At 55.8% G+C, this 263,580-nt stretch overlaps 5 protein-coding genes across 5 annotated transcripts; 2 read left to right on the top strand and 3 right to left on the bottom strand.

Moving 5' to 3' along the window:
* Nucleotides 1-10,414: 10,414 nt before the first annotated feature.
* On the top strand, nucleotides 10,415-38,945 carry PASK (PAS domain containing serine/threonine kinase). The gene is made up of 20 exons (XM_065880201.1): nucleotides 10,415-10,610; nucleotides 12,350-12,582; nucleotides 13,249-13,419; nucleotides 14,137-14,277; nucleotides 14,780-14,914; nucleotides 16,710-16,970; nucleotides 18,194-18,344; nucleotides 20,417-20,540; nucleotides 22,097-22,148; nucleotides 22,220-22,515; nucleotides 22,895-23,007; nucleotides 23,122-24,270; nucleotides 25,282-25,454; nucleotides 25,911-26,078; nucleotides 29,953-30,078; nucleotides 30,164-30,298; nucleotides 33,525-33,724; nucleotides 36,374-36,507; nucleotides 38,096-38,242; nucleotides 38,836-38,945. The coding sequence occupies exons 1-20, from the start codon at nucleotides 10,415-10,417 to the stop codon at nucleotides 38,943-38,945; spliced, it is 4,215 nt and encodes a 1,404-aa protein (XP_065736273.1).
* Nucleotides 38,946-41,943: 2,998 nt separating this feature from the next.
* Nucleotides 41,944-46,675, top strand: MTERF4 (mitochondrial transcription termination factor 4). The gene is made up of 4 exons (XM_065880200.1): nucleotides 41,944-41,973; nucleotides 43,128-43,611; nucleotides 45,500-45,684; nucleotides 46,352-46,675. Exons 1-4 carry the CDS (start codon nucleotides 41,953-41,955, stop codon nucleotides 46,673-46,675), a joined length of 1,014 nt encoding a protein of 337 aa, XP_065736272.1. The 5' UTR covers nucleotides 41,944-41,952.
* Nucleotides 46,676-52,822: 6,147 nt separating this feature from the next.
* SNED1 (sushi, nidogen and EGF like domains 1) lies at nucleotides 52,823-139,581 on the bottom strand. The gene is made up of 31 exons (XM_065880501.1): nucleotides 139,369-139,581; nucleotides 105,918-106,205; nucleotides 102,513-102,653; nucleotides 101,739-101,901; nucleotides 99,562-99,687; nucleotides 99,200-99,313; nucleotides 97,177-97,290; nucleotides 96,972-97,085; nucleotides 89,592-89,717; nucleotides 89,321-89,425; nucleotides 88,964-89,077; nucleotides 88,352-88,468; nucleotides 86,950-87,066; nucleotides 86,624-86,740; nucleotides 86,258-86,371; nucleotides 85,830-86,003; nucleotides 79,446-79,559; nucleotides 78,801-78,914; nucleotides 78,307-78,420; nucleotides 77,192-77,305; nucleotides 76,526-76,822; nucleotides 74,865-75,048; nucleotides 72,952-73,064; nucleotides 71,801-72,082; nucleotides 70,489-70,633; nucleotides 70,331-70,413; nucleotides 70,005-70,106; nucleotides 61,642-61,758; nucleotides 60,868-60,955; nucleotides 53,732-53,812; nucleotides 52,823-52,859 (listed from the first exon to the last, which is right to left on the bottom strand). Exons 1-31 carry the CDS (start codon nucleotides 139,579-139,581, stop codon nucleotides 52,823-52,825), a joined length of 4,242 nt encoding a protein of 1,413 aa, XP_065736573.1.
* A 128-nt stretch (nucleotides 139,582-139,709) lies between these two features.
* Nucleotides 139,710-220,653, bottom strand: CROCC2 (ciliary rootlet coiled-coil, rootletin family member 2). Its single transcript, XM_065880199.1, is given in 47 exon segments — nucleotides 139,710-139,897; nucleotides 140,504-140,571; nucleotides 143,852-143,931; nucleotides 143,933-144,005; nucleotides 144,413-144,495; nucleotides 145,414-145,536; nucleotides 146,215-146,382; nucleotides 147,048-147,255; nucleotides 150,639-150,696; nucleotides 150,699-150,864; nucleotides 151,167-151,669; nucleotides 155,537-155,646; nucleotides 157,122-157,300; nucleotides 159,759-159,853; nucleotides 160,617-160,637; nucleotides 160,640-160,718; nucleotides 161,465-161,664; nucleotides 161,953-162,310; nucleotides 162,789-162,938; nucleotides 163,818-163,977; nucleotides 164,588-164,805; nucleotides 167,810-167,953; nucleotides 170,849-170,962; nucleotides 173,597-173,773; nucleotides 174,379-174,548; nucleotides 175,045-175,172; nucleotides 178,490-178,683; nucleotides 186,432-186,557; nucleotides 186,763-186,909; nucleotides 187,317-187,465; nucleotides 187,915-188,057; nucleotides 188,059-188,122; nucleotides 188,410-188,558; nucleotides 189,792-189,988; nucleotides 190,199-190,384; nucleotides 190,539-190,628; nucleotides 190,705-190,801; nucleotides 191,956-192,135; nucleotides 192,697-192,800; nucleotides 196,688-196,853; nucleotides 198,315-198,421; nucleotides 200,400-200,527; nucleotides 201,453-201,603; nucleotides 213,308-213,618; nucleotides 214,569-214,629; nucleotides 219,081-219,142; nucleotides 220,269-220,653. Coding segments are annotated over 47 exon segments (7,218 nt in total).
* A 7,030-nt stretch (nucleotides 220,654-227,683) lies between these two features.
* AGXT (alanine--glyoxylate aminotransferase) lies at nucleotides 227,684-237,790 on the bottom strand. The gene is made up of 11 exons (XM_065880975.1): nucleotides 237,560-237,790; nucleotides 237,272-237,464; nucleotides 235,892-235,956; nucleotides 235,619-235,719; nucleotides 234,137-234,207; nucleotides 232,595-232,679; nucleotides 230,891-230,986; nucleotides 230,148-230,217; nucleotides 228,739-228,834; nucleotides 228,057-228,185; nucleotides 227,684-227,791 (listed from the first exon to the last, which is right to left on the bottom strand). The coding sequence occupies exons 1-11, from the start codon at nucleotides 237,788-237,790 to the stop codon at nucleotides 227,684-227,686; spliced, it is 1,245 nt and encodes a 414-aa protein (XP_065737047.1).
* Nucleotides 237,791-263,580: the final 25,790 nt, after the last annotated feature.

Raw genomic sequence — 263,580 nt, 5'->3', positions numbered from 1 at the left:
GCTGGTAGCCAGACACGGCGGGGCGGGTCCCTGCGTGGGGCTGCAAAGTGCGGGCCAATCGAGCGCATCCCCGGCCCCTCCGGGCCTCAGCGTCTGCGTCTGCACAATGTGCCGACATTGTTCCGGCGTCGCCGCGCGGACTGAGCCCGTGTGAAGGGGCCACTTCCAGTCAACGCTTAGCGCAGGGCGCCCGCGCTCGTTTCGGGCCCGGGGCCTGTCCGCTACCGGGTCCGCCCGAAGTGCCGGGAGAGCCGTTCGGGGCCCGGGACGCCGACCCGGCCACTGAGGGCGCCGCAGCCCCCGTTGGCCCCCGGCTCCGCGGGCATCGTGGGCCGTGAGGGAGCAGCCCTGCGCTCCCTGCCTTCAGGTCGAGGTCTCCGAGGGGCGAGCTCCGCGCTGCTCACCCTTCCTGAGACCAGAGGAAACGGCGTCCGCGGACCGTGCTGGTGGAGGCCCTGTCTCTTTTGGCTCCTCCGAGGCGCCTTAGACAGACTCCGGTGCGTCCCTAGCAACCGTTAGCGCGGGCGTCTCCTCCCGGGCTCGCTGCGTCCCCGCCCACAGGCGCTAGCGGTTGGCCCGTGAGTACTGTCAGTCGGCATCGGTCGCTCTGCCATTGGTCGGTGGGACTAGAGGCGCGGATGGGCTCCCTCCCGGCGGGTGTTGGGAGGTCGGCGCGCGACTCTCTGCGGCCTCAGGTGAGCTACCCGCACGGAGAGAGCCGGACCGCGACCCCGCGCCGCCCGCGTGCCCTCCGTGCGGCGCGGCCGGGTGGTAGTCCGCTTGCCGCCCTGCGGCCGTTTGCCCCCGGCCGCGGCCGCGCCCGTCTCTCTGCGCGCTTCGGGGTCTTGGCCTCGGCCTGGCCCCCCCTGGCGCTCCGTCCTCGACCCTAGAGCGACTGTGTGTGCCTTGTCCCCCTACTGGAAGGGGGCCAGGAGGAGGCAGACCGCGTCTCGCTCTCGGCTCACGGTGCCCGGCACGTAGGAGCTTCTCAGTAGACGTTTGTGGGGCGAGCCATGGGCTGTAGCGCCATGTCCATGCTTCCTGACGTCCCCACTGCACACCTGGGCTTTATCGTTAACCTCCTCACCAGTGTTTCTTTTCCTAGACAAGGGCCGTGGCCTTGGGATGCGGTCTTGATGACTTTTATCCCCTTACCTTCCACATCTCGCCCAGTAATCCTATATCAATTCTATGTCTAATTTCTCTTGTGGCTTCCCCTCTCCGTCTTTCTGGTGTTGCTTTAAGTTAAGACCTCATAATTTTTTGCCTGGATGACTGTAACTCCCCCCTCCTCCCCCACTGGTCAGGTTACTTACAAGCATAGACCTCTAAATAAGATCCATACTGCTTGGGCCGGCATAGGAGGCCCTGGGAATCCCAACCAGCTTCTCCAGGCCCATCTCCACCGACTCTCCTGTGTGCTGAACTCCTCCCCAAGGGCTCTGTGGGAATCGTTCACTTACTGTGGTTCTGCCTGGGAGGCTTCTTTACTCTACCTTGCTGGGCTCAGCCCTGCTGGTGCCTCCTCCAGGATGCCTTTGAGGACCTTTCAGGTCTGAGAGGTGCCCTTTGCTTATACCCTCTCTCACAGCAGCCATCATCCTGGATACTCTGTAGGATTCCTTGATGCAAGAAACAGAGAGACAGTCTCAAAATGGGTCTGACAGTGAGTGAAGTTATTGGCCCCCAAGCCTAAAGTCCAGAGAAAGGCATGTTTTATGGTAGGTTCATCCAGTGGTTCGAAATGACATCTTGCCATTTTCAGCTCTGCTTGCCACCGTGTTAACTTCATCCTGAGGCTGGTTCTGCTCTCGGTTGTATAGCAGTGGTGGGAGCATTTGGAGCTATTTGCTTCCTAGCGTTTGTTCTAGTGGGAGAAAGTCGGTGGCCTCCAGAAGTTCACCCATAAGAGCAAGGAGTACTATTCCAGAAGCTCCCTGCAAACCTCTCCTGTTTGGTGGGGGGTGGGGAGTGTCACTTACACCTTCTGGAATCAAAACTAGCAACGGGAGTAGGATTGCTCTGAAGCACCATCAGGTGCTCTCTGGGTCCAGCTTCCCACATCTTCTGCTCAGAGTGGCTACAAAACAAAACAAAATAATACCCTCCCCCACCCCCCAAAAAAGAAAACACACACACACAGCAAAAAAACAACACCTATTCTAAAAACCTAGTCCTGGATTAGGCCTGAGTCAAAACTGAACTTGTAAAAAAGGAAGAGATCTAAGGCTGTGTGAAGCTAGGGTCTGTGCTCTCAGGGGCCAGCCTGGGGCTGTGGCCTGAATGTGCTGTGCAATGCTGAACTAGCTCGGCAGACTGCGAACAGCACAGGAGGCACCAAGGGAAAACGGATTGTCTTTTCTGTGTCCACTTCTTAATTTATCAACTTTAGACACTATTTACTTCCCCCCAGGAAGGACAAAACATTTTGTTCCCTCCTCCTCTCTCCACATTTCCTTCCTTCCTCTCCCTGTTTCTTGTCAGTTTTATTATACAAAGTAAACTTTTGTAATATTTACAATGTATTCTGAAGAGTTTTATTACTTTCTTTTACAAAGTAAAGTTTTATAGCACTTACTGTGTAGTCTGAAGTCGTAATCAAGTCTTCTGGGCTTTGTCTATAGGCTGGTTATAGAAGTGGAAAACTGAAATATGATCATGTTGTTGTTAGTTATCGCAGAATAATTAGTGCATTGAGATGCTTAAAGAAGGGAATATCAACCTGTGACATTTAAATGTTGCTACTTGAAGGAGAGCAACACATTCTAATAAGTTTATTATTTCGCTTCTTTCTTGCTTCCTACTCACCATTTGGTTCATAGCCAGCTATTGCTTTTTAGGGTCCTGTGCGGGATATAAACATGTACATGTAAAACATCTCAATTTTCCAGTATATACTAGTTGATTCATTTGCAATATTAGTCACAAATCAAAACAGTAAAATGAACGTGTTTGAACTCACCACCCAAATTAGGAGCTGGGAGACCCTGTGCCATTGTGCCCTCCCTCATTGCAGCTTGCTGCTGGACCCTCATAGGACATCTCCTGCCTGAAGTTTGGGTTTGTCACGTAACTGTGTACCCCTAAACAATATATTTAGATGAGGGGGGTATGATAGAAAGGGAATCCTATTGCCGATAGTCTTTAATAACTTGGTTTTTTTCACTTATATTGCTAACATTTATCCTTGTGTGTATAGAATTTGTTTTCACTGCTATAATTCATAGCACGAATATACCAGAATTTTAAATCTATTTTCTAATTGTTAAATGTTTAGGTTTTTTTCTTTTCTTTTTTCTTTTGCCGTTATGAACCATATAGCCCTGAACGTTCTTGAGTGTGGCTTGCTACCTATGTGTAAGAATATCTATAGAATATAAATCTAAGAGTGGAAAGTACTGTCAGAGGAGAATGTTTGACTTAAATTGTTTTCTAAAGAGATTATATTAATTTGTTAGCCTTCCCATTGATCCACATCTTTATCAACATTTGGTATTAGAATTTTTAGGTTCTTAGTTTTTGCTGATTTAGTAGGTGTAAAATTGACATGATTATGCTAGTAAAGTTAAGCTTCTTATCATAGGTTTATAGGATTTTCTCTTGTGAAATTCTTGTTTCTATCTATTGCCCATTTTTCTTTTTCTTTTCCTTTTTTAAAATTGAAATATAGTTGGCATACAGTATTGGTTTCAGGTGTACAACATAGTGGTTTGACATTTATATACTTTAGGAAATGATCTCCACAATAAGTTTAGTAACCATCTGTCATCATACAAAATTATTACAATACTGTTGACTATATTCCCTACATTACATCCCTGTGACTTACTTATTGTATAACTGGGAGTTTGTACCTCTTAATCTCCCTCACCTATTTCACTAATCCCCCCAGCCACCTCCCTTCTGGCCGCCACCAGCTTTTTTCTCTGTACTTATGAGTCTTTCTCTTTTGTTTCTACATTTGTTTTTTGTTTTTTAGAGCCACATATAAGTGAAATCATATGGTATTTGTCTTTCTCTGACTTATTTTGCTTAGCGTAATAACATCTAGATCCTTCCATGTTGTTGCAAATGGCAAGATTTCATTCTTCTTTTGACTGAGTAATAGTCGATCATATGTGTATATATATATATATATGTATGTCTATATAATTTTGTATCCTGTAACCTTACTGAATTCACTTGTTAGTTTTAATAGTTTTTTGGTGGGATCTTTAAGGTTTTTAATATATAGTATCATGTCATCTGCAAATAGTGACAATTTTAATTCTTCCGTTCCAGTTTGAATACCTTTTGTTTCTTTTTCTTGTCTGATTGCTTAGGCTTGGACTTCTAATACTATGTTGAATAAAAGTGGTGAGAGTAGGCATCCTTGTCTTCTTCCCAATCTTAGACGAAAAGCTTTCAACTTTTCACCATTGAGTATGACATTAGGTGTGGTTTTGTCATATATGACCTTTATTATGTTGAGGCATATTCCCAGTATACCCACTTTGTTAAAATATTTTGTCATAAATGGAAATTGGATTTTGTCAAATGTTTTTTCTGCATCTATTAAGATGATTGTAGGATTTTTATCTTTTTTCTTGTTAATGTGGTGTATCATGTTGATTGATCTGCAGATACTGAACCACCCTTGCATCTTTGGGATAAATCTCACCTGCTCATGGTGTATGATCCTTTCAATGTATTGTTGAATTCAGTTTGCTGGTATTTTGTTGAGGATTTTTGCATCTGTGTTTGTCAGGGATATTGGCCTGTGGTTGTTTTTGTAGTGTCTTTGTCTGGATTTGGTATCAGGGTAATGCTGGCCTTGTAGAATGAATTTGGGAGTGATTCTTGCTTTTCAATTTTTTAGAATAGTTTGAAGAAGATAGGTATTGACTCTTCTTGGTAGAATTCACCTGTGAAGCCATCTGGTCCTGGTGTTTTGTTTGTTGGGAGTGTTCTGATTACTGATGCAGTTTCACTACCAGTAATCAGTCTGTACAGATTTCTATTTCTTCCTGATTCAGTCACTTGGAACACTGTATGTTTCTAGGAATTTATTCCTTTCTTCTAGATTGTCCAATTTGTTGGTGTATAATTTTTTATAGTAATCTCTTATGGTCCTTTGTATTTCTGTGGTGTCAGTTGTAACTCCTGTTTCATTTCTGAGTTTTATTTATCTGTACTCTCTCTTTTTTTTTTTTTCCTTGATGAATCTGGCTAAAGGTTTATAAGTTAGAACCAGCTCTTAGTTTCATTGATCTTGTTAATTTTTTATCTCTGTTTCCACTCTGATCTTTATTATTTCTTTCCTTCTACTAACTTTGGGCTTTGTTCTTCTTATTCTGTTTCCTTTAGGTGTAATGTTAGATTGTTTATTTAAGATTTTTCTTGTTTGTTGAGGTAAACGTGAATTACTATAATCTTCCCTCTTGGAACTGCTTTTGCTGTGTCCCATAGATTTTGGCTCATTGTGTTTCTGTTTTCATTTGTCTTGAGGTTTTTTTTTTTTTTCATTTCCTCTTTGATTCCTTTATTGATCCATTGGTGGTTAAGTAGGCTGTTTAGCCTCCACATGTTTGTGTTTTTCCATTTTTTTTCTTGTAATTCATTTTTCATTTCATGATGTTGTGGTCAGAAAAGATGCTTGATATGATTTCAGTCTTCTTAAATTTACTGAGGTTGCTTGTGGCCTTTCACATGATCTATCCTGGAGAATGTTCCATGTGCACTTGAAAAGAATGTGTATTGTGCTGTTTTTGGATGAAGTGTTCTCCATATGTCTATTAAGTCAGTCTGATCTAATGTGTCATTTAAGGCCAGTGTTTCCTTACTGATTTTCTGTCTGGATGATCTGTCCATTGATGTGACTGGGGGTGTTAAAGTCCTCTGATGTTATTATGTTACTGCCTGTTTATCTCCCTTTATGTGTTAATATTTGCTTTATGTATTTAGGTACTCCTAGGTTGGGTATATATATATTTACAAGTGTTATATCTTCCTGTTGGATTGAGTCACTTTATCATTTTGTAATGCCCTTCTTTGCCTCTTGTTACAGTCTTTGTTTTAAAGTTTATCTTATCTGATATAAGTATTTCTACCTTAGCTTTCTTTTATTTCCATTTGCATGAAATACCTTTTTCTTGCTCCTTCACTTCTGTCTGTGAGTGTCTTTAGATCTGGAGTGAGTCTCTTGTAGGCAGCATATATATGGATCTTGCTTTTTCATTCATTCAGCCACTTTATGTTTTTTGATTGGAGCATTTGGTCCATTTACATTTAAAATAATTATTCATAGGTATGTACTTATTGCCATTTTGTTAATTGTTTTCTGATTGTTTTTGTAATGCTTCTCTGTTTCTTTCCTCTTCTCTTGCTCTCTTACCTTGTGATTTTTGTGACTATCTTTAGTGTTACGTTTCAATTTCTTTCTTTTTGTTTATGTATTATAGGGTTTTTTGTTTGTGATTGTCATGAGATTCATATATAACAACCTATATGTATATGTGATTATTTTAAGGTGATAGTTGCTTAAGTTCAAGTGCATTCTAAAAGCCCTACATTTTATTCCCTCCCCATACCACATTTTATGTTACTGATGTCATATTTCACATCTTTTATTTTGTGTATCCCTTAACTACTTATTATAGGTATAGGTGATTTTACTACTTCTGTCTTTCAACCTTTCTACTAGCTTTATAAGTGGTTGATCCACTGCCTTTTCTATGTTTGCCTTTACCACTGGGATCTTTTTTCTTTCACAGTTTAACAATGTCTAGTTGTGACCTTTTCTCTTCTGTTTGGGGAAGTCCCTGTAACATTTCTGTAAGGCTGGTTTAGTGGTGCTGAACTTGCTTAGCTTTTGCTTGTCTGTAAAACTCCTTATCTCTCCTTCAAATCTGAATGTTAGCCTTGCCAAGTAGAGTATTCTCCGTTGTAGGTTTTCTCCTTTCATCACTTTGAATATATGGTGCTGCTCCCTTCTGGCCTGCAGAATTTCTGCTGAAAAGTCACCTGATGGTCTTCTGGGAATTCCTTTGTATGTAACCAATGGTTTTTCTCTTGCTGCTTTTAAGATTTTCTATTTATCTTTAACTTTTGACATTTTAATTACAGTGTGTACCTCTTTGCGTTCATCTTTTTTGGGGCTTTCTATGCTTCCTGGACCTGGATGTCTGTTTCCTTCCCCAGGTTGAAGAATTTTTCTGCTATTATTTTTTCAAATAAGTTCTCTGCCCTTTCTCTCTCCCTTCTCTTTCTGGAACCCCTCTAATTTGAATGTTAGTATGCTTGCAGTTGTTCCAGAGGTCCCTGAAACTATTCTCATTTTTATTAATTCTTTTTTATTTTTTCTGTTCAGCTTGGGTGATTTCTACTACTCTGTCTTCCAGATCGCTGATCTGTTCCTCTGTCATCTAATCTACTGTTGATTCCTTCTAGTGTGTTTTTTCATTTATTGTATTCTCTAGTTCTGATTGGTTCTTCTGTATATTTTCTAGCTCTTTGTTGAACTTCTCACTGCTCATCCGTTCTCCTCCTGAATCCTGTGGGCATCTTTATGATCATTACCTGGGAGTCTTCTATCAGGTGGATTACTCATATCCATTTAGTCCTTTCTCTGAGGTTTTTCATTTGGAATATATTCCTCCGTCTCTTCATTTTGCTAATCTTTATTTCTTTGTTTTAGGTAGGCTGGTTACGTCTCCCAGCCTTGGAGAAGTGGCCTTATGTGAGAGGTGTGCTGTGGGGCTCAGCCGCACACTCCCCTCTGGCCACCAGAGCCAGATGCTTCAGGGATGCTCCCTGTGTGGGCTGCGTGCGCCCTTCTTTTGTGGTGGGGCCCGCTGCTGTGGGTGTGCTGCTGTGTGGAACTGGGCCCCAGCCCAGCTGCTTGTGAGGCCCAGCCATGTGAAGTGGCTGTGGGCACGCTGGTGGGAGGGACGGAGCACCTGGTGCTACTAGGCTAGAGGGAGGATTCCAAAATTGTACCCACCAGCCCTGGTGTCAGCACCGTGGAACACAATCACAGAAATGGCTGCAGCCAGTGTCCCAGTCCCCAGGGTGAGCCGCAGCTGCCCCTGCCTTTCCAGGAGGCTCTCTAAGATCAACAAGTGGGTTGACCCAGGCTCCTTTGAAACCACTGCCTCTGTGCTGGATTTCAGAGTGTGTGAGAGTCTGTGCACAACCTTTAAGAGCAAAATCTCTGTTTCCTACAACCTTCCAGCTCTACTGAACTTAAGCTCTACTGGTTTAAAAAAAAATTAATTCTGGGCTTCCCTGGTGGCGCAGTGGTTGGGAGTCCGCCTGCCGATGCAGGGGACACGGGTTCGTGCCCCAGTCCGGGAGGATCCCACATGCCGTGGAGCGGCTGGGCCCGTGAGCCATGGCTGCTGGGCCTGCACGTCCGGAGCCTGTGCTCCGCAACGGGAGAGGCCGCAACGGTGAGAGGCCCGCGTACCGCAAAAAAAAAAAAAAAAAAAAAAAATTAATTTCTGAAAAGCTGGTTTGATTCTTTCAATATCTTCCTAGTTATTTTGAGAAACTCTTGTTTGCTCACTTTTGTGAGCAAAAGACTCCATCTTTTATATTTTTAAACACATTTGCAGTTATTTCGACCATTTAGTCTTCTTGTGTAAATGACTTTGTTGTTTGATTTTTCTGCAGACTTTCACTCATGGTATTTTGTTTTCTTATCTGTTTAATTGAAAGAGAGCATATTTGGTTAATCTTAATCTTTGGAAAATCTCAGGCCTCTCTTTAGGATGCTTTGTTTCTGAGAGGATTGCTTTTGCCAGGATCTTGGGGGTGCTCCTGAATTAGGGCCACACTGCCCCGCTTCAAGGGTCCCTGGCTTCTTTCAGGAGTCTAAGGGTAACTCTCTTGTCTCTTGAGGTGACTCACTCTCCCAGTTCTGGTTTCATCTCATGTGTATTGTTTTTACCTTTTGGAAGTTTCTCCTACTTTCAGGTGCCATGGCAACCATATTCTTGGTGAGACCTAGTTGTTCTAAAATGCAAGGGCCACAAAGAGTTATCCAGTCCACTATATTCTTAGTCTTATTTTTTTTCTAGAACTTCTGTCTTTTGTTTTTTAATTCATCTGGAACTAATTTTTGCACATGGAAAGTCATAGGGATGCAATTTTGCCCCAAACTAATTATTCTAATTCCATTTAAAACTAGCAGATCACAGTTATTAAGCACTTACAGTATGCCAGCCCCAACTTAGGTCTCTGAATCCTCACAAGAGTATTATGAGGTGTGGATTATCGTTAATCACATTTTACACATGAGGGAACTGGCACTGGAAGGTCAGGTGCCTGTCCAGGGCCTCGCTGAGCTGGGGAACGTGCTGGCGGTGTCCTCCTGCTCTTCACTGTGTGCCAGTGTCCCTTCTGTCTGTTTCTGAAATTGACTATGTTCAATTGGCTATTTTTGTTCCTCTACCTGTAATGACCTTTGTTTATGTAGCTCTGTGGCGTGTTTTGATGTCATGATCCTTCCACACAGGTCTTAGTGGGACCTCCAGTTTTCCCTCTGTCTAGGGGGCCCCCCACACCACCAAGGTCAGCACGCAGCCCAGGTGGGCATTGCCAGGCCCTAATGTTAACATCTGAGGGACCTGGGGCATGAGCGTACCAGAGACCCCACATTGCTGTCAGTGTATGCAAAATGATAGATCAGCCCACAAACTGTTCACTGTGAAAGGCACTGCCCTCCTACCCTGACGAATCTTTATGATGACTTTGAAGCCAGGGTGGGATGCGTGGGTTGGGCTTCCTTAGAGTTCTTTGCTGTAATGTGGTGGCATGGGAAGGGACAGCTGCCAGGTCCATCCTGTGTTGGGAGGCCTGCTGTTGAAGCTTGGTCTCCCTCTGCCTTCTTATCGTTGGAGCAGGGCTGCTCCTTGGCCTGTCCTTGGGTCGGTGGGTGCTGTAATATGGGAGGACTGATGAGGGGAAGAGGCCGGTGCAGGTCTGGAGAGTGGGCTCCTGGCCCTCTGGCCGGGAGCTCTGGGTTCCGCATGCCCAGAAGGTGATCCAGAAGTGGGGTGTAGGCTCTAGGGGCACGTCGCCCTGGCCCTGGCCTCCTCCTTCATCAAGGCCCCTGGCTTGGGCCTCCTGGCGGTGGATCTGTACTGTAGTGCAAAGTGTCCTTCACGGCTCCTTCCCGCTCTGTTCTGGTTTCCCCCCCTTTCCTTCTCTCTTTCTCATCCCTTCCTATGCACTTCTCTCCGTCCGACTATCCTTGCTTCATAGGTTCTGACCCAGGATGGCTCTTGGGCGCCCGTGAGTCTTTTGGGGCTGAGCTGAGCTCAGCCTTGTGAAGAATTAGTTGGCTAAGCTGCCTTTGTTCTTGCCTTGCAGACGCTGATCCGTTCACTTCATTTTCCGGTGGACGATGGTCCCGCTGGCCCACCAGCTCCCGATGGAGGACAGCGGCTCCATGGCCTCAGAAGAGGACCGCCGGGGCCAGGGCGAGAGCCTCTCCCTGGCAGCGCCGCCAGAGAGCCCTGCCGCGCAGACCGCCTCCGAGCCCAGCAAGTCCTGGTCCTTGGCCCACAGACAGCCGAGCAGAAGGAACGGGCTGTCGAAGCTCTGCCAGAGCAGGATGGCGCTGTCCGGTAAGCAGCCCTTCTTATCGCCAGCGGCATCCGCCTTGCGTGTGAAGGTGGGGGCCATGCTTGGCTCCACTCAGGGGCTCTGCTCCTGCAGAGAAAAGGCCTTCGTTTCAGGCGATGCCGGCAGGACCCTCTCCTGCCACGTTTGTTCTGCTGTGATTCTTGTGCAGGAAACTCCTTTTCAGGCGGCGGTTGGAATTGGCCTGTGGTCCAGGGTTGGGGTTTCTCGCTCCGGGGGGTGTGAGACGGCCGGGCTGGGCCGGGTGGGCTGCGCGAGCCAGACTCAGTTTTATTCACTGGGTTTGGCGCATGCTGGCCGACCGCGCCCAGGCTCCTGCTTTCCTCCCGGATGCAGGCAGGTTAGACGGGCTTGCGGGCGGCAGTGCCCGGGGTTGGCCGAGAAGTGGGAGGTGCCACTGCCCCCCCTTCCTTATTTCTCTGCATCAGCTGGTGCCTGCGGGGCCCAGACCCAGCCAGGAGGAAGGCGCTGCTCTGCCTCGGTGGCTTATCGTCGGAGGGCGTACCTGGGCATCGGCAGGTGCTTGTTGGGGGTGGGAGGCCCGGACCGCGGGGAAGCCTGTTAGGACTACGGGGAGGTGGCTGGAGCTGGGGGAGAGGGCTGCAGGGGAAGCGGGGGGGTCTGGTCTCCGGGAGAGGGTAGGAGGATCTGGAGGGGCCAGCTGTGCTCAGGAGGTAGATGCTGTGGCGGTGGCCTCGCTGGTCTGTGAGGCGGGCAGGTGCCCCGGGAGTGAGGGCTCCAGCCAGGGGCGCTGGCGGGGAGGGGTGGGAGGAAGAGGCAGAGCTGGCGCCTCAGTGCTTGTCCTGAGGCCCGAGGGTGGTTGGATTGAGCTTGGCACTGGCTGCCTGGGAAGAGGAGGCCTGGGACAGACGACCCTGTGGTTTCTAGCCTCAAAGGATGGTCAGGGTGGGCCCGCTGACTGGGAGAGCCAGGCGTCCTCTCTGAGGGCCCAGAGCGGAGAGCAGGAAAGAGTCCTGTTCGCTTGTTTGCTTTCTGAGCTGCTGGAAGGATGGAGTTGACATTCACTGAGCTGGGAAAGGGGGGAGCCGGCAGCTGGAGCCCAGGGGCCGTCAGCACACGTCTATGTGAAGTGTATATAAAGCCACTGGGGATGGTTGGAGGTTCTGAGGCTGAGCCTGGGGTCCTGCAGTGTTGAGAGGTGAGAAGGTGGAGGGCAGAGGGTGCCCTGCTGAGGGCAGGCAGTTTGGGAGGAGGGGAGCGGCCCTCCCGGCCCAGCACTGCTGAGGCGTGGGGAGAGGGGGGCGAGGCCTGGGAGTTGACCGCTGGGACTTGGGAGCCGCTGGCGATGTTGCCGAGAAGTGACTTTCTGGAGCTGCGGTGGGGAGTGAGCCTGTGGGTGAAGGAGGAGGGAGACCCAGCGCGGGTGGTGAGACAGCAGGGAGCTCTGGGGTCTGGGAGACTCCACAGGGACGGGTGAGGGGTAGCAGCCGGAGGGACTGTGGGTCTTGGACCGATGGACACGGGAGCATGCCCCTGGGAGGGGCGGGTGGGAAGGGACTTCCGAGGGTTGTTTGCACAGTGTTGAGGTCTTTTGTGCTTCTGGGTGGTGGTTGTCTAGGTGGCCCCTGGGGAACGTTCAGATGCACAGCCCTGCAGGTCAATTTCATCCTTGGACCCTTTTGCAGGAGCTAGAGGTGGGGACTGTGTGTTTTGTGTGTTTCAGCCACGCAAGGTTTAAAGTGTCCCTTCCTTTGCTTTCCAGAAGACAGATGGAGCTCCTACTGTCTGTCGTCATTGGCTGCCCAAAATATTTGCACAAGCAAATCGCACTGCCTGGCTGCGCCTGTGCAGGCGGACCTGGCAGGGTCCCTGGGCAGCACGTCCTGTTGCTCCCTGCTGCGGGGCTTGTCCTCAGGGTGGTCCACACCTCCACTCCCGGCCCCTGTGTGCAACCCCAGCAAGGCCGTGTTCACCGTGGACGCCAAGACCACAGAGGTATGTGCTTCGGTTTGCGACCCAGCCGTGAGCTTGGGGTCTGTGCCTTCAACCTATAACCTCAAACAGAGGCACTTGAGTGTTTCGGGTGCAATGAGAAAAGGGGCTGGTTCTACCTACATAGTAGCAAAAGAGAGAGGACTTTGGAAACCTACCTCCGTGTTAATCAGTCGAAACATTGAATCCTCTCATCAAGGCCGAGATTCAAGGGAAGGGAAGCAGCACGTTACCCATTCATGCTTTTGCGCAAGCACTGGCTCAACTAGAATAGGCCTGGATATTCCGTGTTTGAATTAAATGCATTTGCATCATGCACGTTTGTGTGCAAAGAACTGAGACTGTCAGGCGGCCAGGCCGTGGGGCGTGCATCCCCGTCTCTCCCGCCCGGTCTTCACGACGTGGTGTGTGCATCTCGGCGGGTGAAGGGTGGGTGGTTTCAGTCTCAGTGCCGTTGCTGCACTGGCCGGTGGTCATTCTTGTTTCCATGCGGTTGAGACGCCGGATGACCCGGGGCGGCTCTGCTGGGAGCTCGATGGCCGCGGGACGTGGCGGGAAGGACAGGTCACTGGTCTGTCCCCGCACCACCTCCTCGCTGCCTTCCCCTCGGCTGTCCGGGAGCCAGAGGAGCTGCTGGTGACGCGGGTGCCCTCCTCTCTGCGACCTCAGATCCTGGTGGCCAGCGACAGAGCCTGCCGGCTCCTGGGGTACAGCAGCCACGACCTGATTGGCCAGAAGCTCACACAGTTCTTCCTGAAGCCAGATTCCGACGTGGCGCGGGCCCTCAGTGAGGAGCATGTGGAGGCCGACGGCCACGCTGCTGTCGTGTTCGGCACGGTGGTGAGTGTGGGCCTCTCGACTGCCAGTGGTCACTGCCGGCGCCGTCCTGCCCTCAACCTTGGCATGGGGAGCACCTGGGGCGGCGGGGGGAGGCCGTGTGGGAACAGAGACGGTACTGCTGCTGGCCTGGTGCGTCCCCGGTACTCCTGCGTCGGGAGGAGCCTTGACCGCCTTGCCAGCCTGCAGGGCCCACACCAGGTTCCCGAGGAGTTGCACGGTTCTGTTGTCTCCCATCCACATCTCCACGCCCTGCTTGTTTGGTGGTCTTGGAGGGGCTGGCATGGCTGCAGGGTTTCCCTGGAGCTTTGAGCCTTCCTGTGTGTGTCCAAGCTGGACGTTGATGGGCTGACCTGCATGTTAGATGCTGAGCCCTGAGCCTCAGGCACCAAAACAAGTTAGATAGGACCAACTACATCCAGAAAATTACCCGTCCACGACACGACTACCTAGAAGAAAATTCAGACGTTCAGCATGTATTGGTGTCTGTTCTTTAAGAAATTACAGACACCGCTCTTTCCCCTGCTTTGTTACCATGAGGCTGAGGATGGAAAAAAACCTACTCTTCGATAGATCATTCATTCACTCAGAGACTGTAAGGTTAGGTGTCAGAAGCCTTGTTTGTACTTTAGTTTATTTCCAAAACGCGAGGCAGGTGAGCAGCGGCCAGGAACGCCCACGTGCCAGGTTCTGGCCAGGTCTGAGCCCCTCTGTCCCCAGGTGGACATCGTGAGCCGCAGTGGGGAGCAGGTCCCGGTGTCCGTGTGGATGCAGAGGGTGAAGCAGGAGCACAGCCTCTGCTGCGTGGTCGTGCTGGAGCCCGTGGAGAGGGTCTCGGCCTGGGTGGCTTTCCAGAGCAACGTGAGTCTGTTTCTCAGCTGCGTGTCGCCTCCCCACCGGGGCCTTCGGGCAGAAAGAGGACATGGGGTTCTGGGGGGTTGGCCCCCGGTAGCCCCCTGACAACCTGTGTGCACTTGGGCAGGGAACCCAGTCTCCCTGTGGCCCCGTTCCCTCACCTGTAAAATTGGGATATAATCCTGACACTCACAGGATTGTTTCAACACTTCAATAAAGCGATAACACGTACATCTGTCGAGTGGTGGCTGCGGTGCAGACGGCCCTCGGAGGCGAGCGTGGGTGTGGTTGCGGTATGGGCTTCTGCGGGTGCCTGGAGAGATGCGTGTTTCGGTCCGCCCGGCAGAAGGAGGAAGACGGCGTTCTTTGTGCCGCTGCGCTTTGTGGGGGTCGGGTTGTGGGGGAGAGGTAGCACCGATAGCCTTGCCTTCAGCTTGAAGACACAGAAGTTCGGTGAGGTTGAAAGCACTTTGATTGCAGGGTTTAACATGCTGGCTTTCCCTCCAAGGGAACCGTGGCGTCCTGTGACGGTCTCTTCGCCCACCTGCACGGATTCACGTCTGGGGAGGAGGTGGTCGGGCAGTGCATCACAGACCTCATCCCTTCTCTGCAGCTCCCTCCGCCCGGCGAGCACATCCCCAAGGTAGGACCCCCGCCCACCTGCGCTGCCTGGCCGTGGCTGGGGCCCCGTGGCCGCTGGAGTCTCTGTCTGATGAGCATCAAGTTCTTAGACCCAAACCCCTGGCCTGCAGATGGAGGCCGGGCTTCCCGAGAGTAGGAGTGGCCCGTGCATGGACACGACGGGACGGGTTCCACTTAGAGGTGTCTGGGCTCTGCAGTCTTGACGCAGGCTCAGAGCCTCCGTGGCTCCCTGACTGACTGCTCCTGCCGCTCGGCCCTCTCCCTGGAGCTGCTGCTGGGGTCTCTTTATTGAGAGGTCTGGGGGCTGAGAGGAGCAGGGGGAATCGGCAGGTGGTAGGTCTCCCCCCAAGGCAGGACTGCAGGTCAGACGGCGGCGGGTCAGTCGGCAGCTTTGGGGGCAGTGGAGCTTTGAGGCTGAAGGTTCTCTTTTCGTCTGGGTCCTCCCAGTTGCAGGTGCTCCGTTTACCAACTAGCACGCAGCCCTCACACAAGCAATCACGTTGCTGGGAATTCACCTGATGTCACATCCCAGCGACCGGCAGGGTCAGCCGGATGGTCGATTTGGGGCTGAAGTCGGCTCTGCTGCTGCAAGAAATAGCAGATTCTTTCGGGACACCTGTAGGCACTCCCTGGCTCTCCCACTGGCCTTAGGCTAAGAGCTGAGCCCTCTGAGGTGGTGCTTTGCTATTTTTAGGCTTTCCAGCTCAATTGGAAACCTCTCCCCCGTACCTTATTCTCTTTACGTCCTTTATTCTGTTCTAAAGCAGTGGGACCGCTTGGACCCCAAAGCTCTGGAGCATCAGTTGGTGCGACCACTTTCGGGGACTATTTGGCAGCCTCTTATGCTTAACTGAACGTAAGCAAACGTCTGCCCACCCCAGGCACGTGGCCACAAGAGGTGTGTGCCAGGACGGCAAGCGCCCTCCCAGCAGCCCCACGCTGGAGCCGCCTGACACCCCCAGCAGCAAGTGGAGACAGACACCCTGCCCCCTCTTTCCTCAGGGCTCCCTGGGGCCTGGGGTCTGGCCTGCACCCTTACCACGGGGAGCCTGGGGTCTTGAGTTCTGCCCCTGGTCAGGGCGCTGTGCTGATGCAGTGGGAGCTCCCCGCCGTTCAGGCCTCGGGCCTCTGCAGGTCTTGTGTCTTGCGGGTGGACCCTGAGAAGGGGGCAGGCGGTATGGAGTGAGGGGTAGACATGAGGCCTGGGCCAGCTTGCCGTCTTGGGACCAGGAAGGGAGCTGACTTGGAAAGCCTCTGGTTAGAGGCTGCACCGTCAAGATTGGCTTGGGAGACCGGATACGCCCGAGTATTTGAGCAGAGAAACGTGATGCGAGGACTTGGTTGCGTGGGTGACAGAGGAGCTAAGGAGGCGGAGGGCGGGGGGGTGGGCACGCCGCCCAGAGGTCAGCAACTACGGGAAGCCACTGCCCCCCAGGCTGGAGGACAGAGGGCGGGGCTGAGGGCCTGAGGCCGCCTACAGAGGTGGGCGCTGGGGGGCACCAGTGGTCCAGGGTGGACAGCAGGGAGGAACTTGCTGGTGTTGCTCCCGCAGGGCTGGCGCCTTGCTTGATGGACCCTGCCTGGCCTGGCCGCAGCTCCCGGTCAGGGCTCTGCGTTCCCTGGGGCAGAGAGGGGTGGTGCGGGGAGATAGTGGAAGGAAGAGCAGTGTGGAGAGTTAGGTGTTTGGGGGGCACCCGCCAATGGGCGTGGGTGGACGTACATCTAAAGCAGCAAAGGCTCAAGGCTCGGGCCATAGGAGGTGCTGTGGTCAGCTCGGTGGTGTGTCTTTCTTTCAGAATCTCAGGATTCAGAGGTCTGTTGGAAGAGCCAAGGATGGCACCACCTTCCCTCTGAGCTTAAAGCTGAACTCTGAACCCGGCAGTGAGGAGGCAGCAGACGGCGAGGCGGCGCCTGACTGGGGCTACTCGGCCTCCATCTGGGTGTTTTCCAGCATCAGTGGGCTCATCACCCTCCTGCCGGACGGGACCATCTACGGCATCAACCACAGCTTTGCTCTGATGCTGTTTGGTTATGGAAAAGATGAGCTCCTGGGCAAGGTGTTTCTCCCCCGCCCCGCCTTGGGGAAGCCGGTCTTGGCCTGTTCTAGGCCTGTGCTTCTGCATCCTCGAGCCCAGCTCGCCAGCTCTCCCCGCGGGAACTCGGGCCCAGAGAGGGAGGCCTCTGCTCACGGCCCTGTTCCCCCGCCTGCGCCCATTTATCTGGACCCCACAGGGAATACTTGATGACCCCGCCTGGGCTACCCCCAAAGCCTTTGGGTGCCATGTGCCCCCCCGGGAGAGGGAAGGGGCTCTCTCACCCCAAAGCTTGTCCCAAGCAAGATCGGGTCTGAGTTATTGGATGAGGGTGTGTGTCACAGCTGTGCGGATTCGCTCCACACCCACGGGCCGGGGCTTGTCCACACCTCCTCTGACCATCCTGGGGTCCGTTGTGAGTCAGGGTGGGAGGAAGGTGTTTCTAGAACCTTCTTCCTTGGATTGGGCTGGGCGCAGAGGGCAGGCGAGCATCTCAGGCTTCCTCGGAGTGGCTTTCCTTGGGTGGTCTCAGCAGTCCTCCAGGGCTTCTGAGGAGGGGGCACGGGCCCCCACTCGACTGGGGGTGGTGGTTCATGCAGGCAGGAGAGGCTGCTGCGTGATGTGTCGCTCTTGACACCTGAATGACACCCCCGCCCCTGGCCACAGGCCCTGCACCTGGCTGGACTGGCTCCTAGACGTGGGTGCAGGCCCGGCGTTCCCCACAGCCTTCCACTGAGCACCTTGTTCCCCACAGGCAGCCGTCCCCTCTTGTCATTCTTTCTGGAGCCAACCCTGCACCCCGTCCAGCCAGCCAGAGCTTTAACTTCTTTTGAGGCTCCCAAAACAGGTCCCTTTCTGTTCATTAATAGAAATACTAAGAAGCAAGTAAAATAAATTTTAGTTAAATTAAGTCAAACTTAGTTCAATTGAAGTTAATGAAAACGCAGTTAGAATAACTCTTGGACAAGGGCTCCCCACAGGAACATTGGGGGCTCCAGGTCCTTCCAGGGAGTGTGTGGACGCAGTCTCGTCAGGGTGTGCTAAGAGAAAGGGAAGCAAGTTTTGATTTCCATGTTGAGCGTCCAGGGCTTCGGGTCTGCCAGAAGGAGTTTGACCAGGGTCTTTCCTAACCTTGTCCAGAGACTTGCTGGCGTTGTCTTCATTCTCTGCCCAGACGGGACGGAGGGATGGTTCAGTGGGTCAGTGAGGATTCTCGCCAGGTTCTGAAATGTCCTTTTGTTTTCTAGAACATCACTTTCCTGATTCCTGGTTTCTACCACTACATGGACCTTGCCTGTGACAGTTCCTTTCTGCTGCCAGACGTGGCCAACTGCCTGGACGCTGGCAGCTACAGTGGGCCTGGGGAGACCACTAGGGATGCCCAGCACACAGCCGAGGGTGAGAGCTCGCCGCCTCCTCCCAGGTGCACCTGCGGCCACCCAGTCCCCGCTCCTGGCCTCCATGGGTGATGGGATGGCCGTCATGGGGACCCTGTTTGTGTGGGTTTGATGTTTTTCTCTGTCTCTTGTGGGCCTTCCGTGTTCCCAGGGGATGGGACACTTGTGTGCGGGTCTCACAGATGTGTTAGCGCGAGAGGTCCCCCGGTGAGTCACTGCATGCCTGCGTCCGCGACACCGGCCACTAGTTGGCGGTCTTGTGTGAGTGATGTAGCTTTACGTAAGTGGCTGAAGACCAGCTTGATGCAGCACATCAGGTGAATCCCTGAGTAGACAGTCCTGGCGGGATTTGTTTATTTCTAGTCCTTTCAACATTTAATATGATTCCAACGAGTGGCCCGAGCCCCCCCGCGTGATGTTGCAGGCGCTGTGTGTGAGAGGGCGGTGCGCGGCTCCCGCTCTGGCTTTGGAGCTCCGGGGCGCCCGCCTTCCCCAAGCAGGTTCAAGGAGGAGCTGCCCCGGCCCTGCCTCGGGGGCCGTCCCCGCTCCGCACCCGTGGGGTGTTGTCACGTGCGGGCGCGTCCGTGGGAGGACGTGGTGTTTGAGTAGACGTGTGAGTGGGTTTCATGTGGCCACCGAGGGGGACGTGGCTGCGTGGCATCCAACTGGGACGTGGACCTTTATTGTCAGACAGTGTCCACGTTTTAAAAGATGCTTTGTTAGGCTACTGACTCTCTTCGACCACTTTTCTTTTATCTATTTATTTATTTATTTTTGACTGTGTTGGGTCTTCGTTGCTGCGCGCGGGCTTTCTCTAGTTGCGGCGGGCAGGGGCTACTATTCGTTGTGGTGCGCGGGCTTCTCATTGCGGTGGCTTTTCTTGTTGTGGAGCACGGGCTCTAGGCGTGCGGGCTTCAGTAGTTGTGGCTCACGGGCTCTAGAGTGCAGGCTCAGGAGTTGTGGCACATGGGCTTAGTGGCTTCACGGCATGTGGGATCTTCCCGGGCCAGAGATCGAACCTGCACTGGCAGGCAGATTCTTAACCCCCGTGCCGCCAGGGAAGTCTGTGGCCACTTTTCTTAACATGGGGTTTCCTTCATTGTACCCGGGTTTTTGTGTCTGCAAAGACTCCTTTTTTTCAAGTTTTTTTCTGTATCACTGATGCATTCCCTTTCCTCTTTTTCCAGATTTCCAAATTCTTCCTGTTGTGTGTGTGTGTGTGTGTGTGTGTGTGTGTGTGTGTGTGTGTGTGTAGTTCATCTTCTTTGTAGAAAATGGGGGGTAGGGTCATAGAAACTCTGTCCCCGTCATTGTCTCCAGGATGCACTCGTGGGCGTGTTTCTGGGTGCGTGGGGATGCGTGCTCTTGTTTGTGGTGCCAGCCCGCCTGCGCCGGTCAGCCAGGGGCCGGGAGTAAACTTTCTAAGAGCCTCCCCCATGCAGGCTGCTGTGTGGCAAGGACAGTCTTGCTCCTCTGACCCCAGTAACCTGTGATGTCCCGGGCCCTGGTGTAGGCAGAGGCAGGCGGAGGCAGGTGGCACACGAGCCGTAGGAGGTGACCAGCGCTCAAAGGAAGGGCACAGCAGGGGAGGGTGTGCTGTCTTGGGGTCTGTGAGCCGGAATGAGGCAGGGGCGGCCTTCTGGGAAAGTGAGCAGCGCCGGGCGTGGTGAGGTGGCCAGAGGGCCAGGCCCCAAGGCCCTGGGGAGGGAAGCAGGGCCCGGCTGCCAGGCCTTTGGTTTTTACCTGGCGTCAGAGCGGAGCCCTCGGGGGCTGTCGGCAGATGAGGGGCAGGTTCGACTCCGGGGTCGGTAGGTGCGGGGCCCAGGGCAGAGCAGGGAGAGCCCAGGGAGGCTATGGGCCTGGACCTGGTGCCCGTGGGGCAGTGAGGGGCGGTCAGATCCGAGACCTGCTGTGGACGTGGGGCTGGCGGTGTGTCTGAGGTCAGGTTAGGCCCCCTTGCCCCCTGCTCACGAGTCACACAGGCTGAGGAGGTGGATTTCAGCAGGATGAGCCGGTGAATGGAAAACACTCTTTTTTTTTTTTTTTTTTTTTTTTTTTTGCTGTTGCTGCCAGATCTAAGGGTGAACACCGAGACCCCAAAGCCAGTGGAGAGCCAGGCTGCCTCGCCCAGGGTCCAGGTTCCTGTGGACGCCGGGGGCCACCTCGCCTTCTCCCTCCCGGCGCTGCCCACTCTGGGGTAAGTCCTCTGGGGGAGGGGTGGGTGCGCGAGGGGCAGGGGGGAGGCACCCTGGGGAAGTGTTCAGTCCTTGGGAATGATGGAGGTGACACCTGCTGCTGCCCCTCGCGATGGCAGTGCTTCTGTGTCACCCAGCCAGGTCCCCGCGGGCTCCGTGAGACAGGCCCCAGTTTACGGATAAGAAGGCGTTCAGGGAGGTTCCGGGGAGCTGATTCCAGTGTAATTTTCTCATTCTGAAAATAATTTGAGTCTGTTTGCTATGCATTTTTAAGTAACAAAGTTATTCTATTTAGAGGAGACGAGGTACGCTGTGGAAAATTCAGGAAAGTAGAAATAGAACATCCACTTGCCCAGTTACCAGTCCTGTTGTGCGTAGCATTTTGGTTTGTTTTCAGTAAGTTTCTCTTTTTAAAAAACAGTCTCTTTGAAGCGTAGCATAGTCACGCGCCAGCCTCTCTGGACCTTCTCCCCTCACCCTGGGAAGCCCTGCTCCCACGCCACTTGGCGTCCCTCACTGCCTTGGGGTCAGGACGCAGGTCGGAGATGCCTATTCTTGAACTTCACCGAATGCACTCCCTTATCTCCGGCATCTTTTGTTCACCATTGTGTGAGATTTATTCACTCACACATACACGCTGTTTTCTAGTCTTCTTGAAATTATGTTTTAAATATATACTACGTGAATGTGTATGTTTTTCTAAGTACAGAAGAATAATGGTGAAGAGTAAAAGTCCCCGTGACTCTGTCCCAGGTCCCCCAGAGAGAACCTCTGCCGTCAGTGACCTTGCAGGACCCCTTTCCCCATGTGCTTAGATGGAAGTGTATGTTACACAGGCACAGGCAGGCTGCCATGCACACGTTGTCCTAAATGTGTGCACGTGCCTGGACACGCGGTGTGTGTGTCTCGGAGACCTTTCTCTGCAGCGCTGCCTCAGAACCGCCACCTCACAGGTGGCACCATGGTTTGTGAACACGGCTCCTGTCACCTGCTTCAACTTCCTGGCCTTTTCCTATTTAACTTTTGGTGGCTGGAGCAGCGTGACTGCGGGCTCTCCTTGCTGTGTGTGTACACACACACACACACACACACACACACGCACACACACACGGTGAGGAGGGAGGGTTCTGTGCTGCCTGGGGGCATGTGGTGGGGCCTGGGCCCAGGGGCATCCGCTGGTGTGGGCGCCAGGTGCCCGGCCCGCGTCAGGGCAGGTGTGTCTTAGCGGTGGCTCACGTGCTGAGCGAACCTCAGTGCGGTGCGTGGGCTTGATTTTCTGGGACGCGGGTGGGCAACGAGGAGCTTCAACTAGATGGGCCGTTCCTGCATTTCCTCTTCGCTGGACGTTTCTGGTCTCGCGGTTCTAAGTGTTTGATCTGCGTCCTTCACGGGCCAGTTACCGTCTTCCTCCTTCCTTCAGTCGTCGCCTCACCTGCTGACACCGCAGAGGCCGTGTGGCTCCCCAGAGACGGGCCCAGGGCTAGCCTCTTGGCCCGGGTAGATGTGGTAGATAGAGGTGGCGTAGCAGTGACCGGTCATTCTTGCCTGGTCTCTGCAGGCCCTCGCCCCCTCAGCTGTCCCTGAGAACTCCACTCACAGCGGCCTCCTCTGTGGGGCCCATCCTTAAGTGACGTCTTTCCTCTCCCCGCCTCTTTATGAGCGCCTGGTGTAACATTTACAGATCGCCGCACGCCTCCCCAGCCAGGCCGGGCACTGCCACTTTCTGTTGGCCTTGGTGCCTGCGGCCGACCTTGGGCTGACACGGGGCCGGTGCTCAGCACCGCCGGCCGGGTGGGTGCTGGCGGCGGGGCCGGCAGATGGGAGTCTGGACGCAGATTGCCAGGTGGGCCGTGGCGGCCTCTTCCTCAGTGGTCCGCCCGTGCTGAGTGCGCTGGGGGCTTTGTGCTCCAGCTCACAGGACCCTGGGGGCACGGCTCTTCCAGCCTCCTGCCCCTCGTGCCCTGCCCTCTCTGAGCTGTGAGATCCGATGGTGTTTGTAGCCGTTGTGGTTTACCGCGTGCAGTGTCCAATGCCTCTCCTTTCTTCCCACACCTCCACCTTGCGGGCAGGAAGAGGCTGGCTGCACGGCTGTCGGGGTCCCACTCACTGCAAAGTGAGATTGCTGACCACAGCCTTGAGCAGAGGGTCCTAGGCACTCAGTGGCATTCTTGGATAAATCATTGCTAAGTGTGGATTTATCTGGAGAATATGTGAGTTGGTTCTTCATTTTTAAATTTAGTTATAAAAGTCTTTTTTTTCTGTCATAAGTTTATGGCGTTAAATGCATGGTGCGGGTCTCTAATCAAGGGGGAGCCCCTGTGATCTCTTTTTTATTGACTCTTCTGTGGCTCCTCAGTGACTATGTCATCCGTATAACAATCCACAGGGTGGACAGCATCCCAGAAGGAAGCCCACCAGCCCATGGCCAACAGCCGTCACCCCAGGACCAGCAAAATATCCCAGAGGGAAGCCCGCCAGCCCAGGAACAGTCACTGCCCGAGGGCCAGCGAAACATGCCAGGGGGATGCCCGTCAGCCCCTGGCCGTCGGTCGTCGCCAGAGGACCAGCAGAGCACTGTCTTAGAGAAAGAGCGGCTGGCAACAGCAGAGAGCCTCAGGCAGGACCTTCTGGGAGGAAACAGGTCTGACCCAGTGGACACAAAACCATGTGCTTCCCATGGAGATTCTGAAACACCAGTGCCGAGTACAAATGGGACCAGTGGTGCTGGAAGGGGTGGCCTATATCAGGAGACACAGCTGGGACAGAGGAGCTCGAGTGGTACCAGCGATTCAAACCACGGGGCTGATGCCACCAAGGCCAGGCCGCACACTGCGGGTCAGCTGGCAGGGCAGGGCCTCCCGGTGCGTGGCCCTGGATTCGAGGGAGAGTGGAGCACTCAGCGGGGAAGCCCGGACTCGGCCCCCAGCCCCTTGGGGACGGTGCAGCCCTTGCTCTCAACGCTTTCTTTGGATGAGCCGTGGCTGGGGACGTGCTTGATTAAGGAGCAGCTGTCTGCACCAAGCTTTGCGGGGCCTTGGGGTGTCTCTTGCGCCGAGCTGGTCCCCACAGAGCAGCCCCCGCCCTCCACCCCTGCGTCATTGTGTGACCTGGGAGGCACAGACCCGCACGGCGGCTGCTCAGGCAGCTCCTTGGCCTGCTACACCCTTGCCACTGACCTGCCCGGTACCGTGGAGGCCCGGGAGGCTGGCGAGAATTCGTTTTCCTGGAACCTCAAGGATCTCGTTTTCAGCGAATGGACAGACCGAACTTCTTCGAACTGTTCCTGTGCTACGTCTGAGCTCGGGGGGACCCGCTCCCCTTCGCTGGGGGTCTCTGATGTGGACATGAGTGGTTTACGCAGGCAGAGGTCAGAAGTCCTGGACAGCCGGGAGCTGTTACAGCTGACCGGCGCCTACTTCAATCTGGGTGAAGGCCGGCGGTTCCGTGAGAGCTGTCTGGGGCTGGATGGAGCAGAACCATCGCAGACTGGCTTGGTGTCCTCCGAACACTATGGCCTGGGTGGCCGAGAGAGCCTGGACCGCGTCCCTCCTGTGTCGGGAGCCGGCCCCATGGATGCGTCCCTGTTAGAGGCACCCAGGCTGAGCCTCCAGGTCACCTCCACGCCTGTGAGAGCAGACGGCTCTGCGCCGCTTGGGGCCGCCAACCTGCAGCACGAGATCCAGGAGGGCGCCTATGCGGGGAGCTGTTACCACCGAGACGGCTCACAGCTGAGTACGTGCAGGTGGGGGGCGGGGAGGGCCCGGTCCCCCGTTGCCCTGCTGCCCTGGGAGCACGGTGCAGCGGGGTCAGGGGGGCTTCCTGATCCTGGCCTCTGATGGGGCCTCATCCCCGGAATCGTTTTGGCAGGAATGAGGTGTTATATTAAATAAAGAACCAAGGTTAGAGTTTACCTCTTCAAAGTGAGGATTACAGGTGTGTGTGCCGGGGAGGGGGCAGCCCGGGGGCCCAGGCCCTCTGTGTGGTGCAGCAGGGGCTGGGCTCCCGGGTGCCACACCAGGAGGCAGGTGTGGCTGAGGGGCTGGTGGTGGTTTTCCATGTGCTGTTGGGGTTCAGGCTGCTCTGGTCTCAGAATCTCCATTCTGGGGGTGTGGCCGTCAGACCCCTTCACTTGTCCCTTTTTCTTTTCCTAATTTCCTAACGGTGCCATATTTCAGCCAGTTGTTTCCTCATTGCTGATTTCGTAGTGTTGGTTACCAGGGTTTTTTCCCAAACTTAAAAGAGTTACATAAGTAATATGTGTTATTTGCAGAAATATTAGAAAATATAAACAAAAAGAAGAAAATAAAATCACCTGTAAACCTCCCTGATAGCTACCTTTGATTTGCTGTATTCCCAGGAGGCTGTGCCAACGCACACATGTGCCACGGCAGTGTGCACGGTGATGTGTACAGTTAGGTGGCACGTGTGTGTACGTGTGGCTCCCGAGCCAGACTCCTGTGGAGGGTGTTGGGGGCAGGTTTTCCAGCCTCGTCCGAATCGGTGGCTGGTGGCGGGTCTCTCCTGAGTCCCCTGGCCTCCGGCTGCCCCCGAAGACATGCTGGGCTGCTGACGCCGCGCCGGTGGGAGGTGATGCGGCCGCCAGCCTCAGCTTTGCCTTTCTCCGGGCTCGGTGCCCTCCGTCCCTGCCCCAGGCGCTGTCTGTTGGCTTTATCTTGTTCTGGGGGACTTGACACTGCTGTGGTGACAGCAGCGGGGGTGTTTGGTCTCCCCTTCCGTCCTCAGGTGTGCAGTTTGAAGTGAAGCGGGTGGAGCTCCAGGGCTCATCCACCCTGTTCTGCTGCTGGCTGGTGAAGGACCTCCTGCACGGCCACCTGGACTTGGCCCAGCAGACCCGCCTGCTCCTGCCCGGCTCCACCCACTCCACCTGCGAACTGTCTGGAGCCAGCCTGGGGGAGGTTGGTGATTGAAGTCATCTCCTGCCTTCCGCCCGCCTCTCCCAATCAGCATCTCTCTCTCTCTCTCTCTCTCTCTCCCTCTCTCCCTCTCTCCCTCTCTCCCTCTCTCTCTCTCTCTCTCTCTCTCTCTCTCTCTCTCTGTCCTCTGGGATGGGAAGAGGGTCTGTGTAGGATCTGTCTTCTGACATTCTGTGTATCAAGCCACATGTGGGATTTCAAATCTGTGTGTCTCCGTGTGCACAGTGGGGTCCAGGTGTGTGCCAGTCTGGACAGACATGTCGAGGCCCCTGGCATACCCCGTGGAAAGCGGGTCTCGGGCTGGGGACCCCGTGGGCCTGGGAAGAGCGGGGAGGAGCAGCACAGGGCCTGGGTGCCGCTGTCGCCGCTTGGCCTGCTGCTGCCCGGCTCCTTCAGTGCGTTGCGTGTGGTCCCCCGGACGTGCCTTTGCGTTCGCAGGTGCTCGCAAGCAAACCCTGGATTGAGGAGCCCCCCGAGGCTGTGAAGCTGGAGGGGCTGGCGGCCTGCGAGGGCGCGTACTCCCGCAAGTACAGCACGCTCAGCCCCATCGGCAGCGGGGCCTTCGGCTTCGTGTGGACGGCGGTGGACCAGGAAGCCAATAAGGAGGTACTGGGCTCCTGCAGGGCTGGGGTCTGCGTGCTGAGGGGCCGGCTGCCCGGCCGCACACCTCATCCTGTAACGTGCCTTAGAGCCACCGCCCCTCCCTCCCAAGTCCCGTTGTGATTAGATTTGTAGTTGCCTGGGCGTTTCGTGATTCGGGGGAGCTGGCGTGGTCGCCGTACTGCCTGTCCCGGCGAACCCCGCAGACTGCCCAGGTGTCCCCGGGCCCGGCCTGCCGATTCCTGGGAGGGCCAGTGTGGGACCCCTTCACCATGGCGGCTTCTAGTCACTTCTGGAATGTAGCAAAGCTCCGTGCTTGGGTTGGTACCTCAAGGATCTGTGTCAAAGTCTTGTTGGCTTTTAGTGATCTTTCAGTGGGTCCTTTGGATTTTCTTCCTCTGCCGGCAATGGCAGTCCTGCCTCTTTCTCTATTACTTACATCTCATCGCCGCTTTTCCTTCCTGCTGTCACCTTGGCAAGGAGCCGCAGAGCCATGTGGAGTAACAGGTATGCTTCCTGGCCTCGGGGTGGTCCTCTGTCAATTCCAATGGCTCCTTTTATTTTTTGATGGATACCTTTTGTTTGAGAATACTTCATTTTATTTTCAGTTCACTAAATTTTTTTTTTAAAGAATGAGCGTTGAGTTCTATTAAATGTCTTTTCAGCATCTATTGCGATGATTGTATCTATTTCCTTTATTAATATATAAATAACAACAGTCAACTTCCATTCGTAGACTCACTCCTCAATTGTGTTATAACATTCTTTTAATGTGTTGCTGAATTTGGCTTGCTAATATTTTTATTTGGGATTTTTTCACTTACATTCATACGTAAGTGTTTTTTCTTTTTTCTCTGTCAGTTTTGTGGGGCCTGCAGAGCTGGGGACACCGGTGGTCACCAGCACTTGTGATGTCACGTCTGCAGGGGTTTCTGTGGCGAGTCTCGTCCCCTTGGCTGTCCTTGTCTTCACTCTCTTCTCTTTGCTAGACTTGCAAAGAATTGCCTATTTTCTAATCAAATATTTGCTTTGTTTTCTTTAAATTTCTTTTCTTGTACTTTCTACGAGTTAATTTTGCTATTTTTCTAGCTTATTAGATTGAATGTGTGTTTTTTAAGCTGTTACTTAATAATCAAAGCTTGTGCAGTGTTGAGTTGTCTGAGTGCACCCGGCCACCTTCTAGAGGTTTGAACACGTGCTGCTCTGGGTGTCGTGTGTTTCTAAGCAGTCTCGTTCTTCAGTTTCTGTTGTCATCTTTAATTTATTTGGGGCAGATCTTCTCACTCTCGGTTTGGATCAGGAATCCGAAAGGCTCTGCGGGTTTCTTTAGACCTTTATACCTAAGGAAGAAGAAAGGAGCCCCAGAGTTCTTCTCTTGGTTTAAAACGAAGCCACATGCGTAATTTTGCCTTTCAGAAAACAGGGATGTCAATTTAAATGTTATTAGGCCAACACATTATTAAGTAAAAGTGGCCAATCAGAAGGTATACTTTGAAGGGTTTGGGTCCAGTTCTCAGGACAGAGTGCAGATCGATTTGCAGGGTGTTTCCATCTTAACAATATCAATTCTTCTGATCCACAAACATGGGATGTCTGTCCATTTATTCAGATCTTTAATTTCTTTCAACAATGTTTTTTAAATTTTATTTCATTTACTTTATTTTAAAAAAAGTTTTATTTTGTATTGGAGTATAGTTGATTAACAATGTTGTGTTCACTTCTCAACAATGTCTTATAGTTTTCAGTGTACAAGTCTTGTCCTGCTTTTGTTAAACCTCCAGTGTTTTTATATCCAGTTTCTTCTCTTTCCTGTGTTCATGTTTCATTTGCTGGAATATATTTGTTACTAATTTTTCTAGGAAGGATGTATGGCTGTTCCACTCGGAATCCTTACATGTATTAGGGTGTGTTTTTTTTTTTTTTTTTTTTTTTTTTTTGTTTTTTGTTTTTTTTTTTTTTTGCCGTACGCGGGCCTCTCACTGTTGTGGCCTCTCACGTTGCGGAGCACAGGCTCCGGACGCGCAGGCTCAGCGGCCATGGCTCACGGGCCCAGCCGCTCCGAGGCATGTGGGATCTTCCCGGACCGGGGCACGAACCCGTGTTTCCTGCATTGGCAGGCGGACTCTCAACCACTGCGCCACCAGGGAAGCCCCTAGGGTGTGTTTTTTCCCTCATATTTTAGTGGAGATGTGCCTTTTTCCTCTCAGAACGTTTTAGACACACAATGGTGTCTATTGTCATCTACCATTACTTTGAAGTGAATTTTGCTGCCAGCAACTTGATTTTTATCCTTTCTGTTTTTGTTTTTTTTTTAATCTTCAGAATTCAGAAAGTTCACGAGGACGTATTTCTGTGTGTGTGTGTGTGTGTGTGTGTGTGTATGTGTGTGTGTGTATGTGTGTGTATGTGTATGTGTATTGTGTATGTATTGTGTGTGTGCGTGTGTGTGTGTGTGTGTGTTCTTTATTCTTGCTTGACACTTGGTAAGACTTCAATCTAGATGTTTAGAGCTTTCTTTACCATAAGAGGATTCTCTTCTCTTGTTCCGTTATTCTTCCCCCTGAAGCTCATGTTAGGTGTGTGTGGAGGCCCTGGAGGCCGCCTTCCTTCTTGTCTCCCTGAACCTGCAGCTGGACGGGCAACAGGCAGCTCCCTGCAAACACGCGAACTCGAGCTCTGCCATCTGCACCGCTCCGGCCCCGCCTGACTCCATCATCCTTCCCGTGCCCGGTAACCTGGATCCTCGGGCCATCAGCCTTGCTTCCACCCTCATCTTCTTGCTTTCCCTTGCGTCTCTCATCTGACCTGTTAAATCGTGGTGACCCTCCCCTCGAAGCATCTTCAGAGTTTGTCTACTTGTCACCACGCACATGCTGGCACCCAAGCCACCACCTTTTTTCTCCAGATTATTGTGGGGTGATTGGGTATTGCAGAAGCTCCTAAGTGGTCTCCCTGCTTCTGCCTTGGCCCTGTGTGCCGTCACTGCCCCTCGTGCCGCCTGCTCACCACGCGCAGAACCTTCCCCCATCTTCCCTCTGCCTGCAGTGCCTTCCCCCGGCCCCTCTCAGAAGCCGCTGCCTCAGGAAGCCCTCCCCGGCCCCGCCACCCGGCACTTCCCGGTTCAGCTGCCCTCGCTTTTCCTGACCCGCGGCGCATCTTGTGTATCGTCTGCTTCCCGGCAGACGCTGATATCCGTGAGGGCGGGGCTCTCTGTCGTCTGGTTTGGGGTCTCCTGCTGAAGTGCAGAGCAGGCCTGGCCCGCGGTCACTGCTCACCACATGCCCAGCACCCACCTAGGAGCAGGTGTTTTGTTGAGGGGCAGGGATGTCATTCATTGACCTAGAGTGTTGGTTTTTTTTACTAACGGTGTCTTTTTCTTCTCTTCCACACTCCAATTGACTATCATTAGTTGACTAACACCGTTTTTTCTGTGTTTATCTTGTGTCCATCTGTCTTGCTGAACTCTCTGATTGGTTCTCAGGATCAACATGAATGACAGTTTTTGTTCATTTTTTCTAGTTCTCAGGCCTCTTGTTTCATTTTCTCAGCCAGGACATCCAGTACTCAGTTGAGAAATTGGGGTGGCATGCGGTGCTCTGGGGAGCACCTGTCTTTCCACAGCTCCGCCTGTGGCTCCACCGTCACCCCCGTCCGCCCACTTTCTAGGTCGGGCTGGTCCAGTCAGCACTTCCGGTCGGCTACTGACTTGCTTCTCTGTCAGCTCGCGCCAGAGGGTTGTTGTTCGGTTTCTTCTTTCACGTCCCTGGGGCTCAGTGGGGGTCGGGGTGGGGATAGGGTGAAGGTAGAGCAGCAGGCTCGACGGGCTGCTAGAGGCATGGCGGGGATGGCTGCAGTCACCTCCTCTCTGTTTTCCTCGCAGGTGGTGGTGAAGTTTATTCAGAAGGAGAAGGTTTTGGAGGATTGTTGGATTGAGGATCCCAAACTTGGGAAAGTCACTTTAGAGATTGCCATCCTGTCCAGGGTGGAGCACGCCAACATCGTCAAGGTAGAGAGCTGTTGTCACATCCGTTCTCGAGTTCGTTGTCTTGAAGGTTCCCCGGCAGGGCCACACCCAGCTTGTGTCTCTCCAGGTGCTGGATGTATTTGAAAACCAAGGGTTCTTTCAGCTGGTGATGGAGAAGCACGGCTCTGGCCTGGACCTCTTTGCATTCATCGACCGCCATCCCAGCATCGATGAGCCCCTGGCGAGCTACATCTTCCGACAGGTGAGAGCGGGCCAGAGCCACCCGGGGCGAGTGTGGGCTTGGCTGCCTGGGCCCAGGGCTGCAGGGGTCAGTGATACACACGCCGTTCTCGCTGTGAGCTGGATCTGGCCTTCGGTTTTCGGATTTTATTGAGTAGGATATGTATTTTGAGAATAGAATTCTATGGATGAAGCAGAGAGAGTAAGGTGGGGAAGGAAGAATGAGGCCAGGTACTATCCTGGAATGACAGCAGACGTGGGTTGATGATTCAGGTTTACTTATATCCCTACAATATCCGAAGCAATCTCAAAAATGGACCAGCAAAGCTACCAGACTGGGTTTTGAGATTGTGCATTTGATCTGAATCCTTGTTCACCAATGGGAAATCATTGCTCATTTGTACGTAGAGATCATTCTAGTGCCAGCACCATGAGGCTGTTGGGATTAAATCAGAGAGTGCCTCTAAGGCCCTTGCACAGCACACACACGAGCCCTGCACATAGGAAGTGCTTAATAAACGTAGCTGTCCAGTTAATTAGTCCACAGAGTTTGCGGTTCTGACAGTCTCATTTTACAGTGAGTATTTGTCTTGATCTCCTTTGTGTCTGTCTGTGTCCTGATGTTAGTCCACTCGTTAGTTTTTGGAACAGAAGCGTGACCAGGGAAGTGGAAAGGTGTCCTATGACAGAGAGAAGTTGGGTGGCAGTGCGGGGAGGGGGAGACCGCAATTCTTGTTTTAGTTTTAATATCGTGGTAGTTCCATTCCAGACGATTCCTAGCTCCCTGGAAAAGATGGAGAGATACCTGGGAGGGGGCTGTGACCAATTCACAGATTTGCTCTTTGTTTCCTGGAGCTGACTTGATTTCTAATGACAGCTTCCATGAATTGATATTTCTTCCTCAAAGCTATAAGCTCCCAGAAGTTACTGGATTTGTGAAATTAGATTTCTGAGGCACCTACTTGTAAGTTTCGGTCATCATCGTTCTGCCCGAATGTCACCTCTCCCCCCTTGCTACTTCGGAAGGTTATTTACGCATCTACTTTACTTCATGCCAAAGATTTGTTTCTGAAATCTTCATGGCAAACAGAGCGTCAGTATGACGTAACATGAGGAGTCACTTACCAATGGCTGCTACCTAACCGTTGTTAATTTGGGGCTACTGATACAGGTAATTCTAGCGTTCAATACTTTTTAACTTCTGCAAGAAGTATCTATAGCCCCTTTGTAAGTCTATATACATAAGTGTTGTTATATGTAAACATGGATTCACAACTCTAGAGAATTATATTATTACATATAAACGTATGTATGTACAGTGCCAGGTATTAGTGTATTGCCTCTCGGCTCCGGATCTGTGGGTCTGCTTGGTGAACTGCTCTCCTGTGCAGCCGGGGTGTTGCGGGGGGGCCTGCAGGCAGAGCAACGACTCCCATTCAGGTTCTTTACCGCTTTGTAGTTCATAAACCTTGATGAAGCCTTCCATGTTCAGGTTAACGTGTGCTTTCTGTTTCCCATCTGGAGCCCGATATGTACATGTGCATGTGTGTATGTATATATATGTACATATACATGTAAAAGTGTATGTATATGTGAATGTATAAGTATAGACATGCACGTGTATGTCTGCACACTTGCGTATGTGTGTACGCGTGCGCATGCCTGCTTCTTTATGTAAATGTGCAGGTATGTATGTGTTTGCATGCATGTGTATGTAAATATACATTCATTCATTTAAAGTTAATTAATTCAGCTTCGTTTGTCTGCCATGAACTATTGCTTCTGACTCAAGATATTCATCTGTAAATATAAAGTTGTCTCTAATGATGTAAACGACTGACTACATCCGTGAAATCACTGTGTTTTTTATTTATTTATTTATTTAAAATTTTTGGCTGCGTTGGGTCTTCGTTGCTGAGTGCAGGCTTCCTCTAGTTGCGGCGAGCGGGGGCTGCTCTTTGTTGCAGTGCGTGGACTTCTCATTGCGGTGGCTTCTCATTGCAGAGCCTGGGCTCTAGGCGCGTGGGCTTCAGGAGTTGTGGCACGTGGGCTGAGTAGTTGTGGCGCATGGGCTTAGTTGCTCTTCGGCATGTGGCATCTTCCCGGACCAGGGCTCGAACCCGTGTCCCCTGCGTTGGCAGGCGGATTCTTAACCACTGCGCCACCAGGGAAGTCCCGAAATCACTATGTTGATTGGTATAGTTGGTGTCCAAATTATGAATGGGGTCAGAAATTGTACTGATCTTACTTAAACTTAACTGAGGTGCTACTTTTGTTGATCTCTGTCACCAAATGTGCAGTGCAGGCAGACAGCAGTATATTCTAGTAACTTTACCCTTTCACGGAGGAGACTAATGTACTGGGCTTGTTGGAATGAAGCCCATTTCCTCGGGAGTTACTTTAAATTCACATGGTTGAGACTTCCACACATGTTGGGGAACGTATGGCTGACACTCAGTGCTGCTCTTTGAGGAGCTGCCAGAGCCTTGAAGTAGGAGTTTGGAGACTTGGCTTCTGTCCCCAACTCTGCTCCTGAATTGCCATGTGAACTCTGGGCAGAACACTGTCCCTCACTGTGAACCAAAGGTGGTGGAGTCAGGCCTTATATAGGGCCACCTCCCATGCAACCAGCCCACACTCATTAAGGTGCCCACCACGTGTCTTTGTAGCTTCTGCCGTGGTCTGTCTGTCTTTCCTCCCAAGATGGTCGTTCTATATCTGCTGAGGAGATTTCATTGGTAGCACACAGACAGAGAACTTAAAACTCACATATTTATCTGGGGGAGGGAGGAACGGGGGTGTCAGTGAAAGAATACAAAGTTTCAGGTTTGCAGGATGAGTAAGTCCTAGAGGTCTGCTGTACGGCATGGTCCCTATAGCTAACGATGCTGCATGGTATACTTTAAAATTTGCCAAGGGGGTAGACCGTGTCTTAGGTGTCCTTATCACAAAATAATAATAGTAATAAATAATGAAATGAAAGAAAAGAATCCTAGATCTGCGTTGCTGCCTTGTGGGCATGATGTGTGCCAGCCACACTGAGCATGCTGCCTGGAGCTGCTTTTCCTCCACACGGCTCAGCCGTGTGCGATCTGCAGCCTCCAGAGTCTTTCCTGTCACCAGTTTGTGATGAGTTAGAGAACTCTTTTGTTCTTTTTCTTTTCTTTTTTTCTTCTTAATCCTTAATTTAAATTCATGTTCTACTTGAATTGCCTTTTAAAAAGTCCCCTGTGGCCTCCTGATTTCAGCTGGTGTCAGCAGTGGGATACCTGCACTCCAAGAGCATCATTCATCGGGACATCAAGGACGAGAACATCGTGATCGCTGAGGATTTTACAATCAAGCTCATAGACTTTGGCTCGGCTGCCTACCTGGAGAGGGGCAAGCTGTTCTATACCTTCTGTGGGACAATTGAGTACTGCGCGCCCGAAGTCCTCATGGGAAACCCGTACGTATCATGGGAGCTGCAGCCTGTTGTCACACCTGCCATCAGACCTGCGGTTGGTGGGGTTTTAGGGGGAAAAATGGTTTCAGTTTGTGCCTCTTTGACGAAGGTGTTGAGTGATAAAGTATGTTTGGGAAATAAGTGGGCAGGCAGGCAGGAAAAGTAAGGTGGGTCAGGGAAGCTGGGGGATGGAGACAGAGATTCAGTATATTATTTCCTCAACTTTTATGTTTGGAGTTTCATATAATTAAAAGTTAAGAGAGGGCTTCCCTGGTGGTGCAGTGGTTAGGAATACGCCTGCCAATGCAGGGGACACACGGGTTCAAGCCCTGGTCTGGAAAGATCCCACATGCCACGAAACAACTAAGCATGTGCGCCACAACTACTGAACCTGTGCTCTAGAGCCCACGAGCCACAACTACTGAAGCTCACGTGCCTAGAGCCCATGCTCCGCAAAAGTGAAGCCACCGCAATGAGAAGCCCATGCACCCCAATGAAGAGTAGCCCCAGCTCAACGCAACTAGAGAAAGCCCGCGTGCAGCAATGAAGACCCAACGCAGCCAAAGATAAATAAATAAAAAAAGAAAAGAAAAGAAAAAAAAGTTAAGAGGAAGATAAAAAGAGTCCCAAAACTTGGGACTCTTCAAATTAATGAAGAGGATTTTTTTTTAGTTGGTTTATTTATTTTGATGACAGAACTAGTAATCTAGTCCAATAATATATTGCCGGGCTGGCCATGTAAGAAATCAAGCAACAGAAAAAGTACTAACGCAGAGGGTCCAGGCTGAAGCTGGGTCCACTCCTGGCCAGAGGTGCTGTCGCTGACTGGCCCAGCATGCGTCAGCTCGGGGTGCGCCAAGCCTCCTGTGCTGGCTGAGAGGAGCAGCAGGGGTGCGGGCCGCGTTTACATCTCTGCACCCCAGAAGCCTGTGAGCTGGAGGGGTCCGGCCTGGGCAGGGCCTGGTCTCAGGGAACTCGGGAGAGGAAAGGACACCGATGTAGCTCAGGTGCTCGTGGGCTTGCATGGAAACGGTGCTCAGTGTTTCCCCTGCGTATGCATGGATTTCTGTCTTGTCCACATGTAAACGAAGTGTGTCTGTACACATATGAAATGAAATCCAGTCAGATCCAGACCACATGTATTATCCTGTACCACCTACACGTACTTTGGAGCAGTGTGGTTAGGACGTGTCTCTCCAGGAGGGCTTGTGGTTAGAGGGACAGACGCCAGAGCGTCGTGGGGTCCTTCACTGCCCGGTTCTGCATCCCGTCCTCAGGGACCCCGCTTCCTCGCTCTTGTTTTCATGTCCTTCTACTCCAGGGGCGGCAGATCCGGCCCCCACCTGTTTCCATAACTACAGTCCTGTCGGCTCACGTAGTGTCTGTGGCTGCTTCTGTGCTGCCCTGGTGGACAGAGGCCAAGTGGCCCCAGCCTGAAATACTTACTATTTGGCGCTTTATAGCAAAAGTTTGCTGACCCCTTTTCTAGTCTATTGGATTTTTCTCTTTAGCCTCCAAAATTCTTAAAATCTCTTTTTCCAAAACATAAATGGCACAAAACAAAAACTGCCAAGTCTGATTTTCTGGCTGTAGCATTGTCTCATCCCCTCACTTCCCTGAGGTCTGTCCTTGTGGCCCCTCCCCTCCTGGCCCCTCTTCTCGCCTGGGGCCCAGCCCCCCGCCCCTACTGCCCACTGGTTTCCTGACTCCTGATGTCCCCAGGCTCTCTGTGGCTCCCTGGAAGGCAGAGGGCTCCGTCCTGGGCCCTCTTCTCACCAGTTCCTCTCAGCCACCTTGTCAACATTCCTGTTCTGCTGCAAAGACGCTGCTGCCCAAGTCTCTCGGGGCCAGACTGTCCCCCCGCCCGAGCTCCAGACCCGAGGGACCAACCGCAGTGGGCAGCACGGGGGCTGGTACATGGGGGCCATCAGCCTGGCTCCCGTGCCCGCCCAGCAGCGGCCTCACCTCTTCTACGTGGAACCAAGGTGATATGTATTTTGCTGGTTTGCTGTGAGGATGAGGGTTAGACCATGTACATGCCTTGCAGAGCACCAGCATCTCACAAGTGCCCAGGAAATGGTGGCTGGGATGAGGGTGTTTGTAACCACAGGCAATAACAAAGAGCACCCCAGGGAGCTGCCTCCCTGAAGCCTGGTCCTCCAGCCGGCCGGCTGCCTGCACTCCCTCTGTCCATGCCCTTCTCACTCTCCTCTATCTGTCCTGCGCCGCTGCCTTGCCTCATCCTTAAGGATGCTCACCCGTGCCAGTCTCGCCTCGAGCATCCTTCACATCTTTCTGAAGCTGCCTGTGGCTCCCCAGGGCCCCTAGTGAGCCGAGTTCCTGCGGGCCTGGCACTCTGCCTGCACTCCCGGACCTTCTCTCCACCTCCTCCAGGAAGCCCCCGGGAGGCACTCTGCTCTGCCCCCGTGCCATCTCCTGACTGTCTCTCAGCTGCCGAGTGGGGCTTTGCTTTTCCTCTCCCTCCACAGCATGTGGCCGGCACCCGGCTGGGGGCAGACGTGCTGGCGCTGAGGACGTGGTCGAGGAGTGTGGCGCGTCTCCCTGGAAGCCGCTCTCGGGTGACTTGTGCAGGTGCCAGGCTCACGTGCGGGGCCGGCCCAGCGCCCTGAGTGCTTTCTCTCCTTCCTGCAGTTACAAGGGGCCAGAGCTGGAGATGTGGTCGATGGGCGTCGCACTGTACACGCTGATCTTCGAGGAGAACCCCTTCTGCGAGCTGGAGGAGGCCTTGGAGGCCGCGATAAACCCCCCGTACCTGGTGTCGGAAGGTGAGCTCGCGCGGTGGCGGGCGGACGGGCGCCGGCGTTGCACAGGCTTCCCGCCTGAGACAGCAGTGCACCCGGGTCCGTGCCGATAGCCCAGCTCTCTCTCTAATCTGTTCTTCTCGGACTTTGATCTGAACGTAAGGACGATTTGAATATGACTTTCAAACATCACAACTTTATTTTTAGGAGAGTTTCCCTTTGGACCATAGGGCCCTCTTCTGAAGGATGCACACACACTAGCTGTCTCTGAGCGTGGCCGTGGCAGTGACTGTAAGGTCACCTGTCGGGGAGGGCAGAGGATGGACTTGGCCCCCCGGCCGCTCATGTGGAACCTGGGCGTTTCTGTCCCACCTCGAGCTCCCGTGAGCTGGCTCCCCCAGGGCCATGAGTGGCGGTTTGCGTCTGTAGTGAGGACCTCCGGGCGGTATGCCTGGAGTGGGACCCTCACGGCCCATACCTGGAGGTGCTCCTGGGAGCTGGACCACGGGTTCTGAGGTCTCTCAGACATTAGTGACATAGTGACGTTCTGTGGTGCCAGAGTAATCATTCATCATTACAGGCAGTGAGGAGGTAAGTGTCCTCATGAATCAAGTCTGTGCCTCGGGTTCTTTGCTTAGGTTAGAAGCCTGTGTCTCAGCCCGCTCGGGCTTCCATGACAGGACACCGCAGACTGGGGGCTTAAAGCACAGACATTTATTTCTCAGTCTGGAGGCTGAGAGCCCGAGATGAAGGTGCTGGCAGATGCGGTTCCTGGTGGGAGCCCTGTTCCTGGCTTGCAGACGGCTGCCTTTTCCTGTGTCCCCACGTGGCAGAGAGAGGGAGAGAGCCGGCCCTCTCGTGTCTCTCCTGATAAGAGCACTGATGCTGTGCGGGGGCCCCTCCTCATGACCTCGTCTAGCCCTCGTCACCTCCCAAAGGCCCCACCTCCTAATATCATCACACTGAATCTGGGTAGGGGGGTGCACAGTTCAGTCCAGAGCAGCCTAGAAGAAGATCTGTAGAGCTTTGCTAACACTCTGGATTCCGTGGTACCACGGCTCTTGCAGCTCTGCCTATGGGGGCTGCTCCGCAGGCTCTCTCACTAGGCTCTCAGGATACTCACTTGGGCAGTGTGGCTTGGAGTGGCCCTGGCTGAGGTGACACTAAAAGGAAATGGGACCCAGATCCAGACTCAAGGCTGGGGGCTCTTCTCAGAGCTCGTGCTGCCTTCCTGTGGGGACTGAGCTGGGGCTCTGCTGCCGGCCACCTCCCACCTCCATCCTGTCACGTGATCCCTGTGTCCACAGCTCTGCACCCCCAGAGTCCCTCAGATCAGGCCCAGGTTAGGAGCTGCCACACTTGGTGTGGTGAGCAAGGTGGGATCTCGAGCTCCAAGCTTTCCTTTCACAGGCAACAAACATCTCCCACAGCCCCTCCTGAAGCATAGCTGGGACCCCACATTCCAGAACCCCCGGAGTGTTAGTTAGAAGTGGGGATCCAGAGCCACCTCCTGTCCCATCAGACCCAGGACCTGCAGTTGTGAAATGCGCTCCACCTGCCCCCAGCCTGGGTCCTCCGTCAGTCTTCTGGCCACACGCCTTTCTGTCCCCAGATCTCATGAACCTCATGTCTGGGCTGCTACAGCCTGTCCCCGAGCAGCGCACCACCTTGGAGAAGCTGGTGACAGACCCCTGGGTGACACAGCCTGTGAACCTGGCTGACTACACCTGGGAAGAGGTGTGTCGACTAAACAAGCCAGGTGAGAGGCGAGGCCCGTGCCCCTCGGGGCTGAGGCAGTTCCCAGGCTGCTTCCGGGGTCTTGGGGGAGGGCAAGGTTCCTTCCTCTGTGCTGCCCTGGACATGAACGTCAGGGCCCAGAGCTGGCTTGTCGCCTGTGAAACAGACTCCAGAGGTCCCTGAACACCACCAGGGGCTTTGGAAGGTGGGTGCGTGCCCACGGGAGCCTCTGACAAGGAGGAACCCGCAGACGGGATTGAGGGCTGCGCCAGAGAGTTTGCGAAGTGTAGCTGGCAGTGGTCTGAGCGGGCCAAAAGGGAGGATAAGGCCCAGACGAGGAGCGCGATGGTCTGGGGGACCCCGGGGGCCCACAGCTGGGAGCGGCAGCCCCGTGTGTCTGGTCCCCGCTGCTCAGAGTGGGCAGACATTGTCTGTGGCTCTGGACGTAGAATCCCCGCGGCACCACAGCAGGGTCCAGGGAGTCTAGAACATTGCCAGTTGGGTTCTGAAGGGTTCCCCTGATGTCTTTTGCTCCTAAGAATTTCTCCAAAGAGAAGCAAAGTATTTTAGAATCTTGCTGTTGGCAGTTGACACAGTATCTTTTTCTTTCTTTAGAGAGCAGAGTTCTGTCCACGGGCAGTCTGGAGCTGGAGAGCGGGAGCCCAAGTGCAGTGGCTCGGGCCCCGGAGCTACGCAGGGCTTCATGTGCGCGGGCAGGCCCCTAACCGCCGGGGAACCCAGCTCTCTGCTGCTCTCCTTCACTCAGGAAGTCATGTTATATTCAGGCCCCGTCCATTCAGAGGAAGTAAGTTCTCAAGAATTAGGCCCAGTACACCGTCTAAAACCTCATATGCAAGCTTGATGAATGTTAGAACAAAAGCCAGGGATACTACATTGTTTTAGGGTTATAAAATAGACTTGGAATTCATTTTTTTCATGGCCTTGAAAAAACATTCTAGTGTTCAATTGAGTTTTGTACTATTTTTTACTATTAAAAGGCTTCTAATTTGTGAAATTCCAAAAGGCACACAAAAGGTTTTTAACCCTCTTTCTACTTTTGTATATGTGCCTGTGTTTCTGCTTCCTGACTTGGTATATGCTCCTCTGATATGTGGAATGTGTAGAACCTATTCACCAAATGACCAGACTATTTCATTAATTTATTTCCTTGAACGTTTTCCAAATTAAAGCAACTTTGTTAGTAAGCAATTACCCTGACTTGGACCGTGTGAATTCTTCTACAGTGCTGGTATGGGAAGTATTTCATTTCTTTATTTTTCCATTTATGCATCTCCACTTGCCACAGCTGGAGAGAGGTTCAGCCTTGGTCAGTTTGGGGGTCCCTCCTATGGGTGAGCCCAAGGTTCTGCAGCTTGCTTGGTCTAAGGAGACTAGAGGGTGTGGTGTTTCAGGCATTGCCCTTCTCCTTGTGCACAAGCTCACCAGGGCCGGCCCACCATCTGTCTGTGCTCCGCTGTCCACCCACGACACCCTCCTAGCACTCCCCAGCCAGTCCAGGCGCCCTCCGTGACTATGTGGGGGGGCTTTCAAGCCCCAACTGTCCCTCTCCCAGCCCTGTTCAGGCCCCAGTGCAGCTCTCACACACTCAGAAGGCCCTTCCCCTCTAGGCTCCAGTCCATCCCCCTCTGAAACAGAGTCAGCTAGCTCCGGAACAGGAAATCCAGCCTCTATTTTGCATCTGTATTAGAGGGGAGGGAGTGGTTGGTGTCAGAGAGAAACCTTTCATTTTTCCCCTGCTCAAATAGCAGGAAGAAAACAAAACCGAAACCAAGACACCCCCCACCCCGCCGCCCCCTGCTACCCCAACCCATGCCTTTTCCCCACGTTATCACTTTCCGCAGGTGCCAAGGCTCCTGTCCCGAGCTCTTGGGAAGGTGCTCAGGGGCCAGCCTGCCTCTAGTATGCTAGTGTTCATTTAGGAAGCATGCAACTGTCGTGATATTTTCGGATGCTCCCATGACAGTTAATTTGATTCTCAACTACTGGGATGCAGGATATTGCCTTCCCCTTCCTTTAGGAAGTGCTGCCTGAGTCTCCGTGATGTCTCAAGAGACTGACGAGGGACCTTCCTCCATCCGTCAGGGACAGTAAAGGCAGGGCTTTTAGAAGTGAATTTTTAAAGTGTGTAGTACCTTAATGACATTTACTCCTCAGAATCAAATGAGTCTCGTGATGTTCAAAGAACTCTTCAAGAGTGGGGAAAAAAAAAACACATGTTTTCCTATGTAGTTTTTATGATGCTTATAACACAAAAGAAGTTACAGAATGTTTCTACAGACAGGTGTGCAATGGGCCGGGAATGCAAAGTTCTAGGTCTCCAAGAACTGTTACTTCTCTATAAGAAAAAATAATTAAAACTCATCTGATTTGATGGCAGCAGAAACACTCTGAGAGTGCTCTCTGCAGAGAGAGTCCAGATAGAAAAGTTTACAGCCTCCCTCTTCTTTGGCATAATCCTTCTGTAGAAAGATTTTTAGCATCCAGTCTGGTGCCTGGCCCAGAGCTCTATAAATTGTATCCATGCAAGAATCGAGTCCTTTTTCTCAGTTCGGAAACAAGTAGATAAAACAAGAAGAAATGCTTACACACTAAGGTTTGGGCTTACAATTGGTGGAATTTAGGCAGCTGAGAAAGCACACCTTTTTTTTCTTTTTCACCACTACCCCCTTTTGAAAGATGGTTAGTGTCTACATTTGAACTGTTACAGGCCTATGTCCGAAATTTAAGAATGAATGCAAATTAGGCTGAAACATCACTGGATTTCATCCCAAGAGGAAACCAGACCTCTAAGCTGGGAGGACACCCCCCCTTTTTTTAAACTGTAAAGACTTCTGGAGTTCCATTGGGTACTTTAAACCTCTAGAATATGTGTGTGTGTGTGGGGGGGGGGTGTTTATCAAGAATTGTAATTGGAGATCCCAAGAAGTAAGGGTGCTTGTCAAATAAGGATTGGTTGGGGGTCTGAAATGGTTGCACGGTTATAAAGGGAGACCTTGAGACCAGAAGGTTGCAGCTGGCAGGTGCTGTTCTGAACAGGCTGGGGGTGTCCCTGGGTCCGGAACAGTTCAAAGCTCACGTTCTCAGCGGTGCAGAGAGTGGCTGAGACCAGGTCCTCCATGGCCGCCAGACTCCATTTTGCATGCCTGAACCGATCGCTCCACTACCATTTCAACTTGTCACTAATATTCATATTGAATGCAGATTCCACACCAAATAACTATATCTGGGACCGGCTCCCTTTTACTCAGACCGCCCGGTCTCTACCTCAACGTGAACCTGCCTTGGGAAGGACCCTGCTTTCTCCGGGGAGGTTACTGCTGGACCGCGAGGCGGTGGCCGGTTTGAGCGAGGTTATGGTTTCCTCTCACCTCCACTCTTAAGAGGAATTTTAAGGTAATGAGAAGCGAACGTATGGGGAAGGAGCTGTTCATTTGTTGCGCTAGCCGAGAGCTCTAGAAAGCGGAAACCCGGGCAGCGGAGGCACCAAGCAGAGAAGGCGCGCTCTCCGCGCCCAAAGTGGCGGCGGGCGGCGCCAGGCCCCAGAAACCTGCCCAGCACCGGACACCTGCGGACAAGGGCTGCGCGGAACTGCTTCCCGCGCCTTCGCGCTGCCGAGGGGGAGGGCGGAAGCGGCGGACCCGGAGGGCGGAAGCGGCGGACCCGGGAGACGGCTACTTCCGGCGTCAGCGGCGCTGCCGCTGCCTTCGCGCGATGGCTGCGTTGGGTCGGCAGGTGAGGGGGAACCGCGAGCGGGGGCTCCTGGCGGGTCGTAGAGGCCGGCGCACGCCGACCTGGTGCCGCACCCTGATCTGCGGTGCTCTCCGCTCCGTCAGTGCGGCTTTATCCCACTTTCACCCCGCCGGCGCTGGGCCGACCCCGCGAGTGGACCCCAGACAGGGCGAGAGCGGGAGGCGGGGGCAGCGAGCAGGTGGACTTGACTGGCTGGCGGGGGCGCGGCGGCCGTGGGCGCTGGGGAGGTTTTGGGACGGGCCGTGAAGGGCGGTTGAGTGCCTGGGGATGTGGGCCTCGTTCGTTACGCGCCAACCTGAACCCTGGAGAGTTCTGAAGTCAACGGGAGTAGTTTGCCTGCAGGCTACCAGGATTTCTTTTGTGGAATGAATTTAAGTACGTGAATCTGGAGACTCATGTGAGGTCCAGATTTTTCAGGTGTGGGTACCAACTTGACCCCCAGAGTTGGCACGGAAATTACTTTAAGTTACAGACATTTGAGATTTAGCAGCTACAGAAAGAAGCCTTCTTGGGGCGGCCCTTATCACGCTAAAAGCAGAACTTTCTGGGAGCGAGGGCGCCACAGATCCTTTCTCCTGGGGAGCTTTACGGCCATGAAGGAAAAAAGAGAGGGAAAACGACGTGTATCTACATAAACAAACATTATCACAGACTTCCTGGGCTCCCATTTGCTCGCCTAGGAGCCCACCACCCATTTGCTCAAGTTAGCCCCCAACTCTAGCCATTTAGGGAACCAGCGCTTGTGAGCCACCATATGCATATAAATAAACTGGTTTTTTTCTGCCTGCTAATCTTACAGTTAAATTTGCAGGCCCCCCAGGCACTGAAAAGGTGGAGGAAACCTGCCCCCCCCATACTTTACCTGGTGGCGTTGAAATAGTTCTCCCCTGTCCCCCCCTCGTCTGTGTCTCCTCAGTTATAGCAGCAACAGCTCATCTCTGTGCTTCGGCAGTTCTCTGTACGTGAACGTCTTTCTCTGTAGGCTTTTTAAGTTCAGGTATGACTTTGCGGATTGCTTATAAAAACTTCTGTTTGTGTAGGACCAAGGCACTAAATACCCTGCCTCAGAAATCCCGAGGTGTCCATTATGTGGGAGTGGTGAGGAATTAATTCCCTTTGGGGGCTGTGTCTTACAGGTCTTGGATTGGCACCGCCTGATCCCCCTCACCTGGTCCCTTATTGCGAGGCAGACTACTCGGCCTGGAGAACAGAAGAGGACGACTGCTTTTTTGCTGCGTAAACTGACAATGGTCTCCAGCGGGGGGGGCCTCGGGGAGTCACCCTCTGTTGAACCCCAGAAGTACGCGCAAGAACCAGAGCACAGGACGGGGCTGACTCAGTGCCTCCTCGAGAAGCAGAGGACGGCTGTGGAGCGAGAGAAGGTCGTCAGTTCCCTCCTGGACATGGGTTTCAGTGATGTCCATGTTAACGAACTGCTCAGTATACAGCCAGGCACCCACCCTCAGCAGTTGCTGGATATCATTTCAGAATTAATACTCCTGGGTCTGAATCCAGAGCCTGTGTGTGTGGCCTTAAAGAAAAGTCCTCAGTTACTGAAACTGCCTGTCATGCACATGAAGAAGCGCTCCAGTTACCTGCGAAAGCTGGGGCTTGGAGAAGGTATGAGAAGGTGTAGATTTTATGTAGAGAGCTGAGGAGTCAGAGATGGGGAACGAATAGCCTGGTGAGGTGGATTCGGGGAGGTTTCTGGGGGAAGGGCCTTTGAGAGGAATGTGTGATTTGGCTTGGAGGTGAGGAAGCAGAATGAGCTCCGCAGAGGGCATTGCAGGAGGGAGGGGGGACTGAGTGACCGACCCAGGCTCGTGTCTGGCGTGTTCACTAGGGGCTCTGGCATCTAGAACGGTGCTGGGCATGTGGTGTTGGTTTATGTGCAGGTATGTTGCCCTTTGATGCTCAAGCTGACTTGGGGTGGGCTTAGTGCTTTGTGTCTGTGTGATGGGAAGCCAGAGAGACAAAGTTCCCTGTAGAGGCTTGGATTCCAGTCAGGTGTCTCGATTTACTGTGGAATGTGAAATCTGCCCAGATTCCTGGGACACTGGTGGAGTGAGGGCAGAAAGAGCCACCATCCCCACCCCCACAGGATTCGCACCCCGGGAGCCCTAGAAGTTCACTGGATCTCCTTACGGGCCTTGGGGGGGGGGGGGCATGAGCAACTCCTAGGACCCCTGCCCGCTTTGACCAGAGGAATGCCGCTCTTTTGTTTATTCTTGCCTCTTGCTGGTAAAATATTGTCGGGTGGGGGAGGGGGAGAAAAGGTTTGGGAATTCAGATTTCAGAGGATCTTTACGGTCTCCTTCTCTAGAAAACGAGCAAAAGATAGTGGTGCGGGGCTTCCCTGGTGGCGCAGTGGTTGAGAGTCCGCCTGCCGACGCGGGGGACATGGGTTCGTGCCCCGGTCCGGGAGGATCCCCCATGCCGCGGAGCGGCTGGGCCCGTGAGCCATGGCCGCTGAGCCTGCGCTCCGCAACGGGAGAGGCCACAACAGTGAGAGGCCTTCGTACCGCAAAAAAACAAAACAAACAAACAAACAAAAAGATAGTGGTGTGTGTTTCTCTTACCAGATTACCTATCGCAGTATAACCTAAAAAGCTAAACTTCGCACCTTACACGCAGCGGTCATATCAATAAACAAGCTCAGCGTGGCCTTAAGCTGCAAAGATGAAGACTAAATTCCTGAAACTCATTCCTGACACGTTTTATCAAGACACTGACTGACTCACCTGTTAGGAAGATTTTAATTAACAGTTTAAATAAGTTGTTCCAAGTTTCTAGGTACTAAATTTTACTCAGTTACCTGTAGGAAGACCATATGCCCTAATTTGCCTGGGAGAGTCTCAGTTTATACCAGTTATCCTAACGCAGTTACTAGTAGGGACTCTGTCCCTGAGAAGCACCTTAGTGTGGCTAAAATATATGGTCACCCACTGACCAGGAGATCGCCAGTCTCTGGTTGTGCCTCATGATTCTTGAGGTTGTCACGTTAACTATTATAGCGGAGCGCCCTTTCGTGGAGTTCAGGCTCCTAGGTCTTAAGAAGGTTGGTTGTGAATATTTCAAGGGCTATTTTATCATAGAAGGAAACATGAACCCAAAGCCCCGACATGGGGGAAGCTACTATCCCATCTTACTGTCTGAGCTTTCCAGTAAATCCCTGTGAAAGGCTTTTCTAGGTGAGAAGGGCAAGAGGAGACCTAGAATATGAAGTAGGTGCCTTTCAGCTGTGAGGCCAGAAAGAGGCCTCTTGATACCAGGAGGGAGGGTTGGCGAGTCTGAGAAGTGAGAGGGAGTCAGTGGGGAGATGTCTCATTCTGGCCCATCCCATTTCCACGACGCTTCTGGGAAGACGTCATCTGAAGCTGGCACTCCTTCTGTGGAGGAGAGGATCCTTGTTTGTTTTTTAAATGCTGGCTTGTATTGGGTGTGGTTGGCCACTTGGGCTTCTGGAATATCCTAAAATTATGTACTTGCCCTTTTTTACATTCTTCAGGGAAATTAAAGCGGGTGCTTTACTGTTGCCCTGAAATTTTCACCATGCGTCAGCGGGACATTGAGAGCATCGTCGGGGTTCTCAAGGAGAAGTGCCTTTTCACGGTAAAGCAAGTCACCGAGATTTTGCACAGATGCCCCTGTGTTCTTCGGGAGGACCCTGGTGAACTGGAATACAAATTCCAGGTGAGAATTCCTGGTGGCGTGATTAGTAACAGCAAGTTTTCGAGTGTAGTCAGGGTTAGCTGACTCGCGGGGGCGAGTGGATGAGGTGAAAGGCCTAGACCCTCTTTGCTTGCACCAGCCAAAGAGAGTTCGGTTTTCGTTCTTCACTTCTTTACTACAGGTAAAAAAACCTCTTTTGCAACTTTTCTGCCATTAATAACGGATGACCCAGGCCTATTCTTAGAATCCTAATGAGGCCTCTGCTTAAAATACTTAATTTAAAAATAGCTAGAACCTTCCTATCTTTAGAACCTATTTTGCATGTTGATCTTAGAAACATAATTGTGAAGGGTGTCCTAATTTTTTGGTAACAATTATGATGGCTTAGGTCAAATCCGAGATGTTTTCTGAATTTTTTGCCTATTTTTTCCATACTCATAGTTTTCCTTACCCCATGAAGAAAAATAGAACTTAATTTCTCCCTCCTGCCCTTTATTTTCTGCTGCATTTTTCTCGATATGAATTTGAAAATGCTTTGAAAGCCACACGCAGGTGTCGGGATCGTAGTGTTCTGCCATCGCTAGTGAGGCAGGTCTCTCCCAGTGCTTTTAGACAGTTCAGTTCACTGTGCCTTAGGAGCCTACAAAGCTTTCTGCAGCTGCGCTTCCTAACCGTGCTGTGTCTCCAGTATGCCTATTTCAGGATGGGGATTAAACATGTGGACGTGGTGAAGACCGACTTCCTGCAGTACTCCATGACCAAGACCAAGGAGAGGCACGTGTTCCTGGAGCGCCTGGGCCGGTACCAGACCCCCGACAAGAAGGGGCAGACGCTGGTCCCCAACCCTTTACTCAAGGACATCCTCAGGGTTTCAGAAGCTGAGTTTCTGGCCAAGACAGCCTGTTCTTCTGCTGAGGAGTTTGGGGTTTTTAAGGAACTCTTGGCCCGGGAGGAGGAGGAGTCTGAGGGCCGAATGGCTGATGCCGGAAGCCCGGAGGAGGCGGGGCCGTGACGGACGGACTGGAGTGCAGAGAAGCCCAGACGGATCGGAGGGTACTGTAGTTTCCTCAAGGCTTTTGGGAACTTCACTTGGATCTTCTCAGGTTATTTTTCATTCTCAAACTGGTCTTTTGATAAAAAATTAATTGGAAATCACCTGAGAAGTAGACTAAGAAGCAAATGCATTGGTTTGATCTGCCATCAGGTTCAGGGGGGAGGGTCCTGTTCCATCCTGAGTAAAAGGCTGACTTTGAGCCTCTAAATCGTGGGGGGGGCTCGACACATCGACCTTCGGTCTTACTTTTTCTCTCCCATCTGTGTTGGTGACAGTCCCGTGACAGTGGGGGATGTTTCTTCTGGTTCAGGAGTCATTTTACATCCTCCTCGTGACAAAGACAGAGTTCTGAGAAGACAGCGACCTTTTAGGTTATCACAGCACTTTATTTTATGAAAACAGGGAGCAGCTTTTCCACAAGAATACTCAGGTTTTCAGTTCAAAAATAGCTTATGGTTTCGTAATTGCAGTCACTGTACAGCAGAGTAAAAGGAAGTTGATCGGTGATGTATGGTTTTGTTCTGCACAGCTTCTTAACGCCAGCAACGCGGGGAGGGCGCTTTTTGCATCTTTGTGAAGAGCGGGCCCTGACTCTGACCACCGGCGGAGTTTGCTTTCACGCCAGCTCAGGCCCAGGGGGTTGCGTCCAGGCCTGACGTCTCTGGCGTCCGTGGAGTTCTGACCTGGAGCCAGGGCCACAGGTCTGGGCTTGGTTTTGTTTCAGGGAGCTCTCCGTGACACCAGAGGTGGTGGAAGGCCCCTTGGGGAGGCCGGTGGGTCTGAGGAGTGACTTGAAGAGTTGGGGTTGGGGAATGGGCTTGGATGTAAGCCAGGGGTCATCTCTGAGGTAGAGGTGCAGCCCTGATGGCGTGAGCTCTGCGAGGGGTGGGAAGATGGGATTCCTAGAAGGTTCTGGAGGTTCCTTTCTTGGGGGGAGCTGGCACAGGACTGATGCTGCAGAAGACATTTTTGGTGATGTGCCCAAAACTCAGGTCTTTACAGCGTTTTAACAGCTACACACGAGACTGCTGGTGCTTGGCCTCGCTTTTCTTGCAGAGACCACGTAAGTCCTGTCAGGGGGCGGTTCTCACCTGGGGGTGATCTTGACAACAGGGAACACCTAGCAACATCTGGGGACATTTCCCATCTGGTTGTTAGGACCAGGAGGGTGTGCAGTTGGGGTCTAGTGGGGTCTAGTAGGTCGAGGCCAGGGCTGCTTCTAAACATCCTACAGTCACAGGACAGGCCCACGACAGGGTGAGCCAGCCCAAAGATAGCAGTGCCAAGGCTCAGACACTGCTCTAAGGCCCCATTTAGCAAAACGCGACCGTGTTGATTCGTGAGGACTTAAGATTTTAAATGGGCTTACATTTGTTTCTCTTTTATTTAAAAGTAAAGTAAATAGCTGATTTTAAAGAGAGTTCCTTTCTTCTCTGTACTGGGATTCTCTTGGTAGATTTGAGCTGTGTTTTATTGTGGGTAGGTTTGAGCTGCATTTACTGAGGTGTAGATGCTTTTGCTTTCTCCAGGCTCATATTCGAGCATGACTGCAAAGAGAAAGACATTTTTTTGCAGAACAGTAGCTCAGTGAGTCCCTCCACATGTGAGTCCGACTTCGGTGGCAGTTGTTGGCCAGTGGCAGGAGTTCCAGCCCAGGGAAGGTGCTGGAGGTTGGCTGACACCGGGTGGAGCCCTTGCCTGTTGGTGTGGCTGGTGGGTGAGCAGCAGGGTGCCGCATAGCTTTCCTCATTTGCACCCGCGTCAGTCCTTGTGCAAGGGGAAAAGGGAGGTTTTGTCTTTACTGTCTTTCTTAGCCATGGGCAGAATGATTTGAAAGTAAAGAGATTTCATTTTTCATTTACTCTTGTGTTGTGTGGTCTCCGGGTGGCCGGCACGGTCCCTGGAACCCAGGGTGTTGTTCTTGTGCCCTCCAGTCGGGACTGACAGGATATTAATCTAAGCTCGATTACCTGGTTAGTTGATCCAAGATTTGATTAGCACAAGGCTAACTCGGCAACTCAGGATCGCTCCTTTCTTTTCGACACAGAAATGTGCATGCCCCTGGCAATTTTTTGATTCCATTTTTGCTAATTTTGGGGGGTGGACCTTGAGTATCTCCAAGGAAGACGTTAGAGTTTTAAGAAGGAGCCATGTGGAAAAAAGCAGTGGCTCGCTTGTAATGTTTCAAGGATGAATTGTAATTCCTTTAGCATCAGGAAGTCTTTTACTAGATGTTTAACTTATAAAACATCAAAATGGGTTAATCATAAGAAAACACAGCACCAAGCTCAGGATTCAGTAGACTGTTTCTTGTAGAAACAAGGGCTTCTAAGCTAAAGACTGGAACACGTTACATCTGCCTCGTGGCTGAGGGGCTTGAGGTTATTGACATGGCAGTAGAGGGTTTCGTCTTCTTTCCAGTGATATCACTTGATCTTGCTGTTTGCTCGTGACGCCGTAGCCTACACAGATGCACAGTGACAGGTCCCAGTGCCACAGCACAGGTCAGCAGTACGTGTTTACGTATGTGGTTTTCTCTCGATTGTCCCAGTGTCAGAGCCCCTGGACTGCACTCAGCCGTCTTCTCCAGGTGGGCCTTGGAGACTGGGGACCTTCTGGAGTACAGTAGAGACTTCTCGAAATGACGATTCCTCCTTGCTGAAAATGACAGAATGCATAATACACAGACATATGCACACAAAACTTTAATAAAAATAAAAAGCCTAAAATATAGCTCTGTAAAAAAAATTTTTTTATAAAAGATGAAAGGAAGAGCCCCTTTCTGTGGCCGTGATGCTGACTCAGGGCAGAGTCAGTGGAAGATGCCCGGGGGCTTGAGTTCCAGTTTGGGTCAGCTGCTAAAATGTCCAGCACACTAGAGGCGGGGTTGGCTTGTTTGGTTTTCAGCTCATTTGCAGGGAGAAGCAGGCGCTGCTTAGAAGCGTGCTAGAGAGCAGGGGTGGCAGGATGACGCGGTGATCCGTGTGTGAAGGAGGAGCGTGTGGAACACGGTGCTTACTACCTGAGAGCCCCACACAGTGTTATTTGAGTCCTGGACTAAGAGAAACCCTAACCAGCATCGCATTCAGGCTTGTGGGAGGAGCCCTCGCTGTACTTGGTAGAGGTGCTGCCTTGGCTTTCCAAGTGGGGTCTGAAACCCTTGAGGTTTCCGTGAAACCCTTGAGGTCTTCGGTGCCTTGGTGGGACTCGTCATCCAGGGGAGAGGCCAAAGCCTATGACCTCGAAGACCAGGGGTTAACCCAGTGTGGTGCGTGGGCCAACCCGACCCTGCCTGTTTTTGTAAATAAAGTTTTATTGGAACCCAGCCACGCCTGGTCAGTCACACGTCTGTTGGCTGCATTTGTGCCACCACTGCAGAGCTGAGTCATTGCCACAGAGACCACAGGGTCCTCAAAGCCAGGAATGCCGTCTGACCTTTGCAGAAGAGGCTGTAGGTGAAAAGTGTCTCCACTCCGTCTTAGTGTCATCATTCTCTCAGAGTCAGCCGGTCCATATGATGGAGCGCAGCCTGCGAACATCAGCAGAAACAATCTGCTGGCGGAGGAGAGCCGGGCGAAGCGCTTCCAGCGTGGCCTCATCTCTGCCCCTTCCTCCCAGCCCCACCATCTCTGCTTTGGAAGCTGTTGGGAGCAGCTCCTCAATTTTGTTGCTGGCTCTCAAAGGGAGAACTCTTTCTCTGACTTCGGAATCTGAGAACTGGTTTCTGCAGGTTGCAAAAGCATTCCTGGTGGACAGCCTTGCCATCCAGGGCTAACGTGTGGGCCGTGGGTGCGCATTCACCGTGGCGCAGACCGCGCCCTAGAAGACTGCAGCCTGGGCTATGTCAGATGTGGGTTCTGTCCCGGAGGTCTCCCTGGTCGTGGTGGGCAAGGAGGTGGCTGGTGCTTGCCTGGCCTGGCCGTCTGTCTTCCAGAGGCCAGAGGAGAGAAGCCACGCAGGGCACCGACTCCAGCCAGGACCTTGTTTTCAATCCAATTTTAGACCTCGTCTTCCTGGGCTTTAGAAACTCGTGAGGTTGATGGAGCGTTAACAAGAGCATCCCGATCCTTAGAAGAGAAAACAGACCGGGGCGTGAGGAGGATGGTGGTGGTACCCATTCCTCTTGACAGCGGTGGCTCCCAGGTTGCTGCCCCTGGAGTACCTGAAGAGCTTGCCACGTCAGAACTGTGAAGTGTGTTCCCTGTGACATGGCAGTGGGTGCTGGGGGGCAGGCTCGTGGAGGACTGACTATACCCCCCAGTGGTGGGCACATGTGGGCAGCACTGCAGCTTCAATTGGAAATCTGCAGGCTGCAACCCCCTTCATTTGGTGCCACCTTGGATCTTTTCTCTGAAGGCATGTGGGCTGTCCCTGGTCTCTCTTGACTGAAATGAATTCTTGCACTTTGTTCTTGGGTGTGTGTGTGTGTGTGTGTGTGTGTGTGTGTGAATGTTTCCTGCTTATTTGTGCTTTCTCCATTGTCTGAAGAATGGGTATCCTAAAAGCCAGTATTTGATAATTTAACAGTTGAGGGTTTCTGATGTGTTTTTATAGAAATGGATTCATTGAATGAGTTTAAAAATATATATATTGGGCTTCCCTGGTGGCGCAGTGGTTGAGAGTCCGCCTGCCGATGCAGGGGACACGGGATCGTGCCCCGGTCCGGGAGGATCCCACATGCCGTGGAGCGGCTGGGCCCATGAGCCATGGCCGCTGAGCCTGTGCGTCCAGAGCCTGTGCTCCGCAATGGGAGAGGCCACAGCGGTGAGAGGCCCGCGTACCGCAAAAAAAAAAAAAAAAAAAAAAAGTATATATATATATATATAAAATCTTTCAGATGACTTATTGCAATATAAAAGTTTCACACCCCAGTTATATCTGTGGGTGGTGAATTGCTTGCAAGCCTTGGAGTGCATGTTTTGGGTACGTGGTGGTGGGGGGGGGAGTGATGCCTTTGAGTAGGTGGGACCTGAATGCAGAGACTTTTGATGGGAACTGAACGCCTGAGGTCACACGTTCTCGCTCACATGCCGCTGCCCAGCCTGTGGGTCCCAGCCTCTGCTTTCCCTGCTTGGTTGGTGAACATTCTGCTTTAGTGTCAGCCTATACCTGCGAAGCTCTTTTGCTTCTGGTTGTTTATAAAGGTCTCTGAGTAACATTTCTTCTTCATCTCCGCAGCCATATAAAAAAATGTAGCCTGTTTGTGAAGCTGCTTGGTACCCAGGAGTCTCACTCCTCTCCTACACCACCAGGAAGATGGGCTTCTAGGCTCCTTTATGGAGCTTGAGTGGTGAGCTGTCCTGGGTCAGCCAGAATACGTCTTTCATTCCCAGTGCGTCATGTTGATAAGAAACTGTGTTGGGCTGTGGTTGGGTCTCTGTGGCTTAGCCTAGTATCTTCCAAATTATCGTGAAGGTTTCCACAGAGTGTGCGTGTGAGGGGGTAGGAGTCACATGGGGCTGACTTGCCACAGAGGTTGGGAAATGCTGGATTAAACAAGAACAGCGTTAGAAAGTTTCTTTCATTTCAGGGTTTCTGAATGCTCAGGAGGCCTGTGTTCATTGGCACTCTCCCAGTGAGAGAGTCTCAGGACTTACCCAAAGTTACGTTACCAAGGTCGCACACCCTTTCTCAGTGGACTGCCATTTACAGGGTCTGGAAAGCACTCCTAGAATTCCTCTGCCTTCTGGCATCCCAGGCCCCTCCCACTGTCCCCCCTCGCCTGCCCTCCCAGCAGCCCCTGTCAGTCCCACCTCCCTCTGGGTGCAGGTGGTCTTCGGCCTCTCTAAGAGCTCACCCGCCCCCTCCATTGCCATTGCTGATGACTGGGGAAGGGGTTTCTCTGCCCATTGAGATAGAGTGGGATTCGATGTATCAGAACAAGTTTATGTCTATTGGGAGCCCTTCCTTAAGTATTACTTTTCTCACCCATTTTAACCCCCTTAGGAAGTCTCTGAAACCTTCTGGTCTGAGTTTATGACACAGAGCACACACTGAGCTTTCTTCTCAGGGCTCCACAAGGAGACAGCAGCCCTCCTGAGGGCCGAGTGCTGGGGCGATGTCCCTCAGACTTCCCAGCAGCTCTGCTGGCTGTGGGAACGTACCTTAAGATTTCTTCAGTGTAGGACTGTTACTTTGTTTCCTGAAATAATTAGAGAAATGTGGTTTATTAAAAAGAAACCTGTGTCCCTGTAACTCTGCAGCTTCCTTGGCCCAGGCTGCCTGCTGTGATCCTGTCTTGTCTGTAGGTCACATGTGTTCCAGTTTGGGGAGTGTGGTAGTGAGACACTGACACAGAGATGAACGTTTGAGTCTGTGTGTGCCCACCTGGCTTGGGGTGGGAGTCGTGGAGTGATGAGGAAGGCTACCTGGCTGGGTGTGATTCATGGAGAGTGAGAGGGAGTGTGGAGGATGGGTGATGGGAGACAGGTGATGCGCTTGGGTAAGGCAGTAGGGTGGGTTTTTCCTTGACTCAGAAACGCAAGACCCAGTGCATGTGGTGACTGGTCTATGGAGAATGTGACTGAGGTTTGGACTCTGCTGTCTGTACTCAGGCAGTGCGTTATATAATAATTCTGTGACTACCTTGAACCCTTTGGGGAAAGAACCTGGGTGAGAGTAAATAAAAAGTAAATAGAGATTTACTGTATTTATATAATTGGACCTGTCAGTAACACTTCCCAATACTAGTGCCAGATACTGTGTGAACGTGCGTAACCAGAGTGACCCCCCCCCCGCAGCAGCACCACTCAGCCTCCCTCCAGCACCTGCCCTGTGACCTTCCCAGCACCCACTCTGTGACCCCTACCAGCATCCACCATGCCCAGCTATACCCATCTCACATGTACGCATATGGGCACACAGTTCCTTAGCATAGCCAGGCTGCACATCTTGGCAACCTGGCTCAGCCATGGGCCTGTGGCATCCCACAGCCCCAGTCACCAGGGCCACCCTGGCCCTGTTACCCTGTGGCCACCTGCAGGGCACAGCACGGGCCTCCTCCCTGGGACGCACCTGTCTGGGGTCCTGGCGCGCGTGCTCTCACAGCTCTCTTTGAAACAGGTGTCTGGATGCACTTTGTAGACTCTTTTATACCTGCGTCACAAGAAAGCTCAGTGAAGCCGGAAACTGAGCAGAGTGTTGCCCAGCCCCTTCACCTAGGCTACACAAACCTACAGGTAGCTGTACAGGTGTCTGAGGAAAGGCTGTTATTCTCCTGATAAAACTTTACCTCCTGTGGATGTATTAAAATGTCCAACATAAAAATCATGTAATTGAAAAAAATGACTTTATCAAGGTATGATTTATGTAAAATAAGATACACTCATTTTAAGTGTACATTATGATGAGTGTTGACAAAGTGATATATAGTAAGAGATAAAGTGTGCTGGGACTTCCCTGGTGGTTCAGTGGTTAAGAATCCGTCTTGCAACGCAGGGGACTCCGGTTCGATCCCTGGTCGGGGAGCTAAGATCCCACATGCCGCAGGGCAGCTGAGCCCGCGCTCTGCAACTACAGAACCCACGCGTTCTGGAGCCCACGCGCCACGACTGGCGAGCCCGCGTGCCGCAAGTAATGAATGAGCCCGTGCACCACAACTGGAAAAAAGCCTATGCACTGCAATGAAGAGCCCGCGCGCCACAATGAAAGATCCCGAGTGCCCCAACTAAGACCCAATGCAGCCAAAAAATAAACAAATATTTTTTTTAAAATGTGCTATTTCAAAGACATGTCTTGCTTGAGACAGGCTACTTGGCTCCGAAGCCTTGAGACAATCTGACTGCACTCTTATGGGCAGTTGATGGAGACGTTTGAGAAGCCTTGGAGATGCAGGCATTAGACACGGGCGGTGTGGGACAGGAGACCTGGCTCCTAGCCCTGCCTCCCACTTATTAACTAGTGTACTCTGAGCACGTCTCTGGAACTGAAGCCTCTGTTTCACATGAGATGGGAATTGCTTATACTGCCTCTGTCACATGTTTGTAGCGAATAACGAATGAGAAAATGTTTGACTCTTGGTAAAGCTTTTTAAACATCGGAGCTGTTTGAAAGAGATCCAGGGAGTTCAATGGGTAAAACTCATGAGCTTAGTCTAGGAGAGTCCTTAGCATCTAAAGCCTTAGCTAAGACTTCCATTGCCAGCCATCAGGCAGTAAGAGGATCTGGAATTAACTTCCACATGTGAACAACTGGTCAAGATCCAGGAAGTAAGTCTTTTCAGATGTTAGAAAAAAGACAGTGCAAAACGGTAACCCAGAGAGAAGGGGAGCAAGATGAGCTCTGGGATGGTCCTGGAATTCAGCCTGGAGGCACTTTTCGGACTGTGTTGTGGGTTAGGGAGACTCCAAGCAGTGGTTACACTGAGTGGGCAAAACAGAGATTGGAGTTGGGGAGGCAGAGGAAGCTAAAATTTGTGGGTCAGAGTACGGAGAGGAGGGAGCTATGCAGAGGAAGAGCTCCAGAAATCTGGAGGGGGCGGTCCCCTTGAAAATTAAGCTGTGTGTGCATAGGGTGAATAAAGATGGGCAACAAGGAACTACTGAGGAGCTGGACAGTTCCCAGAGCCAGAGTGGGGAGACCTTGATTAATAGGCTGTTCCAGAGAAATAGAAACCCCAGAAAGGAGAAAGGCCTTGCCTTAAAAGTGGGGCATAATTAACCCCAGAATAAAGCCTATGCTAAAGCCACCCTAAAACAGGCCTCAAAAGGATCCATCTAAACTGCCTTGCAAAAAACCAAAAACCATAAGTAAAACAAAGGAACAGGACAAGGATGCCCACTCTCACCACTTCTATTCAACATAGTACTGGAAATCCTAGGCACAGCAGTCAGATGAGAAGAAGAAGTTAAAGGTATCTAAATTGGAAGGGACGAGGTAGAACTGTCACTATTTGCGGATGGCACGATACTAGAGAACACTGAAGTCGCCACACACAAACTGTTAGAACTAGTAAATACAGCAAGGCAGCAGGATGCAAGATTAATACACAGAAGTCTGTTGCACTTTTTACACTAATAATGAAACATCAGAAAGAAAGTAAAAAAAAAAAAATCCTGCTTAAAATCATGTTTTTAGAAAGCTCTAGGAATAAACTTAACCAAGGAGGTGAAATACCTGTATGCTGAAAACTAAAACATTGATAAAGGGAACTGAAGATGATTCAAAGACATGGAAGGATATCCCGTGCTCTTGGATTGGAAGAATTAATATTATTAAAATGGCTATACTATCCAAAGCAATCTACAGATTTAATGCAATCCTTATCAACACAGCTATGACATTTGTCACAGAACTAGAACAAATAGTCCTGAAGTTTATATGGAAACACAAAAGACCACAGATTGCCAAGCAATCCTGAGAAAAATGAACAAAGCTGGAGGTATAACCCTTCCAGACTTCAAACTGTACTACAAAACTATGGTAATCGAAACAGTGTAGTATTGGCACAAAACCAGACATACAGATCAATGGAACAGAATAGAGAGCCCAGAAATAAACCCACACACCTATGGTCAGTTAGTCTTTGAAAAAGGAGGCAAGAATATACAATGGCGAAAAGACAGTCTCTTTAACAAGTGGTGTTGGGAAAGCTGGACAGTTACATGTAAATCATTGAAATTAGAACATTCCCTCACACCACATACAAAAATAAACTCAGGTCTAAAGACCTAAACTTAAGATGTGACACCATAAAACCCGTAGAAGAGGACATAGGCAAAACGATCTTTCACATAAATTGTAGCAGTATTTTCTTAGATCAGTTTCCCAAGGCAAAAGAAATAAAAGCAAAAATAAACAAATGGGACCTAGTCAAACTTAAAACCTTTTGCACAGCAAAGGAAACTCAACAAAACAAAAAGACAACCTACGGAATGGGAGAAAATATTTGCAAACAATGTGACCAACAAGGGCTTAATTTCCAAAACATACAAACAGCTCATACAACTCAACAACAAAAAGACAAACAACCCAATCTAAAAATGGGCAGAAGACATAAATAAACATTTTCCCAAAGAGGACATACGGATGGCTAACAGGCACATGAAAACATGCTCAACATCACTAATTATTAGAGAAATGCAAATCAGAACCACAATGAGGTATCACCTCACACCAATCAGAATTGCTATCATCAAAACGTCTACAAATAATAAATGCTGGAGAGGGTTTGGAAAAAAGGGAACCTTCATACACTGTTGGTGGGAATGTAAATTGGTGCAGCCACTTTGGAGAACAGTATGGAGGTTCCTTAAAATACTAAAAATAGAGTTACCATGTGATCTAGCTATCCCACTCCTGGGTATATATCCAGAAAAAAGGAAAACATAATTCAAAAAGATACATGCACCCCAATGTTCATAGCAGCACTATTTATAATAGCCAAGTCTTGGAAACAACCCAAGTGCCCATCGACAGACGATTGGCTTAAGGGGTTGTGGTACATATATACAATGGAATATTTCTCAGCCTTAAAAAAGAATGAAATATTCCCATTTGCAGCAACATGGATGGACCTAGGGAATATTATGCTTAGTGAAGTGTGAGAGAAAGACAAATACTATATGATATCATTTATATGTGGAATCTAAAAAATAATACAAATGGATCTATGTACCAAACAGAAACAGACTCACAGACATAGAAAACTTACGGTTACCAAAGGGGAGAGGTGGCAGGGGGAGGGATAAATTAGGAGTATGGGATTAACAGATACAAACTACTATACATAAAATAGTTAAGCAATAGGGATTTACTGTATAGCGCAGGAAATTATACCCAATATCTTGTAATAGCCTGTAGTGGAATATAATCTGCAAACCAAAAAACCCAGAAAACTGAATCACTATGCTGTGCACGTGAAACTAATGCAATATTGTAAATCAACTTTACTTCAATAAAAAAATTAAAAACAAAAACATTCTTGAAAAGAATGCCAAAAAAAAATTCCAACAGTCTGTACCATAAAGTTTATAATGTCTAACATCCCAACAAAAAAATTACAAGAGTATCAGTCATACAAAGAATCAAGAAAATGTGACCCATCAACAGGAAAAAAAATTGAATAGAAAAACACCCAGAAAGGAGAGCAATGACTGAAATAGCAGACATCTGTTATAAATTTGCTGTACACGTTCAGTGATGTAAAGGAAAATATAAACATAATGAGAGAAGTGGAGGCTCAAAGAAAGAACTAGATGGAACTTCTGGAGATGATAAAACACAATATCTGGGACTTCCCTGGTGGCACGTGGTTAAGAATCCGCCTGCCAATGCAGGGGACACAGGTTCAATCCCTGGTCTGGGAAGGTCCCACGTGCTGTGGAGTAGCTAAGCCCATGTGCCACAACTACTGAGCCTGCGCTCTAGAGCCCACGAGACACAACTACTGAAGCCTGCACACCTAGAGCCCGTGCTCCGCGACAAGAGAAGCCACCGCAGTGAGAAGCCCGTGCACCGCAACAAAGAGTAGCCCCGCTCGCCGCAACTAGAGATAGCCTGTGCACAACAACAAAGACCCAACGCAGCCAAAGCAAAACAAAACAAACAAAAAATCACAATATCTGAAGTGAAAATTTTGCTGAATGGGATTAATGGTAGGTTAGACACTGCAGAAGAAAAGATCAGTGAAATTGAAGGCATGGCAGTAGAATCTATCCAAAACAAAGTAAAGAGAAAAAGGAGTGAAAAAAAGGAAAAGAGCCTCAGTGACCTGTGGGACAGTATCAGTCTAATACATGCTTAATTGGAGTCCCAGAAGAAGGAGAGAAATGGATGCATAGAAAAAGTGTTTGAAGAAGTAATGGCTAAAATTTTCCAAAGTTGATGAAAGCTAAAACCACAGAGGTGAAGCTTAACAAACTCCAGAGAGTAAAAACACCTGTACATAACCTACCAAAGCACATCATAATTAAATTTCCAAAAAAAACAGTAATAAAGAGAAAACGTAAAAGCAAGCCACAGGTGATGGGGACCAGGGGACCAAGAATAAGAGTGACTGAAGTTTTCCCATCTGAAACTGCAAGCCAGAAGACAAAGGAATGACCTCTTTGAAGTGCTGAAATTTGAAAACAAAATTATCAACCAAAACTTCTGTGTTCAGCAAATGTGTCTTTTGAAAATGAAGGTGAAATAAAAGCCTTTTCAGACAGACAGAAGCTAAGAGAATTCACCACCAGCAGACCTGCCCTATAGGAAATGTTCCAGTGAGCTCTTTAGGCCAAAGGTAAATGGTACCAGATGGAATCTTAGACCTGCACGAAGGCATGAAGAGCGCTGGAAACGGTAGACGTGTAAGTCACTACAAAAGACTTTATACTCCCAACATTTTTAAAAAAGATGATTGTTGAGAGCAAAAGTAACACACTGTGTGGTTCATGGCATATGTGGAAGTAAAACGTCTGGCAGTGACAGGGGAACTAGAAGCTTGCTGTTGCGTGTCTTCCATGGTACTGAAGTTGTGTTGTAATTCAAGGTATATTGTGATCAGTTGAAGATGCATATTTTAAATCCAGAGCAGCCACTAAAGAAAATAAACCAAAGAAGTGTATCAGTGAGCCAACAGTACAGGTAAAATAGAACCCTAAAAAATAATGCAGAAGTAGGCAGGGAAAGAGAGTAACAAAGATAAGACGGGACAGATGGAAAACAATAGGTTAGATTTAAACCCAGTCACTTCAGTCATCTTGTTAACATGTAAATGGTCTAAACACTCCAGTAAAAACCAGAGATGTCAGACTGGCTGTATGGCAAGACCCTCGCAAATGCTAAGTACAAGGAAGTCCCTTTCAGATACAATAGGTTGAAAGCACTGGGTGGAAAGCTATGGGCAAGTGCAGGGCTCTCCCAGTCAGGTACTTGGTGGTTGCCCCAGGCACTGGTGTAACTAGCTGTCGGAAGACGCAGGGGCAGGGGTCCGGAGTGCCGTTCCACAAAGTCCAAATTCAGGGGCCTGTAAACCTGGGTCCCCAAGTCCCAGTGCAGCTCTGTGCCTCTGGTGTATCCCTGCTGCGTGTCACGCTGGCTTCACGTCCAGGCTCACGTCGAGCCTTCTGTCTTGCCTTCCTACATCCCATCCCAGTGATCTTTAAACACGTCAGGTGTCACTTCAGCTCAGTGTCCTTCAGTAGCTCCCCACTTCACAGAGGACACGTGCAGGTCCTTCCAAGGGTCTCCAAGGCCCACACGCCACGCCCCCTCGCTCACTCGGCTCCAGCCCTGCTGGCCTTGCTGCTCCTTAGACGGGCAGGCAGGCTTCTGATTTCAGGGCCTTGGCAACAGGTACACTCTGACTGCGCCATTCTTCCCTCAGATATCTCCGCCCGCCCATGTCTGGTCGTGTCACCTTCTCCATGAGGCTTCCCCTGACACCCTGCCGAATGCTGCTGCCACCCCCTCCTGCCCCCCGGGCCTGGCTCTCCTGGCCCTGTGTATTCCTTTCTTCCATCCTCCTTTAGCGCTTGCCACCATTTAAAACACTGCAGGACAAACTCGTGCTTCTTGTGTACCGTGTCTCCCTCAGCTAGAACATCAGGACTCCCAGGGCAAGACTTTGGCCCATTTGGCTCGCTGATGTGTGCCGAGTGTTCCGAACCATGCCTGGCACACGGGAGGTGATCGTCCGTATTTGTGGACAAAGCAGGTTGTAAGTATGACCCACGGAGTCAGAGTGTTCGCAAGAAAGGTCCGAAGGGGTGGGCTCGGCAGACTCCCTCCTCAGCCCGTCTTACAGATGGGGAAACTGAGGCATGAGTGCCTTGCCCAGGGCCGTGTCAGGAACTCACGGCAGAACCACGACTTGAGGTCTCCTGTGCTGAGGAGTGGCACTTCCTGGAGTCTCCGCGTGCCCTGCCATCCAGGGAAGGGAGGCTGATGCCACTCCAGGGCGTGGGGAAGCAAGGCCCGAGGGCAGGAGCAGGGGATCCCGCTTCTAGACCTCATGTGGCTCTGCTCCCAGCTGCACAGCCTTAGGCAAGGTTTTCAGCCCTTTTGCTTCAGTTTCCTAATTTGTCGCATGGAGGGGGTGGGTGGTCAAAGCAAGCCCTTTCCGTGCTGTGACTACTAGACCTCAGGGGCCTGTGAGGACAGGGTGGAAGCATTTCAGGGTCGGGAACATGCTACAGACATGGTGAAGGCGGAGGAGAGGGACTTACACGTGGTGACAGACGCCTCCTTCCCAGACCGGAAAGGACTTTGTCTCCGAGAACAGCCGTGTGCAGGGCTGGGGCACCTTTCTACAGGCTGCTGGCACAGAGGAAAAGGGCCGTCGCTTACAAGGAGCTCGAGGCCACGGTTGCCCTCTTCCTGCAGCCGCTGTAGGTCCGGGGTTCTGCCCCTGCCACTTCCTGGCCTGGGGGCCCTGTCCCCGGGGCTGCTCAGCGACTGTGGGTGCTGCTCTGAGTTGGGGTCCTGGGAGCCTGCAGGCTGGTTTCCCTCAGGGCTGGTCCGAGTCTCTGGGTCTGGCAGGCCTCAGGGCTGTGTGGCTGGCGTGGGAACTTCTGTCCATGAGCCTCTCGTCCTCAGCCCAGAAGTCTGAGGCAGGCCCGTGGCCCTTTTCCCTCCCACTGCCTTGTTTGGTCCCCAGGCGAGAAAAGCCCCCTCCTCCCTCCTCTCCCTGTGGAGCGGCTGTCGCTGTGTCCCTGTGACTGTCCCAGACCCCCCAGTTATCTGGGCAGCACCTTTCACCCTGGCGCTTTGGGGCAGTGGGAGGCCTGGCGGCTCACTGCCTGCCAGCCTCCCTACCTGGACGCTTGGAGGTCTGCGGCATCGTAGTCAGGCCCCTGTCCTGGCATCTCATGGCTGGAGGTCCTTGTGGCGAACCCACCCTGGGGCCAGTGGTCCCATCAGAGCCTGCCGTCACAAGCATCTAGAGGCCAGGCCCCAGCCCCAGTGACCCCAGCAGGCAAGGGGAGCGGCCCCAAACTTACCAAGCTCACAGTGTCTGCCTTTGAACCCCGGGGTGCAGTCACAGCTGTGGGCATGCTCACCAGGCACACAGGTGCCTCCGTTCTGACAGGGGTTGTCTGAGCAGTTCCCAGGGGCATCTGTGAACAGCCACGAGTAGTTAGTCTCAGGGCCCCACAGGAAGGCCTGATAGCATTCTCAGGTTGCTGTCCCCAACACCAGTGGGCCCTAGGGGTGGTCGGAGAGCAGAGGTGAGAAGCCTGGCCCCCGTGTGCTCAGCCCTGACCCCATCACCTCGAGGGAGAGAGGGAGGGCTCTCGGTGCTGAGCCGCCGCCTCGGCTCACAGCTTAGATCACGGCTGCGCTCTGGTCGTCTTTGGGAGAGACTCCCCGCTCTGCCCTGGCCTGTGCCCCCTGCCCCACGTTTCTGCTGACTTTGCCCCGCCGCACAGGGTTTCTTCTACTCGGAACACAGAGGCCAACCCTTGAGAGCCCTCCTCACCCTCCAGTGCCTGTCCCCGAGCCACCTGTGTGTCGCCAGGTCCCAGCCCCAGGCAGCCTGTGTGCAGCACCCTGTGCTAGTGTCTGTGCCCCTTGGGCCGCTGTCTGCCGCCCGCACGCTGGAGCTAGAGGCAGGGCGGTCAGTGGCGCTGCCTGGGAGGGGCAGACCTGTCCCTCCCCCCTTAGAGTCCACTGTCCTTTTTTTTTTTTTTTAAAGCTTTGCAAGATAGCTGTTTTCATTTTTAACTCTTAAAAAACTAAGAAACACAAAAGAATAAGAATCGTGCCTACGCCACCACTTCCAATAACCCCTCCACATCTAATCCAGCCCTTCCCCCTTCCCCCCCTTCTCGGCAGCCGCCTCGTGGGGGGAGGTTTATTAACATTTTGCCAATCTTGTTTAATCTATTTCCAGCTTACCATCTGCCTTTCTTTCTCTAGTTGGAGAATTTCAAAGCAGTTCACAGAAACCATTTCACCTGTAAATATGTCAGCAAGTATCTAATACATAAAGACTTAAGAAATTTTCACGTAAGCACATACTATTATTACAGAATCAACAGTAGTTCCTTAGTATCACAAGAAGCCACAGTCTCCGCTCACATCTCCCTGATCATCTTAAAAATGTTACTTGCAGTTGGTCCCATCTAATTCAGATTCATAAAGATTCGCATTGCCTTAGTTTGATGGATCTCGAGTCTCTTTTCATCTATAAATTTAACCTTCTTCCCCTCTGTATTTACTGAAGAAATGAGGTCATTTGTCCCGTGGAATTCCCATCCTCTGGGTCTGACTCACGGCATTAACTTGCCCCCTCCCCATGTTTCCTGTTAACTGGTAGTAAGAGAAAGGGGCTTAATAGGATTCAGGTTCACATGGTCTCTGCTTTGCTTTGGCTTCACAACAGGTGGCTGTGTGCCCTTTGGCTACACCAGGAGACATATGATGTCTCCGCATCTGGCTTTCGTGACGTGAGGATCGATCACTGGTTCAGTGTTGGCAGCCTGATTAATCCAGAGTAAAGTTCTCCTAGGCTCTGCACCTGGTGGCTTGAGAAGTCATATAGATCCCTGATCTCTCACTAGGGTCATGTCTAATGTGATCTGTCACTTCTCTGCCTCCATAGCTGGGGAGTCCCCTCTGAAGACCTGCTTTCCTTCACCCACCCCTTGGTCACCCTAAAATACAGCCCGTACAGGCAAGGCCAGGTAAATGCTCCATTCTTTTCCTTTATTTGTACACTTGCAGAGTGAGTTGGTCCCCCAGCAAGCTCTAAAGTTGACCAATACGTTGTTCTTTCTTTTTTACCATTGTTACGACCTTGTGGACTTGTATATACTTGATGGGTTTCAGTCTGTTGCTGTCATTAGCTTTCTTCATGCTCAGATTATCCCATCTTTGGCCAGTGGGAGCCCCTTCAGGTTGGCTCCTGTGCCCTTTAGACACAATCCTAGTTGTTTTTGAAAGCCTGCTTGCTTTTTTACAAGTATGTCCTAGGATTTTTTTTTTTTTTTTTTTTTTTTTTTAGGCTGTACCATGCAGTTTGTGGAATCTTAGTTCCCCAACCAGGGATTGAACCCGGGCCTTTGGCAGTGAAAGGGCGGAGTTCTAACCACTGGACTCCCAGGGAATTCCCATGTCCTGGGCTTATTTTGTCCATGTTCTGCTTCAGCCTTGGAATCAGCCATTTCTCTGAAGACCCCAGTCTATATATTTATTTATTTAAAAAATATTTATTTATTCATTTGGCTGCTCTGGGTCTTAGTTGCGGCTCGCGGGATCTTCATTGCTGTGTGCAGGATCTTTAGTTGTGGCATGCAGGATCTTTTTTTAGTTGTGGCATGTGGGATCTAGTTCCCTGAACAGAGATCGAACCCGGGCCCCCTGCATTGGGAGCATAGAGCCCTAACCACTGGACCACCAGGGAACTCCCCCCCTGGTTCCTTTTAGTGGAGAATGGTATCTAGAGTCCACAGTCTGGCTGATCAAGGGGCTCACTGTTACTGTGGTGTCAGTGCTCCAGGTCTTTTCAGGAGACAGAACTAGGAAATTAGATTTAAAAAATAAAAATGAACAAATTATGAGTTCATTCCAATATTTCCAGTTCAAATGAACAGAATTAAATAAAATCAGGGGTTTTACTTCTTTGATTTTTATATTGTATCACTTCATGCTGAAAATCTCTGTGGCATTAACATAATTATTTTCTTTATCCCACACTGTACATGTAATAGTTTGGAGATGACATTAAGCTCACTGAGTACAGCTTTAAGCTTCGTGGCAATTCTTTTAATCCTTAGATTATATCCCACTAGATGTTAATAGTCAGAATGCTGTTTTATTTATTTTGGCTGCGCCAGGTCTTAGTTGCGGCACGTGGGATCTTTAGTTGCTGCACGTGGACTTCTTAGCTTCGGCATGCAGACTTCTTAGCTGCGGCGTGCATGTGGGATCTAATTCCCCAACCAGGGATCGAACCTGGGCCCCCTGCATTGGGAGCGTGGAGTCTTACCCACTGGACCACCAGGGAAGTCCCTAGGATGCTGTTTTAAAAATCACTTGAAGTGATGCTTTTTTTTCCTGTGTGGTTATGCCATCAGCGTGGTTAATAAGTTTATTTCAGTTTGTTTTCAAATTTTAGGCATTGCTTTCTTTTTTGGTGTCATTTAAAAAACATTTTCTTATTTCTAAAGTCACATCTATAAAGGTACATTTAGAGATACCTATCCTCCCTCTCCATTCCCTTTACTTCTTCATTCTTGTTCTTTGCTTAATTATAATCATTTTTATTAGTTTTATGTATTTTTAAATATAAGAAAATAGGTATGTACATTCATATTTCCCTTCCCCACTTTCCTACACAAAAGAGATACCAAAACACTGTTCTGCACATTACATTTTGGAAACAGCTTTATTGAGATATACTTTATATACAATTCAGCCATTTGAAGTGTATAGATTTTTAGCATATCCACAGATATGTGCATCCATCCCGTCGGTCAATTTTAGAATGTTCTTATCACCTCAGAAAGAAACCCAGTACCCTTTAGCTCTCACCCCATATACCTCCACCCCCCACCCCCAGTCCGAAGCAACCATTGATCTACTTTCTATCACTATAGGTTTCCCTATTCTGGACTTTCACATGAATGGAATCAGATTATGTGTTCTTTATGACTGGCTTCTCTCACTTAGCATGATGTTTTCAAGGTTAATCTATGTTGTAGCATTTATCAGTACTTTATTCCTTTTTATGGTCCAATAATTTTGAATATAACACATTTGTTCATCCATTCATCAGTTGTTTCCACCTTTCGGCAATTGTGAATAGTGCTGCAGTGGCCATCTGTGTAAGTCCTTGCGTGGACATACGTTGTCGTTTCTCTTGGGTGTGTAGCTAGGAGCGGAATTGCTGGGTCACGTGGTAGCCCCACGTTTAATTCTTTGAGGAACTGAAGCAGCCGCATGACTCTGCATTCCCACCAGCAGTGTTGGAGGGCTCCAGTTTCTCCACCTCCTCATCGGTGCTTGTGGGTATCCTGACTTTTACATTCTAGCCATCCTGGTGTATGTGAAGAGGCATCTCACTGTGGTTTTGATTAGCATTTCCCTGATGACTAGGGATACCAAACATCTTCTCATGGGCTTGTTGCCATTTGTATATCTTCCTTGGAGAAATGTCTATTCAGATCCTTTGCTTCTTTCTTTTTTTTTTTTTTTTCTTTTTTTTTTTTGCGGTACGCGGGCCTCTCACTGCTGTGGCCTCTCCCGTTGCAGAACACAGGCTCCGGACGTGCAGGCTCAGTGGCCATGGCCCACGGGCCCAGCCGCTCCGCGGCATGTGGGATCTTCCCGGACCGGGGCACGAACCCGTGTCCCCTGCATCGGCAGGCAGACTCCCATCCACTGTGCCACCAGGGAAGCCCTGCTTATTTCTTACTTGGGTTATTTGTCTTCCTCTTATTCAGCTTTAAGAGTTCTTTATATATTTTAGATTCAGATTCCTTTTCAAATATATAATTTGCAAATATTTTCTCCCATTTTATGGGTTGTCTTTTCACTTCCTTGATGATGTCTTTTGAAGCACAGAAAGTTTTAAATTTTGATGAAGTCCAACTTTAACCTTTTTTTTTCTTTTGTTGCTCTTGCTTTTGGTGCCATATCTAAAAATCCTTTGGGACTTCCTTGGTGGTCCAGTGGTTAAGAATCTGCCTTCCAGGGGACGTGGTTCGATCCCTGGTTGGGGCACTAAGATCTCACATGCTGTGGGGCAGTTAAGCCCATGCACCACAACTACTGAGCCCATGGTCTCTCGAGCCTGCGTGCCACAACTAGAGAGAAGCCTGTGTGCCACAACGAAAGATCCTGCATGCCACAACTACGACCTGATGCAGCCAAAAATAATAAATAAATATTTTTAAAAAATCCTTTGTCAAATCCAAGGTAATACAGATTTACCCGTGTTTTCTTCTAAGAATTTTATAGTTTTAGCTCTTACATTTAGGTCTTTGATCCATTTTTAATTAATTTTGTGTATGGTGTGAGGTAGGGGGTCCAACTTCATTCTTTTCTATGTGGATATCCAGCTGTGCCAGCACCATTTGCTGAAAAGACTCTTCTTTCCTCCACTGAATGGTCTTGGCACCCCTGTTGAAATCAGTTGACCACAGATGTATAGGTTTATTTCTGGACTCTTAATTCTATTCCACTGATTTATAAGTCTATCCTCGTGCCAGTATCTGGCACTGACTTGATTACCATTGCTTTGTACTAAGTTTTGACAAACGGGTATGTGAGTCTTCCTACTTTTTTAGGATGTTTTTTGCTATTCTGGGTCCCTTCCAATTCCGTATGGATTTTAGACACTGTACATAACAATTGTCCAGAGACATTTTATGGTAACCTTACAGAACATGGAAGTGTGCAGGGGTGTTTAGAACCTGTGAGCCCACGTCAGCGATCCTTACTCTCTGTACTTGGGACACCAGCCTGCAGAGACTGTGACTGACATTTGTGCCATGCTCGGGCAGCTGGGACCCGAAGCCTAGAGTTATATGCAGCAGTGGGGGTTTTACCGGGGCACCACTCTCTGTAGCCTCGTTTTACAAAGTCTCCACTGAATCCTGAGTTTATCGTGACAGACAGACAGACACACACACACACACACAAACACACTCACGAGTAAATAAAAACAAAGAGAAGGCTGTTTTGAACGAAGGTGGGGGACAAGGACGGGGCTGCACCCTGGGGCGGGGGCAATGGGCTCCTCCTATATGAAGGATAAATGACAGAGTAGGGAGGTTTAAGTTCTGCCCCCACTTGTATGGGTGTCAAGGGGATAAAGCCAGCAGAGTCCAAAAGCCCTCCTGGGGTGAGAAATTGGGGGAAACAGGAAGAATTTGACCAGCTTCTGCATTCACTCCAAGTTCCCAGGATGGCAGGAATCTTGGGAATCCTCCAGGAGCATCTCCTGGGTGCTTGAAGGAGCGGCCCTGACCTGGAGAGTTGCTTGGTGAGCAAATGCCAAATCAGGAGCATTAACTGTGTGCTTGGGGGCGCCTGGGGCTTTCTGGGGATCGTCCTTTCCTTAGACTTTTCTTTCCCTAGAAAGAAAAGTCTAAGAACTGCCAGAGAGAAGGAGCAGATTATTCCAGAAGGAAACAAGAACAAGATTGACACCCAGTGACAGCACAGTTGATGGCAGTGGACAAATGTTTGAAGAACTGAATGGGAGAGGAACTTTGAACCTCGAATTTTATACCTAGCTAAATTGTCCTTCAAATGTGAGGGCTAATAAGTGTATTTTCAGGCATATAGGGCCTCAGAAGTTTGGCCATGTAGAGTTCCAACAAGTACTTTGTGGACCTTGGCAAGCTGATTGTAAACGTTTACAGAAATACAAAGTCAAGAACAGCCAAGACACTGACGGGCAGCGAGAGGACTGGCCCTGTGGGACTGCGAGCCTTACCAAAGAGGCAGCCTCTAAAGTGGCCAGGCTCGGCCTGAGGAAGCCAGGCAGCGGCATGGAGGAGGGGGCCACGACGAGGTGCTGACCACGCCAGTTCCCGAGGGACACAGATCAGATCAGCACAGTGCTCTTCACACCCGTCCTGCTGGCAGGATGGCAAAACCTGACAAGATCAGATTCTGGAGAGACCGTGGGGCAACTCACTGCACCTCGTGACTGCTGCTGGAGGAGTCCAGACCGATACCCCACTGAGAAGACAACTCGCAGTCTCTTGGGCATTCACACATCCCGAGCCTGCACACGTGCCGGGAGACGTGTACAGGAGCACAGAGCAGCACTGCCGACAACGGCAGACACGGCCCACGTGCCCTCGGAGCGAGTTCGCCGATGGACTAGATGCCGGACAGTGAAGGTGAACGAGCACAGGATGCTGGGCACAAACGCGGGTCTGGGGGCGGCACACAGCCAGACGCTGCCCGGGGAGGAAAGCCCGTGGCTGTTCGGACACCCACGTGGGCGGTGAACTCACTCCTACCATCCAGCCTCTGATGGAGCAGAGGGATGGCAGCATGAACTCAAGCTCGTGGTTCACTGGGAGGACAACAGCAAGACACGGGTTACTGCTGTGTTCTGGTTCATGGGTGGGTTCCAGGTCAGAAGGCTGTTAGTTTAGCAAAAGCTAACCAGCCAGACTCACTAAGTAAAAGGGGGCCAGCCTGGCCCGATCGTGAGAATGTGACAGGAGCCAAAGACTGCGACTAGTTTTGTGCACCTGGGGGCCATTAGCGATGTTTTGTCCTGTTGTCACCTAAAATCATCTCACGCTCTCTCAAGTCTTCGTCTCTCACGGTGGCAAACACTGCAGATGGCAGTGGCATCCGGGGCCAGCCTGGTGCCACCTCGAACCTCTCCTTAAGAAGGGACCCAGGAGAGGTCACTCACATCCCTCTAATTTCTGAGTTTTGTGAAATGAAACATCTGATATTTAAAAGGGCTGACATAACGCACACCATCAGATAAAATGTTTGTTTTTTCACTTACAAAACACCGGCGACACGAGTGTCTTCACTCTGACCGCACCTTAGCCGGTGGCTTCGTTCTCTGACCGCGTCCGACCCGCAAACTGCCCCCCACCCCGCGCTCACCAAGGCCTCGTACAGTGAGGGGTGCTGGGCTGTGGGGCCGTGGAGCCACCACTGGCAAACACACCCTGTGGTGCAGGTGCCTGGATGTGTCCAGGTGTCCTTGGGTGCGCTGGGGGCCTGCAGGTGAGGCCGCATCCTGGGCGCTTGACTCTCCCTTTACCGAGTACTCTGCCTTCTCTGGGGACTGGCTGATGGGTGAGCCCAGTCTGAGCCTGTGGTGTAGCTCAGGAGAAAGGGCCACTGGCTCCTAGAACTGTCCCCAGAGGGACAGGGCCCCGAGGGTTAGAACGGGAGGAAAGATAGAGCAAGGGTCTGAGTTTGAGGAAGGAAGGTGGCCTCTTGGAGCTGCCCAGCTGTGGCCCTCACCGGCGGACAGTTCAGGCCCTGCTTGCCGAGCCTGGGTAGCGGCAGCCTCCCAGGCGGTCCTCCAGCTGGAGCCGCCCAGCGGCTGCCCCCCAACTCATTGCTGCCATCCTGCTCCCTGTACATCTCTGGGAGAGGCAGGGAGGGCTCTGCCGCTCGCAGAGGGAGAGGAGGGGCTGTCTGCAGGGGGCAGCGGTGGGCCAGTCTCTCCAGGGAGGACCCTGAATGTCTGGGTGGCTGCAGCCCCCAGGCCCGTTCTGGTCTGCCTGTGTGATGTGGTTTGGTCCCCCCTTTCCAGGGCGGGGCGCTCGGCTGCCCCTCCGGCAGGGCCTGTGCCTCAGCTCTCCTCACTGGGGTCCTTCAGGCCCCTGAGGGTGGTCAGCCCTGAAATCCACTCCTGCTGACTTACTTTCCACGCCCTTGTCACCACTGCGTCCGGGGAGCTGGAGGGCCAGGCTGACCTGCTCGGGGACCTCCTCCGCGTTCTCCAGCTGCACCAGAGCCGTGGGTTCTAGGAGAGATCAGGATGCCACAGCGCGCTGACCATGAAGCCTGCTGCCTCGCGCCCAGGACTGTCCCTGGGCCGCCTTCTTGAGCGGCTTTTCTCCCTGGAGCCCAGGGCCTCTGACCCCATCGGGGTCCCCCGCTGGGGACGGTGCGGGGCACTGGAGGTGGTCTTGAAGCCCAGGTTTCAGGGACCTCGACCCTCATCCCACTGGGAGGCCTGGCACTCACGTGATCTCACGGTGACCCGTCTGCCAGGCGAGCTGCGGAAGCTGGCGCTCACTCGTCCTCTGCCGTCCACGAGCTCCGAGAACCTGTGGGAGAGTCAGCGCGGGTCAGCAGGCGGGTTCTGGGCCCGGGCTCTCAGGGGCGGCGGCTGAGGCGGGTACCTGGGGGCCTGGGTCGGCGTTGCGGGGGCGCCGGGGTCGTTGAGCAGACGCAGCTCCGGCAGGCGCGCGGGGGCCGGTCGGGTTCTGAGCGCCCGCGGGGGGAGTCCTTCCCGGTGCCAGCGTCTGTCGGCGCCGTCCCTCGCGGCTGCGGGCGGGGTGGAGGACGGGGTGGCCGCGCGGGCTGGTCTGGGGCTCCCTGTGCCCCCGTCCTGCCCCGCTGCTCTGAGGTGAGAGCCGAAGGGGCGCGTACCCCCATCCCACCCCAAGCCCCGCTCCCCGCCCGATGGGGAGCTGCGGATGCGGCCTGGGAGTGCTCCAGGTGCCGGTCCCCGCCCCCCACCCTGGCCCAGGCTCTCCGCCTGCAGGCGGGGCCGGGCCTCGGACCCCGTCCAGACTCACCTCATCTGAGGCCCACACCCTGCACACCCCGAGAGAGAGGGCATGGCTCCTCCGTGGGTCCTTGTCACCTAACCGTGGCCTTCAGCAGTCTCCACCCCCAGGGCTGGGTACCCGCCTCACCTGCGAGACCCCCCGCCCCCCACCGGCTCACAGAGGGGCCCCGACCTGCCCTGTCTGCCTGGTGGGCGCGCCTGGGGCTGAGCTGGGTCTGAATGTCACAGGGCAAGTGCGCCCCATGCCCTGAGGGCAGGTCGGTGGGTTGGGAGAGGAGGGAGCCCGGGCCGCCGCCCACCTCCCCGCAGCACCATCCAGACCGGCCGTCCTCCTGTGAGCTGTGACGTGTAAGTGGGGTCGGGTAGGACCCCCGCGGGACCCAGCGGGCCTCCTGTGCTCCTGGGAGCAGACCCGTGTCCTCACCGTGGCCTTGAGCCTCCGCGTTCCTCAGCTGCCCCCACCCTCCGTCGCCCACTCTGCCCTTCCTTCAATTGCCTCTCCCAGCCCACCCCTTGCTGAGGCTGTCCTGCCCCTCCTTCCCATGCTGCGGTCCGGCAGCGCCTCACGGCTCAGGCCTGGCTGCCAGGCTGCCACCCAGGGCCGCCTCCACGCTGCCACTGCCCACTCTCGGCGCTTGTTTTCAGGGCGATGCCCTGTGTTTACCGCTCAGCCATCTGGGGTCCACTCGGGCGGACGGCACAAGGTGAGCGGTGAGATGCCTAGTCTTCTGACCTGTCAGCTCACTGACCCAGCAGCAGCCGCCCAGGAACTCCTCCCCCGATTTTCACGCATGCAATTCTGTGTCAACACAGCCCTGTTCTCGGCTGCCTGTCTGTCCCTGGGACGGTGTGGCCTGGGCCGGAGGAAGGTCCTGAGGTACGGCGGGAGAGCTGTCTCCCGGACAAGGTGCCGCACTTACAGGTGATGATGTACAGGTGAGCGGGCTCGCTGTGTAGCTGGTCGCCCCCGGCGCTCTGCACGGCCGTCACTGACAGCTGGTACCGCCGTCCAGGCCGCAGGTCCCGCACTGTGTAGGACACCAGCCTCCCGTTGGGGACGTAGCGGCTCTTGCTGCTCTGGCTGGTGGTCACGTTGATGACGTAGGCCTCCAGTGAGGTGCCCGGAGTGGGGGCATCCCAGACTACGTGGGCGGAGGTGGCCGTGACTCGGGCGGCGGTCAGGTTGGCTGGCGGCAGAGGCCCTAGGCGAGCACGGAGCAGGGGAGGGAAGTGAACGGGGGTTGACGGGGTCTTCTGCCCAGGACACGGTTTAAAGATCTGACACGGATTGCTGAAGCTTCATTTGAAGCCAGCTTGGGTGGTTACAGACCACGTCGTGGTCCTAAAGGGTGGCGTGGAGGGGCGTTTGCAGCTGCTCAGGGCCTGCAGCAGCTCCCCCTCCTGCCCCAAGAGGCACCCCCAGAATGCCACCCGCTGGCCCCCGGTGAGGCCCCCTGCCTGGTCAGTCCATCAGGGTGCCCTCCCAGTGGCACTTTCCATCCCTCGAGCCTGGCCATGCACGCCTTCTCCTGGGATGTAGATAGGGGAGGGGGCTAGACAGGCAGAGGGTGGGCCAGGGCCCCAGCACTGAGGGTCAGAGCAAGGACTTGAGCCTGTGCTGTCCACCTGCACCACCGGGCGAGGCCCTGCTCACCAAGCCCGGCCCTGCTCACCAAGCCCCTGCCCCTTTCCCCACCCCTGTCCACTGTGCCCCCTGTGCCCGGACAGCCCGCGTGTTGGGGAGGGAGGGGCAGTGAGGGCCGGGTGTCCTCCCCGTGACAGCGTGGCGCTCACTCTGGGGCAACTTGCTGCCTGTCCCTCCTGTCCTTGCTTGGTGACCCTGGTCCCGCAGGAGCCCGGCAGCGTGCGAGCAGCCATGCGGAGGGCTGCCTAGGAAGGTCGTCCCCCGCAGGAGGGCCACCCAGCCCCCTGCAGCCGCCATCCCGGGCGCCTCTGGGCACGCCTGGTACACGTGGCCAGGGCCAGGTTTCTGGTGCTGCGGCCACTGTGGAGAGGACTGAGGGCTCGGGGGGAGCCCCCGTGCAAGCCGAGCCCTTGCCATCCTACTTACGGGTCCACACGTGCAGCGGCGCCGAGGCCAGGCTCTCGGTGGGGTGCTCCTGCCCCCCAGGCCCGCTGAGGGCAGTCACCCAGATGGTGTATCTCCTTCCTGGAAGCAGGGCCCTGTGGGGAGGGGAGGCCAGGGAGAGAGGAACGGGACGGCTGTGCCGCCAGACTGAGGCTCGTCCGCGCGGTGTGACGGGGGCCAGGGTCGTCCCAGTGCTGGTGGCCAGGCAGCCTCCATGAAGGCCAGATCTGTGGCCTGAGACCTGAGTGCTCCGGGGGTAGGAAGCTACTCCCTGGTCTGTCTGTCTAGTATTGGAGTGGCTGGGAAGGTCACAGGCCTGCCGGGGTGGCTGGTGTTAAGACAGGAGAGGCCGGAATAGGGCAATTGGAGGAAAAGGGTTAACAGGCCCCCGCCCGCCCGCGAGGCTGGCCCTCGGCTGGGCGCGCAGGGAGGGTCCCCAGCCCCCTCGTGGAGCAGACGGCCTCGCTGCCCCTAGACGTTTGTGCCCAGTGAGGCTCCTGCGGAGTGCCGCTTCCTCCTGGGAGTCTGGAACCTTCACCAGGCACAGGTGCCCGCGACCACTCCCAGGAAAAGCCCCAGGCGCTGCGTCTCCGACGGGCTCCCCGGGGAGACAGCACCTCACAGTCTCGTCACGGCTGGTGGTGCGGAGCTAAGCGTGTCATGTGAGGGGAGGGGGCTCTGGAAGCTCACGCCTGGTCCCCGACTTGTCCCTGCGCCCCTTCCTTTTACTGATATTCTTTGTATCCTTTCTCTGTCCTGAATCCAGCTGTGAGCACGGCCTCTGCTGAGTCCTGGGGGCCCCCTAGTGAACGTGGTCTTGGGGACCCTGACGTAGCCACAAAATGCCCACCTTGGGCTCCATTTGTGTTTCTGTCCTGCCACTCTTGGGAAGTGGGCAGGATGTAAATCAAGGAGAGTCACAGCAATACTTAAAAGACAAAGAAAGTGGAGTGTCGTCTCCAGCACTGACAGCCGTCTGCTTAGACAGAAAGGACAGACATGCACAGAAAAAGTGGTTGTGAGATGTCTGCAAACCAGAAACGTACCAAAATGTGGGTGGTTCAGAGGATGTGGCGGACAGAGCGCCCCGCCTGGCCTGGCCTCACCTTCCAGAGCCCCTCCCCCTGGCCGTGGCCTGTGGCTGCTCTGGGCTGGACGCTGCGGGGCTGTTCCCGCTGAGCCCGCCCAGGCTGCTGCGCAGGAATTTGGTGGCCACGTCCTGGAGTGGAGCCGACTTTACTCCCCAGCCTGGGGACCCCTGCCCGGGAGGCTGCCGGCACTCTTCCTTCCTCACCCTTGCCCTCCAGCACTGCCTGCCCTCCTGGCCAGGGGCTGGAAACCTCTCTGGTTGACGAGCAGCCCCCAGGGGTCCCTGAGCCGGGGCGCCTAGGCCGTGGGGTCTGAGGCTTCCCTGCAGGGTTGCTGAAGGGTTTATTTCAGTCACCGGCCATTCTGAATGACTGATGCTCATCTGAATTTTAGTTTTGTAGTTTTGTTTGTATGTAATTTGTAATAATTAAGCCTAAGAAGTTCATATGCCTAGTTTAAGGTTCGAACATATTACTGAACAAGATAAAAATGTCAGGCGACCCAGGGGTGCCACGGTTTCTCCCTCTCAGAGGCATCTGCGCGACTCAGGCTGGAAGAACTCTGGGCTGGCCTCTGGGTGGCCAGTGTCTCACTGGCCTCCGTGCAGGAGGTCTGTCCTCAGGTTTTTAGAGTGTCTCTGCTTTTGGGGGCACTTTGAAACACCTGTCTGGTGGCCCCATGAGGAGGCGAGGCAGGAGTGAGACCCAGGACCGACCAAGCGCCCCTGCTGCCCCAGGGGCTGGGCAGGTGGGGAGCACAGGGTGGAGGCTGGGAGCCGGGGTGGGGCTAGGCCACGGCGCTCTCACCTGAATGTGAACTTGTCCACACCCTTGTCCACGTCGGTGGACTCGTCCTCCTGGGCCTTGGGGTGGCGGATGGACACGCGGACGCTGCTGACGGTGGCGTGGCGGATCCTGTGCAGAGCCCATCGCACCGAGATGGCGCTGGCAGTCACGTTGGTGACCTCAAGGCCCTCGACGGGGCGGGGTCCTGGGGACAATGGGGGCACAGCCGTGTGGCACCTCCTCACCCCTGGGTAGGGCGGGGCTGGGACAAGAGAGGAGGCTCGGGAAGGGCACTGGGAGGGGGTCACGGAGAGGTGGCCTCACGGTGAGCCATCCAGCCTGGGCTAGCTGAACATGTCCCCCCGCCCAGTGCGGAGTCGGGGTGGGTGGACACGCCCCAGGCCCTTGCCTTGGGGGGGCTTCCAAGGGGCTGCTGTGGACACTGCTCTGGGCGGTCTTGGCCCCTTCAGACTGCCAGGGGCGAGGTGGGCCCTTCCTGACCCTCTGGCTGGCTGTCTTGGTGGCACTGACAGCGACTACCTGCACTGTCTGGGTGGTCCAGGGGCCTGACGGGGGAGAAGCAAGGAAGGGTCCTTCCAGCCAAGGGAGCTGAGAGGGGCGCCCGAAGCTCCCGGGGTGCAGCACCCCATTCCGCGCGCAGCGGTACACCTCCCACGCTGTCTTCCTTCCAGAGGCCCTTCCCCGGCAGACCTCACCTTGAGCAGCGCAAAAGCACTTCTTCCTGAAGCCAGGCTGCGGGTGGCCTACTCCTCCCCCAGGCCCCTGAGGGCTCGCTCCTCTGCCACGTGCCCGGGCCCGCCCTGCTGGCCCAGTGTGTCCTCGGCACCGCTCCCTGGCCTCCCCCAGGACGTGCTGTCCTGAGTCCTCGTCTCGCCCTGCACTGGCCCTCAATGTCCTCGGTGTCAGCGTCTGCTCGGGCCGGCAGCTGATGCCAGGATGCCTGCCTCCCTCCTCCCGGGGCACCTGAGAAGGTGCGCCCCCGCCCGTCCTCCGAGGGTCTGCACCCAGCCGCCTGCCTGTGTCCACCTGCCCCGGGCCTCACTCGGAGCCCGTCAGCCCCCCAACGGGGCTCTCGACACGCCCAGTGGTCCCATCACTTCCCAGTTCTCGCTCCACCCTCCAGCCTCCAACCGCCCCTTCCCCAGTCTCTTGACCCCCTGGGCCAGCGCCCACCATCCCACCATCATGGGTGTGTTCTGGGATTCTCCCCCCTCCCCTGTTGATCCCAGGAGCAGACAAGCCAGCTGGGGACCCAAGCCTCTCCGGACGCCCTTACACACAACTTCCATTCAGGGCAGCTCCCCCAGAGGGCCCTCCCTGCGGTCCCATGCTGCCCCTTCTCTTGACCTGCAGCAAGGAGGCTCCATCCTCACCCCCGGGATACCTGCCCGCCTCCCCTTGGCCCCGCCCCAGTGTGGGCTGGCACATCAGCCCAGGACCTTCTCAGGGGGCCCCCGCTGCACTTCCCCAGTCTCGCTCCCTAACCCCCATCGCCGACTCTGTCCCGCAGCTGTTCCTCTCCTCTGTGAGAAGGTTCCCTCTCTGCCCTGCCTGGCAGCGCTGGTGCCAGTGTCGGGGATCGGCTGGCTGGCCCCCAGCCGGCTCCGGGGCGTGCGGCCCGTGGGGCCCTTGGGGGGGCGGGCAGGTCCGCAGACACTCACGCGTGCGGGTGAGAAGCACCACGGGCCTGCTGATGTCGTTCTTGTTGTTGGCATTGCGCTTGACCGAGAAGACGGAGATGTTGTAAGCCCTGCCGGCCGCCAGGGCCCGGAGCTGGTGCGAGGAGCGGCCCCGGTCCACGAAGTCCGTGCGGCGGTAGGAGCCATCGGAAGAGGCGTAGGTGACCGCGTAGCCATCGAGCATCTGCCGGGCGGCTGGGCCTTCGGGTGGGTGCCAGGAGATGGAGACCCCGCTCTCCTCCACTCGCTCCACCTTGAGGGCCGTTGGTGGGAAGAGCTCTTCAGGGTTTCAGTCAAGAACAAGGGAAGGGGGGTGGTCAGCTGTCAGCCGTGGAAGCCCCGGCCCCCAGGCAGGTGTCTGGCCCATTGGGTCTCGGGCCTGGCTACCCCGGGGCGCAGGTGGGCCACTGCTGGTGGGAGCCCGCCTTGGGCTCCTGGAGGGTCTCCCGTGTGCGCGCATGCGTGACTGCGCTGATGCCGCCCGTTGGCCCGTTTGCTCCTCCCGGCTTCCCGGGCAGAGCCTGGGAGAGCAGCCGCCTGGACACTCGGCCCTGGGGCCGTTTGGCCCTTTGGCCCGTCCCACGGGGTGTCTGCAGCCCTGGGGAGGAGGGGAGCCGGCCCCCGACGTCGGCACCCTGGCCGCCTCACCTTTGGCACAGTCCTTGCCCGTGTAGCCCGCTTTACAGGTGCAGCTGTGGGACCCGTTGCTGGCCAGGCAGTAGCCGCGGCCCCCACAGGGGCTGGAGAAGCAGGGGTCGCTCACTGCGGGGGGGGGGGCAGCCGTGAGTGCGTGCACGTCGCCAGGCCCCCTCCAGCTGGGCCTTGGTCCTGACCCAGGGCCGTTCCCGCACTGATGTAGTTGCGGGGTGGAGGTGGGTGGTGTCACGGCCGCACTTTGGGTAGGTGGATACGGGGGGTGTGGGCACTCTCGTAGGGGGAGGGCAGGGCTTGCCGGGGCCCCGTGGAGAGGCCAGGCAGGGAAGGCCTCTGACTCTGAACCAGGCCATGCTGCCCCGGCCCGAGCCAAGGTGCTCTGGCAGGTGGTGACTTGGCGCGACCACTCCCGGGGGGCAGCAGGCAGCTGAGAGCACTGGCCCCTCCCTGGCCTCCCTCTGCACTGGGGTTGGGGTGCGGGTGTGGCCCCAAGCTCACAGGCCAGAGCCTGCAGTGCCCTCCGCCACCCCAGGCCTGTGCAGTGGGGCTCTCTGGCCACAGGCGGTCGCACTGTGGCGCTGGAGCCCAGAAGCCCATCCACACTATACTAGGTCTGAGTGGTGCCGGCCACGCCCAGCTTAGGGGTTGGGGACACTCGAACAGCCCAGGTCGGGCCACGCCCCCCCCCGGGGATAGGCCTGTTTTGGGAGGGGACACACATCAGCAAGTTGAGAGAAGTACTGCCCAGACAGTCCCAGAGACGGGAAAGTGCTCCAAAGGAGAAAAATGGTGCTGGGGAGACGGGTGATAGGGTGGGGGCCCCTGCAGGTCTGTGGTCAGGGAAGCCCTCGTCCAGGAGGGACATTCCAGCCGGGACCTGGTCCCCAAGGAGCCCCTGCTCAGGCTGATCAGGGAGCGTATCCCGATGTGAGCAACCGTGAGTTCCTGGCCCCCTGGGCGGCCCTGAGCTTGGCCGGTGCAGCGACAGCAGGGCCTGTGGCTGGACGTGGAGCTGCGGGCAACGTGAGATCGCCGGGGAGGGTAAGTACAGGAGGCAGGGGCGGGCAGAGGAAAGGACCCCGGAGGAGGGAAGGGCGGCTGGGCCCCACCTGTCTCGCAGTGGTAGCCGAAGAAGCCCTCTGGGCAGACACACAGGTAGGCCCCGCCACCGTTCTCACACCGGCCTCCGTGCTGGCAGGGCCTGGAGTCGCAGGCGTCCACCTCTGGAGAACACCCAGAGAGTCGGCCAGGGCGGCAGGGGGGTGTCTGGGGGAGGGAGGAGAGGACAGCGGGAAGAAGGGAAGGGGAGGCAGGAGGGAGGCCGGGCGAGGGCGCAGGGTTGCGGGGCAAGCCCGTCGGGCGGAAGGGGCTGGCGACGGGCCCCTCCCCTTGGCGGGCACCCGGCCCTCCCCTCCTCCTCCCCCCTGGGGTCCCTCCCCCAGGGGTCCTGTCCAGCAGGGCCACGGGGACTGCCCCCATCCCCCTGCTCTCTGAGCGGCCCAGGGTCTACGTTTGTTGACAAGAGGTTTTCCCGGGGTGTCAGGGGCCTAGCGAGTGTGGTTGAGGACCTGGCGCATGGGGATCCCCCAAGCGCAGCCCCTACCTGTCTCGCAGTGGACTCCAACGAAGCCTGGGGGGCACTGGCAGACAAAGGCCCCCGGGAGGTCCCTGCAGGAGCCTCCGTTTCTGCAGGGTTGCGTCAGGCACTCGTCTGTCTCTGCAGAGACGGGACATGTGACGGCATGACCCCACGCCCCCGGGGTCTCCTGTGCACCGAGACTTCAGCCTCGCCGCCGCCCTCCACTCTGCCCACAGAGCCTGCCCCCAGCCTGCCGCCATGCCGGGGCGGTGTCTCTGTCTCGGGGCTCAGAGGACCCCATAGGCATGCGGGGAGCAGGGCTTGCTCAGCGGTGCACCCGGCAGGCCTCCCCTCCCTCCTCTGGCGCAGAGCACTGGGGTGTGACCTGCCCCCCTGCCCCCAGGCCAGAGGCTGCGGGAGGCTAGCTTTTCTCAGCTGAGCTCTCAGTCCCCCTGGGGAGGCAGAAGCAGAGATATTTATAAACTGCTGTCCTTCTGGACATCAGAGCTGGCAGGGACCTGAGAGAGCAGGCAGTGCCCAACCAGAGACCAGCCCAGGGAGAGGGGCAGCTGGAGCAAGGTGACCACGGCCAGGGGACGCCAGTGCCCCAGGCCCACGGCCGGGGTTCCGGAGCTGCTGGCCCGCAGCGAGGGCCGGGACCTGTCTTACCCAGCTCGCAGCGGGCTCCTTCATGCCCTGGGCTGCAGACACACAGGTACCCAGCGACGCGGTCCTGGCAGGAGCCCCCATGCAGGCACGGCTGGGATCGGCACTCGTCAATTTCTGGGAGAGGAGAGCCCGGGTGCCAGGTGCCAGGAGAGACCCCAAGAATAAAGCAGTGTTGCTGTTGTTAGAGGGGGTGACTCGAAGCCAGATTAAGATGGCCACAGGTCAGCTCTGGTGTGAGGGTCTGGACAGAGGTCTACGGCCTCCCCCAGGTGCTTGGAGAGGCCAGAATCTGGGCAGGGCTGCCTCGGAGCAAGGGACACTGTGGACCTGGGCACTCGGGCCGGGCCGGCGTCTGGGAAGTGCCTGGGGCTGCCCTCGATGGCCCTCGGGGGACAGGCCCAATCTTGCCAATTCATTAGATAACAATCACGTATGGAACCAACACATTTGGGGGTGAGTCCTTCATTTTAAAATACCGCAGGCTTTTTAAACATCTCGAGTTGTGCTCCTGAATTAAAAGTGTTCAATTTAGAAGAGTTTACTTTTAATGTTTAACGTGTAAATAAGTAAATAAATGGTAAGGACATAATGACACCTGGGGGCCGGCACCCAACCTGGAGCTAGAACGCTGGCCGGCTCATCTGGTCACGTGCAATTCCCAACTCCTTGTGACCCGAATTTCTGTGCTTATCTCTTTGGTGCCTCCTTAAATTAGTTTAAAATTTTTTATGGGGCTTCCCTGGTGGCACAGTGGCTGAGAATCTGCCTGCCAGTGCAGGGGACACGGGTTCGAGCCCTGGTCCGGGAGGATCCCACATGCCGCGGAGCAGCTGAGCCCGTGTGCCACAGCTACTGAGCCTGTGCTCTGGAGCCCGCGAGCCATGACTGCTGAGGCCCGCGCGCCTAGGGCCCATGCTCTGCAACAGGAGAAACCACTGCAATGAAGAGTAGCTCCCGCTCGCTGAAACTGGAGAATGCCCACATGCAGCAGCAAAGACCCAATGCAGCCAAAAATAAATAAATGAAATAAATACATTTAAAAAAAATTTTTTTATGAATACCTTAGACAATATATGGTTTTGATTTTGCTATTTATGAACTTTATTAATAGGACACTGTGGTATATGCACTCTTTTCTCACTCAACATTAATGTCTCCACGTTGTTGCGGGTTGCCATTTTTACTGCTGTATAATATTCCTCAGTGTGGTTATACCATACTTTATCCTTTCTTGTTTAGTAGGAATTTGGGTTGGATTTAGACTTCTTGCTATTGCAAAAAAAAAAAAAAAAAAAAAAAGCTGTGTCTTTCACATCTCCTGGTGTAGATGTGAGTTTTCCCTAGACTTATACCTAGAAGTAGAACCGCTAGGACACAGTTTATATGATGGTCAACTTGACAGGCAAATTACTAAGTTGTCTTCAGAGTGCTTCTACCAATCTGCACTTCCTCCAGCAGTTCATAAGAAGTCCTGTTGCTCTACATCCTCACCAATCTTTGGGCTTTTTAGACTCCTGAGGTTTTGCCAACTGAAAGTATCTCAGTGTACTATTTTTTGCGGTACGCGGGCCTCTCACTGTTGTGGCCTCTCCCGTCGCGGAGCACAGGCTCCGGACGCGCAGGCTCAGCGGCCATGGCTTACGGGCCTAGCCGCTCCGCGGCATGTGGGATCTTCCTGGACCAGGGGCACGAACCCGTGTCCCCTGCATCGGCAGGCGGACTCTCAACCACTGCGCCACCAGGGAAGCGCCTCTCAGTGTACTTTTGATTTGCATTTTGTTGATCACTATTGAAGAGAATGTTTCTTTTCATTGGCTTTATGTACCTCCTCTTCCACGAAATGCCTACTTATGTGTTTTACCTATTTTCCTATTGGGTTGATTTTATATATATATGTTATATATATAATATATAAATATATATATATAATATATATAATCTTCTCCCAGTTTGTAGCTTATATTTGATTTTCTTAAGGCCAATGAATTTAAATTCCTAAATTTTAGCTAGTCTAGTTGTCCACTTTTTCCTTTTATAGTTAGTGCTTTCTGTGGCTTAAGGAATCTTTCCCTACCCCAAGGCCAAAAAGATATTTACCTACATTTTCTATACAAAATCATACACTTAAAAAAAAACCCATTTAAGTCCTTAATCCATCTGGAATTAATTGTTGTGTATGGTGAGAAGTGGGGAAACAGTGTAATATTTTCCCGAGTACATAACCATTTTATTCCAGTTGTCATGAAGATTTTCTCATATGCTTTCTTTCAGAAGTTTATAGTTTTATCTTTTACATTTATGTCTATAATTCATTTCACACATATAAAAATTATCATTTTTGATGCTATTGTACATAATATTGTTTCACTTCATTTTCCAAGTCTTCACAGCTAGAATGTGAAAATATAATTGGTTCTGTGTATTGACCCTGTATCCTGTGATCTAGCTGAATTCACTTATTAGTTCTATAGCTTCTTTTGTAGGATCTCTTAGAATTTTCTATGTGCACGATTGTGTCATCTTTACTCCTTCCTGCCCAATAGACATGCTTTTCCCCCTTTTCTTGTCTATGGCACTGTCTAGGACCTCCAAGACAACGTTGGAGGGACCTGGTGAAAGGGACACCTTTGCCTTATTACTGACTATAGCAGGAAGTCTTTCACCATTAAGTATTTTGTTCGCTGTTGACTTTTTCATGGATGCCCTTTATCAGGTTGAAGAACTTTTTTTCTACTCAGTTTATTTAGAGTTTTTAAAATAATAGTTGAATTTCGTCAAATGATTTTTCTGCATCTATTGAGATGATCATATGGTTTCGTCCTTTATCTCCTAATATGGTGAATTACATTTATTGATTTTCAAATGTTAAGCCAACCTGTGCTCTTGAGATGGATCCCTCTTGGTCAGGTTGTATTATCCTTTGGATGCAGTACTGAGTTTGATTTTAGTAATATTTTATTAGGATTTTTGTGCTTTGCTCATGAGGAATATTAGTCTGTAATTTCATTTGTGTCATGTCTCTGGTTTTGGTATAAAGGCAATACTGGTCTCATAAAATGAGTTGAGAAGTGTTCCTTCCTCCTACATTTTCTGAAAGAGCTCCGTATATAGTATTATTCCTTTCTTAAATGTTTGCTAGAACTCGGTGAGGCAGTCTGGTCTTGCCATTTTCTTTGCAGGAGAGTTTTAAATTACAACTTAAATTTATTTCATAGCTATGGGGCTATTCACATTTTCTATTTATTCTTGTGTCAGTTGTGGTTATTTGTGTCTTTCAAGGTAGTATTCATCATTTTCTCTAAGTTGTGAGATATATTGGCTTAAAGTTGCTCACAATATCTCCCTGTCCTTTAAATGCTGGTACGATCTTTACTGATGTCTCCTCTTTCATTCTGATATTGCTAATTTTTCTTTTCTTTGTTTTCCTTGATGAGTCTAGCTAGAGGTTTAATTATTTTTATTGACCTTTACAAGGAATCAGCTTTTGGTTTCATTGGTTTTCTCTGCACATGTCTTTTTATAATTATATTTTATAATTGTTTGTTATTGATAAATAAAAATGCGATGAATTTTGTTATAATACCTATATCTACTAAACATGTTACCTTTCCTATCACTTTTAGAAGTTTTCCTGTAAAGACAACAATATCAGCTGCAAATACTGACATTTTTACTTCCTCCTTTAGCATTTTCATGACTTTAATTTCTTTTTCTTACTTTATTGCATGGCCTAGTACTCCCAGTGTAATACTGATTAGACTTGGTGATAATGGGCATCCTTGTCTTGTTCTGAATTTTAAGGGGAACGTTTGTCTACTTAGGATACTGTGTATTCTGGGTTTGAGGAGAGGTATAGTAAAACTGCCTCGGAAGCTAACTTCCTTCCTCCTGTTGGCAGCTCAGCACGTCTGCGTCAGTTCAACAGAAGAACATCTTTTGAATTCCAGGTCCTCCCCTGTATAACAAGGGTCAGGAACACACCGTTCCACAGCTCTCTTGATGTAGTCTGTGCCCCTTCTTCTGTAAATATATGGAGTGTTACTGTTGTGCTTCAGGTGGTGTGTCCAGCCTACCTGTGCCTGGCCTAAGCACACCTCTCTGTGGGGTAACGAACACGTGGGGGCTATGGGGGCTCTGCTATTTCTCTCTTCTGAGTTTTCCTTCCAATAAGATTCTGTATTATTTTACACCACATGGTACTAGAAGGGTGTGTGTATCATGTTATTTTTATCTGGATGAGGAAGTACTTTTTTATGCCTTGTTTGGTAAGAATTTGTTTCATGAATAGGTATGAATTCTATCAAATGATTATTATGCATTCTTTGAGATTCTTACATGATTTTTCTCCTTCAGTTGGTTTACTGTAGATTTTTCTAATATCGGACTATTTTCGCAATAACCCAACTTGATAATGGTGTATATAGTCTTTACAGACTGTCGAATTTCTGCATCTGTTTAATGGACCCCTAATTTTACTTTCCCCAGCTGTCCGTATCTAGTGTTGGTTTAAGGTTACCCCGGCTCACAGAGTGGGTTGGCTCATACTCTTTTCTTCTCCCTGGAAGAGCCTGTATCACGCTGCAACAATCTGTTTCTCGGCAGTTTGGTGGAATTTACCCATAGCATTGTTTGGGCCTGGTGTTCCCTTGTGAGAAAACTTCTTCGCATCCTCAGCTCTCCGATAGGTTAAAAGGTATGATCTTATGGGTTCTCCGGTGTTTCCTTGATGTTACGGTGAGACTGATGGTATTTTCTAACTGTCTACATCCTAACTGAATGGATCGCCTCAGTATGTTAAAAATACCGTTTTATCATCTCACTGCTGATGTCCGCTGTTGAGAAGCCCGGTGCCAATCGGATTCTTCTTCCTTTTTTCTCTCTGGATGTTTTAAAGATTCTTTTTTTCTGTTTTTCTCTGATTTTCTTAACTTTTATTATAATGTGTCTAATGTCTCCCTTTTCTCCTGTTTGATGTCCTGCAGGCCCTTTGAGCCTCTGGTCATTCACCAGTAATTCTGGGAATTACTCCACAGCTGCTCCAACGTTTCCTCCTCATTCTTGGATTCCTGTCACCTCAACGTCAGCACTCCTACCCTCCTCAGCGCCTGCGTTTTCTTTTGATTTATGAGTGCTGCCCTGCTTCTCTCTCGTACAGCCCTGCACGCCGATCTGTCCACTCATTAACTTAAGTCTTCGTCTGTATCCATTTGTAAGTTGTGTGTTACTTCAACTATTATAGTTTTTCAATCTTCTTATTTCTGCTTTCTTTTAAAAGATTATATATTGATCCATTTTTTTTATGGCCAGTGCCATGTTTCCTTTTGTATGTTTGTCATGCTTATTTTATATTCTTATTTATCTTCTATACTTCTACCCCCAATAGTATATGTTGTCTGGACTTTACTGTTGTTTCGGAGGTGGCCGTACTTGTTGGGTGTCTTGATATCTTGGCTTATGAGTGCACGTTCCCTGGTGGTACCCACTCCTCATCTGATGGCATGTTGAGGAGAAGTGGCACTGGGCCAGGGGTGGCCTCCTAGACAGTAACCACCAGCCCTGGGGGGCTTGGAAGGATAGGAGTGAAGGAAGATGCTTGAGGCCAGGTGGTCTCCACCTGTTTTCTGGAACTCTTCGCCTGATAGGGCCGCCCAGGTCCGACTGGGCCTTGCAGGGCATTTGGGAGATAGAAATGTGTTATGTGCCCCTCCCATCTCTGGGTGCTGTCACTGTCCCTAAGCTACTTTGTTTAAAAACCTTTCTTTCATGAAAAATGTGTTACCATCGCACAGATTTTCTGATGAACAGAGTCTGGGATGCTTTGAATTAATGCCACATGCCTGCGGTGGTGTCCGCGGCGCCCCTGTCTCCAGGGGCGTGGGTCGGGGGGCCTCTCCTGCAGGCCGTGCACCCTAGCGCACTGTAGGGCCCTGGAGGCAACGCTGTCTAGAGCAACAGCCCTCAAAGCGCTATGGGGGCTCGTGGGCACCTTGTTCAAACGCAGGGTCTGATTCCACAGGTCTGGGTGGGGCTGGGAGCGGGAGATGAGTCCTGAACCCTGATCTGCCTCTTCAGGGCTCTGCCTTTGGGCTACCTCTCGGCCTCGGCGGCTTCCTCTGCAGAGTGGGCGTGTGGGTGCTGGACCCCATGCTCTGGGATGCTCTGAGGACAGGGAAGCCCTTAGACAAGGGTACAGAGTGGAGCTGGCACTGGTCATCACCACCATCACCACAGGGTTTTGGCCTCACTTTGCACAGAGGATACCAAAGGGAGGAGGCGCAGGCCAGGGTCAGAACTGCAGCCCCTGTGCTCTTCCACTCGGCCCGGGGGGGAGGAGGGCTTGGCCCTGTGCACCCACCCACCCACCCCAGAGGGCCCCCAGGTCACCGTGGCACTGGGGAGGCTCACTCCAGACGCCCTGCGGCTGGCAGACGCGGATGTGGTTGGAGGTGCTCGGGCTGTAGCCTCGGTCACACGAGTAGAGGGCCACCGAGCCCAGCCGGGTGCCGTTGAAGCGCAGGGTGGCGTGTGTCACCTCCTCGGGCGGGCCGCAGTCCACCTCTGCAAGGACACAGCAGCCCTGTCCTGCCCCGTGGGGTGCCTGCCGGCCCCTCCTGCTGCTCTGCCCTTGGCTCCGCGGGGCTGCACGGCCCGGGGCCCTCGCTCCCCACACAGCCCATCCCGGGGTGAAAGCGCTGTGCCTTCCAGAATGGGCTTCTCAGAGGTCTCCTTTCCTTCTTTCCCATCCCTCCCCTCGGCCCCCTGCTGGGCCCTGCTCTGCCCTTCAAGGAGCGGAGGACCCCCGGCCCTCTCGCCTGCCTGGCACCGGCGTCCGGTGTAACCTGCTTGACAGCGGCAGGAGAAGTCTGTCCCCAGGGCCTCGCAGGTACCCCCATTCATGCACGGGCTCCGGAAGCAGGGAGAGGGGGCTGCAAGGGTGCACAGAGGATACCAAAGGGAGGAGGCGCAGGCCAGGGTCAGAACTGCAGCCCCTGTGCTCTCCCACTCGGCCCGGGGCGGGGGGCCCACCACCGAGTCCTCCCCAAAAGCCTCGGGGCTGCAGGAGAGCGTCCCGTCTCTCGCCCCAGCTCCGCCTCCCACGCCTCCGTGGTCGGGCCCTCCCTGCCCACCGGACCTGTCTTCTTTCTGCACCCTGGCCCGCTGGCCCCCGCCCCCCTTACCTCTCTCGCAGTGCCGTCCCGAGAAGCCTGGGGGACAGTCACACTTGTATTTGCCGATGTAGTGGAAACAGGTGCCGCCGTTGTGACAGGGGCCAGAGGCGCATGAGTCTGGCTTCCCTGGAAGCAGGAGGCACCCATCGGGCGGGGTCGGGGGTCATGCGCCCACCACCCCTGCCCCTTCCCTGATCCCTCGACATCCCAGAGCTGGGGCCTTGGCGGGGATGCTCCTGACAAGCAGACGCACGGTGGCAGGGTCGGGGGTCCTGGGTCGGGGCCTGGCTCCTCCCCACTCTCTACAGGCTGACCCCCACTGGCTGGGGCCGCACCGATCTCGCAGTGCCTTCCGGTGAAGCGGTAGGGGCAGTCGCAGCGGTACTCGCCGCCCGCTTCCTTGCACGTGCCGCCGTTCCTGCAGGGCCCCGAGCTGCACAGGCGCGGCCGGGCTGGAGGAGGGGCAGACAGAGACAGAGAGGCGGGTAAAGCATGACGCCCCGCGCGAGCCTTCTTCGTCCTCAGGCACCGCCGGGCCCCATGCGCCCAGGCCTGCCTCTGGGCGGAGCCCGAGGCCCAGCTGCAGCCGGGGCCGGGCCAGCCACGTGTAGCCCCTCAGCCTCGGGGGCCCTCTGCCCGCCCGCCTGCCCTCTCTTCCCTGCCTCAGGCTCCGCTGGAGAGCCAGGAGAGCTGGCCCCGCAGCACGGCCAGTGCTGCGTCCGCCTTCCTGCCCGGTGGGGAGCTGGCATCCACGGACCGGGCTGGGAGCCCTGCTGTGTCTCCGTTCTGATTTTCCTGTTTCTGTACCTTTACTGGGGGCACCTCCTTGGACTCGCGGGGCCCCGGCCGCCCGCCCGGGCTGGAGGAGCCGCACCTTCACAGCCCAGCCAGGAGTTTAGGCGCTTGGCCTCCTCGACGCTCGGGGGGGGGGGGGGCAGGGGGGGAACGTGAGGCAGCAGGGGGCCTGCCCCCAGGCTCAGGGGGCCGCTTCTCCCCCCGCACCCTGTGGGGCCTCCCAGGCTGCCAGCCCAAGTTCCGGCCACCCCACCCCGTGTCCCTCCGTGTCCGCTCTCCGGGATGCCTTTGCCGAGGGTGACGGACCTCAGTGGTACTTGCAGAGGACGAGGCCTACTCTCCGGAAAGCCCTCCTCCTGCTACAGGGGTGGGGAGGCTGCAGGGGCTCCGTGGTCAGAGTGCCGGGGAGCTGCCCTCAGGGCCACTGTGGGAGCGGCAGAGGCTTGCAGGGAAAGGTCCAGGCTTCAGCTCTCTGGACGAGTGAGGGCAGTGGGAAGGCTGCAGGACTGGATGTGGGCCGGGTGCCGAGCCCAGGAGAACAGGCCGGGCAACACGGGGTCAGGGGGCCGGCACCCTGGGCTCTGACCAAGGGGACGCCTGGGTCACTGAAAAGAGTTCTGAGCGTTGCTTCAAACGGCGTGGAAGAGACGGCCCTGGGTGGGTGCTGACGAGCACAGTGACGCCTGCTGTGTGTTTACAGAAGGGCACTCACGTTCTTAACTGGCTGAATGTTGTAAAATGTTGACACTCTCCAACTGCACTCAATTTAACAAAGTCCTAATGAATTTTTAAAAATCAGTGATTCTAAAATCCACTTGGACAAACACTGAGCAGGAAGGAAGCCCGCCGTGAGGAAAGCGCTGTGATGAGCGAGAGGTGCAGGGGCAGCCGGGGTGGCGGCCCCGCCAGCCCCCCGCCCCCTCGAGTGCCGCCGCGCCCCACCTTTCTCGCAGTGCCGGCCGTGGAAGCCCCGCGGGCACTCGCACGTGTAGGAGTCATCGTGGGCATCACAGGAGCCTCCGTTGAAGCAGGGGTCTGAGTCGCAGGGGGACGGCAGCGCTGCGGGGACAGAGGGCGATCACCCTGAGGTCCTGGCTGGAACCAAGGCCAAGGTCTTGATTCTTCACGCTGGGCTCTAAGGTCCGCCCTGGAATTCCTTGCATTTCTGACTCTTCCAGAGTTCATCATCACTCTTACGTGAGCTGGGACTGAGCTGTGGTCCACGAGGGTCTTGGTATCGTCACCACCAGCACCACCGTCACGTGGAGTCACTCCCTACCTAAGTCACTGGTCATCCGCGCGCTAACAGACACGCGGGGCGAACCTGTTTCTCCGCAGGTGCTCGTCAGGTGCTCGTTAACGTTCCAGCACCTAAGCCCGGGGCTCAGGCAGGTGCGGCATGGCACGTGCGCACGGCCAGGCCGTCCACCCCCAGGTCCCCTCGAGGGCCCCCTCCTGCTGCGCCCACCGCCCTCTCACCCCCCCCACCCCCGCTTCTGGGCCGGACCCCGGCCTCGCAGGCTGGTGCCCGCACCCCCCCTCCCCCCCACTCACAGTGGCTGACGTTGTGGTCGGTGTGGCAGACGCACAGGTAGCTCCCGCCGTACTCCATGCAGTGGCCGCCATCGGGGCACTGCGTGTTCACGTTGCAGGGCATGGCCGTGACCTCTGCAGGGAAGGGGAGAGCCCGTCTCACGTCCCCGCGTGTCTCCCTGGAGACCGTGTGTCCTTGAGAAGGACCGAGCTGCCCGGGTGACCAGGTTCGGGCACCCTTGTGGCCTCCCCACCCCACCCCCCGGGGCCCGCCATGCGGGTCCGGGCCCAGGCCCAAGCCACCACTTACACGGTGGTTGTGGGGATTCTCAGGGTCCAGGCAGGAAGGGCGCCCGCATCCCAGCCCTGGGCACCTACCAAATTCGCAGAGGAGCCCAAAGAAGGCCGGAGGGCACTGGCAGAGGGTGGTGTTAGCCCCCAGGCACCTGCCACCATTGCGGCACTCACAGTTGTTGGGGGTTCCTGCCACGGAGGGAGGGAGGGAGGAGCCTCCAATGTCGGGGTGCCCTCTCCTGACCGCCGTCCCGTAAACCCCGCCATGTAGCCCGTCTCCCCGCTCCCCACAGCCTCCCTCATGGGGGTTTGCGTGCACACCCCACGGGGCCCCGGCAGCCCGGCCCACACGCACTCTCCCTGCAGTCAAGGCCCATGAAGCCTTCGGGGCATTCACACACGTAGCCCTGCTCCGCATCCACACAGGTGCCCCCGTTCTGGCAGGGGGCCGAGAGGCAGGCGTCGGGCACCGGGTGGCTTCCTGCAAGAAAGACGGAGGTCACCCGAGGCCGCGCAGAGAGCACGGCGAGGATGGGGCCTCGGGCCGGAGAGGAGGTGTCTTAACCCCTGTCCTTAGTGCCGAGCGCCCGGAAACTGACCTCTAGCGGCCCCTCAGTCCCCGAGCCCTTTCTCTGGAGCAGAATGAGAAGCCAGAGTGAGGAGGGAGCCCCACGGTGTGCACCAAAGGGCCCAGCTGAGGCCAGAGCCTCCAAACATTTCCCATCCAGCATCTCTGTTAAAGATTTGGGATTTTTAACTTTAAGTTATCTTTCTGCTGCCGATTTCTAGTTTAATTTTGCCGTGGTCAGCGAACACAGTCCTTTTCAATTTATTGAGCCTTATTTTATGGCCGACAGGATGGTCTGTCATAGTGAAGGCTCCGTGAGCCCTGGAAGGAACGTGCGTGTCCGTGACTGTCAGTCGGGCCGGGTCGGCTGGCAGCGCTGCCCAGTCCCTGCGTCCTTGCTGGTCCCCATGCTTGTATGCTCTGAGCCACCGAGATAGGAGTTCCGCCGAAACCCCCGCCTATGACTGGGGATCTGTCTCCCCTTGTAGCTCTGCCAGCTGTTGCTTTGGGTATTTCGATTTGCGTTACTAGGTGTTGCATATTTAGACTTATTGTGTCTTCCTGATGAACTGGCCCGTGGTCATTATAAAAGGTCCCCATTTCTGGCTGCTCTCCTACTCGAAAGTTTAATCTGAGTGATATGAATACAGCCACTCCAGCTTCTCCTGATTCGTGTTTGCCTTTTTAGTCTTTTTGTTTCTAAATGTTCAATTCCCTCATGTTCTTTCAGAATTTATCTTTGAAATTAATATACAGTAAAATGACTTGTGTTTGAGGGACACGCCTAAGAATTTTATCACATGTATAGCTGTGTGTATATGGATACAGGACAGGATACGGGACATTCCGTCATCCCAAAGACCTCTTTGTTTTCTCTCTGCAGGGTCACAGACCCCCTCCATCCTGAACCCCTAGAGCTACTGATCTGTTCATCACTGCAGTTTTGTCCTTTCAAGGATGCCAGAGAAGTGGAACCAAACAACCTGTACTCTTTTGAGACTGGCTTCTTTCACTCAGCGTCACGCCTCCAGGACTGTCTCAGGTGTTATAAGCATCAGTAATTAGTCCGTTTTATGACCGAGTTGTGTCCCATGTCGACAGGTACCGCAGTTCACGTGTCCGTTCACCCTGGGAAGGATGTCTGGGTTCCCGGTTTCTGGTGGCTATAGACATGCTACAGACATTCCTGTACAGAGTTCTGTGTGACATAAGTTTTCATTTGTTTAGGCTTAATACCTAGGAGTTCGATTGCTGGGTCATATTATAAGTGTATGTTTAACTTTATAAAAAAAGCTATCAAACTATTTCAGAGTGGCCAAACTGTTCGGCATTCCCACCAAAAATAGGTGAGAGTTCCCGTCGTTCTGTACCCTCACCAGGTCAGTGTCTTTTATTTTAGCAATTATCATAGGCTTGCAGTGGCATCTCATTGTGGCTTTAATTTGCGTTTCACCAATAGTTAATGACAACAACAGATTTTGTTCATCTGTTTATTTGCCTTCTGTGTATCCTTTTTGGTTAAGTGTCCGAGTCCGAGTCTTTTTTTTTTTACTTATTTATTTATTTAGGCTGCCCCGGGTCTTAGTTGAGGCATGCAGGATCTTTAGCTGTGGCATGTGGACTTCTTAGCTGCGGCATGCATGTGGGATCTAGTTCCCTGACCAGGGATCGAACCCGGGCCCCCTGCATTGGGAGCGCTGAGTCCTAACCACTGCACCACCTGGGAAGTCCCTCTCCCAGTCTTTAGCTTGTCTTTTCATTCTCTTAACCATGTCTTTCACAGAGGAAAAGTTTTCAGTTTTGATGAAGTCCAATTGATCTATTTTTCTTTTGATAGAGCATGCTTTTGTGGTCTTGTGTTAGCACTCTTCGCTTAACCGTGAGTCACAAAGATTTTTCTATCTAAAAATCTTTAGTTTTCTTCTAAAAACGCTATAGTTTTCTGTTTTCTGTTCAGGTCTATGATTCATTTTGAGTTAATCTTTGTATAAGAGGTGTTTAGGTTGAAGCAGCGCTGCCCAGTCCCTGCGTCCTTGCTGGTCCCCATGCTTGCATGCATCCTTTTTCTGCTGAATCTCTCTTATACCTTTTCAAAAAATAATACCCATATTTGTGTGGGTCTGTTTCTGGATCCTCTTTCCTGTTCTGTTGATTGGTGTGTCAGTCCCTTTGCCAATACCACATAATCTTGATCACTGTAGCTTTATAATAAGTCTTAATACCGGGTAGTGTGATTCCTTAAAATGTATTCTTCTTTTTCGAAATTGTTTTGGCTATCTTAATTCCTTTGCCTTTCCATATAAATTATAGGATCAGCTTGTGTGCAGCTACCAAAAACCCTGCTGAGATTTCTACAGGTCAGTCTGGGGAGAGCCGACATATTTGCTATGTTAAGTCTTCTAATCCATGAACATAGTGTCTCTCTATGTACTGAGAGCTTCTTTGATTTCTTTCATCAGCATTTTGTAGTTTTCAGTATTTAAATCCTGAAAATGCTTTATTACATTTATACCTAAGTCTTTCAATAAATGGTACCATTTTAAAGTTTTTTATCCATCATTTTATGGTTTAAAAATTAACTGTAAATGTAATACATATGCACGATTGCAAAAAAAATTATTAAAAATTTCAAGGAAAATAGAATCAATACTCCCCGGGAAGAATGGGGGCACTCATTCTGCCACAGCCTTTCCAATTCCCGGTTCCATCAACTATCAAAATTCTTACCAATCTAATGGGCAAAACCTGAAATTAGATTTCTATTTAATTTGTAGTTTCTTGATTAGTGAGACTGAGCTTCTTTTCACTTGTTTATGGTGTTTGCTTCTCTCTGTGTGACTTTCCTGCTTACATTCTTTGCCATTGTTTCCGCTGAGTTGTTTGTCTTTCGCTTATCAGATTACAAACGCCCAACTTGAGGGAGCCCAGGAGCTCAGAAAGAACATGATGGGGCTGCCGCCCCAGGCCCCCCCTCCACGCCCTCCGCAGCACATCTCGTCCTCTGGCATGAAATCTGGGCTTAGTGGCCCCACTCTGCTACTTACTTCCTGTGACCGCACGCCTGTGTGGGGTCACGTGGCTGGAGGACAGAGAAAGGGAAAACCAGCAGGAGTTTGCCCACACTTGCGAAGCCCAGAATTCCCCCGGCTGGAGCGGAAGGCTCCGCCCACTGCTGCCTCTGTGGGTCCTGCTTCGCTGTCAGCGCTGATGCCGACTTCTGGTTTCGGGGTTGCTCTGAGACCAGGAGGCGGGGTCGGGGGGACACCAGAGGAAAATGATGAGGACTCGCCCCTGTGCTTCTCCCCACCCCGCCCGCTGCTACGTCAGAGTCCTCAGAGCCGCTCCCGGCACTCAGTCCAGGAGTGGTCGCTGCACTCAGTCTGGTGAGACCCACCCCACTACTTTAAAATGATCTGAGCCTTCCTATTGGCAGCAGGTTTCTTGTAGAAAGTATACGGTTGGGTCTTGCTTTTCAATTCGATTTGACAATCTCTGTCTTTTGTGTTTTTAACCATTTTTACATTTAAAGGTAATTGCCAATATGACTGGATTAAACCCATCACCTTGCTGTTGTTTCTTATTTGTCCCACTTCTTCTTTGTTCCTTTTTCGTCTTTTTTTTTTTTTCCTGGGTGAACAAAACATTTGTTTATGTGAAATCGTAAGGTGAGAAAGCATACGTAAAATTTCATAAATGCCACTAAAAAGTTATTTAAACTTTAACTACTAGGCTTCATTTATTCTTAAAGATATAAAGTTGTGTTTTCATTTTGAGTTAGAAAAATATATTCCTTTTTCTTCTCAATGACTGTAGATTTTTCAAATTTTCCTGCACCCTTTTATTTTTATTTATTAACTAGAGGTAGCTAGTAATATAACTCGTTTGCTCAGTTAACATTACATATTTATTTAAGGATTAAATCCTCTGAATCCTGAATTCCTTTCCACTGCTAAAATCTGGTATTTCGTAATTGTACCTTTGAATATTCAGTGGTAGTTACAGCCAGCTTTCTTTATCTTCATTTTTCTTCTTTTCATACCTTCTGTATTTCATCTCCATGATCGGTTTATTGGCTCTAACTCATTATTATTATTTTTTTACTTGCTGCTCTAGGGTTTACAATGTATACCTTTAACTTATCACAGTCGACCTTCAAACAGTATTATACCACTTCGTATATAATGTCAGGACCTTACGATATTATATTTCCATTTCTCCCTTTCTATCCCTTATGCCAGAAGTTGATAAGCAAAGGCTCAAAGACCAAATCTTGCCTGCCACCCATTTAAAAAAATAAAGTATCATTGGAACATGGCCATCCATGTCCATTCCCTTATGCACAGTCTGTGGCTCACTGCTTTTGCCTTACGTTGGTAGAGCTGAATAGCTGTGACCACATGGCTCACAAAGCCAAAAAAAATATTACTATCTGGCCCTTTAAAAGCTTGCACAGGCTGCTTTAAGCTATTGGTGTCATACATCTTATTTCTATGTATACTGTAAACCCCAAATATGTTGCTATTTCTTTGTTTTAAAAATATCTTTAAAAAGATTAACAAGTAAGAAGAAAAGTCTTTTATTTTTACCCATATATTTACCATTTCTAGAACTCTTCATTCCTTTGTGTAGATCCAGATTTTCATCAGGGACCATTTTTCTTCTGTCGAAAAGACATTTCTTGTAATGCATATATGCTGGTGGTGAATTCTCTGTTTTTGCTGTCTGAAAAATCTTTATTTCACCTGAATTTCTGGAAGAGTTTTGCTGGGTGTATAGCACGAGGTTGACAGCTTATTTCTTCCATGCTTTAGGGGTGTCGTCCCAGTGTCTTCCGACCGGCCTCGTCTCTGATGAGGCTGTTGTCATTCTTGTTTCTCTGTGCAGTCTGTCTTTTCTCTCTGGCTACTTTTAAGATTTTCTCTGTCACTGGTTTTCAGCAATTTGACTATGACGTGGCTTCATGTCTTTCTTGGAGGTTTGGTTTTCATTTTCATCAGACTTAGAAAGAGTTTGGCTGTTGTTTCTTCACATACTTTCTCTGCACCCCTTCAGCCCCCTCCCTCATTTCCGGCCCTCCAAGTACACACCTGCCAGACTGCAAGGTGTCTGTGCACAGGCCCCTGAGGAGGTGCTGTCCTTTCATCTCATTGTCTCTGGGCTGCATGTTGAATTGCTTCCATTTCTCTCTTCAAGGTCATTGATCTTTCCTTCTGTGGTGTCTTAACCTGCTGTTAACACCATCCAGTGTATTTTTAAAATTCAGATATTACAGTTTTCATCTCTAGAAGCTTCTTTTCTTATATCTCCTACTTCTCATTATGTCTTTTTCCCTCAACAGTCTTGAACACATGGTGCGTGTTCATGACGGACAACTGAACATTTGTACTTGCTGGTTCTGTCATCTCTGGCCCCTGTTTCTACTGGTCTGACTCCTGGCTGTGGGTCATGTACTCTCAATCCTTTGTGCGCCTATAGTAACTTCTGGTTGGGTATCTTGGGGTTCTGGACTCTGTTATTATTCCTGTAAAGGTGGAGGATTTTATCCTGCCATAGAGTGAAATTACTTGGGCTCAGTTTGATCCTTTCGAACTTTCTTTTAAGATTTCTTGGGGCAGGTCAGGCTAGCCGTTAGCTTAGCATTTACTTATCCCCACTACTAAGGTGATACCACTGGGGACTCTACTCAGCATTGGCCCTGGCTACGAAGAGCTCACTCCACTCCAGCTGGTGGGGAGGCGGGTCTGAGTTCCAGGAATCGTCTGACTCACCACTCCCAGTGGTTCTTCCCCAGCCCAGTAGATTTCACCCAACCCACACTCAAGGGGTGCCCCTGCAGATCTCCAGAGCCGATCTCGTGCTCTCTCCCCTTCCCCGCTTCCCCTCTCAGTAGCTCTGTCCTTGCTGGTATTATTCCCCCAAATTCCAGCCACTGAATTTGAATCTCTGTCTCCTTGACCCAGAGACTCAGAGGAACTGCTGGAGTCTGGATCCCTCCCCGGCCCCGCCCTGGCGTGGCAGCCTGGAAACGGCTCCGAGGCAGCCTTGGGGCAATTGTAGGGCTCACCCCATTTCATTCCCTTCTCTCAGGGATGACAGCCCTCTACTTTCTGTTGTCCAATGGCTGAAAACAGTTGTTTCATATATTTTGTCTGGTTTTCTCATTGTTGACAGTGAGAGGGAAGTTCCCAGGGCAGTTAATCCTTGTTGGCCACGAGCAGAAGGCTAGCTACTCCTTTTTATAATCTCCAACGTTTGGCCAGCTTCCCGCTGTATGTGCAACGTGGCTAATGAGCTTGTACTGGGGTAGACAAGTCAGCTGTTTCCTATCGTTTGCTTTCGTTTGCATTATTCTTCGTACAAAACATGGTTTCTTTGCAAAGTCTTTGGAAATCACTTCTCTGTTTTCTGACGTGAGTTTAGTTAAATACGCTGATACTTAAATCGCAATCTAGGCAATCCTGTGACACATCACGGTGATTTCAGGCAACAGGTAAGGCTGCCAGCCTCTCGCCCTCTGCACCGTGAAGCCTCACCATCGCCTCAGGACACAGCCCGCCCTGCGTGTGGCCATCCCACCAAAGACCAACGGAGGGCACAGCGTCCATCCGCGTCTTACTCATGGGTAGAACCTAATTTCCTTCTTAGGCTTTGAGACTCGAAGCAAATCCGATGAGTTTGTCTTGAGCGCCCCCCCGCCGGGGAGATGCAAGCACCGCTGTTGTCGGCTCGGGGACCAAAGCCGTGGGAGGTAAGGCGATGTCAGGTGCTAAAGCCCCGAATTTACCGTGTGGGTCTTTTAACTGACCTACCGAGTCCTAACCGGCATTTAAAACAGGAGCTAGCAGCCTCCGCCACTTGTAGGAGAGACCAGCTTTCTTTCCTACGCCCACGGCTTGTTCCCTAGCAAGGCGAGGGGTCTGGGGTAGGAAGGAGGGACATTAGACAGCCAAGAATCTATCTCCTGAGTCGGGAGAGGGGCCTTGGGAGTGTGCTCATCCATACCTGCATTTTCCAGATGGAGACCAGGCCCAGAGAGGGGAACAGATTCGCTCAGCCTTACCCAGCATGTGGACAGCAGAGCTCAGACCAGACCTCCCCACCCCCGAGAGGGAAAGGGGGCAGCTGACTGCTGTCACCGGTGGGGGGCTTCAGGCACGTGGCCGTTACCTGTCTCGCAGCGAGGTCCCTCGAAGGGCTCTGAACAAAGGCAGGTGAAATTCCCCACCAGGTCGACACACGACCCTCCGTTCAGGCAGGGGTCAGAGCCGCACTCGTCCACGTCTGGGGACGGCAGAGGTGGGTGCTCGGCTGTGTGCCAGCCTTTGAGCACCTGGCACCCCACGCCTCTGCTCCCACCGGAGGGCACACTCACCCGTCTCGCAGGCCGCACCCGTGTAGCCGGCTGCGCACACGCACGCCGCGGAGCCGCCCTCCGCCTGGCACCAGCCGCCGTTCTCACACTCTGTGGCATCGCACGGAGACCGTGCTACAAGCACAAAGGGGTGGAAGGCCATTGGATCCCCAGCTGTGGTGGCCCCAGGGGCTCCCACTGAGCCCCATTGCTGACATCTCGGGCTGCAGCACGGGTGGATCTGGCCGTCTCTGGAGGGCATCGGGCCCTGGGGGACCAGGGCAGTCCCAACCCACCGGCACTGAAAGCTTGTCTGAATGGGGTTTATTTCAGCAGACCTGGGGAGGAGGGAGGGTGTGCCTGTGCCTGGCGGGGGACATGGGGGTGAATGGGACCCAGCTCCCACCCTCCTGGGGAGTCGCCCTGCTAAGATGACTGTGACAGAGCTGTCATCACAGGACAGGGCTCTGGGGCTGAGAGATTCCTCCCAGCTGGGCTGGGGGCACGGCCTGTGACGGAGCCCTGAGGGGGCGCAGGAGGGGCCTGAGTGGTCCGGGGCTGAGGGTCCAAGGTGGGCAAGGAGACACTTCTTGCTGCAAGGACAGCCCTGCAAAGGCCCTCGGCCCCCAGTCAGGTGGAAGTGAGCAGGTGGGACCCGCCTTTGTCGGCGCTCTGGCCTGCCCCTCACCCAGGATGCTGGCCTCACCTGGTGGCTGCTGGCAGCAGGTGGGGGGACACTGCCTTCCCCCTGCTATGTCGCCTGTCCTGCTGACAGCTCATTCCAAAAAGGACTCAATACAGGAACCAGACAGGATCCCCAGAGCGGGTGACCCACCCTGGAGTCAGGGTGGGGAGCAGTGGGAGGAAGGAGGCCTGAACTCTGGGAGGTGTGGAGGTGCTTTGGTGGCTGACGGCACACGGTGACCCCCGTCTCTGGGACCCTGACTCCACCAGAGAGCAGGGCTGGGCACGGGTGGGGGAGGGGAGACTCAGGCCGAGTGGTACCCACGTCCCTGCTGGACTCTGCCCAGCATCCCTGCTGTCATGGGCTCTGGGGGCCGAGGTGGGTCCTGAGACCAAAGAGCCTCATGGGGGACTGGGGGCTGGTACCCATGGGTGTTACCGTGGTGGCCATGAGGAGGCCAAGGCTCAGGGCTCCTGGCTCTGGCCCCAAGCCCTCCCAGGGTCCCACCCGGTCCAGACATGTGTATACACACCAGAGTTAAGGACATTAAAACATTCCCTGTGGCATAAGTCTCCATTAGAAATGGTTTTTCTAGATTGAGACATTGGTGCGGTGGTTACTTGTACACACTCGATTTAACTATGTGTTATATGTTTTTCTAAATAACAGTTAGATATCAGTAAGCGTATGTAGGGGACAGTGTGTCTGGCTGAGCCGGATGGGGATCAAGGGTCATTGTGCTTTGATTTTAAGGGGCTCCGTTTGTTGGGCTCCCCTAGCGGCTTTCCACAGTGGCATGGGGGTGGGAGTGGGGCATCCACCTTGCTTTACCAGGTGGGTGGAGGGCCAGGGTGGGGGCCCCAAAGAGGTGCTGCACGAGGGGCGGGGAGTAGGGGCCTCATCAGAACGCACTGCTTCCAAAGAGCCGCGCTCAGAAGCGGGGTGGCAGACGGGCGTGTGGGCTGCAGTTTGGAAGCAACAAGGGGGTCTTCAGAAAGACCCCAAGCCACATCTAGGCCGTAAGACCCCCGGGATGGAGAGAAACAGCCTGCACTCCTGCCGGGAGCAGCTGGGGTTCAGGGTTTCAGGGGTGCAGGCCTACGGTGAGACGGGTCCGGAACCAGGCCCTGCCCTGTCCCAAGGCCTCACCCTTGGCTGTGTGCTGTGGTCAGCGCTCCTGTCACGCCCACGGGGCGGGGCCTCTCCTCTGGAGTCTGGGCTCCTGTGCCCCCTGCCCCCGGGCCTCCCTGGGGCCGGGCCCCCTGCGGCACGCTGACCTGATGCCCACACCAGGCTAGCCGCCACTCCCTGGTCGGGCAGGACCATCCCCGCGGCCCTGCAGCCCCTGGTTCCTCTCACCTGTCTCACAGGTGGGTCCCCCGAAGCCCACTGGGCACTGGCAGATGAAGCTGTTGACGCCGTGCGTGCAGGTCCCGCCGTTCTGACACGGGTGGGAAGCACACTCGTTCACATCTGGAAAACGGGGCAGCCGGGGACTCAGTGGAGGCGCCGCTGGGGAGGACCTGCCGTGGCCTGGGGCGGCGCGGCTGCAGAGCCCGCCCACGTGCTCACCATCACGGAGCCGCTGTGTCTGGCTCCCCCGGCGGCGCCTCCCGGACGCCACCCACACCACGGGGACAGAGGCCCCAGGCCTCGGGCTCTTGGGGCCGTTGGCTGTGCTGCTGGGTTCCTCCAGGTGGGCGGTCCCAGCAGAAACTCACCCAGGTGGCACCTCCGCCCCGTGAAGCCCGAGAGGCAGGAGCAGGTGTAGGAGGGGTTGCCCGTGACGCAGTCGTCGATGCACTTGCCGCCGTTGAGGCAGGGGCGCAGGGTCAGGCACACGGAGGCTGCGGACACAGGGAGGGCAGGGCCGTCAGCCTAGCCCGGGGGCCCTTCTCGGGGGAGGCGCTGCGAGGTCCGCTGCTGCTGGGTCTCCGTTATCTCGAGGACAGGCCTCCCGCAGGGCTCAGCTCATGGGGCCCACCCTCTGCAGAGACAAGGCCACCGAAACCCGCCATGAATGAGCACACCTGGGCAGGTGCGGGGGCATCCCAGGGTTTCAGACCTCCTGTTACTCGGAGGGCCTTGGGAAGAGCTGGCTGGTGTCCAGGAGGGAGGGAGAGAGGGGCACTCCCAGAAGGGCCCTCGGGCCCCGAGCACCACCAAGGCTGTGGGTGCCTTTGAGGACCGTCCCTGCCCCTACCGGTCCACTCACCGAGCCACACCGGCACTCAGGCCGCGTAGTCTGGCTGCCCTGCAGCGGGTGGCGGCTGACTGCCTGAGCCCGTGTCAGGACCAGCCCTTCTCATAAGGTAGACTGCCAGGTGTGGGCGCCCCGCCTCTCAGGTGTGAACCCACTCTCCCTCCCCGGTGCCTTCAGACTGATGCGCACGGGCTCCATCTCCAGGGCTTGCGGCGTGGGGCGGGGATACGAGGGGGCCGGTCCCCCTGCAACCCCACGGGACTGTGCCCCTCAGGGCCTCTGCGCGAGAGCTTTGAGGGCCCAGCAGGGCCTCCTCCATCTGCTCCCCGCAGAGGCCTGGGGCGGGAGAGAAGCACCGCCACATGGGAACGGCGTCCCCGAGGGACTGACTGGACCCTCCTCTGAGGACCCCAGTCCGCAGGCTCACAGCCGGCAGCCTCTGTGGGGAGCATGGACCTACCCATACCTGCACGCGCACCTGCACGCACACCTGCACGCACACCTGCACGCGCACCTGCACGCACACCTGCACGCGCACCTGCACGCACACCTGCACGCGCACCTGCACGCACACCTGCACGCACACCTGCACGCATACCCAAGCCCCTGGCCGCTGGTAAGCGCCAGACCTCTGTGCTGCCCACACAAAGGTGTGGTGACTGAGTAGCGTCCCCTGCCCCGAACCACCGCGGCTCCGAGCCCGGGCGGGTGTTGCCGCTCTGGGGGAGGGGGGCGAAATCAGTGGCGCCTGGGCTCCTGGCCCTGTGGGCCGCCCCCTCGTTCACACTGGTGAGTGGGTGGGCTCAGGCTCCCCGGGCCTCTCTCACCAGGGCCCATATCCAGTCCTCGGTGCGGTACACACCTGCCCTCCCCGCCCCCGCCCCCGGGGTGCACGCCTGCTCCCCTGGCAGGTCTGGGTGGGCTTCCTTGCACTGGGTTCATCCCTGGGACGGTGTTCGGGAGAAGCAGCCCCTCTTGGTGGCCTTGGTCCCCATGGGGGTGGGAGGCGATCTCCGGGGGAGGTCCCAGCACTGGCCTCACTGGCTCCAGGCTTGGCCGGGGGAGTGGCGCGGCTGAACCCGTCACTTGACACTCTCCCCCCTCCGTTTATAAGCAGGGGTTTCAGGAGGGTCTGTGACCCAGAGCCACACAGCAGGAGAGCCGGGAGCACATCCTTCTGTGGCCAGTCCCGCTGTTTCCACAGGCCTCGCGCTCGCCCCCGGGGTGGACCCTGCTCCCGTCTGCTCTGTGTTCTGTGCCTGAAGGACCCCGGGCGTCAGGGAGCTCCCTCCTCTCAGTAGATGTCCAGGTTGTCACACAAGCACGAAGTCCCACCAAGAAGCAAGGCAGCAAAATGGGTGGAAAGAGCGCCTGCCTCCCAGGTGGTCCTGAGGACGTGGGAGGCCACGCAGGATGCCCAGGATTCCCTGGGTGGGGATGTGACCCCAGCTCCCCCCCTTTACACCCCTTCACACTTCAAACCGTGGTCTCCAGCAAACCCCTTCCCCTCAGCAGAGGCAGGAAGGCCTCCCAGGGGGAGACTGAGGCTCAGGGGTGAGCCCGGGGAAGAGGAGCCGAGGTGGGCGGGGCCGTGCGCCCCCAAGAGGCCCGGGGCTCCCCCTCCCCCCCCCCCGCCATCCCGCCTCCCTAATCCATGCCCCTCCGCCACCCCAGCGACTCTCTCTGTCCTCTTACTTGTATGGCCGCAGCCCCCCACGCGCACCTGGGCATCATCGATTCTGAACGCCCAGCGCCCGGGCACGCCCACGTTGGTGGTGGTCTCCACCTCCGCCATGTCCGCTGTGCGTGAGCCGGGGATGCTGAAGTAGCGCCGCCCATCACCCGCATTGAAGCCGGCCTGGGGGCGGGTGGGAGAGAGTGGGGGCAGGTGCGGGCTGGGTCCGCAGGTCTCCCTAACGTTCCTGAGACCCACCTCCCGCGGGGGCGGCCTCGTGAGCTGCGGAGCGCTGAAGATTCAGGGGCATCTTCACCGGCCCGCCGTGCGGTCCCCGCCTCCCAGCCACGCCCCACCCTAACCAGCAGCTCCTCCAGCTGCTGACCTGGTTGAGCCCTGGCAGCCCTCCCCCCACCCCTTCCCGCCCACTCCTGGGCTCCCGGGCCTCCCCTAGGACCCAGGGCCAGTGTGACCTCAGGAGAAAGCAGAGAGCCTAGAGCGGGGGGAGGGGCACTCCCAGGCCCTGGGGGCTCGCACTTGACCACCCTCCGCACCTGGGATTTTCTGCTGGCCACTGTCCCTCAGGCCACAGTGCACACAGAACTCTGTCCCAGCTGCAGCTGGCCCTGTCTGGCCGGCCGTGTGGGTCGGGACAAAGGTGCTTTGGCCCGAGAGTGTTTCTGTGGTTCTGGGCCGGGAGAGGCCTCTGCACAGCACTGGGCGGGGAGGGGTGGGGGGGTCCACCTGCCTCACCAGCTCGGGACAGTCCCAGCCGTGGGGAGCAGGGCCCCTACCTGGGCCGCGATGCCCCCCAGACCAGCGGCGTCGCCCCCGCTGCTGGCGTGCGTGCCCGTGGTCCACGTGATGGACTCGTAGTTGAAGATGGTGAAAGAGAGCTTGCCGTCGGTGATGAGCACGGTCTGGAACGTGTTGACCTGCCAAGCAGGAGGCTGAGCGAAGCCTGCGCCCGTCTCCACCCAAAGACCCCGCCCCGCCCACACTGCAGTCGCCCACTGGTCCCTCCTCTGTTTCCCCAGCGAGATGGTCAGCCACAGGGAGGCCCCGATGACCTCGACCTCCGTCCTCCGCTGTGTCCCCAACGCCTGCCCCTCCCCCCAGTATTATCTGATGACTGGAGAGCGAGTGAAGCCCACTGAGGGGCTGTGGAGGCTACGGACACCAGGAGCAGACAGTTTCCTCTGTGGGTCTGGGGGCACAGAGGGTTCATGACCACCTGGCCAAATCCACAAAATCATCTCATGTGAGATGAACAGAAAAGTAAAAGGAGAAAAGGGAAAGATAAAAAGGGGAAAGAAGGAAAGGCAGTTTTCAATCGCTAAGTTTTTTGGTTTTCATGGAAAATCCTCCATGAAAATATTAGTGGGCAGTGTATACATAAGAGGTGCTATTTCAGAATGGGCAAAGGGTGAGACTGTTTAAGAAACGATCGTGGGACAAATAGGAAGCTCTGAAAAACAATTAAATTGGGGCTTTATATCTCTTATGAAAATAAATCCCGAATCGAGTAAGGTTGTAAATGAGGCTGTCGTTGGCCTCGAGGAAAACATAGGCGAATATGTAGAACGTCTAGGGAAGGACTTTTAAGCCTGACATTTGTTAAAACTGCAGAAACCACAAAGGAGATTTATACATTTGACTACAAGAACTTCCGGATATAAAAAAGTGTCATGAGATCAAGCTGAATGGCAAAGAGTGAAGGGAAAAGTGTGTTTATAACACACACGGCAGAGAAACTGGTGATGTCTTTAATTCAAGTAGAACTTCCACGGATCAATAAGAAAAAGGACAGAAAGATGACAGACAAATTGGCAAAGGGTGTGAACAGAAACATCACGATAGAATACCACTGGCCAAGATTCCCCGTTACTAGAACTCAGAGATGCGTAAAGCTGATAAAACGAGGGCCATTCCTTTCACGCCTGTGGAGCGGTGCGTTTGGCCGGGGTGCAGGGCTACAGGCGCTTTCCAATGTGGCTTGTGCAACTGTGAGTGGGCACAGTTTTGAGGGGAAATCAGACTTGCACAGGCAGCAACCTCCCTTCTAGCAACTCATGCCGGGATGATTTCACAGACACTGCGGGCGATGCAGCGCCCTCGGGGCACCCCGTGATGGAGGCAGCAGGCCCACCGGAGTGCAAGTGCCACCACGCCGGGCTGGCACGCAGGCATTGCACACGGGGGCGTCCCACGGTGAAAGATGACAGCAGGGGAACCGAGCAGTCTCCTGCGGGAAGGCAAGCTCGGGTGCCGGGACTCAGGACGAGGAGGGCGTGAGGGCTGGAAGGCCCGAGCAGTGGGAAGGTGTGAGGAGGGCCGGACCGCGGTTGGTCAGCGAGGCCAGCGGAGGGGCTTCGCGAGCTATGAGGCCCAGACGTTTGAGGAGGACGAGGACGTGCCCGAAGCTTAACCACCACTTTCCGTTGATCGACCTGCCCCTGCAGGTGCCCCCAGGGGAGGGCTTCCCCATCTCCCAGCTCCCAGCCTGGTTTCCACCCCGAACTCAGAACCCCGGTTCCCCGTCTCACAAGGCAATCATTTTGGAACTGACGTCTCCGGGTCTGAAAAGAGGAGGACGTTAAGGTTTCCTCTGTCTGCTCAGAGGGGCCCTGGGCGCCTCCTTCCTCCCAGGCGGAGAGGTAATAGGTAAAATGACTCTGCAGAGGTGAAATTATAACATAAAAAATGACGTAGAAGAACATATAAGAATGAGGAAAGTGCCCACAATACTGTTGAGTGAAAGAAACACTCACAAAACAGCACGTTCCAGGTGGTTCTATTTATTTTTTAACGTGTGGGTTGATTCACAATGGGACATGTTGAACAGGAGTTATGTCCTGCTGGTGGGGCTGTAGATTCTTTTTCTCTACTTTTTGTTAAAAAGACATTTTTCTTACAAATTGGCGATAAGAAAAAACAAACAAAACGTACAAAATGTTAGTGGGCTACGTGTGAACAAAAGTTCAGTCGAGAAACTTCTTTGTAGTAATGTTTACAGAAAAAGCCCATCTTTCCTGATTTGCTCTTATACTCCTGCTAAAACCCCCAGCGGTGACGGTTACTCTCACAAGGTACCTGACAAGCAGCTTGCTTCTCTTTGGCCTCTTGGGGGCTGCAGGGTCCATCACCACCTGCACGTCCCTCCCCGCCCCGTCGCCACCTGAGCCGCCGCGGCTGGGGACTCCGGGCTCTGCTCAGCACATCTAGGACCGAGCCCGTCTGCCACCTGTCCCCACCCCTCCCACCCTGTGCCTGCGATGGGAGACCGGGCACCGCCCTCGGGGCTTCTCTCTCCTCCTCAGCCCAGTGTGGTCACACCCACCCTGACTGCTGTGCTGAGCCCTCCAGTCCCTCCAGCTCCAAACCTCCCCCATGTGGCCGAGCCAGGCCCCCAGGCTTGCACAGCATCAGGGAGAGCCCACGTCCTGCTGGCGTGGCGTCCCTGTTACGTGGTCGCTGGTGTCACCCTTGTTAGAGTGTGCCCCACGGGAGAGTCACGTCCTGTGCTCTCTGTCTGGGGCTGCCTCCCCAGAGCCCAGAACACTGCCTGCCCCAGACGTGCCCCTAAAGGAATGTGTATTAAATGTGTGGGCATACCGTCCTGAAAGGCTGCCCGCTCCCCAGTGCTCTTCTCTAGAGAGCCGCCCTCTGTCCCATGCGGTTGTGACCCAGCACCCATCGCGGGCCTGGCCGCAGGAGGTGCCGGTCACGCGTCTGCTGCTGGAAGCGCTATGCCGCCCTCACTGGGAATCCGCCCACCACACTGACCACGCTGGGTAAAGTGGTCAGTTATTCTGGACTTGGCGCTGTGGCCGTTCGGCGTCATCAAGGAATAATGTATTAAACGGAATAAACTTCCCATTTAACCCTTTGAGTACTGAACCGTTCCAAACGGAAACCTTCTAACACAGACCATCTGCGTCCCCCGAGTGAGTGAGGGACGGTGTTGGGGCACTTGGCGTTTCCCTGGACGCGGGTGGTTTCCAGGAGGCCCAGGCTCCATCCCCCCTCCAGCCTGGCCCTGTGACTTTGGGCGAGTGGCTTCTGCCCCTGAGCCCAGCTGTCCCCTCTGGGCACGAAGCCCAGGGATTGCGTCTGGCCCACTCAGCAAGCAGGGGGCCCTGGAGGGAGACCCTGGGCCCCAGATGGATGTCCTCCCTTCCCCAGGACAGAACACTCACGGGGGAAGAGGAGCTGCCTCCGAAGAAGGTGACGCGGTACCAGGTGGCTATGAACACCCAGGTGGCGGAGAAGCCTGGGAGCTCGGGGAAGTAGCGCCTGACATCATCTGTGGCCCTGCGCAGCGTGGCTGCGTCGGTGGCCTCCCGGTAGTACACGTCGCCTGCACGCCGGTTGTCCACGTCCGCCCAGAAGGCCGCCACCACGCAGCGGTCCTTGGCGATGGGGAAGGCCACTGGGGTGAACTGAGAAACCTCCTTCAGGAAGGAGACGATCCCGTTGTTGTTCACCTGTCGGGGCAGAAAGCCAGAGAGGGGCCAGATGGGGGCCTCCCCAGCCTCACCCCCTGGGCACCCTCTGAGGCTGAGCCAGCCTTGGGCAGGGTATTTTCAGGGTGGCCTGACAGTTCCTGGTCCCTGATTTGGGATCCCTGGGCCTGCTCCAACCCCTCCCGGACAGGCCGTGGCTCAGGGCACAGGCTCTGACCTGTTTGCTGTACACGGCGCCCTGCACAGTGCCTGGCCTGGGGCTGCCAGCGTGGGGTGGGGATCCCCCAGTGTGGGCCCTGGCTTTGGGCGGTAGGGGGCTCAGACCTGCCCAGTGGCCCCAGCTCCTTGGTCCGACTCCCATCAGGGGCCGCAGGAGGGCAGGGCAGTCCCAGCCTCTGAGCCAGGTCTGGAAGGGTGAGGAGGAGGCGTGCTTGCCGAGCAGGGCTGGGGATGGGCTGGGACCACTGTGGACAGGGGAGGCCGGGAGGGCCTCGATGGCCAGGTGGGGCACCTGTGCTCAGGACTCCAGGTAGTGGAGCCCCAGAAGGCCCCTGAGCACAGGAGGTGGAGCGGCATCTTTGTGGTCAGACACAACTGGTTCTAGCGTTGACCCTGCCACTCTCCAGCTATGCAGCCACCAGGCACGTTAGGCTTTGCCTCTCTGTGCTCTGGCTTTCCACCTGTAGGATGGAGCAAACACTCATTCTGGCCTCACGGGGTGCTGGGCAGGGTTGAGTGGACTGATGATCACAGAGTCAGCTCTAGACCATCACGATTTATCCTGGGAAGACTGTGGTCAGCCCATGCTTTTAGAAATGACCCTTCAGGTGAGGGCAGGCTCTGTAGTCTACACCAAACAAAAAGGCGGATAAATACACCTCTCTTCTTTTTTTATAAAAGATTATTTATTTAATTTTTGGCTGCGTTGGGTCTTTGTTGCTGCGTGCGGGCTTCCTCTAGTTGCTGAGAGCAGGGGCTACTCTTCGTTGCGGTGCACGGGCTTCTCATTGCAGTTGCTCCTCTTGTTGCAGAGCCCGAGCTCTAGGCGTGCGGGCTTCAGTAGTTGTGACACATGGGCTTCAGTAGTTGCGGCACGCGGGCTCAGTAGTTATGGCTCGCGGGCTCTAGAGCGCAGGCTCAGTAGTTGTGGTGCAAGGGCTTAGCTGCTCTGCGGCATGTGGGATCTTCCCGGACCAGGGCTCAAACCCGTGCCCCCTGCATTGGCAGGTGGATTCTTAACCACTGCGCCACCAGGGGAGCCCAACAGACCTCTCAAAGGCACCAAAGAGTGAACAAGGGAGCATATTTCAATTCCAAATCTTGGACAAGAAGAGACTGGAGGTGAGGCCAGTACTCAAAGCTCCTTTCCCCCGAGTGAGTACATCTGCAGATGTAGAAGCGACAGCTGTACGACAGACCTATACTTTTTGTAGCCTCATGGAGGGAAAGAGATAAATGCCAAAACTCGGGCCTAGCTCAAGGTGAGGAACCTGATAACCCCCACATTAAGCTGGGACCTCTAAGGCCTGCCTCATAATCAGGGTGAACCCAAAGTAAGTGGTCCTTATGCAGATGTACACTCCACCTTCCCTTCACCTGGGCCATCCAGGCACTTTGAGCCTGGAACTTAGATTAAGGTGGTTCCTGACAGGGAGCACCCCTAGGTTCCAGGCAGGAGTAAAGAAAAACCCTCCCTGGAGCAAGACGTATCATCTTAGGCCTCAAGTTATTCCTGTAAACGTTTGTTCAAATACAGATTCCAGGACACAGTCAAAGATAACCAGACACACAAGGAAGTGAGACACTGCTAACAGGAATAAGCAGAAATAAGAGAAACATCAGATATTGGAATGATCAGACACAGACTATAAAATAACTAAGTTTACTATGTTCAAAGAAATAAAATGCAAGCTCTAAAATTTCATCAAGAGAATACCCAAAATAATCTTGAAAAAGAAGAACAACATTGGAGAACTTATACTTTCTGATTTCATATCTTATCCCAAAGCTACAGTAATCAAAACAGTGTGGCACTGGCACAAAGACAGACAGATAGATCAATGGAATAGAACAGAGAGCCCAGAAAGAAACCCTTGCATATATGGTCAGATGATTTTTAACCAGGGTGCTAAGACCATTCAATGGAGAAAGGACAGTCTTTTCAACAAATGGTGTTGGAAAAACTGGATATCCACATGTGAAAGAATAAAGTCAGACCCTTACCTAACACCATTTACAAAAATTAACTGAAATGGATCAAGGGCCTAAATATAAGAGCTAAAAACATAAAACTCATAGGAAAACATAGGGCAAAATCTTCACAACACTGGCTTTGGCGATGACACCAAAGGCACAGGCAACGAAAGAAAATATAGACAAACTGGAGTTCATCCAAATGAAAACCTTTTGTGCATCAAAAGACACCTTCAGCAGAGTAAAAAGGTCATCCACACATGGGAGAAAATATTTGCAAATCATATGTTTAATAAGGGATGAATAGCCAGAATATATAGTAAACTCCTACAACTCAGCAACAACAAAAAGCCAAACAACCTGATTAAAGAAATGGGAAAAGGGCTTGAATAAACGTTTTTCCAAAGAAGACATACAAATGACCAAGCCAATGAAAATATACTCAATGCCACTAATCATTAGAAACGCAAGTCAAAGCCACAGTGAGCCACCATGTTACACCCATTAGGATGGCTACTATTTTTTTTAAAAAGCCAGAAAATTACAAGCATTGGTGAGGATGTAGCAAAACTGGAACCCATGTGCACTGTTGGTGGGAATGTAAAATGGTGCAGCCACCGTGGAAAACAGTAGGCAGGCAGTTTCTCAAAAAAACTACAAATAGAATTACCACATGATCCAGTAATTCTACTTCTGGGTATATATCTGTACTAGTCTGATAGAGCTGCCATAACAAAATGCCACAGACTGAGTGGCTTAAACAACAGAAATGTATTTACCCACAGTTCTGGAGGCTAGAAGTCCAATATCAAGGAGCCACTAGGGTTGCTTTCTAGTGAGGCCTCTCTTCCTGGTGTGTAGATGGCTGCCTTCTTGCTCTGTCCTCACAGGGCCTTTCCTCTGTGTGCACACGAGGAAGGAGAGAGCTTTCTGGTGTCTCTCATCTTCTTATTGGATTAGGGTCCCACCCCTATGACCTCATTTAACCTCAATTACCTCCCTAAAGATCCTATCTCCAAATACAATCACATCTGGGGTTAGGACTTCGGCATATAAATTTTGAGGGGACACAATTTAATCCACAACAATACCAAAAAGAATTAAATGCAGGGTCTTGAAAAGACATTTGTATACCCATGTTCACAGCAGCATTATTCACAACAGCTGAAAGGTGGAAATAACCAAAGTTCCATCAAGGCATGAATGAATAAGCAAAATATGATGTATGTATATAATGGAATATTATTTAAAAAGGAAGGGAATTCTGACACACGCTACAACATGGACGAACCTTGAAGACGTTACGCAAAGTGAAACAGCCAGTCACAAAGGGACACATGCTGTGTGATTTCACTTATATGAGGTACCTGGAGTAGTCAAAAATCATAAAGACAGAAAGTAGAATGGTGGTTGCCAAGGGGAAGGGGAATGGGTGACGTAGTGTTTAATGGATATAGACTTTCAGTTTTGCAAGATGAAAAGAGTTCTGGAGATGTATGGTGGTGATGGCTACACAACATGAATGTCCTTAATGACACTGAACTTACATGTAAACATGGTTAAGATGGTCAATTTTATATTATGTATATTTTCCACAATACAAAATTTTATTAAAAAATCATCAGGGGGGCTTCCCTGGTGGCACAGTGGTTGAGAGTCCGCCTGCCAATGCAGGGGACATGGGTTCGTGCCCTGGTCCGGGATGATCCCACATGCCGCGGAGTGGCTGGACCCGTGAGCCGTGGCCGCTGGGCCTGCGCGTCCGGAGCCTGTGCTCCGCAATGGGAGAGGCCACAGCAGTGAGAGGCCCGTGTACCACAAAAAAAAAAAAAAAAAATCATCAGGATTGGAAATTATTTTTTAAAACCCATTTAAAAGAACTAAGTAGAAATTCTAGCACTAAAACCAAATAACAGAAATTAAGAGAATTTCTGTTTAAAGTAGACATTTAAGAGCAGGTCTGATGGAACTAAAGAAAGAGTGAGTTAACTGGAACTAGAAGACAGCTCAGAAGGAAAGATCTACAATTTAGAACAGAGACAAAAAGGTGGAAAATGAAGAAAAGATCAGGAATATGGGAAGCAGTAAGATGGCCAAATGTATGATATGGAGCAACAGAAGGCAAAGAGATACAAATGCAATAGTTGGGAAACTTCCAGAACTGATGAAAGACATCAGATTGTATATTCAATAATCCCAGTGATTCCCTACCTGGAAAAAACAAAAACAAAGCTATAGAAAATAAATGCTGGAAATGCAGAAAGTCAATGACAAGGAGACACTCTATCTTAAAAGGAGAAAACAGATAAATTACCATTAAAGGCATTACAGGTAAACTGACTGCTGACTTCTCATAAGCAACAATGGGAGCCAGAGAAACAGTGGAATTATATATTCAATATGCTGACAGATATATAAACTGCCAACATGAAGTTTTATACTGAGATAGAATATCCATTACTGCTGAAGGCCAAATAGAGATAATCCATACAAACAAACAAACAAACAATAAATAAATAGCAGACCCCTACTAAAAGAAATTCTAATGGGAACGGGACTGGTGTGGTCTTATAGCTGACCCACACTAAAAGAAATTCAAGTAAAAGGAAATTTAAAGTCAGAGATGCAAAAAGGAAAAAAGGACAAAGAAGTTGTTATGAGGCCCCCATCACCCTGATACCAAAACCAGACAAAGGTACTACATAAAAAGAAAATTAGAGACCAACATCACTGATGAATACAGATGCAAAAATCCTCAACAAAATACTAGCAAACAGAATCCAACAATACATTAAAAGGATCATACACCATGATCAAGTGGGATTTATCCCAGAGATGCAAGGATTCTTCAATATACGCAAATCAATCAATGTGAAACACCATATTAACAAATTGAAGAATAAAAACCATATGATCATCTCAATAGATGCAGAAAAAGCTTTTGACAAAATTCAACACCCATTTATGATAAAAACTCTCCAGAAAGTGGGCATAGAGGGAACCTACTTCAACATAATAAAGGCCATATACGACAAACCCACAGCAAACATGATTCTCAATGGTGAAAAACTGAAAGCATTTCCTCTAAGATCAGGAACAAGACAAGGACGTCCACTCTCACCACTATTATTCAACATAGTTTTGGAAGTCCTAGCCACGGCAATCAGAGAAGAAAAAGAAATAAAAGGAATACAAATCAGAAAAGAAGTAAAACTGTCACTGTTTGCAGATGACATGATACTATACCTAGAGATTCCTAAAGATGCCACCAGAAAACTACTAGAGCTAATCAATGAATTTGGTAAAGTTGCAGGATACGAAATTAATGCACAGAAATCTCTTGCTTTCCTATATACTAATGATAAAAAATCTGAAAGAGAAATTAAGGAAACACTCCCATTTACCACTGCAACAAAAAGAATAAAATACCTAGGAATAAACCTACCTAGGGAGACAAAAGACCGGTATGCAGAAAACTGTAAGACACTGATGAAAGAAATTAAAGATGATACCAACAGATGGAGAGATATACCATGTTCTTGGATTGGAAGAATCAATATTGTGAAAATGACCAAAGCAATCTACAGATTCAGTGCAATCCCTATGAAATTAACAATGGCATTTTTTACAGAACTAGAACAAATCATCTTAAAATTTGTATGGAGATACAAAAGACCCTGAATAGCCAAAGCAGTCTTGAGGGAAAAAAAACGGACCTGAAGGGATCAGACTCCCTGACTTCAGACTATACTACAAAGCTACAGTAATCAAGACAATATGGTACTGGCACTAAAACAGAAATATAGATCAATGGAACAGGATAGAAAGCCCAGAGATAAACCCACGCACCTATGGTTAACTAATCTATGACAAAGGAGGCAAGGATATACAATGGAGAAAAGACAGTCTCTTCAATAAGTGATGCTGGGAAAACTGGACAGCTACATGTAAAAGAATGAAATTAGAACACTCCCTAACGCCATACACAAAAATAAACTCAAAATGGATTAGAGACCTAAATGTAAGACCAGGCACTATAAAACTCTTAGAGGAAAACATAGGAAGAACACTGTTTGACATAAATCACAGCAAGATATTTTTTGATCCACCTCATAGAGTAATGGAAATAAAAACAAAAATAAACAAATGGGACCTAATGAAACTTCAAAGCTTTTGCACAGCAAAGGAAACCATAAACAAGACGAAAAGACAACTCTCAGAATGGGAGAAAATATTTGCAAATGAATCATTGGCCAAAGGATTAATCTCCAAAATATACAAACAGCTCATACAGCTCAATATTAAAAAAACAAACACCCCAATCCAAAAATGGGCAGAAGACCTAAATAGACATTTCTCCAAAGAAGACATACAGATGGTCAAGAAGCACATGAAAGGCTGCTCAACATCACTAATTATTAGAGAAATGCAAATCAAAACTACAGTGAGGTATCACCTCACACCAGTTAGAATGGGCGTCATCAGAAAATCTACAAACAACAAATGCTGCAGAGGGCGTGGAGAAAAGGGAACCCTCTTGCACTGTTGGTGGGAATGTAAATTGGTACAGCCACTATGGAGAACAGTATGGAGTTTCCTTAAAAAACTAAAAATAGAACTACCATATGACCCAGCAATCCCACTACTGGGCATATACCCAGAGAAAACCATAATTCAAAAAGACACATGCACCCCAGTGTTCACTGCAGCACTATTTACAATAGCCAGGTCATGGAAGCAACCCATCGACAGACGAATGGATAAAGAAGATGTGGTTCATATATACAATGGAATATTACTCAACCATAAAAAGGAATGAAATTGGGTCATTTGTAGAGACGTGGATGCATCTAGAGACTGTCATACAGAGTGAAGTAAGTCAGAAAGAGAAAAACAAATATTGTATGTCAAGGCATATATGTGGAACCTAGAAAATGGTACAGATGATCCAGTTTTCAGGGCAGAAATTGAGACACAGATGTAGAGAACAAAAGTATGGACACCAAGGGGGTAAGCGGCAGGGTGTGGTGGTGGTGGTGTGATGAAGTGGGAGATTGGGATTGACATGTATACACTGATGGGTATAAAATGGATGACTAATAAGAAAATAAATAAATAAACATTTTTTTAAAAAAGGAAAAAAGGACAAAGAAGTTGTCATGGGCTGAATGTTTGTGCCCCCTTCCCTCAATTCATACGCTGAAACCTACTCCTCAGTGTCATGGTATTTGGAAGTGGAGCCTTTGGGAGGGGGTTAGCTCATGAGGGTGGAGCCCTCCTGAATGAGTTTAGTGACCTTAAAAATGAGACTGCAGGGGGCTCCCTTGCTTCTTCTGACATGTGAGAACGCAGCGAGAAGACGGCCATCTATGAATCAGGGAGTGGTTCTTCACCATATACTCTAGATCTGCGGACCCCTTGATCTTGGACTTCCCAGGCTTCAGAACTGTGAGAAATAAACATCTTTTTTTGTTGTTGCTGTTTAAACCACCTGGTCTATGGCATTTTTGTTACAGCAACCCAAGCAGACTAAAGCAGAAGGTTTGAGAATAAATCTACATGAACATTGACCACGTAAATAATGCTTTGTGGAACTGTGCTTGAAAATATAGAGAATTAAAATCCATGACAATAACAGCCTGTAAGTTGGGAGAGTATAAATCATGTCAATGTGATTCAAGGTCACTGTATTTTCCAAGAGAAGGACGATGGCATTAATAAACTTATTAGTGAACACTGATAATTAAAAGCACATATCATACTGTCTAGGATAATCACTGAAAGAACAGAAATAGTGTAGATAGTCCTAACTGATGGGGGGATAAGATGGGATGATTAAAATATTTGACATAAAAGGTGGCAAGAAAGGAGAAAAAAAGGAAATATAAAGCAGTGGAACAAAGAGCACAAGAAGATAGACTGAAACACAAGTACATCAATAATTCATTAACTGGATATGATGTTCCAGTTAAAATATATACTATAAATTAATCAATAAATAAAACGTTAAAATACTATATATAATACCATTCAAATGCTAAGCAAAGGAAACCCGGTATAGTTATATTGTTTTCAGGGAAACTAGACCATAAGGTAGTAAGTATTGTTAGAGATAAATAGGGTTACTTCATAATAATAAAGAGAGATATAACAATTTTGTATTTTTATATACCTAATAAGAAAGCCTCAACATATATAGATGAAAAACTGACAAAAGAAAATAGGTCAATTCGTGTGATGAATTGGGAGATTGGGATTGACATATATACACTAATATGTATTAAATGGATAACTAATAACCTGCTGTATAAAAAAATAAATACAATAAAATTCACAAAAAAAGAAAATAGGTCAATTCATAATCATGGTGGGACATTTCAACACATCTTTGCTAGTAAAATATACACTAGGCAGACAAAAATAATCTGTCAGAATATAGAAAATTTGAACAACATAAATAATAATTGACCTAATATATAACACAAATATAACATTAAAATTTACCACATACTGACCACATAGCAAGTGTCAACAAATTTCAAATGACTGCAAAAAGCATAGAGTTTGTTCTCTGGCCACAGTGCAATTACACTGAAAATCATAACCCCCAAAAGGTAGGAAATTCCTCTGTATATGGAAATTAAGAAATATAAATAACTTCGGACAGAAAGATAACAACAGTGTTATTTAGCAACAATATGTGAAGGCATGGTGAAAGCAGAACTTAGAAGCAAATGTATGGCCACATTTTACCACCACGTTACTAAAGGTCTATTTATAGCAGTTCCTTTCACCCAAGAAAAAATTACAAGGCAGAATAAAAGGTAGGAGACACAGTTTGAAGAGACACAGCAAATATCAGAACCAGACATGACGGGAGGTTGGAATTATCAGACTGGGAATTTAAAACAACTCTGAGTAATACGCTAAGAGATCTAATGATAAAGTAGACGGCATGCAAGAACAGATGGGTAATGTAATCAGAGAGATGGAAACCCTATGAAACAACAAAAAGAAATGTTAGCTATAAAACGCTCCACAATGACTCCGATGGGCTTATTAGCAGACTGGCTACAGCTGAGGAAAGAATCGCTGACCTCGAGGATATTTCAACAGAAACCTTCAAAACTGAAAAGCAAAGAGAATAAAGACCGAAAGAAAAAGAAACGCAGAATAAATTATCCAAGGACTGCTGGACAACTATAAAAGGAGAAACATACATGTAGTGAGAATTCCAGAAGGAGAAGAAAGAAGAGAAAGGAGGAGAAGAAATATTTGAAACAGTAATAACTGAGAATTTCCTCAAATTAATATTAGACCACAAACCACAGATCTAGGAAGCTCAGAGAATACCAAGAAGGAGAGGGGCTCAAATCCCCTAGGCATATCATTTTCAAATCATGGAAAAATCAAAGATAAAGAAAAAATCTTGAAAGAAGCCAGAGGGAAGAAACACCTTACCTATAGAGGAGCAAAGATAAGAATTATACCTGACTATTCCTCAGAAACGGTGCAAGCAAGAAGAGAGTGGAATGAGATATTTAAAATGTTGAGAGAAGAAACCCACCAACCTAGAATTCTGTACCCTGCAAAATTATCCTCAGTGAAGGAGAAATAAAGGCTTTCTCAGACAAACAAAAATTGAGGAAATTTATTGCCAGTAGACATGCTTTTCAAGGTATGTTAAAAGAAGTTCTTTAGAGAGAAGGAAAATGATATAGACGAGAAATCTGGATCTTCATTAAGAAAGAAAGAGCATAAAAGAAGGAATAAAGTAATAAAGGTAAAATAAAACTTTTATTTTTCTTATTCCTAACTGATCTAACAGATAACAGTTTGTCCAAAATAATAATACCAACAATGTTTTCAATCATATTATATATGCATATGTACGTACATACACATATATATATGAGATATATATATTATAAAACTATAAGACATTGATGAAAGAAACTGAAGGTGACACAAATGGAAAGATATACTGTGCTTATGAATTGGAAGGATTAATATTGTTAAAATGACTATACAACCTAAGGGAATCTACAGATTCAATGCAATCCCTATCAAAATACCAATGGCATTTTCCCACAGAACTAGATCACATAATTCTAAAATTTGTATGGAAACACATAAGACTGTGAATAACCAAAACAATCTTGAGAAAGAAGAACAAAGCTAGAGGTATCACACTCCCTGATTTCAAATTATACTACAAAGCTTTAGTAATCAAATAGTATGGCACTGGCACAAAAACAGACACATAGGTCAATGGAACAGAATGGAGACACCATAAATAAATTTGCTTACATATGGTCAGTTAATATACAACAGAGGAGGAAAGAATATACCATGGGGAGAAAGACAGCTTCTTCAAGAAATGGTGTTAGGAAAACTGGACAGATATATGCAAAAGAATCAAACTGGACTACTTTCTCACACCATATAAAATAATAAACTCAAAATGAACTACAGACTTAAATGGGGGGGAGAGATAAACTGGGAGATTGGGATTGATATATACATGCTACTATATATAAAATAGATAACTAATAAGGACCTACTGCATAGTACAGGGAACTCTACTCAATACTCTGTAATGACCTATATGGGAAAAGAATCTAAAAAAGAGTGGATGTATGTATATGTATAGCTGATTCACTTTGCTGTACACCTGAAACTAACACAACATTGTAAATCAACTATACTCCAATAAAAATTATATAAAAAAGACTTAAATATAAGACCTGAGGGACTTCCCTGGTGGCACAGTGGTTAAGAATCCGCCTGCCAGGGCTTCCCTGGTGGCGCAGTGGTTGAGAGTCCGCCTGCTGATGCAGGGGATACGGGTTCGTGCCCCAGTCTGGGAAGATCCCACATGCTGCGGAGCGGCTGGGCCCGTGAGCCATGGCCGCTGAGCCTGCACATCCAGAGCCTGTGCTCCGCAACGGGAGAGGCCACAACAGTGAGAGGCCCGCGTACTGCAAAAAAAAAAAAAAAAAGAATCCGCCTGCCAATGCAGGGGACATGGGTCCGAGCCCTGGTCCGGGAAGATGCCACAAGCCAGGGAGCAACTAAGCCCGTGTGCCACAACTACTACAAAGCCTGCACTCTGGAGCTCCTGAGCCACAACTACTGAGCTTGCATGCCACAACTACTGAAGCCCGAGCTCCTAGAGCCCATGCTCCACAACAAGAGAAGCCACGGCAATGAGAAGCCCTCGCACTGCAACGAAGAGTAGCCCCTGCTCGCTGCAACTAGAGAAAGCCCACGTGCAGCAACGAAGACCCAACACAGCCAAAAAAAAAAAAAAAAAAAAGACCTGAGACCATAAAACTCCTAGAAGAAAACACAGGCGGTACACTTTTTGACATCAGTCTTAGAAATTTTTTTTTTTGGATCTGTCTTCTCAGGCAAGGGAAACAAAAGCAAAAATAAACAAATGGGACTTAAACTAAAAAGATTTTGCACAGCAAAAGAAACTATGAACAGAATGAAAAGGCAGCTTACTAAATGGGAGAAGGTATTTGCAAATTATATATCCAACAAGGGGTTAGTGTCCTAAATATACAAAGATCTCACACAACTCAACATTAAAAAAACTCAAACAAACAAAAAAGATTAAAAATGGGCAGAGAACCTGAATAGATTTTTTTCCAAAGAAGACATACAGATGGCCAACAGACACATGAAAAGGTGTTCAACTTCACATCATCAAAGAAACTCAAATTAAAACCACAATGAGGTATCACCTCACACGCATCGGAATGGCTACTGTCAAAAACACAAATAAAAAATGTTGGTGAGGGTGTGGAGAAAAGGGAACCCTTGTGCACTGTTGGTGGGAATGTAAATTGGTGCAGCTACTATGGAGAACAGTATGGAGGTTCCTCAAAAAACTAAAAATAGAATTACCAGCACTTCCACTTCTGGATATTTTCCCAAAGAAAACAAAAACACTAATTTGAAAAGATATATACACCCCTATGTTCACAGCTGCAGTATTTACAATAGGCAAGATATGGAAGCAAACTTAGTGTCCATTGATAGATGAATGGATAAAGAAGAAGTGGGATATATATGTATATGTATGTGTGGTGTGTGTGTGTCTGTATATATACATATATATATATATATATATATATATATGATGGAATATTACTCAGCCATAAAAAAGAATGAAATCTTGCCATTTGTGACAACATGGATGGACCTAGAGGGTATTATGCTAAGTGAAGTAAGTCAGAGAAAGACAAATACTGTATGATTTTACTTATATGTGGAATCTAAAAAACAAGCAAATGAACAAACATAACAAACCAGAAACAGACTTGTAGGGAACAAACAGGTGGGTGCCAGAGGGGAGGAGGGGTGGGACAGTGAGTGGAACAGGTGAGGGAGACTCAGAGGAGGTACAAACTTCAGTTGCAAAATAATGCGTCACAGGGATGAAATGTACAGCATGGGGCACATAGTCAATAATATCGTAATAACCTGGTGTGGTGACAGATGGGAGCTAGGTCAATCATAATTCAACTCAAAAAACCCAAAAGCCAGAAAAGAGTGGAAGACAAAAGTTGGAACAAAGAGCAAAGGTGACAAATAGAAAACAGTCACAAGTGTTGTAGATATTAATCCAACCATATCAGTAATCACTCTGAACATCAATCGTCTAAATGCACCAATGAAAAGACAGAGATTGTCAGAGTGGATCAAAAAACAAGACCCACCTATAAGCTGCCTACAAGAAACTCACTTTAAATATAAAGACGCATCTAGATGAAAGGTAAATGGATGGGGGAAAATATATCATGCTAGCACTAATCAAAAGAAAGCAAGAGGGCTTCCCTGGTGGCGCAGTGGTTGAGAGTCCGCCTGCCGACGCAGGGGACACGAGTTCAAGCCGTGGTCTGGGAAGATCCCACATGCCGCGGAGCAACTAGGCCCGTGAGCCACAACTACTGAGCCTGCGCGTCTGGAGCCTGTGCTCCACAACAAGAGAGGCCACGATAGTGAGAGGCCCGCGCACCGTGATGAAGAGGGGCCCCCGCTTGCCGCAACTAGAGAAAGCCCTCGCACAGAAACGAAGACCCAACACAGCCAAAAATAAATAAAGAATTATTAAAAAAAAAAAAAAAGAAAGAAAGAGTTGCTATATTAATTTCTAACAGAGCCGACTTCAAACCAAGGATATTATCAAGGATAAAGAAGGTCATTTCATAATGATAAAGGGATCAGTTCTCCAAGATGTCAAGACAATCCTTAGTGTGTATACACCTAACACAGCATTGAACTACATGAGGCAACAGCTGACAGAACTACAGGCAGAAATGGACAAGTCCACCGTTACAGTTGGAGACTTCAGTAGTCCTCTACCAGAAAGGACATAACCCAACGCAACACCACCATCAAACAGCTAGATATGATCGAAATACCACCTCACCCAACAACAGCCGAAAACACATTCTTCTCAAGCCCACAAGGAACGCTCACCAAGACAGACCACGTTCTGGGCCATAGAACGCAACTTAAGAAATTAAAAAGCATAGAAATCATACAACATTTGCTCTCAGACCACACTAGAAATCAGCATGGGGTATGTAGTCAATAATATTGTAATGACTTGGTGTGGCGACAGACGGTAACTAGGTGACAGATGGTAACTAGTGGAGATAACTGGAAAATCCCCAATCACATAGTGGTTACACAACACACTTCTAAATAACACACGGGCCAAAGAGGAATGTCAAGAGAAATTTAAAGATATTTGAACTAAATGAAAATTAAAGCACACCTTATCCAAAATTGTGGATGCAGTGAAAGCACTGCCTAGAGGGAAATTGATAGCACTGAATGCATATATTAGAAAAGAAGAAAAATCTAAAATCAATAATCTAAGTTTCCACCGTAGGAAACTAGTAAAGAAGAGCAGAGTAAATGCAAAGTAAGTGGAATAAAAGAAATAATAAGAATTCAAGAAAAAAATTTAATGAAATTGAAAATAGGTAATCAATAAAAAAATCAACAAAACAAAAGCTGGCTCTTTGAAAAGATCAATAAAATTGACAGCCAGGCTATCTATGACAAAAAGAGGACACAAATTACTGACATCAGAAACGTAAAAGGGAACATCAGTACAGATACTGTGGTCGTTAAAAGGATAATAAAGAGATAATATGAAAAAAATCTATGACCATAAATTTGATAACCTAGATAAAATGGACTGATTCCTTGAAAAACACAATATGCCAAAACTCACACAAGAAGAAATAGAGAATCTGAATAGGCCTGTATCTATTAAAGAAACTGAGTCAATAATTAATAATCTTCCAAAACAGAAAGCACCAGGCCAGACAGGTTCACTGGTGAATTCTACCACACTTAAGAAGAAGTTATACCAATTCTCTGCAATCTCTTTCAGAGGACAGAAGCAGAGGGAATACTTCCTAACTCATTCTATGAGGCCAGCATCACCCTAATACCAAAACCAGACAAAGACATTACAAGAAAAGAAAACTACAGACCAATGGTGCCCATGAACACAGATACAAAAATCCTCAACAAATTATCAGCAAATCAAATCCAACGACGTAGAAAAAGAATTGTACACCACAGCCAAGTGGGATTTATCTCAGCTACGCGAGCCTGGCTCAACATTCAACAACCAACTGATGTAATCCATCACACCAAGAGGCTAAAGAAGAAAAAGCACATGATCATGTCAACAGATGCATAAAAAGCATTTGACAAAATCCAACGCCCATTCATGATAAAGACTTTCAGTAATCTAGGAACAGAGGGGGATATAGAATATCTACAAAAAACCTACGGGTAGTTATGAAGAACGCAGGGGCAGGATGGGAGTAAAGACGCAGACCTACTAGAGAATGGACTTAAGGACACGGGGAGGGGAAAGGGTAAGCTGGGACAAAGCGAGAGAGAGGCATGGACATATATACACGACCAAATGTAAGGTAGATAGCTAGTGGGAAGCAGCTGCATAGCACAGGGAGATCAGCTCGGTGCTTTGTGACCGCCTGGAGGGGTGGGATAGGGAGGGAGACGCAAGAGGGAAGAGATATGGGGATATATGTATATGTATAACTGATTCACTTTGTTATAAAGCAGAAACTAACACACCACTGTAAAGCAATTATACTCCAATAAAGATGTTAAAAAAAAAACCAACACCTACAGGTAACATCATACTTAATGGTGAGAAACTAGATGCTTTCCCACTGAGATGAGGCAGAAGGCAAGGATGTCCCTCTCACCACCGTCTTCAGCATTTGTTCTAGCTAATGCAGTAAGAAAAGGAGATAAAAACCTCTGCTCTGTGAAAGATAATATCAAGAGAATGAGAAGAAAGGCCACAGACCTGGGGAAAATGTTTGCAAATATGATAAAGGCTGTTATTCAAAGTATACAAAGAGCTTTTAACACTCAGGATAAGAAAACAACCAACCTTGTCAAAAACTGGGCCAAAGGCCTTAACAGACACCTCACCAAAGAAGATACGCAGACGGCAAATAAGCATATGAAAAGATGCTCCACATCATAGGTTATCAGGGAAAATGCAAATTTAAACAATAATGGGATAGCACTATACACCCATTAGCATGGCCAAATCTGGAACACGGACAGCACCAAATACTGGTGAAGATGTGGAGCAACAGGAACTCTCACCCACTGCTGGTGGGGCTGCATACGGTCCAGCCACTGTGGAAGACAGTTTTCTAAACATAGTCTTACCATAAGACCCAGCAGTTGTGCTCCTTAGTATTTAGCCAAAGGAGTTGAAAACTTATGTCCACACAAATTCCTGCACACAGGTATTTAGAGGAGCTTAATTCATAATTGCCAAAACGTGGAAGCAACTGAGAAGTCCTTTAGTAGGTGAGTGGATATGTAAACTGTGGTACATCCAGACAGTGGAATATTACTCAGTGCTAAAAAGAAATGAGCTATCAAGCCATGAAAAAATATAGATGAAACTTACACGCATATTAAATGAAAAAAGTCCATCTAAAAAGGCCACATACTATATGATTCCAACTATATAACATTCTAGAAAAGGTAAAACTATGGAGACAGTAAAAAGATCGGTAGTTTGCTAGGGTTTGGGGGAGGGATGAACAGGTGGAGCACGGAGATGATACCACAGTGATGGGTACACGTCACTAAACGTTTGTCTAGACCTACTGAACGTACCACACCAAGAGTGAACCTCAATGTAAACTGTGGACTTTGGGGGATGATGATGTCGTGTAAATGTAGGTTCGTCAATTGTGACAAACGTACCTTCCGGTGGAGGAGGATGAGTAACGGGGAGGCTGTGCGTGAGTCAGAGTGGGAAGATACGGGACCTCTTTGTACCTTCCTCTCAATTTTGCTGCGAACTTAAAACTGTTGTTAAAAAATAGTCTTTAGAAAAAGACAACCCAATAAAAAAAGTGCAAAGGACTTGAATAGGTACTTCTCCAAAGAAGATATACAAATGGCCAACAACCACATGAAAAGACGCTCAGCATCACTGTCAGGGAGATGAAAATCAAAACCACAGCGAGATAACACTTCATACCCACTAGGATGGCCATCGTGGAAAAAGTAGATAATGACAAATGTTTGTGAGGATGTGAAGAAACGGGAACGCTCCTACACTGTTGGTGGAACGCAAGACGTGTGGCCACTCTGGAAAACAGTGTCAGCTCCTCACATGGTTAAGTAGAGAATAACTATATGCACCAGCAATTCCATGCCTAGATATATATCCACATACACCCAAGAGAACTGGAAACATGTCCACACAAAAGGATGTATCGTACACAGATGTCCATAACAATATTATTCATAATAGCCAAAGGGAGTAAGCAATCCTCATTTGCATCAACTAAGGAGTGGATACATTATAAAAATAAATGGAATATTTTTGGCAAATAAAAGAAATGATGTACCGACACAGGCCACAACACGAGTGAACTTTGAGAACGTCATCTTAAGTGAAAGAAGCCAGTCACAGAACACTGTATGACTCCACTTACATGAAACATGCAGAACAGGCAAATCCAAAGAAACAAAGTAGTTTAGGGATTGCCTAGGTCAGGGGTGTGCTGGGAAAAGCTGGATGATGGTCACTCAGGGCGAAGGGTTTCTTTTGGGGTGAGGAAAAGGTTCCAAGGGTGATTGTGGTGATGGGTGTACAGTTCTGTGAACATGTGAAAAGCCATTGAGTTGTAAGAGGGTGAATTGTACCTCAGTGATGAAGGCGGAAGAGAAAGAAAGGAGAGAGATGGAAAGGAAAAAGAAGGAAGGAAGGAAGGCAGGAGGAAGGTGGCAGGTAGGCGCTCCTGACCTTGGGCCTCGGGGAGCAGGGAGGGCCCAGGAGCGCAGGGGTGCGGGAAAGAGGGGCCAAAGGCTAAAGAGGGAGCTGGCCTCTGCTCTGCCCGCGGCCCCTCCACTCTCCTGCGCTCCCGTAGGAAGAGAAGATGCCCAAATTCGACTCCTGGCGTTCAGACGGGTTTGCAGTGGGGACGGGAAGCTTCAGGGGCCCTGTGGGTGGATCTGGGCCACGTGGCCTCTGTGTCTGAACGAGTGATCGCTGCCTGCGCGTCCCTCCGGGAAGTGGCTGGGCTCTCCTTCCAGGGGCCCTGCACGTGGAGAGGGCAGGGCAGCACAGACCCCGCCCGCAGGCCCTGCAGCAGAAAGGACTTGGCGTCCAGGAGCCAAGCGGAGCCGGAGCCGGAGCCGGAGGCCTGTCCTTGCCCAGCAGCGCCCCCTGCCCGAGGCAGGGCCCACTGCACCCTCTTTACAAATTGGGGCCCTGCCCGCTCCCCGGGAGAGCTCGTAGGAGCTGAGTGTGATCTGCGGGGCCTGTGACTCTCTGCTCAATATCCCCACTGGGGCGCGCGGACTTGAACGTGAGCACTAGCAAGGGAAGGGCCCAGCTGGGTGGGTGGCCAAAGGGAGAGGTCCCTGTGCCACGAGCCGTCTCGGTTTTACGTGAAACAACAGCAGCTGCCCTCGAGGGGGGCTCGGCTAACGCCCCGGCACCCGGAGCGCAGCCCTGGCCTAGCGGGACCTCGGGTCCCAGAGGGGCCCTAAGAGCCTGCCTGGTTCGCCGATGGCCCAGCTAAGCTGGGCCCCATGGTGTCCACTGGGGGGCAGCAGCTGTCCGGCTCCAGCGCCCACTCCAGAAGTGGCGCCGGGTCAGTCTGCGCGTGGGCAGAACTGGAAGCACCGGCTCCCCCCGCACCCCCGGCCGCGGAGGGAGCTCTGAGGGACGTACAGGTTTGTACTGACCTGCGGGGGCTGCTAAGGGTCTGCTGGAGGGTCAGCAGACTGCCGGCTGAAGGGCCAGATGGCAAACACTTTTCACGCCGTGGACCATATACGGGCTCCTCGCATATGCCTCTTTGCCCCTTCTGTTTTTGTTTTCACAGCCCTTTAAAAACACAAATCACACTCGCAGCTCCCGGGTCACGCAGACGAGGCTGGGCGGGGCTCCGTGGGCCGTGCTTTGCGGGAACCCACATGCGCCCACGCCTTTGCTCCGAGCCCTCACGGCCACGATGCGCAGAGGTTCACGGCCACGATGCGCAGAGGTTCACAACCGGACCCTCCGCAGAAAAAGCCGGCGCTGCCACCGGACGGAGCCCAGCCCGGCCAACTAAGGGTGCCCATCTTTGGGAACAGACTGCAGCTGATGGTTACATGGTCCGGGTCCCTTGGGCAGGTGCCCAGGGTGGGGCTGTTCTCTGATGGGACTGACGGGGATGCCCCCGTGTCCCTCCTCGTACCAGAGATGGCAATGCAGCCACCACCGTGACCCAGCGAAAGAAAGGGCTCTGCGTTAGGGGCTCAAAATCCACTGCCACACTCCAGGCCTGTGTCCACAGAAGTCCGCCTCGTGAGCCACCTCTGACCCCTCTCAGGCCCTCCATGGGGGTCTCACTGCTGTTGACACTTTGCCGTCACGGTGCTGCCCTTCCAGCCTCATCGGCCCACTCTGGCCACGGCACTGCCACCGTCGACTCCCTGGACCATTTGTGTGTGGCAGCGGTGGGCTGGGGTCTCAAAGGCCCCCGCAGTGCTTAGAGTCAGGTGTGCGACAAGCGTTCCGTGTTCCCCATCTTCTGAGGGCACCTGGTGTCACGAGCCCTGGACCAGCCTCCTCGAAATCATCCCGAAAGGCTTCTGCCCCTGCGGCCTTGCCTGCCCGGGTCCTCGCACCCTGGCCGGGCTGTTTGCTCACCAAACGTGGCCCCAGGAGGGGTTCAGCTCCCCTTGGCTGGCCTCTGGGTGGTGGCCAGGACTAAGGGGGGGTGCAGGTACCGGGTCACACAGCCCTCCTTTGAAGACAGGGACCTGCCCGGACCGTTCCTGGCACCGTGAGGCACCCCTCTCCCTGACAGCAGCCTAGCCTGGTAGGTGTGCCCCCGGGGCAGCCACCATACAGGGGCTGCAGGATTCGAATCTCACTTTCTGTCGGATGGCAGAGTTCCAGGTCCTGGAGACACGGTCACTTGGTTGAGGACACTGCGTGTTGTCATCTGCGGTGGTCCGCGGGGGCCCCTGTGGGGGATGTAACGGTGTCTGCACATGTTACACAAATGCCTGTTGCTTTTGCACCTGAGCCCTCCTGGTGAAAGGTCTGGGTGTGAGCAGAGGGTGGCTAGGGGAGGAGGTGATTAACGGGGCCAGGACGGGCACACTGGCTTTGTGGCTGAGGAGTATTCAACCCGCACCTGGGCAGGACCACCTCAGCCCCCGGGGGAGCCGGGGGTGGTGACTGCTTTGTGCCCCTAGATCCAGCGCCTGGCAAAGCCCTACGGCCCACCTGAGTCAGGCAGCACTGCAGCTGCCCACCTGACCTGCGCTGGGTTTGCATCCCTGTCTGCGAGCTATGAAAGTGGAAAAACCACGGGACACTCGGGTCACAAACTGCTCTGCTGTGCCTGCCGCCCAGGTGTGGGCCCCGCCCGCCCCGCAGGTAAATTCACGACGGCACACCCTTGTTTGTCTCATGACACAAATTCATACTGGGCCTCGGGTTCTGTTGTGTGTGATGACTGAGACCACAAATGGTCAGAGACACGGCCCTTAGGCCTTAGCCAAACCGGTGGGACAGGCAATCCGAATCGAGTTGAACAGATCCTAAACTCAGAGGCCTGTGTCCCCTCAGGTCACACGTCTGCATGTGGGGAGAGGGATCACAGGATGTCTCTCCATGGCGGGGCAGGGGCTCAACCCTCGCAGTCTGCCTGTGACTGGGGGATTCCCAGCATACCAGATTTTCAGTGTAGAACTGGGAAGGTTTGCGCAAAAGCAGGGTGAGTTTGTCACCCTAATGGGAGTTGCTTTCTGGGCCAATTTACAGCCTCTGTAATCACTGGTGATGGCATCCAAGATCAGCAGGGCGGTCCGCAGGCGTTCGTGCGTCAGGGTGGACGGTGGCCTGGCCTTGGACCACTCCTGGCCTCTCTGGGACCCTGCAAACCGGCTGAACCTGGGACCCGGGGCTGAACCCCATCTTGCTGCCTGGAGTCCTGTGGGCAGCAAATCACCCAGATTTGGTCCTGGCCTCTGCTGGTCCGATGAATCAGGGTGGCTGATGGAATGGCAGACTCGTGTGAAAATTGGAGCTTGGCCCAGAACAGGTGGGGCGGGGAGGTGGGCCGTGGGGGAGGCCTCTGTGCGCTTTGCTCGTCCGCTCCCTGCTTGGGCCGGGTCTTGGGATTGTGTTTGCAGAGATTGGCTTCGAGGGACAAAGTGTCCTCTCCCTTGCGGGCAAAGGCAGGCTCGCCATAAGAGAGATGGCTTCCCCGAGCCCAGGGCTTCCTGGCTATGACACAAACCCACAGTCTGGGTTCCATCTGCCTGGGCCCCTCCGTGTGGCCTCATGACACCACGAGGAGAGCCAGGGACACCAAGGCAAACCACATGGTGTGCCTCTCCCTGCACCATGAGTCCCAACGGCCTTTGTTCCCAACCCGGGAGCCTAGGGCCTCGGCCAGCTTCTGAGAAGCAGTGACAGGCTGACCGCTGGTGTGTAAGGAGGGTACCATCAAATCCCAGACCTCAACAGTTTTATGTTGATCACCTTGAAGTTGTATATAAAATGGATCTTTTCCCCTAGAAAAACACAACTTACCAAATGTGAAAAGAAACAGAAAATCTATTTTTTTATATTCATAAGGAAATTCAATTAGTGTTAACAATTTTCCCACCAAGAAAACTCTAGGTCCAGATGGCAGCACCAGTGAGTTCTACCAAACATCCAAGGAATAAATCCAGAGATACACGAACTCTTCTAGACAGAAGAACTCATTTTCTGAGGCTAGCATAACCCTGACACTAAAATGTAACATGGATGGGCTAACAGCCCAATCTCACATATAAAACTGCCCAAATCTTAACGCATTGTTAGCAAACTGAATCCAGCAATCTATGAACTGGGTAAATAATTAATCATTACCAACTTGGATTTCTGTTAGGAATACAAGCGTGGCTTTACATTAGAAATCCAATTAATTTAAGTGACCAATTTAACAGATTAAAGGTGAGAATCATATAATCATCTTTATAGGTAGAGAGATGGTATTTACTAAGAGCCAACATCCACATGTGATAAAAATTCCCTGAATATGAGAATAGGAATAGGAGGGGACATTCTAATCTGAAAAAGGGCATCTTGAAAACAAACAGGAGGAAGCATCACATTTAATCGTGAAACATGGAACACTTTCTTTCTGGGTCCTGCTAACATGCAATGTATCCAACCAGCACAGCAAGGCAAAAAATGAATCAAAATGCAAAATGATTAGAAAGGGAGAAACGCAACTATCGTCAGGTGCAAATGCTACGAACGTGAATGTGGGAAAATCCGAAAGAACCCAGATGATGCAGCAGAATCAGTAAGAGGCTTGGCCTGGTTGTTACATATAAAATTAGAGACGGTAAGAACTCAATTATGATTCCACATTAACAGCAGTAAGTACTGAGAAAAGAAATGAAGAAAAGACACCATTTACAACAGTATAGAGAACAGCAAGTCCTTAAGAATAAATCTAATAAAAGATGTTAGATTTATTAGAGAATGTCAGAGACAATCTAAATAAACACAGGAACGTGCTCTGTTCCTGGGCCACGTGAGTCAACCCAGGTAAAGGTATCAGTTCTCGCATCAGTCTTCATACTCCACGCAATCCCAGTAAAAATCCCAGCAGACGTGTGTCTGTGTGTGTGTGTAAACTGATAAGCCAACTGTAAATTTTATATGAAAAGGCAAAGCCAAGAAGGACCAAGACTTCCTGGAGAAGAAAAGATGGAAGGACTTGCTGGTCCAGGATGGATGCTGTAGTGGACACTGGACTCTCACACGGAACAGTGATCGGACAGGTGGGCAGGAGGAGGGCCGGGAGACGGCCCAGGCACACACTCGGTGGGGGGTGGGGGGCGGGCTGGGGGGCCTACCTCGTGCCCAGCTCCACATCCGCAGGCACGGAGGTGTGAGCGACCAAGCTGCACAGCAGAGACGCTGTTGTGGGGGGCCATGGAGAACATATTCAAGACTTGGAGGTGATTTTTTTTTTTTTTTTTTTTTTTTTTTTTTTTGCGGTACGCGGGCCTCTCACTGTTGTGGTCTCTCCCGTTGCGGAGCACAGGCTCGGCGGCCATGGCTCACGGGCCCAGCCGCTCCGCGGCATGTGGGATCTTCCCAGACCGGGGCACGAACCCGTGTCCCCTGCATCGGCAGGCGGATTCTCAACCCCTGCGCCACCAGGGAAGCCCTTGGAGGTGATTTTTAAAATAAGGCACAGGACGTCCCCGGCGGTCCAGTGGTGAAGAATCCACTTTCCAACGCAGGGGACGCAGGTTCCATCCCCGCTCAGGGAACTAAGATCCCACATGCCGTGGGCAACTGAGCCCGCGTGCCACAACTAGGGAGCCCGCGCACCGCAACGGAAGATCCCACGTGCCGCAACTAAGACCCAACACGGCCAAATAAATAAATAAAATGTTTTTTTAAAAAAAGGCACAGGGGCTTCCCTGGTGGCGCAGTGGTTGAGAGTCCACCTGCTGATGCAGGGGACACGGGTTCGTGCCCCGGTCCGGGAAGATCCCACATGCTGCGGAGCGGCTGGGCCCGTGAGCCATGGCTGCTGAGCCTGCGTGTCTGGAGCCTGTGTGCCGCAGCGGGAGAGGCCACAACAGTGAGAGGCCCACGTACCGCAAAAAAAAAAAAAAAAAAAAGAAAAAAGGCAAAAAAACCTCTGACCATAAAGATAAAGACGGGTACATTTACTGCATTAAACTCAAGAGTACTTATTCACCCAAAGGTGCACCGAAGAGCGTGAAGTAAGGTGCAGAGAACAGGGAAAAGATGTTCGCAACACTTGTGACCTGGTGTATGTACACAACTCCCATAAAGTAACAAGAAAAAAGGGAGCTCAGTAGAAAAGAGGAAAGACTTAACAGGGGGCTTACAAATGAGGCAATCCAGAGCAGCAGCACCTCGTATTCACGCCCGTCTACAACCACTGGGCTGGCAAGCGTGTCCTGCAGTGGGAACACCCGTGGCCTCTGTACTTCACGAGCTGGCGGCGGGTGCGGCCCATGCCCGACAGCCCCACCCCTAGGGCCCACCACCCTCCACGCCAGCGCCCACGTGCACCGGGACGCACGTTCCGGAATGTTCCCAGACAGCACAGTAAGAATGGTCTAAAAGTAGGAACAGCTCCAAATGTCCACCACAGTGAAACAAACAACTTGAAGACGATCTATGTAATTGAACCACGGTGATAATGGACAAAACATGGATGGAAGAACCTGAATAACTTGGAGGGAAGGAGGCAGGTGCAGGCAGCCCTGTCAGGGCTGCACGGTGTGGGCTGATGCAGGCGGAGCGGCAACCACAGGCCTTAACTTGGGGCCGCCGTCCCTCGGGGCTGGCATCACATCTGCTCTTTCACTGCACACTTACTTTGGGTCCCCTTTTCTGCCCGTGTTTAGGAAAACATAGTCAAGGGTGAGGAGTCACAGTTGGATGGGGGGGGCGCCGCAGGCTGGAGTGAGGGTCCCTAGTGCCGTGGCCATCTGCCAGGTGGGACCATCTGCCCCGCCCTCCCTGCATCCTGCACCCCCGTCTGTCTTCCTCGGCTGGCCTGGGCCCCCTGGTTCCCCCACAGGCGCTCTGCCCAGTTTCCTTCCTGCCTTTGAAGTCCGGTGCTCAGGTGTGTGCGGTGTGTTTAGAGGCCTCCGGCCTGCCCGCCAGCGCTCGGCCGGCGGGCTCCCCTCTCCGCCCCCACCGGATGGCTGCCGCCCTCCCCACGGGTCGGGGCCAGGTCAGAGCAGGGCCGGGGCCACCTGGGCAGGGGCGTGCCTGGACTGTCTTCCTCCAGGGGAGAACATCTGAACCTCCGGTGGGGCAGGCGGGGCTGGTGGCGCAGGAGGGGCACGGCACCCCTCCCCCGCACCGGGGTCCCTCTCCTTCTTCAGGGCCAGCGAATGCTACTCCCACAGAATATCAATCCTACTATTATTATTTTTCTCCTTGCAACAGCACTCTGTAGAACGGGCAACATGTCGGGAAAACAGGAGAAAGGACTCGATCCCGACCCCCTGCCGGGCACCAGCGTGCTCTTCAGCCACTGACATACCAGAAACCTGACGTGGGCCGGCCGTCGGCTGGGTCCGGGCCCTGCAATGTGCCGCCCCGTGCCTGCTGCCCCTCGGGACCTGAGGCCAGCCAGGTGGGCCTGGGCTGCTCCCCTGGGGAGGCCCCGAGGCCACAGCAGCAGGAAGGGGGCCCGCGGGGCGTGGAGGAAGCCTGCCCTTGACCTGGGGGTGCGTGTGGCCCGCAGAGGGAAAGGCACCCAGGCCTTTCTCACAGGAGGGGCCGGCCCTCCCTCCGCTGGGCCAGGAGAAAGCGCAGAGAGATGGCCTGGTGGCATTTCCGACTTGGATAAAACTGGGAGAGAGCGGAAATGTCCTGGAGAGTCTCTCAGAGGCCACTTGCAGCCGAAAGCGTGTGACGTGTGTCTGGCTGGTCCCTGAACTGGGCAGCCTGGGGCTGGCTGGTGCCACGCTCGCTGGGCGAGGGGCTGCTCTGGGCCAGGCGGGCAAGCCTGGAGGGGAGCTGGGGACCCCACGGTCACAGCACCCCAGCTCTGCAAACATCAGATCCGAAAGGGCGGGGCCTTGGTTCCTGCTTTGACGTTTCTGCCAGAAATAAAACAATAAAGTTCTGAGGCCTTTTATAAGCTTGTTTTGAAAAATGTAGGCATGTCTTTTATTTCCTGGCAGCTTTCTGGGGAACCAGGATTCCTTCCACAAGCACAGCTCGGGGCTGGGGTCCTGCTCGCAGGGCGGCCGTGGGCAGCGCCCTGGGCTCCCGGGCAAGGTGGGGCCCTGGACACCCAGACCTGGCGAAGAGGGGAGGCTGGCCCTCTCTGAGCACCCGGGGTGCCAGGTGGCCTCGCCTGGCTGCAGGAGGGCCACAGAGGATGGGGGGTGGGGGCACTGCTGGGCAGCCAGGGTGTAGCCTGCAGGTGGGGCAGTGGGCTGGCTTCAGCGCCCAGTGGGGGAGGAGGGATTCCCCGCAGCGCTGGGGCGACGGCCCTTCCCCTTCCCAGGCTGGGCCCTCGGTGCGCAGGCCCTCTGCTACCTCCCCACCGTGCCCCCTGCCGTCAGCTGTCCAGGGCCTCCCCGTGGCCACCCTCTCGTCTCCTGCTGGGCCTTGTGGTCCTGCCTATGGTCCAGAGCCCAGGCCCTTGAGCCCCACCCCACTCCAACAGGGGCTGCCTCTCCAGTGGGCGGGGGGTCCAGGCACCTGCCCCTCCCGTGTCCTGTCCCTCCAGCTGTCCTCACGGCCCTTCCCTTCCTTCCCTGTGTAGATTAGATGGCAGCTCCTGCCTCACCTCTGGCACACCTGGGCCAGGTGCCCCCCTAGGACCAGATCCCAAGTCCCCAGAGGCCCCTGGACATGCCCTGTGCTTGGGCACCCACGGCCCCCTCCCCCGGGCCCAGCACAGCCTGACCTTGCTGCCCTGAGCTCTGAGTCCACATCGGGTCCGCTGTCACCCTGCAGCCACCGCCCCTGGCCGCCACCTCCAAGTGCAGGGACGGTGTGCCTCTGCTCCCACACCTAGGCCTCTCACCCTGCCAGTCTCACTCTGGGGACGGTGGCCACTCCCCCGGGACACCAGCCCTACCCCAGGCCCCATCCGCAGCAAGCCTCCAGAGATGCCTGTGCCCGACAGCCCCTCTGCCCAGAGCAGGTGGCAGGAAATATTCGCAGCAGGACGTGTGTGAGGGCCCGAGGGGGCTGTGTCTGGCCCTCGGCCAGCCACCTGCACCCACCTGGAGGACAGCATGGTCCTGGGACCTGTACCGAGACACGGTGCCCACTCCTCCCACCCTGGACTCAGCCCCCAGCACTCAGACTTCTGCCCGAGCCGAGTCCTCGGGCTGGGGAGCCGGGTAATGCTTCGCACACAGCAGGCGTTCAGTGAAGGACTCGCCCCAGTGTGTAAACGGCCAGTTTACGGCTGCTGAGGCTCTGAGGCTGGACCCCCTGTGGGGAGGTACGGGGGTGGGGAGAGTGAACGAGCTGGGCAGCCCCCTCCAGCCGCCTGGTTTCAGAGCCATGGGCGCAGTGTCCACTGGGGGCCAGGCTCCCGCAGCTTGTTTTGTCCCTGGGCCTGCCCACTGTCCCCACCCCATCGTCGACTGGACCACAGGTACCCTGTGTGGCCTGGAAGCTGCTGGCTGGCCGGATGCTGTGCCCTCCAGGCTGACTCAGGTCAACTGAGGAGGCCCCCTTCCCCCAGCAGAGGAGGGTGTAAATAAGGACGCCCTCTGGGCAGCAGGGGGAAGTAGGGAGACAGCCTTGAAAAGCACATTCCTTGGGACCCAGCCAGCCCCCCTGGAGGAACTTATTATGAGGAACGGAAAAACAAAAGACCTGCCTGAACAAAGCTGTGTGTAGGATGGATGTGCACTGGGGCATCCCCGGAGACACTGAAGCCACCCACACAGGCCACAGGTGTGACTGCTGAAAAGAATTATGGTATAGCCATAGGATGGAATATTATACTGCCACCAAAAAGCACACTTTTCACAGCAAATTTAAGGCACTGGAAAATGCTCACGGTATAATATTGAACGAAATATGCAAAATGGAAATTTGTATGAAATGGCAGCCCCAAATGCGCTTGAAAACACATCGGGAAGGATGTCGCCAACATGTTTAGAGCGCTTGTTTTGGGAAGATGGAATTACGGGCGTGTTATCCCAACAGTCAGAGGATGAACAGCCGACGTTTACAGAGCTGCTTCTACAAGCCAGCTCTCTTGCAGAGGCTGGGAGAGCACCGTGAACAAAAGAGACAAAATTTTAGGACTAAAAGTAAAACTGCTGCTGGTGCATATGTCCGCTCCTTGACTCAGAGCTACGGCTCCACCAAGGTTTCCGGATGGACGTGTGGCTAAATGAATTAGCAAATAAGTCCATGGTGAGTGAGTGGTGGGCTGTCCTGGAGGCACGCTGTGGCGAGCTGGTCACTTCCAGCTTCACACAGCCCCTGAGAGCTGAGGAGGGGGACGCCTGAGTCCTTCCCAGCCGGCCAGGCTGGCTTCCTAGTGAGGGTGGCCGGGTGTGTGCCCGGGGCTCCGGGTATTCCTGCCAGAAGGCATTCCCTAGAGGTTACGTTATGTTTTGACAGAACGTCAAACTTACAGAAAAATTGCAAGGCACTCCTCATACTTTTGATCCACATTCACCAAATTCTAGGATTCTGCCCCATTTCCTTCATCATGCTCTCTCTCCTACATAGATGTTTCCTGAACCACTTGAGAGTACCTCGCAGAAGTGATGACCCTTTACCCACTGAGCCCCCTATTGTGTACTCCCCTGAGCAAGGACATTCTCTACCGAGAACACACGGTTGTCTGGAGCAGGACACTCAGCGCCGAGGCAGTGTGGTCAGTACCACTTTCTCCCTCGTTTATACATTTAATCATGTATCTATACTCGCATCGGCGTGAACTCGCTGGCTCCCCTTTCCTTAAGGGACTGAAATCTGTCACTACCATTAAAGTAATGCTTCACTGGTCCCGAGAGCCCCTTTTGGGTGTGGCCTGGGTGTCCTTCCGCCACATCCCCATCTTTCTTTGATCACTCTATTACTTTCTGGCACAAGCTTTTCCAAGCTCATTTCCTTCTTTTCCTGCCGTGGCTGTATAATCTCCAGAGAGCCCCAGTTCCTGCTAGTGGTGACTGGTGTCTGGGAACCAGGACCTGAGCCTGAGGACTGCTCACGGCCGCTGAGGTGTCGCTGCTTGCATTTCCCCCAGTGGGCAGACGCACCTACACACCTACGTCCACATCTGCCATCACGACGTCCAAATACAGTCAAACACACGTGGGTGCCAGGACCGTGTACTGATGTGCCTTGCGGGGCACACGCCCCGTGCAGGGTAAACCACCGAGGTGGGGTCAGAAGCGACACGCGGGGAGCGCAGGGACCAGGCTGGGGGAGTGGGGCCCGTTCAGGGGAGGAGACCTGCCTGTCCTGGGAGGGGCTCCGACCTGGCAGCAAGCACAGTGGCTGAGGGTGACCTGTTCTGTATTGGCTGGAGCAGAGGGAGCTGGGGGGCTGGCGGGGGACGGGGGCACAGGTACACGGGGCCCAGCCCCAAGGCCAGGGGCACTGGCGGGGGACGGGGGGCACAGATACACAGGGCACAGGTACACAGGGCCCAGCCCCAAGGCCAGGGGCGCTGGTGGGGGACGGGGGGCCCAGGTACACGGGGCCCAGCCCCAGGGCCAGCGGGGCTGGCGGGGGACGGGGGGGGCACAGGTACACGGGGCCCAGACCCAAGGCCAGGGGTCTGGCGGGGGACGGGGGGGGGCACAGGTACACAGGGCCCAGCCCCAGGGCCAGGGTGGCTGGCGGGGGACGGGGGGGGGAACAGGTACACGGGGCCCAGTCCCAAGACCAGGGGTATGGGGGGGATGAGGGGGCACAGGTACACAGGGCCCAGCCCCAGGGCCAGGGAGGCTGGCGGGGGACGGGGTGGGGGCACAGGTACACGGGGCCCAGCCCCAAGGCCAGGGGGGCTGGGTAAGGGCAGGAGAGAAAGGCAAGGTCTCACTCGCACTGGGCAAGGCTCCCTCAGTCGCCCCACGGACAGGCTGGAGGGGCAGGGCCAGGAGCCGGAGGCCCACGAGGAGGTGCCGCACGTGCCCAGGCCAGCGGGGTGGCTGCTCTGGGAAGTGGGAGCATTTCCAAGGCAGGGCTGCAGGCCCAGCTGCCTGCTCTGACCACGTGGGAACGAGGTGGGGTCTCAGGGGAGCTCCCAGGATGGCCGAGGAAGCAGGACTTCTGTCTGGGCCGCACTACGGCCGGGGTGGAATAGCAAGGAGGCAGCGGGACGCAGGAGTCCTGAGGCCCCTGGGCCTGCATCTGAGGCCCACTTCCCTCTCTGGGCCGGGGAGGACTGCACTGCCCGCCCTCCGTCGGGCTGCCGGGAGGTCCAGGCCGAGGGGCCAGTCTGGATCTCGCCCCAGCGCTCTCCCCCTACGTGGGGCTGCCAGGCCACCCCGGACCCTCCCTCGACCCCTGCCCACCTCCACCTCCACCTCCGAGCCCCTTGCCTGTGCCCCGCTCCTCCCCAGGTACCAGCAGCAAGGGAGCGTGGGGAGGGGCCTGCCCAGGACCCTGTCTGCCCCTGGGGGCTGCGGCCTCTCCTCCCAGCCAGGGGGCTCATGCATTTCTGCGGGGGCTTCCTCAGGTCAGAAAAGCCGAGCTCCACTGCCAGGCCTGCCTCCATCTCACTGGTTTTGTCCTGTGGGTCAGGGTGGGTTTTCCAGATGGCTCGGAGCTGGTGGCCAGCCAGCTGACTGTCTTGGTTGGAAAGGTGCCACGGGCTGCACAGGTGGGGAAGCCGGGGTTCTCGGAGGAACCGACCAGCCACCGGTCCCGGGCCGCCTGCGGACCTCCCCTGGGCGGGCGGTCTGGGAGAGGCTGGGTGGGGACTATGCCCCCGGTGGGGATGCCAGCGGATGAGCAGACACCAGGTGTGGAGCCAGCCTTGCCTGGGACACTAGAGAGAGGGGCTGCTGGCCAGGGCTCAGGTCAAATCAACTGTCAACACGTCTTCCCCCAGGCTCGGAGGTGCCACTGCCCGCCCCGGGCCCACACCCTTCCCGTTTCCCACTCGGCACTCTCCGTGACTGGCCCCAAGGTGCTCCAAAAGACCAGAACAAGGAAGAGTCCCCAAGATTCAGAGGTCAAGGGTGTCACAGCACTGTGCGTGAGGGGCCAGCGGGGGCTGGAAGGGGCTCTGCAGGGGAAGGATGGAAGGCACACCAAGGCGGGTACCACCCCGTGCATCACCGCCAGCAGCCCAGCCTTGGAGACACAGCCGGCAGACCCCGCACCCATGTCTCGGCCACTGCACCCTCGTAACAGACGTGTGGACCCTCTCAGCGTGCCCAGCACCTTCGCAGACACCGCCCACCTGGCACTCCTTCCCCGATGAAGGAGCAGAAGTGCTCCCTGAGGTTGCCAGTTGGGGCTCCTGATGCCAAATAAACCAAGATCTTCCTCTGCAGCCCCCAGGCCCCACCCTTGGCGGGGGCTGCACCTGGGGGCTTCTGGGGGGAAACGGGGGCTCCTCACCACCGCTGGCCAGCCTCACGGCCTCTCAGTCCCCATGGCCGCCCCGAGCGGACGCTGCACCTCGGCCGGGCCTGCAGGCCACAGCACAGCTGCCATCTCTACCTGTGAACTTGTCCAGCTTTTTTCCCTGCAAGAAAGTTCCCTCTCAGCTGCCGCGCTCCATGCCCACCAGCAGGGCCGGCCTGGTTTGTGTTCAGAAGGGACTCTCAACGATTTTCAGAGCCTTACAAGTCACCACATATGGCTGCTACAGCGTGAGAAAGCAGCAAAACGACAGGGCTTTCTAGAAAGAAGGCCACCGTGCACGCGGCAGGACCGAGTCCTTGCCAGGGTCGATTCTGATCAGAAAGCACTGATCTCCACGCAGGGTCACGGCGAGGCGTCCATTCACTCACCCGTGTGTCCATTCACTCCACAAGCCTGCTCTTTGCCAGGCATTGGGCCGGCGTGTCCAGCCCTGGAGGGTCCTCACTCGGCCGGACGCAGGCACCCAGGCTCAGGGCTGGCAGACGCCGCGCCCGGCTGGACGAGGGTCAGAGACAGGGCCACGCAGAGAAGCATCGTCTCAGCTACGCGGGCTGGGAGGCACCGGTCTGACCCACTTGCTTCGGAATAAATGCCTTCTCTTCTCTAACTGGCCTCATTTCTGACCCTCTGCCCTGCTCCCTCCTCGACCACAGAGCCCTGGCCATTATTTCAGGCAAGGTGTCCGGGGCCCTCAAGGTTTCCACTGTCTTTCCTACTGAGCGAAGAGAGGTGAAGTGGGCTCCCTACGTCGCCATGGGCAGGTGTGTGTCAGACGATAGCTTTTTCCAGCAAAGAGCTCTTACGGAGACACAGGTTTTGCGAGGAACCACGTACTGGTTTCAGATGAAACCGTTTGTTTTGCTAGCACATCTCTCCACTTCAGAACCACGTCTCCCAGTTGCTTTGGCAGGGGTAGATGTTTTTGGTGAGGCTGTTAAGAGGGTCAGCCGTTTTAATAATATTTTCACCTGTGACTTGGAGTGAGGAGGTTGAGCCTGGCCCGAATGCTCAAGGAGCATTTGGACAGAGGCTCTGTTAAGACGGTGCCAACATGAATTTTCCCCCTTCTAGGATGTATGGGCCTCCCTGGCTCCCGAAGACCCTGAGCACAGCTCTGCCCCCAGCCCCATACTTCCGGAAGTCAGTCCTGCTCCTCTGTCCAAGTCCTGGCCCGGAGGAACTTGCACTGGGTGGCACCTACAGAGAGAACGGCTGCCCCTCCCACCTCTGGCGATGGAAGGGCTGTGGTGGGAGGGTAGCTAGTGATGCTGGCAGCCGCGCTGGGGTCGAGTGGAGAGAGGCAGTGTTGATGGGGGAGGTGACAGGGCTGATGGGGGAGCTGGCAGTCAGGCAGTGGTGCTGATGGGCAGTGGAGGGGGGAGGTGGAGTGGTGCTGGAAGTGACAGAGGGCGGGGCGATGGCGTTGGAGGTACAGGGTGCCGGCACTTTTCTAGCTGGGATTCAGAGGACAGCGCACGGTGCCCCCCAGTAAATGCTCGATGCAGCAATGAGGTGTGACATTGCATTCCCTCAGTGGCCCCGGGTCCCCCCGGGGGGGGGGTTCTGCTGTCCTTCAGCCTGAACTGTCCCCGCTCTCCTGAGCTCCCTCTGGGAGTCCTGTTTGAAGGTCTGGGCCTGAGTGGCCAGCCCCCAGGCTCAGGAGGAGAGGGAGAGGGAAAGGGCGGCTCAGAGAGGACCAGCTTGCTGAGTCTCGCACAGCACCCCTGAAAGTCTGGGCGCGTCCCAGCCTCCAGCAAGTGGGCCTCAGGTGTCAACTGGGGGCGGGGCCCGTGTGGCCCTGGGAGGGGCTGAGAGCTCGGCAGGCCAAGTGAGGAACTGAAGGGGCCAGGAGCCCCACTCGGGAAACTGAGAACCCAGGAAGCAGCCCCCTGCTGTTACACTGCTGTCTATGAAGGAACCGGGACGGGGCGGGACGGGGCAGGCCTCCCCTCACCCCGCTGCGCTGGGCCCAGCAGGGGCACAAGGCTCAGTGCCCGCAGCCCAAGCCCCAGGCGGTCCGACAGGGGCAGGGGCCAGGGCCGGGCGCGCCCCGCTCCACTCGCCAAGGTGGCCGGGCCGCAGCTCGGGCCCCCAACCCCGCCCGCCGCTCCCGCGGGCCGCTGTCCGGCCTTGGCCGCCGGAGGGAGGAAGCGCTGTCCTCATTCCACCTCTGGCCGCCACGGTGCCAAGTTGCTGGCGGCGGCGGCGGGACTCGGGGCGGCGGGCAGCGGCCGGGGCGCAGCACCCCCCTGGCGCCCCCCGCGGGCTCGGGTTACTCACGTAGAGGCCGGAGTGCTCGGCGCCGAAGAACGGAAAGGGCACGGAGAGCGGCCGCAGCCCGGAGCCGCCGTCGTCCTGCTTGGGGGTGACGGCGTCGCCGCGCTCCGCGCCGAACGGGTAGAAGTCGGCTAGGGCCACAGCGCCGCGCACGCCGCGCGCCCCGAGCCCCAGGGCCGCGGCCAAGAGCAGCGCCCAGGCGGCGCCGCGCGGCATCGCCGGGGGTCGGCGGGCGGGGACGGAGCGAGGGACAGAGAAGGACGGAGCGGGGGACACAGCGAAGACACAGCGGGGACGGACAGGCGACGAGGAGGGGCCGCAGGGGGACGCAGCGGGGCTTGCGGTCACCGCGGAGCAGGAGCGAGGCCGCGGTCGGGAGTGGCCCGCAGGGCCGGCCGGGCGGGCGTGCGGGGAGCGCGGCCGCGCCGTTGGTGGACTTCGGAGTTCCGCTGCCGCTCGGCCGGGCCGCGCTCCGGTCGCCTCTCGCGGAGGAAGGCGCCGGGCGGGACCGCGTTCGGAGCCGGACCCGCCCCTACGGCCGCGATTTAAATATCCAACCGGGCGGTCACTCGGGCCTGGGCGGGGCCGGGCCGGGCCATGCAAATTAGGCTGCTCTTAAAGCGCCAAGCGGGGCGGGAGTCTCAGCCCACGGCCCCGAGCCCCCCGGAGGTGGCCTGGCCAGCGAGGAGAGGGCTTTGCGGGCGTGCCCTGCGGCCAGGGCCATCCTCCTCCTCCTCCGTGGGTCCCCAGCCGCCCGTGTGGGGCCGGCCCAGAGGAGGTGCCTTGTCCACAAAGCAGCTCCAGGACAGACCCTCAGGCCTGCGTGAGTTGTTGGGCCTGGGGGCAGGCCTCCTGGGTGCCCTCTCAGGCCCCTGTCCCCCAGGGGACCAGGTCACCCTCCTGCCAGGGTGTCGTCGGCCGGGGGCCACCCTGGTGGAGCAGTGCTCGGATGAACCCTTCTGGAAGTGGCCAGAGGCCAGCCTCATGCTGCCCACCCAGCTCTGAGGCTTGCCATCTGGTTGTATGTGAGGAGGACTCTGGCCTGGGCTACTTCAGGGCATTAAGCAGTTTCTGCCCTGCATGGCCACATCAGGAGAAATGCGGGGGGAGATGATTTGGGGACCTAAGGAAACCTCACAGCAAGAGAAGTCTGGGGCCAACTCCCGGTAAAACAGCCTTCCGTCGGGGAAGCTGGTCCACGCAGGCCTGGGGGCAAGTGGACAGATGCCCCGTGGGTGGGAGCAGGCCCTCGAGTGCCCACAACTCAGATTCTGTGTCTCCAGCCTGTGGCCATCGCAGCACTTCTCTTGCTGCAGGAACTTGCTCTCAGAGTCAGACTCTGTTTGTCCTCCACAGGGGGCCAGCATCTGGCCACCTCTGGTCCCTAGGCCCAGAGCAGGGCCCGACCCCTGGGGGCTCTCCACCCTCTCTGCTCTCGGGTGCTGGTGGGGGCTGATTCGTGAGGACAAGCCAAGCCTGGCACCCCACTGGCTCAGATGCTGAGTGGGGAGGTGGGGGGAAGCCCTGAGCCAGGCTGCAGCACGGTGGTCAAATCATGGCCAAGGTCGGAGGAGGGGTGTGGCAGCCTCACCCTCCTTGGACAGGGAGGGTCCGTGAACCTCACTGGCAAAACCCCGGTGGGGTCAGGACACGGCCTCCAACAGTGCAGCCCGGAGGGCAGAGCTGCCAGCAGGCTGGTCACCTTGGTGGGAGCCCAGGAGGACGTGCTTTTCCATCTGTGGGTTTTCTGTGGGAACCTGGCAGCCCTCTGCCGTCTGTGCCGTGGGTTTGGGGCCCAGGGGAAAGCCCTCTCCTGTTTGTTTCCTCAGGGGGGAGGGCAGGTGGCCCCTCCCTGACAGGGAGAAGGGGCAGAACTTCCCAGCTTGCACCAAACCACGGCGGGGGGGGGGGGGGGGGGGGGAAGGTGGGGACAGTGGGTTGTCCAGGCTGACCTCTGACCCCCTCCTAGACTGGCCCACCTCCTGCAGGGGGTGGGAGGGGGCACACGCCCCGTCCTCCCCCCAGCTGCACTTTCCTTCTCTGAGTAGGCCGCCTAGGCCGAGGAGGTCCCTCCGGGGCACTGCTGACCTTCTCCTGAGCACATGCCTCAGGGGACCCTAGTAAAGGCTCTCTTCTGGGTCCACCTGGGGGCCTGTAGGGGGCAGGGCTGCCCCAGGGGCCCGGGGCACACAGTGGTGCTTGGCAGGCAGACCTTGGGTCTCGACCCCCAGCGAGGCTGTGCATTTCCAGGCACAGGCCTGCTGACCCTCCACGGCCCTCAGCCTGGGCCATTTGCAGTCCCATTTGGGAGACTGGGGGTTAACAGGAGGCACCACCATGCTGGGTATTACATTCAAACACACACACACACACACACACACACACACACACACACAGCTCCACAGGCGAAAAAGAGAAAAAAAAATTTTTTTTCCAGGTGCTAAAAATATTATCAGGAAATACTTTTCAGCAATGTGCTGTTTCAGGTTCCCCTCCAGACTCAAGGGTGCCTTTGTCTTGGCCACAGAAAGTCCACATTTATCAAAACCAAAATCGTTTTATCAAGCAGGCTCGTGTTCTGCGGCCAGGAAACCCGAGACTCCCCAACAGGCCTGTGACATTTTAATTTAGGGCCTGAGTGCGTAAGCACTTTAGATGGGGAGCCCCGGAGCCGACCTCGGGAAGCCCCAGGACCCCGTGCCGGCCAAGGTGGGGAGCGTCTCCCCCACTGAGCCTGGCCTGGCCGGCTGGTCCCTGCAGGGCTGGGACGGGGGCTCCAGCAGGGCTGCTGGTGGTGGAGGCTGCCTGGCTGCACCCCCCTCCCACTCTCTCCTTCCCACCCGCCCCGAGCACCTGGGGCTTCCACGTAGGTGAAACCCCAGGGAGACCCCTACCTGCTCCGGGAATGAGGTCAGGAGGTCACAGGGCCTGGAGGGGCAGGCAGGATCTGGCTCTTGCGGAGGCCCACCCGGCGTGGTCACTACACTGTGAGGATGGATGGGGCCTTGGTGCGGCTGGTTCACTGCGGCAGAGATGGGGGGCCCCGGTTCAGGGTACACAGCAGTGTACACGTGGGTGCGGGCGGCCATAAGGCTCTCACACGGAAGCCACACGCTTGCCATTGGAAATGTTTAAGAAAACAGCAGTTTATCTCCATCAGAAAAATCCTTTCTCCTAAGTATACAACTTTCTGTTGAACAAGTAAAAACAGCGTCTCCTGCACTGATTGAACTTTCATTGAAATATAAAAAATCTTGCGTCTCCCGGGAGCAGTCTGGGCAAGGAGGGTCCAGAAATCACCAGCAAGAACATCGATCAAATAGCGCGTGGCCCTCATTTCAATGTTGAGAAATCTTTCTGACCCCTTTTGCATCTGGGGTGTACTCCTCTTTCATCTGTGCACATTTACTAGGCACCTCCTCTGTGCTGGGAGATTCAGTCCCAAAGGTGTGACGCTGAGACACCAGTGGTCACCAAAGAGAGGCAAGTGTTGACACTTTCCAAGTGTCAATCTCCAGATTCCAGGTCCTTCCTCCCCACCCGCCAACCCTCAGGCCCTTCCTCCACAAGGGAGCTGCCCACTGGGTCGTGGGGTCGCCCGGTTGAGGAGGAAGGGAAGGGACTTGCCTACTAAATGCCAGGCCTTGAGCACCAGAGCTGTGTGTGTCTCACGGCCCTACCCTTCCTGTCTCTACCAGGCTCTCCAACGGTGGGGGCAGCCGCTGGATTGCTATGCGTTCCAATGGGCCGCTGCAAGCTGGTGAATACCTGGGTGCGAACACCACCACTAACGCCTCCTTCGCCCAGAGCAGCGTTGTTAATGGGTCACCATGCTCTTCCCCTCTGAGTCCGGGCTGAACTTCAGAATCCTTCTCAACACAGCCACCAATAATCAGGCAGAGCTGACAGGCGGAATGAAACCTATTTTTTGTGCAGTTCACAACACGTGGCAACTCCGTTACTAGGTTCAGTCAGAAGGGAAGGCCTGACAGGACAGCCTATTTTAAGTGCGGGATCGTGATTGGAACGGGCGGGCTCCAGGAGCTTTGGCCCTTCTCACCCGCCTGAGTCCTGGAGGGAGGAGGTGCTAGGGGGTGGTGGCTAGCACCTGCGGACGCAGGAATTTCCTGGGCTGGCTGGTGCCCCGCAGAAGTTGTAAACACGTCACTTACAAAACAAAAGAGGCCATTTGGAGAGGAAACAAATCACTCTGACCAGTGTTCATGGGGGGAAAAGAGAGAAAATGCTAACAGGTGAACCAGGCATCGGCCTAAGATGGCTGCCTCGGTCTCCGTGGCAACCAGGGCTGGATTCCCGCAGGAATTTTCCCAGAGTTTATAGGCTGGGAAAGTGGGTGGTTCTCTAACAACTTTAACGTTTACATCCTGATGCCTCTCACGGGCAGTGAGTCACGGGGCGGGGAGCACGGGGGGGGGGGGGGGGGGGTGGGGGGGTGGGGGGTGGGACTGTACTCTGAGTCACTTACAGCCACCTGCCACCGTGACGGCCCTGCAGTTCCTGGATACGGAGGTCTTGCCGCCTCTGTGCGCAGGGATGTGGTAGCTGGGCCCTGCGGGACATTATGTTTTTGGCTTCAGTTGGTGGAAATGTTTTCCACGTGTTTCCCCATGTTTACAGAGCTGAGGGCACGGAATGCAGCCCGTGGCTGCGGAAGCTGGCCTGCTGGGGCCTGGCCGCCGGGGTCTGGCCGGGTCAGCACATCCACATCGGTGCCAGGGCCGATGCCGGCCGCGGGAGGCTCCGTGCAGCCGGGGAGGGGCACGTCGGAGAGCAGCGGTCCCGGAGCTCGGGCCACGCCAGCCGTAGGCGGGGGTCCCAAGGGCTGGGGGAGCTCTGTGGTCAGGGGATCAGAGGGTGCCCACTGACTCGCGGCACGGGTGGTGGCTTCCCTGGCCCGGTGCCCCTCGAGCTCGGCCCCCCGGCTGAGCAGCACGAGGCGTCGCTTCCCCAGCAGCGGTTCTGCTGCCGGGCCGGCCGGTCAGGGCAGCGGCAGCCGGGCCACCCAGGGGTCGGGAGCCGGACTCACTCCTTGGCCTGGAAGGCCTGGCCGAGGCGGGCTCGTCGCCGCTGCTGCACTTCCTGGTCCCGCGGCTCCTTCAGGCTGGCCACCTGGGGACAGGGCAGGAGCTCAGGCGGGCGGGCGGGCCCCGTGGCTGAGCTCCGTGACCGGAAGGGCTGGGAGGCCGCGGTCCACGGCTCCCAAGGGGGCGGTGTGCGTGGAGGGAAACCCCGGCAGACAGACAGACTCACCAGAGGCCAGATGGGGCGTGCAGGGCCCCACCTCTGATCGGGGTCACCCGCCCCCCCGTGGGCTCTTAGGGACCCGGGTGACCACCACTCACAGTGGGTGGACCTCCTTCCACTCAGCCATGAACACACTCAGAATAATGAGGAAATAATGCTCCTGGGCTTATAAATCGAGGAAACGTGGCTTGGAGGGTCAGGGACACCAACTCAGGGTGGCGGCGGGCCGTCACTTTATGTCTCTGCGTCTCAGTTCCCTCATCGAGCAGCGCCCCCGAGGCAGAGAGCTCGGAGCCCGCGGGGCTGGCATGTCTGTGTATGTGTGCGCGCACGTGTGTGTCTGTGTGGGTGTGTCTGCACATGCGTGCGTGGGGGGGTGTGGTCAGCACAGGCACACACTCAAGGCTCTGTGCTGCTTTGTTACTGCCCCGCCCCCCCGGGTCCCTGACTCCGCAGGACAGCGCAGCGGCCACCGCCGCGAGGACTGCCACGCGCCAGGCACCATCTGGACGTTTCACACTCAGCAACCACCGGCTGAGGGACTGTCCTCACCCCTCTTTATGGGGGGCGATGTTGGCACGGAGAGGGTGGTGACCCGCCCCAGAATGCCCCTCCGCCCCTCAGTGAGGTGTGGGAGTGACGGAGGGTAGTGTGGGGTCCCGTGGGGATGGCCTGGAGCCCACCGGGCAGTAGCGCTGCCGGAGGACCTCGGGCTGGGGCCAGGCGGGCGCAGGGACCCTCCCCTCCCTCTGCACCCCCGCCGGGCGCTGGGTCCCCGCCCACCTGCTTCGCCAGCACCTTCACCCGCTGCCGGTGGGTCCTCTCTCGGGACGCCAGGGCCCCGTGCAGCCGCTCGGCCTCCACCACCAGGTCTCGCTGGTGCTGGGTGGCCAGCTCCTGGAGCCGCTGGGCATAGGGGAGACCCCAGGCACCTCACTGTGGCCTGCTCACCCAGGGCTGCGCAGAGTCCCGGGACAGGCGCGTCCAGCCCTCCCCTGGGGACCCCCAGTTGGCCCGGCTGCCCTCTGCTGGAGCCCGGGGCCTGGCCAGGACCGGAAGGTGAGCGGAGGGTTTCGTAAACACATTCGGCCCCCGGGCCTTGTCTGCTCCGGAGTCCCACCCACAGGCCGGCAAGGTGAGCCTTACATCTGTTTTAACGGCATCCTAGTTTCCACTTGGCTGGACCGGGGGTCCCAGAGGCATTGCAGGCTCATTCTTGCGCCCACCTCCTTTGCCGATTCCTTGTCTGGCGATAGAGGGTCTGTCCAGTGGTGAAAGGGGAGATACCCCAGAACACGCGGGAGCAGCCCCTGGACCTACCTGTAGGCCTGCCTGGCCCTGTGTTTCCCACACTCCCCCCCTTCTGGTCCATGCACTGGCTCACGGTCCCCTGATGGTCCCCCCACTCCCACGGGGCCCATGGAGCCCTGAGACCTGAGGTGTCGCCCTGGTGGACCCCTTTGTTGTCTGGGGCTGCGTCTCCGCACCTGTTCTGTGTAGGAGTGGTCCAGCCCACCCTTCCCATCTGGGCGTGTGCATATGTGTGTCCAAGCACGAGACAGAAGCACTGGGACACACACCCACCCGGACACCCCCAGCCCCAGGCACCGGCCCACTCCCAAGACTGGGGTGCATGGAGCCCAGCTGGTTTTGCCTCAGGGCCCTGTCCGCTTCCTGGTGCAGGCAGGTATGGTCCAGCGGCTCCTTCTCGGCCCCCGCCCTCACGTTGTCCCCTTCCCTCCTCAGCTCTGTCTGCAAGAGCAGAACCTGCCACAGTCTCTGGCGGGGGTGTGAGTTCAGGCCAGCCTTTTCCCTGGAGAGCACATGGGGTGCCCCCGGGAGGGGCTCTGGATTCCCTGAGAGCTGGCTGGGTCGGGGGAGGGAGCTCCCTGGCCAGGATGCCCAGTGGCCTGGGCCATCCAGCATGTGGGGCTGCTATGAGAGTGAGGGGGGACCACCAGTCACGTTGCTGTCCTGCTTTGGACCAGCTGCATCTCCTGGTACCACCAGGCCCTTGCAGCGCCGCTCCCAGCCTCAGGGAGCCTCTGCGCGCTGCATCCTGGCGCCCCTGCACCTCAGCGCCTGCAGCCGGCTCACAGGCCCCAACCTCTCCCTGACCAGGTCCCAGCCAGCCTGTGTCCTCTGTGTCCCTGTCCCCACAGCCCGTCTTCCTTGGAACAGCCCGCTGCTTGAGTACGGCCCCCTCCTGGCCCCCATCCTCACCACGCAGGCATAGGACGGGGGGGAAGAACTGGGGATGAATGTTGGGTGACCAATGAAACAAACACTTTTGGTGGGAAAGTTTGGGGGCTCCTTTTTGCCCCCTTGTGGATGGTCCCTTTGGAGGAAGGAACTGACACTCAGGGCAGGCCTGGCCCGTCAGCCACTGGGGCAGGATGGGAATCTGGGCCCCAGACCAGACCTGTCCACTTCCCCAGCTCTGGGCCGGGCGGGACACTGGTCAGTCCCAGCCGCTGGAGGCCCAGGCCTGTCCTCTCGCCCTCAGGCTGGACAGGGCCTGGTCTCTCGGGGGGCCCTGGGACATGGCGGATCGGTCTCGAGCGCAACGTGACGGGGGCAGTGTCCAGCGTGTTACAGAAGGAGGGAACCCTTTCTTCTTCAGGACTGAGGAAAACAAAGGGTGCCCTCCACTGAGAAAGGAAGTCCTGTTTCTTTAAAAATCCAGTTACACTCCTGGACGTGCATGTTAAAAAGAGAAGAGAAAAGTGAAATCCAAAGTAAATAAACGGCCGCATCCGGGTTTCCCCTCCTGAGACACCAATAAAGGGTTTATGGGTTTTCGGGCCCCTCACAGCTGACCTCCTGGAACTCATTAGCTGTTCCTCCCCTCCCCCATCTGGGCTCCAGGGACCCGCGGTTGGCTCTGCTGCCCGGGGCAGTGCCATCTCGGCCTCCCAGCCCCCAGGCCCCCTACCCCGAGCGGCCACGGGAGCCCTTGGCTTCCCCAGCTTGGCACTGGGCCTGCCCTTCAGGAGAAGCTGCAGGGTCCTGGTGACCATGCCCGGCTGGACAACCCTTCTTTGTGAGAGGCCAGGTGGCCTTGTGTGGACAAGCTGGCTGCTGGCTCTCAGTGACCTGATCTGCTGGCCTCTGTGCCTCCATCCTGACCCCAGTTCTGTCCCCAGGGTCCCTGCCTTCCATGGCCACCCCACTGACCCGGCCACTTCCCTCTGGAAAACCGTCCTGTCCCCGAGCCCACCTGAGCTGGACAGTGTGCACATGGTGGCCAGGGCCTGCCCAGGACACGTGTCCCCATGTGCTTGGGGACATGTGACCCGGGTGGCGGCCCTCCTGGAGGCTCCTCGCTGGGCAGGGCCTTGCTGTCCTCCCTCGGGGTCCGTTGGTCAGTCTTCTCTGGAGCCTGCCCTCCGCGCTGGGGTGCCGCCGTCGCCCCCTGTGGGGACCCCACTGTTCCTAGCTCTGCACTTTGCTCCTGACACAGTGAAACACTCTCTTTCCTGCCCCTGCCGTGGCCGGCGGCCTCTGCCTCTTCTCCGGCCCTGAGCCTGTCCTTTTCACTCCTTGCTGGTGTCCACACGCCCCGCCCCCCCGACATCTTTGCCCTCCAAGTCTGAGAGCCCTGGGCACTGTCACCTCACCACTCGTCCCAGCGGCCACGACTGTGTGCTGGCGAGGCCAAGCCTGGCCCCTGTGGTGCCCAGGCCCTCCTGCCCTGGGCTGCGTGGCCCAGACAAACCCCGCCCGCGCACGGAGCCATTCTGCGCAGGACCTGGCAGGCAGATGGCACCGTGACAAGCTCAGGGATCCACTGGGCCTGAGGTGGCCCCTGCAAAGTCCGTGGGCTGAGCCATGTAACACGGACCCTCCACCTCCCTCTGAGAAGCCCTGGCCGGACACTGCCGCCTGGACCTACCGTGAGGGACGAAGCTTCCCTTCTCGGCCCAGTTCCCTTTACACAGCTGAGCCCAGGCTGGCAGGGTCTACCCACACCTCCGCCCAGGACCAGTGTTGTGGTGCAAGGGACAGCAGCTGTACCCGGTCATCAGTGCCACGTCGGGAGGGCTGTGTCCCGGGAGTCCAGCTCCCGGCCCCAGGGGACAGGCAGCGAGACCTCTGCCCAGGTGTGCTCACACAGCCTCCGGCCACCACCTGTCAGGCCGCCCGGGCAGCAGGACCTAACCATGCCCTCGCCCCAGAGAGGCCTTGGGAAGGCTGCCCTGCTCTGGGGTCCAGGACTGAGCCCCTAGCTCTCCCCACTGCCAGGACTCCTGCTCCCCCCACCCCCCCGCTCAGGTGGGGACACTGAGCCTGAAGGGATGGGTGCCTCGGGTGCCTGGTCACCAGCCCAGCGCAGGCTTTCCACCTACTGCCCGATGGTCTGTCTTCCCTCTGGACTCCCTGTCCTGCCCACCCCTGGGGGTGTTGAGAGGGCATCAGAATCCCAGGCCCAAAGCCCAGCCTCGCATTCCGCCGGGGTCAGCTGGATGGGTCGTGCCTGTTCCTACGGGGCAGAGGCAGGACATCGAGGTCAAGGGAGCTGCCTCTCAGGTCACGTGACCTGGGAGGTCCCTGCACACAGCAGGCCTGCCGGGTGGGTCCACAGAGCCATAGCTGGGGTTGGGGCCTGGGTGACATTCTGCCTGGTTCCAAGAACGTCATTTCCTTTCACTAGCCTCAGTTTCCCCATCAGTTAACCTGGGCCCCAGGAAGATGCTCTGGTGACCCCAACCCCTGATTTCAACCCAAATACCTCCACTTTGGCCCGTTTCATACGTGGAGATGGTCCATTCACGCCTGGGGACAGTTCAGCTGTCAGAATCACTGACCAGCGGGCCCCTGGGCCTCCCTGCCTTTCGCATCCTTTCTGCCCGTCTCTGGGCCGGCCCGTGCCCTGTCCTGTCCTGCATTCATTCAGCCTCTTTGGTTGGTTCTCTGTCTTGCACCCCAGCCCGTGTTGGGTCTGCAAGGGTGACGAGACAGGGCTTCCGGCACTCTTCCTGGTCTCTGTTGTGCGGGCCTACACCTACCCTCCCATTGCTCCCATCTGCAGGGCACCCCCTGAGCCTTGGCTATCTCCACCACGGACAGGGGAATCTGGGCTCCAGAGGCGGGCAGTGTGCCAACGCCACACAGCTCCAGGCAGGACTGGCGCTCAAACACTGGGAACAACGCCGCTTGTGTGTGTGTGTGTGTGTGTGTGTGTGTGTGTGTGTGTGTGTGTGTGTTTGCCATGACCTGTGGTCCTCCTCCGAGGAGAGCAGAGGTAGAGTTGGGGTAACATCACCGGAGGGCTGTGGAGGTCCACACGGTGACCTGCCAACGCCAGGCTGACCCTGAGCTTGGAGGCGGGTGGACAGGCCCAGGGCGGGCATACTCCCCACTGGCAGCTTGGGACACAGAAGCCCATCCGAGCCCGTGCCTCCCCAGCCCCTGCCTGGACGCCCGCGAGGCCCTCCCCATACCCCGCCTCCCCACCCCCAACTCTCCAGGGACCACCCTTCCACCCCACCCCCCTCTTCCGGGGACCATCCACCGGATCCGGTTACCTGGGCCCGGTGCACCGCGAGCTCCCCCTGCAGGCGGGCCGCCCGGGGCGCAGCGCGGCCGCTCCTCCCGCAGGACACGCCTCTCCGCGCGCTGCGCCCGCCGCCGCCGCCGCCGCCAGAGCACGTGGGCCGGGCAGGGGCCGGGCAGGGGCCGGGCAGAGGCCGCGCGTAGGCAGGTCACTCCGGCCTGACGCTGAGCCCCTGGCTCGGCTGATTATTTTTCCCGGAGCTGTGTGTCCACAGTCCACCTTCTGTCGTAGGGGCGCCCGCAGTGGAACAGGAAACCAGGGAGAGGCCTTGGGGCTCTGACTCCCTGCGTGCCCCTCCCGCCTCGGTTTCCCCTCTGTCAGCTGGGGATTGGACGCGTCTGGGTGACTCCAGGCCTGACACCTGCCTCCAGCGTCTCCCTGGACTTCCCTTCACACGGAGGGAGCGATTCCTAAAGGGAAGGCAGGGCCCTGTCCCCCCGGGGCCCCTCACCTGCTGCAGGGCCTCCCGCACCTGCGCTCCAGGGGGGCGACCTTCTCCTCTAGCAGCGCCCCCTCTGGGCCAGGCCCTGCCTGTGCCTTCTGCCCTCTTCCAGGGCCTGGTGCCGCGTGTCCAGTGCTTCTGGAAGAGGGAGGCACAGGCCGCCTGGAAGCACGGCCCGGGGTGTGCTGCAGGTGAGGCTGTGGCACCTGGCGTCTGCCCAGATCACGTGCAGTGGCTGGGAAGCAAAGACGCAAGAACAGGTCGAGTGCCGTGTGCACGGATCGGGCAGTTTCCGATGTAACCACGGGCGGGGTGGGAGGGGTCCTAGAAGCAGGCCTTGTTGGCCCGGCGGCGTGGGCAAAGGCGGGTTCTCCGCTGTGGTCAGAGTGGCTCAGAAGACACATCCGTTTTCCCTGCCCTGCTTCCAGCCCTTGGAAGAAAGACCGCGACAGTCCCCGCAAGTCCTCCCAAGCTCCCGGGGCGGGTGGGGCTCAGCCCCCACGCCCTCCACCTGCAGCCTTCTTCCCCTGTGCCCACCTCGTACCCCCGTGACTCAGGCCTCCCCGCCCCTGCTGCCCGAGCCCGGAGTGCTGCCAGCCGCCCCCCTCTTCCGCTGCGCCGCCCCCTCCCTGTCACCCCTCCTCTCTGAGCCTTCACGAGGACGGCACCTGTGGTGTCCCCGGGCTGGAGCTGGTGCACAGTGGGGCCTGGGGATTCTCGGGAGCACACGGGTGCCGTCCTGCCCGCGAGTGTCTGGTGGGCAGGAGGTGGTGGTGACCTTTGGTACAGAGCACTCTGGAAAATCAGGAGCCGCGTCCAGCCCATTGCGGGGGCTGAGCGGGGGGCGGAGGAAGGCAAATCGGGGGCCCCGGGATTGTCCATACGGAGCCTGCGGCGGCTTGGGCTCAAGGAGCCAAGAAGTGGAAGAAGGTGCCATGGAATGGAGAGGTAGCCCGAGGGCTGCGTGGCGGGTGAGGGGCAGGCAGTGCCCCGAGGGCTCCCAGGCTTGGACTGCGTGCGGGGTGTCCGGAGCCCACTTGCTGGGATGGGAAGGTGGGTGTGGGAGCACGTTGAGGGGTCTCCCGGGGGTCACTGCGCCGGGGGCAGTGTCACAGGACCAAGTGGCTATGGAGGCCCTGGCACCGAAGGCCAGGGAGTGGGGGGAGGACGGGTCCAGGCCAAGTGGACTTCGGAGCAGAGAAAAGAGGAGACTGGGCCCAGGGAGGACCAGAGAGCTGGCAGAGATCGGAGGGAGAGGTCGGGCCCCTGTGTGGAAAGCTCCAGGGGCTCGGGTAGACATGGACCCAAAAACACCCTTTGGAAGGGACCAAAGTTGCTGGTGATCTCTGTGTCTGTGTGGGTCCCGGGAGGTTGCGGTGCTGACGGTCTGGGGAGAGGGGGGGGGGCAGCCCTTCCAGAATCCTGGCTGGGGGAGGGGAGATGGGGCCAGCAGAGAGAGGAGGGGGTGTGGGTTGTGGCGGGCAAAGAGGTGCTTGTTTAGGAAGAGGGAGACTGGGTCTAGAGCCAGAGCAGGAACGCCTGAAGGCACAGGGACCCCCGAGGGCCCACCCAGGCTCAGCCCTCAAGTTTCTGGGTCTCGGCCAGCAAACACGTGCCATTCACAAGGACCCAGCAGTTGTGTCCCGGGAGCCGTGTGTCTAAGGGGGCTTTGTATCCATCTCCCACTCCGTTTTCACTGAATACAAGAGGAGGACTGGCTCAGAGGAAGAGGGGGAGCAACCGGGCACCCCCGTCCCAGGCTGGGTGAGGGCGGGACAGGTGTCGTGACCCTGTAGGAACGTTTTTGGGTCTGTCAGTTTAGAAAGTTAAAGGAAAGGGAGGGCAATGCTTGTACTTAAAATTGAGGTTTCACCCTTCTTTACAATTTTGGAAATTACAGTTTTCTGTTTGTACACATTTTCCCGTAGAAAAGCAGAAGTTTCCTTCAAATATGGCGTAGATATTTCATGGTATTTTAAAGAGGCTCCAGACCACTCGTGAGAAGCATTGTGCTCCTCTTGCAGGGACTCACCGTTCATGGAATTCAAATGAACCATAATAACTGAACGGGGCACCCGTCATGAACATCTCCCTTTGCCCCACTGAGTCAGTCTCACTGCTGCCTTGCTTTGGTTCTGAGCCCTGATCCTGAGTGGGGGGCGGCTGGCCGTGCACGCGTCACAGGCCTGCACTCAGCGCGGGGATTCAGCTGCAGGAGCGCACGAGGCTTGACCGCCGGCTTCTGTGGTTCCGCCCCGGGCCTGGGGGAGGAGGCGGGGCTCCGCGCGTGCCCTTGGGCCAGCCCCAGCCTTGGTTTCCCCCTCTGCGGACGGGTGTGATGCGATCTCACAGCGTTTTCGTCGGGAGCAAGAGAAGGAGGGAGAAGAACTGTGAGGACCGCCCCTCCCCCCGCCGCCCTGTATGGGGGCTGCTGTAAAGTGGGGGTCCGTAGAGGCCAGAAATGCCTCAGGCACCAGCACAGCAGGCGGAGGCAACGTTCCGCACCCTGCTTGTTGCACAAGAGGAGCCTGCCGCCAACCCCAGCGCATCCTTCGGAGTTCAGGTCCTCAGCCTTCTCATCCACTGGCGACAATGGATCGATTTGTTCATCGGCTGGCAAGTGTCCAGTGTGGGTGAGCGCTGGGCAGCAGTGCACGGCCACCTGGCCCTGCCCTCTGGGAGCCTCGCGAGCCCTCTGGCCGGTCACAGGACAGAACTAGCGCTGGGAAGTGCTCCAATATAAGGGGACCCGAGCGCCTTACTTTACACAGTGGGCCTCAGTAGCCCAGACGGGAGGCTGGGATCTGGTGCCGGTTAGGGACAGCTGGAAACTTCTGGACTCTGCCCTGTCCTGCTTGCCTCTTCGTCCACCCTTGTGCCAACCCCTGCTGCTTTGACCACGCTACTGTTACAGTCAGTATTACGATACTATTTCAAAAATTGCTTAGAAAATCTCAAACATCTATTCTTCCCTGTAAACTCTGCAATCAGCTTGTCCAGTTTCCCTCCAAACATACCACAAACAAATAGACAAAACCGAACCAAGAAAGCAAACAACTGACAACCAAGAAACAACCGACAAACCAGGAACATAAGCAAAGATCCACCCAGAAGCTGATCAAAACATTATAACTGCCCCAAAGGCAGCCCCCTCTCCAGTAAGACGAGACACAGCCGCAAGAAGAGGCGCAGCGTTTATTCTTCTAAACAAACAACCTTTGAATTAAAGAAGAAATAAAAGCGGAAACTCCTAGAGGATTGGTAAGAAAGGAAAAGAATTCATGTTAAAAACCTTTGGGGGGCTTCCCTGATGGTGCAGTGGTTAAGAATCCACCTGCCAATGCAGGGGACACGGGTTTGAGCCCTGGTCTGGGAAGATCCCACATGCCGCGGAGCAACTAAGCCCGTGTGCCACAACTACTGAGCCTGCGCTCTAGAGCCTGCGAGCCACAACTACTGAAGCCTACGCACCAAGAGCCCGTGCTCTGCAACAATGCAACAAGAGAAGCCACCACAGTGAGAAGCCCGTGCACCGCAACGAAGAGTAGTAGCCCCCGCTCCTCGCAACTAGAGAAAAGCCCGCGCAGCAACGAAGACCCAATGCAGCCAAAAGTAAATAAAGCAACAACAACAACAACGTATGGGGGCACATACCAAACCACAATGAGGGAAAACACAATAACATTGAATGCTTTTACTATTGAAAGAGTAAAGCCCAGACATAAATACAGCACCATGCAACTGAAGAAATCAGAAATATTACAACAACCAAAGAGTGTGTCAATAGGGATAAAAGCTGAAACGAATAAACCACGTGAAAGGAGAAAAGAGATAAAAGTTGATTCTTTGAAAAGACCAATAAAACAGATGAACTGTTGGCAACTTAAAGAGAGACAAATAAAAATCTCCAACATCAGGGACAGAAACAGATCTAACTATAGATATAAATAAGATCTAACTACAGGTGTAAAAATGAAAAATGGCTGCCAAACATAAGAGCGAGTTCCTGGCAGCGCACTTGAACACGAGATGGGTGACTTCCAAATGTCCAAAACTGACCCCAGAAGAGATAGAAAAACTCAGAGACAGCGAGGGAAAAGCTGGGAGAGGAAATGAAAATGTATTACTTAAGCTGACAGGAGGAGCACGGCATTTGCAGGTGAGTTCAATGTAACCTTTCAAGAAGGCTTAACTCCGAGGCTATTTAGATGATCCCAGGTAGTAGAAAGAGATGGAAAGCTCACCAATTCCTTTTATGAAGATAAAATACTCTTAACACACAAAAAAATCTGACAAGTATGGTGCCCTAAAGGAGCACAGACATTCTTGAACAAGTATCAGGAATGCGCTCCAGCCACAGCGTGCCCAGAAGGCCGAGCGGCTCCCCACTTCGCCTCTAGAACCTGGACTGAAGCTGGATTTGGGCCCTGGGGGTGAGCTCTCTGGAGAGGAGGGGAGGGTGTGCGAGGGACTGTGAGGTGCTGGTGGACGCCCTGAGCCCCTCTGAGCCATCGAGGCTGTGACCTGGCGCTGGTCCGAGGACAGCCTCGGGCGGTCTCTCCCAGTGGGCGGGCGCCAGGCCCCCCTCCCCGCCTCGCCTCCCGCTGGCTCAGGCCCCGCCAGCTGCCTGCAGGCCCCCCGGGGGCTGTGTTCGCGCGTGTCCTAACCTTGGGGCTCGGTTCTGCATTGTTGATCTATTGAATTCCCAGGGTAGCCCTGGAAACGGGGAGGGATTTGCTCTCAAACAAGAATCTTACTGTTTGCATAGCACAGCCTACCATTTAATTAGAAAAATATGTTTTTAATTAACTTTCTCTTGACAAACACATTGGCTTATGTGAAACGAGGGAAAATCCAGTCCATGAGAGTGAAAGATGTTATCAAATGCAAGCCTCGCTCTAGCTCACGCTGGCCGCCTGGCAGCCTGGCCTGGACGTGGTGCAGGCAGTGGGCGGCGGGTGGTGTGGCCACGTACCCTGAGCCCACAGCGGGCTGGAAACGCTGCAGCCTGGCTTGGCTGTGAGTGGAGAGTGCCCGGGGCCTCCGGTGACTGAGGTGTGTCTGAACCCCCTCCCGGGCGCCCACTGCAGTGACCAACAGGTTACAAAAATTGGGAAAGACTTCCCTCGGCTGGAGACCAGGGACTTTGAGGGTTCCCAAAAGATGGAGAGCACATGGAGGCAAGTGGCCTAAAAATAGGATAATTGCGAATTGCCAGAATTCTTAGAAAAATTGGACAAACGATGGATAGATTCTAGCACACACAGTTTACTCAACACTTGATCAACCAGAAGACGAACAGGGGTAGCGAATACGTGAACAACTTCCAGCAGAGCCGTCTGCGCCCCGTGTGGAGACCCCACGTGGGCACCTCAGAGGCCGGGGCTGGAGGGGGCAGTGGGGGTGTGGAGGGGAGGCCTCCAGGGACCAGGGTCACGGTGGGGGAGGCACCAGGAAGGCCCCCACTCCCCTGGCAGGCAAGTGCCAGGGGGAGGAGCCTGAGGACAACCCCGCAGCTCTGCCCTGAGGTCGGGGCCGTCACCCTCCCTGTTCCTGGAACAGAAAAGTTCTGGAGGGGCCTCAGTGCCGTCTCTGCCATTGCTCCCCACGTCTCCCCTTGGGCTCTTCCTCTCTGCCTTTCCTTGGGGTGTGAAACATCTGGCCAGAGACGCGTGAAGCCCCTGATGGGTCCCTCTGCAGCCCCAACTGGGAATGAGACCGGACCCCCTTCTCAAAAGGAGGAAAAGGATCACTACGTGAGCCGCTCGCGGTCAACTGTGATTCAGGAGAGCAGTCGGTCCACGGAATCTGATTGGAGGGTCTTGAATCAAAAAGAGAACAGAGTTATTGCAGGAAAGGGGAATCGTGTCAGAAAACGGTAACTGATGTTCTCGAGAAGGTGAGCCCAGCAGGGAGCCGGAGGGCGAGCCATCTGCGGTGAAAACACCAGCGCCAGCCCGCGGCCGTGGGGCGGCAGGGAGAGAAGGCAGAGCGGCTAAGACCACGGAGACCCTAAGTCCTCCCAGACTTGGTGGGAGACGCGATGAGAAGGTGAAGTTCGAGGTCAGCGAGGGGGGCAGGCCCAGGGTGCAGGGGGGGCGGCTGAGAGTTGCAGGGAGTGGGGCGGGGGGGGCGGGAAGAGACGGTTTCGAAGTGGAAAGAACTCGTATAAACTGAAGGTAGGTTTGATCCTGCACGCGGAGCGGGCTCCCCACGCGCAGGGCAAACATCTCAAAGATCAACGGGCCCTCTGGCTCCCACTCTGGAAGGAGCAGCGCCAATAACCTAAAACACCCTCACATTTCTTGACACCGTCTGACACTGAGGTCAGAGGGCAAACAAGGCACCTGAAATCTAAGGAAAAACAGGCCCCGCTCAGAAGAGGTGGGACGTGAGCCTGACTCAGGGAGCCATCTGTGCTCATGAAGAGCTCAGCTGACGTGTCTAACAGAACCCAACTGTGAAGGGCAGCGTTCTGAGACGGCCCGTGACCTTTGGCCGGTGTTGTCCCACGAGTTCGTCAGGTTCTTGGCGAAGGAATTTGCAGCTGTAATTAAGGCTCTGCCCACTGGCTTCGAGTTCACCCAAGGGGAGGGCACCCAGGTGGGCGGGCCTAGTCCATTACAGGGCCATAGGCCGGTGCGGGGGGGTGGGGGCAAGCGGCGGGCAGCCTATGAGAAGGCGTCCAGAGGACAGCTGGGAAACGGGACCTAGTCCCGCGGCTGCGAGGAGACGCTTCCCGGAGCCTCAGGAGGGTGGACCCAGCCTCCCAAGTGTGGGAGCCCGGAGGGAGGCCAGCCCCGCAGGCAGGCAGGCCAGCGGGACTTCTGGCCAAGGACAGGGGCTCACACGTGGAGTGAAGTCAGCCGTCCATGGCGACTCGCAGCTGGGCCGTCAGAGAGGAGGATGCCGGTGGGGACTGCTGTGAGCACAAAGCCCCCGTCTCGGCAGACGTGGGCAGGGGGTGGGGTGGGGTTCAGACTCAGGGACCAGCTCTTCAGGGACCCCACCCGGGCACTGAGGAGAAAGAAAGGGGTGGGGCAGGGCTGGAGGAGGGGAGCCCTCAGAGCAGAGCAGAGCCAGGGCACAGGTGCAGAACCCCTGCTGCTGGGGGTGGCCGCGGGAGGTCCTTGAGCTCAGCTGACACATACATTCTCTTCACACTTAACACCGAATATTAGGGGAAAACACTTCAACTGTTGTAACACCCGCCCTCCCCCAAGCAGTGACCAAGAGACCAGACAAACGGAGGGAAGGGGCGGGCAGATGACCCCACAGTGAAAGGACAAAAAGGAAGTCGTGAGGAGTCGTTAAAGGGGCAGGTGTCTCGTCAGCGATGGAAGAAAAGCAGAGCATAAGTTATCACAAAACTTGTAAGTGGGGCAAATTCTCCTGCAAAAGGGAAAGACTCTAAGGTAGGATTGTAACCAGAGCCAGGCTGACGCAACGATGGCCAAAAACCTACAGAGCAAAGTGCAAAGGCCAGGGTCAGGAGATGGTGGGGACCCTGCCAGCGTTGGGAGCAGGGCACAGAGGCCTCCAGACCAGTAAGCAAACGTTAGAGAGAGCGTGTCAGAGAGATCTAGAAATTACAGACCCTTAGAGATAAGAGGAGACATTGCCCCAAAAAACTGTCTTGGGAAAATTCCACACATGATTCTTAGCTTCGATAAATCCAGGAGACAGAATCAAGGTGGAATATTTGAATGATGTGAAGTTTGGTTTAATAGGTATATTTCAAAACGTGTAACCTGCAAACAGGAAGCAGTGTTTTCAAATGCGCATGGAACAAATACATGTGGACGTACGTGTAAAATGAAACAGCCTGGCCCCGCCTCCCTTGCTTCCTCAGACCCCACACTTCCTGGGCATCTCCCAAGCCCCCAGCCAGGCACCTGGGCGCTGGGACTGAGCCCTCCGAGCCTCTCCCCAGCAGCTTCAGCCACTGGGGCCTTTGAAACAGAAATCCCCTCTCAGCTCACAAATGTTTTCCAGACTGAGCTCCTTCTCTGCTCTCTGCTCATCGCCTGCAGGAGGCCCCTCCTCAGAGGCTCCCGGCCTAGCGGGCACCTGGGACCCAGGCCCCTGCCACCAGGCTCCGGGCCGAGCCCCGCACTGAGCGAGTCAGCGCAGGCTTGGCGTCCACACCTGCCCTCTGAGGGGAGGCCTGCCTGCCGGCTGCCCCTGGGGTCCTACAGGCCTCGCCCGGCTCACTGCTATGCTGACATGCAAGGCCATCTCTCCAGGTCCCTCCTCGCAAGGCACTGGGAGGGGGTGGCCTGGACCCGAGCCCGTGTCCTCCTCAGCCCCTCCACTCTGCTGTCTCCGTCAGCCTCGTCTTTTCAGCATGGGCCGGGGGACCCGATTCCCTGACACCTGGGGGTGGCCGCCTCTGGGGCCTGTACCCCCTGAGCCAGGTGTGCTGTTCTTGGTGGTCTGAGGTCCCCAAGCAGCCGCAGCGGCCCAGACCCGGCTGAGCCCTGGCCCTGGCCCTGTCCTGCCGAGGGATCTTAGCACAGCCCAGGGTTCCTTGGACTTGTGGGCCTGGGTGGGGTGCAGTGAGGGGGGTCCGGGCCAGCCCCCGTCCGCCCAGGCCTGGCCCCCACCCCAAGCCCAGGTCCTCACCTGAAAACTTCACCCCAGTGGCCGCCTTCACACCCCAAAGGCCAGCACGTGGCATATTTACCCAAGTCCACCCTGTGCAACCTCCTTCCATGTCTGAGTGTCATAGAAGAAAATGCGGTCCCGCGGCGGCATAAATATGACCCCACACACCTGGAGAGCTCCAAGGCTAGGCCAGCGCCACCCTATGCCTGCCGCCGAAAGCACAGACCTGGGAGGCCGGGGGTCTGCCCCCGACTCGGCCCCTCGCCGACTGTGCCACCGGGGCCAGGTGGCTCCCTACTCAGGACTCAGTGTCTGCAAATCTGTGAAATAAGGGCTGGGACCACTGCAAAGACGGCTCCACCAGGGTGGCCCAGACGAGCTCTGTGGGGGCCCGACGCCCAGGGGCCACCTGCCCCAGCCCAGCACAGCCAGTGCCACTGCCCGCGGGACCTGGAACCCGCCCTCCCCCAGAAGCCTTCCTCCCCACCCCGCCCCCTGCCCCGGGGTGTGAGGTGCGCTCACCTGGAGCCTCGCTCCTCCGCGCCTCGGGGACACCTCCTCCTGCAGGGCCCACGCAGCCTGTGCGCCGCTCAGCTCACCCTCCACCTGGCGCCGGCCTGTGGGGAAAGCAGGGCAGCTCACCTGGCTCCCAAGGTCTGTGGGGCTGCCTCTCGGGGATGGCCCCTCCCATTGCACAGGCTGGGAAACTGAGGCTTGGTTTATTTAAGTGACCGGCACCTAGATGGTAAGGGCTGGAGTGCCCCCCCTCTGGAAATTCCCTGCCCTTCCCGTCCTGCCTCAAAGTCAAGGTCCCCGGGGGCAGGTCTGGGGTGCCAGCTCCCTCTGCCTGGACTCCAGGCCCCTCCCCACCCTTCCTTCTCTCCTGCTGGCTTTGCTCCCGGACATCCCTCCCTTGGACTCCGTGCCAGGCCCGGGCCTGCCTCCTGGGCAGACCCAGGAGTGGGGGAAGGGGGGCAGAAAGGAGGTGGGGTGACCAGCAGTGCAGGGGGCCTCCCTCTGAGGAGCTGACGTGGGCCGAGGACCCGGGGGGGGGCGGGAAGAGGGCTCCTGGCGGAAGGCACAGTCAGTGCGGATGCCCAGAGGTGAGACTGCAGGAGGTCGGCGTGCAGGAGTCGCTGGGGGCCAGGTCGGCGCAGGCCTTGGAGGTCCCTGGACTTTACTGCCTTGTGACGGGGAAGCCACGGCTGAGGAAGACCCCCCAGCTGCCAGGTGCTGGGGCGCCTTGGGGTAGGGGGCGCACTGGTTCTGGGGTCTGGCCCCGTGGCCCGAGCCCAAGCAGCTCCCGGGATGGACCCTCGTGGTGCCAGGAGGTGGGGACCTTGTAGTGGCGACCAGGGCAGGGTGGAGAAGGGCAGTCACCTTCCTCCGCCTCGGCCAGGCCCTCTGCAGCTGCCCCGCGTGGCTCCGGGCTCGGGCGCGCTCACTCTCGGCCTCGCTCAGCTGGGTGCTTAGGCTCCCCGCCTGGCAGCGCCAGGCATCCTGGGCGGGAGAACCAAGGCCAGGGGGCAGCTGGTGGGCGGGGGCGGGTGGAGGGCCAAGTACCGGGCTAGAGGGTGGGGTGGGGCAGCTCATGGCTGCTCCGGCGGGACAGGGCGGTGGGCGGCTGGGCTGGCCTGCGGGTGCGGGGAGGGGAGCACCGAGGGCTGGAGTGGCGGCTGGGGTCCCGTGTCCAGCTGTGCGGGACGGACACAGCGGGGCAGCAGGGCCTGCAGGGGCACGGGAGCTGGCCCGTAGGTGGGGTCAGGGTGACCTGCAGGGACGGCCCCCCGCCGGGATCTGGGCCTGTGTGGGGCTGGAGCCTGTCCCCGGGGCTGGCACTGGTCGGGCGGGGCGGGGGTGGGGTGGGGGTGGAAGGGGAGCAGGTGTCCGTGGAGGACCCCGTCACTGTCAGTCTGTCTTTTCCCACCCTCGCCCCTTCGAGTCTGGCGAATCTGGCGGGGGCAGCTCGTGGACTGCCCTGCGGGATCCCCGGGGCAGCAGGGTGGGGTCACTGGGGCACTCTAGGGGGGCCCTGGCCAGCTCCTGGGTTGGTTCTTCAGAGGACGGGCACTGCTGCCTGGTCTGAGGACGGAGGGCAGCCCTGGACAGTGGGGCAGCTGGCTTTCGAGGGCTGCTGGTATTTATTTGTATCTATCCCTCAGGGGCCTGCCAGGATCTCAGTGGATCCAGGACGGACAGACAGAAGGACAGCAGACCGAGCGAGCAGCCGCTCCCCGCCCCCATTCCCGCTCCCGCCGGGCATCCCGCAGCTTCTGCGCCAAGTCCCTCAGGGCGTCCCTCACCCAGGCCACGGCCCCCTCTGTGCTGCAGTCTCCCGGGGCAGGTGAGGGCCATCGGAGCGGCGAGTGGGACCGGCCGGGGGTGCTGGCACTCTGCCGCCCAGGGGAACCCTGGGTGCCCTCTGAGCCTGCAGGACAGTGACGACTGAGAGAGCGTGGTGGGGATGCGGTGACAGACACGCAGGTGCCCCGTCCCCCTTTCTCTCTGCCGTCCCCGGCCATGGGGAGCCTGGGGAGAGGCACAGGACTCAGGGCCCCGCTTCTCTCCTGCTGGCTCTGCTCCCAGACACCCCTCCTTTGGATTCCTAACCCTAACCCTAACCCGAGGGTCATGAGCCCTGAGGGGCGGGGGTGATGCCCCAGGAGGGTGACACAGCTGGGACAGGAGCCTGCTTGAAGCCACAGACGACACTGACCTTTGGCAGGGGAGCCGGGCCGCTTGGGGGAGGCCCCAGGGCTCTGTCCCCGGAGCCCCAGGCCCAGGCGGAGCGTGGACCGCAGCCGGCCCAGCTGGGCCTCCGCCTCCCGCCTGGCGCCCTCGGCCTGGGCCCCCTCCTGCTGCAGGCTGCCGAGCCACTGGCAGGCCCCGTCCAGGCGAGCCTGGAGGCCATCGGCCGTGCCGCTGGCCTGCTGCAGCTTCCTGGTGACGCTGAGCAGCTCGGCCCGGAGGGCCCGCTCGGCGCCCCGGCTCTCGCAGAGGCGCTCCTCCAGCTGCTTCTCCCGGGCCGCGGCCCTGGCTTCCGCCTCCACCAGCGCGTGCTGCGGCCTCAGGACCTGGGGGAGGGACTCGGGGCTCCAGACCCACCTGCTCTCTGAAGACTCCCCAGCCCGCTTGGCCTTAGCCCCTGCTCGGCATGTCACAGCTAGGGGGCTCTGGACCTGCTTCCCACCCCCTGTCTGACTACGGGGACACCTGAGCCCAGGTGGGGAGGGACACCCCAGAACCACGGAGCAGGTCCTGGCAGGCAGCAGAGCCCACTCGCAGCCTCACAGCCCTGGCCAGCCGGGGCGATGGCCCCAGGCTGTGCCCTCCTTGGCCTGCGTGGGGCCTGACTCGTGCCCCCATCCCCTGGGATGGTCCCGCCGTGGACTCAGGCAAGGTGCCCTTTGAATACTCATGAGTGAATGGGGGATAAACGGAGACGCCACAGCCCCTCAGGAAGTGCCCAGGCTGGGGCGTAGACAGCCAGTCCCCCAGCTTGAGGCCCCGCGCCTGCCAGATGGGAAGCCCTGGGCGCTGCTGGGCTCCTACCTCCCTCTGTGAGCCCTCTCTGGCTGCCTGTGCCTCGGCCGCCAGCCTCTGCAGCTCCAGCGTCCCCTTCTGCACACCCTGTGCGCCCCGGACCTGCATCCGGCGCAGCTCCTGGCTCTTCCTCTGCTTCTCGGCCTCCAGTGACATCACCTGGGTGTGTGGGGTTGACACTGATGGGGTCGCCTGGGCCTCTGTGCCAGGCCTCCCTGACCCTGCCTCTGCTCACATGGCCCGGGAGACAGCCTCCCTCCCGGGCAGCAGACTGCACTCAGGGAGGCTAAGGCCAAGTCCAGTTCCAGCCTGGGGTCTGTGCCGTGTCCCCCGCAAGACCAGGCCCTTGGAGCTGACTCTCTCTGCCACTCCACACCCTCTCCTGGTGTCTCGTCTCTGGAGCCAGGACACCCTGTAGAGCCCAGAGATGTGAAAAATGCTGGTGCAGAGGCCACTCGAGTGAGGAAGGGTGCCTGTGCCCGTCCCTACAGTAGACAGTTCACCAACCAATTTGTCTGCAGAAGTCTGGCAAAACGGGGTGTGCACACTTTGAAGGGCAGTCTAGGGCCCTCCTGGGTGGGCTTGAAACCAAGGTGGTCAGTGTTAAGTGGCCCTGACCTCGGGCGCCAAGGCTAAAGGATGAAGCAGTACCCATCTGTTCACCCTGAGCCCTGAGGCGGCCGTGACGGGAAAAACCCAGGCCACTCGGGGCCACGGGAGCTACCCACCCCGTTCCCCCGACAGCCAGCATCAGCCACCGGACGCCTGAGAAGACGTGCTGGGAGAGCCCCACCACCGGTCCCTCTGTGGAGTGGAGTCCCCTCCGCGTGGCGCCCTGGCTGCACTCCTGGCCCTCAGAGTCCATGGGCGTCCGAATGATTGTTTTAAGCCAATAGGTTTGGGGCTTGTCCATGTGCCCCACAGGCAGACCCAACCCAGACCCCGTGAGTCCGAGCAGGGCCCTTCTGCTGTGGCTCCAAGTCTGGGGAGTGGGGGGGACGCTCCTGGAGGGGTGTGGGCTCCAGGGCGGCCCCTCACCTGTCTGCGTAGCTCCTGGAGCTGCCGGCGGGCGTCTGCCCGTGCCTGCTCTGCCCCCTGCAGAAGGGCCCGCAGCTTGCCGGCCTCCTTCTGAGCCGCTGCCCGGGCCTCCTCCAGGACCAGCACCTTCTGTGCCTTCTCCTCCTTGGAACGCTGAAAGCTGAGTGGAGGGTCACAACCTTGGGCCGGGGAGCTCCCTGGGGGCTCCGGCATCCCCCGAGGTGACGGTCCTGGCCACCCGGCAGGCCGCCCGCCTCACTCCAGCCAGACACTCCCCACATCCGATCCAAGTGTGCCGAAGCCCAGCCTCCTGGGGCACGCCTCTGTCTGGGTCCGACTGCCCAGCCGGCCGGGCCCCTCGCTGTGTCTCAGCCCCTCTCCCCACTGCCCTCCCTCTAGCCACGCTCCTAGAGACCCAGTGTCCAGCATCCGCCGGCACCTCTGCTGCTCCCCGGGGAGGGCCGCAGCTCCGGCCAGGCTGTCCTGCCTCCGGTAGGCATCCTGGAGCCACTGACCAGGTCCTTGGCCTCCCTCTGCTCCCCAGCCCTGGGCGTCTCCTTCTGGCCACCTGGGGCCTGTCTTGCCTGCTGAACGGAACTTCCTGAGGGCGAGGACAGGCCTGGTGGCGTCCCAGCCTCCACCTCCTGGGCCAGCACCGTAGACCCTTTGGACGGGCAGCTGGCACCCTGGGTCTGCTTGGTGTGTCCACTTCACCATCATCTGGCCCAGCTCAACAGGACCAGGGCTGCTCTGTGGGGCGGCCGCCCTACCTGGCCTTCTCCTGCTCGACTCTGCGGATGGTGGCCCGCAGCTCGGTGTTGGAATCCCACAGCATGTCCTTCTCTCGGGCCTCATTCTCCAGTGCCCGGCGGGCGTCCAGGGCCTCCCTGTGCAGCCTCTCCCGGCTCTCCTCGCTGCCCTGCAGCTCCCGGCGCAGGGCGGCCAGCCCCTCCTGGGCCTTGTCCAGCTGTGCCCGCAGCCTCTCGGCCTGGGGAGGAGTGTGTGTCTCTAGGGGCCAGCTGGGGGCCACGGGCCAGGGTCAGCTGTGGCCTCTGGCTCTGCTCTGGCAGCGCCAGTGCCCACCCCCCCCCCACACCCCGGCCCCGGGTCGTCAAGTGCTCGAAGGAGAAGCAGGCAGCCTGGCTTTGCCCACGCCGCTGAGGCTGCAGGACGGCTCGCAGGGGCCCATCCCAGAGCCCTGGCAGGAGACACCCTGGCCCTTCCTGACCCTGGTGCTGCCCTGCGCTCCCTCCCTGGACCCTGGGGACGTTGGTCACCGGTCAGCAAGGCCCACACGTCTGCACTGTCCCCACCTGTGTCCCTCGGGCCGGCTCCTCCCCTTCAATAAGGGTGTGGCCCCCGGGTGTGGAGAGCAGCCTCAGCACCCAGGCTCCTGAGCTCTGCACGGCCGTGGGCACGTCCACGGGCACGTCCACTGCCTCGGGCCTGGGCTCCCGCTCCGTAAGGGAGGGAGTGGGGAGGCCAGGTCTCTGGGCGACGGCGCCCTCAGCACCCTCTGGCCGCAGCAGAGCTGCTCGGACTGGGCTGTCGCTGTCACAGGAGCACGGTTCAAGGTGCCCGCCACAGAATCGAGGGCCTCCTAACCCCCAGGGGTGAGGGCAGCAGAGGCCCCAGGGTGGGAAGGCTGTGGAGCCAGTGGGGACCTCAGGGCCCAGCAGCCCAGACCCTGGCCTCAGGCCACTCCGCACCTCTGTGAGCTGACCCGAGGAGGGGGAGAGGCTGCAGGTGTGTCCTCGTCCCCTGCCAGACCTGCTCCGGGCCCAGAGGGGGACTCCCACCGCGCTGGAGCCGGGACCTGTGTCATCCCCTGCTCCGGGGCCCTCCTCACCCCCTGGCTTCCGGGCAGGGCTTGCGGGCTCCGTGGTTTTGTGGGGCTGAGAGCCGAGCTGAAGCGTCAGTGGCGGTCAGGGTTCCTAAGCGCCCTGGGTTCCTAAGCTGCCTCAGGGCCCCCGGGGCTCACCCTCTGGTGGGAGGTGCTGGAGGGAGTACAGACCCCGGAAAGGGGCAGCCCGGCCCGACGCACAGGCTCTGGGGCTCGCCGGGATCCTTGGTCTCCCCACCGACCACCGGCGCACTCTGGAGAAGGTGTGCCCCAGAGGAGGAGGTGGGGGAAGCCACAGAAACGGAGCCTTGTCCAGGCGCTGGTTTGCCAGAGCGAGCCCCACTTTGCTGGCTGTTTCAGCGGGACACTGTCCAGGCCCCCGGCCGGCCTGGCTCCCGCGTCCGCTGGCTGTTATTGTTGTTCTGTTTTTGGGAAGGGCCCCCCTCCGCTCCCCTCCCGCCCCCCACATGTGGGAGCCACAACTGCACGGAGCATTTTCCGCCGAGCTCAGCAGAAATCCACCCCGAAGGTCAAGGACCAGCAAAAGGGCCTATCCATCATAAAAGAAGCTGTTTTCATTTCCCAGGGCTGAGGAGATGAAAACAAGCAAAACAAACGCGGGGGAGGGAGCCCCCCGCCCCCCCGCCCCGCCCCCACCCACCTCATGAGAACAACCACCCTTTACAGGAATTTTACAGCCAAATCTCTTAATGTGATTATAATAATTATTTCTTTACTAGAAATTGTATAAACAGACTCTTTTGAAATCTCCTGCAGGGAGGTGACCCGAGGGCTCTGCACGGGGGAGGGGCTGCTGAGGGGCCCTGGCCTGTGTGTGTTCACGCGTGTGCATGCACGTGCAAGCACACACGTGTGTGTGCACACAGCATGCGTGAGTGTGTGGTGTGGGCGCCCACATCCGTTCGCACGCATGTGTGATGCTCATACATGTGAGGACTCTCGGAGTCACGTGTGCTGCTTGTTGCACATATGTGGTGCCCATATGTGTTTGCATGTGTGAGTGCTGTGTCCACGCACGAGTGCATGTGTGTGCACGTGTGTGCATGGGGGTGTGGTCTCCACGTGCACAGGCAGTGTATGTATTGCGTGTGATACACGCACACACACACGCACACACGCACGCACGCACGTGTGGACCTCAGGCACGGCTGTGAGAGGCCTGGACGTTCCTCCAGTTTAAAGGCTGTGAAAGTGTTATGGTTTCCATGGCGACTCTTGGCCAGCCTGGCGCCTGGGAGGGTCCTCTGGGCTCCCTCCCCCTGCCATTGTTCCCCTTGCCCCCCTCACCCGCCTCAGCCTCCATCCACCCCGTCCCCATTCTGGGGCCCCTCTCCTTTCTGGGGGCGGCCGATCGGGGAACCTGAACTTCCCACGAGGCATTGCTTTCTCCCTTCACCCACCAGCACAAACGTGCCCCCCCCTCCCCGGCTCCTCCCCCTGCCGCCCCCAGTTTTAAAATCTCATTCTGCTTCCCCGTGTGGTCGCTGACCGGGCCTGACTTCGAAATCTGTTGAAAGGAGACCTTTCTCTTTGGGGGCCAAAGTAAACAGGCTGTCATGTTCAATCACGCTCTCGTCCTCTCCTGGCCCGGCTCGGGGGGCTGGGGGAGGGCTGGCCGCTCCCCCGCCCGCCTGCCAGCCTTGGCGCCCGGCCCAGGGAGTGCATGAGGTCGCTGGGCCCCGGGGCCCCTCCCCCAGCCCCAATCCCTGTGCCCGCCTGCCCGCCCCCTCCCAGCGTCCCCACGTCCTGTCAAATTCCCTTCAGAAACACCTCCCCAGCCTGCCTGCCGAGCTCCGCTCGCCCGGGCCCAGACTGGCCCCCACCCCGGGACACCTCACAAGGCTCCGGGGGCCCCGCACCAGCCTCTGGGCCCTGGCGGGGCCCGCGCGTGGCTGCCCCGGGACACCCCACTCACTCTGCGTGTCTCCCCCCGCCCAGGGCGGCCTCGCCCCCCCAGGGCCTGGTCCGGCGTCCAGGCCTCACGCTGTGTGCGGGCTGCACCCGCTCAGCAGCATCTCGCCCGGGCTCTCCCCCCGGCTTGTTGGAAGGTGGGTCCCGGATGCGGGTCCCCTCCTACCCCTCAGGTCACACCTGCCTCGCAGGGGCCCCCCTTCCCACCCTGCCTCACCTCTCTCCTGGCGCTGCTCCGCTGGGCCGCCATCTCCCGGAGCCTCTCTCCCAGAGCCCTGGCCTCCCTCTGATGGGCTGAGACGGCGTCCTCAAAGTGGGCCTGTAGGGCCTTCAGGTCTGCGGTCGTGGCGCTGATGGTGGCCTGGGGGGAGCAGCAAGCCGGCCGCAGCATCAAGTGTGCCTGGCGGGAGGCTCAGGCCCCCACGGGCAGCCCCACGCTGTGCTGGGCCAGGCGGGCAGCCCACTCGGGCCACGTAAGGTGGGCCTGGGGCTCTGGATGACCACGGCCAGTGCCGCCACTGCCGGTTCCTGAGGGTCCCAGTGGTGAGGGGGGCGGTGTAGAGGTCCCAGTGTCGGGGGCGGTGGGGGGAGCTTCCCATGGGAAGGGCTGACCCTGCCCCCTGAACTTTCAAGCAGGTGGGTGGGATTGGGGGACGCTCCCAGGCTCTAAGTGTGAGAGTACCCACGACACGCCTGGGAGGGGTCGGGGGTCGTCCCTATTCGGATCCGCGGCTACGCTCCGAATTTGGATATCCATGCGGGCGGGACTCAGCTTGGCCTGAATCTGCTTTCCTGTGGCCACAGCGCCCAGACGCTCCTCTAGTGCTAACAGAGGGCCACCTGGAGCAGGGGGTCCTCTGGGCCACAGGCTTGGCCATGGCGGTGCTAGAACCCCTCCTGTCCATGAATGAGGACACCACCTGCTTACCCTGAGCCCGAGACCCAGCCTTAGCTTCCTGGCCAGGACATACCCCCGCCACCCGCCCGGGGTGGTCTGGGTCCCCAGGGGCAGTTTCCTCGGCAGGGCGAGGGACGGAGCTGGCTCTGTGCTCCAGGGAGGCCTGGTGCCCTGCTGCCCCCGACTGGGTCTCTGGGAGACACCCTTCCCCCGCCCCTTCCCAATTCACAGGCCACTGCTTGAGGGATCTGGCAAGCTGGGGCTCTATCAGGCCAAGCTTCCTGCCCTCGGGGAAGGAACCTCGCTGGTGCCGCCTCTGTTCTCGGCGCCTGCTGTCCCTCTCCACTGAGAAGCGTCACCTTGGACGGCCAGGTCTGGCTGTGCCCCCAGGACAGCCCTAGCGAGGCTGCAGTGAGCGCTTGGTGTGGCCAGGGTGGTGCGAGTGCAAGGACTGCCTCTTCGGGATCAGGAACCGCAGGGCGAAGCCGGGAGCCCCTGCACCGACGGGGGCCTTGCTCGTAGGTCACCCACAACTGCTGTTCCGTGGCTGGCATTTCTCCCCACCCTCCCCTCTCAGTGGGTTTTAATTTCCGTTTTCCAAGCTGAGGTGGCAAAAGAACCCTTAATGAGCTCCCGGAAGAGCCCGGCTGGCGGGCAGGCCCCCCCCACCCCCATCCAGTGGGAGACTCAGAGCCAGCTCTAGGGAAGACTCCCAGAGAGGCCCCTCTGCGAGCCGGGGCCTCCGCTCCCAGGCCTTGGGGTCTTTCCTGGCCCGAGGGAGCAGCTAGGGGGTGGTCGGGGAAAGGAGCTCCCAGTCCCATGGGGCTCCCACACCCCTCGCGGCTGTGCCCATGGTAGGACAGAGCAGGGCAGGGGCTCCAGGGAGAGAGGCTCTTAGGCAACACTTTCCCGGGTGCCAGGAGCTGCCAGGGACTGCTCTGCTAGTGACCCGGGGGTCCAGGTCACTGCATCAGGAGGGGGTGAAGAAACACCCTGGCAGCCAACTCCTAATTGCAACACTCCTTCCCTTGCCCAGCGCCCCTCACCCCCCGGCCTGCTAGGTCGGAGCAAACGGCCTGGGCTCCCCAGGCCTGCCATCTGGGCATCCTGCCCTCGTCCAGGGCCCCTTGCGGCCACTGAGCACGGCCCCGCTTGTGGGGTCAGAGGGTCGCCACCCAGCCCTGCAGCCTGCGTTCCACCCACTCACTTGTTCACGGACTCACTGAGCCGTTAATGCAACGCCAGGGGAGCATCTAACCCCGCACCCTCGGGGCTGGGGAAACACCAGGGACCGGGGTGAAAAATGAAGGTGAGCAGGCTGGAAGAATGAAGGCAGGGACAGAGGAGACATGGCGCTGGCCCAGCTGAGCCGACTGGGTGCGGCTGGAATCCTGAGTGCAGGGTCCGGCCTTGCCCTCGACCACCCCCGCTACCCGCGGGGCGACTGCGTCCCCCGACCTCACCGTGAGCCATCCCCCCGGCCCCCTCCTCCCGTGAGCGGCAGGGCCCTGGCCTCTGCGTCACCCACCCGGGGCCTGGCACCACTCCGTAAACGGGCCGAGGCTACCCTGCCGGCGACTGCAGCGGTGCCCAGCCCCGCCCGTGGGGTGGGGCACAGGGCCCCAGTGTGGCCACCCCTGCTCCCCGGAGTCTTACTGGCTGTTGCCTGCCCTGTGCCCCCAGACGGGGGCTACTGAAGAGGAGTCAGGGGCCCCAGGTGACCCCAGCTGGCTGCCCACAGTGGCCTCCATGCACGTGTGGGCCTCTGCCCACTGGCCCAGGGTGGGCGGCTACCTGCTGGGGTCTCTTCTGGCCCCTCGGCGGATGCCTCCCTCCAGCTCTGCTGGGGATTCTCTATGGGGTCCTTTCTGGTGAGCGTTTGCCTCAGTTACAACGCTGGCCTACCCGCTGGGTTTCTCCTTTGGGAGGGGCCTCTCCAGAAAGTCAGCCCCAAGAGGCCCTGGGAACCTCCTACAGCTATACTGTGCCGCAGGCAGCTGCGGTCAGACAGGGAAGGCCAGGGGCTGGGGGGCTGGTGGGCATAAGCCCGGGTCTGCCCCCTCTGTTGCTGGTGCCAGGCCCTCCCCTCTCTGGCTTCTGCCCAGTGGCACAAGGGTGACTGGCCTGCTGCCCCCCACCCCTGCCCCACCCCATCACCTTTGCTTCCCGCAGAGACGCTGTCCCCTCCCAGCAGGGGATCTGGAGATCCCTGGGGGAAACGGAGGCTCTGGGGGGTTGGGTGGAGGGGATGCATCCCTGGGACCAGGCAGGGAGGGGGTGCCTCTGGGGTCTGCCGCCCCGCTGGGCTGTGCAGGCAGCCAGGCCAGGTGTCTCGCTCCGGCTGGGGTGCGGGCTCACCTCGGCTCGCTCCTGCCGGCCCCGGGCCTCGTGCTGCACCAGCTCCAGCTCCCACGCGGCCCTGGACAGCTCCTCCCTCAGCTGGCTCGTCTCCGCTTCTCTCAGAGACAGGGCCTGGGCGACAGGGGCGGGGTGCTCGTGAGAGGGCTGGGGGGCTCTGAGGAGAGGCTCAACAGAATTCTGGGTGCCACGGCCCTGCCAGGATGCAGGCTCTGGGAGGAGGAGCCCCTCAGAGGCAGCTGCATCCCGAGGGCGTGGGTCCAGCCTGCCAGCCTGCGCTCAGGCAGCTCCCCTACCCGACCCAGGGTGCCCTTCCCCTCCCACCTGCATCTGCCCAATACCTGCTCTCTCCCAGCGCAGGTCAGGGGGCTTCACGGGCTACCTCCTCCCTGGAGCCCTCCACCCGCTCCAGGCACAGAGCAGGAACCGCTAATCGTTCCTAACCTCCCCACGTGCTCTGCGTCGCTGAGGGGGAGGGGTGCGCGTGAGCCCCCGGAGATGCTGCATTTCGCCCACCAGCCCCGAGGGGGGAGGGACCCCTGCTCGGTCATCAGGCTGTGGGGTGGTAGAGATCTGGCAATGCCCGTCAGTCACAAATGCACATCCTCTCCCTGCCAGGCCCACTGGGGAGGGCAGCCTGGAGACATGCAGGACCTACGCTCGGGGTCTCCGATGAGTATTTATAATGGCAACAAGACTCCCACCGAAGGGAGGCCAACAGAACGAAGGGGGATCCCTGCACACGTCAGGGCGTCATGCAGCTGTGGAAAAGAACCAGCGAGCTCTGAGCACAGGGTGGAAAGCCCCCAGATCTGTTGGTCCTGAGAAGAGAAAGGTCCAGAACATTGTGTGTCCCCTTCGTCCTTGTGCTACAGAGGCGGGTGTAGGAGTGTGTATTCCCACTTGCTGGCCTGTGCACGGCAGTCTCTGGGAAGAGGTTTATAACAAAGAGTGTGTCTGCTTTTTGCCCTGGGTGCTGGGGGAGCCTCTAAACCCCCGAAATTTCACAGGTGAGGGTTGTCTGTTATTTGCGGACCCTGGGGCCACACCTGAGCTTGTGCTAACAAGGTGGTCAGAACCCTGGGGCAGTGAGCCACTGAGATCGGCCTGACCACCCAGCCTCTGGGAGGGGGCTGGACCCTGCGTTTAGTCCATCACACCCACACAAGGAAACTCCAATAAAACCCTGGAGCTTACCGGCTGGTAAACACCCTAATGTGCTAGTGGGTGACCTGCCCTGACTCTGCAGAGAGAGAGCCCGTCCCTGTGTCTCTCCACTGGGCTCGTCCTGGCCTGTGTCCTTTACAATAAAACTAATGGCAAGTGTAGTGCTTCCTGGAGTTCTGTGAGTCACCGTGGTGAGCGGCTGAATCCGGGGCTCTGCCCTCCCCGGACATTCGTACGATGCTTTTCCTCTACCACAGCCTCCTGACCCTCCTTCAAGCCCCACCCTCGACACACCGTCCTCACTTTCAGGAATCAGGAGAGCGGAGTGGCCAAGGACATGGTCCCCACTGCCCAGCAGGTGTACCGTGCCACCCTGGGCAAGTTATTCAACGTCTGTGAATCTCTGTTTCCCTCCAGTCAAAGGGGCCGATAAGAGCGTGAACCTCTCAGCATTGTGAGAGTCAAACTAGAGATGCAGAGTCTGACGACAAACCTTGTTTCTTCCTGCTACTGTAACTCTTCTCCCACAATCTGTAGCTTGTACCAACACCTGAGAGTCCTGTCACAGTGTGACAACCCACATGAACGTGTTTACTTGTCTGTCCCATTCACTCAACAGTGCACGCTTCAGGGTGGCACGGGATCCTGGAACTGTCTGGACTCAGAGGGTAGCTTTTACCTGCCCAGTGTCTGAATTCCAACAGCCTGTGGGATGGGAGGCGGGTCGGGTGGGTGGCTGATGGATGGACACACTGATAGCTGGCTGGCTGGCGATCAGGTGGATGGAGGGATAATCAGACACGTGGATAATCAGTGGATACGGATGGGCAGCTGAGTGTGTGGACAGAGGGAAGGGTCTTTAAGTGAATGGATGGATGACTGGTTGAGTGAGTGGTTGAACAGATGGATGGTCAGGTGAGTGGATGGATAGTTGTGTGGATGGATAGTTGGATGGATGTTTAAGCAAGTTGATGGATAGATTTATGGTCAGGTGTGTGAATGGCCAATTGGGTATGTTAATAGATGGCTATGTATGTGGGTAGACAGCTGGGTGTGTGAATAAAGGACAGATATTCAAGTGAACGGATGGATGATGGACAGGGGGGTGGAGGGACAGTGAGTTGCATGGATGTATAAATGGGCAGGTAGTTTAATGGGCAGATGGATGAATGGCTGGATGGGTAGATGGATGGGTGGATTGGTGGATAGATGGGTGGATGGATAGATGGATGGATGGATGGACAGGTGGATGGATGAATGGTTATGTGGCTGGATGGACAGATGGTTGGATGGATGGACGGATGGATGGATAGATGGATGGATGGACGGATGGATGGGTGGATGGATGAATGGGTATATGGATGGATGAACAAATGGTTGGACTGCTGGATGGATGGGTGGATGGGTGGATGGGTGGATGGTAGGTGGGTGGATGTCTGTCCACCAGGACTGCTGTGGAAGATCAAAGCTGCAATAACAGCGGTGTGGAAAGGTTGCCCCGCACACAGCCCTCTTGCTGGGTCGGAGAAGGCTAGTGATCAGACACGAGAGCTCCCCACTGCCTCGTGGTCCGCCCGTCACCTGCTGCGTCTCATGTTCCAGCTGAAGGAGACTCTCATCCCGCTCGTGCTTCAGGCTCTGAATTTCCTCCTGCAGAGCCTCCCTCCTGGCTGCACTTTTTGCCATGAGCTCCTTCTCCTGTTCCAGCCTGCGTGCTGCCACTTCCTTCTCCTCTGTCAGAGACAGACTCAGGGTCTCCTGGGCCGAGGAAAAGGGACAGGCCATGACGACTCACAGGTCAGGACTCGTGAGACCAGCAGGCGCCTGTGTTCCTGAGTGAGACTGGGTTCATGGGACGTCAGGGCAGGACAGGTGCCCAGGGACCGTCCGGTCCAGCCAGCCTTACGCCGACACCTCACACGCAGTGACACGCGCTGCGAAGGGCTCTCTGGGCCCCAGCGGCTACCACCCCCCACTCAAGTCACAGCTCAGAAACTTTTCCTGAGCCTCCACAGAGCACCAGGCACCCTGACATGCAAAGTGTGTAAGGACGTGTCACTCGAGGCCTTCTGGGACTGTGACCAGTGGGATGTCTCAGAGGGGGACAGAGCTCCGTCCAGCTATGGGTCCTCAGACCGCGGCCAGGTCAGCCGACGCCCGTGGGTGCCTCTTCTGTGAGGGACAGGGCCCCGGCCGCCATGCACACTGTCAAGGGTCCTCTGGCCCAGCCTCAGCGTGGCCTGGGCACCCCTGCCACCCAGCTGGTCTCCTGGGCCCCTCCCCAACTGCCTGCCGTCCCTGGGGACGCGGTAGACTCCCGGGAAGCGGCTGGGCAGCTGGGGGCTGGTCCCAGGGAGGCAGACCTTCTCTCTCTGGAGCCGGGCTAGGTCCTCGAGGTGGGCCAGTGCCTGGCTCTCCAGGGCCAGCTGCGTGTCCTGCTCCTGCTGTACCACCTGCTGCAAGAGCCGCCCCACGTCCCCCTGCAGCTTCGTCTCCTGGACCTCCCAGGTGCACTTCAGCTGCTCCATTTGCACTGTGAAGGGACAGGTGCATCCGACACCCGCCGCGGGGCCCTCTGTTACCCCCACCTCATCCCCCGGAACACCCTGCGTCCCTGTGAGCCCCTGTGGAGTGGCAGCCCCCGGCTCTGAGGATACGGCCCAAGCCAGCGGGACAGAGCCCCCCAGGTGCCACTGCAGGCACGTGTCCTGATCCCAGCCCGCGCTGGGCAGCCTGCACGCTGCAGGGTGGGCTGAGCAGGGACGGGCGCACAGGGGGTGGGGCCGGGGGCTGCCACGCTGACCCTGTGGCCACAGCCCGTTCTGAGCCTCGGGCCAGCGCTGGCAGCAGTGCCCACCCATCACAGAGAATAGTGGCACAAGTCACTCAGACACACGAGCTCTGGGCTGCGTTTGGGCCCCTTTGGGGGCTGGGGAGTGGGAGCAGAGCATCAGGGGACGAGCTCATCTAAAGGGTCCGTCTGGGGCTGGTCTGGGGACAGGAGCCGAGGGGGCCTGTCTGCGGAGCACCTTGCAGGGCCTGCCGGGCCAGCCTCGCGCTCTGGGCCTCTCCCTCCAGCTGCTCCTGCCGTGACTGCAGCTGTGACGCCAGCTGTTGGGCCTCAAAGAGGCTGTTCTCCAGGGAGTCCCTCTCGGCCCTGCAGAGAGTCACCAAACAACAGGCGAGTCACTCACTGGCGTGACTGGCGGAGGATCCTGCCAACGAGGGACAGCGTGGAGCCCATTTGCTAGGACGGTGCCCGTCAAGGCTGGGATGGTAAATCAGAAGGCAAACAGGGGACAGCTCATTCATCTTAAATCTAAGAGCAAACTGGATCCTGCGTAAAAAATGTTCCAGGTGGACTAAAAAGCTAAAATGCAAAAACAATACAAATAGACAACTAAGCGACTCAGAACTGTAAAAATAGTAGAAAAAATCCAGAAGCGTATTTTATAACCTTAAGCAAGACATAAAAGCCACGAGACAAAAATATGGAGGCCAACAGATCTGAATACACTTAAAGAGAGGGAGACGGAAACTTCTGTGCAGAAAAGATTCCACAAACCAAGTCAAAAGACAAGGGACAGGGCTTCCCCGGTGGCGCAGTGGTTGGGAGTCCGCCTGCCGATGCAGGGGACGCGGGTTCGTGCCCCGGTCCGGGAGGATCCCACATGCCGCGGAACGGCTGGGCCCGTGAGCCATGGCCGCTGAGCCTGCGCATCCGGAGCCTGTGCTCCGCAGCGGGAGAGGCCACAACAGTGAGAGGCCCGCGTACCGCAAAAAAAAAAAAAAAAAAAAAAACAAGGGACAGACTTGGAGAAAATATTTGCACTAAATATGCAGAGGGTGAATGTCCGTCACATACAAGGAGCTCCTGCCAATCAGTGGCAAAGCGTCTGATCCTACAGAACAAGGACAACAGTGACCGTTATTCACAAAGAAAACACAAGTGGGGAATAAACATAAGAAACTCACTAGTCCTCAAGGGGGTTCACATCACAGCTATGATGGTTCATCGATCACATGTCACATTAGCAAAAGCTTAAAATATCGATCATATCTAGTGTTGGCAGGGTGTGAGGGTGACTTCCTCTGGTCGGGGGGGGGGCGCTGGGAAATTTCAGAACGTAAAGCGTGCATGTCTTTGGGCCACAGCAATCCCACTTCTAGGCGTCGGTTCTTCAGAAAATACACGTGAACCAATGGCGCAGTGCAGCGACGTTCCCTGTGGCTCCACACGGGGCGTCAATCACGCTCAGCTTCGATGCCATGAAAGGCTGGAATGTTTCAGAAACTACAGGGCATCTCGTCAGCTGCTAAGACAACGAGGACATTCTCGTAAAGAGTCCCTCTGAGAAGCAGCCTCCAGGGCGGAACTCACGCAGCACGATTCCCCCGCGTGAAGAAGCCGCCTCTGCGTCTGGGCACAGACAGCCCTTCAGAGAGTGCCCGGGGTGAACGAGGTGACTCACAGCGGCGCCCGCTCCTGGGGAGGGTGATGGCGTGGACTGCATCTCTGACAGCAAATCCATCAGTCACCAGCCAGCCAACGAGCGTGTGCTCGGTCCAGTGCTGGGTGACGTACAGTGAAAAAACCAACCAACTAACCAACGAGGACACACCACAGACACTCAACACAGATACCCACATGAAGACACAGACGGCCGATGCGCAGCCCCGAAAGGCTCGGTGGGTCAGGGAGGGCCACGGGCCATGGGGGACCTTGCTCAGCCCGTCCCGGCCCCGCCACAGTCTCCCTCGGGCCCCCTGCACACCTCTGCCGCCAGTGTCAGAGTGGGGTGCTGTCAGCACCTTCCGGGGCGCCCTGCTGTCTGCGGAGCCCAGGAACCTCACTCCTCTGATATCCCGTCCCCCCTCCAGTCCCCACCCTCTTAAGCACCCCACATGTTCCCCACTCTCCACGTCTGGACGGCTCTCCCCAGCTTTCTGTGCCCACCCGGGCCCCTCTGAGGGAAGTGACCTGTGCCGGTCCCGGACACTCTAAGGATGTGTCCAGTCTGTCCCTCCACCAGAGCCCAGGAGCATCTCACTTCCTGGAAGGAAGCCTGGCACCACCAGCAAGGGTGCGTGGGGTACAGGTGGGGACCCCAGTCCATCTCGCTGGAGCCTGAGAACTAAAAGAGGTCCGCGGCACTGCAGCCTTGTCAGGGCCTGGGACTGGGGGCCGGAGGACCTTGAAACCTGGGCTCCTCGGTCATCAGGAGAAGCAAGCCATGTCCCGTGCCGCCCTGTCACCAGAAGCTCAGACTGGTCCCTGCGAAGTGCTGTTTAGTGGGTGTGGGACTCCGTCTGGGAGCTGCAGGGCCTCCATGCACAGAGGCCCTGGGCCCAGTGCTGAGGCCGGGGGAGGGTCCCCTGACCAGGGCCCGTGATCTGGGCAGCAAATGCTGGTGGGAGGAAAGAGGCCCCCTCCCCTGTCCTCTGAGCACGGGTGGGGCCTGGGACGGGGCCAGGAGTGGGGTGTTGGGACCCCTCAGCTGCCAGCCACCAGGAGGAGACTTCATCGGGCTTCCTGCTCCAACCTGTGGCCATGCTTTCCTTGGGAAGAGAGGTCTTCTGTGAAGAAGTTCGAGGACCTGGGCCTCTAAGTTTCCTCATGGCCCCCAGTTCTGGAATTTCGGGAGGAACTCTTTCTACAAAAATACTTTGATGTTCCTGAGGAGGGCACAAGGTGCAGAAAGCCACCAGCTTTTGGATGTCCTTAGAGGCCACAGGCCAGCTCAGCTCACCAGGCAACAGCTGGCAGGGCACCCTGTTCTCACCTACAGTGTCTGTTCCAGGTGTCCTGGAAGTGGCCCCGATGGTCTTCAGGGTTCACCCCCACCCCCAGCCTCGTGGTCCCCTGGGGCTGCCACCACCCTGGCTCCAGGGGTAGTCATGGGGCCCCAGCCTGCATGTCGGAGCCCTGCGACGCCCAGGATCTCCTCAAGGATGTCAAGCGGCTCAAGATGGCTGTGGGCAGTGGCTCTCAGGCCTCGTGGGGAGAAGGGCGCTCTGTGTCTGCTGGAGGAGGAGCTGGGCGTGGCCGCTGGCCATCTTGCCAGCTCCCACCCCGAGCCTGCCCGGGAATGAAGTCTCCTTAGAGTTGAGCCACGCTGATGGCAGAAAGGCAGGCTGTTGAGGGCACCACAGGAGCGCCTGGATCCAGCCTTGCCTGAAGCCGTGTGTACCCTGAACTGCTCAGATCCGTGAGCAGGACGTTCCACACCTTTTCTTCTGCTGGTCTGAGGTGGGCCAGTGCAACCATCTCTCTCAGGAAAACTGTTCTAGGAAGGCTCTCGCTGCATTCACCTCTTCTAGGTGCTCTCTGACCCCACGGGCACTGTGTTTTCCCCTCCCTTACAGACTCTTTCCCATGTAGACATACCTGCCCTGCCTTACAGTTGCTGAGTGACTGCCCATCCCTGCCACACCACAGGCTCCCTGAGGTCAAGGCCACATGACTCCAGGTACCTGAGGTCAGCTGCCTCCTCAGCTGTGAGCTGGCCCTGCCTCTCCAGGGCCTGCTGCTTGGCCAGCAGCTGGGCCCGCTCTTCAGACAAAGCCTCCTTCTCCTGCAGGGCCTTCTGGAGCGCGTCCATGCGGGCCTCCTGGTCTTGCAGGCTCTGGGCCAGCTGCTCCTCCAGGACCTGTTTCTTGCATGTGACCTAGGGGAGGGGGAGGGGAAAGTCCAGCAGAGAGAGTGGAAGTGTGAGGAGGGGCCTCTCCAGGGAAAAGAAGGACTTCAGAAAAAGTGGTTTCATGCAGAACTGCATGGAGGAAAGAGTGGAGGAGGAGGGTGGCTATGAGACATATTGGACCCCTGGTGCATGTGTGTTTTCACAGCAGAGGGACCTCCACTCCTGTCACCATGATGGAGAAATTATTGAACTGAGAACCCCCAGGTGGGACCCAGCTGCCAATCTAAATGGTAACCTCTGTTGGGCCACAAGTTTCTGGGGTCAGGAGACATGGCACAGAAATGCAAAGAAGGTGACAGAGGAACAGATTGTTGCAGACTAACACCTCCACCGAGAACATCACAAAAATCTAGACAAAACCTATCACAGGAATCTGTATAAGGCCTCAGAGAGCTGTCAAGGCAGCTGGGACTGAAGGAGCCAAGACCTTGGAGGAAAGGGAAACAGAGGAGTGAGACCACCACTCAGTATCTCTTCTCTCCTCAGAGCATGTGCTGATTTAGAAATCTGGGCTGAGGAATTGAGAAGCCAAGGAGACGAGTTTACAGATATCAAAGCGGAAGCGTCCTGATAAACATCCCAGGTTTCCAGTTGGATTCACAGGAGGGCTTCATCCTAGTAGTGGTGGTGAGTCAGAATAGACTCTCCCTCAAAAAAGTGAAGCTCAGGTTTGAATCACCTCGATCATAGATTACGGTGATCATCTACCTTCACTGCCCGCCAGGATCAAAAGTAAATCCTCCTTAGAAGAAGAGCATCAAGATCCTCAAGTTATTTCTATAATTTTTTTTTTTTTTGCGGTATGCGGGCCTCTCACCGTTGTGGCCTCTCCCATTGCGGAGCACAGGCTCCGGACGCGCAGGCTCAGCGGCCATGGCTCACGGGCCCAGCCGCTCCGCGGCGCGTGGGATCTTCCCGGCCCGGGGCACGAACCTGTGTTCCCCGCATCGGCAGGCGGACTCTCAACCACTGCGCCACCAGGGAAGCCCTATTTCTATAATTTTTATGTATGATACTTGGCATTTAATCAACATGACCGGGCATATCAGAGACAGAATCATATGGCACAAAATCACATGCAAGAACATAAAATAGACACACTGCCTCCCCGTCCCCCTGGCTGTCAGATGTTGGAGTTATCAAACACAGACTTTAAAATAATTGTGATTAACATGTTCAAGAAGATGAATGGTGAAATGTAGAATTTCACAACAGAACTGGACACTTAATATCAATAATATAATTTGAAAATACAATAACCAAAATTAATAGATGTGTTCAATGGCCGGTTAGATAGGATAGAAGACTAATAATCTGGAAGACAGACAAAAGAATGTACTAGATTGAATCATGAGGAGAAAAAAGGACGGAAAATATAGATAAGAGTGTAATAGATGTATAGGACAAGGCAAAGAGATCCAACATATGTGTAATTAGAGTTGCAGAGGGAGAGGAGAGAGAATATTTGAAGAGATATTGGACAAGAATTTCCCAAATCTAATAAAATACATCGAGCCACCAATTTAAAATGAGCCACAATCTTCCAAAAGGATAAAAACAAAGAAAATGTCACCTAGATATATCTTAGTAAAGTTTCTGTGAAAAGATTTTGAAAAAGAATATGTATTGGGTTGGCCAGAATGTTTGTTTGGGTTTTTCTGTAAGGTTACGGAATATATATATACCCAATATATATATGTATAACTGAATCACTGTGCTGTACGCCAGAAACGAACACAATGTTGTAAATCAACTATACTTCAATTAAAAAATGTTAATAACATTTCAGAACAAAATTTTTAAGAAGTTTCTGAATACCAAAGGTAGAGAAAAAAATCTTTAAAAATCAGAGGAGGAAAACCACACATTACCTATAAAAGAGCTGCAGGAAGACTGGTGTTTGACTTCCAAAGGGCAACAGTGAAAGTCAGAGGACAATGGAATGAATTCATCAAGATGCTGAGTGAAAAGAATGGCTATTCTAGTATTCTATACCTAGTGAAAATATTCTTCATCAATAAACAACACGACTTTCTGCTTCTGCTAATGATGAAGTAGGTTGTTGGAGACCAACCTTCCTGCCATAGCAGCTAGGAAAGCTGTACAGCACACCTCCAACAGATCTGTGTGAAGGACTTAGAGATACCAAGGCAGCCAAGACCCAAGGAGGTCCAATTGCTGAGAGAAATGTGTTCAGGTGACCCTAATATTCTACCACAGATTTCCCCTTGAGGGATCTGTCATCTCCTAAGAGGCTCTGCCAGAGCCTCGGGAGCCGAGGATGAAACCTTAGCTAAAGGGTTGGGAGGTGTCCTATGGCTTCAGCAGGCTTATAAGACCGAAGAGACAGGATCTGGAGTTCAGAGCTACCAGAGCAGCCATAGCACAGGAGGCTAGGACATCAGAGAGGAGGTAAGTCTGAGATGCTGTACATTTAAAAAGATGGTACTGCCTTTTTATAACTCACAACAGTATAGGGCCCAGGGATTATGAATATGAACAGAAAGTGCAGTGGAGCATCCGGAACATCAGGCAGAACTTTTGGCAATCTCAGAATTGAGACAAAAACACCCGGAGTTCAGGGTGGGGGCCCTAGTTAGGAGCACAGGAGAGCCGTATTATACCGTGAGGTCAACACCCTGAGGTAGCTCGCTCCTCAAAAAAGACTGAAACCAGTTACAAAACAGCTAAATCCAAGACTGGATAAAGGTGATCTGCTCTGACTCTGATATCCTAAAATGAAAAGCAAATTCCCTTTGGAAGAAGTTTATATCACCCAGAGCCTCAAATTAGCTCTACAAAACCTCAAAATCTGTCACTCAATAAAAAATTCTTAAGCACCAGGAGATAAGGCCAAAGGACTGAAAACTAAGAGATAAAAGACAATAGAAATAGACCCAATTTGGGGGTCCAGATGTTGGAGTTATCAGACAAAGACCTGAAAAATATTATAATTAATGTGTTCAAGAACATATCCAAGAAGATGGAGAATTTCACTAGATAGCTGAAGTGTGTGTGTGTGTGTGTGTGGTTGAAGTGACCATTTGAAGCAGAAATATTAATAATGTATTATAGAGTTTATAACAACATATGTATAAATAAAATATATGGCAACAAGCCCTAAGGATGGGAGGGATAAAGGGAATATATTGTTGTCATGATTTTGCATTGTTTGTGAAATAGTATAATGTTATTTTAATATAGACTGTGCATACCATAATTTTAAAGTAATCACTAAAATAATAACAAGAAGTAGTATAGCTAAAAAAATTAATAGAGAACATAAAATGGAATACTAAATAAATATGCAAGTCACCCAAAAGAAATCCGGAAAGGCAGAATGTAAAAATTTACCAAAAAATGAGATAAATAGAAAACAAACGCCTAGATGGTGAACTTGAACCAAGCATATCAACAGTTACCTTACATGTAAATGATGTAAACACTCCAGTTGAAAGGTAGAGATTGTCAGAGTAAATACAGAAGCAAGACCCGACACACTTCAAATATACAGACATAGAGAAATGAAGGTTAATGTATGGAAAGGATATAACATGGAAACAGTAAGTAAAGAAAGTTGGTGTGGCTATATCAATATCAGGAAAATTAGATATCAAGAAAACAAATGTTACCAAAGATCAGAGGGGACATTTTATAAAGATAAAAAGTCAGTTCAGCATGAAGACATAAAACACTAATTCGTATGCTCCTAAAAATAGGAATTCAAAATATATGAAGCAAAAGTAGACAGAACTAAAGGTAGAAGTAGACAATTCCACAATCATAGAGATTCAAATGTCATTAATAGAACAAGTAGACCAAAAAAATCAAACAAATAAAGCAAACAAACAAATAAACCCCATAAGGACACAGAAGACTTAAACAACAGTATCAAGCAACTTGACTTAATTGATATTTATAGGCACTACACTCAACAATGGCATAATACACATTCTTTTTACATGAACATGGAATGTTCGACAAAATAGCTAATATGCTGGGCCATAAAGCATGCTTCAATACATTTAAATCTGTTCAAATAATACGGAGTATATTTTCTGACCTTATTGGAATTACATTAGCTGTTGATAATAATTAGATACTTAGGAAATTCGCAAATTTGGAAATTAGGTAATATATGTCTAAATAATCCATGGGTCAAAGAAGAAATCACACAGAGAATGAGAAAATAGTTTGAACTGAATGATAATAAAAACACAACAGGCAAAATTATTAGAATGCAGAAGAAACAGCCACAAGACCCAGTAGGAAATCTGAATAGCCCTATATCTAATAAATAATTAAATTTTTATCAAAACTTTTCTCACAAAGAAAACTCCAGACTTAAATGACTTCACTAGTGAATTCTACCAACATTTAAGGAAGAAACAGAAATTTTAAAACACTTTCAGGAAATAGAAGAGGAGGGAATACTTCCCAACTTATTTTGCGAGGCCAGCATAACCCACATTCCAAATCTGACAAAAACATTATGAGAAAAAAAATTATAGACTAATGTTCCTCATGCATATGGATGTAAAAATCCTTAACAAAACATTATGAAATTGTTTATCTCAGGTATGCAAGGTTGTTTTAACATTAAAAAATAAACCAATATAATTAGCTGTATTAACAGAATAAGAATGATGGCATGGTCATCTTCATTCATTCAGGGAACACATTTAACAGAATTCAAAACCCATTCATAATTTTTAAAAAAAACTCAGCATGCTAGGAATAAAAGAGAGCTTCCTCAATCTGATAAGAGGCACCTATGAAAAGCCTATAGATAACATCACACTTCATGGTGAAATATTGAATTCTTTCCTCGTAGTTGAGTTTGGTAGGAGGATGGCCACTCTCACTACTTCTTTTCAATTTTGTTCTGTAGGTCTTTAGCCAGTGAATTAAGAGAAGATGAGATAAAAGTCACTGAGATCAGAAAGGAAGTAAAACTGTTGTTATTCGCAGATGACATGATTACGTACATGTAAAACGCTGGTGCTTACCAATGAATTTGTCAAGGTTGCATGATTGAAAGGTAACCTATGAGATTGTATTTCTATGTACTAGTAATGGACATAGGAAAATGAAATTAAAACAGCAAGGCACAATATCAAAACTAGGAATTAATTTAACCAAAGACGTGCAAGACCTCTACACTGAAAACTACAAAACACAGCTGAGAGGAATTAAGTAAAGAAAAAAATGGAGAGATAGACCATGTTCATGGATGGACAACTAGATACAGTTAAGATGTCCAGTCTTCTCAAATTGATCTATAAATTCAACACAATCCCAATCAAGGTTCTACCAGGCTTTTTTGGGTATAGAAATTGACAATCTAATTCTCAAATGTATATGAATATGCAAAGGTTTGAGAACAGCCAAACAATCTTGAAAAGAAGGATAAGATGGGAATACAAACATTACTTAATCTCAAGACATTAAAAAGCTACAGGAATGAAGACAGTGCAGTTTTGGTGAAAGGATGAACAAACAGATCAGTTTGCACAGATCAGCAATATGATCGGGGCACATATATGCACATGTATGATCGATTTATTTTCAGCAAGTTGCCAAGATAATTCAAGGAGGAAAGGAAAGTCTTTTCAAAAATTGGTGCTGGAACAACCGGACATTAGTATGAAGAATAATGGACTTCGGTTCCTATTTCATACCACACACCTGTGGTTCTCACACCTTAATGTGTATCAGAATCACTGGGAGGGGTGATTAAAATCCAGATTTCTGGGCCCCACCCAGAGTTTCAGATTCAGTAGGTTTTGGGAGGGCAGTTGAGAATTTGCATTTTAAACAAGTTCTCAAGTGATACTAACGCTGCTGGCCTGAGGAACACACTTTGAGAACCACTGCTGTACAGAAAAATCAACCTGAAATGGATCATAGACCTAAGAGCCAGATGAAAACAGAACAGGATATTGTCTCGTCCTTGGGCTAGGCAAAAATTTTTCAGACAGCCCCTAGAAAACACTAACCATAAATTTTTTGAAAACTTGGTAAACTGAATCTTGCCAAAGTTAAACTTTTCTGTCCATCAAAAATACCATTAAGAAAATGTATAGGCGAGTCACAGAAATGTGAGTACATCTGTCTGGCAAAGTACTTTTATCCAAGATATATAAACTCCTATATATCCATAACCAAAATATGAAAACCCAATAAAAATAGGCAATAGACTCGAATAGTTACCTGACAAAATAAGGTATGTGAATATTTAGTAAGCACATGAAAATATGCTTAATGCCATTTGTTATCAGAAAATGCCAATTAAAACCACAATGGCGGGCTTCCCTGGTGGCGCAGTGGTTGAGAGTCCGCCTGCTGATGCGGGGGACACGGGTTCGTGCCCCGGTCCGGGAAGATCCCACATGCCGCGGAGCGGCTGGGCCCGTGAGCCATGGCCGCTGAGCCTGCGCGTCCGGAACCTGTGCTCCGCAACGAGAGAGGTCACAACAGTGAGAGGCCCGCGTAACCACAAAAAAAAAAAAAAAAACCACAATGGCGTATAACTTCACACACACAGAATAGCTAATAAGTAAAGACGGACGATGCCAAATGTTGACGAGGCAGAGGAGCGGCTGGAAGCCTCCCACGCTGCTGGTGAGTAAAATGATACAACCACTTTGGAAGACCGCTTGCCGGTTCCTTATAAAGTTCAACACACACCTACCCAGTGACTCCACAATTGCACTCACTGTGTTTACTCAAGAGAAATGAGGATGTCCATACGTGACTTGACCATGAATGCTCATCGCAGTCTTGTCCACTCCCAAAATGCAAGAAACCCAGAAGTCCAGCAGCGGGTGAATGGATAAGCAAGCATGGTTTATCCGTATGATGGAATACTACTATGCAGTCAAAAGGAAGGAGCTCTTGATACACCTAAGAACGGGGATGACTCTCAAAGACGTCGTGTTGAGGGAGAGAAGCCGGGCTCAAAAGAGCCTATGCCCCATGCCTCCATTTACAGCAAGGTCTAAAACAGGTCAGGGCAGAGGCCACCTGGGTGGCCGTGACAGGAGGGAGCCTGCTGGGCTGGTGGAGACACTTCGCATCCTGCTTGTGGTGGTGGCTACACAGGTGCTTACAACTGTCAAAAGCTGTGCACTGGCTTACTGAGTGCAGTCACCCTTTGACTAAAAAAAGAGGAAAAGATGACCCCAAAAAGGCTAGGACAGAGTCTGAGAAACAGAAGGAGGCTGGACTGAGTCCCACAGGTGACAGACCATGAAGTCTGAATGCCACTGGGGGCCGGAGACGCTGCAGGGTTTCCATGTGGACCGACAAGGCTGATGTCAGGAGAAAGCAAAGGTGCTGCAGTGTCTCGTCCCAGGGAGTCTGACCTCCTCCATGGAAGATCCACGTCAGCAGATTTGGGAATGAACGCAGGAGTGCATGAGCGAGTGAGTGGTGGGGCAGCTCTTTTGTGTGGATGTGGTCCAGGAAGGAGAGGAACAAGACAACGGAGGAGCAGTGCAGCCTTCCCCCCGAGTGTGTGAGCACCAATGGGCCCGAGGCCTTCGAGCCTCTGACCAGGGGAGAACCCAGCCCCCGGATGCTGGGGACAGGCCTGGTGTAAAGGTCCTTCTTCGTGCGTTCCTCCCCCGTTCCCCGCCTCCCAGCCCTGGAGACGGTTTCGAATCAGCCACGTCAGGCAGCGTTGTAGTTCAAAAGTGCTGGCGCTGACGTACATCCTGAACCAGCGCGACTTCCAAAGGTGCCGTGTGCCCAGCTACCCCAGAGGCAGCGGTGGCCCTGCTGGGTGGGGCTGGGGGCCTGGGGCCCTGCGGACCCCTCATCTGGCCCACCTGCTCCAGCTGCCGCCAGAGGGGCAGGGAAGGGTCCATGTGCAGGCCCCGCCCCCACACCCTCAGACCCGAAGTCCAGGAGGGGAGAAGGTGGGGAGAGGATGGATGAAGGGAGGGCCCTGAGCTCGCGGGAGCAGGGCGGGGGCAGGAACTTACAGCCACGCTGCGGAAGCGAGGCTCAGGCAGGGTCCGTCCCCCTGGGCCCTCGTCTCACCTGCAGGACCAGGTGGCTCAGGGAGCCTTTGTCCCGAGCCAGCCCCGCCATCAGGGCAGCCATGTCAGCCAGGGAGTGTCTCTGCTCCACTCCCTCCGCCTTGAGCTGGCACACAAGCAGTTCCAGGTTGGTTTTGCTGGACTCGGCCTGCGGGGGGTGGGAGGGCAGAGGGCACCCCAGCGGGGAAGCCAGGGAGGGACTTTCAGGTTCATGGGCAGAGCTTCCCCTGGGCAGAGCTGTTAGCACCGGGGAGGGAGTGAGCGCGCCGTATCACAGAGGTGTGTGAGCCGGCGCTCTGGGTGGGGCGTGGTGGAAGGGGGCCCACGGTGGTGAGGCCTCTGGGGCAGACGGTGGTCCCTGGGTACAAGGCTGCAGCCAGGAGAGGTGACAGGGTGACCGAGGGAGGGGGCACCCTGAGAGAAGGTGTGCCCAGTGCTCAGGGAAGGTGGGCTGGTGCCCACTGGCCAGGGACCCAGGAGGCCACCGCTGAGTTTGGGGGCTCTGGGAATGGCCTGAGGGCCCAGGAAGCAGGGAGAGAGGAGTGGAAGTCGTACCTGGGCCAGGGCCCTGCGCAGAACCTCCCCCTCACTCTCCAGGACGTCCCTCTGCAGGCGCACTGTGTCCAGCACCTCCTGGGCCGACACCAGCTCCTTCCTGAGCCCGGAGACCTTCTCCTCCAGCTGCTCCAGGCGCCCTTGACTGAGACCCGGAAACCAGAGGGCAGAGGGCGCTAGGTCACCTCAGGGCGAGATGGGGGCCCGGCAGGCGGGGCAGCTCCCTCCAAGCCCAGGGGCCCCAGAGGAGCGCGGCTCGCCCTGCAGGCCAGGAACCGCTGGGCCTTTTCTGACTGGGGGTGGCACTGTCAGCGAGGCCTGGCCCACACGCCTGAGTGAGCAGCGCGGCACACACGCCGGGGCACCCCTCTCGGCTGGGCCCAGGGTGGTGGATTTGCCCCGGGGGTGGCGCTGGGCCGGACTTGGGGTGGGTGTCTGGGTGGCGGTGGGGGCCGGCCGCCGTGGGCGGGGCCTGCTGTCTCGTTAGGCACCCCGACCCCTGAGACGAGGCTGGTGCGGAAGAGGTCGCATCAGCAACGAGGACGCCGGGGCCCCGAGGGGACGGGACAGCCCGCTGGTGAGGGCGCGGCGCCCCTGCCCTCCAGCTCCCTCCGGCCCTGCAGGCCCTGCTTCACCAGCTCCGCCTTCTGCCCCGCCCCCCGCAGGAGGCTTCTCTGCAGCCCCGCGCGCCTGGCCTCCAGACTCTGCCGCTCCTCGTCGGAAACATCCGCCGTCCCCTCAGCTCCTCCACACCCCCTCCAGAGCTGCCTCCTCTCTGGGAGCAGGGGAGGAGAAGCCTTGGGGTCCTGGGCGTGCAGCGGGGAGGGGAGCCCAGGGACCCTCTCTGGGCGCATTCGAGCCTCGGCCGAGTACCGGGAGGGTAGACGGGGCGCGGGGGGCCGTACAGGCCACTCGGGGCCGGGGCTCCGGGACAAGTGGGGAGGGACGAGAAGACCCAGCGGCTCGGCCCCTGGCTGCCCTGTCCCCTGGGGCGGCCACCTGCGGGCTTGCCTGTCTCCTGGTGGCCCTGTGGGGGTCCCTAAAGCCCTGGAGGGCCTTGCGCCCGGGGTGTCCCTGCCCTCGGCCTCCGCACCTGCAGAACCCAGCAGGGAGGAGGGGCGCCTGCCCGACGGGAACCCCACAGTTCCAGGTCTGCTTGCGCTGCTGACCTCCCCTGACGGCCGAGCCTTGTCAAAGCTGTACTCGCTGCTGACCGCCCCCTCCGCCCCGGCCAGGTCCCCTCTGCCGGTCACCCGCCAGACAGAGTTGCAGTCTCAGCAGCTCTCCCCCGGCCGTGCTCTGAAGCACCGAGGCCTGAGGCCCCATTTCCCAAATGTCTCTGGGATTCAGCCCCTCCTTCCCCGGTGCTGAGGGGCCACTCCAGCCTGCCCCGCTGCCCCCGCCCCAGGACGCTGTGGCCAGACCAGCCCTGCCAAAGCCACGGCTGTGAGGGTGGCGCCCCCGCGGCCCCCCGTGACCTCTGCTCCTTGGCGTGGTGAGGGGGCCCCGCCTGCCTTGCTCTGCACCCCACTCCTGCTCCTGTCTCCCCCTGGCAAAGCTATTCCCGCCCCCTGGGGGCCCCCGCTGGCTCCTCTGCTCCCGGACCCCTGTGCCAGGCTGAACCCGCCTGCTCCCATCTCCCGTGCGTTTCTCCAGAGCGGGACCGGGATGAATTTTTTCTTTGGACCTCCTGTCTCAGAACCGAGTGCGCTGTCAGGACACCCGGAGAAGGGGCGGCCCCGAGGGACCTGCAGTCCCAACCCCCCGGGGTGAGCGAGGGGAAGCACAGGAGGTGGTCCTGTCTGCCCCTGCGTCGCTCCTTCCTGCAGGAAGCCTTCCTGGGCCGCCAGCCCACTCCCCGCCCCATCTCCCGGCTCGGGCAGTGTGTGGATTTGGGAAGGCCCACTGAGCCTCTCACTCAGGATTATAAATCCTGGGGAATTCTCGTTCCAGGTCTTCACCCCCACCGGCCCCAGGGCAGTAAGACGTGCACAGAAGAATCCAGACAGCCTCATGGCCGACTGCACCACAGAACAGCAGATCCGCAGGACACGCCAGGAGGGCACGCGGGGCCACCCCAGTGGATGGGGCGGGAGTTGGGGTTTTATGGACCACCTGTGAAGGCTGGGTAAGACCCCCGGAGGAGTCCTGGCTGTCAGCGGGGAGGTGGGAGAGAGCACAGCCTGCTCCCAGGAGGGGAGTGTGGAAATGGGCCGGGCAGCCGGGAGCCTGGGATGCAGGCCAAGGGGCAGGCATGTGCTCAGCCTGGGCTTTGGGAGGGTGAGTCCTGGGGAGACACAGCCCAGACGGGCCCAGACGAGGGAAGAGGGGCTGGGCTCAGTGCAGGCAGGGGCTGGGGGGTGAAGGGGCGAGGAGGCAGCCTTCGGGCCAGGAGTACTTCCTGTCCGGGAGATGGCCCTCACTTCTCCTGCGGGGGGCATCGTGGAGAAGGTGAGCCCAGCCCGCCAGCCTCACCTTCCCCGGAGCTCGCTGGACTCCCGGCAGCGCTGCGCCCCCAGCTTGCCCAGGAGGTCCTGGCGCTCCCGGGCCTGCTCCTGCCTCAGCTCCTGCAGGAGCCTCCGCGAGGCCCGCAGCTCCCGCTGGCTCTCGGACAGCTGCTTGTGGAGCCCGGCGGCCGCTGCCTCGGAGGACTCCAGCCGCCGGCGCAGCTCCTGCCCGCGAGTGGGAGCGTGGCGTGAGCCCCGTGGCCTGGCCAGGCCTTCGACCACAGAAGCCAGCGGGGCTCCCGCCTGCCCGAGAAAGGATGCACTTCAGACCGGAGACCCTGCCCGGGGTGTGGGGTTCAGGGGCAGGCGCCTGGTGGGCTTTGTGGCTTTGCTCCGGTGGGGACGGGGCACAGCGTTGCCTCTGTGGCCGCCCACCTGCTCCCGCTGCCACCGCCTCTCAATGACCTGCACAGCCCACAGCGCAGGGCCCAGGGCGGCCGGGGAGCAGCCCCGTGGGGGGAACGCGGCCCGTGGGGGGCTCCTTGGTTGGCCCTGCGCCTCCTGGCCTTCGGTGCTGCCGCTCCAGGCTGGCTCCGGACACCCCACGTCTGCCTGCGCCACCTTCAGGGTGCAGGGAGGAAGTGGGGGAGGGGAGAGAGCGCAGGGCTGAGGTCAGACGGGTCCTTCCAGAGCATCTCCCGGGCCTGCTTGAAGCACCAGGACCCTGCAGCCCCTCCGCTGCTCCACGCGGGAAGGACCCGGGACGGGCCCGCACCTTTGTGATGCTGTCCAAGGTGAGCTGCAGGGATTCCGCCTCAGCCCTCAAGTCTCCCGGGGCCCCCCGGCCTCCACTGCGATGGGACTCCTGCTGGCGGGGGGAGGCTGCTCAGCGGGGTCCGGATTCCCCCACCGCAAGCCGCCCCTCTCCCAGTGCCACGCACCTGTTCCTGAACCTCCGTTCTGAGGGAGGAGATGGTTTCCTCCTTGTCCGCGTTCTGCTCTGTGAGCTTCCTCACCAGCAACGTCTGCTCCCAGAGTCTGGAGAGAAGTCGGGGTGGGGTCGTCAGTGCAGAGAACAGAGGCCGGGACACCGGCGGGCCCTGGAACCCCCCGGCCCCGTCGGCCACCTCCTGGGGTGCGGCCTGCCTGCTGGCTTCGGCCGCCTCTGCCTGCGTGGACCTTAGTCCCGCTCCAGTCAGACACCTCTCTTCTGCTCTAGAACCTGCAGTGGCTCCCGCTGTCTCAGGGTAGAGCGCAGAGCCCGAGTGCAGCACTCAAGGTCCCCGCTCCGACCCTGACTCAGCTCTCTAGCCCCACAGCGTGGCTTCCCAAGGCCCTGCTCTGTCTTTGGGGTGTAGCAGGTGCCGTGCTCACCTCTGGGCTTTTGTCCCGGCTGGTCCCTCTGCCTGGAGCTCCTCTGCCACCGTAAGTCTAATGGTGTTATTGTCTTTCCTTCCCGGGACCGCCTTCTTCTCAAAGACCCCTGGCTGCCCCCGAGTGACCGGGCCTCCCTTCCTGTGGGCCCAGAGCCCTCGGCTCAGGTCCCGGGCGCTGAACCCTCGGGCTGTGCTGGACCGCCCGTACCCCCGGGCCCGCCGTGGCTCTCCTCCGGGGCCGGCTCCGGTGTGTTGGACTCGCTGACCCCGAGGGCGTTTGTGACCACGTGAGCCCCAGGTCCCGTGGAACAGAGGCCCGTGGCAGCGTTAGGAGCTGCCTCCTGTTTCCTGCAGAAGCTGTCCTCACGAGACCTTCGAGCGCCACACGTGAGTTCCGTGTCCAGAACCTCCCACGATAACCGGGGGTGGACCCCGGCCCCTCTGGGGGCCCTCAAAACAGGCGCCCACCCCTGAAAGGATAGACCTTTTAGGCCTGAAAATTCCACTTCTGGAAGCAGCCATAGGGAAACGGTCCGAGTACACCCAGGGCAGTGTTCACAGAGACGCGCCCAGTCGCAGGGCACTAGCTCTGCCTCCAGGGGATGGTGGGTAAGGAGGTCTGGGCTCGCCTGCCTTTGCCACGAGGTGGCGATTATGAGCCGTGGGCGGCCTCAGGGCAAGTGCCCGGTGTCAGGGTGTGGGGTGAAATCAGGAGTTACAACTGCACGTGAATGAAGTCCCAGACCCGCGGCCGCTGGGCAGATGGGTGGGCGCGGCGACCCGCCCCCGCCCCCACCCCTGACCTCCTGCACCCACCTGGCCTGGAGTGCCACCTTCTCGGCGTCCCAGCGACCCCGCACATTGTCCTGCAGCTGCGGCTCCAGGCCGCTGGCTGTGTGGCTGGCCGTCAGCCGCAGGTTGGAGCCGAGGTTCAGGCAGGCCGTGTGCAGGCGCTGGGCCGTCCTGGCCACGTCCGCTCGCATGTCAGCGAGGCCCCTGGGAGACAAGGGCGGCACTCCACTGAGCCTCGGGGCCGCCTGTGGCTCGGCCTGGAGGCTCCACTCTGGGTGGCAGAGGGAGGGTCTGGTGACAGGCCTGCGGCAGACCCCTCCCGTGCCGTCCTCAGGGGAGGCCCCGCCGGGTGGTGTCTCGGAGGGGCAGGGGTGAGCGGGGGATGGGCCAGGCCGGCCAGGACAGGCTGTCCACCTTGAGCAGCACTTCCGCCCTCTGAGCCTCAGGGGCCCAGGGTGGACCGTTGGAGGTTCTCGGCAAGGGCCGGGGGCGGGGGGGGAAGCTAGAGTCCCTGCGGGTGGATCCGGCCCCTGACGCTGCATCTCCCTAGCCTGCCTCTCTTCTCTCCCCTGCACCCTTGCCTGCCTCACTCTGTCCACCGTCCATCTTCTCCACTGCCCACCTCTGCTGCTGTCTCCACCACTCCCATCGGGCCACCCGTGGGAGGAGTGTGGTGGGCCCGATGCCTGGGCATCAGGTGCCCTTCTCCCCGACCCTGATGGAGCCCACGCCTGGCTCTGGGTGGGCAGGGTGGCTGGCACGCACCTCTCGGTGGCTGCACGCAGCTCAGCCAGGTGTCCACGGAGGGCTGTGACCTGTCTCTGCAGGAGGAGGACATCCTGGTGTCCCACCGTGCGAGTACGCTGGGTCTGAAAGCAAGAGGCTTGCGTCCACTGCAGGCGGAGGCCAGGCGCTGAGGGGTGAGGGGAGCCCTGCGGCCCCATTCACCCGCCCCACAGTCTGGTCCTCCGGCTCCAGGCGGGCGGAGTGCAGACCCTCATCACTACCCTCCCGCATGTGGCACCTACCCCACTGGCTTACCTTCCTGAGCAATGCAACTCGCCCCCGTCCCCGGGAGGCAGTGCTTTGCTCCCCTCCCTAAAGGACCTGGGGAGGTGACCACTCCCAGGTCCAGAACCAGGCCCCACTCAGCCTGGTTTCCCTGATGGGGCTGTGGGCGGCACTCAGCTCCTGCCCTCCAGCTGGGGGGTTGGGAGCACGACACAAGGAAAAAGGCCTTGCCTTCTCGAGGACCTAGAGAGCAGTGCTTACTCTCGGAGGGCCCCTAGGACGTCGGGAGTGGGGCCTGGCCCTTCAAGGTGGCAGGGAGGCAGAAGCCTCTGCCAGTAGGAGCCCATGCAGTGGTAGGGGTGGGGGAGCCACCCTGAGAACAGGCGGAGTGAACAAGGTTGTAAGGTGCAGCGAGAGCCCACCGCTGGGCTGTGAACGGGGAGGGGACGGGGTGGAGAGTTGGGGGCAGGAGTGGGATGGGGTCACGTGCGGTCAGCGGCGCCAGCCTCGCAGGGAACTAAGCCGAAGCCCAGGAGGTCCTGAGTCCCCCCACCACCTTCCCAGCCCCTGCACTGGGCTGTGTCCTGAACACTGACCTCCAGGGACCCCCGGGGGGCTCACCACCACGCCCAGTGCTTTCCAGGGCTCCCAGGGCCCCTCCTGCCTGTTACAGCCCCGCCCGAGGCTTTTCAATGTTGCTTCAAACAAAGCACTTTCACATCCTGCCGGTCCTCCAGCCCAGGACCCACACGCTCACCTGCTACTTCATGAAGCCTTTGCCGATCGCCCTCCCCTTAGCCCCCATCTGAGGTGCCCCCCATCGAGCCCAGAAACACCCTGCTGTGTACCTTGTGTAGGGAACGCCCTTTGCGCCTGGTGCCAGAGCCTTGTGTATACTTGCACCCCACCCCCCGACTGTGACCATCAAAGAGCAGGGATTAGACATCCCTCCTGCTGACACGAAAAGCGGACTCCTGTCCCTCCTGCCCACTGAGACAGTGGAATACTTGAGATTCCACACTTTACAACTTCTTGAATGCAAGGCTGGGCGGCCGGTATGGTAAGGGACACGCAAGCCAGGAACCAGTAAACTCAGGGGCTCGAGGGGGACTTGCCAGACAGTAACTTGAATACGCTTCCTTGACCACAGGGGCTCTGGGGACAGAGAGGAGAGCTTAAGGTCCACCCAAGGGGGCGTCTGCTCACATGTGGAGTGGTCCCCCAAGCTGCACTCCAAGTAAGGTGCGCTAGAGGTGGGCGAATCAGCACGCAAACGCGCACGTACACGGCTGCTTGCAGGGTGCTATAACGAGGTGCCGTGGACGGTGAACAAGCTCACACACACACACACACGTGCACACACACACCTGCCTGCAGGGCGCTGTAAAGAGGTGCAGTGTCCCCCACAATTCACATGTTGAAACCTAATCCCCAACGTGATGGTATTTGGAGGTGGGGCTTTCCAGTTCCACCTTCAGGACTGGTGTTAGTGTCCTTATAAAAGAGGCCCCACGAGGGTCCAGTCCCTTCTGCCATGTGAGCCTACAGCCAGGAGGTATCGTTCTGTGACCAGGAAGCGCTCTTCACCAGCCGAAGGGCCTGGCGCTTTGATCTGGGACTTCTAGGCTCCAGAGCTGTGAGAAGTAACTGTCTGCGGACAAGCCCCCAGGCTGGGGTATTTCTGCTACAGTGGCCTGGAGGGGCCAAGACAGTAAGGAAAAAATCTCCCTGTGGTTTTGGAACCACAAGTTAGCCTTGGTGCAGTTTTCAGCCTGGATTCACAAAACCTGGGTAGTTTAAAAAAAATTATAAAGCTGAAAATTTACTTCAATGTGGCCCAAAGGTTGTCAGAGCCCCTAAGAACCTGTCCTAAGCAAATGACAGTCCTTTCTGGAGCATACCACATTCATTCCAGGTTTCAAAGAATTTTGAGTCCCAAGGATAACACGCAGCTCTTAGATAAAATTTTTTTAAAAAAAACCACCAAAGACACAAGGAAACACAGCACCATGACCAAGACCTAGCAGAAACAATAGACTCACACCTTGAAGAAGTTCAGACATTAGAACGTCAGACGCAGACTACAAAATAACTGCTTCCTAATATCGTCAATGAACACACAGGAGGCTTGAAAATACCAGTTAAGAGTAAGATAGCTGGAAAATATACAGAATAAGCATCAGAATTTCTAAAGATGAGAAACACAACGTTTAGAATTCGAGCCTAACAGGCAGGTTTAAGGGCGGTTGGACACCAGAAGAGAAAACTGATGACCAGGAGGGTAGATTCGAAAAAATTATCTACCACATAGACCAGGGGGGTAGAAGGAAGGAAAGTCTGGGAGGTTAAGAAGCGTGGGAGGGAACACGGGGATGGGTAAGGTCCACGGGGCGGGAGAGGACAGGGGAGAGCGGGACGTGGGTGACACTGAAGGAGGTGACGGCTGCTTGCCAAGGACAAGGGAAGCGCGGCATCCTGACGAGTCCTCAGCAGGATAAACACAAAGAAACCTGCGCGTCTGCGGCGGGAAGCTGGCAGGAAGCTGGCAGGATGCAGTCGAGAGCGGCAGCTCACAGCGGCCACGGCAAGAGGACGACGCCCTCCGTGGCGGGCCAGCAGACAGAGGACGGAAGAGCCGCCGGCCAGCGGCCAAGGGGGAATAAAGACCCTCGATAAACCAGTGCCAAACTGGACCCGAGGCCCATCTCCAGGGCATTTGTTTCCCTAGTGGCCAAGGTGGGGGCGTGATGTGTCTCCCACGTCTCCCCAACCCCACGTGGGAGCCCGGCCATCGACGACCACCCTGTGATGACAAACGCATATTCCCTCTTGGCGTCCTGTCCCTGTGCAGGGGTGGCTGCAGCAGGAGGGGCCGCTAGGCTTCTGACCGGAACAGCTGTCCAGCAGGAGGAGCTCTGTCCACACAGTGGGGTTGGGCCTCTCACCCCGCCCGATCCGTGTGGGAAGTGCCGAGACGGCCCCTCTGAGATGCACTTGTCCGAGGGACACCTGTGCAGGGTCAGCCTGAGGCCCAGGCACCTAGCGACCAGCTCGGCCTCTGCTCCTGCCACGTCTGGGGAGAAATCCTGCCCATGGGGCCCGCGGCAGACGCTGGGAGGTCCATGGGGACATCCAGGGACGATCGGAGCAGAGGCTGCAAGCCCAGCGGGGATGTGAACAGGCAGAGGTGTGGGGTGACCCATCTCAAATATGTCCCCTACCTCAAGCTGGACGTCCTGCCCCAGTGACCAGCCCAGGATGGTCAACACAGTATCTCCCCCCAGCAAGGCTGAGGCCTGGAGCCCCGTGCCCTGACCCCGTGCCCCAGGGCTGCGGGTTTCAGAAGAGGCTGCGTGGGCCCTGCTGGGTTGGCCAGGGAGTAGGGGGCTGTGGTGCGGCCCAGGCTCCGGAGTCTGACCCCGAGTTGGGCCTGTGGAGACTCTTCTCTCTAGAGCAGCTCGGCCACACCAGAGCCAGGGCTCGGCCCTCACTCTACTTTCCAAGCCCAGCCAGGCGTCCTTCTCTCAAAGCGGGGGTCTTCCCACGCAGTGTCCCCCACCCTGCAGACTAATGTGGCCAAGCCGAGTGGGGGACATGGTGTGGCGGGAGGCCAGGGGCCTTGCCCCCAGGAGGGGCCATAGCAGAAGCCAGCTCGCCGTTTCCCTGTTCCTGCCCCCCACCCCGACCCCGGCCACGGGCACCAGACCAGGCGTGCCCCTGCCCACGGGCGAGAGCCGGGGAGCACCTCTCTCTGGGTCCAGCGCTGCCTCTCCCGCAGCTCCAGCTCAGCCCGCAGGCGGAGCACACTGCGCGTCGAACCCGCCAGCTCCTCGACCAGTGTGTCGTTGGCCTTCTTCATGTGTCCTAGCTGCTCCCGCAGGAGGGCGTTCACCTGGGAGAGGCCGGTGCTCCTGTACGGGCAGGGACGGAGCGGCGTGGCCGTGGGCGGGTGGCCTCTCCCTCCAGACGTGCTCAGACAGCCGGGCCCCGAACCTCCTGGGCCCAGACGACCTCAGCTCGACTGTGCAGCGCCCAGACTGCCCCTAAGAGGCACTGGACACCTGCAGCGGTCCTCAAATGGGGGCCGGCCTCTGGGTGCCGCCCCGGCACGCCCCCTCCCGCCCTGACTTGCTTTGCTCTCCCCACCTTACCCCCCTCCGGGCTCCCCCGGCTCTGCCACACACCTGTGGCTGGCTCCTAACTCCAGGGTGTGGGGGTGACCCCGAGACCAGCACGAGGGTTAGGGCTTGGGAGCCTGGCCGAGGGTACCAGGGCTGGGAAGGTACCCTGCCGCGCAGGGCTGGGGCAGAGGGAGTCAAGCCTGTCCCGTGGAGGGGGCGGCCCCTCCGGGACCATGGGGGTCTCTCTCCACCCAGGGGTCTGCATGTGGCTTCAGTCGGGGACCCCAAAACCTCTGGAGCCCGTACCTCCCGGCTAGCCGCGCGGCCACAGGGACTTCCTCTGCTCCTGTCTGCTCTGTGGGCATCAGCCTCCTCTTGGCTTATTTACCAACACCCTCCACCCCCCTTCTCCAAAACTGGTTTTCAAAATGCTTCTCAGCACTTTTCTTCCTTATCCAGAGTCCCTGAGGATGAACCAAGGCCGGGAAGTCTTGCACAAATGGCTTAACCTTCCCCAGGTCTGGAGACAGAGCCAGCCGTGGAGTCGAGGCTCATCCCTCCCGCTGGCCGCCCTGCAGGGAACGTGGAGAGATGCCCTTCCCTTCCGGGGCCGTGTCCCGGGGCTTGGGGCTACCTCCGGGGGGGGCTGGGGTATGACACACACTTACCAACGGTGCACAAGTGAGCCCGATCATGAAATCAGAGCGGCTTGAAGCCAAAGGGGCCCGGGAGTCAGGGCCGGAGTGTGAAGCGGACCGGGACTGAGGGGAGAACCCTCGGGCCCCCCAGGATTGGCCAGGCCAGCCGAGGGCCAGGAGCAGCTCAGGCGGCCTTCCTGGAGTTCAGGCCAGAGCCCCGGCCTCAGCAGGCGGTGGGGGCCTGGGGTGACACACGAGGGAGCAGAGGGCCAGGGAGGCCCCATGACCTGTGGGACCTGCACTCTCACCTGAGGCCCTGGGGGTGCTCCTCCTCCCCGCGCTGCTCCTCCCCCTGCTGCCCCTCCCCCTGCTGCTCTCCGTGCTCCTCCTCCCCACGCTGCCCCTCCCCCTGCTTCCCCTCCCCCTGCTGCTCCTCCCCGTGCTCCTCCTCCCCCTGCTGCTCTCCGTGCTCCTCCTCCCCGCGCTGCCCCTCCCTGTGCCGCTCCGCCCTGGAGTCACCTGGGAAGAGGTGCCAACAGCCCCGCAGCACAGTGGCGTCTGCAGTGACGGCCGAGCTCCCTGCTGCCCCACTGCCCTGCCTGCCTGGCCTCACCTCTGCTCGGCAGCCTCTAGCCGGCCGAGGGCTTCCTCCAGGTCGACGCTGTGCTTCTGCTCTGACCTCCGCAGCCGAGCCTCGGTGGCCTCCAGCTGGGCCTGCGGCTGGAGAGGGGCATTAACCCACTTGGCTGGACATTTCCAAGCCCAGCGGGCTGGGCAGCTTTGGCACAAAACCCTCCCAGGGACGGGTGAGAGGGCTCCCCTTGGGTCCCTAGTTGGGGCGGGGCCAGGCTGGGATAAGGGCTGGGGTCGAGCTGGGGTCAAGCTGGGTCTGCTAAGACGGGTCAGGCAGGCAGCCGTCCGTGCCATGGTCCTGTGCCATGTGCCCACGGCTGGCGGAGTGGGGGGCCAGGCTCTCTGGTCCGGCCACATAAGGGATAGGACGGCCGAGATGCAGAGCAGGCCTGGGGTCACCCCCATGGGAGTGAGTGAGCTTGGGGTCCCGCCCCTGCAGCTGCCCTCCTGCCTGTGCTCGACCCTCCGTCTGCTCCCAGCCCCTCATCCAGCGGGTGGGTGGGTACCACACCCCCAGTAAGTGGGCCTGGCAGGGAGGGGAGCCCCCCAAATTGGGCCAGGCGGCCCCTGAGCCTGCTGGAGCCTGAGCAGATGGGGACCCGGGGCTCTGAGGGGAAAAGGCAGTGCTGGGGGCCCCGACCCGAGGAGGCCGGCTGGCGGGGGGCTGAGGCAGGTATGTCAGGAGAGCTGAAGGGCACCCTTGTGGCACAACATGGGGCCTGAGTACAGGGAGGTGAGTGGCCCCCGCAGCTACCAGTGGGATTGGAGAGGAGGGGCCGGGGGTCCAGCCGAGCCGAGGGGCCTGCGCGGGGGCTGGGAGTCTAGCCGGGATGGAGGCGCCCACGGAACAGTCACGCGGCCCCCTGCTACCACCATCCGCCCCGCCCATCTGCTTGGGGGAACCTGGGGAGGCTGGGCCCCTCTATGGCCCTCACAAGGGGTGCTGAGCCGCCTGCCGGAGCGGGCACACGCCTGTGAGCTCACTGACTCACGAGGTTTCCTAATCGGCGGCAGGATTTCTGCGGCTTCTATTCCCATAGGGCCTCTAGTTCCCAACATCTCCCCACCCTGTGCTAGGAAGATCCCCGCCCCGCCCCCGCCTGCGCAGGGCCCAGGGTGGGTGGGAGACATCGTGCCCGCCGGGGATGAGGAGGGCCTTCCCAGTCCTGCCCGGGGGTGGGGCTGGTGATGAGAACAGGTGTGACAATTCGGGGTGGGGGCAGGGAGCCCCTCCCTCTGTGGGGCTGGTGACGCCGCCTATCCCAGGAAGCCCTCGGAACCCTGGAGGAGACGAGGCTGACCCAGGGCCCTCGGGCGTTCGGCACTGGTCACTGGTCATGCCGGAGAAAGACCTGAGTCAGGTCTCAGTCCCAGCAATGGCCGTGTGGCCCTGGACAACTCGGACTAGCTCTGAGCCTGTTTTCTCATCTGGAAAGTGGAGTCATCTGCCCTGCCACGTAGACCAGGGGGACTCTGAAGACACAGGGGCTCCCAGTGTGCCACCCTGTGGGCCGGGCACCCCAGCCCAGTCCTGCCTCAGAGGCCATCATGTCTTACAGTGGCAGACATGGGACAGAGGCTCTGACCTAGCAAGTTTCGTCACCTTTCTGCCTCGGTTTTCCCATCTGTCCACCAGGAGGCCCTCCCAGCCCCGCTGGTCGTGAGCAAATGGCCTCTTGCCGCAGCCAGTCACCCTGGAGGGCCCCGCGCTGCCCAGGGCACTGAGGACAGAGGCCCAGGGGCTCCATCTGCCCGCGGCCGTCGGGGGTGGGGGTGGGGGCGGGGGCGGGGCCAGGGGTCAGGAATGCCCCAGCCGCCCCAGGGCTTCTGGCAGGTGGGGCACAAGTCAGTGCTTAAGCTGGGGGGGAGTCCTGGGGGACCCCGGGGCCGGGGAGCCCCGGGCACCTGTCCCGCTCTCACCGGTCCCCTCCAGCCTCAGCTTCTCTAGCCACCGCCCAGGGTCCGGCCGTGCCATGGCTGACCACTGTCATTCCACGTCCTGAGACGCGCTGACGGATCCACCGGTCACCCCGGGCCCGGCTGCCACGCGTCCCTGCACGCTCACCCGCTCGCTGACTGCGTGGTACCTGCCGGCCAGCTCATCCCGCTCGGCCCCCGCCTGGGCCAGCAGCTCCTCCAGCCGGGACAGCTCCTCCTGCGCGTGGGCCGAGGCGGCTGGCGGCTCCCGCAGCGCTGCAGGCGCAGCAGCAGGTCAGCCTGTGGCCAGGCCAGCCCCCAGCCCGGCTCCCTGTCCCACCGCCGGTCTGCCGATCTGCCGGGGCTGACCCCGGGGACCCCGATCTGGGGCCGCACCTCAGCGGCGGGCCTCCCTTCCTCTCCTGTCGTGGGCATCACGTTTCAGCCCGGTACAGACCCACGCCCAGTGCGAGCCCCAAACCAGTTAGAGTGGAGTGTGCGGGGTGGCCTGGACGCTGGGGATCCCACACCCCCGTCAGGCAGTGAGAACTGCTGACTCAGGGTAACCAGATCTCACCCCCAAGTAGTAAGTTGCTGTTCTAACCACACAGTGGGCTTTCTTTCTCCTTAACACATGCAGTGAGGTCCCCAGTTCCTCTAGGAGGCTGGAGAGCCCCTTATTTCAGAAAGGGGTCTCGGGACCCCCGCACGAGGGGGTCGGGGCACACTCTGGGGCCAGGCTGCCCTACTGGCTGGGTGGCCTCGGTGCAGGGACCCAGCCGTGCACGCAGCCGTGACAGACAGTGAGAGCGCACCGCGAGGGGGCCCGGGGGCTGGGGGAGCACAGCTCTTGGGGGGAGGGGCTGCTTAGAATTCACGCTTCCTGAGTGTCAACCTTTAGGATTTCATCATCTAATGAAAAATGAACATACATTAAATCAAGACTGGTGGGCACAAATGTGTGACAAACCAACACAGGGCTAGGTGGGCATGGTCCCTGTGGCCTAGTGGTGAGCGCGCCGTGGGGATGGGCTTCTGACCCCCGGGGACGATGCCGTGGGAAGGTGTGGTTCTCGTCCTAGCACAGGGGAGGATGATGGGCCGGGAGGGGCCGGCCCCGTCAGGGGACAGTGAGGGGCTTGGCTCCCTGAAGCTGGACTCTGACTGACGGCTCTGCAGCCCCCCTGGTGGCCCCCCTCACCTTGGGGCGGCTCCTCGCCCAGGCTGCCAGCCACAATCTCACGGATGCGGGCAGGCAGGGGGATGGGTGAGGCCCGCCAGCCTCCCCCATGCACGGTCAGCGCCCGGTCTTCTCTGCTGGCCATGGGGCTCAGGACGGTGTCCTCCAGCCTCTGAAAAACACGCGCTCGGAGATGACTGGGGCTGGCAGGTCCCCGGACAGCTGCCACAGCCCCACGTGAACCCACTGGAGTTAGTGGGCGCTGCCACGGGGCTCCCATACGGTGGCAAAGTGCGCTGGAGAGGACTGGGCGAGGTCACCAAGGCCTGTGCCTTGGTTTCCCCACCTTTCAAGGTGGGAGGGCGCCCTGCCCATCCTGGCGCTGCTCTGAGCACAGGTGAGGAAAGAAGAGCTGGTCCGGAGAGCTCCGAGCCTAGGGCACCACCTTGTCCCACCCTTCAGCACTGCTCCACCTCTGCGGGGGCTGCACTGACCGTCGTGGTGGACCTCTCCGGGGACGCTGGGAGGCAGGCTCCTGCCTCTGGCCCTCCTGGAGCAGGCAGCCTCCCAGTTTTCACAGTGGGGTTGGCAGGGAGGGGTCTGAACCCCACCCAGCAGGCCCAGAGCCCCACGGCAGGAGGGGCTGACAACAGCAGAGGGACAACTGGTAGAAGGTCCACCCACACACCCCCCTTTAGGACAAGGCCAGCCATGTGGGGCCTCCCCGTCCACTGGGAGGGGCACGCTGGAGGGGCACGCGTAGGCCCTGGGCCAGGGCAGGGTGGGAGCCGAGGGAGGGGCAGTGGGTGGATCGTGGGGACGGCCCTCCTTCCTAGCCGCCTAGAACAGCTGACCGTCTGTGGCAGAGGTCCAAATAGCCCCAGACGTGGGTAGGAGACCCTGGGTCTTGGGTACCCAGAGACTGGTCTTGGGGTCTTGGGCTCCAGTTGGCACTTTGCCTCGGCCCTGGGCACTCTTGGCTCCATGATGATGGCACAGCCGGGGGAGGGCCTGGGCTGCCCTCCAGAGCTCAGGGCCGGGGTGGGGCCTTTGTTGCCAGGTCTATTGTGGTGCTGACTGTGGGGGAACTTGTGAACGCTGCAGGCCGAGGCAGCCACTTCTAAACCAGCATGAACATCTGGACATGAGAGGGCAGCGAGGCAAGATGGCCCAGCACTCAGGACAGTCCATAGCTGCCCACCGGCCCTGCTGCGTTTGCGATATGAGTTGTGAGGCAGTGAGTGAAATAGTAGAGGGTAACCAGACGCTTCCCAGGGGAACTGGAGATGGATGTTCCCTCCAGTGACTCTCTAGGGCGACAAACCAGGGTCCTCCCATCACCCCCGAAGGTCCCAGACTTCTCAAACTTATCACCATGTGCCCAGCCCCTCCCCACCCCTGGCTTCCCAAGACCCCCCACCCCGAGACTCCCCAGATCTCCCTCCCATCCCAGGCCCCTGGTGAGTGACCACCGCACAGCCTCCTACCTGCCTGTCCTCCTCTGGTCCCCCCAGCTCTCCCTGAAGACCCTCTCGAGGCCTAGACCCCTCCACCTGGCTCTGACCCTCAGGCCTGGGCCGGTAGGGATGGAGGGCTTCCTGGGTGCACCCCTGCTCCCCCCACCCCACTGCCCTGGTACAATCTCAGCCCGTCCCCTTTTCCTGAGACCCCAGCCTGGTCTCTTCCGCTCACGTCTGCCTGGACACGAGGCCTGCCCCTCCGTCAGCGCCAGAGTGGCCAGGGCCACCCCGAGACCCGGGCTCTTGCATGACACCTGGTGAAGTCACATCCCCATCCCAACAGGAGCTCCGTGCTGGGCAGACACTGAGCAAACTCTCGGGACTGAATTCCACTGCCCCCCACGGGGAGTGAGAACCCTGGCTCTGGTCCACCTGGACCCCAGTCCTCCTTCACCTGCGTGTAGGAATTTGAGTCCCCTGGGAGGTCTTGGGAGGCACCTTGACTACACTCCCCCTAGCCGACCCCCCTTCAGCATGACTTTGGGTGAGCAGCCTCCCTTGAGGGAAGGGGAGGAGGTGACTGCTGCCCCCTTTGGGCAGAGCCCGGAAGGGGGAGCCAAGACCACCAAGGCCCCTCCTGTCCTCCGGGGAGGACAGGCCGCGGGCAGGGGCTCAGCCATCGTCCGCCCTGAACCCCCTTTGCACTCAGGGAAACCGAGGCCCAAGGGGGAGGCGAGAGCCACCTGAGGCCCGCGGGACTGTCAAGTCCAGGAAGGCCCCTGCCCCTCCGCCCTCCACACCACCCTCCCCGCCCCGCCCCGGGCGTCCGCGGCGCCACCCACTAACGGGAAAGCAGCAGCGGCACAAACTTGACTCATTCCTAACATTTACAGAGGGTCACTTATTAGCCGAGACGTCCCAAGAGGAGCTGGGCGCGTAATGGGTTCCAGCTGCAGCTGGGTGCCTGCGATGGGCTGTGGCCCAGCTGGAGCCGAGGGAGGCAGCAGGGTCGGCACGGTGGGGGTGCGCGGAGGCCCTGGGGCTGCCCCCTCCCACCCCGCCCCACCTCCTGCCCCCCACTCCCCCCCAGTAACGGGGGGCAGGGAGGGGCCCGGAGTGGGAGGGGCCTTCACCCAGGGCAGGTCACTGGGCCTGCACCAACCTCTGGCCTTGGGGCTTGGTTCCCTCCACGGCCGCTCGGGACCCCGCGATGCCACCTGCAGCCCTGTGGGTCGGGTTTTCAGCCCAGCTTTGGCGGGGGTGTGCTGTCTGCCTGTGACCGGGCAGTGCACTGGGAGACTTCTAGAAGCCCCCCTCCCCCCCTCGCAGTCTCAGCTGGTCAGAGGGGACACCAGAGCTGGGCATCAGCTCCCCAAGAGACCTCAGACTCACAGTTGAGCCTGACCATGTCCCCTCCTCCTTTCTGTCCCCAGCGTCCTCCTCCCCATCAGCTCAACCAGCTTCTAAGGACCTCAGGGAGGTCACAGCCCCTGCGTGACACCCCCAGTGAGCCCTAGAGGGGGGCCTGTGTGTGCGGCCCAGTGGGGTGGCCATCCCCTCCTTCCTTGCCGCCGCCCTCGCCGTGTGGCCGTGTGGATGGGGAGGGTCTCCGCTCCGAGGACCCTGGGCTCCCCTCTGGGAGAGGTGGGCTGGGGCCCCTGCTCTGCCACTGCCGGTGCACTGCCTGACCCCAGGCATGCCACCTGCTGTCCCGAGCCGTGTGTTCTCATCTTTGAAAATGGGGCGTCCCAGGGACCCGGGGGCTGCAGCTCTGGGGACCCCGCTCTAACCCCGCAGGTGAGGACATGAGGCGGCTGGGAAGGGCGGGTGGACCTGTAAGACAGAAACGGAAACCACACGGAGCAATCTCACTCTCTCCCTCACTGGTGACCAGCGTCGGACCCCCGAGTGGTCCCTCTGAATCCGCAGGCTGCTCAGGCACAGGTCCCCAGGGAGAGGAGCCCAGCGACTTCTGGAAGGAAGATGAGGCTGCCCCATACCCAGAGCCCAGTGAGGGAGACCCCTGGGTGGCCCGGGGTGGGTCCAGATGAGCCCCGTGGCAAGGCAGGGAGGGGCGCCAGAAGCCCCGTTTAAAGTCACCCTGCGACAGCGGGTGTCCAGCAGGGGACCTCAACTCAGCCAGCAGTGTGAGCGAGTCAGAATCCTGGGCCCCTCGGCAGAGTCGGGGGGTGCCCCCCCGCCCCGCCCCGCCAGCAGCCTGGGTCTGGGGTGGCGGAACTCCAACAGTGCCACCGTGTGGCCGCAAGGGGCGCTGCAGGAGCTGTGCCTGCCCGGCGCTCGAGGAGGGAGGCTGGGGCTCCTGGGGGCGGCGGGAAGGCAGAGGCTCCCTTGCTCATGGAGATGTGAGAAGGGCGTCACCTCTCAAGGTTTCCCAGCACCCGTTTTACATCTGTCATCTAGGCTGGAAGGGAGGCTCAGGGTCTTGCACTCACAGGTGGCAGTGTTAGGCCTGGGCCCCCGCCCGTGGGCCCCCAGCACCTTCCCAGTCTGAGATCAGGACTCCGCAGGCACGCTGGCCTTGGGTCCCCTCCCTGAAGGCAGAGGAACGGGGGGCGGCCCAACCCTCGCTTCCTCCTCCGCCTCTGCCCCTCAGACCCTCCCCAGCATTCCCGCAGGGCCCCAGGCACCCCAGGGCCAGGCTTTGGCCCTCGCCAGGCGCGGGCACAGCTTGAAGAACACATCTGAGGACAGGGCCTCCAGCCAAGTCCAGCCACCGGACGTCTGCTTGCCATCCTTCCGTGGCTTGGCCGGCTGCAGAGAGGGCCCTGGGCCTGGGTGGCCGCCTGCCAGGCTCCATTTCCTTAGGAAAAATAGCTTCTCTGTGCCTGGGGTAACCCGTGGCCCCCACCATGCTGTATCTCAGCGCCGCCCAGTTTCAGATCTCTGTGCATCCTTTGACCACTCTGGGGCCCTGGGCATCACCCCAGGAGCCGGGTCAGGCTTCTGTGGGTGGTAGTTTGGGCCTCAACTAACAATAAAGGGGCGATCTGGGCCAGGCATGAAAGCAGGCACTGGGGGTGGGGGGACAATTTCTCGTTCATCCCTGCGTCCCCACCCCGGCACCATCAGCGCTTGGCACGCAAGCAGGCTCAGACACAGGTCACTACCAGAGGGACCGAAAACCAAGTCCAAGGTATGAATCACCAGCTGCAAAATGACTCATGTCAAGGGATGACAGAAGGCAGCATCCTGTCCGTCTTGTTTGCTACTGTGTCCTCTGTGCCCACACAGACTTCCGGGAGGAGGTGGCCGTCGAGTTGGACCTTGAAGGATAAATAAGAGTCCAGCAGCCAGAGGGGACAGAGGTCAGGCATCCAGGTGGAGGGACCAGAGGAGGAGAGGCAGCGGGGTGGGTGTCCAGTCTGTGCGGGGCTGGGGAGTAGGGTGCACGGGAGCCACGAGGCGGGAGAGGTAACTGAAGGCCTTCAACATCCCCGTGAGGATGGTGGCGCCCTGTCTTCACTTCTGAACGAGGAAGGGAGACATGTCCCATCTGATTAGCAGTGACCCTGGCTGCCGTCCACACAAGGCTTGGGCACACCCTGGCACACTCAAACCATCCCGGCTCCTGTCCCGAGGGTGGGCCCTCACTCACCCAGGCTCTGGGGAGCCCCCCAGACCACCTGTCTCACCCTCGTACAGATGGGGACCCTGAGGCAGACAGTCAGTGGCAGGGCCAGCTCCAGAACCTGAACACCACAGTGCCGTCCTTTCTGCTCAGGGGCAGCTGCGACTTCATGACTGTGCCAGCCCTCCCGGGCGTCCCGACGGCACCTCCTCCCTCCCCCCGGCGCCCCTCCCTTCCCCCCTCCCCCTCAGACCTCCCCACTTTGGAACCTTAAACCATAAACACCTCTACAAAACCCGTGGGTGGAGAAGGTGTGTGTGGGGAGAGGGGAGGATGCAGGACACCGAGGACCCAGGGAGCCAGCACTCCCTTCGCAGTTACTAGAACAGCCAGGTAGACTGTGAAGCCCCTACTCCCGAAGACGTCAGAGAGCCATGGAAGCAGTGGGGGAGATGGACCGACACTCAGGGAGAGGTGAGTGGCAGGGCGTCCTGGGCTGGGGTGGGTGCTCTGAGTTTGCAAGATCAGCGACAGAGTCTGGGAACGGAGCGACCCTCAGAACAGAGCCGGTTTCTCAGCTACGATCATTTGAAAAGTGGTAACAGCTTCCCAACCCATCAAATACCCAGGAGCCAAAGTGATAACAAAGTACGTGCAGGGCCGCTCCGTTGAGAGCTACGATGAGTGAGATGAGCAAAAACGTACATGGAAGAATGGAGGACAGTATTGTAAAGCCGTCAGTCCTCCTCAAATGAATCTGCAGATTCAGCGAAATCCCAATCCAAATCCCAGCAGGGCTCTTAGTCTGTAGAAATGAACACACGGATTCCAAAATCCTTATGACAGAGTCAAAAGTACGTAGGGAATCGTGAAGAAAGCTTATGCTCAGACGGAACGACACGTCACAGGTCCACAGGGACGAAGACAGGGTAGCGTCGGTATGAGGACCGGCTGAGCAGCGGAAGAGGCCGCGGACTCTGGAAGTACGTACGCACACACGCACACGCTGACACACGTGTGCAGACGCGCGCACACTGGTGAGTGACAGAGGTGCACGGTGCAGTGGGGAGATGATGGGACGTTCAGTCTGGGGCAAGGCCCACTGGCTTTTCGTACGGAAGGAAACGCGTGGTGGTCTCTACCTCACACCATACACAGAGGTCAATTCCCAGTGGATTGTAGATTTAACTGTGAAAGTAACACAATGAAGCTTTTAAGAGAAAACAGAGAAGAACCTCTTAGTGGCCTTGGAGTAGGCAAAGTGTGTTTCTTAAATAGCACACAAGCAGCAGTAACCTAGGGTGGGAAATGGACAGATTGTGCCAGGTTACAGTTACAAACCGTTCCTCAAAGCACCATTACAGGGGTGAAAAGGCCACCCACGGGAGGTATTTGCAATACACGTATTTAATACAGGACTTGTTTCCAGATTAGGCCATCAAATTGAGATCAGTAATAAGAAGAGAAGGCACGACCCCAAGAGCAAAACGGGCACATGGTAGAGCAGACGCTTCACAAAGGAAGATGTCTGGAGGGCCAGTAAACACAAGGAAGTGTGCTCAGTTTCATTAGTCATCGGGTAAACGGTAATTAAAACCATAAAGCAATACCACTGTACATTCCCCATAATGGCCGAATAGGAAAATGACAGGAAATGCCAAGTGCTGGCGAGGATGTGTAGCGGCCAGCCCCTCACACGCTGTAAATCCATACAGCTATTTTGGAAATCTGTCGGCAGTATTCACTGAAGCTGGATGTATGCGAACCTGTGACCCAGCACTCCTATGGCTGGGTGTGCACCCAACAGAAACATATACATACGGCCCCCAAAGATATGGAGCAGAATGCTCGTGGCGGCGCTGTTCATGAAACCACTCAAGCGGCCATTAGCTCCAAAGCGAACACATTTTAGAAGCGTGGCATATTCACACGCTGGAATGCACAGCAAACTACAGCGGCGTGCCGCATTCCGGTGAATCTCGCAAACGTGGTGTAGTACAAAGAGTGTGTGTGTTTACACACACACGTATACGGCTCCATTTCTCTAAAGTCCCCAAATGGGCAAGACTACTGTATGTTGGGGGAGGGCGCTCCTGGCGTTCTGAGAATGTTCTGCTGGGGCGGGCGCCAGCCGCATGACGGGCTCAGTTAAGCTGCATGCTTAGGATGTCTGCACGCTTTTGTATGCATGCAAGGGCCAGTTTCTAGAATATGGGGCTCTGCTCTCATCCCCACACTCTGTGTACAATGACTTTCCATCCATTCTCCAACCTACCACGTGTCCACCACTCCCACCCACCCACTCAACCAGCTGCCACCATCTGTATGACAGTCTCTTCCCCTACCCACCCGAACGTCCCTTTATTCCCCCGTCCGCTGATCCTGAGCTCGGCAGACTCTATCTGTAGGCTAAATCCGGGCCCGCCGCTTGTTCATAAGTAAAGCTTTCTTGGAAAATAACCACATCCATCTGCTCACACACTGTCTGTGACTCCCTTCATGCTCCAGTGTCAGAGCTGAATAGTTGCTACAGAAACTTTATGATTTGCAAAGCCTAAAGTATCAGTCGTCTGGCCCCTCCAGAAAGTTTGCCAGCCTCTGCTTTAATCCATGTATCTACTCATCCCACCCCCCCATCCCACCCCATCCCATCCTATCCCATCCCACCCACCCCACCTCATCCCATACCATCTTCTCTCTTGCACTAAGGACATTGCTCCAGCAATCCTTCCTTATTGCTTACGTATCAGTTATTTTCCTCTCTATCAGACCATTCTTGTCGACACGAACTGTCATAGTTTATCCTCGCCTTAAAAAGATGTGTTGCCCCTATGTGTCCCACGAGGTACCCTTGTGGTCAGTGTCACCCATGACCCCCGCGCTGTTGATGCCGTGGTCCACCGTCTCCTCTGTGCTTGACCTACTAGCAGCACTTTGTGCTGTGCTGACCGTCGTCCCTCCTCCCTGGAACTCTCTGCTTGCGAGGTTTCCAGACGTGGCCCTCTCCCAGTCACTCTCACCTCCTTGGCCACCCCGTCTCGGTCCCCTTGGCCGGTTCCTTCTCGCCTCGCCCATCTTTAGGTGTGGGTGTGCGCCCGCTCCTTTTCCTGGGTACAGTCTCCCCTTGGGATCTCACCCAGTGACCCACATGCCAACGGCCCCGGACGTCTAGTTCCAGCACGGAGCTCTTCCCTGGAACCAGATCCAGGCGTCCGTTTGCCCCCCGACTGCCTCTGTGCAGATGCTCATCAGCGTTGCCACCTTACGACGCTCAGAGCAGAACCTCTGCACACAGGATGGTTAAACCAGATGTAAAGAAAGACTTGAAAATCTCTGTATGTTTGAAAACTAAGGTATTTATACCTTTAGGTAACCCAGGGATAAAATAAGAAGCCACAGTGGAAATTAGAAAACAGTTTGAACTGGGTAATAATGAAACTTATTATATCAGAATTTATGGGACGCAGCTAAAGCCTTGTTTAGGAGGAAATGCATACATTAAAGAAGAAAGTGGGAATGTGAAATGATGCCACCACTGTGGAGAACAGTATGGAGGTTTCTCAAATTAAACAGGGGATTACCATAGGATCCAGCAATCCCACTTCCAGGTGCACACCCAAAAGAAGTGAAAGCAGGGGTTTGAACAGGTATTTGCAGTACCATTAACAACAGCCAGAGGTGGAAACAACCCAACGATCCATGAACACATGAATGGATTAACAAAATGGGGCCCACCCGTACGGTGGAATATTATTCAGCCTTAGAAAGGAAGGACCTTCTGACACAGGCTACAACATGGGTGACCCTTTAGGACACAATACTAAGTGAAATAAGCCAGACACGAAAAGGCAAGTATCGTATGATTCCACTCATATGAGGTCCCTAGAGGAGTCAGATTCATAGAGATAGAAAGTAGGGTGGTGGGTGCCAGGGCTGGGGGAGGGGGAGGGAAGGGGGAGGGGAGGGGAAGGGGAGGGGAGGGGAAGGGGGAGGGGAGGGGGAGGGGAGGGGCGGGGGAGGAGAGGGGAGGGGAGGGGGAGGGGAGGGGAGGGGAAGGGGAGGGGAGGGGAGGGGAGGGAAGGGGAGGGGAGGGGAAGGAAGGGGATGGGGGGAGGGGAGGGGAAGGGAGGGGAGGGGAGAGGGGGAGGGGAGGGGGAGGGGAGGGGCGGGGGAGGAGAGGGGAGGGGAGGGGGAGGGGAGGGGAGGGGAAGGGGAGGGGAGGGGAGGGGAGGGGAGGGGAGGGAAGGGGAGGGGAGGGGAGGGGAGGAGAGGGGAGGGGAGGGGAGGGGAGGGGGAGGGGAGGGGAGGGGAGGGGAAAGGGAGGGGAGGGGAGGGGGGAGGGGAGGGGAGGGGAGGGGGGAGGGGAGGGGAGAAGGGGAGGGGAGGGGAGGGGGGAGGGGAGGGAAGGGGGAGTTCGTGTTTAGCAGGGGCAGAGTTTCAGTTGGGGATGATGAAGAGAGTTCTGGAGTTGGATGGTGGTTCTTGCTGCGCGACGTGAATGTACTTAACGCCATTGAGCTGTACACTTAAAACTGATGAAAACGGTAAATTTTATGTATATATAATTTACCACAATTTTTTAAGTAAAAATATTTTTTTAAACAAAGAAGGCTGCAAATCAATGAGCTAAGCACGCATCTCAAAAAATTAGAACCCCAGCCCAAAGAACTGAAAAGCAAAGGAGTAAAAAGTATATAAATCAATGAACTGGAAGACAAAATACCGTACAGAGGATCCACAATGACCAGTATCAGCAACGAAAAAGGAGGCGTCAGTTCGGGGTGACCAACTCATTGCACCCTGCCAGGGACTTCCTCAGATTGGGTCCTGGGTGGCCCCTGGGTCTCAAGCCCCTCAACACTCAGGGGCAGGTGGTTACCTGCTTCAGAGCCTCAGACTTCAAGAAGACAGTAAGAGGATATTGGGAACAGCCTTGGGCAGTAAATTTGAAAATTTATATATAATAGACAAGTTCTTAGAAAAATACCGTTAATCAAAACCTAACCCAAAAGAAAGAGTCTGAAAATTCCTGAAGCTTCTAGAGGAACTGGGCCCAGAATTACAGATCTTCCTGCCCATCGGCCTCCTCCACCGCCTCTGCGTCTAGACCCTCAGAGAATCCAGCTCTGAGGGTGGGCCGGGGCCGGGGTTGACAGGACAGCAGCTCCGGCTGCAGCAAGTGGGGTGTCAGGAGCTCCTCTGGGCAGGGGAGCGCATTCAGGTCTGGTTCCACAGGAGCCCCCGTCCTCAAGCCATGCCTTGCGCGGACTCCTCGGTTTCCCCATCTGTAGCTGGAGGGGCTGGAGGATCCCCCCTCCTCCCCCTCCGGACAGGCCTATCTGGGCATCTTGAGGCGCCTGCCTGCCTGCTCAGCCCTGGAGTAAATGCACCACGATCTCCATCACCGTGATGAAGACAACAGGTGTTGGCTTGGTGGGCAGAGCCGACCTCGGCCAGGGCTCCCCGTGGCTTTCAGATGACGCTTTCCCACAGGCAGCGGGAGCTGGGGGGCAGCCACTTTTGCCAAGCACCAATGCCCACTGCCGGATGTCGGCACCATCCTGTGTTTCTCCCTCAAACCAGCCCGTAACCATAGCAACTTGCTTCGACTCTCGAGCCTCTATTTTCCTGGAACCCAAAGGGGTGGTAGAATCCTCACAGGTTGATTGGGGACCTGGCTTGGAAACTGGCGTGCAAGTGGCCCTCCCTCCCCTGACCCCCCACTGGCCCTCATGGTCACCGGCACCCAGGGCCTCGCAGAGCTGGACCTCACGGGAGCTGGACAGAGAAAGTCACCCCACCCAGGGCCATCTCGTCAGCCTTGCTGGCTGCATCACCTGATTCAAATATCCTGCCCCGGTCGTGTTCTGTCCTGTGTGGGCACCTGTGTGCGCGCGCGCACGTGTGGCGGCTCAGCCTTGTTGTTTAATCACGGGGACAACTGTGGGCAATGACTCTTCTGCGGTGACCTGTCTGCACAGGGCCACGTCGCCCCCCATCACGCAGCGCACTGCTGAGAGTCTAATAACTGGGTTAATAAACAACTCTGAGTCAGCTGGTTCCCAGGGGTTCACTGGGATCCCTGAGGGGTGAATCAGGGTGGGGACTGTCTGGCTGTGATGGCCGGCGGGGGGCACTTAAGGGAGTGGGGTGGCAGGGCCGGGCAGGGGCTGGGAGTAGGGAGTGAAGAGGAGGGGGCGTGGGGTAATTCCCAGTCGTTATCGGTGTCGCTGTTGTTTTTGTTATGCAGGTGGGTGCTATGAAGGTAAACCGAACCAGCACTTCTGGAGCTCACAGACTAGACACTGGGCACGGACCACCCCCATGGGCGCACGCCTCTCCAGGGGAGCCCCCGCTGATTCCCACACTTGGCCCCAAGGCAGTAGTGAACTAGACCCCAGAAGGTCGGGGTGGGAGGGTCCTCCATGCCCCACCCCTAGTTTGCAAGCCGCAAGCCTGAGGCCCAGAGAGGGGGGCTGATAGCCCGAGCCCACACAGCACGGAGCAGGGAGGCTGGCCCTGGGGCTCAGGCCCCCGGCCCCCAGTTCAGTCTCTCCCCAGGCTCCTGTCCCGAGCAGAGTCTGCACCTGTGTGCACCTGTGTGGGTATGTGTGCACCCGTGTGTAAGGTGCCTGTGTGTGGGTATGTGTGCACCTGTGTGTGTGTGTAAAGTGTGTGCGTGCGTGCTCATGCTGACCACGTGAACACGTGGAAAGTGCCCCTTGGAGCCGGGGAGGTGTGGCCTCTCTGTGCAGGGTCCTTTCCCTCCCAAGGTGCCCTTGGGGCCTGCTCCCAGGAGGGTGCCGGATCGCAGCCACACCACTGACCTGGATCACAGCGTCCAGCCCCAGCCGGGACCGCTCGGCAGAGTCCCCGTTGCCCGGCTCGCTGGAGGCGGAACTCATCGTGGGCTGGGGCACAGGACCCAAGGGAAAGCAGGGACTCTGCTGCCAGTGAGTTTCCTCCTGGGACCCTGGCCGGGCCAGGACCTCCTTCTGTGCACCGACCCCGCACCTGGGCAGCACCTGGCTCCTCTGTCCTGGGTGCCCAGCTGCCCTCTCTGGGTTGGCGGGACAGCGTGGCTGACTGAGCCCATAGGCGTTGCTGCGGCAACCGTGACGCTGAGGGCTGGTTTTCCCTGGAAACAGGAGTGCACGCCCCGTTGCCATGGGGACTAGGGAACGCTGTTGTCCAGAAGCTGTTCCCCAGGAGACCTGGAGAGGCCCTGGGTGAAGCTCTCCACCTGAGCGACCACACCCGGGCGACTGGCCTCCCACCCAGGGCCCCAGCCCTGCAGGGAAGGGCCCTCGGCCCTCCACTGAGCAGTCGCCCCAGGAGGAGTTGTGTGCTCGGTGGCCACACACCAGGTAGAGGAGGCGTGCAGACCACGGGTCCTTCCTGATTGAGAATCGTAAACTGTGACTCTTTTCCGAGCATTTGCAAAGGAGCTTGAGTTCGGTAGTGCAATGCCGTGTAACAGGTGTGCAGACCGAGCCTGCGGAGGGGAGGTCACCTGCCCCAGGACCAGAGCAGACCCCCGTCTTCCTCACCTGCCCTCGGATGCGCCTCTGGAACCTGACTTCCTTCTGGAGCCCGTCAGGTGACCTGCCCCGTGGCTCGTGTGCTTCATACTTCACTTCCCCTCACCTGAACATCCCCGGAACCACACAGACCACGGGCAGCAGCTGACCCGTTGCGGGTGGTGATGGGAGAGGTGAAGGGGGGACCGGGGCTGTCCCTGCAGGCCCAGAGCTCTGTGCTCCCCAGCCCGGGCCTCTGCAGTGAGTCTGGCTCCCCAGTGTTCCCTCCCCTCAGGGGATCCTCCTTCAAATCTGGACCTTTCCCAGCCGGGCTAATGCCGACAGGAGTCCCTCTTGGAAACGGGCAGCCTCTGGAGGTGGGCCCTGCAGCGGGAGTGACAGCCCCTCTAATGAAAGGAGGCCAGTTCGGGGCCCTGGGGGCGGGGGATGGTCCCCAGACTCCCAGAGACCTGGGCTCTTCTGAGGCAGCTCGGGAGATAGAGGTGGCCTGCCGGGCAAGGCCAGAAGGGGCCAGCAGTGAGGGTGGACACTTAGTGGGTCAGCATACCTGTCCCCAGGGCTGCCAGGGGCGAGGCTGACGGGGTCCAGGCCACTTCCTCAGAGCCGAACTGTACAACGGTGGTGCGTTGCTTAAAGGAAGCTCTCCCCGAGAAACGCGTGCCCTCTGTCTCCTCCTGGTGACCTCAGGCTGCCCCCACCCCCTCCCCACCACCCGTGAGGATAGCCACGAGCGTGCCCTACGCAGGGACAGGACGGGCTCTTGGCCAGACACAGCCCCGCTGGGCATTCGGGCTGCCGCGGGGCTCACTGGACAGTTCTGGGGGACGGGGGACAAGGCCATCCTCTGAGCACGGCCCCTCTGGGTTAGTGGTGACTTCTGGCTTCCAAAGGTACCAAGCAGAGGCCTAGGTTCTGACCGCCATGGCTGGGGCACCAGCCTGGCACCCACGGCTGCCTCTAGCTCCTGGAGCCCTGGACCCCTGTGGGCCCCAAGGACTGAGCACCTGGGGAGCTGGGCTCGGGGGCTGGGAGAGTGCGACCCTGCCCTCTGGGGAGAGTTCCTACCTGGGGGCCTCAAAGTGGGGTTCTCGGACAGTGGGGGGATGAGAGGCTGCAGAGGTCGGTGTGACCACCTGTGAAGGTCCCTCAGACGAGTCCAAATAAGACCTGCTGGCCGGACGCGAGGGAAGTTGGTGCCCCTCTGGTGGGTGGGGTTGTCCAGCCTGTACCCCACCCCCCCAACCCGGACACCCGCCTCGGCCTGTTCTGCCCCCTTGAACATTCGAGGCTGAGCAGAGCAGCCCTGTGCCCTCTGGCCTTACCCTCACCCACCCCAGCACCCTCTCCTCCAAGACCCCTTCTCTGGCCCCCATGCCCCCGACCCCCTAGGCTCACACGGACCCCCTACGCACCACCCAGGGCTTCACGGCCCGGCATCCGTGCTCGCGGCTTCTCGTCCTGGGCCATCAGTGGGCCGGAGAGCCCTCAGGGAAGGGCTCAGCCCTGGGCCTAGGCACAGCCCCCGGGGAAGGCTCTGGAATGAGAGAGGGTGTGATGGAGAAGCTCACCATATGGGGGGCCCCAGTGGAATGGGCCTGCGGGCAGCGTGGGCTCAGGGAGGACAGCGGCTGTCCTGACCCCCTCCTCATGGGCTCTGCTGGCCGGCGCCCTGGACCCAGCGCCTCCCCCTGAGGCTTGGAGAAGGTGCCCAGGGACCCCAGGCAGTGAGGGCCGTGCTGTGGCCTCACCCACCGGCCCCTGCCCAGCACGTGGCCACCCCTCGTCTGTGCACAGGAAGGCCCCTCACCGTCGGACCATCGCCGCGTTTTGTCACCATTCCCTCCTTGAAGCAGAAACCTCGCGTGGTTCTCCTCAGCCCCTACTGAGTTGACAGTGACAGGTCACCCATAAACTCCCTCAGGACAGTCCGCAGTCCTGGCCGTGCCGGGCCCACGTGTGGACAGGGGGCCCCAGGGGGCTGGGTGAGGAGTGGGGAAGCTGGAACAGGGCCAGGCTGGCCTCACCTGTTTCTGTCCCTCGCTGGCCCCGGAGGCACCAGAATTTGCCACCCCTGAGCCAGACCCTCCCCAAGAGGAAGGGACCTCGAAACTCTCAGGAAAGCGTGGACTTCCCCATGCTCAGGCCACTCCGGCCCTTGGACGGCCTGACAGACGGAGCCAGGGTGGATGCTGCTGGGCCTGCTGCGGACACGATGGGGGACCCTGACGTGTCCTCTAAAGACGGGTCACATGCAGGGCAGCCTGGGAAGAGGGTGGGAGGCCGGGAAGGAGCGGGCTCCTCTGTCCCAGCCCCGTGGCCTCCGGGCCGCAGGTCTCACTGAAATCGGCCCTGGGGTCTGGCTGGCGTTTGGGCCTGTCTCTCCTCCTCTGTGGCCCTGTGCCCCGGGCCCCCTCGCCTCCCGCGCCCCCAGCAGACGTCTCTCCTGGTGGCCGGTTTGGTGGGACGGCCGGCGACAGCTCCTGAGAAGGGGGGCTCCTACGGGCTGCTGTAGCTCAGCTGGCCCGGGTCCACCGCCTCTTTGGGGTGTGTCCCCTGCAGGTGCTGGACAGAACCAGCCTGAGAATTCTGCTGGGGTACCAAAATGCAGCCCTGTTCTGCCCACTGGCTGGGGCGCAGCCTCAGGCGCTGCCCAGAACCGCTGACGGGTGACAAGGCTGACTGTCCCACTGCCCGCTGGCCCCAGGCTGCGGGTTGCCGTCTGTGTGTCTGTGCCTCCCGGCCATCTGTCCACGCCTGAGGCCTGGCCATGAGATAGCAGCAGAGGCCCTGTAACGCGGTGCTTGGGAGGCTCACAGTTTGGGACACTGCCGGCCAGCCTCTCGGGGTCACCCCAAGTGGGCCCCTGGGCACGTGTGCTGTGGGAGCGGTATCATCGCCTTCCCTCTCTCTCCAGCTCTGGGGGCCTCTCTCGGCATCCAGTCCACTGCCCGGAGACCACGAGGGGGCGCATCAGCCCTGGTGTTTTGGGGTGGGGGATAAGTCTCAGGATGTATCCCAGACGGGGGATAAGTCCTGGGAGGCCACCAGGAGTATTCATCCACCGGAAGGGTTGCCGGAGACTGCTGCCGTGGGCGGGCTCTGGGGGACGGTCCTGGGGAAGGGGTGTGGGGGTGACGCGTGGGCCCTGCCCCCGGCACCTGTTCTCACGGGGTGGGTACAGCAGAGCACCGAGCTCTGTATGACGGTGAAAACAGGAGCCTGGGGGAGGGTGCCTCTGCCTGGGGCACCTGGGAGGTGTGGTGCTATCGGGGCATTAAAACCCTGCCACGAAAGTCCTCATCGTCAGAGCTGAGACATAGGGGGAACTCTTCATGGTCTTGGATTTGGCAATGATTTCTTGGATATGATACCAAAAGCACAGGCAACAACAAAACCAAAAATAATACACTGGATAAATTGAAAACTTCTGTGCATCAAAGAAGCTATCGAGAGAGTGAAAAGGCAACCCTCAGAACGGGAGAAAATATTTGCAAATCATATATCTGATACCGGAATTAATGTCCAGAATATATAAAGAACTCCTACAACTCAACAACAGCAAACTCCAAACAGCTCAATTTTAAAATGGGCAAAGGCCTTGAATCAACATCTCTCTAAAGAAGACATATAAATGCCAATAAGTCCATGAAAAGATGCTCAACATCACTAATCGTTATGGAAATGCAAATCAAAACCACAGTGAGACATCATCACCTCACACCCATTAGGATGGCCACTATCAAAAAACCCCAGAAAGGACTTCCCTGGTGGCGCAGTGGTTGAGAGTCCGCCTGCCGATGCAGGGGACACGGGTTCGTGCCCCCGTCCGGGAGGGTCCCACATGCCGTGGAGCGGCTGGGCCCATGAGCCATGGCCGCTGAGCCTGCGCGTCCGGAGCCTGTGCTCCGCAATGGGAGAGGACACCGCAGGGAGAGGCCCGCGTACCGCAGAAAAAAAAAAAAAAAAAAAACCCAGAAGGGACTTCCCTGGCGGTCCAGTGGTTAGGACTCCGAGGGCCCAGGTTTGATCCCTGGTCGGGGAACTAAGATCCCACAGGCCATGCTGCGCGGCCAGAAAGAAACCAACCAACCAACCAAACAAACAAACAAAAAGCCCCAGAAAATCACAAGTATTGGCAAGGATGTGGAGAAATCAAAATCCTTGTGCATTGTTGGTGGGAATAAAAAATGGTGCAGCCACTATAGAAAATAATATGGTGCGTCCCCAAAAAATTAAACATAGAATTACCACGTGATCCAGCAATTCCACTTCTGGGTATAAACCCACAAGAGTTGACAGCAGGGTCTCAGAGAGATATTTGCACCCTCGTGTTCATAGCAGTGTACTTCACAGTGTTCGTTGATAGGTGCAGGGATAAGCAAATGTGGTCTGTGCATACGATGGAACATTTTACTCAGCCAGAAGGGGTGTGGCACTGGCACAGGCTACAGCATGCATGAACCTTGAAGACACTGCTGAGTGAAATAAGCCAGCCACAAAAAGACAAACGCTCTGTGAGCGCACTCGTGTGCGGTCCTTAAAGCAGTCAAATTCATAGAGACAGAAAGCAGAATGGTGTTTACCAGGGGCTGGGGGAGGGGGATGGGGAGGGAGTGCTTAAAGGGGACCGAGTGTCAGTTTGGGAAGAAGGAGCATTCTGGAGATGGATGGTGATCTTGGTGGCACGATGTGACCTTTTTTTTTTTTTTTCGGTACGCGGGCCTCTCACTGTTGTGGCCTCTCCCGTTGCGGAGCACAGGCTCCGGACGCGCAGGCTCAGCGGCCACGGCTCACGGGCCCAGCCGCTCTGCGGCATGTGGGATCTTCTGGGACCGGGGCATGAACCCGTGTCCCCTGCATCGGCAGGCGGACTCTCAACCACTGCCCCACCAGGGAAGCCCGTAAATATTTTTAATGTCACTGAATTTACACTTAAAAATTGTTAAGATGGTAAATTTGATGTTATGTTTTTTCGTCACAATAAAAACGTATCGAAAAGGAAAACAAAAACAACTCAAATCTGCCTGCAGCACCCGGGGATCAAATTCTTCTCCCCCACCTGGCAGCTTCGATGAGCCCTAGTAGCTTCTTCGGTCTGGGCTGTGCGATAGATGCCACATTCTAGGGGAGGGCGGGGGTGACTCCGGTCAGGCCCTGGGCTGACTGACTGGGCCTGTGCGACAGAGCTGGGTCACCCTGCGTGACGCCAGATGACCGAGGCCCTCGGGACCCTCCTCTCCCCATAGACCCCTGCCCGCCCCGTCCTGGGCTGTGGCCACCCCTGCCTTCCTTCCGCTTGGAAAGCTTCATGGCTCAGCTATCTGCTCTCTACTTGGTGTGGGGGTTACCTTCCCGGTGACCATGCTGGTCGGCCACATGCCTGCTTCTCTTTGGGTGGCCCGGATGCTCACAAACGCCTGGACAGCTCACCTCCTCAGGGCTCCCCCCCCACAGCCCCCATGGGACAGACAGATCCTCACAGCACCTGCCTGCGCCCCCTGCCCCCCGACAGCACACGTGCAACTTGCATTTTGCACAGGAACCGACCCGAGTGCCTCCCCAGGCTTCTCCATCAAGCTTGGGGTCGATCGTCCCATCACCCCCTTTCACACCTAGTTCTGCAGCTTCCCTGCGTGTTTACGTCAGAGCTGGGCACACGCTGAGAGTTGGGTCCCTGTGAGAAAAGGCAGCAGGCTGGGTGGCCGCCTCCCCAGGGGCAGCCTGCCTCCCCTCAGCCCCCGGGCCCCTCCTAGCAGGTAGCAGGCCCGCGGGGTAGTGATGGGTGGTCAGGAGGACAGCCCCTGGGCCACGGGGACCAGCAGTAGGGACAGACCCTGGCGGCCAAGGCTCACGTCCTATAACCCGGGGGAAATACTTTCCCAGGAAATCACTGGGAATCCAGGGGCTCCAGCCCCAGGGGCATCACTGTGCACGAGTCTGAAGTCCAGTAATGGGGGACAGTGGGTGACATGGGATGCGGCCCAAGTGGGCTGGGAACCGAGGGGACAGGGCGGAGCGAGGCCACGCCGAGGCCAGAGTCTTCTCCTCCGTCTGACGCCGGCCAACCGGGAGTCTGCTCTGGAGGGCACCCAGGGCAGGACCGCCACCTGTGTCCTTCCGGGGGCAAACCCCTCGCCACCTGGATCGTCCCTCACCTGTGCCGAGCCCTCGCGGGGGCTGCCATTGTGCTCCCAGGACTCATTTCACGAGCCTGTTCAGGTGGAACGCGTGACCCCTTTCCCGGCACCTCTGGGAACTCCTGCAATACAGGCTCCCGTGCTGCCCTGAGTTACACGGAGAGATGGGAGCAACACAGACACACGCAGGCCAGCCCGCCCAGCGCCGCCAAGGCCCACGGGGAGCTCTTCAGATCCGCCCGCGACGCTGGGCACGTCTGGTCTTCTCCTCGCTCCCCGCTCCTCCCCGCTGGGGTCCCAGGGCTGTGGTCCTGGCGGCTGTGGCCCGAGGTACGTGGCTCCCCCGTGGTCTAATGCTACCTGGCCGGCTGGGGTGGGCGCCTGCTTCCCCTGCGCCCTGGGCCCCGTCTCTCTCGTCTCTCGCCCCACTCTCCCGGCTGGGTCCTGGCGGGTCCAGGCGGAGCTGACATCCAGCTTTCCTGGGCCTCCACCCATTGTCCAAGTGCCGGCTGCGTGCCAGCCTCTGTGCCCACCCTGGAGCACACTGAGGAGGCCCACACTGCCGCAGCCGCGTGGAGCTTACCATCTGCTGGGGGCACTTACCACCCGTCCAGGGGCTGCAGGGGAAAGGACGTGGCCTGGCTCATCAGGGCTCCGATCAGAGCTGAGGTCTGGGAAAGCGCGGGAGGGCAGCGGGCAGGGGCAGAGCGCGGCGGGGAGCGTGTGCAGAGGGGCCCGGCGGGGGGAGCAGCAAGGAACTAGCAGGGGACCAGTGTGCCACAGGAGGGGTCAGGGCTCAGCCAGACAGGGCCTGCTGTCAGGCCAGGGTAGGAAGAGAGCCCTGTGAGCATGGAAGTCCGGAGACGGGTGACCCAGAGGTGCGTGCTGGGGTCGGAGTCCTTCCCCTTGGGTGGGCAGGCTCTGGAGGCTCAGGGCCGTGGCTGGACGGCCCAGGGAGGAGCGGCGTGGGGCTGAGGAGGGGTGGCTATGGGTGGAGGTGTGCACGCAGGGAGGGGGGAGCAGATCCAGGACTAACTGGGCAGAAGCAGGGTGACCTCGAGATGGGAGCGGGGGGCGGGAGAACCCTCTGGGGGCAGACTGGAGACGCACGCTGAGCTTGCTGGGTACAAGGTGCCTGAGACGTCGGAGGGCAGATGGGCCTGGTCCTGGGGCCGCAGGAGCAGGGGTGTCAGCAAAGGGCGTTGATGGACACGCACGGCAAGGGAGAGGAGACCACACAGGAGGGAGAGTGGACCGCCAGCCTCAGGCACTTCAGTGTCCCTGTCCAGGGGGAGGGGGCTCCAGGAGCCAAGCGAGGAGCGCTCCCCGGACACAGGGCTACCCCTGAGCCGGGGGCAGATACCTAGTGGGGCCCGTCGGGCGTGGAGCCGGGCCTTCCTCTAGGCTCAGAGCCCCTTGGCGCTTTGGGACACAAAGTGTCAGCTGGCCTCCTGGGCAAATTCGGGAGAATTGTGAGATTCTTGGGAAGGTGAAGCCGGAAGAATGTGAGAGTCATCGAATCACAGACAGTGGAGCGAAGGTGCAGACAGGGCCCCATGCCCAAGGCTCAGGGTCAGGAAGGAGGGACCCCAGCTCCTCTGCAGCAGTGCCCCCTCCCTGCAGGTCAGAGTCCCATAGAGACAGAGGGGCCGAGGCAGACGGCTGGGCAGGTGCTGGAAGGGACGGCAGGGCGAGGCTTCCCAGCCCGGCTGGGTGGTCCCAAGGAGACTTCCCCCAGCTGGTTCCAGCTCCAGGCTCAGGTGGTGACAGGCATTTTTTCTCTGCGCTCTCTTTGCGTCTCAATGACATTAGAGCCACAGCCCACACCCCGGGGTCCTGAGAAGGGGCCTGCAAACCCTGAGCAAGTCCATGTAGCAGCCACTTCCCCGAACCTCCTCCAGAAAGACCTGTGGCCACGGAGAGGACATGCGAGTTTCTCTGAAGGCTGTGGGACTCAGGACCAGAGTTGACACTCATACAAGGAGACAAAAAAAATGCCATGATGCCCACCCCCCCCCACCCCCTGCCATGAGTCAGGGGAGGTTGCAGAAGACATTATCTTGGTCCAATCTGATTTGTAATGGGTACAAAGTGTCCAGGCCCACCCTGTGGTCATTTCCTTGCTGTTTGAGGTATATCAGGATGGATGGCTGTACTTAGCAGGAGTAAGAGCCACAGCGGTAGGAAAGGCCATGGGGAAGCCTTTAAAACCACCTACTCCCATGGCCAAAATTGTCCAGCAAAACATACTGTGTGCCAGTGCAGTATCAGGGCTTAGAGCCACCTTCAAAGACTGTGACTCACCAGGATGACCTCAGCAACAGATGGGTCAAAAATGAAATGCTTAGATATAAATCCAACAAAATATATACAAAATCTGTTAGAGAAAAGCTACGTAACTCTGATGAACAAAATCAAAGAAGATAATAATAAATGGAGAGAGATTTCATCTTCATGGAAAGAACACTCAGTATTGTCAGGATGTCAGTTCTTCCCAACTTGCTCTATAGATTCACTGCAATCCCAGCCCCAGCAATTTATTTTGTGGATATCAACAAATTGATGTAATGTTTATATGGAAAGAAAGAAGACCCAGAAGGCAACACGATATTAAAGTAGAAGAGCAAAGTCGGAGGACCGACTCTATCAGACTTCAAGATTTACTATAAAGCTACAGTAACCAGGACGGCAAGAGACTAGACAAATACATCAATGGAACTGAGTAGAGAGCCCAGAAAGAGACCCATATATGTAGTCAACTGATCTTTGACAGAGGAGCAAAGGCCATACAATGGTGCCAAGGTGGTCTCTTCCACAAATGGTGCTGGAATCACTGGACAGCCACATGAAAAAAATGAGTCTAGACACAGACTTTACACCCTTAACAAAAATGAGCTCAAAATAGATCAGACAGCAAAATGTAAAGCATAAAACTATGAATCTCCTAGAAGCTAACATGGGAGAAAACCCAAATAAACTTGGGTATGGTATTGACTTTTTGATACAACGCCAAAGGCATGAAAAAAGCAGTGGATAAGCTGGATGTCACTGAAATTAAAAACCTTCACTCTGTGAAAGACAATATCAAGAGAATGAGAAGACAAGCCACATAACGGGAGAAAAATTTTGCAAAACACACATCTGATAAAGGACTGTTATCTGAAATATGCAAAGAACTCTTAAAACTCAACAACAAGAAAAGAAACAACCCGGCCAAAAAATGGGCCAATGGCCTTAACAGACAGCTCACCAAAGAAGATAGGCGGATGGAAAATGAGCATCTGAAAAGATGCTCCACATCATAGGTCATCAGGGGAAATACGAGTTAAAATGAGGTGCCACTATACCCCTATCAGCATGGCCAAAATGCAGAACTCCGACAACACCAAATGCTGGCGAGGATGTGGAGCAACAGGAACGCTCATTTGTTGCTGGTGGGAACGCAGAACGGTGCAGCCGCTTGTGAAGACAGGTGGTGGTTTCTTGTACAACTAAACGTACTCTCACCATATGATCGAGCAATCATACCCCTTAGTATTTAACCAAAGCAGCTGAAAACTTACGTCTACACAAAAACCTGCATGCAGATGTTCATAGCAACCTTACTCATAGTTACCAAAACCTGGAAGCAACTGAGATGTCCTTCAGTAGGCAAGTGGATAAAGAGACTGTGGTCCATCCAGGCAATGGAATATTATTCAGACTTCAAAAGAAATGAGCTATCAAGCCATGAAAACACATGGAGGAAGCTTAAATGCATAGCATTAAGTGAAAGAAGCCAATCTGAAAAAGTCTACAGACTGTATGCTTCCAACTCTCTGACATTCTGGAAAAGGCAGAACTATGGAGACGGCAAAAAGATCAGTGATTGCCAGGGTTTGCGGTAGGGGTAGGGATGAATGGGTGGAGCACAGGGGATTTTAGGGCAGTGAAAATACTCTGTATGATACTATAATGGTGGACACAAGTCATTATACATTTGTCCAAACCCGTAGAATGTACAGCACCCAGAGTGAATCCTAATGTAAACTCTAAACCTTAGATGATTATGACATGTCAGTGTAGGCTCATTAATTACAGCAAATATACCATGCTGGTCGGGGGTGCTGACAGTGGGGAAGACTACATACTGGTAGGGGTAGGGGGTGTATGGGAAATTTCTGACCCTTCCTCTCAATTTTGCTAAGAACCTAAACCTGCTCTAAAAATGTGTCTTAAAAAATAAATTTAAAACTCAGCGGGATTGTGGTGACTGGCAGTGGATTACATAAACCGAACCAAGTCGTACCCTGCAACCCAGGTGCTGTACTTTGTGGTTTCTTTAGTAGAACAGACAGCACAGCCTCTGGGACGTGCTAGGTGACTACTGAACTGGGAAATGCATTCTCTTCAACCCCCTTTAGAGAGGAGGATCGGAAACAGTTTGCATTCACTTGGAAGAGGCAACAACGTAAGTTCGTGATCTTGCCCCAGGTTCATCCTCGTGCTTTGTGTCACAGCATAAGCCTGATGGGCCTTTATCATTGGGACATCCTGTAGAACGTCACTCTGGTTCACCGTTTTGATTACATCCTGCAAAGAAGACCTGGGGGCATTAGCTAGCAGTTCACTGGACGCCTTGTTAGACATATTCATTCCGAAGCATGGAGGGTAAGTGACTCGGAAGGCTGTGGGTTCCGAGTGGAGTCAGAGCCCAGCAGGTGCAGGTGCAGGTGCTGGTGGGACCCGGAGAGAGTGGGCAGCGCAGGGCATCTCCGGAAACCCTAACGTGGTCGTGGAGGTGGTGGAGCGGGACCACGTCATCTACAGCCCCACTGCTCCGCACAGTGTCTGCCATGATGTGTAGTCCTGGCAGAGAACGAGGCCCTGCCCGCGAGACCCCAGCGGACCGTGTGCTCCGAGCTGCCCAGCGGGAGCCACCTGGTACAGGGTCCTCACCTGTGCAACGAGGCAGGAGAAAATGATGAAAAGATATGAACACTGGAAAAGAAGGAGTGAAAATGTTGTTATTCACAGACGACTTGATTGCATAGAAATTCGCAAGGAATCTACAAAGAAACTACTAGGTTTGCTTATAGAGAAGAGTTAGCCATAAATCTATATATTAAGAATCACTATTGGAAATGAAATTTTAAAAATACCATTTACAGGGCTTCCCTGGTGGCGCAGTGGTTGAGAGTCCGCCTGCCGATGCGGGGGACATGGGCTCGTGCCCTGGTCCGGGAAGATCCCACATGTCGCAGAGCGGCTGTGCCCATGAGCCATGGCCGCTGGGCCTGCACGTCCGGAGCCTGTGCTCCGCAACGGGAGAGGCCACAACAGTGAGAGGCCCGCGTACCGGAAAAAAAAACAAAAAACAAAAAACCATTTACAGTAGCATCAAAAATACCAAACACGGGGCTTCCCTGGTGGTGCAGTGCTTGAGTCCTCCTGCCAACGCAGGGGACACGGGTTCGAGCCCTGGTCCGGGAAGGTCCCACATGCCGTGGAGCAACTGAGCCCACGAGCCCCAAGACATGAAGCCTGCTCACCCAGAGCCTGTGCTCCGCAACAGGAGAGGCCACCGCACCACGATGAGGAGTGGCCCCCTCACCACAGCTGGGGAAAGCCCACGCGCAGCAACGAGGACCCAATGCCGCCAAAAATAAATAAATTTATATATAAAACAAAACCCCAAACACCTAGGAATACATCAGATAAAAGATGTGTAAGACCTCTACACTGAAAACTGGAAACACGGCTAAGTTTAATTTTAAAAGACCTAAATTAATGTTCACGAACAAGAATTTGTAATATTTTAATAGTTTCCATTGTCCTTAACTTGATATATAGATTTAGTGCAATTCCCACCAAAATTCCAGTAAGCTATTCTGAGGAAATAGATAAGATGACTAAAATTTATATGCAAATTCTGAAGCTCTAGGATAGGAAATACAATCTTTAAAAGGGAGAATGAAACTGGAGGACGCACACTACGTGATTTCAAAACTCTCTATAAAGCTGATGTACTTAAGATAGTGTGGTGTGGACATAAGGGCGGATAAATCGAGCAACGAACGGGAACAGAGGCAGAAGGAGGCCTGCACCTATGGTCAGCTGGCAAAGGGGCCGTGTCAACTAGATGCGAAGGAAGGGCTATTTAACAAACATGGGAAAGACTGGGTATCAGTCTGGATAAAAATGCACCTTGCCCCCTTCTCGCCTCCACGCACAAAGTCAACGTGAGGTGGGTCATAAACCTCAGCATAAAACCTGACACCACAAAGTTTCTAGAGGAAAACATGGGAACAGGTCTTCAGGACCTCAAGGTAGGCAGAGGTTTCCTAGGGAGGATCCAAACAGCACAGACCATAAAAGAAACACATGAGCAAATAGGACTTTAAAAGTGGGATTTCAGACCCTCTGGCCTCTCAGCTCCTGTGCTGATCACAGCTACCCCGTGACAGTGTCTGGGTCACCCTATCAGTGCCATCTCTCCCAGTGGCTGTGAGTACCATGGGGCAGCAGGCCTCGGGTCTGCTCAGAGCCCCACCCCAGTGCCCAGAGCTGTGTCTGGCGCCCAGCTGGGTGAGCAACGGGGTGGAGCCAGGCCAGCCCCAGCCCTGCACAAAGACACAGGGCTGCATGGGGTATGGGTGTCCACCTCAGCCAGAGGGAGAAGTGGCCTGCATCCTGGAGGTCCTGCGTGAGGACCTGGAAGTGTGGACGTGGCTGTGGCCGCAGCACACGCTGCTCTGGCCTGGCCTGACCCTTCCCAGGAAGGAGAGGCGAGGGAGCCTGGCATAGGCAGAAACCAGTGAGGGGCAGGAGCGAAGGGACAGGGGTCAGGGGGAGCCAGGCAGAGGAGGGGGAGGGGCTGGGGGCTGGGGGCCGCCCTCGCTGCACATTCGAGGGCAGAGTGGCCCCAGGGCTGCGAACTCCCAGACGCTCCGCGCCTGCAGTGGCTTGCGTGCCTGTGGTGTGCCCTTGAGTCTTCAGGGCTCGAGTCCTGGCTGTTTGCCCTTGGACATCTTGGTGCCCTAGTCCCGTGACCCTGCGGGCCTTCCGTGGAGGTCGTACGTGAGGATGTGTTTTGCAGGCTCAAGGTCTGGGCCCAGGGTGTGCAGTGTCAGGGCGCCCGGCCCAGCTGACGGCCACACACCCCAGCCTCCAGCCCTGGGGAGGCCCGCCACAGAGGTGCAGTCAGGGAGCGGGGGGCCTTCCTGCCAGACTCCTCCACAGCCCGGCCCCACAGTGAGGACAGATGACCCGCGGCGTCTTTATCGAACGTTCACAGGCCAGTGACCTACGGGGACGGCCGCTCGCTGGGGAGGCGCTGAGGGTCCAAACAGCCCACATCCAGGAAGCTCCACTCGGAGGGGTGGGGCCCCTGGGGGCGGGGTAGCTGCCCGGCCCTGCCCCTCCCCCCTTGACCCGGGCTGGGTCAGCAGCTGTCCTGTCCCCGGGGCCTGTCCCCCTGGCAGAGTCTGTTTGCCCCTGGGCCCCCACCCCCAGTCACTGCGTGAGCATGGGACAGGCAGCCGGGTCACAGCTTGTTCCGGGGGCAGCGCTGCAGGGCCTCCTGCAGGGCCCCAATCACTCGGTCCACGTTCTCCCGGGAGGCGTTACAGCCCAGCAGGCCAATCCGCAGCACCTACGGCGGGGGCGGGGCGGGCGCAGATGTCAGCCTCTGTCTGCGGCCCTGCCTGGCTGTGCCTGAGGTCAGGGCAGAGCCAGCTGGTGTCCCCCTGTGCGGGAGGAAGTGGGCGGGAGGGTACACGCGGCCTAGGTCACTCCCCGTACAGCCCCTGGGGTTCAGAGAAGGTGCTCCCTTCCTGATGCCCTGCTGTCCCGGGTCCGCAGACGACCGCTGACCTCGGCCTGCATGTGATACACTCAGCACAGAAGGCCCCCCTCACCTTCCCCACCGAGGGCCCGAGGCCGCCCGTGATCTCGATGCTGAAGTGGTCCATGACGTAGCTGACAAGGTCTCTCCAGTCGTAGCCTGCAGGTGCGGCCACGGTGGTGACGGTGGGCAGACGGATCGCCTGCAGGACAGGCCGGGCTCAGCCACCTCATGCCATCACAGCCAGCTCCACCTGCCCTGGCCTGGCCTGGCCAGCCCTGGCCGCAGGCTCCAAAGGGACGGGCAGGGGTGCATGTGGGGGACGGAGAAGGGGCCCCAGGAGAGCGAGGTCACCACCGCCCCAGGAGCCACGCCTACTGGCTGGTGCTCAGAGCGGGGCTTCCAGCCTCCAGGGACCCCTCTGTGTGTCTGTTCTCTAACAGGCCACACGCTGGCTTATCAGCTGACCCCCTACCCCCAGCCCCTCCAGGATGGTGTCTGGCTGGCGTTCTGGAGGCCGATGGGTGTCCTCCAGCTCAGGGAGCACCCATAACTACTCCAGACGGAGAGGCTCTGGGGGAGGTGGAGGCATCCAACTAAATGTCCTGAGATCTGGAGGCCGGGAAAGCGTGACAATGACGGGGACCCCAGGACCGCCCCTGCCCCACCAGAACTGCATATCCATAAAGGGGGCTGGACAGGAGCTCGCCCTCCCCCCACTGCCATGTGATGCCCTCTGCCCCCGCCCTCCTCACCGGATCCTTCACGAAGAGCTGCAGGCCCAGCCCCTGCAGGCGCCCGTGCAGGTACTCTGAGGCCTCGCGGTGCTGCTGCCAGCTCTTCTCCAGGCCCTGGGTGGGGAGAGGGCAGTGGGGTGGGCAGGGTGGGCTGGGGGCCCTCCTCGGTGGGCAGAGAGGGAGAAACTGGCTGGCATCCACCGGGGGGGGGGCAACTTTGGCTGGGGGAGGGGCTCCTCTCCTGGCCTGGACCCTGAGCGCCTCGGGAGCCCCCTGGAGCCACAGGTTCAGGGCCCTGACTCTGCCCCAGGGGCCGGGCCTGGGCTACCTCAGGGAGGTGGAAATAGTCTGGGTCTGGGAGGGGGACGTGGCGGCCCAGCCGGTTGTTGGATCCTCCAGGCCCCTGGGAGGGGTGGGGACGACCTGGCCAGAGGTGGGGGGCTGGCCGGGGGCAGAAAGGCTTCTGGGGTGCACGCTGCCTCCTGCCCTCCCAGCCGCTGAGCCCACAGTCCCTACTCCACGGGGGTCCAGCCTCTCCTGCCGGCACAGCTCACAGCCGTGGCCCAGTCCCCTGCCCCGCAAGTGTCAGCTCCCGGCCTCTCTCTCAGCTGCATAGGTGACCACCCAGCCCATGGGACACCTCGAGTCTAGCCCAGCCCTGGGCCGGTGGCGACGTGAGTGGACGCAGGGGGCAGACGTGGCCGGTGCAGCACTGCAGCCTCGCTGGAGGCAGGCCTTGGCCCAGGTCTCTCCCGGCCTCTGGACCGGCAGCTGGCAGGGCCCCTGGGGGCCGTCCTGGGGCTGTGTTTCCTGGCCTGGGCCAGACTTGGCCTCCTGGGTCCCGAGAGTGTGGACCTTGCACTGGGCCAAGGCACCACCCTGGTCATGGTCACACCCAGCTGTCCCCACGTGGCTCCTGCCCACACTCTGGAGCGGGTAGTGGCCGAGGGCACAGCCAAGCCTCCTGATGGTGGTCTCACTCCCCCCCCCCCCACCCCCCGCCCTCTGGCTCCACTTCTTGGCCGCCCGCCCTCTCTTCCTCCCACCTGGGCCCTCTGCTCAGCCAGGCCCGCCTGGAAGGGGGTCCACACCTGCCCTGTTACCGAATCTGCCCTCAGGGCTCTGTCCTCTGGGGCCTCTACCCTCAGCTGGCAGCCGGCTCACCACCCCCCACCCCCCCATGCCTGCCCAGAGCCTATCCCCCTCCCCACTCAGGGCTACTCTCCAGCAAGGCCCCCAGCACCTCTTCCTTCCTGCGGGCCCCTCAGCAAACCAACCAGCAGTTCTCCGAGTCTTAGCATCCCTCTCACCCCCTGCCCCCAGTCAGCTTGAGGGAATCTCGGGGCGGTGGGGGCCGCCCAGCGGTTCGCCAGCCTCAGCACCTGCCGGGTCCCAGCTCCACGCTGCTCAGCTGCCCCTCCGCTCACCTGCTCTGCTAGATGGGCCAGGCTCTCTCTCAGGCTGTACAAGCTGACGACAGGGGTGGTGTGATGGTATCTGGAAGACAGGAGGGCGTGGCCAGGTCACTGGGCGGGGCCAGGGCAGTGACTGTGTCTCTCCCAGCCCCAGCTGGCCCAGGCTCTCTGACGACGGGTCGGCCCCCACCCAGGGGAGCACGGTCCAGCTTGGGGGCTACAGACCTGCAGCCAGATGTGGGGAGAGCCTGGCTCAGAGCAGGGCACTGGCCGGGCTGCGGGGAGAGGCTGACTGGGCTGGAGACCAGGCGCTGGCTCCCACCTGTGGCCCCAGTGCCCCACTGGGCCCGCTGCATAGGGCGCAGTTCCTGGTGTCCCTATCTACGTGTGTCACATAAGGGGCCTCGGGTTAGGGTCAAAGCCACCTCACACAGAGCCCCCCTGCCCCCCCTCCCTCTGAGAGATGGGTAAAGCAAGGCCCAGGATTGGGAAGATGTGTCAGGCCAGGTCCAAAGTGCCTGCAGATGCGCTGGGACTTCTGGGAGGAGAGGGCCCATGGAAAGCGGGGTGGGGACCATGACTGGGGGGCCTGGGAGGAATGGGGGGGGACCCCGTTGGGGGCATTGAAGGCCTGGCACTGGTGAATCCCAGGGCTCCAGCTGGGGTGTGAGGGCATGAGGGTGGAGGCTCCCATCCCTTAGCACTTCCCTCCCCCTCCCCACCCACCCCCTTTCCAGCCCCGCCCCCTCTCTCACATCCTGGGTTTGTCGTCACAGCCCCAGAAGTTGGCCAGCCACTTGATGTCCAGGTAGAAGGAGAAGGGCTTGGTCTTCCGAGTGTAGATCTTATTTCTGGGGAGGAGAATCAGCCTGAATGCCCCCAGCCCCCCGTTGCTCAGAAGTGAGCCAGATGGGTGGGGCCCCCAGGACCCCCGTGTCTGTATTCAGGCCCCTGGGGCCCAGCTGTGCCTCTGCCTCGAGGGTGTGCACCTGTCACTCGGGCCGGGCTGATTCCCATGGAGTCACCCCAACTCATTGCTCAGGTCAGAGAAAGGGGGACCAGAGGGTCTGCTACATGGTGAGTTCAAACACGTAAGAACGGCAGGGGGGATCCTGTATGAGGAAAGCGTCCTGGGAACTTGTTGGAAAACCCGGAAAATTTGAAGAATGCACTACCCGTGGAGTCTCCAGACTGCTGTTCTAACCTACAGGCCCGGACTTGAGCTGCAATATTTCCAGGCTCCAGGCAGCCCCGTTCACTGCAGGGTGGCCCCACAATCGCAGCTGGCGGGGCTCCATTCCTTAATACCTATCCTTGTTTACTACTGCTCCTCCGAACTCAGTGGTTTTTATACACGGGCAGAATCCTTGGTTTGTCTCAGGTCTGAGGTCAAGGGCCTCTCTGTTCAGTCCTCCAGTTACCTGGCTGGTCCCTATGCTAAATGTACACCTAATGGATAAAGGCACAGAATTAGGTCACCCCTGAGATTTTCTCTAATTGTTTGATACATGGTACATTTACTGCTCACTTCCCTTACCCGTCCATTTATCTTTGTTTCAAAAATCTGAACATAGGGTCAGCATATACTTACGCTCAGTGTTTAATGGTGAAATTTAAACGTAATTAAAATAAAAATAGTACACCCGTAAGAAAGTGACAGAGAGGACACTGAGGCTGGGGGTCTAAAGATGAGGCCTCACCTTGCCTAGAAGAAGTGCAGCCTTGGGGAAGAAACTGTGAAGCTGGGGTCTGCCGGAGGGGCCTCTGGGGCAGCCTGGGAAGAGCTGCATCCCCGGGCCAGGTAAACCCAGGCTGCCCTGGCAGCCCTCTCCTCCCCACCCGGCCCATCCTGTTCTCTCCTTTCCTTCCCCCTGGTCTCCCCAACCCCTGCACCCGCGTGGGCTCCTCTGCTCTTGGGTCCCAGGCGATGCTGGCTGACCTTGAACCGTTAAACACAGGCGTTCTCCGACAGCTCCAGGTGGACGTGAACAGACCGGCGCCGCGGTCTGACCTCCGGACTTAGACCCAGATGCCTCGTTGACCTGCCTCCAGGCCTCTCAGACTGCGCACACCCACAAAGACCTCCAGATCTCACCTCACACCCTCTCTGTTCCATCACCTGGGTGCGGCTCGCGGTAACGGCCGCCTGGGGCCGGTCCTCAATCCCCTCCCCCAGCTCACCCAGGCCTGGTTCAGGGTCTGGACAGCGGGGACATGGGGGGTGTTGAAGCTGCAGCGGGTGAAGGGGGCCTGTGCCTAGCCCGGGGAGCAGCTCCCGCATCTGCTCCTGGATGCTGAGCCAGGGCTCACCTGTCCAGGGCGGGCACCTGTCCAGGCTGGGGGGAGCATTGCAGAGCACGGCCCAAGGAGCCGTCCCTTCCCTTGCTCTGTCCCTCCCTCCTCGGGGCCACCTGGCCATGCTGCCCACCCAGCCCTGGCTGGGGGCGGGGCACACGCACTTGGCCTTGTCGCTGAAGGAGATGAGCGAGGTGCCTGCAGGGGCGTTCAGGACCTTCTGGGAGCCCGAGTATAAGACGTCGATGCCTGTGGAGGGGAGAGGTGCATGCTCAGGGGCCGAGCCCCACGTGGGGGTGGGGTCACGGGGGCTGCCCAGCCCAGGTCCTGAGAGTCCAGCAGAAGTTGCGGGAACCTGGGACCCACCATGCAACTGGTGTCGGAAATGGGAGGGACAGTGTTGGAGGACTAGACCCTTACCCTGTGGGGTCCGACGCTATTGCAGGTGGGCTGAGCTAATGAGGGCACCCGTTAGCATCTGCCTGGTGTGGAAAACCCACACGTCTGGGGTCAAGCGCTGGGCGAGAGTGGGGGGGTGGCGGAGGGTGGAGCAGCAAACGGGTTTTTCCTTCACATCTTGCAGTGCCCGTCCCCCGGGCTCCCACACAGCCTGAGGGGAGTTTCAAATTATGGGGCAGCAGCAGAGGGCGGTGGTCAAGCCCAAAGCCGGGAGGACCAAGGACCAGGATTCAGATCCAAGCCCTGCACCGTCTCTGACTCCCTGAGGGTGGGGACCCGAGGCAACTGCGTGCCCAGGTGCACGGACGGGTGGACCCGGAATGTTCTTTACGGTTCATTCCTAAAGCCTAAAACTGGGCGGACCCAAAGTTCTCCCGAGAGGAAAGGGGTGAAGTGGGGGTGTTCACACAAGCGATGAACATTCAGGAGCAGCAACACGAGCGACCTTGCTGACATTAGGTTGACGTCTGCTGACCCACAAGGTCCCGTGGAGGCCAGGGGGTGGGGGCAGTGAAGGCCAGAGGTCCTGAGCCTGGCCCTGTTGCTCCGCGGCCTGGGCCTCAGGCTGGAGCCTCCTTGCCCGGCTTCTCCCTCCACGGCGGGGGCGGCCAGCCTGGAGGCCCAGGGCGGGCATCCCGGGGACAGCACCGCCCCCCTGCTCCCATCCCCAGGGCCCCTCTGTGTGCCTGTCCTTTCAGAGCAGTGGTTTGGGGTCAGCCCAGAAGGCTCCCCCTTCAGCACTGGGTCCCGCGGAGCAGAGCCCTCTGCAGAGGCAGAAGCGGACCAGGCCAAGTGGGCCGGGCAGCCGTGGACGCAGCACCACCCAGGGTGGAGCCGGGCTTTCCTCCCTGAGGAGATGCTGGGCCTGGAAGGCTTCCCCGGGCTGGCCTGCAGGTGACAATGTCAGCGGTGCTCCCGGCGTGTGACAGGCGTTGGGGGGGTCTCCACCCTGATTGGCAGGGGCCCTGGCACTGCCCCCACCCCTCCTCCAAGGCTCTGAGTGCCTTTCCAAATGCCTGCCGCCCGGTCCCGGCCCAACGGCCCAGCAGGAACACGGGGTGTGGCCAGTCTATGGAGCGTGTCCTGCCCCGTGAGGAGCTGGTGGCTCTCCCACGCCTTGTGGGGACCAGCGCCTAATCCCGTGTGCGGCTGACGGACACGCAGGCCCTGGTACAGCACACCTCCCAGCCAGGGCTTCTGACGCTTCGGGCCACCGGTGGGTGGCTGGGCGGGGGGCACTCCCTTACCCTGCTGGTCCATGTAGATGGGGACCCCGCCCAGGGATGCCACCGAGTCCACCAGCAGCAGGCACTGGTACCTGGGGGGAGGGGCAGCAGAAAGCAGGAGGGGCTTCAGACTCTGCCCCGGGGTGGGGTTTCTGGAGGGGCCTTAAGAGCCTCTAGAAGGGCCACCGGGGAAGCAGGGGGAGCCTCCCACCTCCCACAGGGTTCCTCCTCCGGGGCTCTCAGCCCCCCGGGACCGGCTCTGTGTCTGAACCTGGGTGAGCCCCCGGCACAGCGAGCGTCACCCTGGGGGCCCCAGTGGCCGGATCCAGGTACTCATGAGGCCAGCCAGGCAGTCTGTGTCCCGGGGGCGGGCTGGGTGCTCTGAGTGCTCAGGCCCAAGGGCCGGGTGGGGTCCAGGGACCAGCCTAGCACAAGGCTGCATCTCTTCTGCTGACAGCCCACAGGGCAGAAGTCCAGAGCATGGGGAGGACAGAGTCCAGAAACAGCCTGAGCTGAAACCTCTGACTTTCCTCCACCTCCACATTTTCTTTAAAAAAGGCACAAAGAGTATTCCACGCGGACCTATGGGAGTCATAGCCCAGGTGACATCTGTGAGCTTGATTCACTGGACAGGACTCCAGGCGGCAGGTGGTCCTGGCTGGGCTGTGCCCAGTGGGCCCGAGGCCCCCATGGAGGATGGCAGCCCTGCCGGGGTGACCCTGCCTGTCGGTGGAGCTTCTCTCCTTCCATCCTGTGGTCAGCTGTCCAGAGCACAACTGCTGGTCCTAGGAGGGAATCCCACGGGACCCCACCCAAGGCCCTGGGCAGCCCGGGCAGGCGTGGGGGAACCTGGCGGAAGGCAGTGGAGGACGGTGCTGCTTTGGGGCTCTGGGACCTCGGGGCAAGGGGGGCAGGCCCTGGCACCAAGGCTGCAGGGTCAGCTTGAGCCCTCCCTAGTCATGGGGCCAGGAGGACAGTGGCGCTGGGGGGACACCTGACCCTGCTCTCAGATGGGAGGGTCCATCCAGCCTCGGCCCAGAGCCAGGAGGACCCCCGAGGACCTGCACCACCATCACACGGCAGAGGCTGGGGGGACCGGCCAGCAGCCCACCACACTTCCACCCTGTCCTCAGACTGGGTCTGAGCTGTGCTTGGCTCTGCCCCCAGCACTGCCACCCTGGAACAGGCTCCCCCGAGGGACAGGCTTACCTGAGGGGACAGGCTCACCTGTGCGGACAGGCTCACCTGAGGGGACAGGCTCACCTGTGGGGACAGGCTCACCTGTGCGGATACCTGAGGGGACAGGCTCACCTGTGGGGACAGGCTCACCTGTGCGGACACCTGAGGGGACAGGCCCACCTGTGGGGACAGGCTCACCTGTGCGGACACCTGAGGGGACAGGCTCACCTGTGGGGACAGGCTCACCTGTGCGGACACCTGAGGGGACAGGCCCACCTGTGGGGACAGGCTCACCTGTGTGGACACCTGAGGGGACAGGCTTACCTGTGGCAGAGCTCCCCATAGCCATCGAGGGGCTGCAGCACGCCACTGGATGACTCCCCCTGGGTCAGGAACAGCAGCACGGGCTTGTGCTGGGCCAGGGCCTGAGAGGACAGAGGTTACAGCCATAGGCAGACCCAGTGCGGGGAAGGGGCCTCTGTCTGTCCTCCTCCCCAGGGACAGTGCAGATCTGGGCAGTGGGAGCTGGACGCCCCTCAACCCCTCCTGCCCCACCAGCTGACCGGCCCCCTCCCCGGGCCGGCGCACCCCCCATACCTCCTCCACCTCCTGCAGCGTGAAGTGGCCTCCAGGGTCCTTGATCATGGGGTGTACGCGGGCTCCTGGGGGCAGAGTGAGTGGTGAGCAGTCCCCGCACGCTGGGGGGAGCCAGTGCTGGGGACAGAGGCCGGGCTGAGCAGGTGGGTCCTGTGAGGGCCGCCCATGCCTGCCCCCAGCCGCTGCTGGAGGGGGAAGGTGGAGTGTGCTCGGTGAATCCAGGTTCCGGGGTGCCGTGGATGAGAGCGGGTCCCTCAGCTCCACTGTCCCCTCCCCAGCCCACCTTCCCTGAGCCCAGCCAGGCCGGGGCACCCTGGTCCTTTGCAGCCCTCTCCACATGGGAAGTAGAGAAGCATCTGTGCAAGGCTGAGCAGATGGGTGCTTCCCAGCAGAGGGTAGCTTCAGAGGGGCCATGCATTTGATGGATGACTGGGTGAAGGATTGAGTGGGTGCGGGAGCAGGCTTTGCCCCCTCTGGGGCCTTGGGGCTCCAGGGAGGCAGGCCCTTGTCCTGCTCTGTCTCTTGAAGCCCTGCACCCCTGTGCACAGCAGGCCCCCAGTGTCATATGCAGGAGGCAGGGAGGCCCTAGGACCATCCCAGCCTCAGGGGCCTGAGGTGTGTGGTGGAGGCAGGGGAAGGGCTTGCCCAGGCCAGGAGGGTGGCCGAGGTCCGCTCAGGGTCCTGGACCCTGCCTGACCCGGGCTCCCCTTGAAAACCGGCATGTGCACTGGAGGGGCCCCGGTGAGGGGTCAGGATGCCCTCGGGCTGTCGGGGGTTGTCCATTAACCTGGACCGAGTGTGGCCATGTGCGGAGCTGACCAGGCAGGGGTTCCGTGATGTTTCCAAACCCGCGGTAAATCATTAAACCCAATGCACCCTAGGGCTTTCGACTTCTGTCTCTTCCTTTAGTAAATTTTACTCTGGAAGTGGAAACCCTGTCCATACCTCCGTATTTTGCAGCTCTAGAAACAGAGCTGTTTCTGAGATTTTGAGGGGGGGCTGTCAGCTTCTGAAACCTTGTCCTGTGACAGAGTGGAGGTGGCCCCTGGGGACCTCAGACAGCTGCGGGGATGCTCTGGGTTCGTGCTGAGACCAGAGGAGTCCCTGCAGTGCTGTCCCCACCACGGGCTCCGGAAATAGCTGTTCCCCAAACTCCGGGAGACCAGGGGGATGGGGGCCCCTCAAGCATCCCGACACCCACTTGGAGGAGAGCAGGCTGGCAGGCAGGGGGATGCGTGAAGGGTCTCCAAGGGGGGTAAGTGCTCAGGGCCTGAGGTTGGTACCTGGAGAGGGGTGCTTCCAGGCTTCGTGCCAGAGGAGGGAGGCCTTTGGGGAAGGGTGGAGAGAAGGGCCGCACCCCACACCCACACCGTCTCTTACCAATGCGCTCCCCGATGTCCTGGGCCCGCTGCCCCCAGATGCCGTTGACCCCGACCAGGAAGGAGTCCCCCGGCTCCAGGAGGTTGAACAGGGCGGCCTCCAGCGCGCAGTGCCCCGAGCCACTGATGGCCAGCGTGAGGGGGTTCCGGGTCTGGAACACGTACTGGATGCCTTGCTTGATCTCGTCCATGATCTGGGGGCAGTGGACATGCAGGTCACTGCCTCCCCTACTCCCACCCCAGGGAGGAGGCCACTCAGGGCACTGACCGCTGTGTCTCAGTGGCCTACCTGGAACATCTCCTTGTGCATGTGTCCTATTGTCTGCCTGCCCCCAGCCGCCATGACGCGGGGGGTCAGGTTAGAGGGGCCGGGCCCCAGCAGAAGCCGGCTGGGAAGGGACAGGGGCTTACTCAGGGCTTCTGGGGGAGCCACCAGCAGTGGGTGGGAGGCCATGGTCCTCACCCAACCTGCCGCCTTGTGCCCCAGGGCCGCACTGGCCGCGGTCAGTGCCCGGAGCATTTCCCAGCAGGCCCTGCACTGGACGATGGGCACCGGAGGACACGGGGGCGTCCAGGAGGCGAGCCTGGTCGACGGGTTTCTGCTCCACCTGCTGTCTTTTGCTGTGTGTCGTTGTTACCAGGCCGTTATCAATGCTTGTCCTGCACGTGAAGGCTTGGAAGCAGGGGTGTTGAACCCTCGGTGGGAGAGGAGGAGCCAACAAAGTCCAGTCAGTGAAAAACAGATCTTGGCAAGCTGCCCTCTGCCCTCCAGCTGCCCTTCCCTCTCCGTCCCCGAAGGATGCCCAGCCTGGTACACCTGGCTGGGCTCAGGGGGCCCCAGCGTTTTTCTTATGTGACCAGAGTGCCAACATTTCAGACTTGGCAGACCTACAGGCTGTGTTAAAACTACTCAGCCCTGCTGTGGTGGTGAGAAGGCGGTTACAAGGGTGTGGCCGTGTGCTAATAAAACTTTATTTACAAAAGAAGCAGTGGGCCAGATTTGGCCCAGGGCCACAGTTTGCTGATTCTGGCTTAGCTCCCGGAAAGACTCACTTTAGAAAATATATGCTCCACGTGTATAAACACACATATGTACACACTGAGGACATGTCCATTCTTGATCCTTTTGGAGTATCTCCTCTGCCCATCTACGCCTGAGGGCCCCGATGATTGGTCTCCACACACGTAACCAAGGGGTGCTCACTGGGGAGCCTCCGCAACTTCTGAGTCAGCACGTGGGTCGAATAAATGCGACCAAGACTCCCTGCAGGAGGATCCAGGCCCAGCCCAGGGTGGCAGCCCAGCAGAGGCACTGGCGTCCTGGGACATCGAAGGAGCCCTGCGTTGTGGGTGACCAGGCCAGGGAGGCACTGGACCGGACGCTCTCTGAGTAGCTCTTGCTTCTGACAGCTCTCAAGGGGCCGGGTTGGAGCTTGCCAGGACTTCCCGTTCTGTGTTTAGGGATCTGACGCCTGGGCCTCAGTAACCAGGGAGGCGTCCGGGCTTGCACGGAGCCTCCATGGTCGACAAGTGACTGCACGCGACCTTCCCCCGTGGGGACTTGCCCCTCAGCTCAGCGAGCCCTGCATTCAGCACTCGTTGCTTGGGCTGGGTTCGTCTGGCATCCTGGGGTGGCAGGGACTCCACAAGCTTTAGCCAGGATGGACGGGCATGGCCTGAGCACCCGGAGACCCTCACAGCCCTGCTGGGTCAGGGCGCCCTGTCCATCTGGGAGGAACAGGCAAAGGGGACAGGCCCCGAGTGGTGGGCAGAAAGAAACTCAGGGGAGGGGGGCCAGACATGTCCCTGTTGGCCCAGGGCAGGCCTGCCACGCCACCGCTAGCCTGGCCCTGTCCTGCACAGGGCGGCCCAGCGGGCGCCCCCTCCCTCGCTCCTTCCTTCCCTTCTTTCCCCAATGCCCCGACACCTTCCTTACCAAGCGATCCCTCTGGGCCAGGACCCAGTCCGGCAGCTCCAACTGATGCCGTGTCAGCAAGAAGAGAAGCAGAAGCCCCTACCGGCGGCCGGCGGGTGGGGCAGAGGACCTGGGGTCTGAGAGCCTGGAGGAGGGGACAACCCCGGGGGGCTGCTGGGCAAAGTCCGTGGGGGCTTCAGAGCTGGGCCTTGGAGAAGGGAGAGGCGGGCCCACCCCAGGCTGGGAGGGGTGGTGAGGGCCTGCGAGGCAGAAGAAGCTGCAGGGACCTGGGCACAGAGGTGGAGGCCTGTGTGGGGGGGGCCTGTGCAGACCCCTGCTGGGGCCAGCAGCCTCAGGTCTGGCCCAGCCATGGTGGCTGGGGCCCGGTACTGGCCTGGTAACACCTGTGCGGCACTGGGCCTCTGGAGTCACAGGTGTGTCAGCCCTGCCCAGCCCTGGTGCTGACCTGCCACAGCTGAGGAACCTTCTCCTGCTGGAGGGGGTGCCAGCCCCACAGCTGTGCCCACCCGGGGGGTCCCCTGCCTGCTGGCAGCGGGGAGACCACCCGGTCCGCAGGACAGACCCCTCGACTCTGCTCCTGCCCTGGCCATCTTGTCTGCAGCCACACGGTCCCTGGGCTCCTTCCCTCAGTCCCTGAGCCGAGTCCTGCTCGGCCCTCCGCCCACCTGAGAGCTGCACCACCTGGACCAGTGCATCATCGGGGCCTCCCACCAGGTACACTGCTGCCTTCGCTCCAGTCTAACAAATGTCTCTGTGCCTTTGCACGTGCTGTTCCCTCTGCCTGGAAGGCTTGTCCCTTTCTTTGCTCAGCTCCTCTGGCTCTTTTCTCAGAGCTGTGGCCAAACCTCCCGTCCGGGGAGCCATCCTGTCTGGAGTCCCTCAGACGTCCTTCCGCCACGCCACAGGCTGCACGGGCCGCCCTGTCTGTGTAGGCCTCGGGCAGGACCCTGCTTCGTGCAGCCCTGAGGGGTGCCCAGCGTGGCACGTCGGGGCAGGAGAAGCCTGGGCCTGGGCTTGGCTGACCCGGCCTGGCCGGTGGACGGGTGGGGGCAGCCCAGGGAAACGAGGGAGGTGTGTGTTCTTTGCTCCAAAACAGGAAGATGTCCTGTGTCGACGTAACCGGGAGGGGAGTGTTGCAATCCAGAGAGGCGTCTCCTCAGTCCGAGAGCAGATTGGGAGCCGCGAGCCATTGACGCCAGCGAGCAGCGCGGCAGGTAACCGACCTCTGTCTCCCGGAGCCCTGGAGACCAGGGCCACCCGGCCAGGTGGGCTAGGCAGTTCCTGGTCTTGAGGCCAAGGTCAGCACAGCGTCGCCCGGAAGCTGCGTCTTGTAGCTCCGGAAGCACCAGCCGGCTCACCCGGGGCCACTCCGCGGGGCCTTGAACCGGCAGCCGTGGGGGCCTGGGAATGAAGTGCAGACCAGCTCCTGGTGCGGCGGGCTTCCTGGGTCCAGCTGCCCGTAGACCCAGGAGTGTCTTAGTCTCCCAGTCAGTGGTGGAACCCACAGGCTGATGCCTGCCACACACTGAGCCTGGTTTTGAAATTTCACTTCTGGCTTCCCACAGTTGACGTGAAAAGCACAAACGACTGCTTTTGCCTGAGGGTCTGCAACCTGCCGCACCCCAGAGGCGTGTTGTGAAGGCAGGCGGTGCCCTCTGTCCCCTTGGCCCTCCAGGCAGACAGTGACCTTGCGTGCCGGTACCGACGGGCTTCTCGTCCTATCTACCAGCTGGGGGTCTCCACGGATGCTCTGTTTCAAACCTACGGCTAAAGCCAGCCTGTCCTGACATCCTGGGCCAGAGGAGGCCGTCAGAGGCCCACCGCTCACATTTTCACAGACGGCCCGCCAGGTCCCAGACGGCCTGAAACCCGCAGCCTCAGCCAGAGTGGCAGGACCCCCAGGGCTGCCTGGTGAGAAATGCAGCTTTGCCTCGGGGTGTCCGGCCCAAGGCGCCACGGCCAGGTCACCACCTGAGTGGTGGGGTGGGTCTCTGCTGGGAGAAGGTCAGTGGGAGCCTGTCCCAGCGAGCAGCCCCTGCTGTGGCATCACGTGCCTGGGTGTTTGTTTAGTTGTGCCCCGGCAGGTGCCACGAGGGCCAGGCTCTGGGCACCAGCGGTTAACCGCTGTTCCCCCACCACCCCCGGTCCCGCGTGATGCTGCTTCCTTGTGGCCAGTGCGCCCTGGGTGAGGACACCGGGTCGTGGTGTGGAAGCCCGCACCTGTGGCGAGGGGCCAGGAGCCCAGCGGAGGGCGCCACCCAGCTCCGCCTCGGAGAATCAGGACTGAGCGGTCTCAGGGCACCGCCACAGGTATGGCTCACGTGCTTCAGCTCCACCACGACGAGGGTGGACGGGCGACTTGCGGCAGCAAGTCACCCCCGTTCTCCAGGCGCTGAGCAGGCAGACGAGCCCCTGGCCACGTGGTGACGAACGACACGTCGACCACAAAAGCAGAGCACCCTCGCAGAAAAACCAAGCGTTCCTGGGGCTCTCGAGGTGCCTGCTCTGTGTGCTGTGATTCTCAGGGCCTCATGGGGGGCTCGGCCCCTTTCCCATATGGGTCCCTGTGTCATTCATAACGTGACAGTCGTGACAAACCAGAGAGGACCCCGGAGGCTCACGCCTGCCCCCTGAGGTGGGAGCTTTGGCCAGGCTGCATCCCACGTGCCCTCCGGCTCCCATGGCCAGTGCCCCAGAGGGACAGCTGGGTACCAGCCTGCTGTGTTTACTAAGAAGTAAAGAGATACTTTTGAGTATTTCCCACTGACGTTTGGACTTAAAACATTGCTTTTTGAAAATTAATTTATTTGTTATTTATTTATATGTATTTTTAAAACATTGTTCTTAACACAGCAGAACCGGGGTCTAGGATCGCCCAGGGTGCCCCACCCTCTCACACTCCAAAACCCAGGAAGTAGCTCTTTGTATGTCCCACCTACAGAGCTAAGGAGATGACACACGCTGGCCTCGCAAACATCACAGAAGTCAATCCAGGCTTTGCTGTCAGTCGGAGGATACATTTAGCATCAACTTTAACGTCGGTTTAAAATCCAACGTGAGATGAGGGTTGTCGAGACCCAGGGCACGAGAGTTTGCGGGAAAGTTTGGCGAGACTCAGGCCGGACTGGACGCGCATGCCTGGAGCTTCCTCCCGGGAATCGCCGCGGTGCAGGCACTGAACCCTCTCTGACTGTTTTCCTATTAACAGGAAGCTGCAGTTAAGCTGCAAGGTAAGGTGAAAGGTCGCCCCGCCCTGCGTGTTTGGGATCCCAGGGACCCGTTCTGTTCTGTCGTCAGGGACTGCACGGCCTGTCCTGTCTGGCTGGTCCTGCGGAGGCGGTGAATACAGGTCCCCGGTGGGGAGGGAGCTGGCCCAGGGCCTGCAGCTGGATGGGCTGGACCAGCACCTTTTCCGGCAGCGCCCCTGACCCGGGCCCTGGGCTCGTCTGAGCCCCGCCCCCTGCTGCTGCCCCCGTTGCCCACACCCGCATCTCTCTGTGCCTCCAGGGCTGCACAAGGGCTGAGGGCACTCTGCCCGCCGAGGTCTGGGAAGCAAAGGGGTGTCTAGCACCCCAGACTCTCCCACCCAGGCTCTGATCTCCCCAAAGCGCTGCCCACTCCCCTGCCGAACCCTCCAAGCTGAGGACGGGCGCGTAGGGGTACCTCTGAGGGTGGCCTCCCGGGAGTCTGGGCAGGACCCCTGAACTCTGGAGGGTCTCAGAAGTCAGAAGTTCTGTGATTCTGGGGGAGCCGCCTCTAGCACTTCATTGCCCCCACCTGTCGGCAGGCCCATGCCTGGCTGGCGTGTTTTCCTCAGTGTTGGGGGCGGCGGGGGGCCGGGGCGGCGGCCAGCACTGCCCTCCTGGAGTCCACTCTGGGTTCCCAGAAGAGAGAAGTCCCCTGACCCCACCCTCGGGACTCTGGGAGCCCCACGCGGGGGCTATGAGCAGACTCTGCGTCGGGCCCAGAGACGAGGGCCTGGCCTCCTTCCTGGAGGCGGCAGCGGCGGGCAGGGCGTCTGGAATGGCCTCCACTGTGTGGCCTGAGCAGCTGCTCACCCCACCTGGACCACAAATCGGGGAGGCGCTGGCATCACGGGCCACGGTGAGCAGGGAGACCGGGGCTGCCTGGCACACAGATGCCAGGTGCTACAGGGCCATTGGGCCGGATCACGTTCCTCTGGGCCTCAGGAGTCAGAATCTCAGGGATTTTTTTTAAGGCCTCCACCAAGCTGAGCGCTCCCCCCATGCCGGGATGGCCTCACTGTCTTCTCTGAGGCGACCGTGGAATCCAAGCCAGAAGGCGGGTTGTCTGAGAGGACCTGATGCTCAGGGCAGGACTGCGTGTGGCTCTGCGGGGTCAGCCCCACCTCCACGTGTCTTCACTGCAGCCCGCCTTCCCAACACTCGTGCCAGGGGAACAGGCCCCTTCCACGTAGATCTCAGCGCTCTCGGGTGTTGTGGGTTGCACTGCGCCCCCCAGACTGTATGTTCTGGTCCTGACCCCTGGTACCCGTGAATGTGACCTTATGATAGGTCTCTGTAGATGTGATCCAGGTAAGACAAGGTCATCCTGGGCACAGCAGGCCCCCATCCCATGACGGGTGTCCTTACAAGGAGAGGGGGGTTTGTACACAGATACAGACACACAACAGAGGCCGTGAGGTCGGAGGGACGCAGCCACAAGCCGAGGGACGCCAAGGATCGCCAGCCACCAGCAGAAGCTGGAGAGGCAGGAAGGAGCCTTCTCCGGAGGCTTCAGAGGAGTGCGGCCCTGCCCACACCTTGACTTTGGACGTCTGGCCTCCAGAACCAGCAGAGAACACAGTTCAGTTTGCGGGGATGTGTCACAGCAGTCCTAGGAAGCTAATACAGCAGGGGACCCCTGACGCTGGGGCTTTACCTTTGGGTTTTGCTGTCAACGGCTGTTAAGCGTCGAGAGCTAGGGCACTGCTGGCCGTCGGTGCCAGCCCCGCACTCCAATCCCCCCACCCCCTGGTCCCACTGCCTGGCACAGCTCCTCTGAGGGCTCGTTGGCGTCTCTTTCACAAGCCCTCACTCTTCTCTCCAATCTCACACCCCCAAGATTTCTGAAACTCTGATTCAGCAAACACAAAAGTGGAAGGCGTTCTCTGGCTACACAAGCACTCAGCTGATGACAGGGATGCCGTCCCTGTGGCCGCTCAGCCCTCCCGGTGGGCTGCCAGCCCTGCCCCACCTCCGAAACTCACCCAGCTCTTACGGAAAGAGATGAGAAACGGCCCACGTCCCCTGGGACTCTCGTGCCCACGGCCCTCCATGTCTGACCCTCACTGAGAGCTTCCTAAACGTCCATTGCCCTAAACGCAGTTACTTCTGGGGGCCGGGTGAACGCTGTTGGAGGAGGTTGGGAGACCTGAGTGGACCCGCTTCTTCCTGGGGCCTGGCCCTCATCGGTCACTTAACGTCCCCGACTGGGATTGCCTCTTCGGCAGGAGGTATAGGCACCCACCCTCACTGGCATCCCAGGGGTTTATGAACATCAAAAGACATAGTACGTGAGAAGACACTTTGCAAACTCTTGCCCTGAATCACCTTGGCCCGATGCTATGGAGAACCTGGGGGGACTTTGCTTTTCTCAGGAATTTTCCCAGGAAAAAGAATTCAATGCCTACCTGACATTCAGCTTTTAAGTTGAATTTTAAAAGATAAAAGTATTATATGCTCACCATAAATAATTTTTTAGAAGACAAAAGAAGTTTAAAAGAAATCAAATGCTTGGAAACCCTCTATGGACACCAGGCCCCTTTTGCACTCTATGTTCATCTTGCCAGGTTTTTGTCTGCATCACTGAAATCATTTAACATGCGCTGATATTTCAGTGGCGTTAACACTGGAGCCTTCGTGGGTCCCTGAGGGAAGGACACAGAGCAGGTCAGAGCCGATGCTGCCTTTCACTCCTGAGACAGCTCAGAGTTTGTCCGCCTTTCCCGTTCCAAGTTCTTCTTAATGAACAGGAAAAGAAACGATTTCTTAAGCCATTTCATAGACCTTCAAGAGGTAGAGAGCTGATACTCTCATTTGTTAGTGTGTTGGGTGAGCAGGTCTGTTTTATCCAGCTGCAGCTAAAATCATTTACCTTGGCGTCTCTAGAGCAACATCTTTTCAGTGTCTCTCCCTGACATCCCGGGAGCTGCTTTCCACCTGCTGTGGAGAAAAGGGTTAACAGGCAGGCCTGCCCGCCTGCGAGGCTGGCCCTGGGCTGGGAGCTCCCAGGAGGGTCCCCAGCCCCCTCGTGGAGGAGAGGGCCTCGCTGCCCCTAAACGTTTGTGCTGGGAGTCTGGAACCTTCACCAGGCACAGGTGCCCGCGACCACTCCCAGGAAAAGCCCCAGGCGCTGCATCTCCGACGGGCTCCCCGGGGAGACAGCACCTCACAGTCTCGTCACGGCTGGTGGTGCGGAGCTAAGCGTGTCATGTGAGGGGAGGGGGCTCTGGAAGCTCACGCCTGGTCCCCGACTTGTCCCTGCGCCCCTTCCTTTTACTGATGTTGCCTTGTATCCTTTCTCTGTCCTGAATCCAGCTGTGAGCTCGGCCTCTGCTGAGTCCTGGGGGCCCCGTAGCGAACCTGGGGGTGGTCCTGGGGACGCAAATATGCACAATTGACTTTTTAAAGCTCAGGGAGTTGAGTGTTTTACCACTGGCAGCGCTGTAATTAGATCCATGTTTCTGTCCTCTGTTCGGCAAACTTCAGCCTCATTTCTTTCCTGTACTGAGAGACGTTCTGACGTTGTGCTTCATTCATTCATGTTTTTGTTTGTTCACCGTCATTGGCTGAGTCTACTCTGAGTCAACGAGAAAACCCGCGGGCTTACGGTTCCCACATGCTGGCCCAGGGGAGGGACAGACGCAGCTGCAGGCTGTGGCCTCCGAGAAACCCAGGCGGCAGCAGGGAGCACGTCCAAGGTGGGGACGGGCGGGCAGGAAGCTCTGAATCTGACCGGGGAGAAAGGTTGACCGGGGCCATGAGGGTGGGAGGCACAAAGGGCCAGCCCCAGGGAGCCGGCTGACGGAAGGCACATTTGGGGTCTCTCCTGAAAGCCCCGCGGGACCACAGACTCTTCCTGAGCAATGACGGATCCAGCAAGGAAGGTGCTTTGAGAGCTGGCCAGGAGAGGGGGGCGCCTCCCCTGGTGACCTCCTGTGTGTCTGGAGTGCAGAGGGTCCCAAATGGGAGTGAGTATCTGAATCCCCAGATTTCTGCTCAGCAGGACTTGGGTGGTCCCGGGAATCTGCATTTCTGGCCAGAGATCCTCAGCAGGGAGCCCGAGGCGGCCAGGATTCCCAGGGGATCCACAGGACAGGGAGGCTCAGAGGGCGTGGGTCTGGGGTCAGAGGTCACCTGACTCCAAAAGCCTGTGCTTGGGCCCTGGGAGCCTCCAGCCCGGGGGTGGGACAGAGGAGGTAAGGGGACCACGTGCTGGCCCCGTGGAGAACAGCGACACCCAGCGGCCAGCCTGAGCCCCCACAAGATGCTTCACATTCTCCTTCCTCAAAACGCAGCTTTCTCGCTTTTCCTGATGGCAAAGTGACACAGGCTGGCTGTTCCAGGCGGGCACAGGGGGACTGCAGGAAGGTCTAAAGAGGATGGTGCCCCTTACCCAAGATCCCACCCAGGGCAAGGGCAGGTCTGCTGGCTGGCGAGAGCGCCAACCCTGCAGAGGGTCTGGGCTGTGCACGTCGGCCCCAGGAGGTGGCTAGGCACTCACCTGCCTGCCCGGCTGTGCTCTGAGCAGTGCGACAGTGACCCCTGCGGAGTCTGCGGGGACGTGCAGAGGCAGAGATGGGTGAACCGCGGGAAGGACGCGGTGGTGGAACCTCACAGGGGACGGTCACAAATTTAAAATGTCTTCAGTGTGAGTCACGACAGAAACACTCGAAGCAGACACAGATGTAGAGCTCATAGAACCTGGTTCCCACCAGCAGCCCAGGCCCACTAGCCGTCTACATCTTGTCGACCTCAGTTCTTTGATCTGGTCCCCCAGCCCCCCACGTTCACTTGTCTAATTTTCCCTGTTTCAAAGCAAATCCCAGACCTCGTGGTGTTTACCTGAATCTTCCAGTGTACATCTAAATAAATGGACATTTTCTTACAGTGGCTCACACTTAACACAACTAAATCAGATGGCTTAATATCGTCCGATGGCCCGTCCAGAGACGAATTATCCCGATTGTCCAAAATATGACCTTTCGAAGGTGGTTGGTTAGGGCTGGGGTTCAGACTGGGTCCCGGCGCCGTGTGCTGCTGGGTGCAAGTCTCCATTAATGGATGACCGTCTCTCTTGCGCCGGTGGAAATAGGCCTCAGCAGGAAGCTTGTCTAAAGTCAATTCCTGGCTCAGGAGGTCAGGGTGGGGCCCGAGACTCTGCATTTACAACAAGCCCCCATGTCATGGAAAGCTCTGGGTCTCAAGGGCTTTGCTGGCTGCCCACAGCCCCTGGCCACCCGGCCGGCCTCCTCTTCCTGCATCTCTGTCACCCCCCAGCACCCCGGGGCACAGACATCCTGTTCCAGGAGCCTCTGAGAGGGAAGGGATGAAGGGACAGGGCAGGAGGGTCACCTTTCCCCAGGGTCTGAGGTTTGACCACTTGGGGCCCAAGGCCGCACCTGATTTCCTGGTGGGAAGGGTGAGACTACCCTGAGAAGGGTCATCCCAGGTCAGGAGATGTCCCCTTCCTCAGGACAGGCCCCTCCCCTCAGGTTCCTTTCCCAAGACCCCAGCTCAGACCTTCACCCAGTCTTGCTGGAAACCCTGGGGTCCAGCTCCCAGCCTGGATGCCCCCCTTGCCTCTGCCCTGCTCTGGTAGGGGCTCTGAGAATGTCAGCACGTCCTTCTGTGCTGCCCCTGCCCCCAGACCCGGTATGTGCGGGAGGGCGGGTGACTGAGGTTGTGGGCCTCCTGCTGACCTCTCCCCCTGCCCCTGCCCCCCAGGAAGCTGGCGCAAGGCACCCAAGCTCCTGAGACTCCAGACATGGCCCAGGAGGCTACAGACAAGGCTGGTGGAGGGGTCAGGGAGGCCCAGGAGGCTACAGACAAGGCTGGGGGCGGTGTCGGGGAGGCCCAGGAGGCTACAGACAAGGCTGGTGGAGGCGTCAGGGAGGCCCAGGAGGCTACAGACAAGGCTGGTGGAGGCGTCGGGGAGGCCCAGGAGGCTACAGACAAGGCTGGGGGCGGTGTCGGGGAGGCCCAGGAGGCTACAGACAAGGCTGGTGGAGGCGTCAGGGAGGCCCAGGAGGCTACAGACAAGGCTGGTGGAGGGGTCGGGGAGGCCCAGGAGGCTACAGACAAGGCTGGTGGAGGGGTCAGGGAGGCCCAGGAGGCTACAGACAAGGCTGGGGGCGGTGTCGGGGAGGCCCAGGAGGCTACAGACAAGGCTGGTGGAGGCGTCAGGGAGGCCCAGGACGCTACAGACAAGGCTGGTGGAGGCGTCGGGGAGGCCCAGGAGGCTACAGACAAGGCTGGGGGAAGCGTCGGGGAGACACCAGGACCCTGAGAGGACGCTCATTCTCCCTGTCCCTCCAGAAGCACAGGTGGTGGGAGGTCCTGAAGGGGACTGGGGCCCCTCTTCTGCCAGCTCCTCCTGGGAAGGGTTGAAACCAAAAGCCCAGGGGGCGGTGGGATTCCCGTGTGTTCCAGAAGCCCAGGGCGTGGTGAGAGGGCTCCTGGTTTGCCCGTCCTCACTTCACAGCACTTGACTCAGCCAAGCCTGGCGCCCCTCAGGGAAGGTAGGCTGTTTAAGTTCCCTGTTTATGAATTAGGACACCGAGGCATGGAGCAGGGGCCGACCTCCGCAAGGGCAGCTCCATTACAGTGGGGAGGAGCGTGGGGAGAGGGGAGGGGACCAAGCCGGCCTGGGGGAGGAGGGGCCTGGACCTGTGTCCACCCAGACCGCGGCCACTGTGAGCACACGCTGATGGGCGTCAGGGGTGAGCTGGGCTCCTGGCTTTCAGCCCCGGGTGCGAGTGTGGAAGGAGCAAATGCTGGGTCATTCCGAGGGGTGCTTGTCGTCCGGGCCTCAGCCCGGATCTCCCTGGGAGGTGGCAGGCACCCCCCAGCCCAGCCAGGGCCGTGGTCCTCCTGGGGGGCGGCGGTCCCAGGCAGGCAGGACCTGGTGTGGCAGCTCACGTGAAGACTCGCCCACCAGGAGCGCTCTGCTAACCTCCCTGTCATTTCCAGACGCATTCTGCGTTCTCCCTCTTTCCCCACTGCTCCCAGCACGTGGCTCAGACCACGAGGCCACCGGCATCTTGCTCCGCGCTGACCCGTCCGAGGGAGCTCGCTCTCCTCTGTCAGGGCCTGCACAGGCCTCGCCTTGCTCTTGGGATCCCCTGGTGCACTGCCGCCTCCGTTTCACCCATTTTTCCCCAGAGATTGCACCTCGGGCGGGAGGCGCTCAGGCTCCCAACTCAAAGCCCGTGGCCGCTTAGCTAGGAGACCCGAATGCACCGGAGAAATCGAGGCTCGGGGTGGCCGGCCAGAGGGACCGCAGCCCCACGCTCATTCCTGGTGAAAGCTTAGCCAATAGCAGCGTCATCGGGGCGTGGGGTGGCCTCCGGCTTCCCTCTCCTCTGCTCCTGAATAGTGGATGAGAAAGCAATTGATCCCCAAACTGCTTCCTCCCAGGTCAGCCTCTCTGCTGACAAGATCTAAGACAAGATTTCACTTCCGCCACTTTTGCTGCCCATTTTGTCCCCGCGATGCCATCTTCTGGATTAAAGCCTCTGTGAGCTGCGTTTTCTTGGGCTGAAGCCCCGCTGCGGGGCTTCTTCTGCTCCTGAGAGCCCCACATCCGGCCAGTCCTGCAGAGGAGTTCTACTCGCGGGCTTGTCTGCACAGAAGAGGTCCCAGATGATCGATGGATTCTTCAGAAAAATAACAAGCCCGTCATCATATGGAGGGAAACACAAATTCGGGGGAAAAAAACACAGACAGGAAGCTACCAACACCAAAAAGTGTGGAGGTGAATGACCTCTGAGTACAAAAATTCTGGGTTTGGGAACTTAACCTAAGGGGTCGGCAGAAGTGCCTAATTAGCGGAAGGGGCTCCAGGCAGCCTGTGTGAAGCAGGTGATGGACACGACCAGTAACAGAAGGTCGTCTGGACGAGCCGTGGGATGTTCCAGCGCTGACTGCTGCGGTCGTGGAGCCTGATAGAGGGAAATGGTATGAGATGATATAAATCACATTTTAGCGGGACAGAAGCCGATGCCTCTGCAGATGGAGCCGCCAAAACAGTGGTTCTCAGCCCAGCTGCACACGTGGGTCAACCCGATGAGCCTTAAAAACGGCCTGGGCCAGACGCCTCCACAGACCTCCTGATTCAGTCAGTTCCGGGAGGCTCAGGCATGCTTCCCGGGGCTTCTAAGTGCAGCAGTGGATGGGATCCACGGCTTTAGAGGGGTCAGTGAGAATTCACTATGGCTGGTTTGAGGAGAAAGGGGTGTACTGAGGGGTGCTGGTCACCATTCCTGACCATCGGGACCTTCTCGGGTTTCCAGGAATGACCCAAAGCCATGTGACTGACCTGGGCCACCAGGAAGGGCCACCAGCCACAGCAGCCCTCTGCCTTCAAAACCCCTGTGAGCTCACGGGGTTGGCAGAGCCTATATCACAGCAAGGGCTTCGCAGCCTCTGCAGGGCAGGAAAGCACATGCGGTGAACGAGCCAAAGCGCAGTGCCCACACGTTCATCTATTTTGATATCTCGGCATAAAAGATAGAGTGACACGTGGCACCAGGCCAGACGAAGACCCCGAGGATCTCAGGGTCTCAGCCCTGGCACCTGTGAATGTCATCTTATCAAGTAAAGTGTTTGCAGGTATGTTTACATGAAGGATCCTGAGATGCGGACATTTTTCTGGAGTATCCAGATGTCCCTAGATGCCATCACAAGAGCCCTCATAAGAGAGGGACAGAAGATTAGACACACAGAGAAGGCAGACAGTGTGACAATGGAAGCGGGGATTTAAAGATGCTGAGATACTGACTCTGAAGACGGAGGGAGGGGCCACGAGCCAAGGTGTGTGGGAGAGGCCAGGACAGATTCTCCCCTGGAGGCTCCAGAGGGACCCTGCTGACGCCAACACGCTGATTTCAGCGAAGTGAAACTGATCCGGACTTGTGGCCTCCAGAACCAGGAGAGAATGAATTTGGGTCGTCCTGAGCCACGTTCGTGGTGCGTTGTTACAGCGGCCACAGGAAACTCATACACGTGGCCCAAATGACAGATACAAACACACACACACAGTCACAACAAGGTGGGAGCTGAAAGGGCCTGGACCCCACGCTCCTCCATATGCCCCAATCAGCCAGGACCCTCCCCTGGAATCCCCTGCTTCCTGACTCCTGGGTGAGTGGGGGAGGGAGTCACCCCAGTAGAGGCCACCCACAATTTTCTGAGTCATCAGGGCTCTTTTTTATAACTTCATACTTTCTTATAGTTTTTAAAAAATTGGTTATTTATTTCTCAAAACATTTCAAAGTTAGTACCTTCTTTTATAAACACTCAAATGTACCTGAAGCATTGATTTAATATTTAGAGGTACCTCAATGTTATGGGTCCAGGTACACAATCTTTTATGTGCGTTATAAACATTTTCTCCTAGGTTGGACCTTTTTTTTTTTTTTTTCATTTAACTCTGTCTCTGGTTGATTTTGTCACATTCAAGTTCTAGATTTTGATGTGGCCCCATCTGTCAGGTTTCTGGACTCCTTATTCTCTGGAAAGGTCTTCCACAGCCCAAGGAAGAGAAAACTAGGATTTGTATTTTTTGTGGGACAAAAGTAACCAGAAGTCTTAATTTTTCTTTTAGATTTTGACTCCATCTGAAATTTTGTGTGAATGTAAAATGAGGAAGACACCTTATTTTTTCCTTCCCCAAATAGATCTTTAATAAACAAACACAGTTCAGAAAATAGACTGATTTTCCCTATTGGTTTGAAATGCCATCTTTATCACAAGCTAAATTCATGTATGTCTGTTTTGTGTCATTTATCTTTTTGTCAATTCCTTTGCCAGTATTGAGCTATTATCATCATTATAGCTTTAAGGTTGATTTCCCATAAGGTAGATAAATTTCCCTGAGTATTTTTTCTTTTACTTGTGTCAGTTTTTTCTTGCTATCCACTCTTATTGGTTTTGCCTAGATTAACTTGAGAACCAACTTACCTTCCTAAAGTACTCTCTTATGATTTTTATAGAAATTACATTAAATTTATAATACTCAGTCTTTCCTTCCAGGAAAGTATACTATCTCTCAATTATTCATATAAATTCTATGTCTTCAATAACCTTCTATAGTTTTTTTTAATAAAGAACTTGTCCGTTTATTGTTTAATTTATTCCTAGGTACTTATATGTTTTTGTTGCTGTTGTGATTGGAATCTGTCTTCCATTACATATTTACATTTTTAAATATTTTGAAAGGTTTCAAAATCCATGGACCCACCACTAGATTTAACAAATGTTAACATTTCCCTCCTTTTGCTTCAGATCCTGTTTTTTAAAACAATAAAGTGTACTGATACCTACAGTAATCAAGACAGTGTGGTACTGGAAAAAAAAAAAGACCAGTTGATCAATGCAACAGAACAATGACTAAAAATGGACCCAAAACCGTACGGCCAACGGTTTCTGTCAAAGGTCCCACTGTGGCTGACCAGAGAAAGGAAGGCTCTCCAGTGAGTGGTGCTCCAAAAATCAGAGCTGCATCGTAGACCTAAAGGTAAAAGTGAAGACAACAAAAGTGCTAGAATAAACCACAGGAAAACAGGAGGAAATCTTTGCAGCCTTGTAAGCAAAGACTTCTCAGGACACAGGAAAGCACTAACCAAGCACACAAAAAAAGATAAATGGAACTTCATAAAAATTAAACACTTCTGCTCATCAAAACCATCATCAAGAAAATAAATAGGCAAATCACAAACTGGTAGAAAATATTCACAGCGCATATGGTTGACGAATGAGTTGTATCCAGAATATGTAAAGAAGCCTGCAATTTAATAATAAAGAGACAAACATCCAACTTTATTTTAATGCAAAGACTTGAACAAACACTGACACACACACACACACACACAGATGCAAGTGGTCAATAAACACATTAAGAAGTTCTTAACATCATTAGCCATCAAGGAACTATCAAGGAAAATAAGATGGCTAAAATTTAAAGAGGCTGACAATACCAAGTGTTGGCAAGACTGAGGCAAGTGGAACCTCTCACACTACTGACGGGAGTGGAAATTTTTACTGCAGTTTCTTGGAAAGTTAAATATATATATATTTTTTCTATGACTCAGCAGTTCCTCTTCAGTTTCAAGAGAAACTAAAAATATATATCCCCCAAAAGCCTTGTACAAGAATGTTCAAGCTTATTTGATGATAGTCAGAGACTAGAAACAAGCCAGATGCTCAGCAACAGGAGAATGGCAAGCAAACCGCGGCACAGCTGCGAGCTGGGTCACCACTCAGCGGCGAAGGGAGACTGCCGGTGTGTTAACAGCATGAGTGAAGCTCAGAAATGTGCTGGAAGAGTTCAGACTCAGAAGAGTACAATTCCATTCACTGGGATTCTAGAGCTGGCAAAGGAACCCCTGATACTAGAAATCAGGGCTGAGATTGCTTCTGGGGCGGGGAATGGACTGGGAAGGGACACGTGAGAACTTTCTGGAGTGACGGAAAGGTGCCTGGCTTGCTGGGTATTTGTCAAAACTGATTAAGTGGCACACATCTGAGCATTGCACCGTGCGCAAAGTACACCTCGATAAAGACTAAAGCCAAGAATGTCTCACAGACGCAACTGAAGTTTCTTATGTACCCTTCCCTAACCCTATTCTCCTTCCTCCCTCCCCAGAGAAACTCAGCTCCAAGGTCTTTCACATTAAAATTGTGCCTCCAAAATTTTACTATACTTGTGTGGATTCATAAACCATAAGTAAAACTGTCTTATGTGGTCAAATGCACATGGTAAACACTGGCTGTGTGCCCCTTTTATCCAGGGTTATGTTTTGAGGGTTTAATCCATGCAGCTATACATAGGTCTGGTCCATTCATCCTAACTGCTGTAGCACTTTTTACATGAGCACATCACACTTTATTTATCCACTCTTCCGCTGGTGGACTTTCAGGGGGGTTCTAATTTGGGGGTGTTGAGCAATACTGTGACGACTGCCCTTGTGTGTGTCTCCTCTGGACTTGTGCTGGGGTAACATCCTGAGTGCCATCGCTCACCTTCCGAGCCCTGGTCCCTGAGCGGGGTGGGGGTGGGGTTTACTGGATGGCCGGCAGCCTGGCCGCCTGGGGCTGTGCAGGCTGAGTGCTCGTAGATCTGAAGGCCGTGGGTGCTATGTCATCACTGTCGTAATCGTGATTTTGGGTCGAGCACCTTTTCAAGTGTTCGCTGTGTCTGCTGGGTATTTGGGTTCCTCCCTATGCCTCCCTATGCCTATGCCTCCTTCTTGCCATTGTGTTCTTCCACGTTTACTGCTGGAATTTTTCCTGGTTATTTTGCCATTTGGCCAGCTTACTAAATTCCTTGTTTGTTCTCTTAGATTTCCCAAGTAGTGACAATATTTCATCTGAAAAGTGTAACTCTTTCTTCCTTTCCACACTTAGATCTAGCATTTGTCTTCTCCTGCCTTCACATGGAGTAGAAGCATCATAAAATACTGAACTTGAACAGCAATAGCATCCATCCTTGCGGAGCACAGGCTCCAGACGCGCAGGCTCAGCGGCCGTGGCTCACGGGCCCAGCCGCTCCGCGGCACGTGGGATCTTCCCGGACCGGGGCACGAACCCGTGTCCCCTGCATCGGCAGGCGGACTCCCAACCACTGCGCCACCAGGGAAGCCCCTCCTTGGTTGTTTTTAACCCTGATGGAACTACGTTGAGTTATTCATTCCGATATTTATTTGTTTCTTTGTTTATTCAGTCATTCATCAAGTATTTCTTGGCCTGTATTTTTTGCGCCAGGCACTGTTCTTGATTCTGGGGCACAACTATGAACAAGGCAAACAAGATCCTTCCTCCCTGGAAGAAGAGAGGAAGTAAACAAGAAAAAAAATAAAACAATTTAAGGGACATGTAAATATTACAATGAAAATAGAGTAGGGTACCATGTTTGAGAGTGAAGGAGACTGTGTTTGATGTTAGGCTTTGATCTCTGTCTTTTAGAAGTTAGGAAGATTCATGCTATTACTAGTTTAAGAATTTGTATCGGGGATCATTGTTGAATTTTATCAAATGTGTTTTTTGCATTGATCAATATAACATGGTTTTTCCTGTTCTACCCTATTAATGTGATGACTTTAATTATAAGATTTCTAATGTTGAACCATCCTTTCATTCTTGGAACAAATTCTACATGGTCAAGACATGTCATTCTTGTCCTGTACTCTTCAACCCCACTTAGGATGTTTGCATGTATATTAGAAAGTGATATTAGTCTTTAGTTTCTCTTTTGTGCTATTGTTGATGTTGGTCTCAGGACTACGTTACCTTCAGAGGACAAATCAGGGATCGTGACATATTTTTTCTGCCTTGGATCACTTTAGATAACAGATATTATGTTCCTGGCTGAGTTGGGAGAACTTGCCCATGCAACAATCCGGGCCTAACCCACGAGCATGTGTGAGGGAAGTCAAATCATTTACTGCGTCTCCCATTTTTCCCCTGTGTTACTGGACCATTCAGGTTTTCTCTCTCCCTGTGTCTTAGTCTGCTCAGGTTGCTAACACAGAACACTAAAGACTGGGGGGCTTAGAAACAACAGGAACTTATTTCTCATAGTCCTGGAGGCTGGAAGTCCAAAAACAAAGAGCTAGCAGATTTGGTGTCTGGTAAGGTCTGCTTCCTGGTTCACAGACATCCAACTTCTCCCTGTGCCCTCACACAGTGGAAGGTAAGAGGGAGCTCCCTGGGGTCTCTCTTACAAAGGCACTAACCCCATTTGTGAGGGCTCCACCCTCATGATTTAATCACTTGCACAAGCCCCCACCTCCTAACACCATTACATCAGGGATTAGGATTTCAACACATGAATTTGGGGGGACATAAACATTCAGTCTATAGCACCTTGTGAGAAAATCTTGATAATTAATATTTTCTTAGAAAGTTATCAATTTTATTTATATTTTCACTTTTTATATAAACATTGCATTTTAAATATCTTTTCTGTAGTTATATCCTCTCCTCATTTTCAAAGAACCAATCCTTTTTTTTTTAAAGTCTAATTGTTGTTTATTTTCTATTTCATAATTTCAGGTTTTCCTTAGCTTCTTTCTTCTACTATCTGTTGAATTTTGTTGTTGTTACTCATAATCTAAATTCTGAAGTTGGACTTCCCTGGTGGCACAGTGGTTAAGAATCCGCCTGCCAATGCAGGGGACACGGGTTCGAGCCCTGGTCCAGGAAGATCCCACATGCTGCGGAGCCCGTGCGCCACAACTACTGAGCCTGCACTCTAGAGCCCGTGAGCCACAACTACTGAAGCCCACGTGCTCTAGGGCCCGTGAGCCGCAGCTACTGAGCCCGTGTGCTGCAACTACTGAAACCCTCACGGTCTAGGGCCCGTGTTCCGCGACAAGAGAAGCCACTGCAATGAGAAGCCCGTGCTCCGCAACAAAGAGTAGCCCCCGCTCACCACAACTAGAGAAAGCCCGCGCACGACAATGAAGACCCAACGCAGCCAAAAAGTAAAATAAGATAAAAAGATAAATGCTGAAGTTGAATGTATAGGTCGATCACTTTCGATCTTTCTTGAATTCTTGCCAAGCATTTAAGCCTTGAATTTGCTTCTTTTAACACAATGGCTACATCCCATTGGTTCTGACGAAGCACAGTGTCATTCTCATTCATTTCTAACTAGCGTATAATTTCAGTTTTATTTCCTCATTTAACCAAATAAGTTTTTTAAGTTCTAAGATGCTCGATTTTGTCCCCTGGAGCCACACTTTTCTTGTTTACTTCCTGTTTTATTACCTGGGGCTCAGAGAGAGAGATGACCTGAACAGTCTCTCCTTCGAATAATTTACAGATATTTCGGAGGGCTCTAGGCCTAATTAAAATTACGTCGACGTGCTTGGGCTTTTGCGAAGGGGCAGCGTGTACTGGTGAGGGTTACAGGAGGAAACTCGCTGGGGTAGCTGCAGAGAGGTCGTGAAGGGCTGGTATTCAGCGGAGGCAGGGCTGGCTGTCCCTGAGGGAGGGGGAGCCCCAGGAGTCAGCAGCGCTGGGAGTCTGTGTCGGTCCCGGAGGGCACAGGGAGGGGCCACGCCAGAACCTGGAGAAGGTTGTGCGGGAAACAGAGCCCTCAACGAGGGTGGCAGCCCCCCCCCCCCCCCGCGAGATCTGAAAAGGAGGCGCTGGGGAAACCTGCCCCCACCTCCCCCCACCCTCTCCTCCTGCCCTCTAACCTCCTGCTGGACCCTCCCACTGGCTGAAGCCAAAGCAGAGCCCAGAGGAGTCAGGGACAGAGTGGGTGGAGGCTGACTGGGGAAGTGGGGGGTCAGGGAGGGGGTCGCTGCCGGGCATCGGCACCACAACACTTCCCACTTCGCAGGAATTTCCTGGGGAAGGCCCTGTCTTCTGTAAGACGGCAGTTGCCCTGAGCAGGACCGTGTCCTACCCAGCCCCTGAACGCTTGCCGGCATCGAGCAGAGTGCTGGACCCCCTCCATTCTGAACCCCAGAGCACCTGCTCTAGCCCCCAGAGCCTCCCCCTGGCATTACCTGCTGCTGACAGCAGAATCTATATGCCGCATCACTGGGGAGCCTCAACCCTCCCGCCCTGGACACGGCTCAGGGTGGGTGGCGGGAGAGTCCTGATTACTAGCCCTACCTAACAACATATTCACGATACAGAGAAGGACACCCTTCCTGTTCCCTCACCCTACAAGCCCAGACACAGCTCAGAGCTTGTGGGGTCTTTGCAGATACGCAGAGGAGGGAAAACAGTGGAGGGGCCGGGCGGGGGGTGTGTTGGGGACTTTGACTGACCTTTAAAGAGTCAGCATTGCCTTCTGGCCTGGGTCACGAAGGGAGCTTCTGGAAGCAGCTGCTGTTCGGACACGGTCCCCCACAATGGGCTCTGGCCCCAGCCCAGCCACCCGGCTGCCAGCTGCCGCTGGCCAGACACTGAGTCAGCAATTGGCCGTCAGGCACACCGGGAGCAGAACCCAGCAGAGCTATCCAGACGCAGTGCAGATCCCCTCCAGGCCTCCCAAGCCCAAAGCCCAGGGACCCGTTCACCTGGGGCCTCGCCAATCTCCACCCTCGACTGGGTGCGCATCGCCCAGCTCTGCTCTGGGTTCCAAATCTGGAACCTCCTGCAGGTTATTTCCCTTCTTCATAAAGTTTGATAACATTGATCTTACCTCCTGGGTGATTCTGCAGTGAGATGAGATTGGGAATGGTTAAAGGGCTGGGTGTTTTCCTACAAATTCAGACTCCTGGGCTTCATCCCAGCCCTGCCCACCTTCCAGGGGAGGAGCTCAGGGGTCCAGCTAATCAGAGCCTCCAGTAATTAAAGCCTGGGGTGGGCCAGTCACCTGGGGACCTGCTTCCTACCATCCCCCAAGGGCTGCTTCACCCCCTGTGGCTCTGGCCCCTGAGAAGCTACTGGAGTCGTAGAAAGTGTGTTCAACCAGGGGTCTGGCTCAGGCTGACCGCAAGTACCCGGGACCCTCAGGGCCTTTTCAAGTCTCTCAGCCTTGGTTTCTTCATCCAAAACGGGGTTGATGACTGTGCCTCCCTGTGCAAGGGGGCCTGCACGTAAGGAGCTCTGTTATTCAAAAGTAAGCACTTTGCAAATTCTGCAGCTTGATAGAAACGCTGGCAGGGCCCGGGTTACGGGTGGGAGCCCAGAGCCGTGTCCGTGTGAGGGCTCGAGGCTTTCTTCCTGGCTGCCCCTCCGTGTTAACACGTGCTCAGCCTCAGGCTGCCCTCAGGTCAGCCTGTGAGAGTCCCAGCCCTAGGACTCGAGTCTGGCCCGTTCTGGACCCCAGCCCCACTGCATGTGCTGGGCCAGTGACAGGAGCTCTGCTGGGCCTCTTCCCCTGCACCCAGGTCGGTGGCTGGTGTCTGGTCCCTACGCCACCTCGGCAGCCTCCGGTGGGTCATACAGGAGTCCCGTCCGCACCGTTGCTGAGGTTCCTGGATGCTTGCACACATGCTGGCCGACCAGCCTGAGTGTCGTGTTCTCCTGCCCAAGACTGACCCAGACAGCCTGGTTCTCAGACAATTTACACACTGCCTGTTGGTTCACTTGCTTTACTCTTCCCCAGACCCCAAGGAGGGCATTGGGCCCACTTTAAACAAATGAGAACTCAGAGGGTGGAAACGTTCCATCCAGTGGTGACGGCAGGAAGGCTGCATGGAAGAGGCTTTCTCATAGGGCTGTGGAGGATGGGAGCCTCCGTTTAGGGAAAGGCTGCAGAAACTGAAGAGAGGGTGTGACTTCAGTGTAGCTCTGCAGATGCCGACACGGCAGTGGTTCCCAACCTTCTCGGCACCAGGGACTGGTCTCGTGGAAGGCAACTTTTCCACGGATGGGCGGGGGGTGTGGGGGGGTGGTTCAGGCGGTAATGTGAGTGATGGCGGGATGGGAAGCAGCAGAAGCTTCGCTCCCCCACTGCTCGCCCCCTGCTCTGCACCCCGGTCCCTCACGGGGGCCCGGGGGCTGGGGACCCCTGCTCTAGGGGATCAACGGGGACCAGGTGGGCAAGGGAGCTTCAGCCAGATAGGGGAGCTCTGTCCAGCTCTGCCTGGACATCAACGCGCTGACTTGGAGCAGGTCTTTCCCTTCCTGGCCTCAGTTTCTCCATCTGTAAAATACAGATAAAGGTCTTCCAGTGTTGGACCTGGAACCCCACCGCGACGCAGCTCGAGCCCACAGAGCTCCCCCCGCGGCCTGGCCTCACCTCACGGTCCGGATCCGTACCCCGCGGGGCCCTCTCGCCGCAGGGGCAACGGCACCTGCGTCCGCGGGGATGCGCGCCCCGCTCTCTGGACCAGGCCAGACACGCCCCACCGTTGCTGTGGCAACGGCGTTCCCCTGCGGCCCCGCAGAGCCCGGAACTCGGCTGCAGTGGGTTGCCGCGGCAACCAGGCGGCACCTCCAAAGGGCGGGGCCTCCAATGAGCGGGGCCTCCAGTGGGGCGGGGTCTCCAGGGCCTGGACCGCAAGAACACCAGATGCTCTGTGGCCCCTGAGGGGAGGCGGGCTTGGGCAGAGGAGGCCCAGGTTGAGGCAGTGCAGCATTGTTCAAATTCCACGTGTCCCCTCAACTCCTCCAGGGCTCCCATGTAGTTCCACAGTAGCCTCACATCCCACCACTCCCCCAGCTGTGGCTTCTTTTCAGGCAACCTGTCTTTCCATTGCATCATTCATTCCTTCATTCACTCATCGTCTCCGGTTTCTGCAGGTTTGGTTTTTCTTTCTCCTATTGGGGATCACGCTGATTCCTCACTAAGTATTTCTGTCTATGTACAATTCTGGAAAAGTGGAAGCCAATATTTCTGCAAATATGGTTTCAATGACTCTATGCCTCCTTCAAAAATTTCAGGATCGCTTCTCCAGCACAGGTCACGGGTTCCACCTGGCTCCAGCTTCCCCGGACCCCACCACCCATCCTTGGCTTTTCTGCTGAGCACTGGCCTAGCCTAGACTTTGGGTGCCCACCGGGCAGGAGCCCCGGCCCAGCCTTTTCCTCCCAGCTTCCCCCCAGTTCAAGCACATTCAGGCCCCAGGGATGACCCGTGTTGGACAGTCGTTTTCCTGACCTGGACGTGCCATCCTGCCCGCAGAGCTCCTTCAGCTGGCTCCTTACCCACCTGGTTCACCTGGTCCCCTCTGCACCTGCCCAGTTGCCGTCCAGACGTTACCATCCTGCCGTCAGCTCACCTTGACTGTAGCCACCACTACATTTTTAGTTTCCTCTTGGTTTGTGACACCTGGGTAGTTTTTCTTTTCTGTTTGCAAGCTTGGTTTGTGTATTTTGCATTTTGTAATGTATTTTTCTACAACTTATTCTTATGAGGTTAAACCATTTGAAATTACCATTTTTCATGATCCAAATTAGTTGAACATAAGCAATTTTATATAACTTAACCTAATATTTGGAGGGACTGGGGTCTTTCAACATTGCTTGGCCTTAGGGAAGTCTACAGCTTCGATAGATTTTTAAAACTTAAAAAACGTAATGCAGTATTTATTAGTATTGTAAATGGTGCCCCAAAAAGTAAAAAATGAAAATGGGTCTTAATTTCTACTCTTAGATAGTGCTACTGGCCTACAAAAGATATCCCTGAATATGAGTAGAAAATTCAAACTATATAAACAGAAAGTAGACAGATCCATCCATCGATCGATCGATAGATAGATGGATACTTTTTCTTTAAGTGAATGCAACCTTGCCTCCCTCCCCCGACAGCAGGTGCAGCGCTGGCAACACTGCCAGCCGCTTCTTGTGATTTTATGGGTATACCATGCACTCTTCTGTGCCCCTGTTAAATAATTGAACAAACATCTCGGTGGTCTTTCCACACTGGCACATAACTTTTGCGACTCATTCTTTTCAGTAGCATCAGAGAAATCTCTCCCGTGCACCCCGATTAACTTAACCAGGGCTCGTGGGTGAACACCTTGGTTATCTTGTCTCTTGGGAAATTTTTGCGCGCAGATACTGCAGGCAGATTTCTATCCGTGGGATTACTGAACCAAGGAGGGGGCACCTGAAGTGCAGACACGCCCAGAAAACTCTCTCCACTGCCCCAACCACAGCCGTGGTGTGGAGGGGCTCCTTTCCCCACACCCACAGAGTACTGGATGCCACCAAACATTTAAACTTTGGACACTCTGACAGGTCAGAAGAAAGATCTCACTGTTCTGATCTGCATTTCTTTAACTATGACTATCTTTGCATATTGACCCATTTTTTTTCTATAAAGTGTCCCTTTCATAGTCCGTGGCCATTTCTCTGGTGGTTACTTATAGGTTTTGCTATTAGTTTGCATAAGCTTTTTATACCTCGAGGAAGTTCCCTTCATCTTCATATGTTTCGAAATATTTTTTCCAGGGCAGGGTTGGTCTCTCAGTTTTGTTTATGATGTTTCGGCCATGTAGATGTTTAGTTTTTATGTAGTCCATCTTCTTCTTTAGGGCAATCAGCCTGTGTACCCTGATTTCTCCACACCAAGATGTTGAATGCATCCATTCACACTTCATTCTAGTTTCCTAAAATGTCATTTTTTACAAATAAATGTGTACTTCATTGGAAATTTATCTTGATGTCGTGTCAGGTGGGATCCAATTTTATGTATTTCCTATAGTGTCCTACACCAGTTATCAAATCATCTATTTTCTCCAAATGTTTTGAAATGATATCTTTATCATAAACTTTTGATCTACTTTCTTTTAATACTGGCATATTTTTAATGATTAGAATATCATGATATGTTTTAATATCTAACAGGGCAAATCCTCCTCATTCTTCTTTCTTTTTAACAAATCGCCCCACTAGTCTTTCGCGTTTGTTTTTCTACATGAACTTCTGCTGCTTTTTAAATGGAGATTGCAACAAGCGTGTAGCTTTAATTTAGGGAAAACTAGACCTTTTACAATATCACCTGTTCCTTTCCAAGAGTATACTATACTTTTCCATTAATTTACCTCTTTTCGTGGATTTTCAAAGTTTTCCTACCTAATTTCTTTGTAAACGAGAAACCTGCACATTTCCTGTTATTTACCTTTCTTAGTACTACTGTGATTAGACTCCTCCATTATAGGCTCTAACTGGTTATTACTTGTTTTTATGGAAACCGTTGCCTTCTCGGTGATAATTTTTCTCACCTCTCCCTAAAGTACTGTTTCCCATAGCTTTTCACTCATCCCTTAAATTTTCTTGGTAGATGATTACGTCGTCTGCAAATATTGATAATTTTGTTTCTTTTTTTTTGCTTCAATATTTTAACCTTTTTTTCTCCTTTGTAATTGCATTGGCTGATACTTCTAAATAAAACAGAGATGAGGTGATAATGCACATCCCTAATTAAAAGAGAATTTTTTGGCTGTTTCACCATTAGGGGTATTGTTTGTATAGGGCTTACCGTGTGCCCGGCCCTGGACCCAGCATTTCATACATGAATCCTCACCACTGCCGTTTGATGTTGGCACTGTTCTTACCCCACCAACAGGAGAGGTGACAGACATGGGTGCTGGTGAACTTGCCCAGAGCCACACAGCTGATGGAGAGTGAAGTCAGACGCTAATCCATGCTGCCCCTTGGCTGGACTCTTATCCCCCAAGACCCTGAAGGGATGCTGTCTCCTAAAGTGAAAGAAGA

The sequence above is a fragment of the Phocoena phocoena genome, chromosome 7 (genome assembly GCF_963924675.1).
Source record: "Phocoena phocoena chromosome 7, mPhoPho1.1, whole genome shotgun sequence".
Taxonomy (NCBI): domain Eukaryota; kingdom Metazoa; phylum Chordata; class Mammalia; order Artiodactyla; family Phocoenidae; genus Phocoena; species Phocoena phocoena.
Note: the sequence above shows the minus strand (reverse complement) of the source record. Positions and strands in the feature narration are given on the sequence as shown.

What these genes read in the sequence shown, in the direction of transcription:
- PASK (XM_065880201.1), top strand. Translation starts at nt 10,415, where the DNA reads ATGGAGGACAGCGGCTCCATGGCCTCAGAAGAGGACCGCCGGGGCCAG. An exon ending in TGGACGCCAAGACCACAGAG is followed by an intron (nt 12,583 to 13,248) that starts GTATGTGCTTCG and finishes CTGCGACCTCAG; the next exon opens with ATCCTGGTGGCCAGCGACAG. An exon ending in GAAGTCCTCATGGGAAACCC is followed by an intron (nt 33,725 to 36,373) that starts GTACGTATCATG and finishes TCCTTCCTGCAG; the next exon opens with TTACAAGGGGCCAGAGCTGG.
- MTERF4 (XM_065880200.1), top strand. Translation starts at nt 41,953, where the DNA reads ATGGCTGCGTTGGGTCGGCAG. An exon ending in TGGCTGCGTTGGGTCGGCAG is followed by an intron (nt 41,974 to 43,127) that starts GTGAGGGGGAAC and finishes TGTGTCTTACAG; the next exon opens with GTCTTGGATTGGCACCGCCT. An exon ending in AACTGGAATACAAATTCCAG is followed by an intron (nt 45,685 to 46,351) that starts GTGAGAATTCCT and finishes CTGTGTCTCCAG; the next exon opens with TATGCCTATTTCAGGATGGG.
- SNED1 (XM_065880501.1), bottom strand. Translation starts at nt 139,581, where the DNA reads ATGCCGCGCGGCGCCGCCTGGGCGCTGCTCTTGGCCGCGGCCCTGGGG. An exon ending in GTGGACAAGTTCACATTCAG is followed by an intron (nt 73,065 to 74,864) that starts GTGAGAGCGCCG and finishes CCCTCCCCACAG; the next exon opens with GGCCCTGCTTCCAGGAAGGA. An exon ending in GGAGGCGTCTGTCACCACGT is followed by an intron (nt 53,813 to 60,867) that starts GTAAGTCCCTCT and finishes CTTGTGACGCAG; the next exon opens with GTATAAAAGAGTCTACAAAG.
- AGXT (XM_065880975.1), bottom strand. Translation starts at nt 237,790, where the DNA reads ATGCTCCGGGCACTGACCGCGGCCAGTGCGGCCCTGGGGCACAAGGCG. An exon ending in TATGGGGAGCTCTGCCACAG is followed by an intron (nt 234,208 to 235,618) that starts GTAAGCCTGTCC and finishes CCCTCCCCCCAG; the next exon opens with GTACCAGTGCCTGCTGCTGG. An exon ending in TGTGACGACAAACCCAGGAT is followed by an intron (nt 230,218 to 230,890) that starts GTGAGAGAGGGG and finishes CCTGTCTTCCAG; the next exon opens with ATACCATCACACCACCCCTG.